We start from the raw sequence: 288,358 nt of genomic DNA, 5'->3' as shown, positions 1-288,358 counted from the left end.
GTGGCCTGTGGGGCTCAGGAAAAAACATTTGTCGTACTACCATCCTCATTTAATTTAATTTTATTTTATTTATTTATTTATTTATTTATTTAATTTTTTTTGCGGTATGTGGGCCTCTCACTGTTGTGGCCTCTCCCGTTGCAGAGGACAGGCTCCGGACGCGCAGGCTCAATGGCCATGGCTCACGGGCCCAGCCGCTCCGCGGCATGTGGGATCTTCCCGGACTGGGGCACGAACCCGTGTCCCCTGCATCAGTAGGCGGACTCTCAACCACTGCGCCACCAGGGAAGCCCAATTTTATTTTTAAATTGAAGTAACATTGGCTTATAACATTATATAAGTTTCACGTATACAACATTATATTTCCACTGCTATACACCCTACAGCATACTCACCACCACTATGGAAACCAGTAAGGAGATTCCTCAAAAAATTAAGAACAGAACTACCATATGATCCAGGCATCCCACTTCTGAGTATTTACCCAAAGAATACAAAAAGACTAACTGCACCCCCCTGTTCACTGCAGCATCATTTACAATAGCCAAGATATGGAAACAACCTGAATGCCCATCATCAGATGACTGGATAAGGAAGATATGGTGCGTGTATACACACACACACACACACACACAATGGAATACTACCCAGCCATAAAGAAGGAAGGTGTTTTTATTTTATTTACTTTTGGTGAATTTAAACTTCCACAGCCAGATGTGGCTGATGCCTGCCCCCTGGTCAGCCGGGTCTAACCTATCCTGTTGTAACGCAGCGCCATGCCTTCCCAACGATGCTGCAGACCTCCGCTCCCACATCACCCTGCACAAGTCCACTCCCATGTGGAGACCACACTGGCACTGAACACACAGTGGGTGTGAAGGTTGGTACCTTCAAGGTGTTTAGTTAAGGAGCTAGAAGAGAAGCTAAAGGACATAAGCATGACTCATGATGAAGATGCAGTTTTGGGACAAAAGCTGGTAGAAAACAACAACATTATTCACTGACCACTTTCTCTTCGTTGATATAAGTGAGTCTTGAGAACAAATAGCCCCTCCCTTCCCACCCACCCCCAACTACCACAAGGAAGGGGCACAGAAGGTCAGGAAGAAAAGCAAAGAATAATTCTGTTACCAAATTGACCAGTTACCAAAAATTTGAGACATGGTTACTCAGGTGCCAATTAAAAGCAGAAAAGATGAATCTATATCCATGTCATGTTTCCAGAAAATGTGCAAATGTACAAGCAGCATATATCAAATTAAAAGAGTTCAAGGTATGAGGTATTTTAAGAAGGAGGGCTGATTAATTCATCTGCAGCTCTGTCCTGTTGGCAGGAAGACCATCAGGCAGATTTTATAAAAGTAAGTGGAACTCCTAGGCTGGTGGTGTCAGCTGCTACGACCCCAGTTTGGAGCCACAGTTCTCTCTTCCAGCCTGATGAGCCTGCCTCCAGGACGTCCCTTTAGGCCACTGGCCTCATGGACAACCAGATCAGTGGCTGGCAAAGCACCTGTCCTCTTCCCTCAACGACCCTAGCTACTAGTCGGGCTAGTCCTTGCTCTGGCGAAATCAGTCAACTTTGTGACAAAGGCAGAGGGGACGACCTCTTCTTCCTCCACGAGCCCCAGACACCCCCAGTGCCCCAGACGCATGGCATTCCCACTGGAAAACAGCCAGAGGAAGCAAAGATACAGAGATCGTGTAGCTCATATTAATACCAACGCACCACATGCCAGAGACTTAACCCCTACGAAGTCAGAAACCATTCCATTACCTCCATCTCTGACAAAGAAAGCCTCCAATCTGCAAACATCATGTTCCTATCTAATCACACACGGAAGAGGGGAATCTCCATTCAGTCCTTGCACTGGCCATGGGCACGCCGAGTGAGGCGTAAACTACCGAGAAGGGCACGGTTCCGATATGGCGCTCACATCTTTGGAAGACAGTAGGCACTCAATAAGAGTATGCTTTTTTATACACTCGGCACTGCACCTTAAGTTGCAAGCGAGTTGGTCATGTTTGTCACGGGCACACTTTGTCTTCTGCCTCTATGCGCGGCACCGACACCAAAAGGTGAGGGGCAGCCTGAGAGCTGGCTTGATGGGCACCAGGCATGAGGTCCTCCAAGCAGTAGGGTCAAGGGTGCAGGCAACAGGCGGGCACTGCCTCGCCCTGCACTCGTCCACGACGGTCACCACCAGCCACACAGGGCTATTTAAATCGAAACTTAGTGAAATTAAATGTCGAGCTCCTCACTCACACCAGCCACATCTGAAGTGCTCACTAGTCACAAGTTGCTGGCGGCTAACGTGCTGGACAGCGCAGACGCAATACACTCCCAACATCACAGAAAACTCTACTGGACGGTGCTAGTCTAGATGGTTTTAAACAATCATAAAACTGACTAGGGCTTCCCTGGTGGCGCAGTGGTTGAGAGTCCGCCTGCCGATGCAGGGGACATGGATTCGTGCCCCGGTCTGGGAAGATCCCACATGCCGCGGAGCGGCTGGGCCTGTGAGCCATGGCCGCTGAGCCTGCGCGTCCGGAGGCTGTGCTGCACAACGGGAGAGGCCACAACAGTGAGAGGCCCGCGTACCGCAAAAAAAAGAAAAAAAAAAAAATACTGACTAAAAGTCACCCTGGTCTTTACTGTCAACATGCACTGGCAGCTGTAAAAAGTGATGAAAGACTCCTCCCTGTCCCCCAAAGCCCCCGCACACGCCACTGTCCAAATAAATCTCCCTGGGGACAGGGGGTCACTCATCCACAAGCAAACGAAAATCTCAGCGCATCACTGCTCACATGAATGCTAAAAGGGGGGGGGACAGCTAATGTGTATTCTACCCCCTTTTTCTATCCCTAACAGAACTACCCTAAAGAAAGTCTACAACTGATTCTACAAAAATCTGGAGAGAAAACTGGTAAAAAAAAGTTATAAATACCGAATTGTGTATAACCCCTGAAAACAGCACATAGCATATATACAAGGGGGTGGGGTGGATAACACAGAGCAAACTACTTTTCTTCTATCAGATGGACCTATTCATAGGGGAGAGAAAAGGCAACTCAGATCTCAAGGGTTTCGCTACACGGTGGGATCCAGGTCCCAAAGACAGGCCTAAAATAGAACCCGACTTCTTTCCCCTGGACCAGGCTGGAACCCACGGGGCCAGGGAGAGCTGCTCAGCTTTCTATTATGATCCAGGCATTAAACATTGATGGGTTACAGGCCTTTTCCGAGCAGAATATTAAAAATGCACACACTGCTTCTAATTTCAACCCATGATGGTCTGTAATGCTTTCAGAGGGTTCTGCATTTTTGATTTCTCCTTCAGTCCTCCCCTCCTGGCCACTGGGGCTCCATCTCCCTCTCCCATCCCCATCGTGGGTGAGCAGGGGGCCAGGACTTCCGAGCTCCCCAGCACAGGGCTCTGCATGATCCAGCACTGCTTCCCCAAGAAGGAAGTCTTTGCTCAGGGAATTTCTGTGAATGCATCGTAGCTAGAAGTCCAAACACTAGGAAATAAAAGGAGAGCAGACAACAAAAATAGCATTCAGCTACCTATTCTAGGAAAGTAAACTGTTCCGGAAAAGGGTCCTTCCAGATGCTCAAAGCGTGACTGTTTACACCCTGAGTGTATTTAAATGCATCTAAAAACTGTGATGGGGCTTCCCTGGTGGCGCAGTGGTTGAGAGTCTGCCTGCCGATGCAGGGGACACGGGTTTGTGCCCCGGTCCGGGAAGATCCCACATTCCGCGGAGCGGCTGGGCCCGTGAGCCATGGCCGCTGAGTCTGCACGTCTGGAGCCTGTGCTCCGCAATGGGAGAGGCCACAACAGGGAGAGGCCACAACAGTGAGAGGCCTGCGTACCGCAAAACAAAAAACAAAAAACAAAAAACTGTGATGCATTTCCCTGCCATTTCAGAAGAACACCCCAGAGTCACCTGCTCTCTTTCTTGGGGCCTTTGTACACGTGGCTCCTGCCCCCGGGATGCTCTTCCCATCCCACTTCACCTCATTCAATGCTCCTCATTCTTCAGCTCAACTCTACTTCCTCAGAGAAGCTTTCCTGACACCCTGTTGAGTCCAGGACCCCAGATCCACACTCACATGACCCCTTGTATTTACACCTCATGGCATTTACCGCAGTTGATAATTACGTACTTATTTGTAGGACTATTTGGAGAATGCCTCCCTCACCCCCACAGTGAGGAATGGCTCTGTTTTGTCCCAGTACCATGTATGGGACAGCAGGTAATCAATCAATAAATATTCGAAAGACGAACAAATCAACTACTGAACGAACAAATATCTTTTGAGAGTCAAGGAAATGTGTTCTTGTCCTGAGATGTAACTTCAGCTTCAAACACAGATGGCGGGGGTAGGGGTTTTACTAACTCAGAGAGATAACCAGCCCCTGGCATGAGACTGCTCTTGTGGGAAATGGCCACCTGCCTAAAGGTAGAAACGACTAACTGAACGACCTCAGAAGTAGGAGAAGAGGAGGTCAGGAAGACTTGCATAAAGATTAAGGAGGAGTTAAGGTTAAACAGCCTTCTGCAAACAAGTTTTCTCAAATTCTAGAAAACTGCCTTCTTCGTTGCTGTCAAAAGACTGTGAATCCATCATTCAAAACACTATATTTATTTACTGCAATCATAATGAACCTCCTTTTTCTTCTCTATTTCACTGAGTCCGGCCTGGGTTGCCAGCATTGGGGAGTGCTTGCTTCCTCATCAGAAGCTCCTTCTGTAATAATCCACAGTCCTAAATTCTGCAGTTTGGATTTGAGGTCTCACATCCCCAGCCTGGCACCCTTCACCTCCTTCCCACCAGCACCACCACCCTCACATCCCACGTGCCCTGCTAGACACACTTTTCTTTGGCTGTTTCTCAAACCCACCCAGCACTGCCCCTCTCTGGGACCCACATTGGCTGTTCCCTCCACCTGGAACGCCTTTCCCAAGACACTGCTCCTCCCTCCCTCAGGCCTTGATGCAAACCGTTCCCTAAAAACGCGGCCCACCAGGACCCCCCCACCCCATCCTTCCCGGCCTTACTCTCCTCCATCACGTTCGTCACCACCTGACACACCTGTCTATGTGTGTACTGTTTCCCAGAGCGCCACACACACACACCCCACAACACACCATGCATGATACACACTCTGTGCATATCCTGTTTTGCTGACTGTCATATCACAGTGTCTAGAAGCACCTGGCAAAAAGCAGGTGCTGGATAAATATCTCTAGAAAAACTGAGAGAGTCAGTTTCTCATGAAATCTCTTTCACAAGAACGTCTGCTGTAACCTGGTTTATGAGTAGTCCAAGCCACCGCCCCCTGCAAGGAAGAACAGGCTGGAGAAAAGGCAAGACAAAATCACTAGGAAAAAGAACACCTTGATTTTAAAAAAAGAAGAAATAAGAAACAGGCAATTCACACACACACACACAAAATACAGGTAGCTAGTAAATGTATTTTTTAAAAATATTTGTTTATCCATTTATTTATTTGGCTGCATCGGGTCTTAGTTGAGGCACGCGGGCTCTTCGTTGCAGCACGCAGGCTTTTCTCTAGATGTGGCGCGCAGGCTTAGCTGCCCCGCGGCATGTGAGATCTTAGTTCCCCCACCGGGGATTGAACCCGCGTCCCCTCCACTGGAAGGTGGGTTCTTAACCACTGGACCACCAGGGAAATCCCTGGTAAATATTTTAAAAGAGTCAATCTCACATATAAGAAAAGATATGTAAGTTACACCTAGATCACTTATCACCTACAAAATTGACAAAGATTTTAAAAGTATACACAAATATTGGCAAGAACACCCTGCTGTTATGAATGTAAACTATAAGCCTTCTGAGGGCAAACTGGTAATATCTAACCAACATATATAAGGAAATATAATAGAAATTCCACTTCTAGAACTTTACCCTACAGAAGGTACCAGAGGTGTAGGCAGAAATATACGTACAGCCACACACTATAGCGCTGCACCCCCATCCCCCAAAAAAGGAAACAACTTAATACCCAACGATAGATTTTTTTTTTTAAGTTGTTATGTTCACATCATGGACTACTCTGTGGCCATTTACAATCGTGATACAGAGGAACAGTTAAAATGGGGAAATGTTTACATAATAACTGAGTGTGCACAGAACACAAACTATGGCTACTCTGTTATCTTGGTACAGATAAATAACATGTACTTTATACATGTAACTACGTGTCTCAGCCTGGGTCCCCGCGCCCCACATGATGCTGACCCTGTGCTCGGGAGGTACAGACCCAGGTGGCAGAAGTGCAGCCCCAGAGAGAGGAGGTGAGACCCAGAAGCGCCCAGCAGGCTCCTGGTTACCAGGAGCCCCCAGAGGCCGCGGGGCTTTGCTGGGAGGACGTGGCCCAGGGCGACCTGAGCGGGGGAAGCGGCGGCTCCTCTGCCAGGCTCTGTTGCATTGCCTGCTCCCAGTGTCTGCGTCCCTGCCCCACACTCCCGGCAGCATCACCCGGCGCCCCCATCAGTCCTCAGTGACGCGGTATCAAAGCACAAGCTCTTATGTAGCTTTGCGAAAAGCCAAAGCAAAGCACTAGGTATGAACTACCCTGTTTCTCCGTCCTCTAAATTTGCTAAGTGAACGGGGTGAGTGCAGCCACCACAGGCGCCATGCGCCCTCGAGCCATGGTCACCCAGGCCGGAGGAGGCAGCCGCCTGTCCCCGAGGGACCCTCTGCCCCTGCACCGTCCCCCGTCACCCGAGGCCACGGACGCACAGCAGGAGCCGCTGTCTCTGTCACACGCTCCTCCCTCGGACCCCTAACGCCCCCAGCTTCCAGCGCCTTCGCCCCGCCCCCCTTCCCCTCCTTCCGTGCCCCGAGGCGGGGACTGGCTCTGGCCCTCAGCTGCCCTCCATCTAGACCCCCTCCCTCCTTCCAGAAGCCTCTGTGGGGACCCGTTCTCAGGCCCCGTCACTTAGACAGGGCTTTGAGAGACTCCGGCTTCAGCTCCGACACGTGCAGACCCTGGGCATCACTCGCATCCAAAGAGAGAAAGCAGAAAACACTGAAAACCAACCACTCTGGTTGAACCAAGGTCACCACCCGTGACATGAGAGACGGGCGCCCAGAGACAGACACAGCGAGGCCTGCCTGCGGAAGCAGGAGCCGCGGGACCGGGGGCGCCGACGGGCTGCTGGGCACGGAGCGTGGAGCCCGGCGCGCGCTGGGGTCCTGACACTTCCATGTGACCCACCACAAGGCGCCGCGCCGGCCTCCACGGGGAAGACCCCGCCCACAGCAAAGCCTCCTCCTCCCGGGGGAGCCGGCCCAGCAGAGCCTGACCGCAGCTCTGGAAAGGGAGCTGCTTCCACTCCATCCTCTCCAGGCTCCCCGTCTAAGTGAGGCCGAAAAACAGAGCCACAGGGGTCAGGGTTTCAGGGAAAACAGACCAGGAAGGAGGCGGCGGGGAAGGGAGCCGGGGGTGGAGGGGGAAGCGGTGCCACAGCCCAAGACACAGGCTCGCTGGGGGATGACACTCACGGGGAGACGGCTAGATGCTCCCTCGCACTCAGCCCTTACCACCCGGCATGGGCTCCAGCAACCACGAGGGCTCACAGAGCCAAGGGCTGGAGACGGACCTTCTCCAAGGAGGAGAAGGGAGACAACGAGGAAGACACGTCAGGGCCGGAGCCTCTGGCGCCTCCAGCTACAGCAACTGTTTCGCAGAGACGACTCCAGGCTCACGAACGTAAATCCTCACATCCAGGGTCTCTCGACCTCAGCACCTATACCTTCATCAACACACCTGGCCTTCAACAAAAAATTACAAGGTGTGCAGGCCTGGGCTGCTCAAACCCGGCACACATCTGAGAAAGGCCCATTTTCATGACCGGCCTGGGAAGGCTCCGGGGAACTGAGCCCTTGGAACCTTCTGAACGATGAAGAGTTCTGCCAGCTTGAGGCCCTGTGTCACTCTGTCCAGACAGTTTACTTAACCAGGTGATTGTGGGGAACAGCTGGAGCTTCAGTAACTGAGGTCAGCCATGCAGGTACCTGTGCCCATGTGACCCACCTGCAGGACAAGGCCAGGCCACTAAGGACGGAGCAGAGTTCCCCGGTCGGCAGCATTTTACACGTATGGTCACACATCGTCCCTGGGGAATGAAGCACCTGGGGAACATCTGGAGGCTTGCACCTGGTTTCCTGATTTTCCTCTGTATCCTTTCACTGTAATAAACCATAACCACAAGTATAACAACTTCTGAGCCCTCGGGGTCCTCCTAGGAAATCACCGAGCCTGAGGGTGGTCCTGGAGACCCCAAGACAGAAGTGAGACGTGTCAGAAGTGGGATTCCCTAGAACAACGGACTCACTGAACCTTTGATGTCTGGTGGCTAATGAGTCATCACGGTACAGACGGCAGCTGTGCTGTGATCACTGCTGGGGGTGAGTTACCACTGGAATTTAGAAATGAGGGATCTCACTCCCAAGGAATTGGCTCACTGGACGCATAAACAATGCAAGATGATGAGAAACAGCCTCCATGAACAATCCTCTGATTACCGTTAGCTGGGATAACTAAAATGAAAGCAACGGACAGTGCTGGCTCAGACCCCAGCCCTGCATCAAGCTTGGATTTCGGGCAGTCTGAGCTATGGCCACCCTCATGGTCACTACCAAATGGAAAAATTGTGCTGGAATAACAGATAGCACATCTGTGACTTGCGGTCAGTCACCAAGAAGTATTCCAAGTGGCCAGGGGTCAGGGCAAAACCAAGAAAACTACTGCAGCTGAAACCAAGGGGTGTACAGTGAAGGAGCTATCTCATCTTACAGGTCAATATTGCCAGATTCCTGAAGAATTTAGCTAAAAGCAGAACCCTTGGTTCTGAATACTGCAGAGCAGAGGTGCATGTCTGGGTCACTGCTGGGCCCACAGCTCACGACTGAACAATCAGTGATGCTCTGACATGACGAAAACACACAGCGGCCTGCTCCCAAGGGGACAGCCAGCCTGACAGACTGGACTTGGGCCACTGTAAAGTTTGCTGACAAGAAGAAGGAGAATTATCCTGCCCCTCCTTTGAATGCAAAATAGAACACCCCAGATGAAGTGGCTGATATACTGCATGTGAAGCCGTTCTGGACTGGCTGTATAACTGGGATGTACATCCACATGTGTGCCCTTTACTGAGGTTGTGAAAACTGCTGTGATGAAAAGGCCCCTTAACCTGGGGCCCAGGTAACCTCACTGCTACATAGTCGAGAACAGTTTGAGACACTGTATCAGATTTGCTGTCTCAGCTTCCTCTTAAGGGTGGTTAAGATGCTAAAAAGCATTAGAACGATTCACAAGATAACAGGGAAAGACTAAGGGGGTGGCCAAGAGACCCCTCCCAACAGCATAGAGTCTCTAAATGGTTATCAAGAAATAGGTGAGGGCTTCCCTGGTGGCGCAGTGGTTGAGAGTCCGCCTGCCGATGCAGGGGACACGGGTTCGTGCCCCGGTCCCGGAGGATCCCACGTGCCGCAGAGCGGCTGGGCCCGTGAGCCATGGCCGCGGAGCCTGCGCGTCCGGAGCCCGTGCTCCGCAACGGGAGAGACCGTGACAGTGAGAGGCCCGCGTACCGCAAAAAAAAAAAAAAAAAAAGAAAGAAAGAAATAGGTGAATAAGCTGGACATTGACGGTGTCGATGCAAAGGTCTCAATGTGACGTTACCGATGGCAGCTCAACAGACGGACGCCCCCCCCGGGCCTCTGACACTGACAGGACCCAAACAAATCTGCTCTGCGTCCTACAGCCTGGAGGAATTGTAAAAGCCAGAAGGCAAGGATGGTGATGTGAAGGCTGACCCCCGATCACTGGGGTGATATTATGACCGATTAGTCAGGAGGAGAGTTGATGAAGGAGCCAGTCTCTCAGCCTGACCCCGGCTGAGGACCCAAGGCCACACGCACGTGGGTGGGTAAAGGGCCCGCGAGTGAAGAAGCTTTTCTGAGGCCCCCTGATGTGGAGCCCGGTGCCCTGTGACTCCAGGACGCACTGGTGAGGCCCTGACTGGGAGGATACGCGGATGCAGTCTGGGTGAGCAGTAGAATGTCTGGACAGACTTCATGTGAACTGGCCGCACCCCCCCTTACCTGAATGTACTGTGGAGGTGGATACTACGTCTGACTGGGGACACGTTGCCTACCTCGTACCATTAATGTGAAACAACACAGAATACCTGGTGGACAAAATGAAATCACCGCCTTAATTAACGACACGTTAGAAGTACCAGCATGTTCTCTGTGTAACAGCCCTGTGTGGCCTGAGAAGGACGCGGGTGGCTCATGGAGATGAACTGCAGGGGATCAAGGCTTGAATAAAGTAGTAACGCTTCCAGCATAAGCAGTCTGACAGGATTCTGACAAAGACAAAGTGCAAACTAAAGGAGACACTCAGTCATTGATCCTGTGAAGTGCATCTGTCTCAATACCTACCCCAAGCGTCAACTGTGCTTCGCCTTCACAGGGAAAGAATCCCAATTCACGTTTACTGTGTTGCCACAGCTATTTGAATTCACCCGCTACTGCTGAAATCTGGTTAGGAAGGGTCTGTACCGAATGCAGGTCCTGAGTGTGATAACACTCCACGTTGATGAGATAATATCAGAAATTGAAGCGCAAGCTAGGCCTGAATAAGGCAGTGGTGACACACATGACTCACAGAGTCTGGCCGATAAACCCAGCCAGTGCTCAAGGGCCCAAAGGAACAGTCAAGTTCTTAGGAAGAACCTGGGCAGGAGCCGCCCGTGCTATTCCTCAGGCAACTAAAGTAAACGGCCGCCCTTGCCAACCCTGGGAACCAAGCGGGAGGCACAGCACCTGGTCCGGTTGCTCAGGTTTGGGGGACATACATCCCACATCTGGGGACACTGCTACCGCCAAACCGTAAAACTACCCAAAGACGGTCACGCTACAGCACGTAGTGTCCAACAATGGGCAAAGACACATCACGTCAACCAGACACACGTATCACACACCACCCTCAGGGGAGGAGTCTGATCAAGGATTGAAATGGGCAACTGAAACATCTTATCTAACATAGGAGGAGATAAACACGTCTCCACAAACGTGTGCTCAATCTCTCAGCGGACCAACTACACTTCTTTTTAAAACTTTTGTGACCACCCTAGAGCTTACAATATGCATTTTGTAGCTAATCCAAGTCCACCTTCAAATAACACTGCAGTGTTAACGCCTGGAGTGCAGGTCCCATGTAAGGGCATGCCGATTCCTCCCTCCCATCCCTGGTGACACGGCTGCCCTGCAGCTCACCCACCCACATGCTAGCATCGCCCAGGGCATCATTACAATTACAGATTTAAACACACAGCTAACTTTTGGATCAATTAAGAATAAAAAAATTTAAACATTTATCTCGCCTTACTGTATTCCTTCTCTGATACTCTTCTTTATGGAGATCCAAGTTTCTGACCTGTATCATTTTCCTTCTGCCCTGAACAACTTCTTTCAACGTTTCCTGCAACACAGGTCTGCTGGTGATGAACGGTCTCACTTTTTGTTTGTCTGAGAAAGTTCTTATTTTGCCTTTACTTTTTTTTTTGTGTGTGTGGTACGTGGGCCTCTCACTGTTGTGGCCTCTCCTGTTGCGGAGCACAGGCTCCGGACGCGCAGGCTCAGCGGCCATGGCTCACGGACCCAGCCGCTCCGCGGCATGTGGGATCTTCCTGGACCGGGGCACGAACCCGTGTCCCCTGCATCAGCAGGCTGACTCTCAACCACTGCGCCACCAGGGAAGCCCTGCCTTTACTTTTGAAGGGTAACTTCACTGAATGTAGAATTCTAGATTGGTGGGATTCTCTTTCACCACTTGAAATATTTTTCTCTACTCTCTTCTTGCGTGCATGGTTTCTGACAAGAAGCCCCTCTAATTCCTATTCTTATTCCTCTCTAGGTAGTGATGTTTTGTTTCCATATTGAACACCTTCCTCCAAAAATAGACACCCTCTGATGGAGCCCATGAAATTCCCAGTGAGGTAAACCTTGAACAATACGTGCAATCCAGGCAAATTAATGGGACTCAAGTAGATGACCTCTAGTCATAAAAGCATCTGTGAAAGGCCTCACCTGACTGTTGCATTGAAATGCTTAAAAGAACTCCATGCTTTGCAAGCAAACCGGGCTGTAAATCTGATTTACATCTGATTGCTGATAAGATGCCCCAAACTGACACATAGCTCAGTATGTCCAGCTGGTATCTGACCCAGAGATAACGAACTCCCATCCCCCTCAGGAGGCTCCTGTGGGATGGTGTGTGGCTCCGGACTCAGGATCACTTAACCACCAAGCACTTGCCAGACCGAAAAAAAAAAATCACTGGGATAAAGAGTAGAGAATGTTTACTTCTTGCAGCTGGCTATTTGTCAACATCACGGAAACTATGGTTAAAAACTATATGAACCCAATAAATTATTGATACACATTCAAACAGAAGCCCATCCATGGTGGTTTTAGGGATAAGGAACCAACTGGGAGACCTTTATAGTGTAGAAAACTGTCCTTGTGATCAACTCACTAATTCAGGGAACCATTTTAAGATGATGTTGCCAGGAATTCCCTGGCCATCCAGTGGTTAGGGCTCCGCACTTTTGTACCACGCAGCCAAAAAAAAAAAAAAAAGATGATGTTGCCAAAGTTCAACCCATCATCCATTCTGAATGGGATTCACTCTATACTTTGAGCCCCTGCAGGACGGGCTCCCACTTGCTCCAGGTTGCCTTGTGAAAGGCCACTGCCTCTGCTGCAGAAAGTAGCTGCGTGGTTGCTCTGATATCTCCCTAAGCCTGAGGCCTTGGCCACATGGCTTGTCAGGAACCGACACAGCAGGAGGGGCGGCCCGTGTTCTAATCAGGACCCAGTTCCAGAGGCAGCGGTGCCAGGGGCTTCGTTATCCACCCCTTGGCAACGGGCCATGCTCCAACAAATGAATGTCAGAAGTAGGTGCTCAGGGGACTTCCCTGGTGGCGCAGTGGTTAAGAATCCGCCTGCCAATGCAGGGGACACGGGTTCAAGCCCTGGTCTGGGAAGATCCCACGTGCCGCGGAGCAACGAAGCCTGTACATCACAACTACTGAGCCTGAGCTCTAGAGCCTGCGAGCCACAACTACTGAGCCCATGAGCCACAACTACTAAAGCCTGCCCGCCTAGAGCCCGTGCTCCACAACAAGAGAAGCCACCGCAATGAGAAGCCCGTGCACTGCAACGAAGAGTAGCCCCCACTCGCCGCAACTAGAGAAAGCCCACGCACAGCAACGAAGACCCAACACAGCCAAAAATAAAATATAAATTTAAAAAAATTTAAAAAGTGGGCGCTCAGTAGCAAATTAGTGATTTGTTAATCTGCATAACAGGTTCTCACCAGTGACATAAATGGTATTCATGAAATGTGGAGTGGCTACAATATTTGAGGCAAACTCCCCGACCCTGCATAAATAGAGTGTAAGTATCCGCCTAGGTGTGTAGTTCTCCATGCCTGGGAAAGGTGCCCCAGGTTCCTTCATCTGTGAGCAATGCTACGTACTCTGGTACTGCACCAGGATCCTAATGCAGACCCAGGGACCCAGTGCAGACCCTACAGGTAACAGTTCCTGCCTCTAAGTCTAGAAGATGCAGCACCTACTTGAGCATGGGGGCTTCAGCAAGCTGACAGGACGGGGGAGAAGCTGCTTCGTACCTGCTTAACACATGTCTCTAATCAGTCCTGTGGAGAATTTGGTTTGATGACTGTTTCCATCTCATCTTGCAGAGAGGTTATGGGGGAAATAACTAACCCTCACCCACCTCAAACATTCTGGTAGTGATTATTACCCACCAAAAAGAATATGAGCCATGGCCAGGTTGATTAGGTCGGTTCCCAGCAGCGGTTTATCCATCTTCCCTCCTGTCCATCAGACAGGTCAGTGTCACATATAAATCAGAGGGTAATTATTTTAAAATCTCATCTTTAATATCTGTTCTTCAAAAAACGGACCTCAAGTTCCAGACTCCCTAGAAAATTACAGACAGCAGAGGCCACTGACAATCACTACCACAGATGGGATGTGCGTCACACGGCTCCCAGAGTATCATCAGAGAGCAGAGAGCAAGGCGGGGATGAGTCACCGTCAGGCGCTGTGTAACAGGACCTCGTTCCACACCGTGAACAAAGAGGCACCTGCCCAACAGCACTAACCACAAGTATCATCGCCATAGCAACTGTTGTCAGGCCAACAGGCCTTTTCAGTTGCAATCAAAGAAAATGTAAATCAGGAAAGCTTTCAAAACTCAAAAGTGTGGCCTCAGGAAAACCAGGCTCACTCTTGGATTGACTTCAGGAGGACGTGGCTCATTATGAGCTTAACTCTGACAGCAAATTTGACATTTCTTTAATATTCAAATGACTTAAAGCCTGGGATCTCGCCAGCATTTCCTTCCATCCCTCATGAGCCATCCTGGTAAAGCCAAACATGGAGAAAAGCGATCTCCTAGAAAGTCAAGGGACAGGACAGCAAGGAGAAGACCTGTGTCTGGAAGAGTTTACTGATTCTAAGTCCAAAGTACACTGAAAAGAAATGAAATCAATTCTCTATGGGGACCCGGGGTGAGCAAGGGAGGGACGGGATGACGCAAGTGGGGAGGCTGGGGAGGTGACAAGGGACAGGACAGAGGGAGGTCAAGACAGAAAATGAGCATGACACCAAAAAGGTAAAATGTTGTCTTCCTGGATGGTAAATGGTTCATCTCAACATCAAGCACTTAGACAATATTCATTTCAAATCCTGAAAGTTTCACACACGTTTCAGATCTCTTCTTTCACAACAGATCACAGTTACAATATGGCTTCACCTGTAATCAAGTTTCAAAATACGAATTCCTTGAAGTGTATTACCATGATTGTGCAGAAAACAGCCAGCAAGTTATCAGAACTGCAGAGACACCACATCTCCAGCGAGAGGTGGTGAGAGGCAGGCAGTGGGTTAAACTAGGAAGACTCAGTTCCAAAGAAAGAACAATTTCCAGGCAGTAAAGCTGAATTACCAGTGAGGGTGTTAACAGTCCAGCCGGCACCTGGGAACCTCTTACAACCAGCTCTAGTTCCTCCCATCAGGTGACTGGGCTTGGGGCACCTGCAGATGCTGGCCGAGGTGGGGGTCCCGGCCCTCCCAAGACCCCCTCCGACCCGAGGCCGTCAGCGCCAGATTCCTCCCGTGCACAAGCAATCTCTCTCTACTGCCTCCTTTGCTGCCCTATCTTGGCGCCACAGACATTTGGGTCTTGACTGCCTCTTGGTTTCAAATTCTTTTCTATGCCTTTCTTTTATATTTCCACCCATAAGGCTCTCCCATCATCTCGAAAACCTCGGGAAAACCTGCATTTAGCACTGACTACCCAAGAAACCGGAGCATCAAGGATGCAGTGTTGTAGAATCAAGACCCTCTCTGCCCTCTCACCACCCATGTTTTAGGAAGATCACACTTGTGTGTCCAGTACAGAGTAGAGACTTAATTTTTAAAAAGAAGCTACTCTATTTCTCAAATCACTGCTTAAGACTGTGGTAGAGCAGATGCTCCTGAATTGTGCCTTTGTTTGTGGATGTATTTGGATAAGAGTTTAGCAAAGTCAAGGAAAGGGAGGAAACTAGGGCATTTGGGGTCTAGTTCTCACCAGACTCAGCCCCACAGTTCTCTGCCCTCCCCGCAGTAAAGCTGAAGCAGGTCTCCTTTGAGCTGTGGGGATGTGTTTCTGTGGAAGGTTCTGACATTTGGGGAAGTAAGACGTCTTCATTAAGCGGTGCTGGCTGAACACCTAGAGCACAGGGTGGACACTGGGGGCCACTGAGCCAGTCTCAGCCTCCCGCCCCAACACCCTGTGTCCAGTATCCTGGATGATAGAAAACAGCTCCCCAGAGAAAAACAAAACAAAACAGTACAATAAACCAGGAATGACTCTTCACTGAAATGTTCCCTGAGTCATCAGTGCTGCAGAGACAACACGGGTTCTTCAGCATCAGGTTCAAAAGTCAGGGCTCCGGGTCACAAAAAATGCAGCCCCTTCTCACCTCCTCAAGGGAAAGAGCTGTGTGTGTTTTCTTTAGGGTGAGAGAAGCAGCACACTGAAGCTGCAAACATTTAAACGCACGCAGGCTGTAAAGGGTTGTAAAGTTCGTGAATCCAGGCAGAGAAAACAAAAGCCCCGAAGAAGAAAATATTTACTCCCCCATCAAGTTCACGTGCAAGAGAAATTTTTAAGTTGTACATTATTTATGACTGGGATTAACTACTTGGTCACTTGAATAAAAGAATGTATACGAAATGCCTGTTTCTGCTCCTTTCTTGGAGAGGGGAGGGGCAGTTAGTAGGAAGAAGAACAAGAGAAATATGCTGGGAAACAGGAGCTGGAGTTGAATACATGGCAGTTCCCGGCACCTTCCGAGTCCTGCTCTTTCGGGGCCTGGGCCGGAATTCTTCAAAGGACCAGCAGGTCTCTGTCCAGGACACACGAGCATTGGGCACCAGGCTGGGATCCAAAGGTCTGTCCACCCCTGAGCCCTAAGTCACACAGCACTGAAGCCGAGAGCAGGTGTGACCGAAACGCCCTCCGAGGAGCCAGCAAAGGGGTACAGGATGTCGCTGCCCCCCATGCTCGGAAGCTACACCCATCGCCCTGGGGATGGGCACCCCTGTGCTGTGCTCTCTGCTCTTCAGCTGGACAGAACCTGCAGGTTGGGGGGGGTCAGAGAGAAATGAGGGATGAAACGTAACAGTTTTCCAATTTCTTGGCTCCATCGTTGGTGGAGGAGTTGGCTTCTCACAGGGGAGGCTGCGTGGGTTTCTGCTTGAACGGCGTGGCCGTTCCTTCCACGCGGCCAGGCTCCTCCCCTCCCTCTGCCACCTCAGCACAACTTCTTTGGGCAATTAGGAATTAACTGACCTTTTTTTAAGTGAGGCATACTCCGAATAAACAAAATTTCTGTCTTTTTCCACTTTTTAACCTATCAAACTGGCAAAAATTCACATTGATGTGAAGAGCCCAATGCTCAGGAAGGGGCGCCTGCTAAAGACATGATGGAGGAGGCTCTTGATAAAAGCATCACACCCTGAGTGTGTGTCCAGTGGTTGCCGGTCTGGGAACTATGCCAAGAATCAACCCGGGCTGCGGGGCAAGACTTAGGACACGATGCACCTCACCGCAGCACCGCCCCTAAGAGGAGAGGCTAGTACATAACTTAAATGTCCAACAAGTGTGAGTTAGTTAAAGAGACTAGGATTCATCTCATGGCAGGATAGTAGGCACCCATTAAAACTGAGGTTGAAAAGATTATTTCAAGATGTGTAAAAATGTCCACGATATCATCAGTGGAAAAATTAGGTTATAAAACAGTACAGAGTGATCCCATTTTGCAAATTTGGGATTAAAATAGAGGGCGTATGGGAAAGCACTACACAGAAAACAGATTTGGTGCTGTGGAGGGTAGAATTAAAAGGTGATTTTATTTTCTCCTTTGTAAAGACAAGATTAACTATTATCACTGATTTTAAAAGAATGTTTGAATAAAATGCTTCTGCCACGCACTCAGCAAGGATGAAGCTTTCCTCTACTATGTCTGGGCAGCCACCCTGCAAGCTTCCAGGTTATGATTCATTACATGGTACCCGCACTCAGTAAGCGTTCTGTTCATCTTTAAGTTCATCATGGGGAGACAGGATGGATTTTACTGACTGGAAGGTACATTTGGGATGGTGTGGCGGCCAGTCTTCAAGATTCTTCAGGACCTTGTGACCCTGTGTAGCCACACTGCACAGGGCTGGCCAGTGTACCCACAGGACACTGCACAGATGACAGCGTGTGATTCAGAGGGCGGGCTCTAGGGAAAACCAGCTGTCATGTTGGGAGGACACCGGAGCAGCCCTGTGGCAAAGTCCCCGTGGCAAGAAACTGAGGCCTCCTGCCAACAGGCAGCACCAGCTCGCCAGCCCCGAGGGCCACGCAGGAAACAGGCCCTGCCAACATGGTGACTGTAACTTAACAGGAGATGCCTCCCTGGTAGAACCACCCAGCTGCGCGGTCCAAATTCCTGACCCACAGAAACTGTGTGAAAAACATTTACTATTGTGTTGAGCCGCTCAGTTTGGGGTAGTTGGCTACGCAGTGCTAGCTAACTAACACACACGGTCTGACTTAAAGCACGACCCACATGACCCAGGCAGGCTTCACTTCTCAGGGGCGGGGGGTCCTCACCCGCGTGGCTGCAGGGAGGTCTCTGCACAGGCGGCGGCTCTGCAGGGAGCTCCCCAGGGAACAGGGGCGGGGATGCGTTTCTGTCACTGCGGTCCAGGGCTCCTCCGGTGACAGCTGGGAGGCCAGCTAGCTTCCAGCAGTGCTTGGTGAACACTCTCAATGGGACAGCAGCGGAGGGGCACCACCCCCCCCCCAGAGGAGATAGCACCTGAGCTTATCAACAGACAGCGCTCTGAATCAACCTGGGGTCATAAGATCACACGTGTGGCCCCAAACTGCAGGCCAGCCCACAGCACAGATGACCTTCTACAAAGAAACACTCGAAATGGTGCCCGCCGCCCAAAAGTGTCTCTGATGAACTTTTAACTCATCCGGACTTTTTGATTTCTGCTCCTAGTTCTTCTACGATCAAAATTATTTTTAACTCTCAATGTTATGACCATATTTTAAGTGACATGGGTTAACTGCCCTCCTTACGTAACTGCTACAAGCAGTTTGTAATTTAAACAGCATTTTTTCCATTCCCCACCCTACCCCTTCCTTTTTTTTTTTTTCTTTTTTTTTTGTCACAGATTTTTGGTAAGGTTCTCAGGGTTGTCAGTTACTTTAAACACTGCAATGCAAACAAACACTGGAAATCAAGACAACTCAGGTTTCCAAGTCAACAAAATTATTATCGCTCAGAATAGTTCAATTGCAACAGTTTCCATGTATATTTATATCATCAAATCAGTAAATTGGAAAAAAAAAAGAAAGTAGGAGAGAAGTACCTCTGATATAAATCTACGTGGAAAAATAAATTGAGCAATGCAAATACAGGGGGAAATGTAAACTTGAGAAATTTAATTTGGTAACTTAAGAAAAGAGACATCTTCTCCCCCTTTATTACCAATATTTTTGAAAAAGTGATTCTCAAATGGTTGGTATCAGAATAGAATGTAACAAAATGTTTTAACTGTGAATTCTAAACAGAAAACTATCTCAATGTAGGGTTTTATTTCGTTTTGGATACTTTGTTTTTGTGGAGAAAAAGGATCAGATAAATGTTGCCAGAACAGGTTAGCAGGACACTTGGATGAAAAATACTCAAGCCCACTCAGCCATCAAAGACCCCTGTGCTTGCTTCCCCAGGCATAAGCTAGAAATGCCACTTCTCCTACCCTGTAGAAGGGAGGCTTTTAGTGTCAATTTAGACGTGACCCAGGTTTTAAAGAGTTGAAGTTCTTCTGAGGACGATGAGTGATGGTATTTCAAAGAAACCGCACTCCCACCTTCCTCATCAACTGGCACGGACATTATTCTGTAAAGGGCAAGAATCATAAACTTGACAAGAATAATTTTCATCACTCTAGACCTTTCCCTTTTTATTACATAAGCGTAGGAACATGCAAAGAGTTAAGCCCCTCCCACTCCCTTCCCCAATAAATGAATAACAACCCCCAAATAAAATATGACTCATAGACATGTTCTTTGAGTTGTAGCATTTTTCACACCAGAAAAGGTTTGACGTTTTATTAACCATAAGGTGCTTAGGTGAGTTCAAAAAAAAAAGTTGATCGATTGATCTCAAATGGTTTAAAACATCACATAAAAACAAAAATCACACTAACATCCAAGAAAACCTCAGAATTTCAATTTAAGACTTTAATACACTGGGCAGATTAATCAGCATGGTTATCAATTAACACTCACAGATAATGACAACACCATGGAGACCAGGTGGCACTCCACCAACAAGCTACTCCCTAGGGACAAATGACATCTGGTCACTTGTACACTCTGTGGCAATTCATTCATCAGACAAGCAGTTACTGAGTGAGTAAGACAGGACACAGCTGGATGACAGCAGATGCTCACCCCGTGGCTCAGAAGCAGGAGACGTCGTCTACACCAAGGAAGCCTGATGATGGGTTGAGCAGCATCTGCCTGTCTTCTCATAACAGACATTTTCTGTACAATCGTAACCACACAGCCCCAGATCAGCCAATGTATCGATTAGCCAGAAGGAAACTGCCAGACCACAGGACTCACCATGACCACTTCCACTGATGACGCGATGCTGACTTACTAAGTTTAACCAACAAGTTCCCCCAGCTACCCCAAAATTTTTAAAGGCAGGGAAGACGATTCAAATAAAATAAAAGAATAAAGAACCTTTAAAAGAATTCTTTTATCCTTAGAGGCTTTTTCTGAATGTAAAATTCTTTAAAATACAGAGTTACAATATTATTTTACAAACATTGCTATGAAATACCAGTTTAGGAAGTATATTTTGGCACAAACACGGAAGCAAATCTTTTTTTCGCAAGTTAGTATTGATAAGCTTTTCTATGAGCGCTCAAATTCAAAGAACCAAAAATAATCACTGGATTATTTAGGTGTGGCATGTAAACCAAACTCAGGTCCAAGTCTGAAGTCAGCTTGGTACTTTACAAAGGGATCAAAGTTGCAAAAGCCTTAACTGGCTAGTATGGTCTCTCTAAACAGGATGACGATTTTCTTTTTAATTTTGCTGATGTGAAAACAGTGGTAACTTGGCTTCTGCATCCTTAAAAGCCATCCTGCAAGGTGGTTTGGCATTGAGATAGCTCTGGAATGTCCTACTGACTGTAAATGGAGAGGTTTCTGCCTGCTGGCCGAGCTCTTCAAGTTTACGTTTTCTCCCTGCAAACCTCCTCCCCAGCCACCTCATTATTCTCCAGGACCAGGTCTGGAAAGGGCCAACGGGTTGCCCTGCTCCCATGGCCCACAGCTCTTTTTTTTTTTTTAATGTAGAAATAAATGTCCTGCAAATCATCAGAAATTAAATAAGCAAATACAGTCATGCCCAAATCTGCCTTTTAAAACAGCTGTTCTAACAACAACTGATTAAAGTGATGACAGAGTCTATAAAAAATAGAACAGACGACCACACTGATGCCGTTTTTAACGCCTGGTGCAACGAACAGCACTGGAGTGAGGGGTCCAGCTTACTCTGGTGCAGCCTCTCGGTTACGAAGTCAAGGCTTTGAAAGCAGTATAACCCACAGTGCAATTGGCCAAAAACACGACGCTGCTCCGCGCTGATCGAGATGGGATGGAGGCCTTGGGAAATAATGGAAGGGAGGCCATTCACAGGATACTCTTTCATTCATCATAAGGATCAATTAAAACCTCTGTGGGACCCCAGATCCTTTACAACTGCTATGTTTTAAACGTTTTTTCATCAGATGTTCTCAATTAAATAAGCCACGAAAGTAAGAGAACAAAATTTACACTGTAATCAGACCAAAGTCTCAGAATGGCATAAATACTGAAGAAGGAGAGAGGAGCCCCCCTAACCAACGCCTCCCCGGCCTGAGGACAGCCATGCAGGGCGGCCCCTCCCTCCCGCCAACGACACAGGCCCCCCACGCTCCGCGGGTTCAAGCGCATCTACACCTTGGAGACGTTCGAAGAAGGCTGACCAAGGAGGGACAAAGCAACTCCCGTCCCCACTTCCGTGAGGCTGTCACCGCGGATAGCCGAGACTCGAGGAGCCAGGCCTCGTCCTGAGCTTCAGAAGCACGTGGATGCCCCCCCCCAGGGCACCACACCCACAGCGGCCTGTGAATGGACAACACTGAGATGAGGTCCCGACGCAGAGAAACCTGAGCGAGTTTCACCCCACCGTCTTCTTTGTTCTGCTCGGTGTGAAGCTCCCGTGGACGGATGGAAAACAAGGCGGGGGCCCAGGAACCCCGCATCCTCGTGCAGGGACACAGAGCAGTGACTGTCTTCAGATCTAACAGACCGTGAGTGCTTGTCGACTGCCCGTTCTGTGATCGGTGATGGGAGCTCTGGTTTGTAATTTAATGCAGAACAGGGCACGAGCTCTAGAGAAGTCAGATGGAAATAACGTACATCTCAGGGCAACGAGAGCGGACACACGGCCATGCGGCGGGAAGGGGCTCGAGCCCCATCCTGGGGGTGAGGAAACCAGTGAGCTTGCGCTGACACTGTCAGCCCTGACAGGGAGGCCGTGGGAGACGGGCCCTGGTGACCCAGGCGGGGACAGGCCGAGGTCCCATCTTCCCCGAGGGCAGGGGAGCCAGCAGACACGTGGCGGGATGGCTGTGATCATAGATCTGAGAAAGATCAAGCAAGCCCGGGATGCGAGGCGTGGCACAGAAACCCTTCGTGCAGACCCTCGAGGGGCAATTACAGTCACTCCAGCCTGCGGTGAGCGGCCCGCACTTCAGCAGGGACACGGGAAGGACGGGTCACCCGGGCGAGGGTGAGAACAGGGCGCGGGCCCCGTCACCACCACTAGTGCCGTTACCATTACACCCGAGACGCTGACGAACAGGCCCTGGTTACCGTGAGAAGCAGGTGGCCGAGGAAGACGGGCAGGTCCCAAGGGCCCGGCCGACAACAGAGGCTGAATGTGACCTGGAAAAGGAACACGGCCAAGGCAACACCGGGGCTGACCTGCTTCTGAGCAGGACCGTCTGGCCCAAAGGTCAGAGGGAGCCGCTGGCCCGCGGAAGGTAGCAGCACCAAGGACAGACCCCGAGGAGTGCGGCGTCCCTGCCCACGGACGCCCGAGTCCAGAGGGGCGGCTTCCGCGCTGGGTGGCCTGGGAGGTGGCCTCAGGGCCCGCGCTCCCCACCGCCTCCTGCAGGTGCAGCGCTAAGCCCCCGCGGGCTCGCTCTCACCGGTCCCCACAGTCTTGAGGATGCAATCATATGTATACAAAGGGGTCCCCGCTAAGGCAGTCTGCAAACATGTGGTCCATGGTGTCCCCTTCCCTAACCGCTAAAGAGGATGGAGCCCAGACAGCGGGGGGCTGTGCCCCACAGAGAATCCTCTTCTAGGGAGACACTCCCCATGTCCGAGATGCTTGTTAGCCAGAACCAAGGGAAACAAATATCTGAAAACAAGGCGCCCCAGCTGCAAAAATGTTCGATCCAGTAACATTAAAGCTGAAAAGAAAACCTTCTGGTGACCTCATAGTCCAGCTATAAAAAGAAGCAGAAAAATCTGGAAAAGGGCAAGTAAAGCTATTTAAGTTTCCTCATAAAAGGACAGTGAGCGGTTCAGAAGAGGTCGTGGTCTGTGTGAAAATGAGAGCTGTGTCGCTTACTTCACTTGTCAATTCCACCACGGCTCCAGACCCAGAAGGACACCAACCCGGAGTCACGCCACATAACAATCATAGGGGGGCTCGTTTCTGTGACAGTGACCCCGTTCACACCATGAGCTCCCTGCCGGGCCACACTCAGGACGGGTCCCTGCGACAGGTGTGGGTCAAGCTGACTTGACCCGACGAAGGGGCCGCTGTCCCAGGGCCCAGCCCCTGGCATCCTCACCTACAAATAATGCAGAATGTAGCTGTCACTCTCCAGGGCTTACGCATTCCCTCCAGAGTCCTCACCGAAAACACAGCTGCCTGCTCCTTCTTAGAGCTGGTTAGGAACTGACCTCACTGTTTTACAATTTGTGTATTTAACACGCTGGCATCCCGTAAACAGAAATCCAAGAAAATTCAGAACTCAAAACAGCTTGTGAAAACAAATCATACAGTCAGGTAGCATGGAGCACTCCTTTCCACAGCAATATCTCACAATGTGTTTTTAAGTTTCAAACCATAATTCAAAAATAGATAATAAAAACTTGTACTACAGACAGCTGGTATCTGAAAAAAACGTAAACACATCGACAAACATATGTTGTTCTGTTCAACAGGATTACAAGAGCCAAACACAGACACGTGTAACACCTTCGGGAAGCTATATGGAAAACGATGCTCCTTGTTTCCTTATGAAAAAAGCACTGGCAGCCTCAGACTAAATGTATTACCTGTACGCATGTGCAGGTATTTTCATAAGTTGCCCTGTGCATCTTTGCACCTGTAAGCGTTTCTCATTCGGGCCATGAAAGCCATCCCAGCCTGATGAGGACGGGTCAAGGACTGGGCCGGTGCCAGAGACGGGGCAGCAAAGGGACCCTCCAGAAGCAGAGGTACAAGCAGCCGCATCCTCGCAGGGAAAAGGGGAGGGCGCTCGGATTGAAGGGCACCAGAGCCCCGGGACTGCTGGAGGCTTTCTGTGCAGACCTGGCAGGAGTCAGCCCCCATAGTTCAAGAAAACTGATGTTAAGCAAAGACAAGGGACCGGCATTGTTAACACAGAAAAGGGAGTCTGTTTAGGCAGAGCAGGTAGATCCTTGTCACAATTACTGAGGATGACCCGAAAACGTGGCCGGGCAAAGGATGATGCCCTCATTCCACGGACAACATTTACTAAAGCTCCTCCTATGTGCCAGGCAGCTCTCACCTCCAAGGGACATTCAACCAGTCCAGTGCATCCTTTCCAATGAACTAGGAAGGCAACTGTCGGCAGGGAGGAGCCACGTCCCGTTCACTGAGCCCTGAACCCCCTCTGCCTGCCCCTCGGCGACTTCAGCTCTGGGGAGGCCCCCCTGGGGCCCTGGGACCGCAGCGGCCTCCTGTTCAGGGGGAGCTGGGGCGCCTTTGAACGGGCAGTCCTGGGACACCTGCTACTGAGAAGACAGCCCTGATCTGATGGGTACCAGCTGCGGGGAACAGAACACCAAGGCCACGGTGCTGCAGAACTGCGGCTTCAGTGCAACGCAGCACCAGCGGAGGGGCGAGGCGACTGCCAGGAAACAGGAAGTCCCCGCCCACCCAGCCCTCCGCACTTGCACATCCTCTCAGTGAGCGCTCTCCCACACCTGCCCGAGGTCAGGGAGCTGAGGCAACCACACCTGCCACGCATGGTCAAGTGCAGTGGAATCCACATGCTCGCTGCTGCTTAAGGAGCGTGGACGTCCTGCTCCCCTGCCCCGCCCACGATCCACACTTGCAAATTCAGCACAAATCTTGTTTCCTTCAATTCTGGGTTTCATTTATAGGGGCTGGAAACGAATGTGCTTTTTGGCTCATGTAATGAGAAAAATCCTTTGATTAAACACACACACACTCACGCTAATTCATCTTGTGAGGCAAACAAAACGAAACAATTTTCCATGTTGTTTTAAAAGAAAATTAAGTAGACAAAGTGTAATCACTAAAATACATCAAACTCTGCTAGAGAATGACAGAAAGTGGGAAGAAAACTATCATAGGAAGATGGTGCAATGAAACTAAAAATCAAATGTAGGGAGGAAGAGACCGATTTTTCTTACAGAAGAATTCCAAATAATTAGGGTTGCCAGATTTAACAAAATACAGGACGCTCAGTTAAATCTGAAGTTCAGACATCACAAGGAACATACTAACACCAAGAAATTATTCACTGTTTATCTAAAAATCAAAGTCATCTGGGTGTCCTGCAACCCTACAAATAACACATGTAGGTATTTCCGCCCCCAGGAGGTAGAGCCCTCTCTTCCCTGAACCCCTTCATGGTGGGCTGTGCTTAGGGATTCACTTCCAAAAACAGAGTAGGGAAATGGAAAAACAGCAACCCTGCAGCCGAGAGACCTGCCAAGACAACGCCATCCAGGTGACCAAGGCTTACGTCACGTGGATGTCACCCCCCCCCCGATACGATGAGACACAAAAGGGCACTTCATGTCAGCGGTGCTCCTTCTAAAAGCCCATAACCCCAGTCTAATCACAAGACACATGGGACAAACCCAGACGTGGGGGCATTCTGCAGGGTACCCGGCCAGAATGCCTCAAGACTTCAGGGTCATAAAAAATGCTGCTTTTTCCCTCTGTTAGCTGAGAAAGGCGGAGAAATTGTCCCAGACAAGGAAAGGTAATGGGGTGCCCTGGACTGGGCCCTAGAACGGAGAGAGGGCGTGAATGGAAGACGGGTGAGATCCAAACAAAGCCTGGAATTTGATCAGCAGTCACGCACTAATGTCAGTTTCTAATTTTTACAGACGTGCCGTGGAAATGCAAGAGGGTGACAATGATATACATGGGTGGGAAGTATCTGGGAAGTCTGTGCTCCTGGCAACACTTCTGTAAATCTAAAATTACTCCAAAATAAAATTTTACTTAAAAAAAATCAGATGTAATGGAATGAAAGGGTATCAGGGAACTGCTTCAAAATTCTCCAGCAAAACATAGGGAGGAAGTTGATAAAACAAGACTAATTAAGTGCTGATAATCTTAATTTTTAAAAAACTTTTTAAAATAAGAATTTCTTTAAAAAGGGACATGAGCCAATGGCAGAAGACGATGACTAGAAACTTCACACGGGAGATCTCTCAGGTCTCACCATCCCTATCACTTTCTGCCCCAAGTAGGTCCTTTGCAGTTTGCTGGGACTGTCCCAGGGTCAATGCTGCAAGTCCCGTGTCCCAGAGAAGCCCTAGGTGCTGGGCAAACCCGAGCCTCTTGATCTCTGACTCTCTGCGTGTGTGTGACTATGTGTCTGTCTCGTAAGCACAGGTACACACAGACACACAGGTGCACACATGTACACACGCACACACATGCATATACGCACACACATGTATGCATGTACCCACATGTGATCGCACACACGTACACACAGCGTGCACGAACACGTGTGTACACACATGTACACGCACACACGCACGCACGTGTACCCACACGTACACACTTGCACACATGTGCACTTGCACACACGCACACATACTGGGACTCTTGAACTGAATACACAAAAAGCTGGGCACACCTCCAGAGTCCAGGTAACTCATTTTTACAGAAAACTCTAGAATAAAACAGCCCTTCCTCCTCTCTGCCATCCACCTACCACCACAACAGATTTCTGCCCAATATCACGCCCAGTCTGTAAACACAGAGCCACCTTTGTACACATCCTTCCACAGCCCCGGGGAAGTTTCTAGAGCACCCCAAAGTCGTGGGAAAGGCCACCCTATAAGCAGTCTGCTACCCAGAGGAAGTGTGGTTTACTGAGCACAAACCTGAACAGTGAGATCTGGGCTTTTTCGGGCTTGGCCTGCATTGGCCTGAGCACGGATGTCTGTAACAGAGAAGCGGGCTGGCCTCGTCATGGCCTCTGCCGTCTTGACTGGAAACAGGCGCTCCTGGCACACAAGCGTCCTGGGGCGCTTGCCCATCTCACACCTGCACGTGGAGACCTGAACTGGAGAAAACTGAAAGCATTTGCCCACAGGGGCCAGGTAAGGAGACCAATGACCAGCTTCTCCATGAGGGAGTGAGGAATGCGGCACAGCAGTGACCACGCCTCGTTTACATGCCGACCATGGCTGCCGTTCACTGAGCCGTTATTACGTGCCAGGCACACACCACTGGGACCCAGCAGAAAATGCCAGGTCGTAGCTGGGGGCACAGGGGCTTCGAGGAGAAAACAAAATTACGGTCAAAGGATTTCTACCAACTCAGATTTACACATTTTCAAAAATATATCATGAAGATATAAATATAAACATGACTGGGGCAGTGTCCAGACTGGAGGAAACCAAAGAGACATGACAAATGCAACATGGGTCCTGGAACAGAAAAGTGGGGAAACTGGAGAAATTCACGTGAGGGTTGAGGATTAGTAATCGTATTATACCAATGTTAATTCCTTACTTTGATAACCGTGTTGTGCTCAGGTAAGATGTCAACACAGACGAAGAAACTTATTACTATTTTGGCAACTTTTCTCTAAGATCATTTCAAAATAAAAAGTTTGAAAAGATACATTATGCAAGGAACATGCAAGAGATTATAAAAATAAACCCTGCAGATCAGATTCATTCTTTTGTAAAGATATTCCAAGGTTACTGCAAAGACTATGAAAATTGACTTTCATTTCGTTTTTAGACTTCAGACTACAAAGTAACCCTTGCAAACAAAGGCAGCAAAGGATGTTTGAGCCTTAGTGTTTGTAGTTCGTCAAATGCTAAGGACCTTTCACTTTGTTATCAAAGCCACTTGTCACATTCTGAACTCAGGGGCACCATCCAAATGAACTGTGGATAGCCAGGCTGGGTGAGCCAGGATCTTCCTGGAAATCAGTGTGTTAGGGGAACCCTGGGCCTTAATGAGGGGACAGTGGTAGCCCCCTGGGGTTCTGGCTTTGGACACCGTCAGGAAGGAGTCTGCGGTCTGTGCTGGCCCGTGTGTGCGACAGGGTGTGGGGACACCACGTGCCGGGCCCTGCCTGAGGCCCTTCCACTGGAGCGCCCTGCGCAGGAGGCCCGCCTTGTTTTACAAACCAGGAGAGGCCCCCAGAAAATCTGAATGACCTGCCCCAGGCAGAACTACCACCACTTCCAGGGCCTGATGGGAATGCAGGTCTGACCCTGCAGCCAGCATCCAGCTCACAACAGAGGATGCCTGTGGATGGCTTCCCAACCGTGACCTGGGTCACCGGGGGCAGTCACTGGTGGCATGTGGGCAGGTCAGCCACCACCAGAGGGCTGAGTGGACACCTTGCCAGCACAGGCCTTCTGAGGACAGTGCTGCAGACAACGCCAGGTAAAGCAACCAGTCATGGGAAGGGACCTGGGCACAACTGCCAACACCCCTACCCCAGCCCCCCAAGGACCGGCACCCCCCAGCAATGGTCTCCACCCTCAGGAAGCATCCACCCCACTGGTAAAAGGCATGGGGCGTGTGCCCCCAGTGATGCACACTCACTTACATATAACGTACGTACATCTCCTGTGGAACTCACACACTAGGAACGTTATAAATGCCCTAAAAATAGAATGCTCTAAAAATCAGATGCATATAAATAGGAGTGGTGATATTTACTTCCCATTCTCCAAACGGCTTTTCTTCCCCACAGCCCACTCTGGAGGCCACTGGTGTATTAAGTCTGTAGCCCCTGCAGCCTGTGTGTCCGAGTCTCCTTCCTGGAGGAGGGGGAGGGAGGAGGTGGGATTTGAGGCTGGTGGGGGCTCTAACCCAGCTCCAGATGCCCTGTCGGGGGGAGGCCCACAGGCCTCCAAACAGACCAGCTGCTGGCCTTGGATCACGCACCTGCCTCCCACCCCAAGGCACTCCACACCACTACCAGAAGTAGAATGAGAACGGCTGAGCATGTCACTTCCCTGCTTAAAATCCTTCCAGGGCCCCCCAAGGCTTTGAAGATAAAATACAAAGTGCCTAAAACGGTGTCCAGAGCCTGACCCAAGATCCTCAATCAAATCAACTCCCCCAGTCACAGCCACCCCCAGGTACAGGACCAGCATGGAGGGTGGCTCCACCTTGAAGCCACTGCAGGGCCAGAAGAAGATGCAGAATGATGGGTAGGACTGGTCAAGGGTGGTCTAAGCTGCCCTTATTGCTCTAAGCAGGACTTCAACAGCCTGGCCATGCCCGGCACAGAGCCTTATGACAGGAAATGCTCAAAGAACACTCAGTCAATGAAGGACTGCCAAGAGGGAGGGATGGATGGATGGATGGATGGATGGATGGATGGATGGATGGATGGATGAACAGATGAAGGAGTGGATGGATGGATGGATGGATGGATGGATGGATGAAGAGATGAAGGAGTGGATGGATGGATGGATGGATGGATGGATGGATGAAGAGATGAAGGAGTGGATGGATGGAGGGATGGAGGGATGGATAGATGGACAGATGGGGAGGTGGTGAAGCAGGAGGGGGAAAGGGACCAGATTTGGACTCCTGCACTGCCTCACCCAAGAGTGCCAGTATTGCAATAGCCTTGGCAAGAGCAGGGGAACAGCTTCCTATAAACCCTGTATTGAATATTAAAATTCATCGACAGAGAAATCACAAGAAGCCATTTCCTGAGTCTGCTCCCCTGGTGTTGCATTGCTGCAGAATCTGAGCTGTGCTGGAGGATTTCCCATCACAGGGGACAGTACAAGAAGCAGCAAGGAGCTGGGCCCCAGACACCAATATTCAATCAGAAGGCGTTAGCACAAGGGACATTAAAATGGCCAGCCCCCTCCCCCACCCCGTTCACTGGAATGTCTTCAAGAATCTACAAGTAAGGACTTCCCTGGTGGTCTAGTGGTTAAGACTCCATGCTTCCACTGCAGGGGGCGCGGGTTCAGCCCCTGGTCAGGGAAATAAGATCCCACATGCCACGAGGTGCGGCCAAAAAAAAAAAGAGTCTACAAGTAAGAAGAACACTTTGTTATGCTGGGGAGTGGATACACCAGTGTCTACTGTCTTACTCCTTCTTATTTATCTTAAATAATTCACAGTAAAGTATTTTTACTTGGAAAACAACGTACAGAAACTGAACTCGGCTCAGAGAAGCAACTCTGTTCTGAAATTTCTTTGAAAAAAATAAATATTTTGATTTACTAAATTAAATGCACAATCCATTTTGAAAGGAGCATAGATCAAGGTACTTAGTCAACTATTGTCAAATACTTTTTATGAAACTTTTCTCCCAAACTGGATCATGAAAACAAGAGTTCTTCAGGATACCAGCCCTATTAAGACCTTGTCAAAGGAAAAGCCATTTCTCAGAGGGGTTAGCAATGCCCTTCTGACCCAAGTAGGATGACAAGGGGCCAGGGAACTGGGAGGACCAGACCACTGGGCAAAGTCAGAGACACGTCGTTCCTGCTGAGGCTCGAGCTCTCCCCCCAGCCCTGGACCTTTATTGCCCATTCCTGGTACATAATGAAGGCAATAAAAATGATTTTGAAATAAGAGCCATAAAAATAAAGTTAATTTATCAGTAATTTAGCCTCCCTGAGCCACAATGGAATTATCTGAAGCAGCTGTATCTGTTCAACAATGTGACAAGAAAGTCAGTAGTGACCAGATGGCTGTTTTATATCTGTTTAAAAGGAAAGCAGAACCAAAAAAGGGGGAGGGGTATAATTTGACCTCTATTCTTATCTAATTTGAGAAGTCAGTACATACAGGTGGCCATTCTTATCTAATTTGAGATGTCAGTGTATACAGGTGGCCATTCTTATATAATTTGAGATGTCAGTGCATACAGGTGGGCCTCAGTCTTTTAACTAGTGCACAGTATCCTACACTATGAACGAGGTAATTTCTCCAGCCTTTTCCCTATTGACTAGCATTTTGGTTGTTCCCGTAACACTGTATGGAGCATCCTTGTACCAATATCTCCGTGCACAGGCGCACAGACTTCTGAAGGAGATGCTCAAAGCAGTGGAACTGCTCAGTCAAGTTCTATCTGCTACTAATTTTGATTAACGTTGCTAAGTGTCTTCTACAATGCTTCACCCGCTTGCTGCCACCAGCAGTGTATCACAGCCCCACTTCCTTGTACTCTCATCAAATGATGCCATCAACTTTTAATTTTTACCAGACAAAACAAAGGGATCTTCTAATCTGTACTTCCTGCATCATGGGTGAGATTAAGCTTCTATTCAAACCTTGGTTACCATTTGTCTTTTTTTCTGGGAACTGCCTAATAGTAGCCTTTTCCCAGTTTCCTATGTCTTTTGGCCTCTTGTTTCTTATTAATTTGTAGGTGCTCTTTATACATTCTAAGAATTAGCTCTTTATTTTTAAAAAAGAAAATGTTTCATAAACGGAGAGACATACCATGTTTATGGATTAGACGCCACAACACAGTAAAAAAGAGAAGTCTCTGCAAATCGATTCAGAGCGTTAATGCAATTCCTATCCAAATGCCAGCATGGTTTTCATAGACATAACAAGCTTATTCTAAAATTAATGTGGAACGGCTCAGGGTCTAGAAGAGCTAAAACAAGTCTGACAAAGGAGAATAAAGTGGGAGGCGTCGCCGTGCTCAACGTCAAGGCTTACTGTATAAACACCAGAGCAAAGAAGACAGTGTGGTGATGGGGGAGCGGCAGACACATGGAGACCCCAGAAACAGACCCACACAAGTAAGTCCAACCGATCTTTGACGAAAGCGTAAAAATGGGGGAAAGACAGTCTTTTCAACGAATGATGCTGGACCTACTAGACAGCCATAGGCAAAAAAAGAACTACCTAAAGATGGATGGATTACATCAGTCTCAATGTCCTGATTGTACCATACTTTGCAAGGCTCTGCCATTAGGGGAAACTGGGTGAAGGTTCACAGTATCTCACTATTGTTTCTTACAACTGCATGTGAACCTATAATAACCTCAATAAAAAATCCAATCAAAAATGTTGAGAATATTTTCTCCTAGTCTAACATTTATCTTCTGAATTTCTTTACGTTACAGGAGGGTTAATTTTTATCTAGTCAAATTTAATTTTCTCTTAATGTCTCCTGGATTTATTGAATTTTTTTACATTTTTCAATTTTCTCTAAGTTGCTAAAATGAACAACTAGGACATCTATTTAAGTCTTTTTTATACTAAATAAACGTATTTTTTTGCAGGTTCTCATTAGTCATCTATTTTATACATATTAGTGTACACATGTCAATCCCAATCTCCCAATTCATCCCCCCACCTCCCACCCCCCGCTTTCCCCCCTTGGTGTCCATATGTTTGTTCTCTACATGTGTGTCTCAATTTCTGCCCTGCAAACTGGTTCATCTGTATCATTTTTCTAGATTCCACATATATGCGTTAATATATGATATTTGTTTTTCTCTTTCTGACCTAATGGCTGAGGACCCTGAGTCAGTTCTCACATCCACACCACGAGAGAGGCAGAAGGGGATCCTTAGACTGCAATACTCATCTATGGCAAGGAGCTGAGGCAATAATTCAGGACTGGCCAAAGGGAGAGGGCAACAGGGCCAAGGCCCAGACGGGAAGGCTGCGAGAAGACCCCAGACGCAGGTGCCGCCTGTGTCTCAACCTCCTTACAGAACCGGGAAGGCTCCTGCCACCAACCCAGGGCTTTCACCTCACAGCTCCTTGTAATAAAGACACTTAGTCACCAATGCTTTTATCCAGCACACAAAAAAATAATAATAATCCTAAGATACTGGGTCTGAACAACATAATCAGTTGCTTCCAGGTTTAAGCACTGAACAAATCTCAGTGCATTTTATTTTTTTAATATTTATTTATTTGTTTGTTTAGGCTGCTGCGGGTCTTAGTTGCAGCACGCAGGATCTTCAGTTGTGGCATGCAGGATCTTAGTTGTGGCATGCAGACTCTTAGTTGTGGCCTGCAGGATCCAGTTCCCCAACCAGAGATTGAGCCCAGGCCCCCTGCATTGGGAGCACGGAGTCCTACCCACTGGACCAGCAGGGAAGTCCCTCTCAGTGCATTTTTTAAATCTTCCTCATTATCATAATTAATATTCCCACAACACGCCGTACAATTCACGCATCCCCTCGCACTGGACTTCACCCTTCATGACAGCCTGTGAGACCTGCAGGGCAGGGATCGTCCCCACCGTGTCTGAGGAGACTCGGAGCCCCTGCAGGAAGCAGAGGTCGGAGCTGGGTCCACACCTTCTGACCACAGCTCCACTTCTGCCACCAAACCTAAGTGCAACGAGGCCCACCTTATGCTGATGGTTCTTGATTCTGTTCTGTTTTTCATTAAAATCTGGTAGAGGTTACCCAACCTCTACTATGAGGGAACTGTAACTAAGATGACCTCTTCAGTAAACGACAAGTCCAGGCTCACCATGCCCTGTCCCTTCTGCTCCATCTCCCACCGTGGTCGTCAGCCTCCAAGACGGCCCGGGAGCCTCACCTCCTGGAATTCAGGCCATGTGTGCCCGCCCCCTCCCCCATGGATTAGGGCCAATGTGTGTCACCAATGGGATCCTGAGGAAACAGTGCTGGGTGGCTTGAGAGGCCAGGTCCTGAAGGACACTGTGGCCTCCACCTCGCTCTCTTGGGCGGCTCACTCGGAGAAGCCAGTGGTCACGTCAAGCAGCTCTATGGGGAGGCCCGTGTGGACAGGAGCCAAGGCCTCCTGCCAACAGCCAGCCTCAGATGGCTAGTCACACGGGCTGTCTTAAAAGTGGGTCCTCTGATAACTGAGTGATAAGTGAGTCACTCTGTACACCTGAAACTAACATAGCATCGTAAATCAACTAGCCTCGGATATAAAATAAAAATTAAATTAAAATAATAATAATAAAAGCAAGCAGATCTTCCAGTCACAATTCATATCTGGACTACCACCTCACAAGAGACCCTGCATCAAAACTGCCCACTAATGACTTCCTGACTCACAGAAAGTGTATGAGATGATACAAGTTCATGGTTGTTTTAAGCCACTAAGGTCTGGGTAATTTGTTACCCAGCAACAGATGACTAATATACCTGTATTTCTTTACAAGAGTCCAGGCATTCAGTAGACTTGAATTAAGGCAGGAGTGAGAATGACTTTCTGCTGATTCATCTAGACGCCCTCATTCTGATCCTTTGTGCCCAAGCCCGTATTTGGATAACTCAGTTAATTAAGGTTAGCAGTGCTATCTGTGGCCTCGGAGGAGATTATGGAAAAGTGATGATCTAAGAAGAGTTTTAGGTCATATTTCTCTTAAAAGTCTCCAAGACTATTGAAGGTTCTTTGTTATCATCTAATAAATAAGAAAGGCTTTCTTTCTTGTTTTTCTGGCATCCTGTCAGTAGATCAATAATGCATAAACTACTGGGTTACAGGTTAGTCAGCAGTGTGGGGCCCAGACTGGGGTCTTTGGGTGATTCTCAGTTCATCCTGTTCATTTGTAAAGAAGGGGTACCTGGAATTCCCAGGCGGTCCAGTGGTTAGGACTCCATGCTTCCACTGCAGTGGGTACAGGTTCGATCTCTGGTCGGGGAACTAAGATGCCACAAGCCACGCAGTACGGCCAAAAAATAGAATAAAATTAAAATTTAAAAAAAAGGAGTACCTGTGAGCAAAGAGAGACCACCCATCAGTGATGGGGATGTACAAACAGGAACCTGAGAGCAACTCTGGCTTTACTTGTCAAAGTATCTCCTTTGACAAAATACAAGTAAGATCTGTGGACTGGAATTTATCCAGGGGAAGCTGGGTGAAGGTATACAGGTCCCCTGGGTACTATTTTTGCAACTTTTCAAGATAAAGTTTAAAAAATAAAATACATTTAAGGCAACAAAAAAAAAAGAATATTGCCATTAGAATATAAATGACACTAAATCCATTCCTCAGGCTCAGATGCCAGTTTTCCAGAACACACTTGGAAAGGCTATTCTAACACAGCCATAGTTAAGGAGGGGACTGAGACACAAGGAGTCTAAGCTTGATTTCAAACCTCCTTTCCCTTGGGGGGCAAAGACTTTTAAGCGTTTGGACAGGCAAACATGGGGCTGGAGGCCAAGGGCGGTCAAGTATACAACATCCCCTTCCTTGCCAGCTGAGGACGGGCACAGCCACGGTGCTTACCCAACATCCAAGCACAACCCCACGCCCCCCATGAAGTGAGTGACCCTGACAGAAACATGAACAGAGGTGACGCGTCAGAGCTGGTAAGGTGCCTCCACCCCTCTCTCCTTCTGCCGGGGAGGCCAATGTTACGAGCTGGAGGGAGCCTGGATCCCTGGGTCAGCAAGTGGAGCAGACCCCTACCAACCCAGGCGGTACTTCGGTGATACTAACTTTTGTTGTGTTAATCCATGGAGACTTCTTAGTGTCTGCTGTGGCAGCTAGCATTTCTTAAGATAGTCCCAATAAAGATAATTCCATTCAGAGAATAATTAACCTAGAACTTCTAAGAAAAGAGCAAAAGTGCTAAAATTTAGCAGGTTACACAATATCTTCATAGGGAAGAATGAAAATATCCAAGCCTCCTTCATATGTAGATGTTTCCTCCATTATCCTACAGAAATACTCACATGAGTACGAAAAAAATTACATACAAGCATGTTTACTGCCACACTGCCTATTTGTGTTAGCAAAAAAAAAAAAAAAAAATTAAACTAAATGCCCATCAAACAGGGAAAGAATACAGCCATTCAACGACCTATTCTCTGTGGTCCCCACACACACCCCTGACGTGTGTTCTGCTAGACTCAATCAGCAGTGCCCACAGCCGGGCCACGCACAGGGATACCCATAAGATGTGAATTTTCTGTGATGGATGATAGGCACTGATACAGGATGCTGAGTACATGGGGATTTGTTACACTATCCATCCTCTCTATTTATGTGAGTTCGAAGTTTCCTATAATACAAAGTTTTAAAAATGTAAATTTTAGAAAAACTGCCATAATTAAAGCTGACTAACCCTTGCAATAATCAGAAATGATTATGTTCAATAAAAGAGGCAAGAAAACTAACCCAGGCAGATAAAGCAATTGCTCTAGTACCTCAGTGGTTAGAATGGGCTGCCGATTAACTCATTAGTCTACGAAAATCACTCACATAAATTCAGTGGTAATCGAAGCTATTTAGATCTAGATTAATTTAAGACAGTTCATGACCTTGTTTGAAAAACAAATATATTGAATAGGAAGCATTTCCAATGGACCCACATTTTCTAGACTATATTGTAGACCCTAAGATTCAGTTCTTGTTTTGTTGTTACTGAAATTAAATTTAAATGGAATATCAAAACATAGTGAAACAGATTAATAACCAAAAACACTCTTTGAAATAACTTTATATTTTACAGATAAAATACAGAAGCATGATCCATAAACATTTATTCATTTTCCAACTCATGATTACCTTTTAAAATAATAATGTGCCCAAACTAGTTATTTGTTGTCTTCTTGATGACAGCCATTCTGACAGGTGTGAGGTGGCGTCTCATTGGGGGTTTGATTTGCATTTCCCTGATGATTAGTGATGTTGAGCATCTTTTCATGTGTCTATTGGCCATTTATATGTCTTCTTTGGAGAAATATCAATTCAGGGTCTCTGCCCATTTTTTAATCGGATTGTTTGTTTTGTTGATATTGAGCTGTATGGTTTCTGTATATAATCTGGATATTAACCCATTATCGGATGTATCATTTGCAAATATCTTCTCCCATTAAGTAGGTGGCCCTTTCATTTTGCTGATAGTTTCCTTCACTATGCAAAAGCTTTATAGTTTGATGTAGTCCAATTTGTTAATTTTTGCTTTTGTTGCCCTTGCCTGAGGAGACATATCCAAAAATATACTGCTAAGATCAATGTCAAAGCATGTTCTGCCTATTTTCTTCTAGTTTTATGGTTTATGATTAAGTCTTTAATCCATTTTGAGTTTGTTTTTGTATATAGCGTAAGAAAATGGTCTAGTTTCATTCTTTTACATGTAGCTGTCCAGTTTCCCTAATACCATTTATTGAAGAGGCTGTCTTGTCCCCATTGTATATTCTTGCCTCCTTTGTCATAGATGAACTGACCATACAAGTGTGGCCAGGGTGTGACGAAAAGGGAACCCTCCTGCACTGTTGGTGGGAATGTAAACTGATGCAGCCACTATGGAAAACAGTATGGAGAGTCCTCAAAAAAGTAAAACTAGAACTACCGTAAGATGCAGCAATTCCACTTCGGGGTGTTCATCCAAAGAAAACAAAAACACTAATTGAAAGAGATATATGCATCCCTATGTTCACTGCAGCACTATTTATAATAGCCAACATATGGAAGCAACCCAAGTGCCCGTCAATATATGAATGGATAAAGAAGATAGAGTGTATATATATATATATATACATATATATATATATATATATATATGTATACATACATACACACACACACACACACACACACACTGGAATATTAAACCGCCATAAAAAATAATGAAATCTTGCCATTTGCAACAACATGGATGGATCTAGATGGTATCATGCTAAGTGAAGTAAGTCAGGCAGAGAAAGACAAATACCATATGATTTAACTTACATGTGGAATCTAAAAAACAAACAAAGCAAAACAGAAACAGTCTCATAGATACAGAGAACAAACTGGTAGTTGAGGAGGGAGGGAGCTGGGAAAAGATGAATAAGACTGAGGTACAAACTTCCAGTTACAAAATAAATAAGTTACAGGAACATAATACACAGCATAAGGAATACAGTCAATAATACCATAGTAATTTTGTATGGTGACAGATGGTTACTAGACTTATCATGATGATCATTTAGTAATGTATTTAAACGTCGAATCACTGTTGTATACCTGAAACTAACATAGTATTACATGTTAACTATCCCTCAGTAAAACAGATAGATAGATAAAGGTGATCTTACCAAAAAGAACACTGTTAATACCGATTAATGCTCAAAAAAGGAGGTTCTTTTAACTTTGTAAGACACTTTTATTTGCATATGATTCCCTTATTAACCTAAACTTTTACTCAACAAAATTGTTTCCAGCCTATCAAACACAGACAATACTTCTAACTGTGAGATACAGAGGCTCTGGAGATGGGCCAGTGATTCCCAGAACCTGGAGAAATACAACAGAATAAGTAAGCCCTGAAAGATGGCTTTGCAAGCAGCTACTGAGGATTCTGGTCAATACCATCCAACTTTTGGGGAGAAAAGGAACACACAGACCTGTAAACCTCAGTGCAACTACAAGTAAACTGGAGGTCACTGGCAAGGACATGAATCCACTTCTAGATCAGCTGACTCCTGAAGGACCAAACGTCACCCACTGGTCTTTGTTTGAACAGACCATGTTATAAATCAGAAAGATGGTAGTTAAGGAAGTTCAGTAAGAAGAAGCCTGAGGCAGGATGACCTAAAAGACTGTCTTCTGTTGGAACCCAGCTCACTCACTTAGCGGCCGCGTTCCAAGACCTTGAACAGGTTAATCAAGGAGAGAATTGAGCTTCTCCCCTCTCACGGTGGTTGTGACAATCATACGTATGGATGCAAAGCTTAGAAACTGTTAGTTCTCAACTTTGTTTTTATTAACAATGACAGTCTGCTATTTATTATAATCCTCCTTCATGTATAACAACTTCATTTTTCAAAAGCAAGGTTTACTTTTAGAGTTATACATTTCTCCACCCCTCCCCAACAAAAACATTCTCAACACTTTTTAAAAAAAATTTTATTGGAGTATAGTTGATTTCCAATGTTGTGTTAGTTTCATGTGTACAGCACAGTGAATCAGTTATACATATACATATATCCACTCTTTTTTTTTTTACATTCTTTTCCCATTGGGCTATTACAGGGAATTGAGTAGAGTTCCCTGTGCTATACAGCAGGTTCTTATTAGTTATCTATTTTAGATATAGTTCAACACTTCTTTTTTTTTAAGCATTTTATTTTTTTTTAATTTTATTTATTTTTTTAACATCTTTATTGGAGTATAATTGCTTTACAATGGTGTGTTAGTTTCTGCTTTATAACAAAGTGAATCAGCTATACATATACATATATCCCCATATCTCTTCCTTCTTGCGTCTCCCTCCCTCCCACCCTCCCTATCCCACCCCTCTAGGTGGTCACAAAGCACCGAGCTGATCTCCCTGTGCTATGTGGCTGCTTCCCAATAGCTATCAGTTTTACATTTGGTCAGCACTTCTTTTTTTAAAAAAGAAACTTCTGGAAAGAACAGCAGAGCTACTATGCAAAGAGAGAAGAGAGTTTAGAAGTTGATGAATCCGTGTCTGGCTAACTCATAAACAAGCAGACTGGCTGTCTGTTGAGCTGATTTACCTCTCACATTATTATACGCCCCTGGTAAGTAAAATTACTTGTATTTCATAAGCTGCTTTCATTTTTTAGCATATTTTTATTCCACACTCAAAGCACCAAATTCAACTACTACTTTCAAATATTTGTATACATTAGATCAGTATTTAAGTTCAAGCAAAGATAATTCATGAATCTGGTCACTATTCTTCAATTAATATTAGGTGACATGGTACTCAGGCACAATATATTTGTTAAATGCCACATCCGCAAAAATTACATTTCTGCTCAATATTATGTAACAACCTAAATGCGAAAGGATTTGAAAAAGAATAGATACATGTATATGTATAACCGATTCACTTGCTGTACACCTGAAACTAACACACCATTGTTAATCAACTATACTCCAATATAAAATAAAAAGTTAAAAAAAATTACATTTCTAAAGCAAGTCAGCCAACACCTGCTCCAAGCACCTGTCCTCCAACCCTGGTGCCACTGTCCCTCCCGTCTGGGGGTGCCCACAGCTGAAGGAGCCAGTGCACTCCCCAAAGAGACCCAGGTGCCCGAGGGGGCTGGGAAGGTTGACCCTGTGAGGGGCCCTGTATGTGGCATCCCTGACCCCATGTCCTTCAAGACTACACCCAAGATGAGGTACCCACACAGCGACACATTTCACAAAGCTGGGCCCAGGAAGTCACTGCATGCATCCCCAGAAGGGTCCCCTCACCCATCACCACCTGCCGAGGCCTCCAGGCTGCACCTGGCTTGGTCCAAAGGCTGGATGGGCCCCTCCAGGCTCAGCCCGCTGGTTCCCAAACAGGAGCCAAGCAGGAACGAAAGAAAAATCGTTGCCTAAGGATCTGATTGACTTATTCTTCCTAGGAGCTCCTCTACCAGACTGCAAAATAAACAGAAATGAGTCTTTTCCCTCGCCGCTTTAAAGAATATTTCACTCTTACAACTATAATTTTCCAGGTAACATTTAATGAGAATCCCCCAAAATGCCTAGAAGTGCACTTAATGTTAAGGATGGGGTGCATAAGGATATGCGACTTAAACACAGAATCACTCTGAGTGCCTGCACGCCGTCCCCTTGGCCACAGCTGCTGATGGTACCATGCAAGTTCCAGCTCAGCTGACAGCCGGGACTCCCTCCCTCAAGCAAGTACTAAGGGTCTTTTTGCCCCGGGGCCTTCTCAGAAGTCACGGGAGCCTGCTGGCCTGCCTGGAAAGCCAACAGGGGTGGGAACCAGTAGCTAAAGGCTCCATCTCCATCCTCTGGACAGACAACCCCAGAGGGCATTCTGCACCCTTTAATAAGTGGGCTGGTCAGAAGTACCGCAGATGCACGTCTGTCTCTGTATAACTGTGAGAATCTGCTGAGCCCCATGCCCTAACCCTTTGGAGCGGCTCTTGGCCTCGATCTTGTTATGCCTCAAAAGGAGGAATTCTTACCAGATCCAACAAGAACAGTGGTTTTCAGCATTAGCTGCATGTTGGCATCTCCTGGGGAGCTTTGAGAAGCTCTGATGCTCAGATCATCCCCCAGAAACATCACACTGACCTGTCTCAGGTGGGGCAGGCTGCCTAGGGTTCACCCTATACCAGGACCCAGGAGTTCCAACCTAACCAGGAATACAGTCAGCGGAGCCCCGCAGGGAGGGCCAGAAGATGCAGAGACTCTCAAGGGGACCAGTCTTGAGAGGTTTAAGATAAATCCTCTCTTAACAGACTGGCGGCTGCCGGAAACGGGGGGTGGGGGATGGGCAGAGTGGGTAAAAGGGGTCAAAAGGTACACATTTTTGGGGCTTCCCTGGTGGCGCAGTGGTTGGGAGTCTGCCTGCCGATGCAGGGGACATGGGTTCGTGCCCCGGTCCGGGAAGATCTCACGTGCTGTGGAGCGGCTGGACCCACGAGTCATGGCTGCTGAGCCTGCGCGTCCGGAGCCTGTGCTCCGCGACAGAAGAGGCCACAACAGTGAGAGGCCCGTGTACCGCAAAAAAAAAAAAAAAGGTACACATTTTTGGTAATAAAATAAATAAGTCCTGGGATGTAACGTACAGCATGGTGACTATAGTTAATAATACTGTACTGCATATTTGAAAGTTGCTAAGAGCACACATCTTAAGAGTTCTTATCACAAGAAAAAAGAAATTCGTAACTATATATGGAGATGGATGTTAAGTGGACTTGTGAACATTTCACAATATATACAAATACTGAATCATTATGTTGTACATCTGAAACTAATATAACGTTATGTGACAATTATATCTCAATTTTTTAAAAAAGATAAATCCTCTCTTTATCAGAATGTATGAGAGATGGCAGGTCCCTCAGTGTGAGGCAGATAAATGAACTACATACCAACAGATAGTCTTTGCTTTTATAAAACTGGAATCACACTACATGTATTCTTTGGAAATGTGCTTGTTTCATACAATAACAGAGCTGCTATGTTTTTCACACAAGTTTATAGACCGCTACTGCGTTCAATTTTTAAAATGAACCAGCCAGTTGTCATAACACCTTTGATGAAAACCCACCTCTTGCCCTGCTCTGAAACGCTATCTTTATTACAAACCAAACTTCTCATAGACAATCGGTCTCCCTTTCAGGCCTCTCATCTCCTTGGTGATAGGTTTCTTGCTCAGCCAGCACCATCTGTTTTTATTAACTGTAACGCTGTAAGACATTTTATACCTAGGAAGGCCAGTACACTCAGTGAGATTTTTTTAAATTACATTTATCTCTTTAATTCCACTGGAATTTATTTTAAGGTATAGTAAAAAGTAAGGCTGTAAAATGATTAATTTTTCCATAATTGCCAACCAGGTGCCCAATTACTGCTTACTGTGAAATTCTTCCTCTGCCATTAATGTGTAATGCCTACTTTATGACATGTCATATTCTTACGCAGTAAATATCAAATATTCAATTCTGAACTGCCTTCCCTTATTTGGTGGAAGATCCCTGCCCTTTGGGAACTTACATTCTAGCAGGGGAAATAGACGATGATTTTTTTAGGTAACCAAAAGTTACAGTTATAATATTTTAGAAGGTGATAAATCTTTAAAAAAGAGCAAGAAGTGGGGCGGGTAGGAGGCCCTGGAAGTACAGAGCAGGCTGGGGGCAGGAGCAGGCTGCAGTACGATGCTGGGTGATCAGGGTCGGGGCCGGGAGCGTGGGCGCTGGGGGAGGAAGAGGAGGTGCAGACTGCAATATGACAGAGGGCGCGGGGCTGGCTTCACGGGCGCGCAATCACAGCAGGCACACGGGGCCTCGTGCTCAGAGGACCTGCACTTGGCCCACTGCTCTGCCGCTGCCATCATGGAATGCTTAATAATTTTATCTTCGACTTCTGTGTTTTGCAGCAGAGTCCAGTGGGACAAGGGAGCGTGCGCGTGAGCAGGGCAGATGTGCACACGATGTGTGTCTGCCGCCCCATCCACACACAGCATCCTGGAGCACACGGTGTCAGGTGAGGATGTCAGGTCCAGGACTGAGGAAGCGGGGTGCTGACAGCCCGGAGAGGCCACGATTCCCACTGAACCAGAACTTTCTTTGAATGCAGAAAGCAGGCGATAGTGTTTAGGGTGAAGGTCTGACGTGGCCACTCTGCTCTCACTCCTGTCCAGAGAGGGCTCACTTCCGCCCTGGTCTCTTTCAGGGCCTTGGGGACACATGTGAGTAGGTACCCATTACACTGGCACTTCCCAGCCTACAGACCTGCAGCAGCCGCCTGAGGTCCCAGACGGCATCACTTCAAAGGCCGAACACTCTGCATCCCTAGAAAGGATGCAGGAAAAACCCTCAGGATTACTATCCACACCGGAATCCTCATGTGATGACCAAAACAAGTGATGTCCACTCTGCTGTATGCTAAAATGCTGACACAGAACTTCACACAGCATGGAAAATGAATCCCCAAGGGCCCCAAATGAGCTGCCTGGTTGTGGTTACCGTTGCTGCCACTGTCTTTCAGGATGTGAGCTTTTTTCTCCTTTTTCTACCCACAGTCCAGGTATCAGAACTTAAAAAGTGAAAGCCACATTCCCATCAAGCACAACTTCAGCCAGGAACAGGAGTCCAAAGCAGTTTAAATGTTAGGAAACCTCCGTGGTTCCCTTTACTCCACTATTAATAGACAGGCCAGGAGGAATGTTATTTAGCATTAGAAGCAAAACCCAGGAAACACCCACCGACGGAACACAGAGACTTCATTTCTAGGTACTGAGACCGTGTCTCTCTCCTAAACTTGTAGGAGCTGGTGTTTGAGTGGATCCCGCTTTTCTACTCCTGGTGGGAAGACACAGCCGGCCACACGCTTGCTTCCAGCCAAGGCTGTAAGCAGTCAAGGACTCTGCAGTCGAGGGTGGCCCGCAGAGCTCTCCCTGGAGGTGTGGGTGGGGATCAGGAGACAGCGCGTTTCCATTTCCACAGGTGAAAAACGAGGCGCTTCAACAAAACTCAAGAGGCTGCCTGTCACTGCCGCGTCTCTCTAAGCCCTGAATTTATGGGCTTATTTATCTTCGGAGAATTCTGTTTCCCGTGGCTTGTGAAGCCAGCTGGGCTCTGACCCGATTCCCTCCCTCTCCTTCCCTTGATTTTCCAAACGTCACGCGTGAGCACAGAGCTGATTTATCCCAGGTCTATGCTGGGGCCTGAAGCAGGCTCCGAATGAACTCCTGAAGGCACTTCTCACGTCACCTGATGCCAGAGCCAAGGAACGGACCCAGCTGAGAGGTGAGTCTCCCCAGGGGCCAACCAAGTCTTTCAGGTCCATTATCCTTAACCTTCGGTGATTCCTCCTCCTGACTTGTTTCATTAAATTCTATTAAGAGAGACGTGAAGAAAGACTAAAAGGACAGTTGGCTGCGCCTATGTGGTAGTTTATTCCCAGTTCACATCTGGGTGGTAGGCCCACATTTTCTGCTTTTTAAGTCTGACTGGTTTTCCCAAAATACCTCTCTCTTAATAAAGCTACACACTTTTTTTTGTTTCGGCCGCACTGCACGGTTTGTGGGATCTTAGTTCCCCAACCGGGGATGGAACCCACACCCCCTGCATTGGAAGCTCGGAGTCTTAACCACTGGACCGCCAGGGAAGTCCCTAAAGCTACACACTTTTGAGGCGATCTCATCATTAACAATAATTCTCACTCAGTGGGACAGGAACGTTGAGCAAGTGTCAGTAAAACTCCCGTTTACTGACTGGGATGACAACTTTACCAACTTAAAGATTCTGGACCCAACATTCACACTGGCTCAAGTTCAGTGCTGTTATATTACTCTCCATACGTTCAGCATGTTTGAAATATTTCAAATTAAAAAACTAATAATAAAAGTCTGTTGCCTCGAAAATCTACATCCACAAAAGAAATGTAAACAAGGATGATTTTTGCATCATTGTTAGTAACAGCAAAAAACTGCCAACAACCCCTAAGTCCATCAAAGGGAGAACAGCTAATCAAAGGCAGTGTATTCACATGACAGAATCCTGTCTTGCAGTTAAAATGAATAACTAGCTGTAGATGTCACAACACAAACAACATTGCTGGTGGGAAAAGCAGCCTGTTTCAGGACAGTAAATGCAGAACAATACCAACAATACCATGGAGGTCAAGGGCATGTGCACACACGTGCATGCACACACGCATGTGCATGTATGTACACACATCCGTCCTGAATGTAATCCTAAGGAAACCCAAATTGAGAGACATTTTCAAAATAACTGACCTGTACTCTTCCAAAGAGTCAAGGTTATGAAAGTCAAGGAGAGACCAAGGAACTAACGTAGAATGAAGGAAACTAAAGACATATGACAATTGAACGCAACGTGATTCTGAACAACTGCAAAAGACCAGCTATTGGGATAACCGCTAAAACATGAATGGGGTCTGAGGACTGGATGGTATTAAAATGCCAATGATAGTTTTTCTGATTTTTTTTTTCAGCCACACCACGCAGCTCATGGGGTCTCAGTTCCCCAACCAGGGATCAAACCCATGCCCCCCTGCAAGGAAGTGTGGAGTCTTAACCACTGGACCGCCAGGAAATTCCCTAGTTTTTCTGATGTTAATGGATGTTTGGGGGTTCTATAAGAGAATGTCTTTGCTTGCAAGAAATACAGACTAACATGTTCAGGGGTGATGGGGTATCAGGTCTGCAACTTACTCTCATGTGGCTCAGGGAAAGTCACTGGTGCTGTTTTTCCAACTTGCCTGCAACTAAAACCTTACGACATTCACTTTACACCATATATAAAAATTAAGTGAAAATAGGGCTTCCCTGGTGGCGCAGTGGTTGAGAGTCCGCCTACTGATGCAGGGGACACGGGTTTGTGCCCGAGTCTGGGAAGATCCCACATGCCGCAGAGCGGCTGGGCCCATGAGCCATGGCCGCTGAGCCTGCGCGTCCGGAGCCTGTGCTCCGCAACAGGAGAGGCCACAACGGTGAGAGGCCCGCGTACCACAAAAAAAAAAAAAAAAAAAAAAACATTTCTGGGCTTCCCTGGTGGCTCAGTGGTTAAGAATCTGCCTGCCAATGCAGAGGACATGGGTTCGAGCCCTGGTCCGGGAAGATCTCACATGCCACGAAGCAACTAAGCCCATGCGCCACAACTACTGAGCCTGCGCTCTAGAGCCCGTGAGCCATAACTACTGAAGCCCACGTGCCACAGCTACTGAAGAAGAGAAGTCACTGCAATGAGAAGCCCGCACACCACAATGAAGAGTAGCTCCCACTCGCCACAACTAGAAAAACCCTGCACACAGCAACGAAGACCCAACGCAGCCAAAAATAAAAAATAAATAAAAATTTTTTTAAATAATAATGATGGGCTTCCCTGGTGGCGCAGTGGTTGAGAGTCCGCCTGCCGATGCAGGGGACACGGGTTCGTGCCCCGGTCCGGGAAGATCCCACATGCCGCGGAGCGGCTGGGCCCGTGAGCCATGGCTGCTGGACCTGCGCGTCCAGAGCCTGTGCTCCGCAACGGGAGAGGCCACAACAGTGAGAGGCCCGTGTACCGCAAAAAATAAAAATAAAAATAAATAATAATAATAATGCTAACATTTCTAACCTGGTACTTTCCAGTCAATACACTGCTGGCATGAAATTTTTTAAATGACAATAAGAGACTCTTCCCTGTAGCAAATAAAGAGGGCAAAGGGACAACATGAAATGAAAAAAAAAAAAAAAAGGAATCCACAGGGCATAACGCCAGATGAAGTCTGGACTTTGAAATGAAATCTTATACTGTCCTTATCCCCCAAGGTTTCATGAGCCAGCAACGACACCGACAGTTAACAGCGGCCTCTGCCCTCCGAGCCGTCAAAGCGCCTTGGCTCCCTGACAGACCCTGGCTTGGCCCTGCCAAGGGCACCGCGACCCCACGGGGCAGGAAGGGTGGAAATGCAAACAAGGCCACAAATTAGCTCTTCCTGTCCCACAGACACGGAAGCTGCAGGCTGCACTTTCACGGTTAAAAATGGAAAAAGAAACTGACTTCACATTCTATGGAAAGTCGTCAGAGGAATACATTTTGTGTGAAGAATCTTCATGGAAGAGCTATTCTTCTGCCTTTCATATTGACAAAAGTAATGAAGGCTGGGGAACAAGGCAGGCAAAAGCAGCCGCTGTGGGATTCTGGATCTGCCGCCAGCCTCCTCCAGCCCTGGAGCTGCTGCGCCCTCCTGACAATTACTCTCCATAATTCCTAAGAGCGGTGAACACCGGGGGACACACTCTTCCAAAAATAAACCCTTTCTTTTCCCTGACAAGCTCTGAAGGCTTAGAAACTGCCCTGACAATATAAGCTAAAATGGTACATATAAATCAAGTTCAATATAAATGTTGATTCTTGGGCTTTTCACAATTTCTTCTTATAATTAAAGTATTTTGCATTAAGGGGAAAGCTGGGCCATAGTGAAGCATCACGCTGACCTGAAGACAGGGAACTGAATCCCCAAAATCTGCTCTTTTTGAACCGCTTCAAAAAGAGGTTCTGGTTTAGCATCCAGCCTGTGCCCAGGGTCACTCAGGACCAGGGCAAGTGTCACACGCCTTGATGTCGAAATGTCTGATCTTAACCTAGAAACTCGAAGAAGCTCGGAATCCCCTCACCGTCCTGCACGGAAGGCAGGAATAGGGTCCTTCCTGTAGTGACCAGTGGGGGATGGACTTTGCAGAGTGTCCTGACGCTCACACCACGGGATAAAAGATTTCCAACACGAGTCTTTTCTAGGGAAGCTCCGCTGGGGGTGGCAGCGCACCGGGGCAGCCGAGACCCTCCAGGGGCGTCCAGCTCCTGTCCACCGCTCTTGGCCACCTGCTGCAGGACCTCCTAAGTGCCCCCCGCCACCTTTGCCCCGGCTAGCTCTACAATCCAGTCTCAGCCAGTTCTGTGAACACACACACACACACACACACACACACACACACACACACACGTAACCCTCTAGTAACCCTCCAGCTTGCTGCCAGTAAAACCCACACTACTCACCCTGGCCATGAGGCTGGGGTCATGGCTCTGCCTTCGTGTCCGCTCTCTCCCTGCACCCCCGACCTCCCCCTACCACTCCCCGGGGCTCTGCACCCGCCAGCCCCTCCGTCCAGCACACTCCTCCCCATCTCCACGTGGCGGCCCCCCAGCTCAGCATCCCCACCCCCAGCTCCTGTGCCTGAGGTGGCCCCTCCCAGCAGCCCTCTCTACACTTCTCCCGGCTTTGATTTCTTTATAATATTACAGTTTTAAATTATACTTGCTGTGTATGTTTCCCACTAGAATGCAAGCACCATGAGGGTACAACTTTGCCCAGCGCTGTTTGCGATGCAAGGCCAGCAGCAGCGCACACCCTGTGAGTATCTGCTGGGTGGACAGATGAGTGGGTGGTAGGTAGGGGACCGGACAGACGGATGGACACAAGCGTGGAAGGATAGATGGAAAAATGAACAAACAAACTAACAAAGGAGAAACATGGCTGGTATTCAGTCCATGGACCACACCACGCAGTGAAGGCTCAAAGGCAGGAAGGCCTTGCCTGGATGGCACTGAGGTGAGCACCTTGGATGAAGCACAGTCTGAAACAGACCTTAAAGATGGGGAAGACAGCAACAGGTAAAGAGAGAGGGAATTCATTTCAGGGGGATGAACAGAAACACAATATTCAAGAAACAGTAAAATAACCTGCAGGAAATGAGTCCTACAGCTCAATGCGAAAAGCCTTTACCATAAACCCAACAAGCAATGCACCATAAAAGATGAACGTTTAACAGTGTCCCACGTGTGTTGAAACAGAAGTGGTCAGTCAACTGCCCATGAAGCCTCGACATCATGCATTTCCTTAAACTGCAATTCTCCAAGCAAAGACTGAGGTGCTGATCATCCCGGGTTTTTATTCTAGTCCAATCAATAAGCCGACCAGTGAGTAAGGCATTCCATGTCTGGTACCCAAAAAACCAAGAGAACTATAAATTGCTTTTCAACTAAAAACTCTAAGAGGCTTCAGCACTACAATCTCGCCCACACTTTGGGTTCATCTCTCTTCAGAAACGAGTTATTCCACTAGCTTAGGCCTCAGTGCTGCTCAGCAGAGGGCCTGTCATACGTCACTAACGTGCTGAGCCGCTGTCGCTCTATCGGCTTTCCCTGACACATCTGTAATTGCGTCGAGAAGGCCCCGTGCCCTGGGAATATTTCCATCACCGCTGGGGGGTGGGGGATGGGTACTGAGGGGGGTGATGAATGACAACGGCCTCATATGTGACCTCAATAATCAAGCCCAGCCAGCCTGCTTCCTGGCAGGTGCAGTAACACAGGTTGTATTTTTAGACATTTCAGCTGGGGATGGAGCGTGGTCCAGAAGAGACCAACGCCTGGAGCAGATTAAAATGGCAACGTCCGACCGTCCAGTTGCCTCCGGCCCAGCAGTTCTTCGACATCAGTGTCCTTGGAGGGCCCAGGAAGAACTGGTTAAAAACACAAACCTGCTACGCTTCTGCCTTCCAGGTCCAGACACGCCAGGAACTCGGATTCAGAAAACCTGGGGGCGGAGGGCGGGGTGGGGCGGTGTCCAAGACTCCTCCCTTTAATACAACCCTTGGCGCTTACAGTCAGTGGTCCTGAGTGACTCTGGTGGAGAGAGAACAGTAATCCCTGAACCCAACTGCTCCCGGCCCCCCAAGCATCTTCGCTTCCTTGGGGCCTTCGGAGGGTCTGATGAAAGCCCTGGAACCTCCCAGCAAAAGCACTGGCGCGCACAGGCACGAAGAAAACCTGGGTGAGCCCAGCGTGGTTCATGAACCCCTAAAAGCCCACATGACCCAATTCACACCCCACGTGACCCAATTCACACCCCACCCTCCCATCTTGACCTTATCTTAAAGAGTGATCAGGTTAAAAAAAAGATAAACCCTGGGTCAGTCAGGCTGACAAATGTTGGCAAAACACCTCTGGGTAGTTAAGGGTTTTATTTACTGAGCAGTCCTTTTTAAAAAATTATAGGAAGAGCTGCACTTTTTATTTCCTTCATTTCCAGATCATTCTTCTCTCTCTGTTAGTAATGCAGATGTTTGAACAAGGCTTTCTACAAAATACCGCTGACTGGCCGAACATTTTTCTACAATTACCTGGGACTATGAAGCTCCTAATAACTTAGCTAAAAAGCTAAGAATTCCCAATTATAATCCTGAGTCTGGATGATTACATTACTGCTGTGCTCAATGTATAATCCCTGGCAGGATAAACTTTACCTCCTTCCCTTGGGGATAAAGAAAGATGCTAGTTAATCTTCAGTAGGCCAACTCAGTAACGTAAGGAGTTTTGTCTTTCTAACACATCCCCAAATGAGATTAGAAGATTAAAATACTAAGAATCTGCCCAAAACACATACACAGGAACAAACAGAACCCTTAAACCTTAAATGTACTAACCCATTAGTGCCCTGAGAGAGTTATTTAAAGCAAAACAGATGTTTTTCGCTAGTTGGAGATTAAGAAATGTTGCATGTGTCAAAGGTGGAAGAGGAGAAGATTGCAGTTTTTAATTTACCAGCCATATTCCAATAGCAGGAAACAAACTCTTTTAAGTTTTTTTGTTTGTTTGGTTGGTTGGTTTTTTTTTTTGCGGTACGCGGGCCTCTCACTGTTGTGGCCTCTCCCGTTGCGGAGCACAGGCTCTGGACACGCAGGCTCAGCGGCCATGGCTCACGGGCCCAGCCGCTCCATGGCATGTGGGATCTTCCCGGACCGGGGCACGAACCCGTGTCCCCTGCATCGGCAGGCGGACTCTCAACCACTGCGCCACCAGGGAAGCCCCTCTTTTCAGTTTTCACAATTTCGGTGACCCATTATGGATTGAAGAAGCACAGATGAAGTTCTGTCGACTGATCAATTCATCAATGGGTCTCCAGGCAGAGCCAGTCATGTATCTCTTGGAAAGGCTTCTTTTTAACTCTATGGTATATACTGAGTTAGGACAACCATCTGTATAAAAACAAATTAAAATGCTAAAACAAAAGCAAGCCCTTGCAGCTCCCCAACTTGGAAGAAGTCAGCCTGGGTGGGAACTTCTACGAGGCTCCCAACCCTTCCGACCAGCCAGACACACATGCCCTGGGCAGGGCGCCCGGCACCGATGGCACTCAGCAGGGGCCCTGGCTGCTCGAGCAGAGAAGCCCCCCAGCCTCCAAACCCGACCCTTGGCCAGACGGTTATGCAGGACAGTGGATGTTCGCGCTGAAAGGATGAGAAAACCAGCAGTGATGCCTGCAGCCCCAGCGGTCTGGCAGGTGCCAGCCCTGCCCCATCAGGAAGGTTTCCGTACAAGGTGAGGTCCCAGGACTCAAGGTCACCAGCACACCCACGGTGACACGGTGACAGAGATGAACACAGGGCTTCCCTGGTGGCGCAGTGGTCGAGAGTCCGCCTGCCTATGCAGGGGACACGGGTTCGTGCCCTGGTCTGGGAAGATCCCACATGCCGCGGAGCGGCTGGCCCCGTGAGCCATGGCCGCTGAGCCTGCGCGTCCGGAGCCTGTGCTCCGCAACGGGAGAGGCCACAACAGTGAGAGGCCCGCGTACCGCAAACAAAAAAAACCAAAAAAAAAAAAAAAAAAAAAGATGAACACAAGCAGCAACAGAAACTCTTTGATGAAGCTCTTGCTAAGTTCCCGCTTTTGTCTTAGTAACACTTCAGTATAAACAAGGCAGGACCCTCAGTCAACATTTGTCCAACAGATCAATGTGACACAATGAACCAGCGACCGGAGTGAAGGACAGGATCCAGGGCCACTGTGGCAACCAGACCCAGAAGCTTGCCCTGTGGCCCGGCTCAGGCCACGCAAAACCTCACACTGACACCAACAGAGACCGGGGAGTCCGCACCAGAGTTCAAGCCTAAAACAGGACGAAAAAGGGAATACGTACACTTAAATAAATGTTCTTCCATGAAGAAATGCAAAGGTATGGGCATCAGTATAACTCGTCCTTATATTCGGAACGCTTCTCGTTAGACCATCCCTCATACTGAACTGTGCGGTTACTCAGACCCACCTTTGTGCACCTGCAGGGGGGCTGCCACCTGTGTCCTGGCCTGTCCTCCGCTGCACCTTCTGGATTCTGCAGCACGTGTTACTGAAAAGTACGGGTAAATGAGGCTGACCGGCGCTCCCTCCGCACCCCCTCTCTAGCCCACACATTTCCTCCTGACCCTACAGATGACCCTACAGAAGCCACCAGCGTCTCAATCTCGACATCCCAAGGTTTCAGGGCAAAGGGATGGGTGCTTGCTGGTAAGACGAGTGCAGAGAAAGTTACAGGTGAACTGAGGGTGATAATCAGAGAAGCATGAAATGGAAAGCTCTGGCACCATTCTTCACTGGTCAACTTATCCCAGAGATCTGTCAATAAACTCATGAGCCAATTCAAGGATGTGTATTTGAAAGTTCATTTTTTCAGCTCCTTCCAGCCTTTCGATTTGGTGAGGTTTACAAGTCCACTAAATCAGTGAAAATATAAATACTTAATGGCAACACTGTGAACTAGGTGGGCCCTGGGCCCCAGGAAAGAGCCCTGCAATTACTGAAATGCCCTCCTGGGGTGGGGGGGAAGCCCCCACCTGCTCTCACCGTGTGCAATCCCAACCATGTGAGACTCAGGTTAAAGAACCACCTCCCACCCCCCCACCCACCTCTAAGGGAAAGCAATTAAGATGAAAACAAGAGCAACAGGAAGTTTCTCCCCACAGGCCCGGCTGGCAAGGGTGTTGAAATTTCCCTGTATCTAGCCACCCACAGAAGAACTCACGCACTAGCCGATCTTCTCTAGGTTATAATCAGGATGTTCCTACCAGAACCATGTTCTTCCACGAAAGTGCCACGGGGAAGACAGCCTCTGTCTGGTGGCTCTGCTACTGCTTCCACCCCGTTCTTCGCGGGATGTCCCTCAGAGCGAGCACGACCCCTCTTCTTCCACTTTCTCTCCGTCGGGAACATCAGGGGACCCACACTGCAGCCCCTACTGCGCTGGGCGCGGTGCCCATGCAGCCATGGGAAACGTGCAGGGGCTGCCACTTCCAGACACGAGCAGAGACCTGGTTAAGGCGGACACACAACTAGCTGCCTTTACCAGCCCAGTCTTCAGCAGCAGTAGCTGCATGACCCATGAATAGAGCTCTGGGACTCTTAAAAACAGGAATTTAGCCCTATTTCAAGTGCAAGTTTGGAAACAACTGAGAATGCCTCCTCCCCCACCTCACATCCTTAAAGGTCAGCAAAACCACCAGTCCCCTGGGAGTCCAGGCCAGCTCTGTGCCGACGGCAATGCCAGAAGAACATTCACAGACACGCAGCTCACGGGCCCAGGACACACGACTCCAGAACAAACTTCACCGCAGGCAGTGAAAAAGACTCAGAGTAATGGGACGAGGGGCTGACGGGGGCCCACTGGGGTTGAGGGGTCAGAGGATACCCTCCGAGGAGACAAACGCTGAGACCAGGGTCCAGAGGCAGGGGAAGCGGGGGTCTTGAGGGGGCTGGTGCAGAGCAGGCCGCTAGCCACAGCAGCCGGGCATGTGGCTCAGGTTGGAACCCAGATGTCTCTGGAAGGCACCGAGGGGTTTAAGGCGGAGCATGAAGTGGTGTCCTTGTGATGTGTCCCAAGCTGTCGGACACTGTCCTTTACCCCCGTCACTGTCAAGAACCTTCCCGGTTTATGCTGCCCTGAATCCGTCCCCGGAGCAGGGACCGGGTCACGGCACTTCCTCCCCCGCAACACACTGTCACACACTAAAAAGACACCTCATGCCTAAATACACACACACACACACACACACACACACACACACAAAAGGACCTACTGTAGAGCAGGGAGCTACATTCAGTATCCTATAATGAACCATAATGGAAAAGAATATGACAAAGAATAGATACATGTATATGTATAACTGAATCACTCTTCTGTACGGCAGAAACTAACACAACATTGCAAATCAACTATACTTCAATTAGGAAAAAAAAAAGCACACACACACATTGTTCATTTGTTCAGGTTTAAAGAACCTGTATTTTAAAACACAACACAAAAGTGAACAAATCAGCTATAAGCCCGAAGAGGAAGCCTGTTCTTACTGAAAGGGGAAAGGCAGACAGGCCACCCCCAGAGCCCCCTGTGCCTGCCTACCGGTACCTCCTGACAGCTTGGGGACAGAAATCTGGGCAGTTTATAGGGTCTGAGGCTTCTGGAGTCCATTAACTAGAACAAGTAATTGAAATTGACTCAGGACAATTCCTGCATTTCAAGAGAAAGCTCCTAAAAGCTTCAGAACCAACGAAACTAACTTTCTTATTGTAACAAGTTAGCATGGCCTGTTAATAAGTTTTTAAAATAATGTCTTTTTCTTTATGGTAAAGAAGAAAAGAGGGGGTGCTTGCTCAAGAAGGTTGAAGAGCCTAAACATTTCATGTATTATTCTATCACTTCTAGAAAAATATTAAGAATGAAAAAAACTTGACCAAATTTTCTCTCCAAATACAGTTGAAGCAGAATAATCAATCAAAACAACAAAACAGTGATCAAATAAAAGCAGAGGGAGAACAGCCAGGGGCAAGAGGAAACCGGGAGAGGCCGGTATCCTGCGAAACCAGGTAAAGATGAACCTATCAAATGCACAACCTCAGTGTAACCACAGGGAAGGAAACCGAGGAACATTCTACAGAAGCAGCAGACCAAAGCCACGAGGACCGGGAAAGGCCGTAAACACCACGTGGGATCCCAGATTATCGTGAAACAGATGAAGGACACTAGAGAAAACTAGTGAAACTTAAGTAAGGTTGTAGCGTCGCCAACAGTATTGTATCAATATTAAGGTCAACATTTTGACGAGCAGACCGTGATTACATAAGACGGGAAATTTAGGGGACGCCGGGTAAAGGGCCTATGGAAACTCTGACTCTTTTCAACTTGCCTGTAAGTCTCAAGTTACATCAAAATAAAAAGTTTAATTTTTCATGTGGACTTTTCACTTGTGATTTTCTTTCGTGTTATCAGTAATTCCAGGAACCTCAATTATCACCTTTCAAGCCCAACACTACTGCGCCAGATGTGTTCCTGCTTCTCTATCGATCCAAAGAATCAGTAACATAAGAGAAAAGGTCTGTTCCCCTTGGAAATGATGACTTTGAACAGGTCACAGAGCGTTACGTTTACATAATGCTCCCCGCCACCCCTGCATCCTTCCACTTCGGTGTCCCAGAAGGCGGGGGCGGGGGGAGGACAGGGCTGCCCGTCCCCAGCTCCACTCCTCCCGCCCTCCTGCCTCTCAAAGGCCACTGAGCAGCTGCATTAATTAAAGCCTTCAGAAGTGCTAAGCACCTATGGGAAGCACACAGCTCACACGGACTAGCACAGATTTCCTTTCTGTTTTAATTAAATTTTCTCTGAAAGCTTACAGAGTTGGCAGCAAATCCAGGTCAGACGTTGCTTTAGAAAAATAAGGATTTACAAAGACCCTCAGGTGGCACATCTACCCACACCTGGGATAAACCCACTCCACGCAACCATTCCACACTCGGGAACCGGGTCCGGCCGAGGGGAGCTGTGCCGCTCCTCTGCTGCCACCCAGCGGCCTGTGGACGCCCAGGCACCTTGCCCGGGGCCGGCCTGGAGGAGGGCTGGGCTCTGGAATGGAGTCAGGTGGAGGCAAGGCCGCAGCACAGAGGAGACGCGGGGCGACAGGTGTGTTCTTGGGAAGGGATGTAGCAAATAAACTCTAGGTTACTACGATGAGGCATTTTCTCCACCTCAGACTCAGAAGTGCTCCAGGAACTAAATCAAGGCCAGAAGATGTTACCGGCTCCCAGGAGACAAACCCGACCCTTGACTCTGGGCTTACCTGCTTTGGGTCGCAGGTAGCAGCACCAGGAGCCGGAGATTCCAGTTCAATGGTCACAGGCCCATCGTTCTGAATGTGAACTTGCATGTAGGCACCGAACTTGCCGTCTGTAAGAGCAATTCCAATGGTCACAAGAGGTGGAGACCTCAGATTAAAGCTAACCTCCATCAGTGTAATCAGAAACCCGGGAGCAGGACCACCCAACTCCCCCCTCTGCGCCCCCGAGTAAGGAAAACACAAAACCACACGGCAGAGGTGCCTCCGCATGCCCTGCAGACCTGGCAAGAGGGCAGGGTCAGGGAAAACGTGGGTTAACAGGCCTGCGAGACACTGATAAGATAAAGTGTACAACCACTGTGGAGGTCAAGTTCAAGCTGAACCCTACAAGCCTGGAATTCCACTTTGGGGCGTCTGCTCTAGAATCTCTTATCCAAAAGGAGACAGCCAAGGGTGTTCACTCTGGCAGTGTTTATAAGAGAGAAAGTGGACCCAGTGTGACTGTCCCGGAGGGGAACCAATGCAGAATCTCTGCCTGAATTCTCCCACAGAATACCATTCGGCGGCCACACCTGTCAACGCAGCAAATCTCAAACCCACAATGTGATCTTTAAACAGTGGCGAGAACACATCAGTGCGACACCATTTAGATGGTATGTTCAAACACCAAAACAAATTCTATCACTTGTGGAGAGAGATGCATGAAGAAACACGGCAGGAAGACGAACGGCAAAGGCAGGGCGGTAGCGACCTCCACACGGGCGGGGGGGCAGGCAGGGCGGATGAGAGACACATGAAGCACGAGACTGCCTGGCCGGTGAGCCCCCGGTGTCTGTTCTCTGGGTGTTTCCTAATGAACGTTTTTAAACAAATCAAACACAGTAGGCAAAGAGCTTAGGAGGCTCCCCCAGAACCACCTCATACACAGCCCTGTGAGCGGCCCGCGGGCCCCTCTGTGTAAGACGCGGAGGGGGGGTCCCTCCCCGTGAGGCCAAAAGGCAGGTCAACCTACAGAAGGTCCCACAGGCCAGAGAACCGAGGGGACACCTCGGTCCTCGCAGGACGGGACTGCCCAGAGCTGGGGGCCACTCGGCTCCCCCGGGCCCACGTCCCGCCTCGCCCCAGCGAGGCTGCAGAGCCGTCCTGCTCCCCAGGGTGCGTCCCCAAAGTGGCCACAGACCGCCCCGTGAGCGCCTCTCCAGGTCCTATTCCGAACCTTCTAACCCAAACCCACGCCAACTGTGTCCGATCAATCAAACTGTACCTGATCAACCCCCGAACACTGAACGACATTCTTCACAAACAACGTTTGTAAAGAAAGCCCAGCACACGCTCTGAGAGCTGGTGCCGCGCAGTCATCCGAACGTTGCCTCCACCCTCCCGAGAACTTCTGATGTGCACTGGGTCCAAACGCAGCCGATGACACATGCGGACACCTGCTCGAGTGACTGCACGCCGTTCCTGATCAACCCAACAGGGGGAAGGTGCCGGGTCCACAGAGCAAAGCCAGCGTGAGCCCTTCTGCTCCCTCCCACCATGACGGAGCAGACAGAGCGCGAGATCCACGCCCCGCTGAAGACTAACTCACAGCACTGAAGCGCCAGGCTCGCTGCTGGAGACCAGAAGACCCTGCTCAGCTCAGGGGCGTGGACAGCCCGGCACTCGTGGCCCAGGGTCTCACAGGCGACAGATGGGTGCAGGGTGGTGATGATGCGGCACCGTTCAACCCTGAGGAATCCCGACCCTGGAGGTAAGAGTCCCCCCACTTAGGGGATGGGGAGGGAATCAGAGGGGCTCCCTGGAGGAGGCTCCACCGGGTTCAGGATGTGAAGGGCAACAGGACTTGGACCCAGCCCCCAACCAGCTCCAAGGCCTCAGAATCCCACCTGCACTACAGGGAGACCAACGAGAAGCCCTGGGTCATGGTGAAAGTTCAAGGAGACCGAGCACAGAAGCGCTCAGGGCCGCGGCCGGCACGTGCCTGTGCAGAATCAGGGTCTGCTCTCAGCATCACACTCGGGGACCACGCCTGCATGCCGGCCCTGGGGGTCACCATGCACCGCAGCAAGGATGGGCTCTCAGGACCTGGAGGAGGGAAGCCTGTTTCATTCTGGTGCTCCCCACGCTCCCCTGGGCAGGGAGCCCTCGCTTCATGGGGCGGACGACCTCTGGGGGACAGGCTCACCTCCGGGGAGAGAGCCGACCTCTGGGGAGACAGGCTGACCTCCGGGGAGATGGCTGACCCCTGGGCAGACAAGCCGACCTCCAGGGAGACAGGCTGACCTCCAGAGGACAGGCCAATCTCTGGGGGACAGGCCGAGGAGAAGAGCAGCCCAGGACGGGCCTGGACCAGGAGCCCCTCCAGCTCCCTCCCCAGAGCAGCTCGGCTCCAGGGCTCTGGATACCAGACCCGATGCAGCAGCAAGGGACTCCCACCAGCTCAACTCCGCCCCACCTGCTGGCACTCGCTCCGATGACCCTTGACCTCACAGAGGGTCTCAGCAGAACAGGCACACACAGTAGCCCTGGAAACCGAGCTGTGTGCCCTTTTTAGAGGCAAGATGAATCTAGTTCCCACTGGGCAGCCAGTCATGCTCAGATAACGGTGACTTCCTGTGACCTCCCATCAGATTAAAGTGGCCGCTCAAATCTACAGAGCTTTTGTGTTATGCATGTCAGAAGAGCTAAAAAGACATCAGCTGGGATGAAATCATGTGTTTAATTGCAGGCTAAAATTACAGCTACAATTAGGAACAAATTTCAGCTCCTGCACTCCGCAGGGAAGCTGAAGGCAGACTCAGGAGGAAAGGAATTATTTCCGACCTTGAATTTCTGTTGTCAGGATATACGGCATATGCTTCACCGTGTTTATCATTCCAAGTAGCAAGAAATTTATTTTCTTTTCCTGTTTTTCTTCAGTTAAGAACAGAACTATTATCTGAATTTCCATTTGTTCGGATAACAAATCCAAAGACATGTTTTAAGAGATCTTAAAATGGTAACATTCTTTTCCAGTCCACATCAAAGAGTAAAGCCCCCAAGAAAAATTACATTGGCCAGGGAAAATAAAAACATTTTTTTAAATAATCTTAAAAGACAGAAACATATCTACAAAACTACATCTAGGCTCCAGTGATGATATAACCAAGTCACTCTTAAATATAAGTCCCCCATGTTTCCAGCAGGAAAACTCCCCACTGGGGCCAACCCTGCAGGGTCCAAGGGCTCTACCAGCCCCAAACCAGAGCGCCCCATTCACCTGCAAAGGCTGACTGCCTGCCACCACCCAACGAGAAGCCCTGCCCCGCCTCTCTGTGCCCCAGTCTGTTCCAGGATGACAACAGGCCAGTCACCACAAGGAGGGTGCACGTGAGTTAGTACAGGCAGGGGACCGGGCCCGGAGCCCGGCAGTCAGCGTGCAGGAAACCTGGTCACGACTACTGCTATCACTCCTACCACTGTCCATGTGGTATATGGGCAAAGGGGAGGGGGGGGGAGTATATGAACAAAAGGTGGGGGGTGGGAGAATAGCAGAAAACAAAACTGAAGAAGATGCTTTTGAAGAAAACTGGGGAGAGCAGAAGGCCCTGCACACAAGTGTTCTCTGCTCTCCAGGGTCGGCCCTGCGCAGCTGGGACCTGGCTGGGGCTCGGCCCACCTCTGCAGACGGTCCTGGACACCCGCACCAGACACTGAGCCTCCGGCCCGCCCATCTAAGCTCCCCGCCAAAGGCGGCTCCCTCTGCCGTCAGGATGCATCCTCACCACCCAGTCTTCCTCTCTGTTCTCCTTTCAACCTGTTCTGAGCCTGGGCACGCAGGGGAAAGGGGTTACTGATGGAGACCCCAACATCGAGTGACAGGCTGGGGACCAAGAAATCAAGCAAACGTGTGGAATCGGGGACTCAAAATAAGCAGGTGGTAAGGCTAGGGCCATGGGGCTGGAGGAGTTTGGTCCCCGTGGGAGTGTGGCCCTGGGGGGTGCCTGGCGCTAGGGCAGCTCTGTCCGTTCTACAGAGTCCGATTGCTTCCTGGCCCCCGGCTCCCCAGAGAGCTCAGCCCAGGGGGGAACCACCACTGGGGTAAGGATCTAGCTCGAGGGGGCTTGGAGAGCAGAGACCAGGGCTCAAGGAACGGCATCTCCTAAGTACCTTGGCTGGGGAAATAGTTGTCAGAAACAGGGTACATTCCAGGCCCTTTGGATTTCTCAAAGCGTGAGGGCCTGGCCCAGGTGGGCCCGCCAGAACCACCATCTGACTCCATGCCACATTCAGGGTCACAGAGGCAGCAGAACAGCAACCTTGACCGGAATCTTGCGGCTTCTCCCTGGGCCCAAGTCCCTCCCAACTGCTGGTCTCTGCTTGGCTCTGTCTGCGGTGGTCCAGGCCTTGGAGTGAGACACCCGCTCTAGGCAGCAGGCATCTGGGGACCGGGACTCCACAGTAAGAGACACTGGGGGACAGGCCCTGTGGCCCAGGATGGAAAGTGCCTCCTCGCAGGAGGGTGAGGGCACCTGTCCCCAAAGGGGCGTACCCAATTCCAACTGCAGACCTAAGAACAGGAGCAGCTTCTGGGGAAACGGACATTAAGATGGTAAATGCCTAGGACCAAAATTAACCCCTCGCTGGGAGGTTAAATTCTCGTCCTAGCTGAAGCTCTGAAGTTGCCCATCCTGCACGACAGGGAGGCTCAAGGCAAGGTCATCCCTGACCACCAGCTTTGCTCAGACTTCCCCGGGCTCGGCCGGTGTCCTCAGCGTCCTGCTGCCTGGGATACCCGTGTCCAAGGATGCCTGGTCTCCTCACTGAGGCGCGAGAGAACGATGCAGTGTCTGAGGCCCTGAAGGGCTCAAGTGGACCTGTGTGTGACAGAGTGGACTCTGTGTGTGACAGAGCCAGGCCAGGGCTCTGAAAGAACCTATTCCACCAGGCAGACTCCCCTCCACCAAGAGCAGCTGAGTGAGAAACCAGGGAGGGCAGCTTCTGAGCTCGTCCAGCCACGGGGTCTGATTTCAGACTTTAACTCCTTTAGACCTGAATACGACACAGAACTTAAACTTGACCTGTAACTTTTCCCTGGGACTGTGATAATGGGCGAGGGTTTATAGTTAAGTTCAGGGCCTCTCCATGTCGCTGGCTTTTTATTATGAGTTTCTCATGTGTTTATTATTGGAATATATTAATACCGTCATTTCACCTCACTGCAAACCTCTCGTGTGCTGGGCCGAGCCAAGGCTGGACACGGTCTAGGACACAGACTAGGGAAGAAGTCTTTCACCTTGGAAGCAGAGTGGCCCTGGAGGGGCTTCACAGCAAGGTTCTGACCCAATTCAGGGTCTCTGGGGACAAAAGACACACAGCAGGAGCAGCCTCAGTGTTTAAAGATGGATTCAAAGGACTGAGCCTGTAAACTCTGACCCTCGTCCAGAGGGAGCCTCTGCTCTGGACCACCTGCCATCAGCTCCCGCCACCTCCTGGGCTAGAGCCCCAGGGCTCAAGTGGCCGGCAAGCTCCTCACCCCCATGGACACATATATATGTAATTGTTCTTGTATCTGTTGTTGAGAAGACAGAGGGAATCCCAAAATGTTTCCCAAACCTGAAAGCTTGTTCTAACCTGATGATCAGCATCCGTGGAGAAGTGACTCACTCGGGCTGCTGTGGAGGCGGAAGACCCACTAGGGAGCTGTCGCGACAATTTGGGTGGGAGGAGAGGCGGGGCGGGGGCCTGCTGGATTCTGTGTGTATGTCAAAGGTCAGGCCCGCGGGAGCTGCTGATGGGGGAAAGAGGAGCCAAGCAAAAGTGAAGTTTTGGGCCTTAAATGCGCCTGTCAGGGAAGAAGACTGAAAGTACGTGAAATATGGAACCAGGAAAAGAAGCCAAATAAACCACACACAAGAGGTACGCAGAATTTCGAAAGTGAAGATTAAGGGAAAAAAATAAAATATCAAACAAAAATATAACCAGACTTCATAAATTAAGAGCTAGTTTTCTTTTTTTTTTCCTTATCCCCTAAGCATTTTAATATGACATCTAACATAAAGACTCTTAAAAAAACCCCTTAAAACCATTGACACATAGGGGTAAGACAGGAATAAAGACACAGACCTACTAGAGAATGGACTTGAGGATATGGGGAGGGGGAAGGGTAAGCTGTGACAAAGTGAAAGAGCGGCATGGACATATATACACTACCAAACGTAAAATAGATAGCTAGTGGGAAGCAGCCGCATAGCACAGGGAGATCAGCTCGGTGCTTTGTGACCGCCTGGAGGGGTGGGATAGGGAGGGTGGGTGGGAGACGCAAAAGGGAGGGGATATGGAAACATATGTATATGTATAACTGATTAAATTTGTTATAAAGCAAAAAATTAAAAAAAAAATAAAATAAAATAAACTTAATGAAAATTAAAAAAAAAAAACCATCGACATATCTAACAATATTATACCTTAATAGTATCAAATGTCTAGTCCTCGTTTAAATTTCCATAATTATCTTAAAATCTTTTTAAAACTTAGTTTGTTTCAGTCAGGATCCAAACAAGGGCACACATTTCATTTGGTTGCTATGTGTGTCTCCTTAAGTAAGAGCTAGTTTTCTGAAAAAATATTAAAAACTCTGACAGAGAGCAAAGGGGGAAAATACATCTAACAAACCACAATGAGAAAAGGGTATGATTCTAGATGCAGGGATCGTTCTAAATCACCCCCCAAAAAAATCTGTACGCTTCCTCCTGATGCATTTGAAACTCCAGATGGAAAGGAGACACAGGCAAACTGCCTACAGGGGCTCAAGGGTCCTGGGAATCCTGACCAGGGCCGTGACCAAGGAAGGCCACCCAAAGGGCTGGACCGACAAGATCTATTAAAACAGATATTTTCTGTTGATTAAATTGGTCCAGACCAACGGAAAACGATGAAACGCTTTCCAATTTATCCTGCAAGGCTAGTATTACCCTAACATAAAAACTGGATATACCAAAAAAAAAAAAAAAAAAGCATAGTCCATTTTCGCCTTTGAATACAGAGGCAAAAAACCGTACAGGAACATGTGGGCAGTTTCTCGCAGGCACACACACCAGAGGAACACGGTGCAGTGACCAGTGAAAGGTGAGTCAGCACAGCCCCTGATTAGGAAGGGCATTCACCAGGTTAATACTTAGAGAAAAAGACACTGGAAAAAAATCAACTCCCCTGCCTATTTAAAAATGAAACACTCGGCTAGCAAGGGAAGCTCGCTCCTTTGAACTTGAGAAAGACTATGTGGTGACCTGCTTTTTTCACAGTTGGTAACGAAGGCACCCTGATGACCTTCCCCACCTCCCAGGCAGCACAGCTGACAGTTAAAAAGATGGACCGACTAGGCAAATACCTCAGTGATAACTGCTGCAGCAAAGACCAGTGATGGAGATAAAATCAGTGGGTGGGGTGTGTTGGATATCAGGATGTTGGCACAGTCTCACAGTATCTCCACACAGGATATTTACACAAAGAGGAAAAGAATAACTTGACCAGAGAGAAATCTGGCAAATAAGCAGACTGATCAACAGCGTGTACCCAGGATCTAATGTACAAGATCACCTCCGTGGTGTTCCTGCCAAAACGCACAACCTGAACCTAATGTCGAGAAGACTTCAGGCAAACACATGCTGCGGGACATGGACAGACAAACTGACCAAACTAGCCACCCTTCCGAAGTGGCCACAAAAGACGAGGAAGGACCCAGGAACCGTCACCCCCTGGAAGAGATTAAGGAAGAGACGCAACGACCAAGTGCAACGTGGGTTCTGGACTGGATCCTGGGACCAGGAAAAGAACGCCAGTGGGAACACTGGCAGAATTCACGCAAGGTCTATAGGTCAGTCGACAGCGCTTCAGCAAAGTTAATTTCCTGGTCTTATTAAGGGCACTGTGGCCATGTCAAATATTATCAATAGAAGCTGGAGGAAATACACAATTTTTTTAAATTGGAGTATAATTGCTTTACAATGTTGTGTTAGTTTCTGCTGTACAATGAAGTGAATCAGTTATATGTATACATATATCCCCTCCCTCTTGGACCTCCCTCCCACCCCCCACCCCCAATCCCACCCATCTAGGTCATCACAGAGCACCGAGCTGAGTTCCCTGTGCAATACAGCAGGCTCCCACTAGCTATTTTACACATGGTAGTGTGTTTATGTCAAACCTAATCTCCCAATTCGTCCCACCCTCCCCTTCCCCGTGTCCACATCTCCATTCTCTATGTCTGCGTCTCTATTCCTGCCCTACAAATAGGTTCATCTGTACCATTTTTCTAGATTCCACATATATGTGTTAATATATTTGTTTTTCTCTTTCTGACTAACTTCACTCTGTATGAGTCTCTAGATCTATCCACATCTCTACAAATGACCCAATATCATTCCTTTTTATGGCTGAGTAATATGCCATTGTATTGGGCTGGCCAAAAAGTTCGTTCAGGCTTGATAACATCTTACGGAAAAACCTGAATGAACTTTTTGGCCAACTCAATTACATGTACCACATCTTCTGTATCCATTCCTCTGTTGATGGACATTTAGGTTGCTTCCATGTCCTGGCTATTGTAAATAGTGCTGCAAAGAACACTGGGGTACATGAGTCTTTTTGAATTATGGTTTTCTCAGGGTATATGCCCAGTAGTGGGCCTGCTGGGTCATATGGTAGTTCTATTTTTAGTTTTGTAATGAACCTCAATACTGTTCTCCATAGCAGCTGTATCAATTTACATTCCCACCAACTGTGTAGGAGGGTTCCCTTTTCTCCACACCCTCTCCAGAATTTACTGTTTGTAGATTTTCTGATGATGGCCATTCTGACTCATGTGAGGTGATACCTCATTGTAGTTTTGATCTGCATTTCTATAATAATTAGTGATGTTGAGCATCTTTTCATGTGCCTCTTGGCCATCGGTATGTCTTCTTTGAAGAAATGTCTATTTAGGTCTTCCACCCATTTTTCAATTCGGTTGTTTTTTTGTTTGTTTGTTTTTTGGTTTTTTTTTGCGGTACGCGGGCCTCTCACTGTTGTGGCCTCTCCCGTTGCGGAGCATGGGCTCCAGATGCGCAGGCTCAGCGGCCATGGCTCACGGGCCCAGCCGCTCCGCGGCATGTGGGATCCTCCCGGACCGGGGCACTAACCCATGTCCCCTGCATCGGCAGGCGGACTCTCAACCACTGCACCACCAGGGAAGCCCAAGAATTTAATTTTTATTTTATTTTTTTGGCCACACCATGCGGCTTGAAGGATCTTAGTTACCTGACCAGAGATCAAACCTGTGCCCCCTGCAATGGAAGTGTGGAGTCCTGGAACACCAGGGAATTCCCTAGATGGCTTTTAAAAGCCATTGGACAATATGCCCAAGGGCCCAGTGTAAATGAGAAAAGTTCAAAGGCCAGAGCCCTCTAATGTTACAAAGCCGAGGAAGTAGGAAGAAGTAACCAAGGACTGAGAAGCGGCAATTGGTGAAGCAGGAGGAAAAGCAGGAGAGTGCGGAGTCCTAAACGCCCAGTGAACGACTACTGTCCCACCGAGGAGGGAGGAAGCAACAGAACTAAACCTGCTGATGGGCCGCTGAGCTGAGGATGAGAACTAACCTGGCCAAGTGGAGGGCATGGCGCCTCGCCAAGAGCAGTGACAGCGGTGAGAAGGGCAAAGGCGGACTGGAGTGGGATGGGGGCAGACAGCCCTCCAGAGACCACGCAGTCAAGTGGAGCAGAGAACTGGGGCAGGAGCTGGAGGTGGGGCTGACAGGCTGTCTCCACAATGGGGGGACCAACAGCAGATCTGCAAGCTGGTGGGGATGGTCTGGGCGGAGGGAGCAAAACTGACTCAGAGACAGAAGACGGTGCAGAAGAACGTCCCTGCTCAGTCCCTGCACAGGTGAGAGCATGGGGTCAGCCACCTTGAAGGAAGGCAGGCTGGTTCCTGGTGCAGATGCTAGCAGGTGGAGCAGGCGGAATTCTGGAAGTTCTCTTCTGAGTGCTTCCGTTTTCTTAGGAAAATGGGAAGTAAGGATGGAGCTTTCAGGAGAGAGAACAGTCGAGTGAATGAACAGGCCGACGTATCACAATTGCTGAGCCAACTGGCAGGTCAAGGTCATGACCGTGAGGCCAGTTGATGTGGACATTGTCTCCAGCCACATTCAGCTGCACGGGCCCACGGTAAGCTGAGGGCTGGCGTCCTGCCAGGGCTGCAGTTTGTCCCAAAACAGTTAAGGGAGGTAAGGAAATACGCTAAGAGTAATTATTATCATGAAACAAAGGAATTATGAATTTATAAATTTAATGCAAATCAAATAAAAATAACAGATTATTTTCTGGAACTAGACAAGCTGATTTAAAAATGCATATAGAAAAATAACAATTAAGAATAGCTAGGGGAATTCCCTGGTGGTCCAGTGGTTAGGACTTGGTGCTCTCACTGCCAGGGGCCCTGGTTCGATCCCTGGTCGGAGAACTAAGATCCTGCAAGCCACGTGGTGCGGCCAAAAAAAGAATAACTAAGAAAACTCCAAAGAGTACTGTGGGCCAGACACACCTTACATGATACAAAAGCACAGTAAAAATCCAACAAACAGTTCCAAAACATGATAATCAACTAATTAAGGATGAAAAATGACTGTCTAGCAAATAATCCCCTAAGCAAGGTCAAAGGACAAATGACAAAATAAATGAAAAAATATCTGCAAGTCATAGCTTATGTAAAAAGCTCACAGAAATAAAGAACCTAAACAGTTCACAGAAATTTAATATACGTCACTCAAACATCTGAAAACTGTTCAAACACACACTGCACATTAGAACTACAATGAGATGCCATTTTCATCTATAAGGTGGTAAAAGCCCTAGAAGATCAAAGCTTTGGGGATACGACAGCCTCACACACGCAAAAAGGTGCAGGGCCGACAGAGCCCACCCGGCAGACTGCAGCCTGGGCCAAAGCTGTCACGCAGGAGTTTCATAGAGACCTGTGACTGATTCTGGCCAAATCCATGCATATTTTCTGTTCTTCCTTTTCTTTTACTCTCTTCAGTATTTTTTTTTTTTTTTTTTTTTTGCGGTACGCGGGCCTCTCACTGCTGTGGCCTCTCCCGTTGCGGAGCACAGGCTCCAGACGCGCAGGCTCAGCGACCATGGCTCACGGGCCCAGCCGCTCCGTGGCATGTGGGATCCTCCCGGACCGGGGCACGAACCCGTGTCCCCTGCATCGGCAGGCGGACTCCCAACCACTGCGCCACCAGGGAAGCCCTCTCTTCAGTATTTTGAGGATCAACTTCCTCATTTCTCTTTTTGCTTTACACTTACGCTATGTCATTTCTGTAGCTACCATAATTTACCTTCCCTCTGCCCAAATGGCCAGTTCTACCCATTTTTGTTTTTCAATCCTAGCTCTTCATGATTTCCTTGATTTGCTTAGTTGATTATTCCAAAGTTAACAACCACCTGATTTTACCAGCTCTCCTTTCCTGCCTAAGTGTCTGTGTCACCTAAAACCAGGGTCAGTGACAAGGCAGTGGTTCAGGACCCCGAGGACACGGCACAGCACCTCACATACCACGGCGTCTTGTTGTTTTGTGCGAGGAATACCTCTGGGTCTAGGGAGATGAGGACAGGCTCATCCTGGTAGCTGTGCTGCCCCATCCATCCTCTTCCTCTCAGACTCCTTCTACCTACTGTTCTTATTCTCTTTTGTCCCCTTTATCTCTTTTCCAGAGCTTCCTCCATACTTCTGGCCATGAATTGCGAGACCAGCTCTTTCTTCTTGCCCAGCAGAATCTATAATAGCAATTCAATCAGAAGAAATAAAGGCAATTTTAAAAAAGAAGATACATGGGCTTCCCTGGTGGCGCAGTGGTTGAGAGTCCGCCTGCCAATGCAGGGGACGTGGGTTTGTGCCCCGGTCCGGGAGGATCCCACATGCTGCAGAGCAGCTGGCCCGTGAGCCATGGCCTGTGCATCCGGAGCCTGTGCTCCGCAACGGGAGAGGCCACAACAGTGAGAGGCCCGCGTACCGCAAAAAAAAAAAAAAGATACAGGTATAGGTGGAAAGAAACTCCTTTCACTGTTGTCACTGTCCAAAGACTTGAAATAACTCAGGATGAAAAGAAAAGTCTGAATCTTTCAGCAGGGGAAATAGGAAGAGTTTACAACCTTACTGATTCAGGGTCTGCATATTCAGATCACAGCAAAAATGTGATCCCACATTGTGATTTCCTAAATTTACACGAATAATAATGCCTCTGGCATCACAGCTATCACCAAAATACATAAAATAGGCTTCCACTGAAAGCTCACTCATGCTGCTAACATGTTTTAAGTAGTAAAAAGAGAAGAAAATTAAGCAAACCCGTGAAAAATTAAACACTAACCATGAAGCAAAGACTAGACGTGGTCTTCCTCCTTCTGGCACCTTCTCTGCGAGATGAACCTGTAGGGGCTGGGGTATGATGGGGTCCCCCAGAGGGAAGAGAGGGGAGGCAGGCAGACGGCTGCTGCACTCCCTACACGTCCTCCCACATTTCTCTAGCTCTCTGCCGCCCACGACAGATCAGCCCCGCAGGGAATACGCAGGTAGCTCTTTTTAATACCGTGGAAGCTTCTGATTTGGGTGAATGCTTTCCTGGCTCCATCACAAACAGCTCGGAGTTGGAACAAGACGCTTGAGAGTGGAGATCCCTCTTTTCAACTGTTCCATTCTGGTATAACATTTGTTTTTTTCCTAACTATAAAAGCAATGCATGCTCAAATCTCAAGTCTGAGAGTGGTGAATGACCCCCACTGAAGGGTGCTTTCAGCGTTCACACGAAGGATGGAGATTCCCGGCTGCAGAGGGCCCACTCAGGCTGGGGGTCCAATAAAGCACCCTTCACCTCGGGCTCATTCTGCAGGAGAGGGGAGAGCTGATGGATTTGCGCGGTAGGGATTTCCCCCTACAGCAATTATTTGAAGAGGGCCCAGAGAAAACCCTTTGAGAGTACCAGAGTTACGAGCTGGCGGGGAGTAAGGATGGCCACAAACTCTGACACTCCTTCCACTGCAAGGTGGGTCTCCACCCCTCCCCTTGAAGCTGGGTGGGCTGAGAAACTGCTCTGACCAACAGCATCTGGGGGGTGACGTGGGGCCACTTGCCAGACCTGGTTCACGGGCTGGCACTTCCACTTCCTGTCCCTTGGAGCACCTACTGCTGGCACCGTGGTAGAAATCCAGCTACTCCGAGAAGCCAAGCAATGTGGGGAGGCCCTGGGGGATAAGATGAGGTGGGTGTGGGGAGGACGGTCACCCTCAGCCCCACCTCACCTCCCATGCTGTGCTCACAGGACTGAACCTGTGCACCCTGCACTGAGGACCCCACCTGGCTCAGGTAGCTCCGGGCACCTCCCTGCTGCGTGGCGGCTTCTAGGGTGACCAGCTGCCCCAGTTTGCCCTGGACCAAAGGGTTTCTGGGAATGCAGGGTTTCCAGCGCTAAATCCAGGAGAGTCCTGGTAAACCTGACCTCTGCTCTGAGGTTCGTCTGTCCAGTGCTCCAGGTCAGGGCAACAGGAGGGGAAGAGGCCCTAGAGTTTGGGGAAGAGAAACAAGCGGGGTGTTTCCACTGTGAGTAGCCAGGGTGCTACTTAGAAGCCCAGTACACGCATCAAGAGTTAACGACCCTGCAGATGGGAATTAGTGTGAAGGGTCAAGGAGGTAAACAGGGAACAGACACCATCAGCCACCGCCATCTTAGGACCCACCCCTGTCGGTCAGTCCTTCAAAGCATGCATCACACCGAAATGACAGAAGGTTCTGGCCCCTTACTTGTTTCCATAGAGAGAACTCGCTCATACACAAGTGGTAAACAAGGGAGTGTGTGCACAGCGCAGAGGCTGCACGGGGTCAGAGCTGTTCTCAGGCAAAGGCAGCGAGACGGTGGGGGCACGGGAAAGCCCCAGGCACCGGCAGCAGCAGCTCTTTGGATTGCATTTTATGAAAGTGAAAACAAGCGTGCACACCCTTCTGGACCAGCCACAGGTCAACAGTGGTTTGCCGTGAGCTCTGGCAGTTGCAGAGGTGGTTTTGCAGAATGAGAGGCTCTCTCTGCTCTAACAGAAGCAGCCATGTGCCCTCTCTCTCCCCACCGGACTGGAAGCTCCTTCACAGCAGGGACAGCACCATATACCCAGAGCCCCGCACGGGGCAGGCAGATAAACAGTGACTTACAGACACAGGAGGCACAGAAATGACTTGAAAGACCCAGTAAAATCTCCCCCAACAGAAACAGGACTAAAATTCTGGATTAACATCACTGCTCCGAGATGTATGACCCCCTGGCCTCAAGCCTTCCTGCTCCCCTCTTACTGGACCTACTTGAGTCTGAGCAGCAGAGAAGGCATCCCAACAGAGATGTGATGAATTCAGAAGGATAATGAAAAGGAAAACAAATCAAGAGCGGGTGAGTTATAGAATGAAGCTCGGGCTCTAGAGATGCCGGCTGGTTCCATTCCCGGCTTTGCCACTTAGACGCTGAGTGACCTTCCTCGGTTACTCTGCTGCACCTCAGTCTTCTCATGTGCAGAATGGCGGTGATCCCAGTGCCCACCTGCTAGGGTCATTGTGAGGGTTCAGTGACGTAAGCACGAAGAGGGTTTACTCTCGCACGGCGCCCGGCACATACTAAGCCCCAGAGAGATGTCTTCCGGCATGCTTTACAGTAAAACTAATAACAGTAACAATTATCATAGAAACACACGAGGACCACACCATAAACAGCTTTCGCCCTCCAGGGTTCCCATTCCACACGGAACCCAGGGAAAGCGCTTGGCGTCACAGCAACGAGCAGGCCGGGAGCCAAGATCAGCAGACTCGCCATCCAGCACATGAGCCACGGCTGGGCAGTGGAGAGGAGCTGCAGCTGGCGAAAACGCCAGAAGGCAATGGGTACCAGTGGAGGCACAGGAGCAAGAGAGAGGAGTAAAAGGACAATGAGCCACCCTCCATCCAGCCCTTAACAACAAGTAAGGGAAGCAGATTAAATACGCATTTGAAATAAAGTTTCAGTCATTAAAGAGGAAGGGAGTGAAAATAAATGTCTAATTCAACTAACAGCCAAGACATGGAAGCAACCTAAATGTCCGCTGGTGATGAAGGGATAAAGAAGATGTGGTCTCGCCACACAGTGGGATACCAGTCAGCCACAAAAGGAGGAGATCCTGCCATGCGTGACGACATGGATGGACCGTGAGGGCTTTACACTGAGTGAAAAAAGCTGGACAAAGAAAGACACTGGGGCCTCCCTGGTGGCGCAGTGGTTGAGAGTCCGCCTGCCGATGCAGGGGATACGGGTTCGTGCCCCGGTCTGGGAGGATCCCATATGCCGCGGAGCGGCTGGGCCCGTGAGCCGTGGCCGCTGGGCCTGCGCATCCGGAGCCTGTGCTCCGCAACGGGAGAGGCCACAACAGTGAGAGGCCCGCATACAGCAAAAAAAAAAAGAAAAAAAAAAAAAAAAAAAAAAAGAAAGACACTGTCTGATCTTACTTATGTTACGAAACCTAAAAAAAACAAACCCATAAATACAGAGAAGAGACTGGTGGTTGCCAAAGTTGGAGGGTGCAGGTGGTCAAAAGGTACAAACTTCCAGTTAGAAGATAACTAAGTTCTGGGGATGTGAGGTGCAGCACCCTTACCTTAGCGGTCAACCCGTGTGAGGTGATGGCTGTGAACTTATTGTGATCATTTCACAATATATGTGTATATCAAATCACCATGTTGTACCACTAAAACTAATGGAGTGTTATAGGTCAATTATACCTCAATAAAACTGGAAATTTTTTTTTAATTTTTTAGGGTTAGGGTTAAATGTTTTAATTTTCAAATTAAACTCCTTTAAGTCTTAAAGTCACTAAAGAGGTCCTGAAAATCCTAAAAGAAAGAAAATGTATTTAGCAGTTTGTGTTCCATCTTCCCTCCAGGTCACAGAGGACTTTCCGTACTGGAGCTGGAAGCCAGAATCTCAAAATTTACCAAAAGACAGCAAGCACGTAAAACAGGCTCCCTGCACTTCGTTCCACTAAAGACCATAAAGGAGATAAAAGGCGAAGAGTGAGGGAGGCCCTGGGAAATCACTGCAGTGCCTCTGAAAGCCCAAAGGAGCAGAAAATAAATTCTGATTAAAACCTGTGGCATAATTCATGTTGGTTTTTCATCAAAATGATCAGAGGTATCATATCCTATGAGCTTAAATTCTGATACATTATAAAATTATACTGTTGGGGCTTCCCTGGTGGCGCAGTGGTTGAGAGTCCACCTGCCGATGCAGGGGACGTGGGTTCGTGCCCCGGTCCGGGAAGATCCCACATGCCACGGAGCGGCTGGGCCTGTGAGCCATGGCCGCTGAGCCTGCGCGTCCGGAGCCTGTGCTCTGCAACGGGAGGGGCCACAACAGTGAGAGGCCTGCGTACCGCAAAAAAAAAAAAAAAAAAATTATACTGTTTACAGTACATTGCTTCAGGCACTTCATATAATTACCTGATGAAATACAGATTTTTTCAAAACGTAAAAGGTGTTTTTAGGAACATAAAGCACTGAATAATAAAACGTTCCTCTTTAAGGCTTTAGATGAAAGTGGTTTTGTTTTCACTCAAGCATTCCTTCATGATCATCACTGTTCTCCCATGGAAAGGGCCTTCACCTGTGCTTTCATGATATTCCTTTTTTAATGTATAAATTTATTTATTTCTGGCTGCGTTGGGTCTTCATTGCTGCGCACGGGCTTTCTCCAGTTGCGGCAAGCGGGGGCTACTCTTCATTGCGGTGCATGGGCTTCTCATCGCGGTGGCTTCTCTTGTTGCGGAGCACGGGCTCTAGGCGGGCTTCAGTAGTTGTGGCACGTGGGCTCTAGAGCACAGGCTCAGTAGTTGTGGCACATGGGCTTAGCTGCTCTGTGGCATGTGGGATCTTTCCCGGACTAGGGCTCGAACCCGTGTCCCCTGCACTGGCAGGCGGATTCTTAACCACTGCACCACCAGGGAAGCCCTTTCATGATATTCTTCTGCTCATCCTTCAAAGGACTTCAGTGCATCCCCAAATACGACTGAGATTACTCAGAAATGGGATGATTCTATAAACATCAAGCAGAGAAGACAATGCTGGCAGCATTAATCCTTGGCTCAGCCAAGAAAAATTATTATTCAAAGCACTTGACTTAATTGCTAATTCTGGGAAGAACCTTGTTTGCAGCAAAGCCACGACGGACAGAGGACCCCAGTGGACATCCACAATCAGACGTGCCAATGGAGTTCTAAACTTGAATGTTCCCTAAGAAGCGAATATATGCTACTCTACCAGGACCCAAGTAAAGAGCAGGATTTGATTTAAGGCGGGAGGATCCTGATCACATAGAATCCATTTGTCCGTTTGGCAAATGGACACCTGACACAAGTAAGAGGAGAATTAAAATGAAAGGAAATACCAGTGAGGGGCTGGAACATCACTCCTCAGAACACGAGCCATCTGAGGAGCTGACGATCCTCAGAGATGTGGGGCTCTGCTACAGAGCTCCAAAGTCATGTCATGACTTTTATTACTTACGGTTGAAAACAGGCCCAATAACAAAGGGACCTGGGTTTGCCTAACCCACTGAGAGAAAGTTAAAGTGTAGGAAACACTACAGAGTCAACTATTAACAACTACTCAACAGCTACGAGAGTCCGACAGCAGCAGGAGCAGCTGCGGTCAGACTCGGAAGCAGACATCCTGCTGAGCAAGTTCTCACCCTGAGGTGCATCACCAAAGGAAGCTAAATACGCTTCCCAGTAACTCTGAAGGAAAAGCACACTAGGAACATGAAACTAGACTAGAAACACACCCTCTTAAGAAGATTCATAAGTTCCGATTCATAATCCTCCCACAAACCAGGCCCACTCTTCTCAGGCGTTTTCTAGGCTTAATCTTGATCAGTCAGGCTAGGCTGGCAGTCCCCATGACAAGCCGTTAAGCCTACACTGTCCAAATGACAGCTGAGGGCCACACACGGCCACCAGGCGCTGGACATGTGGCTGGTCTGAATCGAGATGCACTGTGAGCATGAAAGACTTCAGTAAGAAGAAGGAATGTGAGTTATCTCATTAATAACTCTTTACACTGACGACAGGGCGAAAGCAGAATATTGTGGATATACTGGGCTAAGTGAAATACGGTTTTAAAATTAATTTCACTTGTTTCTTTTTCTTTTAATATGGCTCCTAGAAATTTAAAATGACACATGGCTCCCATTTGCGTCTGGCAGTTGTATTTCTCTGTTGCGCAGGATAAGCAACCGAAATGAACCACCACTATATCAAGTGCACTGCTGGGCTGCTAAACATTCCAAATGTGGACAGATGAATAAAGAAGGGTAAACGGTACTGGGGCATTCAGAGGACATGCACAACAGTGGTGGCGGCAGCGGCCCTTATGCTGTTTTCAGAAAGTAATAAGCGTAAACAGTGAACTTTCTGGAAAAGGAAATGTTGCATCTGCAGATTGCCTTTCTCCAGCCGGGAAGTGTCCAGGGGACGCCCTCCTGGGCTCTGGGCTCCCGCCTACCTTTGACAAGCTCCGGCCGGTATGCCTTGCGCAGCTGCTCCAGGAAGCCGTTGTAGAAGCCCTCCGCCTGCTCTGAAGGCATCGCCAGGTGGAAGTCGGGCTTGTTCCCCTTGAGGACGCACTGCAGGGTGAACTGGCTGATGCACAGCACCTCGTACTGCTTGTCCATCACGCTCTTCGACCAGTGTTTCCCACTTTCATCCTCGAACACACGCAGGTTTAAGATCTTCCGGACCCTGGGGGAAAACAGGGGTGAGAGCTACCTGGAGAATCACAAGCCCCCCAGACACACCCACACCCCCAAATGTCACCAGCACCCTGCTGACTAGGGACATTGTGCTGGCTCCATCACTTACAGGAGGGGTGACCTTAGGCAAGTTACTTTCTACTCTGTGCCTCAGTTTCCGCATCTGTAATAGGGGTAATAATAGTCCTACCTATTAGCGTTGATTGGTGATTTGCTTTTTTTTTTTGTCAGCCCCTCCAATTCATAGCAGCTTCCGGTGGGAACCGGATGAAACATGGGCTCAATTCGGATTTTTTACAGAATTCCATCTTTACACTGGAATAAATGATGCCCCGCTTTTATACCCTTTCTTGGAACTTCTCAAAATGAACAATTCAGCAAATACCCCGGAGAAAACTCATGGTCATTGCAGATATGCAAAACGATCTGGGGAAAGACACCTTGACAACTATGTCACGTGCTCCTTACGCCCCAGCAGGGCTTGCCCTATACACGTGGATGACAAAGGACGGCCACCCTGGCAAGGAGGAGGACCAGGTAGCATTTATAAGGTCAGACTTGAGACGAATGACAAAGAACTACCTCCGTGAAAGCTAAAATTCCACCATTTGAAGCCACCTTTCCGGATGATGTTGAAGACATGTTCAAAACCTGAACAAATACTCATTCGCCGACACCTTACATGGGCACCCTCTGCGGTGGGCGCTATTCATCACCCCTTCTCCACAGCGGGGTCTGCCTTATGTTGAGTCATTGCTCTTAACCAAGTTAGGTACTAGCTCTCCATTTTGTCAGAGCCACGGAGAGATTCAGACCAGTCCCCCGGCTTTTAACCACTATACCACTTCGTTCCCTCTTTGCGTATCCAGGGGACAGCTTTTAAAATACCAACATCCGTGAGTGTTATTGAACTAGTCATCAACACCTTAGCAGGAGCTTGGTTCCAAGTCTGGTTTTCAACCTAATACAAAAGGGACAACTGGGCAACCATCACATATAGGCTCTGGGCACCAGGGGCAGAGAAAATGGATCCAAGCATCTGAAGTACATGTGCGAAGTGGTGCAGGGGAGAATGAACATGAGGAGGGGCAGGCTGCCTGTACTAAGGGCCAACAGCAATGACAAACCTCCCACCTTAGTAAAAAGAGCACTGGTTTCCAGGCCAGGTGGCCTAGGTTCTAATCTGGAGTCAGGCTTTTTGCTAAGGACGTGTGCATGACCTTCGGCAGGTAACGTAACCTCTCTGAGCTCCATATCCTAATGGGAATGGTGAACAACTGGGCATTCTTAACATGTGTAAACAGTGCCCAGATCATACTGCTCAAACTGAAAACATAAAACATTCCTATGAAAAGAGGCTTGGTTTTCACACTAAGAGAATGGTTCAAGGCTGCAGCAGCAAACAGGGACAGAGGCTAAGTTGTGCTCCTGCCCTGTCGCTGACTCACTGGGTGACGGCTCTTCCTCGCTCTCCCCATCTGTGACACAGAGATAACCACACTGCATCAAAAGGGACATGGGGGCTTCCCTGGTGGCGCAGTGGTTGAGCATCCGCTTGCCGATTCAGGGGACACGGGTTCGTGCCCCGGTCCGGGAAGATCCCACATGCCGCGGAGCGGCTGGGCCCATGAGCCATGGCCGCTGAGCCTGTGCGTCCAGAGCCTGTGCTCCACAACGGGAGAGGCCACAACAGTGAGAGGCCCGCGTACCGCAAAAAAAAAAAAAAAAAAAAAGGGACATGGGTAAAACTGACAAGAGTCTCACTTTATAGGAGCAAAATACTATGGAAGTTCCATATATATATATATATATATATATATATATGTATAATTTATTTAAATAGCTAGCCAGCCAGCTAGATGACCAGCACATGTCCCACTAGAAAGGCAGTGACGTGGAAATCCGCCTCTTACATGTGCTCCAGTTCCTTCTGTGTATCTTCCAGGGAAATACCCAGCAACACGCAGATGCCCCGTCCGATGGCACTTATCTGTTCTCCACCAACTGGAAAGGAAACAAAAGGGAAAAGAGACAAAAGGGAAAGGAAACAAAAGGAAAACCAAACAGGTGCTGTGAAGCACATTTGAGCATCCACAGGAAAGTTTAAACATCACACATACTTCTCATAACTTCTCTGGCAAAGTCAGTAGGTACTGAAACGTGAAAGGGGTTACGTCGATGCAGTATGATAATCATATTTTGTCCATTCTGACTTTACATTTGGAATGAATGAGGTGTGAAGTGAACAACCATTACGCAGGATTCTCAGGCTGCGTTTTCATCTGTGCTACCTTGGGTGAGACCCCTGAAACTTTCTATGAATTTGCCCATCTGTAACAACAAAAGTTTTTCTCCCCAGAGAATCCAGCTCAGCTACAGTAATTCTCAAAAAGGAGATGCCTGCTCTTCTTGGAAATCAGCAAACCTGATAACACAATACACAATGCACAATGGAAAACATTTGTGTCATAAAAATAAAGAAATGATTTCTCTACTTACTGCAGAAAAGATAAATATATCATACATAAAAAACACAGTTTAAAAGTTAAGCTTCCAGGGGCTTCCCTGGTGGCGCAGTGGTTAAGAATCCGCCTGCCAATGCAGGGGACATGGGTTTGAGCCGTGGTCCAGGAAGATCCCACGTGCCATGGAGCAACTAAGCCCGTGCGCCACAACTACTGAGCCTGTGCTCTAGAGCCCGTGAGCCACAGCTACTGAACCTGCATGCCTAGAGCCCGTGCTCGGCAACAAGAGAAGCCACCGCAATGAGAAGCCTGCGCACCACAACGAAGAGTAGCTCCCGCTTGCTGCAACTAGAGAAAGCCCGCGCACAGCAACGAAGACCCAGCGTGGCCAAAAATAAAATATAAATAAATAAATAAATTTAATTTAAAATAAATAAATTTAAAAAAAAATAAAAGTTAAGCTTCAAGTCAGCAAACTTCTATTATTTCCCAGTTTATTACTAACGTTGCATTCTAAGCCAATGATCTCCAAATCATTTTGAGTGAGGCAGCCCATGCATAAAAAAAATTCTTTGAACATAGATTCCTATTCCAAACATTTGCATATGTATTTAGCATCAAATGTACACTCTGCTACCACTAGACAGTATCTCAGTGCTGGCACAGTACTTAGGTCAAGACACATCATTATGGTGGTGAAACTAAATCCATGTTTCAAACGTTGATCTTCATAATTTTCCTTTTTTTTGGCCAACTTTTTGCCAAAGCTCATTAGATTATTGATGTTTGGTTATTTTATTGTATACTGACCTAATGTTCCAATCAGGAGAAAGGTCGACTCTGCCATTTTCTTGTTATTTGCTTCTGCTAGATAATAATATTTATAAATATACCCGACAAGGCATCACAGACTGTACCGTGTTGCCACATCCTGCAAGCTAAGGAAGAGTGAGAAACCCTCTTCCTGCAGGTGCCTGACGAGGGACCATCTGACAGACCCAAGGGGAGCACAAGCATCAGTTTGTTCCTGAAATAACTCTTTTTTAAAGAATATTTACTGATTTATTTATTTTGGCTGAGCCGGTCTTAGCTGCAGCACACAGGATCTTAGTTGCGCCATGTGGGATCTAGTTCCCTGACCAGGGATCGAACCCAAGCCCCCTGCATTGGGAGCATGGAGTCTTAACCGCTAGACCACCAGGAAAGTCCCTGAAATAATTCCTATTAAAGCTTAACTTCTCTTAGTTTTATGATTAAGAAGACACAAATATTTTAATATTTTCTTCTGTGCTGCTTTTTTTTATAATGGACTATGAGTGATTTACTGTCCTTTGAGCCACTGACTCAAAATCTGAAACAGAAATAAGCTATCCTGACAGAAGCAGTAAACAACTGGGGTTGCTTGCTTGTTTGCAGTGCTTTAGAAAACTGTGGCTTTATTTGTTCTTTAAGTAAGTCAATATTATTTTCTTACAATATCAATATATTTTTAAAATTTTCCCGAGTATATTTTAAAAACTTAAAAAAGAATGATGATTGAACTATGTCCACCATTAAAGTAATGCATATGCAGTATAGAAAACTTTAAAAAATAAAAGAAACAGGAAAGAAAAAAGAACAACCGAAGACAAGCACTTTAGTACGTTACTGATTTCCTTTTGATATTTCCTCTATTCACAGATTTTACTTCATATTTGTTCTCAACTACCAGAATAATATTGTGTATAAATTTTTGTGTCTCATCTTTTTTTTTTTTTTTTTGCGGTACGCGGGCCTCTCACTGTTGTGGCCTCTCCCGTTGCGGAGCACAGGCTCCGGACGCGCAGGCTCAGTGGCCATGGCTCACGGGTCCAGCCGCTCCGCGGCATGTGGGATCTTCCCAGACCGGGGCACGAACCCGTGTCCCCTGCATCGGCAGGCAGACTCTCAACCACTGCGCCACCAGGGAAGCCCGTGTCTCATCTTTTAACATTTCATAAGGATTTTTCCACATTATGAGCTTTTCCTAAGCATCTTTTAATAGTTGCAGCCCATCCAGTGGAACATTTGCATTCCATTCATGGATGCACTAACCATCTTATTTGGCTGGATAAATGGCTTGTTTTAAAATTTTTCACTTCAATAGGTAACACTGTGGTGAAAATCTTTATACACTAAAGTTTTGGGTGTTTTTTTTTAATATACTTTCGTATATACAGCAGTTTTAGGTTCCCAGTGAAACTGAACAGAGGGCATAGAGATTTCCCATATACCCTCAGCCCCACATGCAGTCTCCCCACTATCAACGTCCCCCTCTAGATGGTACATTTGTTCCAAATGATGAACCTACACTGACACCTCATTATCACTCAAAGTCCACAGTTTACATGAGGGCTCACTCTTGGTGTTGGACATTCTATCGGTTTGGATAAATGTAATGATACGTATCCACCATGACAGTAGCGTACAGAGTAGTTTCACTGCCCTAAGGATCCTCTGTGCTCCACCTGTTCATCCTTCTAAAGCTTTTTCTATAATTAGGATTATCTTCTTAGAATAGATTCTCAAAAATAGAATCACTATTTGAAGTGATTCAAATCACTATTTGAACAGTTCCAATATTTTTATAATGTGGTATTATCCTAATAAGAAATGAATTATGCACCAAAACCTTGAGATGACACAATTCGCTCTCTCATTTTGGAGAAGTTTTGTCCCTCCTTCAGGCAGAAGAATTAGGAGGTTAAAGGGATGTTTTATTATAGACAAACGGATTTCCAAGGGGAAAAACTTGAGAATCACCATTTTAGACAAAAGGTCACAGGGCTAGAAAAGACCTGAGCTATTTGGTCAATGTTTATTTGATGCCATGTACAGTGGCATCACCCAAGACCTCCTCTTTGAGAAGAATTCCCTAGCTCGCAAATTAACGCATTCAAACCCAACCAATCTCTTCCCAACATTCTATGATTCTATTCAGATTTCGGCTTATAAAGCTGAGGGATGGACATGGGGGTTATGGTACTATTCCATCTGTGTAACCACATGAATATGTTTGAAGTGTTCTGTCATAAAGCTTTTAAAATTAGATCATCACAATAACCATGCTAAGGCATCAAATGTGCCTGACCAAGCTCATGAAGTGAGCCTGCCACGTAATATGTGACTCCTAACACTCTGTCCCACCTATAAAACCGGAAGTGACATTTTAGAACCTTTGAAATAAAATGCCATTCGAGAAAGGCCACATGGAAGTGAAGCCAGTCAGTCACATTCTAAAGGAATCAGAAAACCTCTCTCCATTACAATGCAAGTAGAAGACAAGGCTAACTCAAAGTTTCCTCCAGCACAGTTAACTTGTTGTTTTCAACTAAAAGCATACAACTTAAATAGTAAAGTAAGATCATTCAAACTATTCGGCTAATCTCACAGAAATGTGTTTTTGATATTCCAGATCAGCACAATGGAGAGTTCTCCATTCTGATCAAAACTTACATTCTCTGAAGTCTGCTCACTGGCCATCATGACCACACAGGGCAGGCTGCAAGATTCTTCTCAAAAAAAGCAAGAAAATCTTTTCATCTATGAATTTTCCCAGTTTTAGTGAAGTTACATATTAACTAAAATGCTAAAAAAAAAACAAAAAAAAAACACTTTGTTTTAAAATTCCATAAATCCCAGAGCTATACTATTCCCTACTATTCCAGGACGATATCCAAAATCACTTATCAGGGCTTCCCTGGTGGCGCAGTGGTTGAGAGTCCGCCTGCCGATGCAGGGGACACGGGTTCGTGCCCCGGTCCGGGAAGATCCCACATGCCGCGGAGCGGCTAGGCCCGTGAGCCATGGCCACTGAGCCTGCATGTCCGGAGCCTGTGCTCCGCAACTGGAGAGGCCACGACAGTGAGAGGCCCGCGTACCGCAAAAAAAAAAAAAAAAAAATCACTTATCAGAACAGCTTAGAAATCATTAGCCAGAACTGAAAAGTAGAATCTCGGATCTAAATATATGGTTTTACTGAGTTTGATGGTTTCTTTAGCGGATTTTGTTGTTTCGTTTTTAGATTTATACTTTCCTGAACATAGAAACACACATTTGGTATAGGCTTGAAGGAAAGGATATCTAGAACTACTTGAACTGAAACAATATTAGAATTCTGCCAATAAAAATAGGAAAGACTATAAGACAATGTAAAGTTAATCATTCAAAGAATTTTTAACATCTATACTATCTTCCCTCGAGGTTTTTTTTTTAATTGGAGTATAGTTGCTTTACAATGTTGTGTTAGTTTCTGATGTACAGCAAAGTGAATCAGCTATATGTGTATATATATCCCCTCTTTTTTAGATTTCCTTCCCATTTAGGTCACCACAGAGCATTGAGTAGAGTTCCCTGTGCTGTACAGTAGGCTCTCATTAGTTATCTATTTTATACATAGTATCAATAGTGTAGGTGTATATATGTCAATCCCCATCTCCCAATCCATCCCACCCACCCCTTCCCCCTTGGTGTCCATTCGTTTGTTCTCTACCTCTGTGTCTCTATTTCTGCTTATCTTGGCTTGAGTTTTTAAAAGGACTTCCTTCTACCTATTAATCATCTGGACCCCTGATGTTCAAACTAGACCGCAGGGTTCAAGCCATGACTGATGGTTGCGTGGCTCGGTTCACATGAAACTGGTGGAAAAGAGAAACATCTAATCCTGGATCCTCTGGGCTCCCACCCGGGTCACGTGGGCAGACACGGTCAGAACCCACCCCTACGAGCACCTGTCACGAGCGGGCACCTTAGGGAAGTCAAGCTCCAGGTGAACCGGGACACGGAGAAAACCGGCTAGAAAGGGAAACGCGGAGCAGAAGGCTGGGGAGGGGGTGTGTGCCCCGGAAACGCTCCGAACGCGTCGTCTGTGCAACACCGCGTGGAAGGGCGGGCCGGGGGATGCTCGGGGGACGCTCGGGGGATGCGGGAGGCCACCTGCGCTCCGGACTAAAGGAAACGCTGCAGAAGACGACGAGGCGCGGTCACCGCGACACTAGGCGGAGACCCTGCAGCCCGTGGACGGCGCCCCAGGACGGCGGGGACTCGGGGCGGCGGGGGCCGGGCTCGCGCGCGGCCGGCGGCGGCCCGGGGGCGTCCAGCCCGGCCCGGCCCCGCCCGACTGACCTGTGACGCTGGCCCGGGTGACGCGCTGCACCACGGCCTTCATGGCGACGGCTGGGGCGAGCGGGGCGGCGCCGCGCGGCTTCCGGCCTCGGGACTCCGCGGGCTGCGCAGCTGCCCGCGCCCTCTGCCGGGGACACCTGGAAGCGCGCTCCGACCCCCCGAACCCGCGAGTCGACGGCCCGCCCACGTAGGCCGCGCCCACCACCGGTTGGTCCCGCCCATCTGAGCTCTCCGTGTGGCCCCGCCCCCGCGAGAGGCCCCACCCGCTCTCGGTCCGGCCCCGCCCACTCTTGGTCCTGTGCCCCGTACAGCTAGATGAGCCCCGCCCGGATGCTGGAGTCCCGCAACCCCCTTCCCCGCCCCCACACCCCAGCCCGACTCACTGGTTCCCAGACAGTAGTTTCTGCCCCGGTTTCTTTTCACAAACCCCGGCCTGAGAGACAGTCATCCCTGAATCCCAGCTTTGTGCTGAATCCTAATCCTAATCGTGTGCCTCCTTCCATGTTTCCACCCTTCTGCCCCCAGATTCTCCCAAATTCTTTTTCCCTTGTCTTCCTGCCTCTGTAACTCCTCAGAAACCAGACAGGAGAGTATCTGCTGCCTAAAATAGTCATTTAACTGTTTTGGTATTCATTTGACTTAGCCGTGTCCTGGCAGTGCGCAGATATGTGATTCTGTAATTGTAATTCCTCCTCTAATACTGATACTTGGCCCCTCTCCCAGACTTGTTAGAAGATTTGAATAATATACACTGTGCAAAAGTATTAGAAAGCTGCAAAGGACTGTACAAGTATTACTCTAACAAATTATTATCACTGATAAAAAACAAGCCCTTCTCAGTGTGTCTTCTTCTTACAGCCTAATAATGCTGGTGGGTGTAGAGGGAGGGAGTTCAGGATGTTCCCGAACCAAACTTGGGTCTGCTCTACCCTGCTTTTCCTCCTGGCACCTCAGAAGTGGCAGTTGGTTTGTGGCCTTTTCGTGTCTTATTGTTCATAACTGCCCCTGTGAATGTGCACGGGTGCAGTTATTTGCAGTCTCATAGTTTCTTTGTATCTGTTGCTGTAGGAGATGTTTGTCCAGGTGCAAGCGCTCAGGTAGAGGGCCCCAGGTCCCCACCCTTCTCTCCTGAAACAGGTCATAAATGTGAGAGGTGCCCTATCTATACTGGGAGGGAAGAAGCAGCCTTATCTCCAAAGACAAAAGCACACCAAGAAGAATCTGAACCAACAGGCCTTGATAAATTTCCCCCAGTTTACTCTGCCTACCTCATATTCCTCAACCTATCATGTTCCTCCATGACTACTCATGCTTCGTCAAACCTGACAACAAAAATTACACAGGTCGGGCTACCCTGGTGGCGCAGTGGTTGCGAGTCCGCCTACCGATGCAGGGGACACAGGGTCGTACCCTGGTCCGGGAAGATCCCACATGCCGCCGCGGAGCGGCTGGGCCCATGAGCCATGGCCGCTGAGCCTGTGAGTCTGGAGCCTGTGCTCTGCAACGGGAGAGGCCACAACAGTGAGAGGCCTGCGTACCGCAAAAAAAAAAAGAAAAATTACACAGGTCTGGTTCTTTGGGTCTTCATCTCCTTATGAAGGCTCTCATGTCATGTAAAACTTAAATAAATTTATATGCTTTTCTCTTGTTCATCTGTCTTTGTCACTTTAATTTTCAGACCCAGCCAGGGACCTCAAGAGAGTGAGAGAAACTTTTTCCTCTCCTACAAGAAAAAGCTTCCAATGGAGAACAAGGAAGAGTCATTTGGCCAGAAAAGACTATACTAATATACTTGAGTGTTAAATACTGCACACTAAATTGCCAAAGGTAGCATCACCAGTAATGAAACAAACATCATATACTTCTGATATTGCACCAAGAAAGACACCATGTCACTTTTGTGGTATTTCTGCCAAAAATGTAGAATCTGAATCCAATCATGAAGAAACATCAGACAAACCTAAATTAAGGAACACTCTACAAAATAACTAGAAGGATCCTTCAAAAATGTCAAGAAAAAGAAAGTCTGAAGAACTGTTCCAAGTTAAAGGGGACTTTTAAAGAGACAGGAAAACTAAATGTGATGCATGAACTGAGTTTTATCCTAGCCAGAAAAAAAATAAAAAGAAAGAAGTGCATATTGGGACAATTGGTACATTTTTTTAAAAATTTTGCATCAAATCAACATATCTCAAAACATTTTGATCTCAAGACCCCTTTACATTCTTAAAAATTATTGAACACCCCAAATAGCTTATATCTTAAGATTTTTACTTGTACTAGAAATTACAACCTAGAAAAATTGTTAAATATTGACTTATGATAATTTTTTAAATGACAATAATAAATCCGTTATATACTGACATTAGAGCAATGAGATCATGACTTACCATGAAGCCTCTGAAAACCCCATTGTACACTCTTGAAAGAATAGGAATGAAAAAGTCAAATATTGTCTATATGTTATTATAAAAATAGTTGGAAATCTCAGCTCTAAGGAGGATCTCAGAGAATGCTTTGAGAACTGCTGGATTTGATAATGGCATTGAATCAATATTAATATCCTGATTTTTATGTAAGAGAACATCCTTGTTTTTAGGAAATACACACACGTACTTAGGGGTAAAGGGACAACATATCTGCAACTTTCAGATCTGGCGAAGAATGATATATACAGAGGAAATAAAGAGAGTGATAAAGCAAAGTAAAATGTTGACCACTTGGGCTATAAGTGAAGGTAACTTATTTCAAAATAAAACATTTAAAAAATATACCAAAACACCAGGATTCTTTTTACATATTTATCAAGCTCGGAAAGGTCAATATCAGGAGGCAAAAGCATCCAGCAAGCACCTCTTGCGGTGCCTCCTTCCCTCTGCACGCTCTCCTTTGCCAGCTAAATCACCACTCTCCTCCTGTTTTTGAATTCCACCTTGTGCTATTGACTTGCACATTTTCATTTCCATTCCCAACACATCCTCTGTGCTTGTGCTTCCAAATGCCTTCTTGACCTCTCCACTTCCATGAACCAAATTAACAGACTGAAAATGGGATTCAGGCTTTCCACCCCTGCCGTATAAAAAAGAATTTGGTCTTTGTTCTGGGTTTCTGGCATGGAGCTTCCAAAATCCTTGGAATTTCCCAAGGGATAAGAGTTCCTAATGAAACATTTCAGGGTGGGAGCCGGTCACCAGAAAGACCAATCTTGTGGTTAGAGGGTGGGACTTTGAGGAGGGGTGGTGGGATGCGGCTGGAGATCGAGTTCAGTCACACAGCAGATGAGTCCATCAGTTGGGCGTACGAGATGGAACCCCAATAAAAGCTGTGGACACTGAACCTTAGCAGGGCGTCCTGGCTGGTGAACACACGGTTGAGGAAACTGCACCCTGGTTCCACCGAGAGAAACCTGAAGCTCTCTGTTGGGGACCTTCACAGACCTTGCCTGATGTGTTCCTTCGTTTGGCTAGTCCTGATGTGTATCCTTTATAATAAAACTGTAAGTATAAGGCTTTCTTGAGTTCAGTGAGTCACTGCAGTAAGTTATCAAACCTGTAGGAGTCATAAAAAAAAACTCCCAAATTTGTAGCCAGTTGGACGGAAGTAAAGGTGGCTTGGGGACCCCCAAGGTGCGCCTGGCATCTGAACTGAGGGCTGCCCTTTAGGGGAACATGCCCTTAGACTTGCAGGGTCTGTGCTAAGTCTGGGTGGTTAGTGCCAGGACTGAATTGCAATCCCCCCAAGCCCCCCCCACTCCACCAGCTGGGCCATCCTGATTCAAATAAATGGCTCCACTGTTTCCTCCAGCCATAAGTGACTCATGATTGCTCTTTCCCTCTCCCTGAGTATCTAGTCCATCAACAAACCTCCTCACTCCCCCAAACGAACCCCATGCGCCCTCTTCTCTCCAGCCCCAGTGCCATCCTGCTCCATGGCCCCGTCATCTCTCACCTGCATCTACTACGGCTGCTCAGTGGTCTCCTGACTGCCACTTTCGTCTTCACCCAAGCCATTCTCCATAAGAGATACAAGTGGTTCCTAGAATACAGTCTTCACGTTCCAGACTCTGATCTTCTTTAAATTGCTCAGGTCATCCATTCGCTGCTACCTCGAGACCTCAGCATCCGCTGGTCCTCCACCTGGAATGCCCTTCCCCCATTCTTTGTCCATCTCACTCCTCTCCTTCCTTTCATTTTCAGCTTAAATGCCTCCTCATCGGAGAGAACTTCTCTGACCACACAGACAAAGAGTCCTGGTTCCCCATTATTCTCCATCACTATCCTATGGTTTTCCCCTCATAATCTTCTGGCAACTTTTTTTTTTTCCTGGCAACTTCCAATCACTCCAGTGCCCGATAATGTGTTCTATTAGTATCTCACGCTTACCATTCTATCCTAAGCATCTAGCACACTGCCTGGAGCTCAGATAACATTGCTGAATGAATACAGGTGTGAACTTGATTTTTTGGCTAACAAGGGGTCATAGATTTACAGTATGGCTGTGGCTGTACTGGGCATCCTAACCAGACACAACATTCAGAAGTACGGGAGACTATCTCCTCCCGGTGCTTCCTCTGAAGCTGGGACACCCTGCCCAGAAGCCCCTCGAGTTTTACCAGCCAGCGTGAGATCACATGACCATGCTTAACCCAATCACTAGCAAGGGAGATGGGACCTACTCCCCCTGACTGGCTCAGATAAGAGGTTCTCACCTGGGGCATAGAGCCCCCCAGGGGTTACCGGAAATGTGTGTGGGGAGGGGTGTCTGAAGCTGTCACAAGGTGTGAAGATTGTTACAGGCGTTTAGTGCCCAAGGAACTTGAAATGCTAAAGCTCTTGCAACACCTGGGGCAGCCCACGAAATGGACTGTCACATCCACGGAGGCTGCAGTGCCCCCTGGAGAAACACTGACTTGGACCAATCAGGACCTGGGCCAGTCCCCCTGAAGCGCCTGACGGGGTGAGCTCAGGGTCTGCTATAAAAGGGGAGTGGGATCAGTGGGTGCTGGGAAGGCAATCAGCACGGTCGACCAAGAGGTTGTTTCAGCTCGAGGCCATGTTGAACGAGTGATGTTGAAGAGGCATCTTCCTAAATCTTTTCAGGAATCTCCCAAATTCTTGAAAGTGAGATTGCCGGATCCAAGGATGTGCCATTTTCCATGCTGATACACGCTGCTAACCTGCTGTGCTGAAGAAGCAAGTTACTACCCATGGAAGCCCTGTTTTCAGAGGACAGGTCAGTTGTGACGAGGTAACTCCCGGGGCGGGGGTGGGGAGGCACAGGGAAGAAAGCAAAGCGGCTGGAGGACGACAGAAGCAGACTGCATTTATCACCAGAAAGAAGGCCTTTCACGCCTCATTTCCAGGAGTAGCTAAGACATTCTATTCCTGAGAATAATCATGTGTGCACAAACACTTTCTCCTTTGACAGTCACAACCCTATTAGTAGACAGGCTAGATATTATACCTCTTCTTCAAAAGAAACCAAAGCTCAGAAAACACAGGGGATTTTTCTATCACGAAAAGTTAGGTTCCATTTTTAAAAATAAATTAATAGGGAGATGTGATTTGCTTAGAGTTACATCAACTGTAGCAGAGACCCAAAGTCACAATGGCTTAAACTATGTAGAAGTTGATTCTTTCTCTCCTAAAGCCCTGGGCTGTGTGGTACTCCACAGGGCCGGAAAACCCAATTCCTTGTCTCTTGTTGCTCCACTATCCCTCAGGAGTCCTTTTCATCTGAATGGTCCCCGATGGCTCCTCCAGCGGGACGGATGTCAGGAAGGGGGCGCACGCCCCGGAGATACATACATCTTAAAAAAAAAAAAAAAAGAAAACCCACTCCCTCTAAATACTACCAGATCTCAGAATTTCGGGAAACTTATTTCCAATCCTGCAAACTCTCCTTCAATGGGCGATTCCCAACTTCTGAACAGACCGCGTTCCAACTGCACTTGCAAGATAGACGTTTGGAATTCTGAAAACCTTTTCCTAGAAGAACACTTTAAATTATATTTTCGTTGTTAGATTAGTCCACAAAGGCCTATTTAAGCCAAGATTCAGCAGAACTACGGGAATTGTTGAAGCTCCAGGCTGTTTGGAGCCACAACTGTTTTATTCGTCGGTCAGTAATAAGTGTTATGGAGAGAGAACATGGTCTTAGCACAAGCAGTTGGGGTTGAAGTGTTTTAAACAAGAAGGAATATATATATATATATTATATATATATATAATATATATATTATACACACACACACACACACACTCAGCTCCCAGAATTCCTACAGCCAGGCATCCACCCCGGGGTGGAGAAACCTTCTCTGGGGAAACTGACCTACAGAGGCAGGTATCTTAGTGCCTCCCGATGAAAGTCTGGCTTGCTGCCTGGAGTGGACATTTGTCCTGGAATCTACCTGCCCAGCATGCTGTGATCATCCTTCCTATATCTAGAAGATGCCCCACTTTGAGGGTCAACACAGCCCTGATGCGGAAGCCAGAAACGCACTTTCCCTGTCTCCCTGGCAGCCGGGGCCCAGGCATGAAACTGAGATTCCAAGGTGAGTGATGAGAAGCAGGCTGCTCTGGGAAGCCATTCAGAAACTCCCTTCCACCATCATATGCTGCTTCTTGCACGTTTGATGCCCATCACAGGGGCCCACCAGGGTGCCCACCCCCCTGGCACTGACCCATTCTTGACCTCTGATGTCCAGTGAGGAGCCTCTGCTGCTGACATCTGAAGCTGCTACTTGTCATCTTGGAGCCTCTGTCACTTAGGTTGACTGCCCCCAAAGCACTGCTCAGGCGACCCACAAGGTAGAACTGACACCAAGGAGAAATCAAGGCAAAGGTTTGAAGGTGACAGTACTATAGCAGCAATCCAGAAGTGTCCCATTCCTGTCCTACCAGGAATCCCTAGTCCTCACAGGGTCCCAAATAGCTGCGCACAAGAAACACTACCCAAATGGGCAACGAATGCTGGTTTCTTACTAACTGAGGCAGGACCCAGTGATCCACGGGAAGGGATCTGATACACAGGGCACTGACTCTCACAGGAGTGGAAGACAAACTCTGGCTTGGGAAGAAGCTGATCAGACTTTGACACGGCAGCTGCAAAGTGATGTTACTACAGAAATAACGGGGACAAAACTGGTGTGCAGTGAGAAAGGCAACAAGGCAGGCAATCCCCAGGCAGGCTCAGTGAGTGGCTACATTCCGGTTCCTGCTGCCAGGCCCTCCGAAGACCTCAACATACTCTGCTTGAATTCTGAGCTGTCTATACTCAGTTGTTTTGTTTTTTTTTTTGGCCACGCTGCACAGCTTGTGGGATCTTAGTTCCCCGACCAGGGATTGCACCCACGCCCGCAGCAGCGAAAGCACCGAGTCCTAACCACTGGACCACCAGGTAATTCCCTGTCCACACACATTTTTAATAAACATCTCTCTCTGATTTAATCGCATTTATGTGGGTTTGTTACTTGCAACCAAATGAGACCAGCGGAGAGAACACTGCAGCACTCAAGGGCAGGAACCCCGCTGTCCTCACTTTGTATTCCCTATCTCTAGAATACTGGTAACCACCGTTGGGGTTTAATCCACTCCTGCTGAAAGAATGAGGGTATCTGTACTGCTCCTAAAGAACAGATCGAGTCTGTTTAATCCAGGAGTTATAATCTAATTCACAACATACTTACCAAGCACCCACTAGTGCCCAAAGGGTTGCTCTAAGTCCCAAACTGAACATGGAGATTTGCTTAACGGGACCACAAAAGCTATGTCTGACAGCAACATGAAAGGAATATAAAGTTACATGAACTAATTTCAGAAAACCAAGCTTATGGAAACTCAATACGACATTTCACTTCAACCTTTTACTCCTGAGTATAGAAGGACACCTCCTGAATATGCAAATTTACTTTTCTTCAAGGAAATATTTATTGCATATTATTAGTGATTCTATTTTACAGCAAAATTAAATGTATACGTTTTTCACAAAGAGAAAGTGGAAATCACAGTAGCTCTCAAATTTATATGCTGAACCAAAGTCCTGTTTTCAGAATTCAGCCATCCATCATGATTTTGGTCCAGGGCCACCGGTCCATGATTTCAAATAGTTGATGATCCTGGCAGTAATTGGAACAAAATCGTCTCTATATGTGACAATTGTTTCCACATAAAACCCTTTCGGGGGTTCAGACAGTTCATTTGTTGAGACATCCTTTTGTTCTACTTCACCACCTTAAAAAAAAAAAAAAGGAACAGCTGCATCACTAACTTTCATTTTATCTTACTTTATTTTTTTATTGAAGTATAGTTGATCACTAACTTTTTTTTTTTTTTTTTTTTGCGGTACGCGGGCCTCTCACTGTTGGGGCCCCTCCCGTTGCGGAGCACAGGCTCCGGACGCGCAGGCTCAGCGGCCATGGCTCACGGGCCCAGCCGCTCCGCGGGCATATGGGATCCTCCCAGACCGGGGCACGAACCTGTGTCCCCTGCATCGGCAGGCGGACTCTCAACCACTGCGCCACCAGGGAAGCCCGATCACTAACTTTTAACTTAGGCAGCAGTCATTAAAATTATTAGTAAAGTCTTTGAAATAAAATAAACTAAGGTAAGAATCACCCCCACCCCCATCAGGTTCCTGACACTGTTTTCTTTCTGTAAAAAATAAAATTTAGGTAATTTTTAAAAAATGACCACTACAGAGATAAATGTTTTAAAATGCTTAATACTGACATGTGCACTTTCAGGCCACTGGTGATCTTCATCACCAAATGTAATCTTCAGCACAGTTTTTACATAAAAAGCTTTACTGAGATAATCCTTATTATACAATTAACTCATTTAAAATGTAAATTCAGTCTTTAATATCTTCAGATCTGTGCAACCAGCACCAAAATAAAGTGTAGAATATTTTCATCCACAAAAGGAAACCCCTTATTTTGTAGCAATCGCTCCCCCACCAGCTCCTCCCCTTCAGCCCCAGGCAGCCCCTACTCTAAACGAAGCCATAGATTTCCAGATCATTTTTGAAAGCTGCGGGATTTCCTTTTCCTCCCAGCAACTGGGAAGATTTCAATACTCCTTCGCTGGTGTAAGTCAGCGAAATCGTTTGGTCGCCAAATGCGACCATGTGACCAAAGCAGGGCTGAAGTTACAGAAGCATCGCCTCTTTAAACCACCATCCAGGGTCTTTGAAATTCCACCTGGAACCTCACGGATTCTTCAAATTCCGAGGATAGGGGCGGCCTCGCTCAATAAACCAGCAAGGTTCGGGGAAGAGGCTCTAAAAGGTCATGGCTGGCAGATTCCACGATAACGCGCGGCTCTAAGCACCGCTCCCGGTCTCTTCGCGCAGCACAGCGAAGCCACTTCTGCGACCCCCCGGACACGCCCCACGCAATGCCGCGCGTCCCCCGGAGGTCCCGCCCGAGGGCCGTACCTGGCGGTTTGCTCTTTCTCTGACTCCACAAAAACAAGGAGCCCAGCATGGTCCAGGCGCCCAGTCCGTACAGCACAGACATCCGCCGGTACCAAGACAGGGCCTTTTCCGGACGCATGACGCCGCCGGGAATACCTCGCTCCTCGGAGTCCCAGGGCGGAGGCGGGCCTTCCGGTGGGCGTGTCGCCGCCGCCGCCGCCTCCAATGGGGAGCCTCCCCGGGTGGCCGCTTCCTGCGCCGGCCCCGATGCATCCTGGGGCGTGTAGTCCGGACGTCGCGCTGGGCAGCGCACTCGTGTCTGGCGCCTGGGCTCCGGAGACGATTTTGCCTCCTATGTGACGGGCCCCAATGACACTTTCTCTCAGGCAAACCTCCCACTTGCAAAATTGTAAGGCCTGCTTTACATAGGCTTTGGGTGGCCTTTGTAAAAGCTTATAATTCCTTCCCTCCTCCAGCTCTCAGGTTTGCGAGGATACCCCGTCTACGCCCCGCAACTCATTTTCCCCATCTTCCTGCCTGGAGCCCTGTCTGGTGCGCGTGGGTCCCTCCATGTCTGAATCAGCCCCTCCACTGGGCTGTGGGTCCCATTCTTCTCTGCCTTTCGGCCCTGGCCCAACAACTACACTCTAACTGTCCACCTCCATCTCACGCCCTTTTCATTCTGTTGTTTTTTACTCCATCATACAAACGAGCCCGCGCCTCAAAAACAAGTCTCCACTCGATCCACCATCAGCTTTTCTCTTATCCGTACATTTCTTCGAAGCATAATCTACCTCCACTCCAAGAAACCAAACAACTTGAGAGCAAAAGGGATGTGTTGGGCACAGAGTGGACACTCAGTAAACTGCCATAGTCAGTAACTACTTTGCAGCCATAATCAGACTTGATTTCCAGCGCATACGACTCCACCTGCTCCTTTCATAGCTTCGAAAACATAATTTTCTTCAGAATCTATTTATCCTTCAGGGCTCTTCCCATTTCTCCCAGCCTCTAGAAATTGGTGTTTTGCCACACACAAAAATTAACGCTAAATGGATCATAGGCTTAAATATAAAAGCTAAAACTACAAACCGAGGAGAAAAGATCTAACACAACGATTGGAAATCAACTACATCCAATATAAAATAAAAATTTTTTAAAGCGATCTTTGCCATCTTGGGATAGGCAAAGATTTCTTAGAATACAAAAAGCATAAACCACAAAACAAATATTGGTAAATTGGACTTTTTCAAAATTAAATCTTTTGCTCTTCAAAAGGCAGTTAAGAAAATGAAACAAGCCACAAGATAAAATATTCAGAGTAGGTATATCTGACAAAGGACTTATATCAGAATATATAAGGATATCTTACAATTCAATTATAAAAAGACAACCGATGGGCTTCCCTGATGGCACAGTGGTTGAGAGTCCGCCTGTCGATGCAGGGGACACGGGTTCGTACCCCGGTCTGGGAAGATCCCACATGCCGCGGAGCGGCTAGGCCCGTGAGCCATGGCCGCTGAGCCTGCACGTCCAGAGCCTGTGCTCCGCAACGCAAGAGGCCACAACAGTGAGAGGACCACGTACCGCAAAAAAAAAAAAAAAAAAAAAAAGACAACCGAACTGAAAAACAGGCAACAATCACTTAACTAAAGAAGATATACAAATGGCCAATAAGTACAGGGGCATTGTTAGTCATCACAGCAATGCAAATTAAAACCACGAGACACCCTTACACACCTATTAGAATGACTAAAAATTATGTTGAGAATACCAAGGGTTGTACAGATTTGGAGCAATCAAACCTCTTACTGGTGGGAACATAAAATATCACCACCTCTTTGCAATACTGGCAGTTTCTTAAAAATTGAAGTACCCCTACTGTATGAATCAGACGTTCAGTTCCTAGTTATTTACCCAAAGGAAATGAAAACATTATGTCCACACAAACGTACGTATATGGGTGTTCACAGAGCTTTATTCATAAGAGCCCCCAAATGGAAACAACCCAAATGTCTATCAACTAGTGGATGGATAAAGGAAATGTGAGTCTACCACTCTGTAATAAAAGGAACTACTGGGGCTTCCCTGGTGGCGCAGTGGTTAAGAATCCACCTGCCAATGCAGGGGACACGGGTTCGAGCCCTGGTCTGGGAAGATCCCACATGCCGCGGAGCAACTTGGCCCGTGAGCCACAACTACTGAGCCTGCGCGTCTGGAGCCTGTGCTCCGCAACAAGAGAGGCCGCGACAGTGAGAGGCCCGCGCACTGCGATGAAGAGTGGCCCCCACTTGCTGCAACTAGAGAAAGCCCATGTGCAGACGAAGACCCAACACAGCCATAAATAAATAAATAAATAAATATTAAAAAAAAAAAAAAAGGAACTACTGTACTGATCCATGCAGTTGCATGGATAACAGATGGGTAATGCTAAGTGAAAGAAACCAGGCACAAAAGAAACCAGACATAAAATTCTGGAAGCAAATTCATCTATAGTGGGAGAAAGCCGACAAGTAGTTACCTCCGACCAGGGCGTGCAGAAAGGGAAGGACTAAAAGGGGCCTGAAGAAACTTTGGGGGCAGTGGAAATGTTCTGTGTCTTGATGGTGATGTGATGGTGGTGCTTTCATGGATGTGCACATATATTGAAACTCATTGAACTGTACACTTTAAATGGGTGCAGTTTATCATATGTAAATTATACCCCAATAAGGTTGTTAAAAACAAAACAGGAAAACCAGTATTCTGTTCCAAGCTTGCTTCTCTTCTCATACTGAGCAACTTTACTCACGTTATTTACTTTATACGTTTATGACTCTCAAATATACGCCACATTCTCCTGAAAGATAAATGCATACTAATTACTGCCAACCTGAAGGACATTTTCAGTTCTACCCCACAAGCTCCTGAAACTCAAGAGCGGCCAGGATTGAATTTATCAATGCCACCCCTACTGTGCCCCACCCCGCAACAGGAAAGAAACCTTTCCTGACTCACCCTCTCACCTAACACCTCATCCGTCACCTATGTCTAAAAGCTGCCTCTGTTGAGGCCTTGGCTGGATTCCAGCCTTCTATCCAGGCTGCCACTCTCCTAATTGATCATTTCAGGAGTTTCCTTGCTTTCAAGATGGAGTTTACAGTTACTAGGCACACTGGCTCAGTGTCTCCCTCTCGGGATGGCTGCTCTCCAAAGAACACTAACACCCACCTCCACGTTCTTTGGAAACAGCCACCAGCACCCACAAGTGGGACCTGCATGGCTCAGGGTGCCCCTCAGCACCTTCACTCATTGTCACTGGAGAGACACCAGAGCCAGCTGGGTCTATCACATTCCTCCTGTCAATTGGAAACAGGCCCAAGGAGGACGTTTCAACCCTAAACTGGATACACAGGCTTATGTACTCTTCTATATGATCTACCTCAATTCAAAATTATATCCCAAATATAAGAAGAATATTCTATGGAAAAGGTAAATAAAAGCCTTAGGCATTTAAAATGTAATTGTTAAACATTTTAAGATAGGAAACCCTCTCAGAATTTTGAGCAGAGGTTAAGACGGCAGTAAGTACAAATTCAAAAGGTAGAGCGTTGGAATCAATCCAGATGGTCCGACAGCCAATTAACAGGAGTTCCCAGCTTTACTTTTCTACATAGCACTCATTAGCTTCTTAAAAAATTATATAATTTATTTCTAATTTTTTTTCTTTTTTACTTCTAATTTTTTAATGTTGGTCTCCCCTACCCAGAATATAAGCTCTGTGAGAACAGGAATTGTTGTTTTATTGACTACATTCCCAGGCCCTAGAAGACTACTCCAAACATAGCAAATACTGAATAATTATTTGTTGAATGATTGAAAAAACGCCTCCAAAGTTCTGAGATAAAATTATTTTGGGCCTAGATTTTATACTCAGTAAAGCTGTCAGGTATGAAGGCAGAACAGGTTCTGTGAATTATCTCGTCTGCTCTTTTTAGGAACAGTCACTTAAGGCAGCAAAATGACTTATGAGATAAAAGGAAAACTGGAACTAACCTAGGAGTCCAAACAAAAGAAATTCCTGGATGACAGTTGTCCTAGCAATTGGCCCATGTTAAAAGGGGATATAAACTTCTAAACAAGGATGAACTCCACTGAGTAGAATAAGCTGGAATTTTTTTTTTAACTGAGGTAACATTGGTTTATAACATACGTTTCACGTGTACATTATAATTCAACTTCTGTATGCGCTACAGTGTGCTCACCACCATCCAGCACCCTACAGTTGACCCCCTTCACCCATTTCACCCTCCCCCACCCCTTCCCCTCTGGTGACCAGCAATCTGTTCTCTGCATCTCAGGTGAGGTAGGAACAGTGCCACTCCAGACCACTCTGCCTCAATAAAGTTTCACATATTTCTTACTTTTCCTTGTCTGTTAATATTTGGACAGTAAATGAAGATTAAGTTCAGGAATTACCTCTTGGGGAATTTACTTAAAACACACAGAGAGGGGCCTCCCTGGTGGCGCAGTGGTTGAGAGTCCGCCTGCCGATGCAGGGGATACGGGTTCGTGCCCCGGTCTGGGAGGATCCCATATGCCGCGGAGCGGCTGGGCCCGTGAGCCATGGCCGCTGAGCCTGTGCGTCTGGAGCCTGTGCTCCGCAACGGGAGAGGCCACAACAGTGAGAGGCCCGCGTACAGCAAAAAAAACCACACACAGAGACCTCAGAAATCAAGTTTGTATTAGCATTATTTTAACCAGTGCTTCTTCATCCAGATTTATTTCCTTTCTGATCATTACTATTTTCATGTAAGCAAGCTGCCAAAATACATTAGCTCTGATTTTATACAGACTCTAAAAGTTAGGATACAAAAAGCATATAAACATCTACCAGTACCAAAACGTTTATGACCTTATAATTTTATGGTGTAAAGAAAAGGGCACAGATAAGGAATACAAGCAAATTAAAATCTAAAGAGTTACATAACACTTCTTTTGATTATTTATTAAAATGCAGCAGAAAAGTAAAAGGAATGTTAAGACTTTATATACAACTGTGTGCACAGTGTAACAGTGTTTTCTTCCATTTCCTTCTCATGTCCTCAGCTCAGCAGGCACTGGAGACAGCCAGTTTCTTCAAGTGGTCCATGAACACCTGCAGGCTGACGTCATCAGTCAGGATGGGTGCTCCCGTTTCCTGAAGTTTAGTGAAAAAGGTTTACTGGCAGGTCTCTTAGAAGTTGGTTGGAATTCATATGTTATTAAGGACCTTTCCCCTCACAAAATTAGCAAGTGCTGTCCGTCTGCCAAGAGCACTCCTGCCACCCAGCCCCATCCTCTGCCTAGCTAATCTTTTCAACTAAAGCATAATTTCCTCACAAAGCCCTTCCCTGATCCACTCATATCAGGTCATTCCTGCCACTACAGACAGTTTTGAGCATATGCCCTTCTACTTTACCCCTCTGTGTAGTTCTGATGACTCATCCAGGGTCTGGCTCCCAGCAGGCATGAACTCCTGGGGGCCCACATGCCCCATCTCTCATCTTCCCCACCACCCTGCCACAACCAGCATGATGCTCTTAAATGATCTGCTTACAACAGAAGCTTGGTAACAGCGTATTCACAATGAGTGAATCAGTATCCACTAAACAGATGGATCTCTGCAATACCAAGAAATGCTTACGATTCAATTAACGTTAAGGGAAAAAGTACTGAATAGAAACCTTGATTTCTAATAAGATTCCAATTTGTTAAAAAATATGTATATATATATGCACACACATGCACACACCCAGATATACATGATATATATACCTTTTATATTAACTAGAAAGAAGCCAGAAGTACTTAACTCTAGCATTCTATGTAATTTAAACTTTCTTTCTAAATTTTTTTTTACATATACTAGTCTTCTAAAAATGAAACGGGGGGCTTCCCAGGTGGCACAGTGGTTGGGAGTCCGCCTGCTGATGCAGGGGACATGGGTTCGTGCCCCGGTCCGGGAGGATCCCACATGCCGCAGAGCGGCTGGGCCTGTGAGCCACGCTGCTGAGCCTGCACGTCCGGAGCCTGTGCTCCGCAGCGGGAGAGGCCACAACAGTGAGAGGCCCGCGTACCGCAAAAAAAAAAAAAAAAAGAAACGGTACTACTGTTATAATCAGAAAAATATAAGCATGATTAAAGTTTTATAAAAGGATTTCTCTGGGAAGAAAGAGTAGATGTACTTTTCCTCATTCCTTCAACTAAGTACAAGTAAAAACCCTAGATGTTTTATATAAAACAAACATAAGAAGACTTTGAAAGGTGGTGAAAAGACAGCAGATTAACTAGCGACCCTGGGATGCAGGGAACCACACAGTGGCCAGTTCCCAGGGCTTCCTTTTTGCCTCATGCATGCACGCCAGACTTGGAGCTGAAAAAGCTGGCAACAGTTATTGAGCACAGACAAAAACTACAACAAAAAGAGCCCACTTTCTCTAGCAAAAGACCAGGGCAGCCTAGCAAGACAGAAAAGGCTGAGCGGATCGTGTAGACTTGCACCTTCACATGGCAGTACTGAGGGAACCAACAATCCCACCAGGGTGGTATCAGAAAGGGCCAAGTATGGAGCCAGGAATTTCATCCTTGCTGGCCAGTAAGAAGTCTCCCTGCACCCATGGTGTCCGCAGAGACCATACAGGGAGCCTGGACTTCCACCCCACACCTGGTAGTAATAAGATGTCCACACCCCACCCACTGGGGTGGTATCAGAGAAGGCTTAGTGCAGAGAAAGCACTTTCACCATCACCCACCAGAGACAAGGCCACCTCCACAGGAGAATCAATGGGAACCAGGTGGGGAGCTGGAACTCCCGTTCCCACACACAGTAACAAGAAGTCGCCCTCCACCTCAAGTGTCAACAGAGGCCAATGGAAAACCTGAACCCCCGTCTCACCTGGCAGAAATGAAACAATGTACCGTCCCCTTCCCTGCCAGAGCAATGTGACAAAAAGCCAGCCAAAACAGGTTGAAATCGATCCAGAGACTCAAAACAAATACGAAAATGTCCACATCTCAATCAAAAATCACTTGTTATGGGGCTTCCCTGGTGGCGCAGTGGTTAAGAATCCGCCTGCCAATGCAGGGGACACGGGTTCGATCCCTGGTCTGGGAAGATCCCACATGCCGCGGCTAGGCCTGTGAGCCATGGCCGCTGAACCGGCATGTCCGGAGCCTGTGCTCCGCAACAGGAGAGGCCGCAACAGTGAGAGGCCTGCGTACCGCAAAAAAAAAAAAAAAAAAGCAGTACTCATTCAGTAGAAACCATACACATTTTGAATTGTGGTCTTTTCCTAGGCTACCAACATGAAGTACGATCCTCCCCCGTGATACTGGGTGGCTCCCAGCCACAATGATCATATGGGTCAACAACCAAGACACTCACAACCATTCTGTTTTTCACTTTCAGTACAGCATTCAATAAGTTACATGCGATATTCAACACTTCATTATAAAATACGGTTTGTGTTAGATGATTTTGCCCAACTGTAGGCTAATCTAAGTGTTCTGAGCATATTTAAGGTAGGCCAGGCTAAGGCATGATATTCTGTAGGTTAGGTGTATTAAATGCATTTTCAAGTTATGATGGATTTATTGGGATGCAATCCCATCACAAGCTGAGGAAGATCTGTACTAGCAATGAACAACTGGACACTGAAATTAAAAGTACAGCACCATTCACAATCACTCAAAAAAAAGAAAGTGAAAATACACAACACTGATGAAAGAAATAAAAATAGATTTAATAAATGTTCAGGGAATTCCCTGGTGGTCCAGTGGTTAGGACTTGGCGCTCTCACTGCCGAGGGCCCAGGTTCAATCCCTTGTTGGGGAACTAAGATCCCACAAGCTGTGCGGCATGGCCCCCCCCCCAAAAAAAAAGTTTATAAGAAACCTGTACAAGGGCTTCCCTGGTGGCACAGTGGTTCAGAATCTGCCTGCCAATGCAGGGGACACGGGTTTGAGCCCTGGTCCAGGAAGAGCCCACATGCCGTGGAGCAACTAAGCCCATGCGCCACAACTACTGAGCCTGTGTTCTAGAGCCTGCGAGCCACAACTACTGAGTCCGCGCGTCTAGAGCCCATGCTCCACAACAAGAGAAGCCACCACAATGAGAAGCCCACGCACCGCGACGAAGAGTACCCCCGCTCACCGCAACTAGAGAAAGCCCGCGCACAGCAACGAAGACCCAACACGGCCAAAAAAAAAAAAAAAAAAAAAAAGAAACTGTAAACAACCCAGCTGTCCTTCAATGGGTGAATGATTAAATAAAATGCAGTATGTCTATACCACAGAATACTACTTGGCAAATAAAAAGGAACAAATTACCTATAAATTTGACACTTAAATGAATCTCTAGATAAGTATGCTGAGGGGAAAAAGCCAATCCCAAAAGTTTAGGTACCATGTGGTTTCATATATGTAACTGTTTTTTTTTTTTCTTTAAATACATTTATTTATTTATTTATTTTTGGCTGTGTTGGGTCTTCGTTTCTGTGCGAGGGCTTTCTCCAGTTGCGGTGAGAGGGGGCCACTCTTCATTGCAGTGCGCAGGCCTCTCACTGTCGTGGCCTCTCCCGTTGCAGAGCACAGGCTCCAGACGCGCAGGCTCAGTAGTTGTGGCTCACAGGCTTAGTTGCTCCGCGGCATGTGGGATCTCCCCAGACCAGGGCTCGAACCCATGTCCCCTGCACTGGCAGGCAGATTCCCAACCACTGTGCCACCAGGGAAGCCCTATGTAACCGTTTTTTTTAAATTGAAGTATAGCTGATTTACAATGCTGTGTTAGTTTCTGGTATACAGCAAAGTGATTCAGCTATACATACATACATATATTCTTTTCCGTTATGGACTATGACAAGATATTGAATACAGTTCCCTGTGTATGTAACACGTTAACTTTTTTATGACAAAATTATAGAAATATAAAACAGGAGATCAGGAGAGAAGTGAGCATAACTATAAAAGGGCAACATGAGAGATCATTGTGCTGGTGGAAATGCATATCTTAACGTCCTGGTTATGATACTGTATTACAGTTTTGCAAGATGTTACCACTGGTGGGGGGGGGGAACTGGGTAAAGAGCAAAGGGGATCTCTCTGTATTGTTTCATACAACTGCATATAAACTTACAATTACCTCCCAAAAAATGTTATAAGAAAACAGAATGAAAGAAAAGACTCATTTGAGGGAGACATAAATGCTGGGACTAATTAGATAAAGAAGGAAATTGGAGCTAAAAAGTGAAGAGGCGGCAGAAGGAACGGCGAGCGTGAGTCCATGTGTCTGCCCTGCACTCCTGGGGGAGACAGAGGTGTGGGGACTCTGGGCAATGCCACTGTGTCTCCGAGGGAAGCACGTAGAGGCCACAGTTCAGCGTTCTGTCCTCTGGCCTGAACCTGTCAGACTCCGCTGTGTACTGCAGAAGGGGATCCACACAGGGCATGTCCCCACCCCCAGCCTACACAGAAGTCCCTAGCCCCCCCTTATCCAGGGTGGGCAGCTTCCAAGACCCCAGTGGCTGCCTCAAACCACAGGTAGAACAGAACCCTGCACGTACTAAGGTTTTCCTGTACAGGTGCTAATTAATATTGGCATATACAATGTGGAAACACTGGAGAAAGATAACGCACTCCCCAGGTGGGAGGGAGCGGGAAGGTGTGAGATTTCACCAGGCTACTCAGAATGGTGTGTAATTCAAAACTAATGCATTATTTCTGGAATTTTCTGACCACAGCCGACCTCAGGTAACTAAAGACTTGTAAAGCGAAAATATGGATAAGGGGGATTACTGTATTATTCAAAGTTTTCTTCCCAGCAAAATACCCAAGTTACTCTGTCTCTGGGCCAAAAGGGATTCAATTCAATAAATTTGTAGAATTTATTTATTTATCTTTTCTTTTTTTTTTGGCCGCACCTTGCAGCTTGCAGGATCTTAGTTCCCGGACCTGGGATCGAACCTGGGCCCCGACAGTGAAAGCGCCGAGTCCTAACCACTGGACCACCAAGGAATTCCCCAATTTGTAGAATTTAAAAACAAGTTTTTAAAAAAGCAGCCTGGCCTCCTCCTCAAATACCTGACAATTACTCACCTGTCCCCAGGCATACAGGTTATTGTGTGTCTGAGATGGATTCACTTTGGACAAAAGGAAGCGAGCCTTTAAAAAAAAAAAGAGGGAGAGATTTAGATCTAAAGATTAAAAGTGGCATTAATATTAGTGTAACAGGAAAAATAACTTTTTACTTTTTTTTTGTTAAATTAGAAAATTTTTACCACATAGGAACCCATTTCTTTAGTTTAAGCCCAAAGCCTCTCCATTTATTAGGGTTCCTGAAACATGAAGTGTATTTCATTCTGGCAATCCTCTACCTTACACCAACATATTTTGACCACTCATTTAAAAAGAAGTCATATTTGGAAGCTGACCTGTAAGTCAATTTATGTCACCATATAAGATACGAACCAGGCAGTCTGGATTTATAGCCATGAGAATGCATCATAAAGCCAACAGAGCATCAGGGCCGGGCTGGGCTCGCTCACCTGGCTGCCTCCGTGCTCCGTGTTGATGTACCGCGGCATGGGGAAGCGCGCGTGCAGGATCTCCTGAGCATCGTCCAGGGGTGCCTGCAAAAGGTGCTTGAAGTTTTCGTACTCAGGCATGTCCTGGTAGCCCGCTTTCTGCCACTGGGCTATGGTCTACACCAAAACAAAGAAATCAAAACTACCGTGGAGGTGCTGTGATGACAGCCTTCTCTGACGCCCCTGACATTCTAACGTCCCACCCGGAACTTATTTCCAGTGACAAAGTCTTCTGTCGAGAGAGACAAGTGTCTGAGGGGAGCCACGTGGAGCTGACCAGGAGCATGAGTAAGCCGAGCACTGTGCCCACGACACTGCCACCTACACAGTCCCGCCAGAAATGTCAGTGCCCACCACACCTCCCCTCCCCTTTCTAACTGTACTGACAAACACCCTGGATCGGGTGCCCCAAGGAGCCCCAGGCTCCCCTGCTTTCCACCTCCCCCGCTATCACTCAGTCTAGCCCTCACGTCCTCACCACCCCTGGTAGGGAACGGGGTTTGCCGGCTTCCTATACAGACTCCACTGTCCCTTCTCTTTCCTGGTGGCACACATCTCATGCCCTCCTCCAGTGCTCGGCAGCCCCACGGGCGGGTGGGACCGACTCCACCCCAACCCCTGCTCCCCCGGGCCCCGAGCCTCTTGGTGGTGGAGATAAACTCTAAGAATCAAAGCATGGGTGTAAATCAGGCAACAAGCAGAAGGCAATACACCAAAGTGTGGAAAGGAAAGACTGTCTCCCCAACTAAACATGGTGTCTCAATCCTTCTTTCATTCCCGTCAGCAACTGTGCTAGGAAACACACCTTAATCATGCCGGAAATGAATACTCACTGACTGATTAATATATCTTTATAACTAAACAGAAGTGCTTTCACATGTTATTTGGGGGATACTAAAAAAGAAAGCAATGGAGAGAGAAAATGGAGTAAGAAGACGTAACAAGTGAGGAATGTGTTCTGGAAACAGAACTGCTGTCAGGAGACCAGCCTGCTCTCACCTCTCCCGCGGCCCCAGCACTGTTTCCCAGGTCTTAATTTCTGACTGGTGGTGGTGTGGAGGGAATGCCCATAGGCTTGCTTGGGACCAAGAGTTCATAAGAACCCCCGCAATCAGAAGGCTGAGGACTTTTAAAGGGCGAGAGCGAGGTCATCTGCCTTCATCTTTAGAACCTATCCCTTGCACACAGAAGGTGCTCAATCAACGTGTGAAGGAACAGGATAGCGGCTGTAGTCAGAGATGTCTATAAGGGATGAGCTGAAGACACAGGAAGCTCCTGAAGGCATCAGTGGGAACAGCAGCTGGTCGGTCACCCAGCCTTAAGTCTAGGACCACTACTGATGACCTGGCACCTGTGGGCAAGTGGCTAGCAGAGTGGCTGTTAATATGCTGAAAACAGTTTAAAGTTATAAAATGCCTGTTAGTATTAGAAAAACCATTTCTTTCTAGGGCATTAAAGAATGCTGAAACACAATTTACATCTTTTCAGGACATTTGAAATCACTTCTGATGTACAGACACCAGGAAGTCAAGTCAGTTGCCAAAACAATGTACTGAAGGTAAAAAATGTACAATAGACAAAAAACAGAATATATCCATGAATATAACACTCAGTTAAAGAATTTTCTCCTGAGGAGCCATTCCTTTCCTTAGGGCATGAACCTCTTTGAGAAAGAAATGCATGCTGCCCTGAACAGCATCCATAGCCATCCTAGGGATCCACAGACCTGGCATAAGGTTCACTGGGCCATATTATCTCAGAGAAAAAACTCTAGTCCCCAAATTAGCAGTATTTACTAGTGACTCTAACATAACTCTGAAAGGACAGTGTGAATATAAGTTTACTGACGAAAAGTAAACTGATCTTGCCTGACAACTCAGAAAGCAATAAATCATAGTGATTTAAAAGGACCAGGTGGGGCTTCCCTGGTGGCGCAGTGGTTGAGAGTCTGCCTGCCAATGCAGGGGACACGGGTTCGTACCCCGGTCTGGGAAGATTCCACATGCCGTGGAGCGGCTGGGCCCATGAGCCATGGCCGCCGATCCTGCGCATCCGGAGCCTGTGCTCCGCAATGGGAGAGGCCACAACAGTGAGAGGCCCACGTAACGCAAAAAAAAAAAAAAAAAAGGACCACCTGAAAAACAGTACGGAGTTTTCTCAAAAAACTAAAAATAGAACTACCATATGACCCAGCAATTCTACTCTCCTGGGTATGTATCTGTATAAAACAAAAACACTAATTCGAAAAGACACATGCACCCCAATTTTCATAGTGGCATTATTTATAATTGCCAAGATATGGAAGCAACCTAAGTGTCCATCAACAGATGAATGGATAAAGAAAACATGGTAGATATATACAATGGAATGCTACTCAGCCATAAAAAAGAATGAAATTTTGCCATCTGCAACAACATGGATGGACCTAGAGGGTATTCTGCTAAGTGAAATAAGTCAGACAAAGACAAATACTGTATGATATCACTTACATGTGGAATCTGAAAAATACAACTAGTGATGTAACAAAAAACAAGCAGACTCACAGGTATAGAGAACAAATGAGTGGTCTGTGGAGTGGGGGGCACTGTATATACAGGTGGGGGAGTGGGAGGTACAAACTACTGGCTCAAGGATGTGTTGTACAACATGAGAAAAGTAACCTTTAAAAAGTGTATAAAAAATTAGGGAATTCCCTGGTGGTTAGGACTCCACGCTTTCACTGCCGAGGGCATAGGTTCAATCCCTGATTGGGGAACTAAGATCCCGCAAGCCTTGCAGCATGGCCAAAAAAAAAAAAAAAAAAAGCTGCATAAAAATTAAAAAAAATAAAAGGACAACCTGGCGTTTACTTATAGCAAGTAATATTAAAATTACTAAATATATAAATACCCCCTTTTTTCAGGGTCCTAAAAAAAAATTTTATTCACTAGCATAAAAGCCACTATACTCATTATAATAAACTGTGGGTTTTCTAAGCCCAAATTCTTTTTTCAAATGTCATAACAACCTAAATTAGTAAAAAATGATAGTAAGAAAGAAATTAACTTCATCTTACCTCACCAAGATAAATGACAATTTGGAAGAATGTGTCCATCAGCAAAATTCTGTCAGCTAGAATGCTGCTACTGTCCAGGAGCACAGGCTGAAGCAAAAGGGAGAGATGGCACGGGTCTTCCCTCGGTGTCCACACGGCCACCCGCCAACCCCACACCCAGCAGGGAGGGTCTCAGCTTCATGCCAAATTCCCACATTCTGCTCCCTGACTAGGCAGTTCTAGATTTCAACTTTGTAGGAAAAACAGGCTCCAAATAATCCCTCATCAACTGCGAAGTGAGATGAATGTGATCTTTTGCTCTAGGAACCAGAAATAATTCCAAATTTTCTCAGTTTTGTGCTAGAAGTACATTCTATCAGAGACACATTTCTCTCAAATCTACTGCTGTAGATGACAGAGAAGTCCAATGCCTACATGAAAAAGAACATCCTTTAATACAAATTTTAAAGTTTACTACAAAATACATTTGACTATGACTTTTATTTCAATAAGAAAAGTAACTTAAACTTACATTCATTAAGCAAAATTTGAAAATTTCTACTCAAGAACAACAAATATTGAAATTTTGGTTTATTTCCTTATAGTTTTTAATTCTTGCAGGCTTTTAAAAAGTCATAATTTAGAAAAGTTTCTACTTTTTTATTTAACATAAGGATTTACTTTATTATGTTACATAAACTTTGTGAATATTTCTTAGATTACTTAATTTTCCTGCTATTGAACATTTAAACTGTTTTCTAATTTTACACATCCTATGACTTTTTCCTACGCACATTTTTTTAATATTCAGAAATAATGTTAAATTACTATAAAGACTCAAAGTTTTCTTTTTTACAGTTTTGCTCTAAGAGTAAATGTGCTAGAAAAAAGTCTGTATTAGGTGATTCCAACTGTGGGAGAAGCACTCACAGCGGCCCTTACCTCTGGAGGCCCGTGGAAGGAATATGAGTAGAGGATGGGCTGGATCATGATGAGGGACTGGGTTAGGTCCTGTCGGGCAAAGTGGTGTCGATAATACGACGACTCATCAGGGCTGTTGTTGAAGACTTGAAGAAATGGAGACCTCCTCAGATGGAACATGAACTGCATTTACAGAGAAAAAGACAAATGCACACAGCTGTCACCTTCCTAGACACGCAGAGAGCAGACCTGCCCCCGCCCTGGAAACAGGAGAACCCAGCCCTTAAGAACAAGGCCTCTGGGTTCAATGAACCAGAGTGGAATGGCAGCCCCGGGGGCCAGGGAGGAGGGAGGGGAGAGCTGCTGTTTAATGGTACAGAGTTCAGGTTCATGAGATGAGAAAGTTCTTGAGATTCCCTGCTCAACAATCAGACATATGTAACACTACACCACACTGCACACTTAAAAACGGTTAAGGTGGTCAATGTTATGTTATGGGGTTTTCACTACAATTAGAAATAAACATAATTTTTAGAAAAAGAGGGGGCCCTCTGGGCATGTCAAAGCTTCTGCGTGAAAGAGGCAAGGCAAAGCACTGCTTTCTGGAGTCACCGGGCCAGGTTGCAGAGCAGAGTTTCTGCTCTGAAGAGGTCACACTCCAGTGGGGAAAAGGCACACTCAGGAACCCAGCGCAGGAAAGTCCTGGTATGATGGGGTGGGGGTGGAGGTGCAGCAGGAGCATCCCCAAAGCCACTGGGGCCTAAAAGACGTGCGAGAAGAAGCCAGAGGCACGGGAGGGACGCCAGGCACAGTGACAGCACAGGAGAGGCCAGAGTGCTGAGACAGAGGCAGACTGCTGGGAGTGAGGAGCTCAAGGGAGAAAAGGCCAGGAGTCGCCACTGCAGACAGAGATGCATTCCTTCCAGCCCCCGAGGAGCAGGGGTGGGAAAGCAGCTGTGAGCTCACGCTAAAGAGCTGCCAGAAGATGAAAATGACCTGCCTTGAGAAGTACAAAGCTTCCTGAGAGGGACTTCCCTGGTGGCACAGTGGTTAAGAATCCGGCTGCCAATGCAGGGGACACGGGTTTGATCCCTGGTCCAGGAAGATCCCACATGCCGTGGAGTAACTAAGCCCATGCCCCACAACTACTGAGCCTGTGCGCCTAGAGCCCGCGAGCCACAACTACTCAGCCGCGCGCCTAGAGCCCGTGCTCTGCAAAAAGAGAAGCCACCGTAATGAGAAGCCCACGCACCGCAACAAAGAGTAGCCCCCACTCGCCGCAACTAGAGAACGCCCGTGTGCAGCTCTGAAGACCCAACGCAGACAAAAATAAAACAAACAAACAAAGCTTCCTGAGAAGCTTTTGAATATAATGAATTGTAGGTTCCTAAATAATGACCCAGGCTGACAGTCAGCACATCCTACATGCAGGGCACAGAGCACTGGACAAGAATGATCGAGTCCCCGCGACAAGCCACGAGGAAAGCTCTCTTACCACCCCTAGTTCACAGGCAAGGAGACCGAGGCGCAGGCAACTTGCCCAACACCCCTCGCCACTGAGCGGTAGAGTCGGCCTCTGCTCCAGGCTGCCTGGCTCTGGAACTCTATGCTAGACGCTTCAACAGAAGGAATCTAAGAAATCATCTAAATTTGGTGGTTTTCCAACTGCCCTCCGAGCCTTAGCGGATCCTTGGGGTCCAGGGGTGCGGGCCACCACGTCTGTCTGCTCTCTGTGCTGGCTGTTGAGAGGCTCCTCTTGAAGAAAAGATTCCCCGGCTTTAGAAAGACTGCATGTCACTTCCCAGACCAGCTCCATCCTTCTGAAGAGGTTCGGGACCTCATCCAAGACCGGCAGCAACACAGCCTGCACTGGAACCTGCTTCAGCCCCGACCCTGGCCGGGCCCGGCCTCCTTCCACAGCACCGTCCAGCCTCAACTGCTCGGGCACAGGACAGGCACACGGCGGGGACTGCAGAGCCCTACCCTGGGCTGAGCGTCCAGTAAGGTGACCTCTGAAGCCCCCCTCCTTTAGCCCTGAGAGTGCAAGCTGCACAAGTTCATGACTGAGGCCTACGTCCACTTGCCAAATCGAGTATTCAGAAAGGTAATACCCGATGGAGTACCGAAGTCCTAACAAGTTCACTTAGGATTGAGAGTTTGCTTCTTCCTACTTATTCCTCATTAAGGCATCCTTGAGGGAGGAGGGGAAAAAGGTTGAGTCTGCCTCCAGTTCTGGGGAAGCTACATCTGTGAGGGGCCCGACCCGCAAACCCCGGGCCCAGCTGTGGAGCTGGCTCCAAGCCGCCAAGCCAAATGGGTGCCTAGCCTGTAGCGGACCCGGGGTCAGCCAGCCTCGCCCCTGAAGCGGAGCTGAGCCCCAGCTGCCACACTTACAGACAAGGGTGGAGGCTCAGAAAAGGCAGCACCCAGACCCCCGCCTGTGGCGCCTCGCTCCACCACCCCCTCCCTGCTCTGAACGGTTCCACACACCTGGTCCCCCCACGTGAGGGTCCTCAGTCACGACACAGCACAGCCACTACAGACACATCACCAACGTCTACTATGGTAACTGCGGTCTCATTTTGCTGTGTTCGTGTTCACGGGTGACCATCCACCCAGAACTTCTACAAATCAGAGGTCGTGTTGTGGCCTCACAGCAACAATCCTGTTTTGCCTTCTCCCCGAAGTCTGTGCACCTGCTCTCTGCATGTCACCTGCATCTTCCGTGGGGCGCAGGCACTGTCTGGCCTTGAACTGAAGGACCTCATCACCTCCAAATGGAGTCTTGAAACACACAGAGTCCTGACTTGACCCCGAGAGCAGCAAGTTTTACTTCTATCACTTTCTTATTTATTTATTTATTTATTTATTTTATTTTTTTGTGGTACGCAGGCCTCTCACTGTTGTGGCCTCTCCTGTTGCGGAACACAGGCTCCAGATGCGTAGGTTCAGTGGCCATGGCTCACGGGCCCAGCCGCTCCACAGCATGTGGGATCTTCCCGGACCGGGGCACAAACCCGTTTCCCCTGCATCGGCAGGCGGACTCTCAACCACTGCGCCACCAGGGAAGCCCTTCTTTAGTTATTTTAAAAAACATATATTACTTACCTGAGGATAGAGAGAGAAGGAATCTGATAACCTAAAAGATGTGGGGTCTTCTTTGGTATATTGTCCAAACTTCTGACACTATTGAGAGAAAATAGAAAAAAAACACACAGAAAACCTAAGTGAGTGTCACCTGAAAACTCCCTGGAGTAGGAGGGCCATGCCCCACTCTCAGCTCCGCCCCTGCCTGCCCCCACCCAACACCCAGGGGGTGTTAAATGCAGATCTTGGGGGAGGGCTGAAGGCCCCACGTTCTAAGCAGCTTCCAGGCAATGCCGGCCGAGGCCGCTCCAACAGCGAGGGGCTAGATAGAGAAGCCTTCTCAAGCGCCTCTTCCATAAGAAAATCCTCCAGGACTCTGACATCCTAGCAGTTACAGACAGGTCTAATGTTCTATTATCCTACAACTCCATTTTCTTCCTCCTCTCACAGGCAAATCTCTGAACATTTTCTCTTCCTGCCTTTATTTCCTCTTCATGTCACATACTTCATTTCACCAGGGAGTCAGATGCCCACCGTCTAAAGAGAGCTCATCTCTGGGAGTGACCCTCTTCCGACCGCATCCTTGCACAGACCTCACCTTCCTCAACTCCCTGCCAGCACGAGCCACGTGACTCCCCGAACCTCCTGAGCCCTCCTTCAGCCGCCGCAGCAGCGCCTTCCTACATCCTGCCACCTCTCCGACTGATCTTCTTCCCCTCATCCGACAGCCCGTCTCCCTGCCTCCTCCTGACGGCGGCGGGTTCCTCCAAGGTTAGTTCCTGGCCCACTGCTCCCATCCTCCTTGCCTCGGCTACAAACGACATGACCGCCAGACCAGAGTCACCCAAATCCCTCCCCCACGTGCAGTGCTGACCTCCGACCCGAGCTCCTGTCAGGACCTATCCCAACTACAGGGTGGCTTTCCTTGGACGTGCAAGTTCACATTCAAAATAAATTAAACTAGTCCATTAGAAAAGGGGGTTCCCCTCCCTCCCCCTCACAGCTGCTCTCCCTTCCTGTTTCCCACTGCTCCATCACGCTTGCAGTTGCCCACACTTAAAACTTGGGTTAGCGTTGATGTTTTTCATTTTTGATTCCACGTATAGTTCGACCAGGTTTGGTCAATTCTTCTCTCGGCATACAGCCTGATTCCAAAGCTTCTCTCCCCTCCAACTGTACCACCGCCACCTTGGTCTCAGCTCCCTGGAGCCGGCGAAATCCTCCGCTGGCCTCCGTAACAGCAGCCCTTTCGCCCTCCGATTTATCTTACACAGGGACAGGCAGTGTGAACACAGCGTCATGCTGCTCTCACGCCCCTGCCTGAGAACCACACTCACCCCTTCCCCCCCCTAACACCCAGGCAGAGACTTCACTTTACAGTCAAGGCACTGCTCAAGCGACCTGCACCTGCACTGCTGCTCCCCCACCGTAGTCACTGGCCACCCGTGACAGCGGCCTCTCCAGGGTCCCCAGCATGAACTGAATGCCCAGCTACACCCCACAGGCTTGTGGGTGCTGGGCCCTCCACTTGCTAAGCCTTGCCTTCTACTCTCTTTAAAAAGACTTGACTCAAGGCTCACTTCCCACCAGAAGCCTTCGCCAACCACTTGGACCCTCTGCTCAATCTCAGATTACGTTTGCAATGCTGACATTCCCTGAAAAAATGAGTCTGTGGGACAGCAGGGGCACACATAGGGCAAAACAAAGTTAAGTAAGTTCTGTTACTGTGCTTTCCAGGACCTTCGATCACTAACACGTGCTGTGAATTCCCAAACGGTAAGATCATAAGGTATCTCAATTACTGATTTATTGCTTCGTGGCTCCAAACTTACCCTTTTCGCTGGCTGTGAAATGGATCTGGGGCCCTTAAATATTTCTCCCCTGCCAGGGCACTAAGTTAGGCTTGGTCAGCGGACAGCTGCAGCGTCTTCACGCAGCACTGGCGCCTGCAGCCCCCCAGCCCCGTGCGCCCCTGCTGAGACGCCTCCTGGTGAACGGTTTTCTCGGCGCCACAGAGGGTGAATTTCTACTAAGTCCCTCCAGCAGGCACCACGGCAACGTCTCTGCTCTGAGAGACCCAATGAGCCATGGCCCTGCCCCACCTGGGGCTCCGTCAGCCCTGGGGGGATGCGGGTCTTGCTGGGGTGTTCTACCTCAGCCTGGAAGTAGCACCCCTAGGATCTACTATCCTGTATCCTTCAGACTTCTTTTTACCTCTTACTAGACAATCCCTCATTATTCTAATCCCCTTTGTGACACTAATTCTTTATATAACACTCCCCCCGTTTAAACCACCGTGTGGCTTCTCTCTCCTGATTAGACCCAGAATGACACACCAGGCATCTCCTCACACTCACTGGGCCATGGACCCCTACTTCCCCCCAAACCCTCCAAGATCTAGAGGGAAAACAGAGAACCACAGGATTCACAGGGACTCATCTAAGTCAACCCTCAACACACTCAGATTTGTACCATTACCTAAACGGCCTGTGTGTGGTGTTTCTTCCCAACTGTAATGTGAGCCCTTGGGGGAGATGCATATTTAACACTTCTTTTACATCATTCTCAGAACGTCTGGTGTTTGGCATGTGGTAAGCCACTGATAAAATTCTTATTTACTGGCTGTATAAAATAATAGGTTTAAACGACAGTTTTCTCAAAAGTAGAGCAGAGACCAAGACTGAACGTAGTGCCACTGTCCCCAGCTTACCAGTCGGATGAGCTGTCGGTCCAGCCACCGGAGCACATCCGGCCCCTCCTCCGACTCCGCTCGGAACACTCCCAGCCGCGCCATCAGGACCGCTGCAGCCTCCTGGTCAAACGCTGCTTCGATGTGTTTGAGCTGACTCTGTGCATCTGCCCAACTGACCATTCCAGAGTGAGTGCTGCCCTTGCATGCGGGAGAGGCCTGAGAGCTGGCTCTCCAGTAAGACACAGACGTGGATACATGACGAGGGGGTGTGTGTGTGTGTGTGTGTGTGTACACACATAATCTGTTCCTGTATTTTCTCTCTCTCTCTCTCTCACACACACACACACACACACACACACACACACACACACACACACACACACACACACACACACACACACACACACACACACTGGAATATTACTCGGCCATGAAAAAGAATGCAATTCTGCCGTTTGCAACAACATGAATGGACCTGGAGGGTATTATGCTTAGTGAAATAAGTCAGACAGAGAAAGACAAATATTAAATACTCTGTGTTACCACTTATATGTGGAATCTAAAAAATGAAACAAACGAATATAACAAAACAGGAACAGATTCACAAATATAGAGAACAAATTAGTGGTTACCAGTGGGGAGAGGGAAGGGGCAAGGCATAAGAGGTAAAAACTACTATGTATAAAATAAGTTACAAGAATATACTGTACAGCATAGAGAATATAGCCCGCATTTTGTAATAACTTTAAATGGAGTATAAATTATAAAAGTTTCAAACCACTATATGATACACCTAAAACTAATATAATATTGTAAATCAACTATACTTCGAAAAACTTTTTTTCAAAATAAAATAAAATAAAATGAATAAGGTAGAGGCTTTTATGCACTGACATGGAAGGTGTCCTTGACACATTCTTGAGAAAAGCTTATGAATATCTTCACATAAGCCATCATGTATATAATACACACACGTGGTCTATAACTGCACAGAAATGGGATTGTGAAGTTACATGTCAGTACAGTGATAGCATTTTACCTCTGGGGAGAGTGGGAGAGACCCATTCTTTACATAATTATGTGCTGCTTGAATCTTTTATAAGGAGGGTATATTAATGGGTCACTTATTTCATAAATAATGAAAAATAACTTTTAATGAACTTATTCCTACTGAAAGGAGAGTCTTATACGCCGGCAGTGCCTCCTCCTTGTCCTGCTCTGATCAACTGATCCAGTGAGGGCTGGTGAGAACCATTCACTCAGCGGAATCACAGAGATAAACTACTAGATGTCAGACTCTCTCTCCAAGCAAAAAGCCAGAGGTTCAGCGGAGAGGAAGCCGGGGCCACTCACTTGCGGGCGATGGTGGTCACGCGGATGCGCCGCTGGGTGCTGGAGTGCTGATAGTGCGTGACGAACTGGATGGCGCCGCGGCCCCCCTGCGGGATCGGGGCGTTGTGCTGCAGGATGAGAGGCCAGCACCTGTTACTGTCACCGCGTGACCCCACACAAGTGGTCACAGAGCCTGTGCACTCATCCTAAGACGACCGACACGGCAGTGACCACAAGGCTCTTGATGCGTTCTGAATGGTCCACTTAAATTCGGGGCATTTCACTGTTTGCAACTTTTACCTCAAAAAAGAGAACCATATGGAAATAAATACTGAACGTGAGTTGATATACATGTTGAAGGGTTTAGGGATGAAAGACACTGGTGACTGCAATTTGCTTCGAAATGCATCCAAACACTATGAATTGGGGAATGGCTAGATGTGTAACAAATCAAACAGAGCAAAATGTTAGTTACAGAACCTGAGTGGTTGATACTTGGGTATTCACTGTACAATTCTACTTATCGTTCTGTACTTTTGAATTTTAAAAAATAAAACACTGGGGAAAAACTGACACACTCAAAAATTCACCAACATTATGATGGCTGGCAAAAGCCATTCCTCTTCTGATGACCTTATCAGTTCAACAACAAAGTGACAAAAGCAGTTTGCTGTCTGACTCTGACCAAACCCTGGAAGGAATAAAAAAGATGATGTCAGACTAAGATCAGGCCAAACACAAGCCCAAAGTAGCATAACTTTGTGGAGAAAGAAACCGGAGGCCACCAGCCTGTAACAAATCAGAAAACACAACACTGAGACGCGACGATTCATGAAAAAATGCAGCCCACCTGATTGACTACTTCAAAGTAGATGCTGAGCGTAGATGTGGGATCCAGGCCACAGATTTTCCACTGACTCGTGCCACCAACACCAAGCTCCTAGGGGAGAGAAGAGGGATTAAAAAGAAATGAAACAAAAAAGATGCTCCTGTGATTACCTGCTGATGAAAAGCACTGACTCTGAGAAGGGCAGGTCCCTTAGAATATCTCATTCCAAATGAAAATTTAAATTTCGGGACTTCCCTGGTGTTCCTGTGGTTAGGACTCTGCACTTTCACTGCAGGGGGTGCGGGTCCCATCCCTGGTCGGGGAACTATGATCCCACAGGCCATGCAGTGCGGCCAAGAAAAGGGAAAAAAAAAAAATTTAATTTCACTGAAAAAAGTACAATTACAGACCAGAATAAAGTTTAACATTTGTTACAGTACTTTACGATTAGGCTTTTTATATTGGCACTCTGGTCAGTTTTCATTACATCGTTGAGCTTTATCTCTACACAGACACACACACACACACACGATACATAACACTGATGTCAACTGAGACAATCAAGTCAGGGATGGGGAACAAGTAAATACTTGAAAAGAAAAAGAATTACCTGCTTAGCCTGAAAGATTTATGTACTTCTTCCACCATGATTAGAACAAGAAATAATTACAGAACTTTAGCTGTTAAATATTAATTTTTAACCCAATTCCTTTATGCAAGAGCTACATATAAATTCTTGGTAAGAGAACTGAGATTTTAATCATGTGAAGGCTGCATTGTGTTGACTAGTTGAATGGCTCCCAGTGATAAATAAAAAGTTCACTTGGGCTTCCCTGGTGGCGCAGTGGTTGAGAGTCCGCCTGCCAGTGCAGGGGACACGGGTTCGTGCCCCGGTCCGGGAAGATCCCACATGCCGCAGAGCGGCTGGGCCCGTGAGCCATGGTCGCTGAGCCTGCGCGTCCGGAGCCTGTGCTCCGCAACGGGAGAGGCCACAACAGTGAGAGGCCCGCGTACTGCCAAAAAAAAAAAAAAAAAAGTACACTAAAACATGAAGGGTATCACTGTTTTAAGCATGACATCTAGAAGAAAAGTCTGCAGGTGTCAAATACCTAGAACCATTAACCAAGACTAGACTCTGAAACATACATTTGATCATTCTAGAGACAGTGAATATTATACATTTTAACACCTCATTATAACATGGGATACCATCCTTAGAAAGTAACACCATTATGCATTAAGAGAGTCATGATACCTCTTCTGTTACTCTGAATCCACCCAAACTGTATGCTGTCAGCTGAGTACAGCTGACACCAGTCCGGTCTCTCTACAAAGCCATGCCAGGAGCCCATGTCCCTGGCCACAGAACCAGCAATCTCAGGAAGGTGATGGTCAGAGGGGAAAGAGCCACAGCTCTGCGGTGGAGGCTGGGGAGGACACCCTGCGTTTCACAAGTCTTTCCTAAGCAAGATCGTGAGATGGATGGATTCCTAGGTGTTCACCTTCCCTTTCAGGGCCTTTTCTAAAAGAGGCACATAACATCTGCTGGACAGTGAAGGCTGCACCCATGAACAATGGCAAGGAAGTAAGAGGAGCCTGTCTGCCCCCCTTTCTTGCCTTGCTAATCCCTTCTCTCCAATCTCTCTCCACACCTTTTGACTCCATTTTTAATATAAAACCTGTTAAAATTTCAAATCAAGGGGATTCAGAGCATGTCACCCAAAATATGCCAGGCTGGCATAAAGATTATTTTAGGCTGTAGGTAATTTTTAAAAAGCAGACATAGAAAACTCTCTGTCCTCCTCCTACCAGGAAGGCAGGAGCTTCTTAACCACCAAAGACAACGCTAGATGCTTATCAGTCCAGAGGCAGCACCAGAAGAGTATATGTAACAACTCTTGGCAAAACCACCTTCCTTTCCCATCCGTCTCCCCCATCTGTCTACACTTCCACAATTTGCCACCCCTAGAAGATCAAGGTCCCTTTCCTTTGTCTTGTCACTTATCTGCACATTTATTGTAAAAGAACATTTATTGTTAAGATGCAACTAATCCCAAGGTCTAACTCCCTCTTTGAGTGACTCATCGCTGAGTATGTACGCGCTGTGTTATGTGTGTGACGCACACATTAATAAACTTGTTTGTTTTTCTCCTGTTAAGCTGTGTTTCATCAGTCTAATTTGCAGGGTCCCAGCCAATGAAACTAAGATGGGTAGAGGAAAAAGAAAAATTTCCCTCCCCTATAGCACCAACCCCCAGGCGTGGCCACAAACCCTCCAGAGTCCCACAAGCATTGTATTCTCTCACTAATATACAAATTCCTTATGTAAGCGTCTACCCTGCCTTGATCAGAAGAACTGTAAAGATGGAATTAGGAAATCAGCAGTTTATTGTGATTCAAATACACTGATTCAGGATAATCAATGGATAACCTAAAACCGTAAGGTGAAAGGCTACTGGCAAACAAGATACTCATGTCGTGCTACAATCTTGTTCAACAGATCTCCTGCTAATGGCAAAAAGGAAACGGGCCCCTGTAATTGAAGGACAGTCATCACCTCACCACAACTCAGCACAGAGGTACACAGATCACTCAGGAAGCATGGGGGACAGAAAGGTTTAACCCGAATCTAATCATTCATCTAACCTCCACTTCACAGCAAATACAGCGAGGACAGAAAACAAGTCAGACAAGGAAACAGAGACACTCGGTTACAGAAAACTCCTGGCACTTGGCATTGTCTCTTCAACAGACCAACATCATCAAACAAAACAAAACAAGCAAAAAAGCATAAATAAAATGACAGGAAGACCATCCTACATTTTAAAAGACTAAGGATATGTATTATCAAATACAATAGTGGTTAGAGAGGAAAAACAGCTGCAAAGGGCATCTGGAGAGAAATTAAGGAAAGCATATGACTATATGTTAGATGATATTAGGAAATCACTGTTTTCTCAGGTTTGAGAATAACATAGAAGACCCTTGTCTTCAGAAGATGCACACCGCAACACTGACAGACTAAGTGTTGAGACGTCTGCAACTTGCTTTCAAAGGCAAAATATTGATATGATAAAAGAATGTGGCAAATAGATGAAATCAGGTAGATAACACAAATGTGGCCAAAAAGAGGGCAGAGGAATTATGACCAAATGTCAACGATGACTCTATGTGGTGGGGACACAGACGCATTACGCTCTTCTCAGAACTTCCCTGCGTGTCTGAAAACTGTACTTTCCTCCCCTTTGCCTCCTCCACCCCCCATCCAAAAATTTCACGGCTGATCCCTACTGGATCCTGGAACAGCTGTACTAAGTTGTAATACCTTCTTAGGCAGGTATTAAGTCTATGGAGAATATGCTGGAACAGGGCAGCCTCCCAAAGCCCTGCCAAGAAACAAGAGTACACGTCCCTGAGTACATGGGGGTAATCAGGGACTCACCACAGGGGCTTGGGTAACAACCTGCCTCACCCAGAGGCTTACAGGAATATCCTCTCAAACAGCCTGCCTCTGGTAACTTCAATAAAAACTTACTCTAAGTAGTCACTAACGAGTGTTCCTTGCTGATGAGGACAAAAACTTCAATGGGAAGGTGAAACCCTGGGTGGGCATCCTGGGCACTGTCCTAAGTGCCTCACCTGGGCTGCTCATGGAGTCCTCCCAACAGTGCTGTACAGTAGGTCCCATTACTACTTTCATTTCCCGGACAGAGATGCTGGATCCCAGAGCCATGAAGCACCTCGTCAGGGCCACACCTGCACCCTGAGCCCATGCCTGACTCTCCCATCCAGCCTCACGTTGAAGAGGACGGTGAAGGAAGGACGTAACTGTGACAACCCAGCCCAGACCCACCCTAGACAGGCCTCACTGGACCAAAAGTGTACACTTGGCAGCTCAAGTGTCATCAGAGGAAGTGGGCCACCAGCAAGGCCATCGCCCCACCTAGTGAGAGCTGAACTTTGTTCCATGTACTCAAATCTGTCACTCAAGGAACACCGCTGTCTCCATGTGCCACAGTGTCACCCACCGCCCAACCAGCTCAAAACGGTCTCTGCGAAGCGAGACAGAGGGAGTCCTTCCAAGGGCAATAAGCACATGGGTCTGTCCCTGCAGGACTGTGCTGCACAGAATGCAATGCCTGGTGGCTCTCTGGCGTGGCCACCCAAGCAAGGGTAGTTGGGTGGGGAACCTGGTCCCTACCTAGCTCCCCCGCTGTCATCTCTGACCCTAAGCAAGACACTTGACCTCTCTGAGCCTCAGCTTTCTCCTCTCTGACCGTTCAGACCGATGGATGGAAAAAAGACAGAAATGACACTACCCCTCAGGGCTGTGGGCGTCAGTGAGTTATCCCTCTCCCCTCACCACAGACACAAGCCAACAGGTGACACAATGCAAGGTCAGCCAGCCCCGACACGTCTAAGGGGTCAAATCCCAGGCACAGGAGGTGAGGGTGATGGAGGAGTTTTCCTTACGTTTTCTGACACACACGGTCCTTTCACATTCAGAGACACACAAGGGCCGATGGCTCCGGCAACCTTCAGTTCCCGCGAGGTCTGAGGCAGAATGACATGAGAGCAGACAGTTAACAACCACCAAGAACCCACCCCTCACAAAGGACACAACCAAAACGGCAGGGTTATTATTCCACCAAGGGAAAATCCTACAGGGATTCTAGCATGCAAAAGCTTGTATATGCTTCTCCAGGGCTGCTGTGAACTGGCTAAAACTTTAATAAAACCCTCCTCTAGAAATAGAGTTATCTTTGTTCCAAAGATGCAGCAGCATGCTCTGCCTTCTCAACTCTGAAACTATCATGCACACGGAAGACAGCAATTCTACCAATACTACCGCATTCTTCTCCTGTGCCACAAACCTGCTGTAACTAGTTACAAATGTCAATCAGGGAATATGCTGTTTTGTGTTGCTTTAAAAATACTTAATTTATGAACTCCGACACCATGACGAGGCCAACATACTCAGACTTTTAAATCTGAATTCATTTCAGCAAAGTCCATCCTTCTTCATCTTTTTAAAAAAACCTCAAACATTTGACAATGTTGTTTAAAGTTTAACCTAGATGATTTAATGATTATTGCCAATTTGCAAAGAAATATTTGCCATCACATTTTCTAACGGCCCCTCTGAATGTTTTCTCAATGACTCAGAATCAAGCGTGTAGAGCGATCAGTCCCTACGTGGAAAAACAAGAGCCAAACTCACAATGCTGCCCCATTTTAGAGCGCCCTGGCTAGTCTGCAGGCAGGTGCTAAACACAAACCGGTGGCTGGGTGGGCACCTAGCCCACCACCTTTGTAAGGCCTGCCCTCCCTGCAGGGAGAGCAGACATCTCACGGTTTAAAACACTTGGGGCTTCCCTGGTGGCGCAGTGGTTGAGAGTCTGCCTGCCGATGCAGGGGACACAGGTTCGTGCCCCGGTCCGGGAAGATCCCACATGCCGCGGAGCGGCTGGGCCCGTGAGCCATGGCCGCTGGGCCTGTGCGTCCAGAGACTGTGCTCTGCAACGGGAGAGGCCACAACAGTGAGAGGCCCGTGTACCGCAAAAAATAAATAAATAAATAAATAAAATAAAATAAATAAAACACTGATAAATATGCAGGTCATTCTTGAGAAGCAAAGGACAGAATGAATATACCTTGTTGGGATTATTTTGCTAGGAACTTTTGAACTTATCTTTAGATGCCCGTGTCCCGAGGGTGAGGCTCCCCCAACCATGACTACTAAGTAAGTAAGAACACTATTCTTTCATTAAGGTTTTAGAAATCTATTCTACCTTTACTTCCAACGTAGCACCAAATGCCATTCGGAAATTGCCATTAAAATCTTTACTAAAAATTCTTTGGAATGTCTGCTTGAAGAGAGAAGTGTTGAAAGAATCTCCCATCACCATGTGGCCTCTAGGAAAGAAAAACGGAAAAAGAAAGTGAACCTTTAGGATGACTCAAAGCCATTCAGATGCTTCCTGGGTATTTATGAACAATTATTTTAGAGAAGAGGAAAAAAGCAAGCCTGTCCACAGAGGTGCTACTCATCACTTACTGACAATGGAAAACAGCCAGTTCAATTTGTACTCAAGAAAGACACTATTTTTAAAACATTAAACATAGAATTCTTTAGAACGGTGCTGTATCTTGATCACTGTGGTGGTTATACAAACCTATAGAGTGGATAAAAATTTCAAAGAACTAGACATGCACACAGATTTTTAAAAATGAGAGCATGTACAGACTGGTGAGAGCCAAGTACGGTCCGTGATGTATCAACAGTTAACTGTGCTGTACCAAGTCAGTTTCCTGGTTCTGACATGGTGCTGTATTTATGTTTTATGTAAGATGCTACCACTGGGAGATGCCAGATGAAAAGTATGGACAGACTTCGCTGTACTATTTTTGCAATTTCTTGTGAATCTGTTAACTGTTTCAAAATTAAAAGTTTAAAAAAATAAATGATGATATAATCTGGATAAGGTGTGACTAGCCCCAAGGAAACCAAGACTGTGATCTTCCTTGAAGATAATGGACCCCATAACACAGCCCAGGGTCACCTTGCCTTTGCTGGAAGTCATCCCAAACGGTTGGCTCACTTCAAGCCATCAACTGAAACCTCTAAGTCTTTTTTTTCCTCAGTGTCACTGTTCACACATTTCCCCGATACTATAGTTGTGCAACAGGTGATGTGCCCTAAATACTGTCACTCAGGGGTCAAAGGCCTCACTGAGAGTGTGAGAGAAGTGCTGGTCCCTCGCCACAGAGGAGAGACACACACACGTGAACTCTGGTGTATAAACTCGGGGGTGTTCACAAACACGTGGAAGTTTTCCTGTGATGTTCCAAGACGAGAACTCCCGCAGGGCACTGGGGGGAGTCCGGCGTATTAAGTGAACTCAGCGGCACAGCCAGGCCAGCATCGCTGGTCCTCTATCACCTCACGCGCCTGCTGGTCCCCAGGACAGCTGCAGATGACCAGGGTTCTACCCCCTCCCCTTTACTCAGTGAGGACCCGCAGCACCACCTGGGAGCTCCTTAGAAATGCAGAACCCCAGGCCCACCCACAGCTCTCTGCCACTGCTTTTCCAGGGACTTGCACACAAATGCAGGTTTCCCAGACGCTGTCTGTGTTCAGGCGTGCCTGGAGCACACGGGGGCCACACCAGTGCTTCTCAAACTCTGCTCCACGTCGGAAACGCTCGGGAACTTTAAATATGCTGATGCCCGGGCCAATTAAATCCGACTTTAAGACAAGACCCAGACCAAAAGTAGTTTTGAACGTTCCCGGGTGAGGCTGATGTTGCAGCGCCTTCAGACTAGTGGTACCACCGGTGGTCCTCACCAGAATCCCCGGAGAGCTTGTTAAAACCCACCACCAGGCTGCATCCTCAGCCTCTGATTCAGGAGGTCTGGGGAGAGGCTCGAGTGTGCCCACGGGCCCCAAAGGCGGTTGGCCGGGCACCATCCCGCTTTAAGGACTTGGGCTCCCAGCCCGCCCTGCACCGCACCCTCCAGGCTGAGCGAGTGCCGGCTGTCACGAGGTGAGGTTAATAAGCCAGGTGAGGGGGCTCCTAATTGCTCTAGCATTCAGCCTATTTCCCCCCTTCTCACAAGGAAGTGCCGAAGGCCACATACCCCATGCTTGCTTTCCTGCCTTGGTGTCTGCAACAACTCTAAGAAATGAAGTTACTCTGACACGACAAGTTCACAGTGACCCCTGACCCCCTTCTGATCACAGCTTCTTCCTCCAAGAGGCCCCCACACCCTCCCCAGGCACCGAAACTGCAGCCCAGAGTGACCTGAACACTCATCTGAGCCAGCCTTGGCCATTCCCACGGTTCCATCACTCAAGTCTCATTCCTTAGAATAAGCACTCTCACTTTTCCCAGGGGTTCACTGTCCACATACCCAGTAAGGTTTGTGCAGCACTTCATCTCTAGAAGTCCAGTCTGATCAAGGGCACAAGCGTAAATATCAAGGCAGTGACCGTTTGCAGCAGCTCGGTTAGCAAGCATCTCATAGTGCTGCAAAGAGAGAAAAATTATCTTTATGGAACAGCAACATCACTCACTAGGCGTGCCTTACCACACCAAAGGGATGTGATCAAAGAGAGGAATATCGAGACAGTTTCTTTCATAACATCCAAATAAAATAAAACTGCAGTTTTCAGTCTCAAAACACTTTTAGCAGTTTTAGGGCCACTCACTCTAACCAAGGTCTCAGAACTGGGAGAGATACTTAACATCAGCCGAGATCTGGAAGGTCATCTCAGCAAGAGGAACTCACTGACCACAAAGCATGGCCACAGCAGGGCAGCTGTCACTCCAGGGCAGCCTAAACCCCACCTGGGTGACCACACTTACAGCCTTGAGCCAGGAGCACCTACCTTGGTTGCCTTTTTCATGAAGCGGGCGTTATCTTTCTCAATATCGTGCCAGGAACGAATGGGAACCTTTAGTTCATCTCCAACCACCATGCCAGGTCCTTGGGTAGGGGGACCCCCAATAAACAGCATAATCCTGGCTCCCGTGTTTGGAAAAGTGCCCTAAAGCAGTAAGTGGCAGCATTTTAGGAACATACAGCCCACCCCAAGCATGTTTCCCACAGAAATGCTCCAAATGTGAGTTGTCCTCAGCTGTCGTGACTACTGACGATACTGCAGCAAAACGCAGATGACGCTGCTGAGAAGCAGCTTCTCTCTTTCAACCTGAGGGTCTGGCGCACTTTTATTTACTGTGATCCTGGTGCCCTAATGGCCTTGTGTTTCTCATGAAAACGTTTTGTATTTTCAAAACACCAAGGGCTCCTTCAGTGTGGATAATAACAATCACTGAACCACGTTCTGATAAATTAACACTGCCAGCTGACTGCGGTCACAGCTGATTTTTCAGACAAGGCCAACAAACACACCTTCTGTGAGAAAGCTTGTGTGGTCTGATAGGTCCCAGTAAATTCCGAGTTACCTCCAACAAGCCAACAGCAATGGACAAAGCAACACCAGTGGATCGCAACGGTCTCTTCCCCTGAGGTACGGGCCATGGGTCCCTCTGCAGCTCCCCAAGAAGATCAGTGAGGTTCATGTCGATCTTGTGAATGGGCTGCAGAAATCTGCATGATTTTGAATGGACACGTCAAGCCTGATTTAATAAAGTACTCTGGTCTTCAGCCTGCATGACACATAGTTACTGCTCTTCAAAATAAGTATCAGAGTAGAAAAAACCTGCAGTTTTTTTTCTTTCAAAGTTGTCTCTAACTACAAACACAAAAAACTCAAAGCAATTTTATTCAGGAATGTCATTTAAAGCCTAGTATAGGGCTTCCCTGGTGGCGCAGTCATTGAGAGTCTGCCTGCCGATGCAGGGGACATGGGTTCGTGCCCCAGTCTGGGAAGATCCCACATGCCGCGGAGCGGCTGGGTCCATGAGGCATGGCCACTGAGCCTGCGCGTCCGGAGCCTGTGCTCCGCAACGGGAGAGGCCACAACAGTGAGAGGCCCGCGTACCACAAAAACAAACAAACAAACAGAAAGCCTAGTATATAGCAACCTGCATATATAACATGGAAAAAAAATCAATTTCAAATAGGAGCAAATCAGTTCAATTAAATCTTAAGCAGCAAAAAACCCTAAGGACACGCTAACATGAACTCAGTCCATGTAAGGTTCATGGACGTGGACAATCTTCATCATTCTGAAGACTCCATTTGCGTTTCTCTTAAACCTTGGGAGTCATACAGGGAGGAACACCAGTTTCTTAGAGAAGAGGCTGTGCCAGGCATGTCAACAAAGCATCTTATCATGTTTGCCGACTGTTAACCCAGCCTTGGGAAGCCCTAGGAGCACAGCGGGCCATGTAAACGAAGTGCCCAATCTCAGGCTTGTTAGAGGACACCCAACAGGAGCCTTTTCAGTTTCCCCAGCTTTACTTAAGAATCAAAAAGGACAAGAGCCATGTATCTAATAAGAGGGGAATGACTGCGTACAGTGGTCTCAAAACCTCTGTGATGATACAACTCTAACAGGAAAAATATTTTGAGCAAATCTGCCCCACGTGTATGTGTGTGTACATATATATTTATATATTAACTTAGTTATAAATTTTAAACGTACACTGATTTGTCATGTTTGTTATTAAACATTAAATATTGGTTAGGCTGAGTCTTTTTTTTCCCCCTCTAAAAATAAAAAACAAAAGCCCTCCCGCTGTCCCTCCCTCCCACCCATGGCTGCCGCTGTGCATATGCACGTCCAAGCTCACCTGCTGGAAATGGAAGGGTGCTCCTGCGGCTGTGCCGGGCGCGCTGGGTGCACGGGCACGGCAGGCTTGGTCAGGCCCAGCATGTCCTACACAAACCAGAAAGACTCATTTCCCTTAACACTACAAGTGAATGACATTTTTTTCCCTTTTCCCTAATGAATTTTTAAGAAACATCCCTGGTCCTGCTTGGGGACAAGCAAGGCACTAACCTGTATCTGCTTTGCAGTTAAATCCTTCGTCCCCCGGAAGACATAACTCTTGGAAATCCCCTCACAGCTGAGTTCATGGACCTGCACCATCCTCCCAAACGTGATCAAGCCCACCAGTGCATCCGGAGGAAGGAGACTCAGGGACATCTGCAGGGATTCCTTGAGTGCCTGGAGGTCGTCTTCTTCCAGGCATGTGTCCACCACGTAGAGAAATATCAGAGGGGACTGAGCACCTCGCTTTATGCAAAGAAAAACAGCACAATGATCAATATACAAATAGACATAACCAGCTCTTTTTAAAGCAAAACAAGGGAGTTCCCTGGTGGTCCAGTGGTTAGGACTCCACGCTCTCACTATGGGGGCCCAGGTTCAATCCCTGGTCGGGCATCTAAGATCCTCCAAGCCACATGGCTCAGCCAAAAAAGAAGCAAAACAGGTTATGTAAGTAACAAGTCTTTATTTATACTAACTGTCAGAGATAAGAACATCGAAACAAACCTCTACTTACTTCATTAAACAACAAGTTTTATCAAAACAAACTAGACGTAAAGACTACTTTATATCCAACAATTTATTCCACATTTTTGAACACCAGGCATTGTTCCAGGTCCTGCGATACATCAGCGAACCAAAAGGCCAGAGATCCCTGCCTGCCTCAGGAGCTAACTTTCCGGAACAGAGAAAGGGGGAGGGATTGTGAAGGCCGGGCATGGGGTGGGGGTGGGGGGGCAGGGAGGCTCCACCATTAAATGGGAGGTCAGGGCAGCCTTATTAAGAAAGTAACATTTGAGCAAAAACCTGGAGGAGAGGGAGGGAGCAATACAGATATAGGGGAGAAAGCTCTAGCCTAAGGAAAAGCCAGAGCAAAGGCCCAGGGGCACGTCTGTTCCCAGCACGCTTGAGCCAAGTCAAGGAGGCCCATTTGGCTGAACGAGGACCCTAAAAGAAGCTGAGGTCAGAGGGGTAACACGGCCAGATCATACAGAACTCTGAAGACTGTCTATTACTCCAGGTGAAAAGGGAGCCAGTTTCGCCACTGGAGGTTTCTGAACACAGACCTAATGTGATGTTTTTAAAGAGTTACCCTGGCTGCTGGGTGAAGAATAAAATAAAAGTGGGCAAGGGTAAAGTCAGGGCGAAGAGCTAAGAGACTGCCCCAATAGTTCAAGTGAGAGGCGGGGGCTGGCCCAGGACAGGAGCTGTGGGGAGAAAGAAGTGGCTGGATTCTGGATCAAGTGTGAATATCGACTGCAAGGGATTTCCTAACGGATTAGATACGGGATGTGAGAAAAAGAGAGACGTCAAGGATGAATCTAAGATTTCTAAGCTGAACTACTAGAAGATGGGGTACCATCAACTGAGATGGACAAGGCTGTGGAGGGCAGGTTTTGAACTCAATCAGTGCTACCTTTTTGGTAGCCTTCTATGGAGACGGGAAAACGATGCCAACACGTGCACACGTGCCATGACCTAATGTTCAGGATCCTGTGGGCCTCACAGCTTTAAATCGTCCAGACAGGCAAGAGACAAAGAAGACAAAGTATTTCAAAAGAAGCTCAATTTAACACTGCTCCTTAAATGCGCAGCAAACAATTACCTGTATCACGTACTCAACTGTAGAAAACTGGGGCATCAATTCAGCAGGCTGATTCACCTCAGATATGCCTGCATAAGCCGGAGGAAACTGAAGAGAAGAAAACAAAGCAATGCTTCATGAGGGCTGAAAGATACATTATGCCTTTTATTTTCCATTTATAAAAATAGTTAATGACCACATATCAATTCTGAAAGCACAAGATGTAGAACATGTTACTAAAATACAAAAATCAGAATTTAAGGGACTTCCCTGGTGGTCCAGTGGGTAAGACTGTGAGCTCCCAATGCAGGGGGCCCAGGTTCAATCCCTGATCGGGAACAAGATCCCGCGTGCATGCCGCAACTAAAAGGTCTCATGCCGCAACTAAAAGTTCTCATGCCGCAACTAAAGATCCTGCATGCTGCAACTAAGACCTGGGGCATCAATCAATCAATCAATCATTTTTTAATCAGAATTTAAAATCTATAACCCTGTTCTATATCTATATCACATTGGAACTTTTTCTTAATGCAGTTTTAGGTTATCTTGTAACTTCTAAATCATTAAAACACACACTATTAAAAACCATTTCCAAATTGTTGCCCTGCAAATTAAGGGCTGAAATTTTAGCTGTCTCATCAGTAATCTACATGGAAGACTAAAGCTTTTATTTGGGTTTACTACTCTAGCTGTTATCAATAAAGTAATACATGTTCATTGTAGAAAAACTGGGAAGTACAAGAAAAAGATACAAACCCCCCATGCTCCTATCACCTGGAGGCAGCTACTGTCAACATCCCGGTGTATTTCCTTCCACACTTTTTCTACTTAAGCACAGCTGAGATTACCTTATACACACAATTTTGCAACCTGCTTTTTGGTGCTTAACATAATGTCATAGGTGTTTTGTTTTTTCTCTACAAACATTTTAAATTTGTAGCTTGTACATTGATTTTTTCCCCCAATCTTTAAAAATCATGGTAAATTTTACCATCTTAATCTTTTTTCAGTGTACAGTTCAGTGGTCTTAAATACACTTATAATGTTGTGTACCCATTTCCACCATCCATCTCCAGAACTTTTTTCATCTTGCAAAACTGAAACTCTGAACCTGTTAAACAGTAACTCCCCATCACCCCAACCCAGCCCCTGGCAACCACCTCTCTACCTTCTGTCTGTATGAATTTGACTGCTCCAAGTACCTCATACAAGGGGGATCATACAGTATTTGTCTTTTGTGACTGGCTTATTTCACTCAGTAATATCATTAAGGTTCGATCACGTAGCATAAGTCAGAACACCTTGCATTTTAAGGCTATTAATATTACATTGAACATACAGACCACATTTGCTTATCCATTCACCCGTCAGCAGACACTCAGATCAGTCGCAATGTTTTAGCTATTGTGAATAATACTGCTATGAACATGAGTGTGTAAGTATCTCTTCAAGACCCTGCTTTCAGTTCTTTTGGGTATATATCCAGAAGTGGGAATGCTGGACCATTTGGTAAACATCACTAATAATTAGTGACGATGAGTATCTTTTTATGTGCTTAGTGGCCATCTGTCTATCGTCTTTGGAGGAATATCTATTCAAGTCCTTTGTCCATTTCTGAGTTGGGCTTTCCTATTGTTGTTGAGTATTAGGAGTTCTCTATATATTCTGAATATTAATCCCTTATTAGACACATGATTTGCAAATATTTTCACCCATTCTATGGGTTGGACTTTTACTCTGTTGACATTGTCTTTAGATGCCTTATAATTTTAACAATAAATTACATTAAACAGACATCAATTCTGAATATAATAGGGGGTAGGAATGTTTTTAAGATCTGCATATACTCTGAATCGCCCAGGGAGATAAATCTTGTATGGTATCTGCTTCTAATTCCCAAGACTATACTTAAAAGTCATCAACTGCACACTGGTCTCTTCACCACTGGACTCAGTGTGTGCTATCTGAGAATGAGGCTGTTAATCAATTATGATCAAATATAAGAATAAACAAGTGGATGTTATTAATATCTTAAGATCTGCTAGAGCACTATATATTATGTTGGGCATAATTATTTTCTAACAGCTTTATTGAGGTATAGTTTATATACCATAAAATGCACCCATTTTAAATGTACAATTCAATGATTTTTAGTAAATGCACAGAATTGTGCAATAATCACCATAATCCACTTTTTGAACATTTTCCTCCATAGGCACAGTTCATTTCAAAGAAAAGTCTCTCTCATCATTTGTGAGCTCCTAGTTTAGTAGTTAAAAATGTTTAAATCAAAACAAGATCAACTTGACCCTAAAAGTTAGAAAGACCAGAAAATGAAAATCCAGTAATGTACACTATCCAATTAGAATAAACTGAAGTCAAATGTAATATAAACACCTTATCTGTTCTCTAGAGTAACATTCTCAGTGCTTACAGAAAACCTATTTAAGAAAAAAAAAAAAAAGGAAATCTATGTCCCCTCCACAGCAAAGACAAAGACTCATATAATGAAACTGAATGACCATTCAAAACAAAAATCACATATGTTCAACATTCATTATTAGGCTTAAGAAATATCACCCTGACAGGTGCCCTGTGCCAGGGCAGACACAAATTCAACCTCACTTAATTTTTTGCAGAGTAGGACAACTAAACTGAAACACAGGAAATACTTGTAAAATAATTACAGTTCACATACCTGATTCCTTTGGAAACAGAAATTACAAGCCCAAAGCTTCGCTCGATAATCAACCTGACTGTGAGAAAAAGAAATATTACAACGAGATACCATTTTCATTTTTAAGGTAGAAAGCATTTAAGTGTAAACTTCTTGTTCAGTAAATCACACGGATGTGTGTTCCTGTGTGGGTGCCTCAATGGATGAAGGTATGCAACACATTCTCTGCAGCTAGAGTTCTGGCTGCTGAGTGCACCGAAAGGTTCTTTCAAGCAGCAACAATGAACAACTACTAAAGCCTTTTTGCTCTTTTCCGATTTCCTAGATAATATTTAGAAATTCGTGAGTTATAAAAATTATAGGCTATTTCCTTTTGCCCTGTTATCTAAACGTACTCTTTATGATTTTTCTAATGTCTTTATTGTTCAAATATATGAAACTATGAAATTTTAATACTAAAAGGACATTTAACACACAGGAAAAACAACTCAGACTTTAACCACACTTAGTTCACTTGAAGAAGTTGAGCAGAATGCTTCTGGGTTGATACACTTCCTAGAACTGGTTCAAGATAATGCTTTATAGTTGCTTTCCCCCCCTTTCTACATTTAGAAAATTAACAATCAGCTATTATTTTAAAAGAGCAGCAGCATCTTATACGTGGGCACACCAAGTAAGAGCAAAGAGAATGAAGTAAAAAATGTTCCCTCATATAAAAAGTTTATCTTTTAAAGAGTATTTATGACACTCTTCACTTGTTTAAAAATTCTTTCTGGGCTTCCCTGGTGGCGCAGTGGTTGAGAGTCCGCCTGCCGATGCAGGGGACACGGGTTCGTGCCCCGGTCCGGGAAGATCCCACATGCCACGGAGCGGCTGGGCCCGTGAGCCGTGGCCGCTGAGCCTGCGCATCCGGAGCCTGTGCTCCGCAACGGGAGAGGCCACAACAGTGAGAGGCCCGCGTACCGCAAAAAAAAAAAAAAAAAAAAAAATTCTTTCAGAGTGCCCACATTTAAGAGAGCTATCATAGGTCACCATTTCAGGCACAAAAAAGTTAACACTTAACAATAAAATCATCAAGAGTTCAAATTTCTTCTGCCTATTACCTCTTCCTGCCATACAGCATCACCATACCAGGTAGGTACAACAAAACTCTCTAAAGCTTTTGCATATTTTTTGGAAAATGCTTTAAAAGGCACCAATAAAAACAACAGTTAAAGCAAAAGCAAACTGAAAATCAGAAAAAAACAAAAATTACAAATCCTTTCCCTCTACCTCCACCTCATTCCCATAAGTTCTAATTCTATGTGGAATATCAGTCCACGGAGATTTCCACAAGCATTCATCACCTAAGACTCTCACCATTTACTACTCATCTCAAACTTGACATCTTGCCCAACCGAGTCACTTTTAGGAGAATCACAGGAAAGTCATAATTTACTGTATTCATCATTTTTACTAGTTTTTAAAAGAATTCATACCAAAGTGGATTGAGAATGGCTTTGCAAGTTGGCCTGCTGCAAAGCACTGGTTCATACTGTACAGGGGGCAGGTCTGGACGTTCTTTCAAAGGAGTAAGGATACAAGCCAGGGGAACAACCATTCTTGTAGCCTCGAGACGGCTGGAAGGCCACACATTCCAACTAAAACGCACGCCATCGCGTTCTTCATTCTGCTGAATGAATTCCAGGTATGTTGCCATTGTCTAAAAAAAAAAAACAAAAAACACTAAAGATAAAGTTTAATCATATGTGAAATTCTCAACTGAACTTCAAAAAAAGATGACCACCTAATACCACGTTTCTCAAACACTTAGTCTGGAAGAACCTGTCACTGGAGGATGACAACATCTCACTTCTCTCTGACCCCCAAGAGCCAATTAACTTCACAGCTACCTCTCCCATTCCTTTCTCAACCCTCCTTTCTAGCCTTAAAAAAATAAAAGGGGTGGAAGGCTTACAATCATTTGGTTATCTCTAAGCTGCATGTAGGTGAATAATAGTAATTTAAGTCTCCTCTTGGATCACATATCATCTCAGCCAAGCCAATTTCAGCACCGTGCCCAAGGGTTAAGTCTCAAACCCTGTTTCAGCACCCAGCTACCTTCCTCCCTGACCCCCTTTCCTCCTTGCTTTATTCCAGTAAATACTGTATTATAATTTACATTCCAAGCGATCTTGGTTTTGTCCCCTTTCCCTCCTTCCGTTGTTAATTATGGAGAAAAGAACTGGATACTGAAGTGCGAATCCTATTCACAACAAGAACAGCTACCAGTTCTTAGCCAAGGTACTTCTACTTGGGATCCCCAAAATTACAAAGGCACACTTGCTATTATGCTAAGTGAGTTCCTCACCAGCTCCTGTCCCCTCACCACAGTTGCTTATGCTCATGCCTTGGAAGATTCCAGTTAATAAAACAGCCATTCAGACTAAGTACGTTTTTCAAACCAGATAATGCCAACTCCATCCTGTTTACATACTAAAATCTAGGCTAACACACACTTCAGCTATTAGGGTTCAAGGGAACAAAACTCTCGAGAACAATGGGGAAAAAAAGAAATTAAAGAATCTATTATAGGGCTTCCCTGGTGGCTCAGTGGTTAAGAATCCGCCTGCCAATGCAGGGGACACGGGTTCGAGCCCTGGTCCGGGAAGATCCCACATGCCGCGGAGCAAATAAGCCCGTGAGCCACAACTGCTGAAGCCCACGCACCTAGAGCCCGTGATCCACAACAAGAGAAGCCACAGCAACAAGAGAAGCCAAAGCAACAAAAAGCTCGCGCACAGCGACAAAGAGTAGCCCCCGCTCGCCGCAACTAGAGAAAGCCGGTGAGCAGCAACAAAGACCCAACGCAGCCAAAAATAAATAAATATTTTTTTTTAAAAAGACTCTGTAAGTGGCCTCTAGTGCTCACTTATGCAATGCTGAATAATGACTGTCTCCAAGCTATTTTGAGAAATGCCATACTGTTAATTTGGACTAAGGGAACAACACAGGGCTATAAATGCAAATGAATTACTCTATTACACACAACGCAGACCACAAAAATTCCAAATGTTTGTTCCAACTGAAACTCTAAGGCATCTATTTGTTATCTCTGGCAAAAGCGGGAAACTGTAGTTCTGTGTACACAGAAAACACTTCTGCAGCTTCCTGGCTGGTAAAGGGTAATTCAGGTGGGAATGAAAGCAAGTTCTAACATCCCAATTCTCAGCAAGCACCTCGGTAGACTTCATTAAGTGGCTGTTTTCCTTCTCAAAACAGTTCATTATTAAAAGGCACTATCTCCATCCCATGTCCCCAGGCATCCACATATTAAAACCTGCGCTCTCCATTTCCCACTGCCTCTTCTGGTCACTCTCTCAAGAGCATGGATTCTTAACTCTGGGCACATAGCCAACAGGGGACTTCACAGGGTCAATAAGTCCTCTGAAACTGCATGCAAACTTGTGTGCATGAGCCAAGGTGCATTTTTCTAGAGAGACGGGTCTACCACTAACACCATATTTTCAAAAGGGAAGGCTTTCAGAATAGGTTAACAGCTGAATGAACGAATAAGTAAAACTGTAAAGATCCTGTAGACGTATCTGCCAAAAAAAAAAAAAAATCTGTACCATTCATTCCACCTTAAGGTATGACTTTTCAGGACACAACGAAGGTAAAGCAAGGTTTAATCCTTAAAGGGAGTCCGAAGACCTGGGTTCTAGCTCCGGCTCTGTCACGAAGCATAAGTCATTTAACCTGAATCTCGAGTTCCTCAACTGTAAACTGGACGTTGGGTCCTTCCGTCCCCCGCGACTCCGAGGGATTCTGCGCCAGAATCCGGCCAGCCGGCCGCCCCACCTGGCTGGGACCACGTCACTCTCAGCAGACCCCTGGGTCTTCGGGCCCTTCAGCTCCTCTGACCGCCGGGAAAAGGCCTCGCCCCAGAAGCAACCCACCCGCCCCTAGCAGAGACTCCGGTCCCTGCCCTCGGCCTCTCATAACCTGTGCTCCCCACTCACCTGGCCGGAGCCGCTCACCTGGCCGCAGCCGTAAGCACCCACCGCTGCAACAGCGGGACTCCAGTTCCCACCGCCAAGTCCAGCTCAGCCCTAAGCCGATTGGTTAGCGCCCTGTGCGTCACGACGCGGCACCGCCCGCTGGCCAATCAAAGAGCGCCTCCCCGGCGGGCGAGCGGAAGCAAGACACTTAGAAAGGCTGCGCCGCCATCTTGGAACAGGGCAAGACAGACGTGGTTGGCTCTTCAAAATCACAATTACTCAGAATACACGTTTCTCCACGTTCACCTCTAAACCTTTCTGCTTCACGAAACACCGGCGCCTAGGGAACTGTTTCCTAGGCGCAGCCTGCGCGCCTCAGGAGCTCGCCCTACTCCAATAAGACGTCCGCTCGCTTCTGTGGGAAGTCCCTCTCATCGCCTTAGTTACCGGGAAGCGAGAACGTTGACGTGTGGCCCCGGAAGAGGGCAGGGCTCCTCGCGGAGGAAACCGAAGCTGGCCGGAAGGAGGTGTCGGCGCGCAGAAAGGGGCGAGGCTAAGGGAGCGTGAGCCTTGAGCGTGGGGACGCATGCGCGCAGGAGTCCTGTCAGTTAAACAGGTGTAGTTATTCTTCCTCACCTTGCAGGGTTTCCTTCCCTCGTTCGCGCACAGGTGCCTTCCGGCTCTCTGCGGAGCCTGGCGTTAGTTAGCGCAGAGGCTAATCCCTCTCGATCCCTGTCATCCTTCCATGAGAAGGTGAATAATTGGGAACTGTCGTAGTCAAACATTTTAAGAGACTAACGAAACACCAAACTGCATAGAGCACGGCTTTCTACAGCCACCATGGCCTTTTTACCCCTTCTTATAAGTGGCAAAGCCAACCAGTTTATTAATCTGACCCAGAGATATAGCCCGTCTGTAGCATATAAAAATAAGCAAAATTATATAAACTTAAAAGTATGCTTAAAGCATATCAAGGCGTCCAAGAATTAATTAGCTCAATTTAATACTAGTACAAAGTTTTAAGTGACTAACAAATCATAGAAGTTAGTTTTAAGCCGATGTGCTATGAAATTAATTGCTGTTAATATTAAAAATTTGTCGAATAATGGTTGTTTTATTGAACAAGTTTACACTTTTCGTGTATCTAAAGCATTATGTAAGAGTAATAGTAGGTTTTTTAATACTTAAACTGGTATAAGTTCAGGAAGTTCGAATCAATTATTCTCTCAGTAAAGAGACGCACTCAGTTAAGATACAATACACATTTGTATCATACTTCACAGTGAGAAAATGTTACCAAGTCCGAGCTGGTGCCGCTTGCCGCACAACAGGCCAATTGAGAGATGAGTTGGGGCAAGGACTAGCGACTTTATTCAGAAAGTCGCAGAGCCAGGAGTCTGGTTCTGACCTCGGGTGGCCTCGGCCTGCTTCAGGTATGGCCGCGGCAATGAGAGCGCTGAATCCCAGCCACCAGACCACCAGGGACCAGTGGCCAGTGACAAGGCCCCGGCCCATCAGCTGTGTAGAAATGAACTACATAGAGACGGAAAGTAGTGAAGCAAGTAAAGTGTTTATTAAGAGGGAAAAGGGTACACAGTACGTGTGGAGAGCCACACGGGCGGGCTCAGGGAGAGAATCATGCCCTCGTGGCAGTCTGAATCACTTTTATGGGGCACTTCTTCATGGTTTCCTCTGACCAATCATCTTGTTTTGTCTGGTTCTGAGTCCGAATTTGGTATATCTCAGGGTTCTCCCCTGTGTGGGTGCGCATCTCTTAGCCAAGATGGATTCTAGTGAAGAGGCCTATGGGTAGTTGACGTCACATACTAGGAGGTGGCACCCCCTCCCTTTTTGACCTCCAAGGAAGCTTTCTGCACATGTGCAGTCAGGGAGGTCTCCTTGACTTCAAGAATGAGGAATATGTGGTCTTTTATCTCTTATATGGGCAGAGCCCAGCCTCCTCCATCATCCTGCTTTTTTTATTTTTTTTTGCAGTACGCGGGCCTCTCACTGTCGTGGCCTCTCCCGTTGCGGAGCACAGGCTCCGGACGCGCAGGCTCAGCAGCCATGGCTCACGGGCCCAGCCGCTCCGCGGCATGTGGGATCCTCCCGGACCGGGACACGAACCTGTGTCCCCTTCATCGGCAGGCGGACTCTCAACCACTGCGCCACCAGGGAAGCCCCATCATCCTGCTTTTATGGAGTTTCTGTCCCCAGGGGAGAAACTGTTCAGCCTGGGGCCCATCTACCTCCTGCCACAGTTCCAGCCAGACTCAGGAGGGGATGTGTTAATTTCTTTTTTTCCTGCAGCCATTTACAGGGGGGCCTGGTCAGGATGTTTCCTGTGAGCTAAACACTCAGGCATGGGAGGCAGAATTTCTCGAGTTTGGCCATTATGTATACTTTAAGCTGTAGGCAACATCCCTTTAGTGATTAACTTGAAGCAAAATAGAATACAAAGCAATAGAATACAAAGGTTAAAGTAAAAGAAACAGATCCAGTGTGGAGTCAGATTTATTCTTCTCTTTTACAGAAAGACATAGCTGGGTTTTTTTTAACCAAACATTAAGAAAATATCATTTGCCAAAAATTTGCTTGACTTATTTGAACCTGGATTCCTAGTACTAGAAATTACTGTAAGAAGGATTTTTTAAAATCTAGCACGTTAATGTATTAGAAGTTTAATTTCCTTATTTTAGGAATAGTGAATTTTAGGAATAGTTGATTTATGCGACTGTGTAGTTATCTTGATAGGCATTGGGAAGGAAGAAAATTTCCTCCTTCCTTCTAGGTTCTTCTGGCTGGCCTAAGAATTAGATCGACATGAGACAGATTAACAGGAGAAAATTAAATAGAAATTTAGTAACATGTATACATGGGAGAGACCTAGGGAAAATGAGTAACTTGCGAAAATGTTTGAAGTCCTCACCTTAAAAACCATCCTCAGCTAAAGACAAAAGAGGATATTGAGGGTGGGGAGTCAGTTATGGGAAGTCACCAGGAAAAGCGCAGTAAACAAGGGTAAGGTTGTTGAGCAGATTTAAGTCACTGCCTTCTCCACTGATAACTTTATAGAGATGTGGTAATCCTCTTTCTAGTACAGAGAGGGAGACAACCTACAAATGGAGATTTCCCTTACAAATGTAAATGTGTCTTACAAAAGGATAATTCCTACTTGTCTAAGAGTTTTTTCCACGTCTGCTGTTTCTTAGAAAATAACCAGCTTAAAATAATTAATATGGCAAGAGGCAATGAGAACAAAACTTCTTTAAAAGATGTAATAATCGAATTTGTTAGAACTCTAAAGTTAGTAAACCATTTCACACTCTTACAAGAGGTGAAGACCTTTGCGATTACAGCCATGAAGGCATACAGATGCACAAACACATAGAGAGTGTAAAACAATGTTGTCTGCCATCCAGTTCTATAAGGATCAAGTCATGAGCCACTGCAGCCGACCTACAACACACGCTGAAAGGAATTCAGTACAAAAACCAGGATGAACCATTCAGTGTTTTGGATATACGGACCCCTAGATATGCTAATGAACACAAGTTCATGTGCCTGACGCAGAGCGAGGCCAAACAATACTGAAACGTCAGAGTTTAGGGCAGAGAAAGGTTTATTGAAGGGCTGTGCAAGGTAATGGGTGGCTCATGCCCCCCAAAACCCGGAAATGCCCCGAAGGGTTTCAGCAAAGCTTTTCTTTTAAGAACTAGTGTTTGAGTCCTAATTTTCTTTTTGTTTTTTGTTTTGTTTTTTGCCATGCCGCGCTGGTATTGACTGTTATTGGCTGATATTGACTATTCTATTAAGAACTATTTTGAAATCAGGAGTCCTCAACAAAGAAAACGGGTTGTGTTCTGCTTTGAAACTAAAACATACTTTTCTATACAAATATCAGTTAGTCTAGGTAAGAGATAACACATTCTGGGCATGTCACAGTCTGTCCCAAATAAGGGGGGGGAAATGGAAGCGCCAGTAAGAGGCAAGTGAAAGGTGACTTACAGCTGCTGGAAACCCGCAAGGTTTGTCTGCGGCTGCCCTGTGCAGTAGGGAACCAGAAGCTCGGTGGGTGCGCTCTTGGCGCCCCGAAACTACAATTCCCAGAATGCCACGGGCAGGCTCCCCGGTCGCGCACGCGCTCTGAGCGCCTCAGGTCGGCAGCATTCATGGCGGCGCCCTGCAAGGCGGTGATCGTCCCCGGGAACGGGGGCGGGGATGTGACCACCCACGGCTGGTACGGCTGGGTGAAGAGGGGGCTGGAGCAGGTAGGAAACGCGCCTCGCTGCACTGGGAGGTCGGGCTGGCGCGGGAGAGACCGGAAGGACCGGAGAGACCGGCTCCCCGCTCCCACCCCCTTGTGCAGAGCCCTGCTGGGAACCCCGTCTTAGACTCTACAAGTAGTGGAGGAAGTTCGGCTGGTGAAATAGCCAGGAGGGCTCCTCTCAGGGCTCAGAGTACAAGCTCCACCTCTAGAAACTGGAGACCGAGCCCGCTCCCCGTATCTCCTGCGGGTTCAGATATGGGACTCCCAGATAATTCTACACCTGTCTTCTCTTCTCTGCTCTCTGTCTCGGATTTTTTTTTTTTTTTTTTTTTTTTTTTTGCGGTACGCGGGCCTCTCACCGTTGCGGCCTCTCCTGTTGCGGAGCACAGGCTCCGGACGCGCAGGCTCAGCGGCCATGGCTCACGGGCCCAGCCGCTCCGCGGCATGCGGGATCCTCCCGGACTGGGGCATGAACCCGCGCCCTCTGCATAGGCAGGCGGACTCTCAACCACTGCGCCACCAGGGAAGCCCTGTCTCGGATTTTTAAACATTTTAATATGTAATATTGATATTTACAAAGGATGTATGTATAACACGTACGTACATTATGAGGCATAATGTAACCAATACTTGAGGGTCCCTCACCAAACTAAAATCTAGAACATTATCAATACCTTCAGAGCCACCTGTATGTCTCTCCATCCCGTTTCCCTGCCATATGAAATTTTAAAAATTTTGTTTCGCTTTTAAAAATTAATTTAAAAAGTAAATTAATGTACTTTTCAACCTATGTATGTATCCTTTAAGCAATATATTGTTAAATTTGGCCGCTTTGTGAACTTTATAAAAATGGCATCTAACTGCAGGCTGTCTTGTGCATCCTGATTTTTTTTTAAACCTTCTTCCATAACTAGGCAATAAGACTGTTTCCTGAGTTGCCAACCTCTAGAGCTCTAGAGTGGGTCTCTAGAATAAAATTCCAGGCTTGTGGCTGAGAGCCGTGGCTAGAGCTACAAACCAGAAGGTCAGGGCTGCAGCTGTCCAAGAGGATTGGATCTCCAACTTACTGTACCACGTTTATGTACCACATTTTACCTACTCCCTGGAGCATAGTCTCATTGGCTCCAGGTCAGTTTGTCTAGAATATATTATGCCCTCTCTATATGTATATGCCAGCGGTGATAAATGTACATGTGCAGTTACACATATGAAGAGATCTGCAGAGCTGGCTAGATAGAGAACTACAGACAGATGGAGTTTATGAGGAGGGATTGTATATTCACATGTAATCCTGTAGCACTTACCCTGCTTCATTTCATGATATAAACAACTGCTTATTGAATTGACAAAGCTCATATCAGGTGTCTCATTTCTTATTAGCAAAGTATTAGTTGTAATTAAGCTCTTTATTATAGCTTTTTTCTCCCCCTCATATCGTAGATACCTGGCTTCCAGTGTTTGGCTAAAAACATGCCTGACCCAAGTAAGTTTTTTAAATGTGTCTTTAAAAAGCCTCCTCTTGTTGGGTTTTGATCTTGTCATTTTCCGGTAGAGAAGAGGAATAGCCTAGCAGAGAAGCGTAAGGGAATACGTACCTCAGAGTGAATGATGGCAAGTATTTGGGGGAGGAGGGTGCAAACCAAAAAACATGATAGAAAATTCTAGTAAGGATCAAGAAGAGCACCTGGGCTCGGAAGAATTTAATTTTCAACTTTGTAAGCAACGGATCTTCCCTTCTATAAGTCAAATATTTTCAGACAAAATTTATGGGTGTTTCATTTGAGGCAGAGGTATGACAAAACTTACAGCATCTCTATGAGATCCTAATATTAGAAAATGTAACGTGGCCACTTTTGTTCTGAGTGCCTATGACTTGTCTCAGGAATTTCCTTTTTGGAAAGAAAGAATATATATGGACATGAACTTGAGAGACAATATTGTCAAGAGGATTTTTGTTTTTAAGTTGGAAAGTTTACATTTAACTTCAGAGTTTTATTTCCTTAGTATTTCAAGAAAATGCTAAAAATAAAAACAAAACTATTTACCAAAAGTACAGATTTGAGTCTTTCAGACAGCAACACATAAAACTTTGGCCCTGTTAAGATAGCCCCATCCCCCATTGTGGTCCTGTGGTTTGCTGAATGGTCCTCTGTTAGAAAGGTGGGCAGCGTTGGAATGTCCCTGTTGAGTGACGGGCTCTTTTCTTTCCCCTGAACCTTAGTCACAGCTCGAGAGAGCATCTGGCTGCCCTTCATGGAGACGGAGCTGCACTGTGACGAGGAGACCATCATCATAGGCCACAGTTCTGGCGCCATTGCAGCCATGAGGTGTGGTCCTTATTGAATTGTCACCATGCCCCCTACCCCTGTGGGCTCCAGTCAAGCTTGCTTGGGAAATACTTCATGCACATCTTAAGTTTACACTGCAGAGGAGACAGTGAGTGGTAACAGGATCTCTCCTAATTCCTTCCTGTTTTGGTTAGTGGATTAAAAAGATACTTTGCTTTTACTGGGATACAGTGACCCTTTTAAAACACAAGTGCCTCCAAACCCGAGCAGCTCCCGTCACCCTCAGAAGAGCTTCTCGGCCTTCAAGCCCCTCGCCCGCCGTGTCGTCTCCGCCGTCTCCCCTTCGCTGCCCCCAGCCTGGTCTACAGACCTCAGTGCAGTTCCTTGAACACGCCGAGCATGTGCCTTCCTTAGGCCTGTGCTTGCCTCTGTTCTACCTGGACTCTCTGTCCCCAGACACCTGCATGGCCTTCTCCTCTCTAGGTCTCTGCTCCACGTCCCCTTTCAGTGAGGCCTTCTGTAATCACTCCACGTGAAACAGCAGCCTCACCCCACTGAATCCTACCCCCTTTATATCTTATCACCCCCTTATTATCTGTAGCACTTTTCACCACCTGACATCCTATTCGTTTCTTGTCTGTCTCCTGCCAGTCGAATGTAAGCTCCGTGAGGGTGGGGCTTTGTTGACTCTGACACGAAACTCTGGTGCCTGGCAGAGTGTCTGGTATATGGTAGGTGCTGATAACTCCCCGTTGGAGGGTGGAGGCTGTTACCTGCACCGCCCCCCACCACCCTCCCCCCCAGCCAGCCCCTGCCCCCAGAGGTCATGGGCGCCTCCCTGCTGCTCCCCATTAGAACGTCACCCTGCAGGCTTATAAGGCCTGGAGTGTAAGGATGGAGCTGGCTGAATAGCCTGTTAGGGTTGGGTTTCCTCTGTACTTGCGAGGCTAGATGACAAAGGATTATGGGGTTTTTTTAAAATTAATTTTTGGCTGCATTGGGTCTTCGTAGTGGTACACGGGCTTCTCATTTCAGTGACTTCTCGTTGCAGAGCACGGGCTCTGGGCGCGCGGTCCAGTAGTTGTGGTGCGTGGGCTTCAGTAGTTGAGGCGCTTGGGCTCAGTAGTTGTGGCACACAGGCTTAGTTGCTCTGGGGCATGTGGGATCTTCCCGGACTAGGGCTCGAACCCGTGTCCCCTGCATTGGCAAGCGGATTCTTAACCACTGTGCCACCAGGGAAGTCCCAGGATTATGGTTTTTGTGTGGCTTCTTGTCCCCAGCAGCCCCTCAGGACGTCACGTGAATCGATTGTCAGAGAAATCTTGCCAAGTTCCATAACCTTTCAGCCACACCTCTGGAAGCTATGAGAATAATGCTTTCCAATGTGGACCTACAGAATTATGGTACATAGTGTTTATAAGCTGCCAGGGGTTGTCTGGAAAATGAAGAAAGCCCTTTATGCTGAAATCTGTGCTAACCCAAGGCCAACTGAATTTTTCTCAGGCCACTGGCTAATAACGATGTGGCTTCTTTTAAAGACTCCTGAAATTTATTGTAGGATTGTCAGGAACCTTCTAAAAATTAACTTCTAAAGTTAAGGTAGGCAAGGAGAAAACCAGTTGCTAAAGCCATGGGGCCTAAGATCATAGGGGAACAGGATACAGAGGACTACCCCACAGTTACTTATTAATCACAAGGGGGAATTGTGTCTTTACAGTGAAGAGATCTGAGGGGTATCACCCTAGGGAATCTGACAGTCTCAGCAGTAATGGGACAAACTGGCATCGTGTGCCCATCGTTGTGGAGGAGTGGGAAAGACACAACATTGCCTACGTAATGGTCTTGCCAAAAATGTTTCACCTCAGCCTAATCATGAGGAAACAAGTTCAGTTTAGGGGATAATGTACAAGAAAATGGGCCTAAAATTCTTAAAAGTCGTCAATCTCATTTAAAACAAATTTAAAAGTGATTGAAGAGTCATGAAACCAAATGCGTGATCTTTGACCAAATATAGGATTGAAAAGATGTTTTAAAGAACAGTTTGGTTCAACTAGGGAAAAATGAATACAGGTAATGTTACTGTCTTGGTGCTAAATTTATTAGGTGTAAGAATGATACTGTCCTTACATAAGAGCACAGCCGTGTTCTTAGGGGATACGTGCTAAAGTATTTAGGGGTGAACTGTAGCAAAATTAACGAATCTGGGTGCTTGTTGTTCTCACTTTTTGGTAAGTTTGACATTTTTCAAAGCAAAAGATTGGGGAAAAAGTTTAGGCACAAGAACAAAATACCAACCCTAAATCTTGCCTGGCACCAAGGCCTCCTAGAGCTCTTACCTTTCTAGGTCCTTCCTTAGCCTGGCCTTTGCTCAGTGAGGGAACTGTCTACAGTTAGCTGAGTGTCTGTTTGCCGGGCACTGTTCTAGGGAACAGGGTCACAAAAATCGAGAAGGCTCAGACCTGCCCTTGAGAGCTGCCCTTGGGGGACAGAGGTAAGACAACACAAACAAGCATGTGTGAGAGAGGCACAGTTCTGGGATGGTACAGTCACAGACCACTTGCATCTGTCACCTGGGTTGGGGAGGTGTCACGCCTTAGAATGCAGATTCCTGTGCCTCCCTCACAATCCTCTGAATCAGATGCTCTGGGCTGAGCCTGGGAATCCACACGTTAACCAAGTAACGCCGACGAATGCACACATCAAAGGGAATGATTACCCTTTTTATGTTTATTCAGAAAGAATTACGGAAGAGGTTTGCACTACCTTGAAAACAGAGTAGAAACTCAGGTAGCCCAGGTGAGGTGATTAACCACCAGGCTCATATTTCTGCATTTTCCTTGCTCTTTTTCCTACTAACCTCAGCAGCCTATAGCACGTGCTTTCTGTCAGCTAAATCAAATGAGTTTTGGGTGGCTTACTGACTTTCTGGGACCAGATTTAACATTAAACATCAGCTACTCCATTCCTCTCCCTCCAGGTACGCAGAGACCCACCGGGTGTGTGCTATCGTGTTAGTGTCTGCATACACATCTGACCTGGGGGATGACAACGAACGGGCAAGCGGTAAGTCTGAAGGCAGAAACCGAAGAGCCCTTCCTGTAGCCACAGGGCTGCACGCTCAGGTAGTAAAACAGCACTGTCTTCCGACAGGCTAACACAAAATCTAACAGCACGTAGGAATACTTACCCCCCATCTTTAGGTATAAGGTAGGCACTTAGAGCGGGCAGTGAGCCACTGTCTAACCCGTAGTCTAGAACCGAACCCCGGAGCCCTATCCTCCCCCTTCACCAGTAGCTATGGTACCAAGCCCTACGGATCTGAAAACTGAAGAAGGGCTTCTAACTCACACTTGGGCTCTGATTCCCTGCGTCTCTGCCGTGGTCCTCACTAGAGTGGCGAGGATGGAAAGTATCCACGACACTGAGAGGTTGTGTGTTCTTCTCATAGGATACTTCAGCCGCCCCTGGCAGTGGGAGAAGATCAAAGCCAACTGCCCTCACATTGTGCAGTTTGGCTCCACCGACGATCCTTTCCTTCCTTGGAAGGAACAACAAGAAGTGGCCAACAGGTTGGAAGCCAAATTGTACAGATTCACTGACCGTGGCCATTTCCAGAACACGGAGTTTCATGAACTGGTTAGTGTGGTCAAGTCCATGCTGGAAGCGCCAGGATAGCCAGGGTCGTTCCTGCTGTTCTGTGTAACAACATGGGAGTAGGGCCACGATCAGATTATTAACAGATGACAATCATCTATTATCAGATGAATAGTGGGCATGCAAACCAGATCAAATTAAGGTCTAAAAAACACACATTTCAGTGTTCAAACTAAATTACAAACGGTATTTTCATTTTCCATAGAATCTACATCTCCTCAAATTGCTCTGACCTAAAACAGTATTTTTCCCATTTGATAAGGGACATGGGACAGCTTAACCACCCTTACGTATCCAAAGTGAATAAGACAGAAACGAAACCCAGGTTTCCTGATCCTTAGTCCAGATTAAAACTAAACAGGTTTCATGTTTTGCTGTAGGAGTTGCAGCATAACATGTCCTTAACATGTTGAGAGAGTGACACACAAGGAGGTTGAGGCAGGGGTCTGCAGGGTCAGGCAGGGATCCGTCTAAGACCAGACTGGCGAGGATTAGGGCGACGGGGAGAACTGCTGGGCCCTGTCTGGATTGTTGCCATGTGGGAATTTGGCAAGGCATTGCCAGTTTTCTGATTTTCAAGGAAAGAAATTAATACACTTTTGTTTTTAGGGACCATAAGTGTATGTATATATAATCCACATGTACATGAATTACGTTCAGTCCACAGACATGGGTTATGTTAGTTGGCAACTACAGCGTAAATAAAAAATTTGCAAACACGGCAAGACACAAAGTCCAAGCCATCCATGTGTGACCTCTGCTCTAAGTATTCACTTAGCCAGTGCTTTAGAGCTTGAGAAAAGCCTGAGAAATAGACATGACGTCAAAGGATGAAATCATGGGAACAGTTGGGATTTTGTTACAAAGTCTTATTTTTTAAAATGATCTTTCCATATCTCAAATTTTGTTCTGTAAAGTGTTCTACCTTTTAATTTCCATGGTCCTTTATATCTCTTTCAGCATCATTCCATGATTTTTCTTCTAATCATACTCCCTCAAAAAAACCCTTTTTCATTTTCCAACGTTTTTTTGGCTATTATTATCCCCAAGTAACATCTCAGAACAATTTCCAGTAAATTCACACCTGATATTTGCTGCAATAATGTAAATTCCCACACTGTTCATACCTAACAAAAATTCAGAGCCATCATTTGAACCTGAAAAGGCTTTTGATTTCTAAATGTGCTCAAAAAATGTCAGGAGAGATTCTCTTAATTTTTAGCTGCAATTATCTTAGGGGATGGGAATTATGGTAGTTATGGTGTGGTGGACGTCTCCTTTTTACATTATACACCTGGGGATTATTTGAGTTTGTGCACTGTGTCTTTCATAATTAAAAATAAAGATTAAAAACGGCTTATTTGGGCCTCCCTGGTGGCGCAGTGGTTGAGAGTCCGCCTGCCAATGCAGGGGATACGGGTTCGTGCCCCGGTCTGGGAGGATCCCATATGCCGCGGAGCAGCTGGGCCCGTGAGCCATGGCCGCTGGGCCTGCGCATCCGGAGCCTGTGCCCCGCAACAGGGGAGGCCACAACAGTGAGAGGCCCGCATACCGCAAAAAAAACAAAACAAACAAACAAAAAAAAAACGGCTTATTTGACAAGTTAGTGAAAAAGTAGATAAATCCGGGCTTCCCTGGTGGTGCAGCTGTTGAGAGTCCGCCTGCCGAGGCAGGGGACGTGGGTTCGTGCCCTGGTCCTGGGAGGATCCCACGTGCCGCGGAGCGGCTGGGCCCGTGGGCCATGGCCGCTAAACCTGTGCGTCCAGAGCCTGTGCTCCGCAATGGGAGAGGCCACGACGGTGAGAGGCCCACGTACCGCAAAAAAGAAAAAAAAAAAAAAAAAGTAGATAAATCCATCGAATACTTTTCTTAGAGAAGCTGTTTAGCATTGATTTGACCAAGCCTGTAATCAAAGCTCCGGTTCTATTTGAATTATTTGGAAGTAGTCACTGTTCTACATATTCTCTGCCTTGTTTTCTGAAGTCCTTTCTTAAAAAAATTTACAAACTTATACAAATAACAGTTCATAATACTTTATTGTCCTCTTCCTCTGTAGAGAAAACCAAATATATACAATTGAGAAATAATTTGATACTCCTCATTCCTATAAAAATAACTTGAATATAGAGGCATACGATGGTTGAGTTGGGCTGACAGTACGGTAACCAGTAACCACAGGGCGCCAGCAAAGAAAACGTTCAGTTCTTCATTCACAGAAGCCACGGTTCAGGTGCTCACCAGCCACGGCTGACTAGTGGCTTCCGTACTGGACACAGATATAGAGCATTTCCATCCTGATAGAAGGTTCTATCGGACAGCACTGCGCTAGAGCGCGTCTTACATGCTTCCCTCACCCACCACCAACGTAGAAGTGACTCAACTTGAAGTTACTTTTGTTTGACTAGTTTGCTTAGTTGATCACCATAAAAATTATGTTCCTATAAAACTTATTCATCACCAAACTAAGAGATCAGAGGAGTTTCAGGGAAGAACCCCACATGGACTGTTCATTTAAACCGTCAAATCGTGGCCTTTCATGATTCTCTGTTTGACTCTCTACAGATCTTTATAAAGCAGAGAGGGGCCTTGATAGACTCTAGGGAATATCTATTTTCAGGTGAGCAAAATACCTTACACTAAATGGAAATCAAGTGTAAGGTTAGGACTTAACTTACAATTTGATTTTTTGGTGTTGTCGTGAGTCTAGAGCACCACAATTTGTTTTGGTCAAAATTTACTCCTGTAGGGTAAATATCCATTTAATGATCAACAGAGGTGCTGTATTTTAAAATTACTGTCTCGGGGCTTCCCTAGTGGCTCAGCGGTTAAGAATCCACCTGCCAATGCAGGGGACACGGGTTCGAGCCCTGGTCTGGGAAGATCCCACGTGCTGCGGAGCAGCTAAGCCCATGCCCCACAGCTACTGAGCCTGCGCTCTAGAGCCCACGAGCCACAACTGAGCACATGTGCCACAACTACTGAGCCTGCGCTCTATAGAGCCCACGTGCCACAACTACTGAAGCCCACGCGCCTAGAGCCCATGCTACGCAACAAGGAGAAGCCACCACAATGAAAAGCCTGTGCACCACAATGAAGAGTAGCCCCCGCTCGCTGCAACTAGAGAAAGCCCAGGCGCAGCAATGAAGACCCAACGCAGCTAAAAAAAAATTTTTTTTAATTTAAAAAATAAATGAATTAAAAAAAATATTGTCTCTATCCTTCTTTAGTTAATATTCAGAATGAAAAACATGCTAAGGGATAAAAGTTTATAGGGGCTTTTTATTCTGGTAGGCAAGGAACACTTTTGTTTTAGCCACTGATTGTAAACTTTAAAAAATCTCTGGCTGTCAAGATATAGTACAAAGTCTGTATTTAAAACACAAACTGCTTCCTTTGTTCCACTTCTAAGTCTCCTCCAAGCTCGGTTTTGTCATTAAATAAGATGAGCGCCCCTGGGACAGGCCAGGTCCCAGGAAGGGCAGATATTGTTCTTAGCATTCCAGCTCTCACTGAGAGTGGATCGGAAACCCTTTGTAGTTTCAGGCTCCCAGATTCTTCTGGATCTTACACATCTAGTACTTGAAATGATCTTTGTTTCAAAGCACCAGTGTCATCAAATGCTAATTCTATACAGCTGGCCACAGAATTTATCTGGTTCTTAAAAACTGGATACTGAGCTGAATTTTATTTTACTGTTTATCTCAAAATAACCGTTGTGTTTGTTCTCCAAACCTGGTGTTTCAACTCAGACCCCAGCAGAGCTTTCCTTTCCCTCCGTCCCCCGCTTTTGGCCTGGACACAGAAACTTTTAAGTGGCGCTACAAAGTGAAAATATGACAGCTGAGATCCTAAAAAGACCTACAGCTAACTTCTGTGTAACAATACATCAAGTAACCTATTCTGTTTAGCTGAAGATTGGGACTGAAAGTGCTATTAGAACTGAGGACAATTATAATGGCTTCCTGCTTAGTTTAGACCTATTACAGCATGAATTTTAGAACAGAATATGGAAAAAAACCTAAAACAGAATAAGGAAAGAAGGATAATCCCCCCCCCAGCCCAATAAAGTGAATGGAGGGCAATGGATTCTTTTTAGTTTTAATTTTAGTTAAATAAGAATCTAGGGGAAAATTCTAGCAAATAACACAATTGAGTCACAGAGTGAAACTTGTAAGACTTTAACAAAGAAGAATCAGTGAAAATATTCCATTTAGGATGAGAGTAATTAATACTTGTGCACTAAAAAGATATCCTTGACAACAGCATTATTTGGGTTTGAGGTAAGTACAGAGGCATAATCCTCTGAAAGAATATTTCGGACATAAAAAGGCATCAATAGTGTGTAGAAAAGGGATGGTCCACTGTGTCCCCCACTCATGCCCCAAGTCTGTGTTCTCCCCTGCTATTCCTGCCTTCACCACTTTTCATTTCTTCTCAATGAAACCACTGAGAAAATGAAACAAATGGTGACACTGGGTCATATATAAAAAGTTCCCAATGAAGACCTTAATAAGTAACTTTAAAACAGGCATTTTAAAGCTCTAGCCGTTATCACAGTACTTGGTGAATATGAACATATTTGCTTCTTTTCCCGTGAATCATCAAAAGTCTTGCAAGCTTCAGAAGGTGGTCTTCCAGGAGTTCAAAGTATTTTACTTATGGAAGAATGGATTTCACTACTTACCTTACCTGTTTCATGTCCTGTTGCCTACTCTACCAATGTAATTTAGTCTTCATTGATTAAAAAATTTTTTTTCATAGCAGCAAGTTTGTATCTTGAAGTTTGCTTTCAAGGGAATTTGATGTTCCATCATGAATCAAATTATTTGTTCCCAAAGTAACTTCATTTGCAAAATGTCAGTAAAGTTCATAGATCTGTATTAAAATTCGAGCCACTCTGTCATGTAAATACAGTTAGATGGTGAAATCTCACCACCTTCATGGCAGTCGTCAAAAACCTTTAAAAAAGAAAAAAGGTTATATTCAAACTGAAGTTTTAAAATTATTACATTATAGGTAATGTCTTAAATATCACCTACAACAAAATTCTAACAAAATATCCAAGACCCAAGCATTTATCTAAAGCAATATTAAAAACAACACTTTCAAAGTGGAAGAGGTTAGGACTGTAAATAAGAACATACTGGAATAGGACCTGCTCTGTGATCATAGAGTGAGTGAGAGACCTTTCACTGTAGCACTAAGCCGACCATATCCACCTACCCACTGGGCAAAAGGCAGGTAACAAGAGTCCAAGAAGGGAGAGAAAGATACACAAATGACTTCATCTTAACCAAATGTTTCATGTTTAGCCACCTTCCTTTTTGTGAAGGGTGCTAAATAGAATTCCCAACAGGTTAGCCTTTTTTCTAGGAGTTGAAACCAGGGCATAGAGAGCTTAGGCATGTAGACAATAAAACACGGACTAACAGCCCAAGAATATAAATGCCGCAAGGGCTGGCACAGTGCCTGCAGCACACAGGTGGCTTTCAGAGACTATCTGGGAACAAAAGAATGAAGAGTGTGGGGCGGGCCTCGAGGGAAAGCACATCACCTCTGGCTGTGAGTCCTGGTTGTCACGTCTCAGCTGAATGCTTAGATTGCCCTCAGCCTGAGTTCCCTCACACTTAAAGTGAAGTAACACCACTAGATCCAAGGGACGTAAGGAGGATTAAATGAGACCACAGAAATCTTCAAGAACATGTCTGGCCCATAGTAGGTTCTCAACAAATCTCATTTCCCTCCCTACTGAGGTGAAATGATCAGCCCTCATCAAAAATCGTCCATATGGGGACTTCCCTGGCAGTCCAGTGGTCAAGACTCCTCGCTTCCCCTGCAGGGGGTGCAGGTTCGATGCCTGGTCGGGGAACTAAGATCCCACATGCCGTGCAGTGTAGTCAAAAAGAAAAAAAAATGTCCATTTTGGGGCCAAGAGCAGAAAACAAATTTCCTTAACATGGTTATTCTAAGAAAATACAAGGTGATGATTTGTTCATTAAAGCTCTGTCATCAAGGTTACATGGAGGTTTCAGCAGTTCTTGGTCAACCCGGAGTTTCAGAAAACTAGGGTGTGCTTGCTGGTATCAATACATTATGTGGCATCTGCACTTGGTGGCAGGAGAGTGTAAAGGGAAGCCATCGTAACTCACCGGGCAGAGTCCGCAGGGGGCCCGGACCAATCCCGTGGGCGGGATGATCGGATTGACTGCCCTGTACAGTTTCATGTGTCCGTCCACACTGCCTACGGTGCCTTCTTTCGCAGCGATGATAGTCATCTCCACTTTTCCGTCATAAATGAGTGTATTTAAGATGGTCTCGATGTCCTCCATGGACAACTCTACCTACAAAGGGGATATGTTAGAAAGGACCCAGAAAGGACAAGGAGACATCCTTTTGGAGGGTGTTGAAAAACGTAAAACGCCACAATTCCTTGGTGAAACGGGGAAGGATTATGCTGGAGAGTAAATGAAGGCACGGAGAGGCTGAACAATGGCCCAAGTGAGCGCAGACCCTGAAATGCCAGGGGCAAGGCTCTGAGCTCACACTGAGCTTGACACTTGCTGATGTCGTCACCCGCCCAAGGAAAATCTAAACATCTTGTAACATTTCTTTGGCAAGAATTTGATGGAGATCTATAAAATGCTTGAGCAGAAAGGTATTTTAGACATCCAATAGTCCAAATTCCTGTTTTTTATGAAAGAGAGATCTGGAGCCCAGGAAATGAAAATGACTTGTCCAAGCGGCCACTTCAGCTTCTTCTCTGATGATGAAAAGCATCAAGCACAGTGTGTCTGTACAGATCTTCAGAGAATGTGCTGACAATGCCACTAACATCTCATAAGTAGGAAAATACCAATAAACGACAACTGCTATGATGATGGATGTTTGGCACATATATGGAAATGTCCCCAAGACAATCAAGAACTTGTCAGAACAGACTTTTGAATCTGGTAGTGAAATGCACTGCCAGGCCTCCACTCTGCTGCTCTGTAGCCCAAGCTCAGGTACATACAGTTCAGAAAGTGCCCAACGGCAATGACCGCCGTTGCCTGACTGCCTTAGGACAGTACTTCCTCAAAGTGGGTTCTGCAGAATGTACATGGGTATCACCAGAAAAAAGGGTCTGGGTCAGCTGTGTTTGCAATACATTGTAAACTACATCCCTATGATGAAGAATAAGTTTTTAAAAATAAGATGAAAATTAGAAACCGAGTTCCAACCTTACTGATCCCCAATTCACAGATGTACTTCCACACTTCATGTGATGAAGCAAATGAACTATTTCTTTGTATCATTGGATTCTGTTTGCTTTCTCGTGCTGTTTCTGCCTATAAGGGTAGAAACGTAAATTTCAGGAAGAATACTGGTGCCTTCTGAATACAATTCATATAGAGTGAGAACAAGAACAGGACATATTTTGTTTAGTAAAAATGACCAATTCCAATGTTTTCAATTCCTGTAAGATATGATACATAAGATCAAACATTCCTTATGAAGAAACTTAAAAAAATTATACTTGGAGTGATGTTTCCTCAATTATGCCTCACCTTGGTTTGTAGGAATTTAAAACACTGTTGGTTAAGCACCTCTACAAATTCAGATTCAAAATCCTGGTCACTGTACCAGGCTCCACCGGTCACAGAGCGGTCTGGCTGCAGGTTATAGAGCATGTACACCTTCTTTTTTGAGGCCTAGGAAAAAACACGCACAGTAGATGGTTAAAAGGTAACAAAATAGTCTTCCAAAGCTAAGACTTAAAAAACCCCAAAACTTCATATTTCAGAGCAGTTTGGGATTTACAAAATTATTGTGAAGATGGGACCTTGTGCTCAGCTTCCTCTAGTACTAACACCTGACATTACCAGAGTACATCTGTTACAGCTAATGAAGCAATATTGATAGGTCAATATTAATTAAAAAGTCTATACTTTATTCAGATTCCCTTCGTTTTTCCCTGATGTCCTTTTAATGGTCCAGGATCCTATCCAGAATACCATACTATTTCACATTTATTATACATGAGGCAAATTTTGGTTGTGACAGTTTCTCAGACTTTCCTTGTTATTGGTGAATTTGCCATTTTTTAGAATTACTGGCAAAAAATTCTGCAGGATGTCCCTTAATTGGGATTTGTCCGAGTAGACTGGAAAAAAGACCACAGAGGTAAAGTGCCCTTCTCATCATGTCATATCAAGGGTACTTGATCATCACTAAATGATTATTGACTGTCATCAATATAACTTATCAGCCTTGACATTATAAATCCATCACCTGGTTTGAGGTAGTGTTTCTCAGTTTTCTCCACTATAAAGTTACTTTTTTGTCCTGCCCTTTCCATATGTGGAAGGAAGCCACCACGCACAGTCCACACTTAAAGACTGGGACTTCACTCTACTTCCTTGAAGATGAAGAGTCTACACAAATTATTTGGAATTCTTCTGCATGAAGACTTGTCTACTCTCACCCATTGATTTATTTATTCAAACATTTATATTAGTATGTTCTCATGAATATTTATTTTATACTTTGGGTTACAATCTAATACTACTTTAGTTTGAAACTTTGAAAACATCATGCTAAGTGAAAGAAGCCAGACACTAAAGACCACATATTGGTAGTTCCCTGGCAGTCCAGTGGTTAGGACTCGGTGCTGTCACTGTCTTGGCCCAAGTTCAATCCCTGGTCAGGGAACTAAGATCCCACAAGCCACATGGCATGGCCAAGAAAACCCAAAACAAAACAAAACACAGCAACTTTAAAAAGATATAATTTAGGGGCTTCCCTGGTGGCGCAGTGGTTGAGAGTCTGTCTGCCGATGCACGGGACACGGGTTCGTGCCCCGGTCCGGGAAGATCCCACATGCCGCAGAGCGGCTGGGCCCGTGAGCCGTGGTCGCTGAGCCTGCGCGTCCGGAGCCTGTGCTCCGCAACGGGAGAGGCCACAACAGTGAGAGGCCCGCGTACCGCAAAAAATAAAAAATAAAAAATAAAATAAAATAAAATAAAAAGATATAATTAAAAAAATTAGAACAGTGTGGTGACTGCAGAACTCTGTGAATATACTAAAACCCACTGAATTAAATCTCAATAAAGCTGCTACTAAAAATAAAGATGTAGAGCATGATTGGCAAAATGAAGCTAGGCAAGGGTACATGGGGATTCATTTTGTTATTTTCTATACTTTTGTATACATTTGAAATTATCCAATAAAAATGTGGAAGAGAAATAATATTCTAAATGAGGGAGTGGTAGGACATAAATACCATTGATAAATAAATCCACTGATGACTATCAAATTCTTATTTGTTGGATTTTGTGTTCAAGCACACTTTAATCTAGGAGTACCCCAGCTCCTCTGATGCCTCAATCAGTGAAGTCAGCAATATGTCTGCTGGAGCCAGCTCTGGATCCTGGAGCCCCTAGAGGATGTGACGGGGTGGCTGGCAAGAGGAGGAGGAGAAATCCCATGCGCTGGAACAGATGCTCCACCAGGGCCAGGGCAGAGAACTTTCTGTGACTTGCTCACTAACGTATTCCAAGCCCCCAGAACAGTGCCCAGCACATAGCAAATGCACGACGGGTATTTGTGGAATGGGTAATCTCATACCCCAGGTTGAAATAAATTATCTTACATACCACAAAAATCCAGAAAAAATGTTTGTGATCCCCAAAATTCTTTACTGAAGAGAGTAAAGTAGTTTTAGATTTTTGAGTGGGTAAGACTCTAAGAGTTAACTGGCAGTGACATATCTAAAGCAGCATCTCGGGCTTCCCTGGTGGCGCAGTGGTTGACAGTCCACCTGCCGATGCGGGGGACGCAGGTTCGTGCCCCGGTCTGGGAGGATCCCACATGCCGCGGAGTGGCTGGGCCCGTGAGCCCTGGATGCTGAGCCTGTGCGTCCGGAGCCTGTGCTCCGCAACAGAGAGAGGCCACAGCAGTGAGAGGCCCGCGTAACGCCAAAAAAAAAAAAAAAAAAAAAAAAAAAAAGGCAGTATCTCCAAACCATCCGATATGAGCTAAAATTCTAAAAATCTTTTTTGACCAGTTGTTTTAAATCATGACATAGCTTAAAGAATAAAAACCTGAAATATACTTGGAGCAATATATGTACGGAGAACATTCAGGGGAAGAAAAGAGATGGTTACTCACTGCCACAGACTTAACAGCTTTAATTAGCTTTTTACTTTCCAAATTCTTTAGAATTTTGTTAATTTCTGTTAATGGCAAGTTGCTTTTGTATCGGATATCTCTGCTCCATATTCCTATAAGAAAGTAAAGTAAAATAAGTTGAACAGTATAGGATGTGTGTTTCTTTTCCCATTGCTTATATCTCATTATAAATCTAGCAAAATATGTATATATTCCTAGAGCATAGCTATAGGAAAAATGAATTAGAGGTAAGAGTCTCAGATAAAGTAACAAAAATATGCAAAACAATACATAAGTTATATGTTTTATTTTCTAACTGGAAATTTCTTGGAATGCCAGTGTGGCACCTTTTAAAAATCATATGAAAAGGACATTTTTGTAATGGAAGAAAAATCTTGAATGTCACTGAATTAACATATATTGCCTTTTCCATGCCCCCCTACATCCCAACCTCTTTTTTTCTTTAAATATCACTTTAGATTGTATATGTGAAAAACAAACTTAAGTTTGGGTCTGGGTTGGCTGCCATCCTTGATGAGAGCAAAAAACACTTTATGAGAGCATCTGTGTGCATGTATGTCCATTATTTATACAGCACTATATTTGGAAAATAGAAAGATTACAGTTCCCATAGTCACTAAAAGCCTGTGCAGAAAGCTATGATTTTTCTTTCAAAGAAGGAAATATGTGGGCTTCCCTGGTGGCGCAGTGGTTGAGAGTCCGCCTGCCGATGCAGCGGACATGGGTTCACGCCCCAGTCTGGGAATATCCCACATGCCGCAGAGCGGCTAGGCCCGTGAGCCATGGCCGCTGAGCCTGCGCATCTGGAGCCTGTGCTCCGCAACGGGAGAGGCCACAACAGTGAGAGGCCCGCATACCGCAAAAAAAAAAAAAAAAAAAGAAGGAAATATGCGTTATATGTATAAAAGGAATTTATGTAAAAACATTTTGCTGTATTTTCTTCCCAACATGAAGGCATAATAAGATAGGCAGATTTTTTTAAAATAGAGAATGCCTTCTTCATATTTATTTTTAAAATGTTAATTTAACTTCCCAACACATATAAAAATTATATGACTTCAGATTACATAGTAATTGTTAAAGCTAATATCAATGACTCAAACAGATCTTAAGTTGTAATAACAGCAATTTCGATAAAGTTCTTTAAGGGCAACAGGAGAGGAACTAAATAGCTGTTGAGGGAGCTACACCAGATACTGCCACACCGCACTAGGCGTCCCTCGGGTTTGTGCAAAAACCAGAGAGATGTTATTATCCACAATTTACAAATAAGAGGAAGAAACGAAGCCTTCCAAAATTTAGCAAGTAAGGATTAAAAAAAAACAAGTAAGGATTAAAAAAAAAGTTTTAATTTATTTATTTTGAATAGATCATATATTCATATGGTCCAGATTCAGAAGTCTCTTTCCTTCCCTGCCCACAGCCATCTAGTTCCTACCTCCCTGAGGCAGCAACACTGTCACTCCTGGGTGTCCTTCAAATGTATGTACATTATATATTTTTACATATATATGTGTGTGTGTGTGTGTGTGTGTGTTATTTTCTTCTCCTTTTAACAAACGGCAGCATACTGAACTGACTGATCTATACCCTGGGAAGCCAGGCTCTCAGTCCCCACCATCTGGTCCTAAAGACAGTGTTGTTTCTGCTGTTCCTCTACATGCTTACCTTTATTTCCAGCATCCTCTATGATTTGATATACTAGCTTTTCCTGGTTATCTGATCCTTTCATTTTACTGCAGGGAAATAAAGTAGAATTAAAAAGGCAAAGAGGTACAGGATAATCTAATAATCTACAAGACTACTTAAACGAATGAGCAGACAAGGTCATCACATTGACTTATTTACCAAAAGAAGGGCTTACCTTAAAAAGAATGAGACAGGGCTGTATGTACCAAATGAAAAGATGTCCAAGATATAGTAAGTGAAAAAAAACAAGTTGCAAAACAGTATGGATATCATGATCCCATTTTTGTTAAAATAAGAAAAAAAAAGAGAGAGAGAGATTATATATAAATATATGGTATATAAATATATAATCATCTATATGTATTTATATATACCTATAAGAAAGGATATATGCCAAAATATTAACAGCAGCTATCTCTGGGAAATGGAACACATATGGGAGGTGAGATGATACATGGGCCAGGTTTACATGATGCTATTCTGTACTGGCTTTTTTTTCCCCAAACATATATTGCTTTTATAATATTAAAATTTTCTTAAAATAAAAAATTAGGTGCTTACCCAGCATTCTGAGACTCCTTTATTCTATACAGAAGGCCTGTATTGCTCCTTAAGAGATCCAGCTGACCCTAAAGTTGTTTTTTTTAAAAAAGAAAATAACAGTGAATTATTTTGGAGATATATCAAATCCAGTGACAAACATTAATGCATTCTTCAATATTTTACACGGACTAAAATAGCCTACCTCCCATAGTTGCCAGTTCTTCACTTGAGTACTTAAGTTTTTTCCTACATGTCACATGTGATGTACTTTTTAAAACTTAGCTCTTTATCTCGCCATTTCCCCAAATATTAATACCTAACAATTTTCTACATGTTAGATCCTGGCTTGGTTATATGATCAATGTGTAAAGAATTTTAAACAAGCAGCTTTAGAATAATAAATAAAAATCCATACTTAAGTCAAATAAATTCAATAAATATATATAATATAAATAAATATAGTAAAATGTAACTTGTCTAAAAAAGTTCAGATAAAGGCTATTCATGCAAAAATATTCTATGATACAATGATTAAATGAAATTTACAATGTTAATAATAACATTTACTGATATGTGTGATTTCTGTAGTGTTACATGAAAATTAGGCAGAAAGGTCAACCAATGAATAAAAGGCCTGTAGTAGTTCTGTTTTTTTACACAAGTCACAAGTAAAACAAAGCATGTGTGCCACGCTCCTGCATTTCCTTGGGTCTGAACTTAGGAGAACCCAGATGGCTGTACCACTGGGCTTCTGGCAGTTCAGGGAAGCACGGGTAGAGAGGCCCCATTCCCACAAGTTAAGGCTGGGCAGACCCATGACTTGGAATTAGGTTGATATATGGATGAATAGCAATACTTTCCCTCCCTCCCTCAAACCGCAAAGCCCAATGTGGAGGCTCCATTCAGTTGTTCATCTCAGCCTATGAACATTTACTGAACACCTGTACTGTGATATATGTTTGGGGGAGACAAACATGGATTCTGGAAGAGAATTACACAGCTAACTTCAATACCATCGGGTTCATTAAGACAGAGCTAAGTAAAGGGTGGGACGGCCTCTCAGAGAAGCAGCTTTGGCCCAGCCTGGGGGGTGAGTGAGGATCCCTAGAGTCGACAGCAGAGATGAGTCTTGAGAATGAGGAGTCAGTCTGTGAGGAAAGGGAAAAAGGGCCTGCTAAGCGGGAAGACAGCATGAGCAAAGGAACTGAGGCATGAAACAGCGTGATCTGCTAGGGAACCAAAAACCATGTGTTCCTTCTGAAAACTAACTTTTGAGTTGGAGGGGTAGAGGGAGATGAGGTGGGTGCAGAAGGGAGGGGCTCAGTGTGGTAAACCCAGGAGTGTGGACTTGAATCTCTAGAGTTGAGAGAAGGGTTTTTTGTGGGCAAGTGACTTGGTCAGATCTGTATTTAAGACAGAGCAGGCTGGTTGCTCTGAGGCACATGGAGCCAGGAAAGCCCTGGCTTACGTTAAGATGCACTGTAAGAGTCCAAGTAAAAGCCAAGAGCCCGAACACATGCAGGGGTAGTAGGAATGGAAACAGTGGAACCGATTTGAGAATTGTTTAAGAGTTAAAATCAGCAACACTCGTGATTTATTAATAATTACTCCCTTGCTTAAAATTCTTCAGTAGCTCTACCACTGCCTGCAGCCTGTCGCCGATAGAACTGGCAATAGGTGGGGCTGCAGAGGTGGTGAAAGAGAGTGAGGTGCTGAGCATAATTTTCAGACAGAAAGAAAAGGCTAAAAGGGAGGGTCCAAGAACAAAAACATTTTTAATTGCCACACTTCCCAGCATCCATTGCTCTATCCATCCTGGAGTTGAAGACCTTCACAATGGTGAATTGACTAGGCAAAAACAACACTCCTTTTTTCCTTTGGCTAGCACAGCGTTCAGCAATCTGGTGCACTGCTTTTTTCTTTTGTTTTTGAACTGAAGTATAGTTGAGTTACAATATTATATTAGTTTCAGGTGTACAACATAGTGATCTCATATTTATAGATTATACTCCATTTAAAGTTATTATAAAATATTGATTATATTCCCTGTGCTGTACAATATATCCTTGTAGCCAATTTATTTTATACATAGTAGGTTGTACCTCTTAATCCCATACCCTTATCTTGCCCCTCCCTCTCCCCACTGGTAACCACTGGTTTGTTCTCTATATCTGTGAGTCTGTTTTGTTATATTCAATCCTTTGTTTACTTTTTAGATCCCACATATAAGTGATATCATATGTGTATTTGTCTCTCTCTGTCTGACTTACTTCACTTAGTATGATAATCTTTAGGTCCAACCATGTTGCTGCAAAGGGCATCATTTTGTTCTTTTTTATGGCTGAGTAATATTCCATTGTATATATGTACCACATCTTCTTTATCCATTCATCTGTTGATGGACACTTAGGTTGCTTCCACATCTTGGTTATTGTAAATAATGCTGCTATGAACATTTGGGTGCATATATCTTTTTGAATTAGTGTTTTCATTTTCTTCAGGTATATACCCAGGAGTGGAACTGCTGGATCATATGATAGTTCTATTTTTAGTATTTTGAGGAACCTCCATACTGTTTTCCACAGTGGTGGCACCAATTTACATTCCCACCAACAGTGTACAAGGATTCCCTTTTCTTCACATCCTCACCAACATTTATTGTTTGTGGTCTTTTTTATGATAGTCACTTTGACAGGTGTGAGGTGATATCTCATTGTTGTTTTGATTTGCATTTCTCTAAAAATGTTGCTACAATTTGCCAGTGTTCTGCCTGTGTTTTCTTCCAGGAGTTTTATGGTTTCCGCTCTTACAGTTAAGCCTTTAATCCTTTTTGAGTTTATTTTTATATATATGTGAGAAAAAGTCCTAATTTCATTTTTTACTTGTAGCTGTCCATTTTTCCTAGCACCACTTGTAGAAGAGACTCTTTTCCCCATTGTATACTGTTGATTCCTTTATCTTAGATTAATTGACCGTAAGTGGATGGGTTTATTTCTGGGCTCTCTATTCTGTTCCATTGATCTATGTATCTCTTTTTGTGCCAGAACCATACCATTTTGATTACTGTGGCTTTGTAGTATAGTCTGAAGTCAGGAAGCATGACACCTCCAGCTTTGTTCTTTTTTTCTCAAGACTGCTTTGGCTATTCGGGCTCTTTTGTGGCTACACATACATTTTCGTATTATTTATTCTAGTTCTGTGAAAAATGTCCTGGGTATTTTGATAAGGATCACATTAGATCTGTAGATTGCTTTGGATAATATGGACATTTAAACAATATTAATATAGTCTTTATTTTTTATTTATTTATTTTATGGCCACACCACGCAGCATGCGGGATCTTAGATCCCCAACCAGGAATTGAACCCATGCCCCCTGAAGTGGAAGTGTGTATTCTTAACCACTGGACCACCAGAGAAGTCCCCAGTTTAACAATATTAATTCTTCCAGTCCAAGAACATTGGATATCTTTCTATTTCTTTGTAGCACCTTCAATTTCCTTCATCAGTGTTTTATAATTTTCAAAGTTAGGTCTTTTACCTCCTTGGTTAAGTTTATTCCTAGGTATTTTATTCCTTTTATATGATTTTTAAACAAGATTGTTTTCTTGCTTCCTCTGATAGTTCATTATCAGTGTATAGAAAAGCAACAGATTTCTGTATATTAATCTTGACCCTGCAACTTTACTGAATTCATTTATTAGTTCTAATAGTTTTTTGATTGAGATTTTAGGGTTTTCTATATATAGTATCATGTCATCTGCAAATAAGGACAGTTTTATTTCTTCCCTTCCCATTTGTATGCCTGGGCTATGGCAATGAAAGCACCAAGTCCTAACCACTGGACTGCCAGGAAATTCCCTTCTTCCTGATTTTAGAGGAAAGGCTTTCAGCTTTTCACCACTGAATATGATGTTAGCTGTGGGTCTGTCATAAATGGCTTTTATTATGTTGAAATATGTTCCCTCTATACCAACTGTGCTAAGAGTTTTTATCATGAATGGATGTTGAATTTTGCCAAATGCTTTTTCTGCATCAATTGAGATGATCATGTAAATTTTATCCTTCCTTTTGTTACTGTGGTGTATTACACAGATTGATTTGTGCATATTGAACCATTTTTGCCTTCCTGTAATAAATCCCATTTGGTCATGCTGTATGGTCCTTTTTGCATATTGTTGAATTTGGTTTGCTAATATTTTGTTGAGGATCTCTACATGTATATTCATCGGAGACACTGGCCTGTAATTTTCTTTTTTTGGTAGTATCTTTGTCTAGTTTTGGTATCAGAGTAATGGGAGCCTAACAGAACGAATTTGGGAGTGTTTCCTCCTCTTCAATTTTTTGGAAGTGTTTGAGAAGGACTGGTATTTGCTCTTCTTTATATGTTTGCTAGAACTCCCCTGTGAAGCCATCCAGTCCAGGACTTTTGTTTGTCAGGAGTTTTTTGATTACTAATTCAATTTTACTACTAGTGACTGGACTGTTCAGATTGTCTATTTCTTCCTGATCATCACATGTTTATCCCTTAACTGTTTATTGTAGTTATAGTTGATTTTTCCATTTTTGTCTTTTAATCTTCATACTAGCTTATTTAAGTGCTTGATCCAAAGCCTTTACTATGTATTTGCCTTTACTAGCAGTAAGAAGCAAACAGAAGGTGTGAATAGACTATGCCTATAGGTAGTTGTATGCTATTATGTAGCTTAGTGACAATTAAGTTACTAAATATAACAGTTAAAATACAAGTATTTCATTTGTCTTGTAAAATGCATATTACTTCTTCTTTCCTTAATTCAGGCAGTCTGAGCTGTTTCCTGGTTTGGAGTCTTATCAGTCACAACCTAACACACTTTTGAGAATGGTTTCGTGACTGCATAACAGGAAGTAATGACAATCACAACATTTAAGTAATTACATGAACTAGTTGGATTCACCTTACCATGGACAACAGTCTATTGATGGCCACTGCCCGCTGCTGGGCTTCTATATGCGGCATTTCATTCTGAATTACTTGGTCTGTGATTCCATGAGGAAACTGGTGACATAATTCTATAATCCTAGGAACAAAGGCATTAATGATATTCATGTTTCTACCTATTTCAAGAGGTGGTAGGGGAAAAAATACAAGAACAGTTTGGAATTGTGCCTTTTTTCACATCTGATAGATAATCTGGGTTTCTACAATGGTTCTGATTCAAAGCATGTTAAAAATGAGGACGATGCTTTTCAAATACACGTTTACATTTTTATTGTATTTAAGAGAAGCATTTCTTTTCCCTATTCATATGAACTTTAAATTAGAACAAAAGTCAAATGAAAACACAGAAAGACATATTAAAGCTGAGGCTTCAGTTTTCTCAGACGGAACAAGTATGACAAAGGGAAGATACAGTGCCTTGGATAGCCATAAGTCTGTGAGTGGGAGGTAAATCAAACACTTCTGGTGGGAAGTCAAAATTTGTTACAATTCACCACAACTGGGGCCTGCTTTTAGAATTATCCCTAAAAAACAAAAATAAACCCGAATTTTCATCTTGTCCTAGGATCATCATATGTGTTATTCATAATAGTTTAAGAAAGTTGGGGTCCTTTAAAAACTATGTGGTAACCTAAAAATTGCAGTGCACGGTAGAGAATATAAAATCGGCAGAGGCTTTGGGCGCCCTAAAATCTTCACTTAAATACTGAACTAAAACCATCTGACTTGTGTTGCTTCATAACAGAAAACTGCACCCTAACTTCGGCTAAACGTTCTGCCATGGGAGTTCCCTTATTGACAAGGGCGATCCAGGATCAGAACGTGTATCTACAAGTACTACGGGGAAAACGCCGAGTCTTCACTCAGAGCGTGGATCACCTTAATGTGGGAAAGAAGTGCATCAGTAGAGCTTCCCGAACAGCACCAGGGAAAGGTCAGTTACACAATCTTGCTAACTGTCCGACTCGTTTGGAAATTAAGAGTTCTGTCTTCCGGGGATGGGAGGAGGGTTCCAACACCCGCGGTCCCCTCCCTGCGCGTCCACTGAACTTGCGAGGGTCCCGGAGACGGGGTCCAGCGCCTCGCGGGGGCTCCCGAGCCGGGAAGCAATTCTCACTCACTGATTTACCTGTTTTCGATTTCGACCGGATCCGCGTCGGGCGGCTGCACTTTCACCTTCACCTCGGCCATGAGGGCGCAGGTCCCGGTCCCTGGGGGAAGAGACGCTCCGGATAGCTGGACAGCAAGCGGGGGATCCCTGGAACCTATGAAGACAGCAGCTGGTACATGGGCCTTCTTCCTCGTGTCGCAAGCGGTCCTTCTTTGCCAGTCGCCTTGAGGTGGCCAAGGCGCGCCTGTGCCGCTACAGATTCTTATTCTGTTTTTTCCAGAATGTCAGTGCCTGTCGGACGAACGAGCCTGGTTCCCCTATTCTGAGTTGGGACGCCACCTTGTAGCACTTTCCAACCTCTGTGAGGGAAAGTTCTCGGTCGCCTACGGTGAAGCCTGACGAAAGGAGCTCGAGGCGGGTACCAGTCTCCGGGCCAAGCGCAGGGGCGGGGCTAGTTGCTAGGAAGCCGGGTTCCTGCCAATCACCTGCCCGACTCTCAGGTGGCGGGGCGCGGCTCGCAGCGTCTTTGGTAACCCGGACCGCTGTGAAGGAGAGGACGAAGGGCAGTGAGCGGTGGGCTTCCTGGGTGGGGGCTGCGGAGGTACTCCGGGGTTCCCAATAGGGTCCCGGTGGCCGGAGGAGGAGGAGGACGGCAGCCCTCACTCCAGCTGAGAGGTAGCGGACGTCCTTGGGTGCACCTGAAGGACGGGCACAAGGACCAGACGCGGTTCCGGATGCGGGCGGTGAGGGGGCAGTCTGGATGGAGGGGTTGGGGGGTAGGGGATGCTGTTGACGCCACACTGACATTTGGGCCTAGCGGATCGGTCTACTGATTGATCCTCTTCGCTCGGGGCCCACTGGCCTACCCACAGCCTTCCAAGGGCAGCTCCTAGTTGCCGCATGAATTATTTCCTCCCCAAATGTTTTTATTTTCAACTAGTTTTTAACTGTTTTTATTTTAACTGTCTCTCACTTAAATGAAAGTGTGAGGATGGGCAAGCTCCAGAGTCCATCCCTTCTGTGGGGGCTGTTGCTCCACTATCTATATCTGTATCTGCAATTTAAATTCTTAGCCTCCGACCTGGAACTGTCCAACCAGGCATTAAGTTCACTGCTTAAATTTAGTTATCCCACCTTTGGGTTATATTCTGTGACAAACCTCAAACCACAGAGATGTTCAGGGCAACATTATTTATTTAATTTTTTTTTTTTTTTTTTTGGTCGTGCCGCAGACTTGTGGGATCTTAGTTCCCCGACTGGGGATGGAACCTGGGCCCCCTGCAGTGAAAGCGCGGAGTCCTAACCACTAGACCACCAGGGAGTTCCCAGGGCAACGTTATTTAGAATAGCAAAACCCAAAACTAAAAAGAAACTAGTAAATGCCTAAATGCCCAATCACAAATTGGTAAATAAGATTATATAAGTACTTGGAAAATTGTAAATACTAGTGGAGGATGCAAGAAGTACACTATAAAATTCGAGTTTTAATATAGATTTTAATTGAGTAAAACCTATTATCATTGAAATTTGAACAGACCATCGGAGATGTAAATGGTTGCTGTATTAAGGTGGGGGGGGGTTTCCCCCTGAATCCTTTATGTATTAATAATTATGAGCCTCACCCCCAAGAAAAAGATCCCTAAGGCCTCCATACTTGTACTTAATTATTTATAAATACAGTAGATGGAGTGGGAGACTTTTGTGTTTTTTGCTCACTTTATATCCATGCCAGCTTTCTTCCGGCTGAGGCGTGATCCTCTGCCATGCTTCTAAAGTTTCTTTTGCAGCTTTCACCTGCAAGAACCAATTGGTGGCAACTGCAGGGCTTTGAACCTGGAGCTCTCCCAAAGGAGTTGGCTCTAAATTAACATTTCATGCTACATACAGAGTTACTTCTGTTCCTCTTGTGTGCTGACTTGCCTGAAACCAAGAGAGGTGGCATAAAAATGTGGTAATGATCCAGGGGTGGCTCAGGTCAGGTCATCACTGATGGTCTCTGCTCTGATGAGTTCACTTAATTTGCCCATTTAAAATAATTTTGTTCCCCCATCCCATACATTCATGCTTTTTCCCCCAAAGTGAGGTAAGTATTTAGATAATCAAAACCCCACACAAGATCTCAACAGCAAAAATACAGCTGAAACAATAATTATTTCAATTAAAAATGATATTTGTATTAACACAACATTGTAAATCAACTGTACTTCAATTAAAAAAAGACAAAAAACACAAAGAACTGAGATGAGTCTCCCAAAAATAAAAAATAAAATGATATTTGTAGATGATGGATTAACAGTATTCTCTTTCGTTTTTACTGGTCTCACTGTATTTGAACGAGGTGCTTCTCTTCAGTGTTTGTGTTCAAATATAGGTGCCCATTGGAATTTATTTTCATCCACTGTTTTTTACTGTAAGGAGGGGAAATGACTGCTGGTTCAGTGTGTGTCCCTCAAATCATTCCCCTGCGGGTGCCTCAGCCTGGAAAAGCCAACCATGAAATCGATAACAATACGCTTTTGGAAATGAAATCAGGTAAGAATCAAATATACTTGAAATCATTTAAAATAACACTGCCATATTCTTTATATTCATCTGGTTGTTGATTTACCTCTTTACATGTTTTCTATAATCAGGATCTTGGGAAGTTTGTAAAACTTCCAAAATTTGAAACAATGGTGGTTTATAGAGTGGTATTTATATAGATTAAAACGGTTGGCTCTTGCCAACCTTCCATTTGTGTGGGTAATAGTTGTAGCAATGCCTTGACTCACCTTAGCCAGGGGAGGATTTCCTGATGCTTCCCCAGACTTTCCCAGGATCCTCATTATTTTTCTGGGATTTCAGTTTGACCTGCTAACACAGGCTTCCCAGTCAGACAGGTTGGAGAGTGAATCCTGGCTTTGAGAACTTCTAGTGACCTTCAATACATTGCTGTGCCTTTATAAGTCTCAGCTTCCTCACTGTAAGAGAGTGATAATATTATCTACTGTTTACAGCCATTGTGAGGTTTAATGAATCGATATGTGATGTGAGGGGCACAGGGTCACATGGCAATGCCAAAAGAAATCTTAGTTATTTCTGCAGAAATAAAGCAGTGAATGCATTTCCTATTAATGCCAGGAATATACACACACACACACATACACATATACATATATAATTAACATAAGGAGAAGGAAAAGTTTTATAGATAGAACATATGAACAAATACTTGTTTAAAACAGACTCTGACTTGCAGCCACATGGATGGACCTAGAGATTATCATATTACATGAAGTAAGTCAGACAGAGAAAGACAAATATCATATGATATCACTTATATGTGGAATCTAAAAAAAGTGATACAGATGAACTTATTTACAAAACAGAAATAGACACACAGACATAGAAAACAAACTTATGGTTACCAAAGGGGATAGCAGGAGCGAGGGAGATAAATTAGGAGTTTGGGATTAACGTATACATACTACTATATATAAAATAGATAAACAAGAAGGACCTACTATATAGCACAGGGAACTATACTCAATATCTTGTAATAGTCTATAATGGAAATGAACCTGAAAAAGAAAAATATAGTATACATATGTATAACTGAATCACTTTGCTATGTATTTGAAACTAATACAATATCATAAATAAATTATACTTCGATTTAAAAAAACAGACTCTGAGACTCCAGTTATGTATTTTAATAAGTAATGTGCATACAAACTATTTAACTGTATTGATGGTGTGACACCTGGGCTTCCTAGACTAAGAGTTCCAACTAAGAATATATTACTTTATACTGTGTCTCCCTTTATCTTAAAAGCCAATATTATTTTCAAAAATTCTCAAACCAAAATACAAATCTTAGTATATGTGCCCATAACCCTCAGGAGAAGTTGGGTGATTATTGACAAATGATGACAGGATATCCAAATTATCTAATATTTAAAATGTCTAATAAATAAAAGATTCTACAATTCAATGACAAAAATAATAATAACCCAATAGAAAAATGGACAAAGGATGTGAAAGAACATTTTATAGGAAAGGAAATACAAATACCTTTTAAACATATGAGAAAATGCCTCTACTCACCCCTTCACCAGCTTGCTGAGCAGACCTTGTCCCCTGCTTTGTTTTACTCCCTTGCATTTAATCACCACTTAACAGATTATATGTATTATTTTGTTTGTTTACTGCTTGTGTGTTTTTCCTAAAACGGAAGCTCTATGACAGCGGGGACTTTGGTCATTGGTGTATCCCCAGTGCCTGGAACAGTGTCTGGCATGTAATAGGTACTTGGTAAATATTTGTTGAATGAATGAGTGAATCTTACTCAAAATGTAAGAAATGTGAGTTAAAACTATGAGATACTTTTTTTTTAACCTAGGAAAATATAAAAGAAATATTGGCAAAAAGAAAAGAAAAAATGGTCACACACAATATGGCTGAGATTGTGGGTAAACACGCCCTTCCGTGCCTTGCTGATAGCAGTGTGAATTGTTTCACTGTCTGTGGTGGGAAGTTTGGCACCGTTAACCAAAATTACAAGTGGCCATAGCTTTTGACTCAACAGTACTAGTTCTACACATTTTACAGATGTACTTATAAAAAGAACTCTTTATAGGGTTATTCATTACAGTGCTTGTAACAGCAAAAGGAAAAGAAAAAGAAAGGAAGAAAAGGAAAGAAGACAGTTTAGATGTTCATCTGTAGGGATTGGCTGTTTGCCAATGATTCATCCATAGAAAGACAGAATACAGTGCAGCCGTAATGAAGAATGGGGATGCTTTTATGTACCAATATAGGGCAATATCCAAGACAGATTGTTAAATGAAAAGAGAAATGTGTAGAACAGGGCATGATAAGCCACCACTTGTATATAAAGAGAGGGCGGAAACATATGTACATATATGCTTGTATGAATGTAAACTATTTTTGGAAGGATACTTGATATTATTGGTTGCCTTTGGGCAACTTATTTCAGGGGTGGGAGGGAGAGTTTTCATTGTATATCCCTTTTTGACCTTTTGAATCTTGGATCATATGAATTTTTTACCTTTACAAATGTTCTAAGAAGTGTAGGAATCATTTACCTAGTCCAAATAAAATATAAGAAAAGCATTTCTTAAGCAATGCTCCAAGAATGAAAAATTAGCTTCTGCTTTCTAAGTAGGCATTGTAGTTTTAAAATTCACCCCTGCTTGATTTGTATCATTGCTCTATTGGGGAGGCAAAATACCATAGTGGTTCAAGAGCATGGCCTATGGATCCAACCTCCCATAAGTCAAACCACAACTCTGCTGTTATTTAACAAGTTTCTTAACCTCTCTGGGACTCAGTTTCCTCATCTATAATGTGGGTATAAAATAGGACCTATCTCATAAGGTTGTACTGATAAAATTAGCTAATTCATGTAAAGCACAGTGCCTGGCACAAAGAACTCAATTATTGTTAGTTATTGTTATCCATTTCTGCAGTACATTAAAAAAAACTCATTAAATAGCTGACCCATAGGTGTTATTCAGGGACTTGCTACTTTAATGTTAATTCCAGATATCCTCTTTTGGGTTTTTCAGACACCCCAGATGTCAACATATATTATACCCTGGATGGCAGCAAACCTGAATTCCTAAAGAAAATTGGTTATGGTGAAAACACTACATTGAAGTATACAAAGCCTATTACTCTGCCTGATGGAAAAATACAAGTTAAAGCTATCGCAGTGTCTAAGTAAGTTAAGAGCATAATGATTAAGATAATTTGTATTTATTATGTTTTAATTTTATTAATTTCAGTGAGAATCAGTTCTGGATTAGAAGTACACTAAAGAAAAAGTTATCTTAATTTCAGCACATATCTGTAACTTTTGTGTTTTGTTTGTCCTCTGTTGAGTTATACTGTAAAGTACACAAATCATAAGGGTGCAGCTCAGTGAAGTGCTATGTATATTAATACTGTTTTTAGTTTGAAATCCACATTGGGATTTTGGGAAGGAACAGCCTTTTCAGGGTTTGGGACCTCCGAAGAGATTCACCTGGCTCTGAGGAGAATTCTGTTTTTAGTGAATGGTTCTTTTATTTCCCAGGACGTGGCCTACGACCACTGTGGTTCTCTCTCTGATTTTGTATTGACTTTATTGGCCTTCAAAGCTACTGTCATTTCAGTTTGTTAAACATTAGCTACTTCACTCTTTTCTTTGTCCTTTCTTTCCTAGTCAGTGATTTTTTTTCATTTTCAAATATAGAAACAGCACTTAATTTGGTAAACTTCACTGTGGGTTGTAGAGAAGAAAACCCTCAAGTGCTTGGCAGATTTGTGTGTCTGTGATAGAAGAATTATTTTGTGCAGCAAGACAGGTTTGGCCACATTTTTGGAAGACTTTTAAGCCCCAAACCAATACCTGGCTGGCCCAGTTAATTTAAAGGAGACTCCAGGTTCCCCCTGCTGGCTAAACTACTGCGTGGCTTTTTGACAAGAGCTACAAGTTCTACACCAAAGATGATTGCTTAGGCATTAAAAAAATTTTTTTAATAATAAAATAAAAATAAAACAAAACAGGGCTTCCCTGGTGGCGCAGTGGTTGAGAGTCCACCTGCCGATGCAGGGGACACGGGTTCGTGCCCCGGTCCGGGAAGATCCCACATGCCGCAGAGCGGCTGGGCCCATGAGCCATGGCCGCTGAGCCTGCACGTCCGGAGCCTGTGCTCCGCAACAGGAGAGGCCACAACAGTGAGAGGCCTGCGTACCACAAATAAATAAATAAATAAATAAATAAATAAATAAAACAAAACAACCTCCTTACACATTATTATTCTTTACTAAAGATTGGAATCTGTGTCTTTTCCCACTTGCCAAACCATTTCTATTGAAACAAGTCATCTCAATTATTAAAAATTAATAAGCTAATTACTCTGGGGCCCAATGCTGCAAGGCAGCCCCCTTTGTAAGCTGCAGGTGGTCATAAAGTGAAGTAGTAGTTAATGACTATGTAGTTCAAAGGAGTTAATAAAGCTTCCAAAAGAGTCTGAAAAGTAAGGGCATTGTTAATGCCTCTCACCATCTTGCTCTGTGCCCACTAAGTGTCTGCTCTGAAAAACTGTTAGTATTTCAGATGCGCTCAGCTTAGGGAAAGTATCTGTGCAAAAAATTTTTGAGTGTTCAAGGCAGAAAATTAGTGCTTGTATCCATTTGTGATAAAATAGTTCTTGAAAGGAAATGAATAAGTGCTTTGCCATACATGTACTTTCATGTCCCCATATGTATGTCTATGACTTTCACATCAGAGAATGCTCTGGTAAGGAACACAGGTGGGCAGGAGGGGCCAGGGACTCGGGAACATCTCAGCAAAGGGAGAGGGTTTCAGGTTTGATGGTCTGTGTATGATGGTCTAATCCAGGGTCTGCAAACTTTCTGACATCTGCCTTGATTCTTTAAAATCCTCCTTTGTGGTCAAGAGCTTCCTGTCTCTGATATCATCATTTTGTAGTGTTTTGGCAATGAACTTGCGTGGTTCTCCTTTTTCTGTCAATGACCTTATATGGTGGCCAAGAAAAATCAAGCCTGGCTGAGGTAAAAGCTGCTTCAACTGAAGGTAGGTAGCTGGGGGAGTCAGAGTCCCCTGAGAACAATCGTTTTCCTTCAGCAGAACCAAGAGGGACTTCCCCGTTTGGCAGTAATGATTAATAAAGTAAACGTATCCACAGGCTACCAGGGCATCTCACAGGCATCTATCTACCGCCCCTGGACATAAAACCTTGTGTTTGCGTGGATGACAGATCCAAATGCCATCTCCAGAGGCAGCGACAAAAGCAAGAAGACGCTGCTTGGAGTGTGGGAAAGAGGATGGAGTTTGTTGATCTGCAGAGCTGGATTTTAATCCCAGTTCTATTGCCTCCTCTTCGTGTGACCTTGGCTAAGTTATGTGGCCTTTGGCATCTCAGTTTCTTCCTTTGTCACATGAGGTTAACAGGACGCCCTTGGAAGCCATTGTGAAGGGCAGAGGTGATACACTTGGGATCAGGGAGGTGGCAGCTGTAGTTATTGTCTTTCAAATTCTTAATGAAGGGCTAACAGATTGCTGTCATGTGACCCACCTCAGAAGGTCAGCCTCCTATTTGAAAAGTTCATGCCTGGGTGAATAAGCAGTTTCTATTCAACCCCTTCATGTTCCTAAACCAGAGGTTCTCAGTTGGGCATAATTTTGCTCCAAAGGGGGCATTTATCAACGTGGGGAAACATTTTGGTCGTCATGCTGGAAACGGGAGTGTGTTAGTGGCATCTGGTGCATCTGGTGGGTGGAGGCCAAAAATGCCGCTGAGCATTTTACAGCGCACAGGACAGCCCCACAGCAGCGATTACCCAGCCCCAAATATCAATAATTTCCAATAGGTTGAGAAAACCTGGCCTGGACAAGTTGCAGAATTCTTCCAGATCCAGTTTTTTTCACTCCCTTGCAACCATTCAAGTAATTATGGTGTTTTATGGAGAGGATAATAATCTTTACAGGGATAGAGCTATGAGTAATTTTTTTTATGTCTAGTGTACCTTATATTGGTATTCCTAAAGATACATATTTATGGCATCTGATTCCAATCCTAGCAAAAATTTATGTGTGTTCAAATGAGATTTGGGCTCTGAGTAGTATTCCTAGCTCCAACCCCAAACCTAAGCCTTTTTCGGTTTACCATCAGAAAATCCTTCCACCTAGCGGGCAGTCTGAGCTGGTTTCTGGGTGACAAGGTCTATGGGTAGGAGCCCTGGCTAGGTCCCCAAGGAAAGGGCTAGCTATGGTGGGGAGACAACCTAGACCTTAAAAGGGGTAGAGCAAGTGGGTGGGAACCAGGCTTCTGCTCAGAGTAATGGGGCTGGTATGTGCACATTCAGGAAGGCTGGCCATTCGCCAGGATTTGAATGGTCCCTGGATGGAGATGTTTGTGAGGTCCAGGAAGTGTCTAACTAGGAGGACAACTGTATCTTGGATGACAGACCATGGGCCAAAGATGAGCATTCAGATGAGATGGATGTTGAGGTGAACGAGTTAAGCAGGCAGTTCATCTAAAAGACTGTCTCTATCTGCATCCACACATCCACATCTGTAAATTTGGTTTTGTTATTAAATACAAAACAAAACACATGCTTCCCCAAAGTTTAGCCACCCATAAGTCACTCCAACCAGTGAACATGCAAGTACCCTCTGATCATGTTATTTCTTAAATATTGTCACTCACTGATAGGTAGTGGCCATTTAGATCAATTGTGTATTTCTGAGAATTTTTTTCTCCTTCTAAAAATGTGGCTTACAACCTCTGCATTGCTTAGTGTTAAACATTTCTCAACTATTTTGGAACTGATGTATATTCATTTCTGAATGTTTACTTAAAGAATTTTAAGCATTTTGGGACACATATTTATTTGAAGCTTCAAGAATTTTAAGAAATATAAAAAACCAACATGTAAGAAATCTGAGAAATTGCAAAAGAAATGATAATGAAACAGATAAACTAAATCAAAGGCCAATATGAAAATCAATGAGCAAAGCAGACAAAGAAACACCAGAGAAAGAAGGCAGCTGGCGAAGTAAACAGTATTAAGTTCCTGGGCCAATCAAACAGAATCACCTGTGTTCCAGCTGTGAGCTTTCAGTGCAAATTAGTGGGAGCCAGAGTTAAACATATCAAACAAATACACCAAGTATGGTCACCATGATGCGGCAGGGGCTGCTGGCTCTTCCCAATGTCTGTGTTTCTCTTCTTCAAGAATCATAGGGCCCATGATTTTTAGCCAGACATGTGTTTCCTAGAAGAAAGATATTTCCCAGTCCTCCTTGAAACTAGCTGGAGCCATGTCACCAGGTGTGGCCAGTGGATGCATGTGGAAGTGATATGGCAACTTCTGGATTGTACCCTAAAGGAAGAGGTGGCCTGTGGTTCCTACTGGCTGGAATGTGGCTGTGGTGGGCAGCCACATTGGGTCAGAGGACACATGCAATGTCCTAGATATGGTGGAGCAACACGGTGGAAACTTGACCCAAGACCCTGACACCATGGCTCCTCTGCACAGCTCTGGGTGGATTACAGCCCGTTGCTGCCCTCTTGTTTAAGCCACTGTTGTTTCGGTTCTGTGTTACAACAGCCAAGCCTGCATCCTAATACACTAGGGACACATCTCAAGCAAATACCTACAGAGAACACATTCAAGGGTACAGGCGATCAAAAAAGGCCAACAGTATCAAGTGTTGGCGAGTGTGTGGAGAAACCGGAACCCTCAGATGATGCCGGTGGGAATGTAAGATGGAACAACCAAAAAGTTAAACCCACTGACCATATGACCCAGCAATTCTGCTCATGTGTATCTATCCACACATGTGGCCGGACAGGGCCTTGTTCTTATTATGATTGCAAGAGGCCCTTAGCAATAATCATCAGGAAGATTTGAAAGAGATGAGGTTTATGACTTACAAGTCCTGGAAATTACATGGCACATAGTGAGGTCACAGATAGAGAAAGAGACAAAGAGACAGAGGGAGAGACGGGGATGGAGGGAGGGAGTGAGGAAGGGAGAAATCACAGGCCAGAGGTTCTGCCTTTATTGGGGTTGAGGGAGGGGACTAGGGTTCCATGGGCTCACTATTGGTGAATTTTAAATGTAAGAGTGAGAATTTAAAGCAGGAAGAGAAAAAACAAGCAACCCAATTGGTCAGTCATTGAAACCAACCAAGATCTCTAAGATAAAGGAGCCTCCGTCGGGGGAGGTGGCATGGATCTTTATCTAGTCCTATGGTCGGCAGTGTATATTCTCAAGATCGACGCCTTTGAAGTGGATGCCTCAGCAAGCAAAGCTTATGTCAGGCACTTGTTTGTTACAAACAAGAGAAAATACAACCTCCAGGGCTTATACTACAAAGAATTATATGTGAATGCTCATAGCAGCATTATTTATAATAATCCAAACATTGGAAAAAATCCAAATGACCATCCACTTGGCAATGGATAAACAAACTATGGTACATCCATAAAATGGAATACTACTCAAGAATAAAGATGAATGAACTATTGATACATGCAACTACATGGGCGAACCTCAAAAAAAAAAAAAAGATGAATGAAAGAAGCCAGATATGTAAGACTATATTTATATGATGACATTTATTTTGAATTTCTAGAAGAGGCAAAACTATGGAGATGGGAAGCAGATCAATGGTTGCCTGGAGTAGGAGGTGGAAGCAAGGAATGACTACAAACAGGCACAAGGGAATTTTTCGGTGATGGAGCGTTCTAAAACTGGACTGCGGTGGGGGTTGCACAATTGTGTAAATTTATGAAATATCAAATTATATACTTGGAACAGGTGAATTTTATGTGATGTACATTATACCTCAATAAAACTTTTAAAAACTAAAAAGTATAGATGAGCTTCTGGTTCTGAGATGAAATCACTGCCAGAATTCAGTTCTGGGCCCTCTGCATTGCTTTCTCAATGGACTCCTATTGCTTCCAAGAGGAACAAGATTCATTGTGAAATATTATGAATAAATTGAGAACTTGCTGGTATTTGAGGAATAACAGTTCAAATCTCCCAGGGCAGCCTATATAGTGCTACCCACAACTGGGGTATGGAAAATCCCCATGACTCGTATGGAATGAATGATATATAGGTAACCCCATTCTTTGTTTTAGAATAGTTTGAGACTTAACGTATGACATCTTTATGGTGAGTGCGATAGATGGTCCCCCAGAATGGCCCCCCCATGAACCACGCCTCCCAGGGCAGCCCCTCCGCTTGGACCTGGGCTGGTCCTGTGACTTACTTTTGACCAAGATAACGCACCAGACATGACGCTAAGGCCAGACCACAAGAAATGTTCCAGTGTCTGCTCTGGTCTCTCGGAACATAAATGCTGGGGGAAGCCAGCCACCGTGTAGGGAGTCTGACCTCCCTGACACTTCCATACTGTGCGGAAGCCCAAGTTCACCACCTGCAGAGGGAGATGGACAGAGAGGGAAGGAGAGAGCTGAATGGCCAGCCCAGGCCAGGCTTGGAACATGAGGGGAGAGATCATTTTGGACCTCCGGCTGAGTTGGTCTTTGAATCGACTCCTGCTGACACCTGACTGCAGCCACCACATGAGAGATGGCAACCGGGAGCACAGATGGCGAACCCACAGTTTTGTGTTTTAAGACATTATGTTTTGGGGTGGTTTGTTACATAGCAAGAGATATCCCGAATAAGAATAAGGGAGGGAAAGATTATAGAAGCTGTATTTTGGTTTCTCCAAATTTAAAATGCAATAAATTTAGTCTCTAGACTAAGGGACTTTATGGAATCATCTTAATTGCCAGGCACCTTGTCTTTGAATCTTTGTGTAACACGCAGACCTTTTCTGTTCTGAATAATGTTCAGAGACTGCAGACAGAGTGCCATGGTAACAAAGGTGTTTCAGGTGGACTATGTACTGCCAGATACAGTCCCTTCAAAAGACGATGTGGAAAATGTTCTCAAAGACCCTCCAGAGCAGGTACGTAATGACGCTCTAAGGCATTTGGAGCCTCACCGCATTCTCAGCTCCCATTCTCAGTGGTCGCGTCTTCCCCTTCCTTTACCACCACAGTCATTCTGCCCATTTTCAGGTCCTTATCGTTGGAGTCAGTATCAACCATTGCAAAGTATCTTTGCTGATTTCCCACCCTTTGGCCAGTTCCTCCCCCACCCTGCCCATTGGAGATTCCTAGCAAGCATCCTGTGTCCTTACCTGTCGAAGAAAGCAGGACCCTTTAGCCTGGCATCCTAAGAAGCAGTTTCTGTCCTCAGTCATTCTTTGCCTTGTGACTCCCCTGTTTATATTCCAGCCAAACTAAACTGGGCGTCGGTGCTCCGTCTCTGCTCCCCTAGCACCAGGTCTTCTCCTTTTATAAAATGCTTTGATGCTGTGAATACTTTGCTCCCTATCTGTCTCCCCCATGCACTGTAGGCTCCCAGGTGTCAGAGAGCATGTCTGCCATACTCAGCATCTTGCACGGGGGCAGGCAGGAGAGGGCAGAGGGTGTATATTTGTTGACTAGATGCATCAGACTAGTAGAAGCCCTCAGTGGGCATGGCCTTCAGTTATGTTGAAACCTTCATTGCCAAATAGCTGCAAAGCCTCATCTCTTTGGAGAATGAACTAGACCTGTCTTGAAAGGACGTTTGGGTTCTGGGCATCAGTGAGATAGATCCCAGGGTCAGAGGATGCGCCAGCCCATGGCAAGGCAACCAACCAAAAAGTCTCAGTCATGGAGGTCTCGCTGGGGGTGACGGGCAGCTTTTTGGGAGTCCCTTCAGTCTAATGATTGACCAGAAGCCAGAGAGGAGGCTGTGGCAGCAGAGCAGTGGGTACAGGTGTCGTGTGGGGCCCACGTGTGGTCAGGGGTCTACACTGGGCAGGGGCTGAACCCACGTGTAGCAGCAGGTGCTCAGGCTTCAACCAAGCACGAGGGACTGAGCCCAAGGAGAAGGAAGTCCAGAGAGAAACGTGTTTATGTTTCAGGGCCGTGTGTGGGCAGGTAGTGGACAGAAGTACTGTCTTGGCCTGACCCCAACCTGTCTTTGCCCCCTGGGTCTGGTGGTCCCTCTGTTATTACTCTGACTCCCACGATGGTGACATCCTGCCTGTATATGCTGCCACCTGCTTCCGGTCTTGGCCACTCAAACTGGTGGGGCTTCCCAAGCAGACACGCTGCCCATGCTGCCCACCAAGCAGCCCAGGTTCAAAGCTGTGTGTTTCCAGGGAAAGGTGAGACAGAGGTCACTTTGTGAAAACGACTGTAAACCCTTTCCAGTGAGAAGTGCAGGCTATGTCACTGTCTCTACCATGGAACTTTTAATTTTCATATCTAAATGGGCAGAATCAAGGGATTGATATGCAATCTCTTCCCTCCTAGGAACTGAAAAATGGATTTGTTGAATCAAAAGGGAAGAAGAAATATAAGAATGTTGAAAATAAACTGGGTTGGAATGTTAACCTTGGAAAGTTTCCAGGTATGACGTGACAGGACAAAGATAAGATTTTATATTCTAAACCACCAAACAGGTTCAGTGCTTGTGTTCTTGTCTGCAGAAGGGTTGGATAAGAAACACTGGAACAATAAAGTAAGCTATAATTTGACTTTTAATGCTGTCCTAGCCAACAGCTTAAGACCATGAGGGATAGTCCAGCTGTCCAGCAGAGTCAGATTTATCGATTCATTGCAACGTGGGAGACCACACACCAGAGGAACCATGGGATCTCATCAACCAAAGCACAGATAACAGTTATAGGGGGAAGGGTGGAGTTTGGATGAAATTTAAATGAAAGAAGAGTTTTGATAGGCTCAAGCAAAGCAGGGCTCGGTGTGAAATGGTCACCACGAGGTATGAGGTATGGACCCGAGAAGGGGACCAGGGTTCTGTTACCTTGGAAACAACAAAGATAAATGTGGAATGTTGTGTTCAGAAACCTTTCTCTGAAGCTCTGTACCAGGGTTGGAAATTGAAGCTGCCTCTCTATGTCAAAGTGACTTGGGTCCTCCAGGCAAGAGTTGGATGTTTCATTCTTACTGATAAGATTTCAAACAGCAAAATTTCTGATAATCTGATTTTAGGGAACAAGGTTTCTTGGCAAGTAAGAAACAGTAGTCACTCAAAGTGGGGGCTGTTACGACATGTTACAGCTGCAGTGTGTCCTTGGGACACATGATGTTTCCTGCTAACCTTGCAACTGGATTTATCCATTTTCCCAGCCTGGTGTGGAATGTTATGGAATGTTGCAGGGCAGATTTTAATTTTCTCAGTCTGGGTTAATTCTTTTCTTTATTGCTATTAATTTAACCGAGTGGGAGCTTCTTTGTATAATTCTACTTTAGAGAAAGAATGTGACAACAGTGGTCCCTTATTAAAAGGTTCCTAACTATGAAGACACAGTTGCATGAATGCATATATAATTATAGATATTCACAGAATGACGTTTTTGATATAATCGTAGACGTGGGTGAAAGAACTGACCCTAAAACTTTGAAAGATCTTCGGTTCTCAGAAAGCCCACGGGAACCCCCAGCTTTCCGTGAAGAATCAGGCTCTCGACCAGCCACCCAGCAGCCCCAGGTAACTTCTAAAGACAATCTTTAGGGTACTAAATGCCTATTGTGTTTTTGGGTTTTTTTTTTAAATGAATGAATTAATTTATTTTTGGCTGTGTTGTGTCTTTGTTGCTGCGTGCGGGCTTTCTCTACTTGCGGCGAGCAGGGGCTACTCTTCGTTGCAGTGCCTGATTTTCTCATTGCGGTGACTTCTCTTGTTGCGGAGCACGGGCTCTTTGGCCCCAGGACACCTTGCTCTCTTCCTCCAATTCTGAGCGCCAGGTAGAGCCTTCCTGGAGTCACATTTTCTATCCAACCACAACTGCTTCTTGTGTGCCCATGATTCAAGGCTGCTCGCGCTAATCATCAAGTATGAGGGAGGTCAGAAGCATGAGTCCCAAACCTGGCTGCCCGTCACAGCCACCTGGGGGGAGTTTTAAGTATGTAGACAGATTGCCAGCTACCTGCTCTTGCAGTGCTCCTAGGGAGTCTAAGTCCATAAGCCTGTGATGGAGGCTGTGGATGACCGATGTCAACCCAACCTGAGAATCACCAGATCACTGGCCTGGAAGACCAATTATCCTGATCCCGAGGTCCACCTCCTTCCTTCCTTTCCAGTCTCCAGTGCTGCGGTATAACTCAGCCTGACCTCCTGGGTTCTTTCATCTGCCCACCCACTGTATTTTCTGGAGGACCCCAAAGCCCAGGCCAGAGGACCACAGACCTCATAAGGCCTGCCTGTAAACCCCACTAAACAAAAGGAGAGCCATGCCTGCAATAGAAGATTGCCCTTCCCAGTCTTCTGGGAAGAATGCTGACCTGGTTTCCAAATGGACTGCTGAGCACACACGACTCCTACGATCAGTGCTTGCCACTGTAGCCCAAAGAAGAATACCGCTTTTGAGATGAAACAACATCATTTTGAAGGATGAATGGTATATGACAAAACATATTCATAATTATTTTCAGAAAAAGTCTATGTGTCCATAATTAATGTGTCTAGAAAGAATTACTTCCTTTGTGCATGAGTATTTGGATTTCCTTGCCCACCTAGTAATTTAAGAGTTGTTTCCAAGGAAAAGATAGAATAAAGATCCCAAGATTCGGATTTCCCAAAAATAGGAACATGGGGACACATTTGGGGAATTTGACTAGAGTTCATAGGACAAAGGAGGCCAAAAAAGGACCACAAAACTTTTATCTTCCACTCTTTTTCTTCATACGGTAAGAGATTCTTCTCAATATTCTTGCTCAGTCCTAACTGAAGCTTACTTCAGCAAACATCAGCGTTAAGGATGCTGGTGGTTGTTACAACAGGTCAGTCACCAGGGAGACAGGTGTCTCTGAGCCGAGCCTCTGGCCGGGGGGCGCCAGGGGGCGCCATCAGGGGTGAGGTCACCATCGGGGCGAGGCAGCCAAGTAGCCGTGCGTTACAGCCTGGGCAGAAGGTAGATGACAGCTGACGCCTGGCTTTAGTGTCAGGGCCCAGAGCTGTGGGTTCTCTGGAACCCGTATGTGGAGTGAAAGCCCAGCTGGCCACTGGCGAGAAGGCCAGCAGGCTCAGCGCTGCCACATCTGAGGAATTTGCAAGAGAAACCCACACCTGTACCTTTCTGTGTTATAATAGAATTTAAAATTTTAACAATCAAATTAAATTTTTTTAAAGACACTTCTATTTCTTTTTTTTTAAATAAATTTATTTATTTATTTTTGGCTGCGTTGGGTCTTCTTTGCTGCACGCGGGCTTTCTCTAGTTGCGGCTAGTGGGGGCTACTCTTGGTTGCGGTGCGTGGGCTTCTCATTGCAGTGGCTTCTCTTGTTGCGGAGCACGGGCTCTCGGCGTGCTGGCTTCAGGAGAGAGTCCAGATTAAGGGAGACAGAAAAGACATGACCACTAAGAGCAAAGTGTGATCCTGGACTGCACCCTAGTTCAGGAGGAAATTATAGCTGGGAAGGCCATTGCCGGCTCGACTAACGGAATGTGAACAAAGATATGTGGATTAGATACTAGTATCGTATCCCCGCTGACTCTTCTGGTTTTGATGTTTGCACTGTTGTGTAGGAGGACGCCCCCGTTCTTGGGAAATGCTGTAGTGTTTGTGGGGGGGAGGAGGGGAGTCATGACTGCAGGTTACTCTCAGGCTTCCGAGAGAGAATGGAGCACCTGGGGCAAGATGTCAACACGAACAAAGGAGTTAGTTGTACTATCCCTGCGCCTTTTCTCTATGTTGGAAATTATATCAGAAGAAAATGTTACAAAAATAAAATAAAATGGGGATAATGTTGCCGATTGACCTTAGGAGGTAACTGTGAAATGTGCCAGGCACGTTTTCCTACTCTCAGACCCTCCATAAGTGTTAGCTTCTCTCCCTCAGCCGTCCTTTCTGTTCCCTTCGCCTGCCACTCCGACCCCTGGACCATATCCGACAAGCAGGATGGGCCATCACTGCCCTGCCTGTGTCTTCACACGTGGGTTTCCTCTACTTGGAATTCCCTTTGTCCTTCTGTCTACTTAACAAACTGTTCTTTACTTCCCCAGGCCCAGCTCAGACATTACAGCCCTGGGGAGCCCTTCTCCCCGAGCAGGTGAATGGGATCGTAACCTCCCCAGGTTCTCGTGGGACTCAACACAGATGTGTTATGACACTGAGCCCATGTGTTTCAGTACTTTGTATGCACACCAGTTCAGCTCCTTGAGGGCAGGGACTATGTAATGTTTATCTTTGTCCCCCAACCCTGCATCAAATACAGTGCCTGGTACAAAGAGGATGCTCACATTAAAATATATCTAAGTGAGTTAAATGGTTCTGGATAACAGCAGATGACTGTTCTCTCAGGTGAGTCCTTTTCCTAGGGATTTAATCTTTGAGAAATATGGATGCTCACTTGGGTTTCTAAATTCTGAAATCTGGTCTGTCTGATGGTAATTCAGATCTCTTTTCTTGTAAACTCTTGTTGTTAATGAAATATATGTGTCTGATGATGAACATCACTTTAATTTTTTAATTAAAATTATTACTTAACAATTCATCATTACTTAAGACTTTCCCCATCATGGTTTTTAAAAGATGGCCGCTAGATATGGTAGGACAAAGCACTGAAATGAACTCTTAATGTAATTTTACTGTACTGTAGCATGATTTTATACATATTCTTAATTTTAGTTCCCTGGCTTTGCACATATAACTGGCCAGAAGAGTTTGACAAGCACAGAGATCATGAGGATTCAAAGGGAGACAGACTTTCTCAAGTAAGTATTGCATTCTCTTTACTGTTTCTTAAGTCCTGCTAAGACACAGTATGGTCAAGAAGAATTTGAGGATGGGACATAACAGTGGTGTTTGCCCCAACTGTTTTTTATTAAATTTTTACAATATTTAAAGGTTCAAATGACATACAATAAACTGCACTTAAAGAGTACAATTGACATATACATATAATCTTGAAACTGTCACCACAATCAAGAAAATGAACAAATCCGTCACCTTCAAAAATGTCCTACATCGCACCCTTTTGAAATCCTCATACGTGTCCCTCCCCATCTCCAGCAGCTTAGTTTGCATTTGATTCCGTATATAAATGGAATGATGCGGTATTTACTCCTTTGCCAGGCTTCTTTCACTCCACCTAATTACTTTGAGGTTCACCCATGTTGTTGCATGCATCAGATGTTTATTTCTTTTTAATGCTGAGTAGTATTCCATTGTACAGATACATCACAGTTTGTTTATCCTATTTCCTATTGATGTACATCTAGGTTGTTTTCAGTTTTGGGCCGTTACAGATAAAGCTGCTATGAACACGTGTATACAAGTTGTCCTGTGCATATATACTTTCATTTCCCTTAGGTAAATAGCTAGGAGTGGAATGCCTGGGTCATATGGTAGGCATATGTTTAACTTTTTAAGAAAACTGTCAAACTGTTTTCCTAAGAGGTTGTACCATTCTACATTCCCACCAGTAGTGTATGATGTATGAGAGTTCCAGTCTCCCTACATTTTCACTAACACTTTTATTTTTATTTTTGGCCATTCTAATGAGGTGGTAGTTGTGGTTTTAATTTGCATCTCCCTGGGGGTTGGGAGGGTGGGCGAAATAGGTGAAGGTGGCCAAAAGGCACACACTTTCAGTTGTAAAATAAATAAGTCCTGGGGATGTAACGTACAGCATGGTGACGATAGTTAATGACACCGTGTTGCATATTTGAAAGCTGCTAAGAGAGTAAATCTAAGAACTTCTCAACACAAGAAAAAACATTCTGTAACTATGTATGGTGATGGATGTTAACTAGACATTGTGGTGATCATTTTGCAGTATATACAATTCCTGAATCACTATGTTGTACCCCTGAAACTAATACAATGTTGTGTTATTTAAGTCTTCTCTATCTTTACTGATTTTGTCTATTGTTTTATCAATTATTGAGAAAATTATGCTGAATCTGTGACTATAATTATGAATTTGTCTACTTGTCCTTGTATTTCTATCGGCTCTTGCTTTATGTACTTTGAAGCTCTATTATTAAACATATAAACCTCTTGGAATCTTATGTCCTGTTGCTGAATTGACCCCTTTATCGTTACAGAATAGCTTTTTTTAAAAAGATTAATTTTTATTGGAGTGGAGTTGATTTACAATGTTTTGTTAATTTCTGCTGTACAGCAAAGTGAATCAGTGATACATATACATATATCCACTCTTTTTTGGATTCTATTCCCATACAGGTCATTACAGAGTATTGAGTAGAATTCCCTGTGCTATACAGTAGGTTCTTATTAGGTATATTTTTTAAATAATAGTAGTCCGTATATGTCAATCCCAATCTCCCAATTTATCCCTCCTCCCCCCCAAAATAACCCTTTTTAACCCTGATAATATTTTTTGCTCAGAAATCAAATTTGTCTGATATTAAAATAGCCATTACTGCTTTCTTTTGATTAGTATTTGCATGATGTATCTTTTTTCATCCTTTTATTTTTAATCTATTTGTGTTTCTCTATTTAAAGTTGGTTTCTTTTAAGCAGCATATATAATCAGGTCTTGCTTTTAAAAAATCTAACAATCTCTGCACTTTAATTGGGCTGCTGAGAGTATTTATATTTATTCTGATTATTGATATGTTTGAATTTGTCAGCTGTCATGCTATTTGTTTTCTGTTTGTCTTATCTATTCTTTGTTGCCCCCCCTTTTTTTGGCTTCCTTTTGGATTAATTGGGTATGTTTTATGATTTTATTTTATTTTCTATCCTTTGTTGACTCATTAGCTACAAATTTTCTTCTTAGTGGTTGCTTTAGGCTTTATAGCACACATTTTTAACTTATTACAGTCTGTCTTCAAGTAGTATCATGCCACTTCATTTATAGCCTAGGAACCTTATGACAGTATACTTCCAGTAACTGGATAACTATAGCCTTTGTGCTCTTGTGGTCATTTATTTTACTTCTACAAATATTATGAACCCCACAATACATTATTACTTTTATTTGACATAATCAGTTATTTTTTTACAGTCCTTTATACTTCTATTGTGGTAAAATATACATAAATAAAATTTACCATTTTAGCAATGTTTAAGTGTACAATTCAGTGCATTAAGTACATTCACTGTGTTGGGCCACCATCACCACCCTCCATTTCCAGAACTTTTTCATCATCCCAAACAAAACTCAGCGCCCATTAAACAATGACTCCCCAACCCCCTATCCCTCCAGCACCTGGTAATCTCTGTTATATTTTCTGTTTCTATGAATTTGCCTGTTCTAGTAACCTCATGTAAGTGGAATCAGACAATATTTAACCTTTTGTGTCTTATTTCACTAGCATAATATTTTCAAGGTTCATCCATGTTGTAGCATGTATCAGAATTTCATTCCATATTAAAGGTAAAAAACATTCCATTGTGTATATATATACTGCATTTCATTTATCCATTCATCTGTTGGTAGACATTTGAATTGTTTCCACCTTTTGACTATTATGAATAATGCTGCTATAAACATTGGTGTACAAGTATCTCTTTGAGTCCCTACTTTCAATTCTTTGAGGTATTTACCTAGAACTGAAATTTTTGGATTATGTGGTAATTTTATGTGTAACTTTTTGAGGAACTGCTAAACTGTTTTCCACAGCAGCCGCATACTTTACTTTCTCACCAGAAATGTTCAAGGGTTTCAATTTCTCCACATCCTCACCAATACTTATTTTCTGTTTTTCTAATAGTCATCCTAATGGGTGTAAAGTAGTATTTCATTGTGGTTTCGATTTGCATTTCCCTAATGGCAAGTGATGTTGGGCATCTTCTTTTTTTTTTTTTTTTTTTCCGGTACGCGGGCCTCTCACTGTTGTGGCCTCTCCCGTTGCGGAGCACAGGCTCCGGACGCGCAGGCTCAGCGGCCATGGCTCACGGGCCCAGCCGCTCCGCGGCATGTGGGATCTTCCCGGACCGGGGCACGAACCGTGTCCCCTCCATCGGCAGGCGGACTCTCAACCACTGCGCCACCAGGGAAGCCCTGGGCATCTTCTTTGTAGTAATGTCTATTCAAGTCCTGTGCCCGTTTTTGAATTGGGTTGTTTGTTTGTTTTTGTTTTGGTTTGGTTTTTTGCGGTACGCGGGCCTCTCACTGTTGTGGCTTCTCCCGTTGCGGAGCACAGGCTCCGGACGCACAGGCCCAGCGGCCATGGCTCATGGGCCCAGCCGCTCCACGGCATGTGGGATCTTCCCGGACCGGGGCACGAACCCGTGTCCCCTGCATCGGCAGGCGGACTCTCAACCACTGCGCCACCAGGGGAGCCCGGGTTGTTTGTTTTTTGTTGTTAGTTGCAAGAATATTTTATATACCTTGGATATTAATCCCTTATCAGATATATGATTGATAAATATTTTCTCCCATCTGTAGGTTGTCTTTTCAGTCTTGCTAGTATTTTTTGATATTCAAATTTTTATGAAGTTCAATTTATCTATTTTTTTTGTTGCCTGTGCTTTTGGGATCACATCCAAGAAATCATGGCCAAATCCAGTGTCATGAAGCTTTTTTCTTATGTGTCCTTCGGGGAGATTTATAAATTTACCTCCTACATTTAGGTCTTTGGTCCATTTTGTATTAGTCTTTGTATATGGCATAAGGTATCAATCAGTCCAACCTCATTCTTTTTCATGTCACTATCCGGCTTGCCCAGCACCATTGTTGAAAAGTCTATCCTTTCCCCAAGTGGACTCAACTACAAAGGCTAGTGATTGGTGAGAGGCCATGGTAGAGACTGGTGCAGGCAACCAAGCCATCCATGCACAGTATGCAAACGTCGTAGATGCTGAGCAGTTCAGATAGGTCACAGGATCGGGGCCCCAAGCTGCCTGGAAATGCCTGGCGGCAGCAGTGCTATTCACAGGGGAGCCCAGTTCCTGGAGTCCTTTCACTTTGGCTGATACCCAGAACGAGGTAGGTGGGTGAGGGCTGAAGGATGGGACCCGGCTGCCTAGGAAATGGGGCCAGACGTTGCTGGGGCAGAGCCTCGGACTCCACCCAGGTGAGTGAAGACAAAGGCAGGGCCTGACTGACAGTGACTCCGGAGTGCCAGGTAAGAGGACCTCTCGCTGAGGCTGAGCTCAGTGCTCAGGTGGGGAGTCGGCAAAGGGCAGCGTGGGCATTCCTGGAATTCCCACGTCTCACCCTCACACACGCCAGATCCAAGGTGATGGGACGACTGGGGCCCCACTTGGGAATGGGGGTCAAAGGCGCTGATAGACTGCTGCCGCGGCCGGGAAGTGAGATGGGCCTGGCCTTCAGGTGAAGGGCACCATCAGTCCCAGCCGTACGGCCACTTTGTAATGAAATGACTAGACAAGCATCTCCCATCTTGAACTTGTTCCGTAGACTTTGAGTGTATTCTGCTTTCTGTTTTATTTTATTCAAAAAACACGTTTGAATGCTTGTCAAGATTGACACTTGACTTCTCAGTGTGCACTCCTCAGAACATGGCCAGTCAGGACCCTCTTCTGTTGCAGGTGTGCCCACTGCCTTGTGCCCCGCCCGTCTGACCCCTTTGCCCGCTACTGTCTAGAGTGTGGCTCTTCTGTCCCGCCCATATTTGGCTGTCGTCTCCCACCCCCAGAAGGAGCTCAGGTGAGCAGCAGAATCCTTAAAATCTTCTTCCATTGGTTTATCTGATCTTTGTTTGCAGCAGGAGCAGAGGTCCCGGCACACGTGAACCACAAACATAAATACTTGTTGAAAAAATTACTGGCAAGTGACTCTTGTACTATCCACACTGCTACTTAGGAATGAAAAACTTGTTTGCAATGCCATTTCTTTTGTGTGGCCTTGAAGAAGCATAGGCTCAGAAAAAGACTGAAATCTTTTTATTTCAATGATTCACATATGGATAAATACATGTTTCCTACTTATATGATATTTCTGTTCATAACCTGGGGACAATAAGGAAATATATTCTAGAAATAAATGACCAGGAGTACTAACTACAAGTCTGTATATCCATAGGATACTTCATTCTGTCCAAAGAAGCTGTTTATGTAGGCTATAGATTGATCAGTATATCTAAATTTAAAAGTTTTAGCTAAGTGTAGATAATAATTGATATTATCCTACCATTAAGTTTGTAGTTAGTTAGAAAACATACTTGGCTTACTAAAAATCAAAACCTTCACCACAATGTGTTCATCTTTTATACACGTGATACTTTGGGGCTTTTTTTTTTTTTTTTTTTTTTTTGTGGTATGCAGGCCTCTCACTGCTGTGGCCTCTCCCGTTGCGGAGCACAGTCTCCGGACGCGCAGGCTCAGCGGCCATGGTTCACGGGCCCAGCCGCTCTGCGGCATGTGGGATCTTCCCGGACTGAGGTACGAACCCGTGTCCCCTGCATCGGCAGGCAGACTCTCAACCACTGCGCCACCAGAGAAGCCCACTTTGGGGCTTTTTTGGACTAAGGTTTACAAAATGATATAAAAGGGTCTGTGAAGTTGACTGAAAATGACCATTTTAAAAAGATAGTCACTGAGAAAAAGTCACTATTCAATAAATTCAAAGTCCAGAGTTTTAGGATTGAGTTATGCATTTAAGCAGGTGGCCAGATACTGAATGGATATGCTGTAGAAGTCAATTTACTTCCATGATATATTTTGAACTCCTCGTAAAAGATGGTGCAGCAAATAAAACATGAACAGGTCTCATTGGTTTGAATTTTCCCTGCTTATATTCATGGGTGTGATGTCAAAGTTATTTTTTACTGGCCTGCAAACAGATTTTCAAGACTTTCTTTGTTATTACAGGGAGAAAAGGTTATCAGGGATTATAAATATTCAAAATGATGACACTTGCAACATCTACACTGCCTGTAAATGATATTTATTAACGTGCTCTAATGTATAAACAGCTTTGTAATTTGACCTATTGAGTTCTTATTGTGTCCTGCTCTCAGCTGGGTTTCTGGTACTCAAAGGGGCGATCCTACTCCTAGGATCCCAGACCCAAGACACTCAGGGTCTCATTAGAGAGATGCAGAGGGGTGCCTCTTCATCCTGCCTTGTGGATTTCTCCATTGCCAGCTGGTTGATGTTAATTTTTGTCAGTAGAGGCCCGTTGCTGGGAGGGACGCTGCGGGAGAACGGTCTTGACTCCTCTTCCTGTTTTTGCCGGGCTTCCCTCTCCCTGTGCTCTGACGGTGCTCAGCGAACCTGCAGGACACCTGGTTGTGCTGAAGCCCGGTCAACTGCATGGCATCTCATGAACCACTTCTCAGTGGGCTCCACAGGTACCCAGCCAGCTTCCAGAAAGCCCCTCAGGCATCCCAGGGGGCAGTTTCCCAGCACGTTTCATCAGCAGCCTGCACGTGGCTTCCCAGCATGTCCTGCCAGCTCCCCAGGGGGAGAGTCCTCATGAGTTTCATAGGATCCCGCCTGCTCTGGGGCCAGCTCTGGTCTGTGTCACCCCAGTGAACTTCTCTGCCATCCAGTGGGTGACAGCCACACCCGGTTCAGTAAGTGCCTCTTCCAGATTGGATCCTCTTCAGGTCCTCTGCCTCAGCCGGAGCAGCAGTGGCTCTCCCCATCCTGGGTAGTCCTGTATCCTTCAGAGTTTGCTTTACCCTAGCTTTACCACTAGCAGTTAGTCCTCTGTTATTAGTTAATAACTATTTATATTAAACTTTCCCTGTTTAAATTACCCTGAGGTTTCTGTCTCCTGACTGGATTTTGACTGATACAGAGTTGGTACAGGAGCAGCCCCAGGAACTAGACCTGCAAAGAAGGGGTTTGGTCCTTCCCTTTGCTCGGGAGCAGTGCTGAGCTCCTTGCCCATGGGAAACAGGCTGCTGGTAATTCATAGCATGAAGTGGCATCACAAGAAATCAAGCTATCACATGGGTCTGGTGGTGAGGAAGCATCACCTAAAGCAAGCCTCTTGGGCGGCCAGGTGGCCGCTGCACTTGACGGTTGTGGCAGCAATGATGATACCAGGGCTGTGGTGTGGACGGTTCTCCTGAGCATCTGGGAGCATCACAGAAACCGACAAGCTCAGGACCTTTCACTCATAATCCAAGAACCAGAGTGCCCCCATGGCAGCCCCAAAAGAACCTGTTTCTTGTAGCTCCAGGGATTTGCTGCTGAAAGCAAACACAAACTTTAGTTGAATATGTTGGTGAGTTACAGCATAAGCTGAATTCACTTTATCACCACATTTCTTTTGCGAAAGTTTGGGTGTGTATTGGGACAGAACAGGATCCTGAAACTGGGAATGGAGATGTTGGCTTGGACCCAGATGAAACGCACATTCTTGATTCCCTAAATTACTCTGCCAGTGGATGAGCTGGCCCTCCTGTCTGAGGATGCTAGCCTTCCTTTCCTTGAAATCTCTGTGATAACCTCGCCTGGGACAGTGGCCTTGAAAGGGGATGTGTCTTCTCATCAAGACTCACCATAGCCATCCTGTAGCATGACTATGGTCCAATCCCAGCTTCTCTAGAGGGACAGGTGTACTCTGTGATCCAGGACAAAAAGCTTACACATGAAAAGAAGAGCACAATTTTGCTAACGTATATTGGCAGAATCTTGGGGGACAAGTCTGGGAGTGGATTTTAAATGAGGGCAGAATATAACACTAAGTTGGGCCAAATTCACTGATATGCATGCCTCTTTTATAGATTCTGGATTGATTTAATATGTTAGCTAATGAAGCTGGCGGTGACTCCAGCTGCTTTTTGGGTTGGCTGACTAAAACTTGGACTCAGTAGTAGCCTATGGTTAGTGAGACTCGATGCTAAGTCTTTCCTGATATCATGTTGGAGTAGGTTTGTCAGGTGTGTCCTGTGTGCCCCCAACTCTCACCTGCATTTCACAGGAAGGCCCAGAAGACATGTCCTTCACTAAGGCATAGAGTTAGGAATACATATTAGTGAAAGGAGCACCTGCATCCTTGAAAAGTTCCATGGCTGCTTTCCTTGGAGGCCAGACATGATCATGGGGCGATGCCACTCTTGAGATGGGCTCCCTGATTTCAGGGAGCTAACGGGATTCCAGAGGTCAAGTGGCAGCACTTAACTGCCAAAGACAGGGTGGGCACATCTCCTGTAAAAGGCCGCAGCAACATATCAGTAATCAGAATCTGATCGTTGTCTTCCTAAGAATGAAACAGATGGGCAGCCTACTAGTGTCTTGCTTGGTTTATATAATAGAAAAAAAAAATCACATGTTTTGTAGCCAAATATGTGACTTGAGCCACCACAGTGGAACATCCAAGGGTGTCACCCAGTTTCAAGACTTAAGTCGATTCACAAACCCACAGCTCCCTAACTGAAGGGGGGCTGGGTGTCCTTGAGGATGGACCCTGCATCATTGCAAGTACATGTCATAGGTCATCCTTGAAGCCTTTTCCAGAGAGGCCTGTGCCTTGAGGAAAAGGAAATGCCTAAACCTTTGGGATATTACTAGATACTAGCTCTGAGTTGATGCTGATCCTTAGAGTTCCCAAACGCCACTGTGGTCCACCAGTAAAAGTTGGGGCTTAGAGTCGTCAGGTGATAGATGGAGGCTTATCTTAAGGCTGACTCATAGTTTTTGCTTCATGTATTCTGGGGACTTGTTGTTATGTTCATGTACACTTATAATTGCTGTGTCTTCCTGATTTATTGACCCTTTCATCATCACAAAATGTCTCTCTTTGTCTCTAGGATTATTTCTTGTTTTTAAAGTCCTTTTTTCCTGACACTTATGCAGTCACTCTAGCTCCCTTACCCTTACTATTTCCATTATATACCTTTTTCTATACTTGTATTTTCAACCTATTTGTATCTTTGAATCTAGGGCATGTCTCTAGTCGGGTATACCTCTCATTTTTTTATCCCATCTGACAGTCTCTGCCTTTTGAATGTGGTGTTATTGTCTACTCACATTTAATGTCTTTAATGATATGGTTGGATTTACATATGCTGTTTTGCTGTTTGTTTTCTATTTGTCTCACGTCTTTTCTGTTCCTCTGTTCCTCCTTTGCTTCCTTCTTTTGTGTTAAATAAATAATTTTTAGTATGCCATTTTCATTCCTATGTTTCCTACTTTTTTTTCACTATTTTAAAAAGTTCTTTTCTTTGTAAACGTTATTTTCTAAGAGAACGCTAGAGATTACAACATACTCCTTAATTTCTCACAGTCTATTTCAGAATAATTTAACTTAAATCCAGTAATACACAGAAGTTTTGCTCCAATATATCTTCTTTTCCTCCCCTCAGGGGCAATTTCTATTGACTATTTGTTTCCCCTAAGTACTGGTCACACTTTCTTGTTTTTTGCACATCTCACAATTTTTTCTTGAATTTTGGACATTTTAGATAGTATAATAAATCTGGATTCTGACTTTTTCTCCTTGTGTTGTTGTTTTGGTTTTTTTGTTTCTTTACTTGGATTAACTCTTTCAAGCCTGTCTTCCCTGCAGTTTTCAGCCACTAATATCAGAGTTTCCCCCTTGTTTTATTTTTAAGCCTGGGATCAGCCCTGGGTGTGCATAGCTTAGAGTTCAACTGAAGATTGGCCAGAAGCTGTGCTCAAACACCTTGGTCCTCCAAGGCTTCCAGTCTCTGCTGAGGGATCTGTTGTGGGCTGGGCGGAACATTCAAACTTCAGGCTGTTTTCAGGTCTTCCCCAGCTCTTACTTTATGCTGAGCTCTCTTGTACCTTCATGTGCAGCCAAGGATGTGTGGGTGGCTTGGACCCTCTTATTTTTTTTTATTTATTTTTATTTTATTTTTTTGCTTTATAACAAATTTAATCAGTTATACATATACATATGTTCCCATATCCCCTCCCTTTTGCGTCTCCCTCCCACCCTCCCTATCCCACCCCTCCAGGCGGTCACAAAGCACCGAGCTGATCTCCCTGTGCTATGCGGCTGCTTCCCACTAGCTATCTACCTTACGTTTGGTAGTGTATATATGTCCATGCCGCTCTTTCACTTTGTTGGACCCTCTTAGGTCTAACGCTGCACATGCAAACATCCTCCAGTCAACTGAGGGTGTGGGAGGAGTTTATCAAGCCCCCTAGAGATGACCTACCTTCTGGAACTCCCCGTCAAGTCCCTGGCTAGTTGCTGGTTCATCAGTTGCCCCAAACAGGACCGTGAGCTCAGGCTAGTGGATCCACTGTCCTCCCTGTTTGCTTGCCACTGAGATCATCACCTTAACCATGCTCCAAATCACACGAGCCCTGCTCATCAGCAGCCGCAAACCTGCTGCTTTTCACAGCCCTCCCTGCTCTGTGGAGCTTCCGCGCTGACGGAGCTGGAGGAGGATGGGGACAGCCCAAGCAAGACCCAACAGACGTGTGGTGTCCTTGCCCGAAGTTCATTACTTTTCAGTTTGTTGTCTGTCTTTGGTTGACTTTCAGAATTTTTAAAGTTTTATCCAACTTTATCATTGCTTTTTGGAGAGAAGATGTGTCCATTTCCTCACTCCATCATGCTGTAAGCTATTTTTTCTCTTCTTTATACCTCTCTTTTCTACAATAAACATGTTTTTACTTTAATAGGAAAGAAATAAGAATAAAAGTGGTAATTATTTAAAAGGAATTTTTACGAAAGCAAATTCAACCTTACGTTTTAAGATCTACTTATACCTTCAGTTTTTGCCAACCTGACCTCATTCTTTGTGCAGATGGGCTTATGTGCAGAATGTGAAAACCTGGTGCCCATGAACACGCCCATCTGTGTGGTCTGTGAGGCTCCTCTCACTCCACAGCTGCAGCCACAGGCCAACCTCCGCTTGAAGGTAATGAAATGAGAATCTGTAAAAGTGTGAATAAAACACATAGAAATTAATGTTCGAACCATTAAACATCTTCTTCAGCTGATGGAATTGGCTAACAATTGATAAGCTAATACCTGTGAACAAAATCCATTCTCATTTTTGGAAAGGCATCTGCCCAAGAGTTTGACTTGCCAGTAGGATCTAAATATCAAGAGAGATACACAGAAATGTGTTCCCTGAACATGGATTTGGAGGACAAATTGCACTGCAGCTAACACAGACAATTGTTTACTTCATATATTTAAACTCGAACAGTGTAATCAATATTGACTTTTCATCTTGTCCTTAAAGTCACTTCATGTTTTCGTTTTCTTTGTTTGATTATGGGTCTCTATTACGTAGAAAAGAAGGATTACAACTAGTCACATGGATGAAAAAGTTAAGTATCATCACGAACATTAAAAAAATCTTGTTAGACAAATGACGTCATGCCGTGAAAATTTTTTTGGTAGAATTATTGAGCAAAATTGAAAAGATACAACTGTATCTTTTCTCCATTTTTAAATTTATAGTCCCATTCACCTCCTTTTTTACTTGACCTCAAGTAAAGCTCACTAGAGGATGAAATAGATTTAATAAAGATAACTTTGGGGATTAAAAAAGCAAGAATTTTTAGCAATAAGGGAAGTGCGTGGACTTAACGTACAATTAGAACTGTAACACTCTGAAAATGACCTTGTGGAGTCTATGCGGGCAAAGTTTATGAGAGAAAAGGTGAGTCCACTTTTTCTTACATGTCCCAGCTCCCTTTCACTGTGAAAAAAAATGTTCAAAAGTATCCCAGGCTAAGTAAACCTTCAGAAGTGAGATTCTGAAGAACTGGCTGGGCCAAAGTCAGGTAGATGAAAATTTACTCATCTTTTTGTTTGATGACTATTTTCAATCTTAAGAAACTTTAGAAGTCACTGCAGGAAGCCACCATACAGCCCTGGAGGCCCATCTCCAAACGTCCTATACTTGAGAGTGAGATACCAGCTTCTCTCTTGTTTAAGTCACCATGGTTTTGGCTGTTCTGTCAATCACAGCAGCACCTGTTCTCACTAATATTTACATTATCCGGGATATTTGAAGATAATATCATTTCGAACCCTTTGAACTATTCAAAACAGGGGGAATGGGGGTAAGTGTTGGCTGAGAGCCAAGTTCAGTATATATCATGTCACCTTCAGCATTTGAAATCCAGAGTTCTTCCCATGTTGTGGAGAGACAGGGGGTACAAAGGTATAAGTAAGTCCTCGGTTGAGGATAAACATAGGACTTCTATAGTGATTAGGAGGGTCAAATCCAGGAGTGACCCCTTTTTTGCCTTCTCTCTTTTTTTTAACATCTCTATTGGGGTATAATTGCTTTACAATGGTGTGTTAGTTTCTGCTTTATAACAAAGTGAATCAGTTATACATATACATATGTTCCCGTATCTCTTCCCTCTTGTGTCTCCCTCCCTCCCTCCCTCCCTATCCCACCCCTCTAGGTGGTCACAAAGCACCGAGCTGATCTCCCTGTGCTATGGGCTGCTTCCCACTAGCTATCTATTTTACATTTGGTAGTGTATATATGTCCATGCCGCTCTTTCACTTTGTCACAGCTTACCCTTCCCCGCTCCATGTCCTCAAGTCCATTCTCTACGTCTGCGTCTTTATTCCTGAGAGTGACCCCTTTTTAAAGTACAGTTTTGATGAGAGAGAGACAATCACTTGAAACTGATTTCTACTCTATTAATGGGCCAAAGGCAGAACATATACCTTATAATGAGGAAATCAATTGATAATTCAAAGATGAAATTTAGAAAATCAAGCCTGTTTGCCTTCTGATGTTGAGTTTTCAAAGGGAATCATGAAATTACTGAGTACCCAAGCTTCACATTAGCTAAAAATGCCTCAAATAGGCACAGCTTCAATAAAGGGCTCTCTGAAACATTAACTTTCTCAAGATGTTAGGAAATAATGATTTAGGGTACATTTATCATTATCTCCAGAAGTGAGAATCTCATGACCATTTCTGTTGGCACGGTGTTTTTTTTTCCCTGGTGTTTTGTCTGTTTTAACATTGGACTCATATGATTTACTATTGTTTTTAATAAAGACATGACTTCAACAGCTGTATGTCTTATACTGTTAGTTATACTGCTTTAGGTGTGCTGCTTTTACCAAAGCATTTGGGTCACTCTTGGCACTCCATCCTCTTCTTTTTTGTGTACTTTACCACGTACACAATGCATTCTGCACCCTAAGAATTTACTGGAATAAGTCTGAGCTCCCAGCAGTGCCAGGTGGCACAGGGAGTGGTGTGAGCCTGAGAAGCAGTCGCTGGACACCTGCTCTAGGGTCACTGAACAGGGACGATTAGGGGAAGGAGCCTGAGGAAGGAGCGAGGTCCCCAGGCAGCTGGCATCCCTCACCAAGGCACAGCCATGAACCTTCCTTCAGGTTCACCCAGTTTCTCTGGGTTCCACCTTGCCCCTCCCGTGCCAGCCCTCAGGTACTGAGGAGCTTTTTCAAAGGCACCTTTTGATGTGGCTTTACCAGCTGCTGCTTCCCGGACCACCCTCTAGGGCTCTGCTCACAGCATTCCCCGGGCTGTGACCCCTGCACCCACTGCCCCAATGATCTGGGCCCCCGCTTGCCATGGTGGCAGGGGGCACAGAGGAGGATTCGTCAGCTCTTGTCGGGGGCCAGGGCCAGGGATAGCTTTGAAGAGGGGGTATCATCTGAGCAGAAGTTGTGGGAGGCACAGGCATTTGCCATATGGGAAGGGGTGGGACAAAGAGAAGTGATGCGTGGGTGTGTGTCCAGGTATGAGGTGGAGGAGGGGGGCGTGCCAGAAAGATGCACAGAGACCAGAAACTGCAGGATGTGCTCCAAAACTTTGCAAGCAGTTGGGTTTCGTGAGCTGCAGAAATGCTGGCGGGGCCCGCGGGCTGTGGAAAATGGTGCCTTCTATACCCTTCTTTCCCCGTGGACCCTGGAGGGTTAAAAGCAAGGACGGCTTTTAATCAGACTTGATTTTTAGAGAGACCTTTGTCACCGTAACACCTGATCTGGTGGGAAATGCCTGATTTTTACGACGGGACATTCAGTATTGCTGCTACCCACAGAAGGACCCTGGTTGGAAATCTTCATCCCAGTGGCTTTCCCAGATGTTACAAGGGCGACAGATTTTTAGATCACATTCTCACCCAGAGAGCCTCCTCTGAGGTCAGTGGGAACACCTGTGTAAGCTGCTCACGGAAGCCAGCGTGCCTTCCCTCCCCAAAGCGCCAGCAAGGCCAGTTGATGCCTCCCTCCCATTTCTAGGTTGGTCTCCATCTCACTCCACAAAGTGCACAAAGCACCATCGGTCCTCTTCCTGCTGTGATGCAGACAGACCCACCCGCTGTGGCAGGCTTCTCTTGTGTTGATGTAAAGCCCTTGTCAACGCTGAGGAATTTTGCTGCATCAGATACTTTTTTCTACTGCCAGGATTAGAAGATACAGTAGCAGGAGTTTCTTCTTTTATCCTCTGGCCTGTATTTCAGAATAGGAGAGGATTTTACGTTTTTTTAAATTTTCTAGCTTTCAGTAACACGTGAAATAGTCCAAAGATACCCAATGAAGTGTGTAATTTCCCCACCCCACCTCTGTTTCTATCCCCTGAAATAACCAATGACAGCAGCTTAGTGAGTGTCCTTCTATGTATTTTTCTAGATGCACAGAAACATATTTATATATATTCACACATTTAAATTTGGTTTTGTTTGTTTGCCTCTTCCTGCCTCCCTCCCATTTCTTTCTTTCTTTTTTAAAAAAAAATATTTATTTATTTATGGCTGTGTTGGGTCTTCATTGCTGCCCACGGGCTTTCTCTAGTTGCAGAGAGAGGGTGCTACTCTTCGTTGCGGTGCGCGGGCTTCCATTGTGGTGGCTTCTCCTTGTTGCGGAGCACAGGCTCTAGGCGCGCGGGCTTCAGTAGTTGTGGCTCACGGGCTTAGTTGCTCTGCGGCATGTGGGATCTTCCCAGACCAGGGCTCGAACCTGTGTCCCCTGCATTGGCAGGTGGATTCTTAACCACTGTGCCACCAGGGAAGTCCCTCTTTCGTTCTTTCTTTCTTTCACTCTTTTACAAAAAACAAAGGCATCCCTTTGGCCGTTTTCTACAGTTGAAAACTAATGTCAGCATCTCCCCTTTCACCAGAACACATGAACTCTTTTAGAAAGAGACCTTCAGCTTCCTTCTGGCTCTAACTAGCAACACATGTTTTACCTCCAGGACTCCCCTTGTGTCTGGGGTTCCTGGAATCTGTGAGGTTTAGGGCTGGGATCCTCGTGAAGTCATTACTCTGAAAGAGATCTGATGATTCACACAGCGAGGTCACAGGTACCTCCTATGAGACCCCAGCCCCTCGCCCAATGATTCAGGGCTAATGCCAGTGTAACCACAGCTCTGTGTCAAGTTGACCTTGGCATCTTACAAAATCCTCTTTGAGATTAAGTTTGCCACTACCTACTGGTTTGTGTCAATTAAAGCTTATCATTTGGGAGATTAGAAAATTGTTCTCATCTTCCAGCTGCTTTGTAAGGAAAAGTGTTACCCCAGTGACTAAGCCGGGTCCACGAAATTGCTTGGAACCGTTCAACTGGTCAATGTGTTGCCAATGCTGTGGATGAGGCAGCAAATGAGGGTTTTGGCTTTTTATAAAGTGCTTGTTGTAAATGTTTAGGATCCTCAGTAAGGCTGTCTGGTGGTGGCCTGAGTCCCACATTGTCCCTACGGACATACATGAATCTATGATGTAGTGATTGTGATACAGGGTTTTTATCTGTGGGTCATGGTCACTGCTCTTCAAGAAGTGAGCCACGTGGTGTCAAAAAGCCACCCCAGGAACCATGAGGAAAACCTGTCGACCAAGAAGGCTGTGCTTACTGGACCGAATACAGTGAGATAAACCAGCACTTTGACCATCTTAGCAGCATCTCAGAAGAGAGAAGGTGGGGAAAGGTATTTATAGGGTTTCAGTACTGTGGTTGGGCGATTTTAAAGAGAATTTGACAGGAATGCAGCCTAAGGTAAACTGTGAGCTTTGGGAGATGAGGATGTGCCAGTGCAGTTTCACTGGTTGTGACAAATGCACCATCTGGTGCGGGATGTTCATACTGGGGGGTTGTGTGTGTGGACAGGGGTGTATATGGGAACTCCCTGTAATGTCTGCTCAGTTTTGACATGGACCTTAAACTGCTCTAAAATACAAAGATTATTAAATTCAAAAAAATTTTTTTTGAATTTTATTTTATTTATTTTTTTATACAGCAGGTTCTTATTAGTTATCTATTTTATACATGTTAGTGTATATATGTCAATCCCAGTCTCCCAATTCATCCCACCACCACCCCCCCCACTGCTTTCCCCGCTTGGTGTCCCTACGTTTGTTCTCTATGTCTGTGTCTCTATTTCTGCCCTGCAGACTGGTTCATCTGTACCATTTTTCTAGGTTCCACGTATATGCATTAATATACGATACTTATTTTTCTCTTTCTGACTTACTTCACTCTGTTTAAAGAGAGTTTTGCAAGGCAGTATTGGGATTGGGCAGAGTTATGTCATGCTAGTTGTTTTTTCTTTTAATAAATTTATTTATTTTAGGCTGCATCGGGTCTTCATTGCTACGTGCAGGCTTTCTCTAGTTGCGGTGAGCAGGGGCTACACTTTGTTGCGGTGCACAGGCTTCTCACTGTGGTGGTTTCTCTTGTTGAGGAGCACAGGCTCTAAGCATGAGGGCTCAGTAGTTGTGGCTCGTGGGCTCTAGAGCGCAGGCTCTGCAGTTGTGGCACACAGGCTTAGATGCTCCGCGGCATGTGGGATCTTCCTGGACCAGGTCTCGAGCCCATATCCCCTGCATTGGCAGGAGGATTCTTAACCACTGAGCCACCAAGGAAGCCCCTGTCATGCTAGTTTTCATTATTTATTTATTTTCATAAAAATTTCATATCTTTAAGGTGGTGATTTTTTTTGTTTTTTGGGGTTTTTTTTGCGGTACGCAGACCTATCACTGCTGTGGCCTGTCCCGTTGTGGAGCACAGGCTCCGGACGCGCAGCCTCAGTGGCCATGGCTCACAGGCCCAGCCGCTCTGCGGCATGTGGGATCTTCCCGGACCGGGGCACGAACCCGTGTCCGCTGCATCGGCAGTCGGACTCTCAACCACTGTGCCACCAGGGAAGCCCTCTTTCTCTTTTTTTTGAACAGTACTTTGATTTATTGGACTTAAAGAATTTACATACTAAATACTGAATAAGAGAAAGAAATAAAAAGCATGATTAAATAAGTATGAAACTTCTCAGTTCTGGCTTTCATGGCTTTCAGAGTATCATGCCTTGAAATAAAACCTTAAACTTGAATCAACCTACAGATGCCACTTCAAATCAGCACAGCTACATATGGTTTCCCTTTCTGCATGGTGTGTGTGTGTGTGTGTGTGTGTGTGTGTGTATTCAAACTTGTGTTCCATGTAAGTTATTTTGAAAGATAAGTTTTAGATCATGAAATCATCAGAATATCTGACTGCTAATCATCATGGTGGTAGATAATGTACCTCTTATATTATTCCACCTTATTAACACCCTTTTGTCCTAGTATGCTATACTATGCAGATGAATTGACAGGAAAAATGAATACATTTATCTGTGAAGAAATTAGAGAGCCTCCATGGAAACATGTATTTCTCATTCTCTGTTTTCAAGGAGAAAGTGATCTGCCGCACCTGCGGCACAGGGAACCCTACTCACCTGAGATACTGTGTCACCTGTGAGGGGCCCCTGCCTTCATCACAAGAGGTAGGTTGACTGCATGTGCCAGCCCTGTATTTTAATGGCTGATAAATGTTCAGCGTTAGTGATATGAAATATAGTCTGCAGAAGGGAGAGGAAGTTTGTAGGGGAAGAGAGGGGAGAGACCAAAAGAAGCTGCTCATGGTAAAGTGAAAGCAACATTTCTATGTTCACCAGTACAAAACTGTTTTCAAAGTCTTCATGGTGATTCAGTCAAGTTGGCAATTTCTTACAATTTCATTTAGTGACTGCATGGAAGGCTGGCGGCAGCCAGTGGGGTAGAGGCCGTTCACATTTCACTCACAGGCAGGCACGTCTGTGTGGACTGTGCCTGCTGTGTTTTTTGTTTTTGTTTTTGTTTTTGTTTTTAAGAAAAATTAAAGCTTTATTTTGGTAAAACATTTCAGATTCCCTCAGATCACAGCATATCAATAAGCAAAATGTACACATACTGATTTTATACTACATGTCAAGTCCCAAATTCCCGATCCTAGGAAAGCAAGTTGCAAAGTACAAGTGCTGGTAACAACTATAGGTAGTATTTTAAACAAAAATAAGTGAGTTTTCAGCACTTAAGTGAAATGAGGCTTTAATCAAAAAGAGACTCAATTCCACAGTGTGCCTGCTGTGTTTTGAAATTGAGAGCATGGTGGGCACCCATCGTTGGGTTTCCTGCCAGCCTAACTTGAGTGTTTAAAATGAAGGAATTTAAATATAGTGAATAGGTTCCGTGTAGCTGATCTGTTTTATGTTTATAAAATGTTCTGATGAAGTTTAAAATTACTTCCTGGTGGCTCTTGCCCTGGCCTAACAATCCCATGAAGAAGTTGGCATTTACTAGCCAATTTAGAAGGAAAATACTTGCTTCCTTGGGGCTGTTGTATAATATTTCTCTCTGTTTGGGGGGTTTGTTCTCATCTCGGAGCAGTTACTTGGGAAGCTGGACAAGCATGTGATGATCGGTGTAGTCAGCACGTTAGTATCAGCAGGCAGGGGGTTGCGATCCCGGGGCCGCCAACACAAAGTACCGCAAACCGAGTGGCTGGAAACAGCAGAATTTCATTGTCTCACAGTTTTGGGCACCTGAAGTCCAGAATCAAGATGCTGCCAGAGCCCTGTTGTCCATGACGCTCTAGGGAAGGGACTCTCTCCAGCTCCCTGTGGAGTGCATCACCCCAGTCACCTGGCCACCTTCTCCCTGTATGACTTCACACCCTCTTCCCTCTGGTGTGTGTCTCTCTGTCTCCCTTTTTTATAAGGACACCAGTCATACTGGATGAGGGCCCCCCTAATGACCTCATTTTATAATAACTTGATTACCTCTGTAAAGATCCTATTTCCAAATAAGGTCACATTTTTTAAGAAAAAATTTAACCCCAGGTGCTGGGGTTAGGACTCCTCTTTGGAGGAGACACAATTTACCTTTAAAAAAATCTTTGTTTTTCATATACTTGTAACTTCTTTTCTCTGCTTTTTATTTAAATTTTTCCTTTTAATTGTTGATTTACAACAATTCCCCCCTTAACAGGAAGGTTGGCCAAGATATCTTTTTTTTTTTTTTTTAATTGGCCACACCACGTGGCTTGTGGGATCTTAGTTCCCTACCGGGATCGGACCCATGCACCCCTGCTGTGGAAGCACAGAGTATTAACCACTAGATGGCCAGGGAATTCCCCAAGGTATCTGTTAATGCTGTATCTAATTACTGACAGTCTAAGACTAGCTGATTTGAAGGAACTCTTTTTGTTCCAAGTTTTATAGAGGTATTAAGCAATAAAACTCACCTATTTTAATTTTACAGGTTAATGACTGTTGGTAGTTATATACAGTCATTTAAACCACCACCACTGTAAAGATACGGAACAGTCCCGTTACCGTAAAAAGTTTCCTCATGTTCCTTGGCAGCTGAGCCCCTCCCATAATCACCAGCCCCAGAAAATACTCATCCCTTTGGACACTGTGGCATTGCCTTTTAAGGAAGTATGTAGCTCTTGTGTGTGTGTGTTTGATTTCCTTCACTAACCATAATGTTTTGAGGTTCATTCATGTTGTATGTATTAATTTTTAAAAATTTTTGATAATTGAGTACTATTCCACCGTATGGATATAATATAACGAATTCATCCATTCACCAGTTAACAGGGACTTGGGTTGTTTCCAGTTTCAGGCTATTATGAATAATGCTGCTGTGAACATTCCACATGCAAGTTTATGTGTGGACGTAGTTTTCATTTCTCTTGGGTCAATACATAGGACTGGGATTGCTGGTTCCATCTAAGTTCCTCTTTAATTTTATAAACTATTGCCGTACTTTTTCCCCAAAGTGTCTGTACCGTTTTACATTCCTACCAGTGAGATACGGAGGTTCCAGTTTCTCTGCACTGTCACCAATGCTTGGTATTATCAGGCATTTTTTTCATGACATCCCCTCTTTACCATTTTAATGTCTGTAGGATCTGTAGTGTGACCACCTCTTTCATTCCAGATGTTTGTAATTTGTGTTCTCAGTTTCCTCTCTCTCTCTCTCATCCTTTCTCTGCCTTTTCTCTCTTTTTCTCAGTCTCTCTCTCCAGCTAGAGACTTACAATTTTTAAAATATTTATTTATTTATTTTTGGCTGTGTTGGGTCTTCGTTGCATGTAGGCTTTCTCTAGTTGCGGCGAGGGGGGCTACTCTTCGTTGCGGTGTGTGGGCTTCTCGTTGTGGTGGCTTCTCTTGCTGTGGAGCACGGGCTCTAGGTGCACAGGCTTCAGTAGTTGTGGCACATGGGCTCAGTAGTTGTGGCTCGCGAGCTCTAGAGCACAGGCTCAGTAGTTGTGGCGCATTGGCATGTGGCTCCTTGGCATGTGGGATCTTCCCAGACCAGGGCTCGAACCCGTGTACCCTGCATTGGCAGGTGGATTCTTAACCCCTGCACCACCAGGGAAGTCCCATAGAGACTTAAAACTTTTATTGATCTTTTCAGAGAACTAGCTTCTGGTTCATTGATTTTCTCTATTTTTTGGTTTCGTTTTTTGGAATTTTGCTCTTTATTGTTTCCTTCTCTTTGTTTTAGATTTTATTTAATATTCTCTTTCTGATTTCTTAAGATGAGAATTCAAATCTTTGATTTAAAATTTTTCTTCTTGGGCTTCCCTGGTGGCGCAGTGGTTGAGAGTCCGCCTGCCGATGCAGGGGACATGGGTTCATGCCCCAGTCCGGGAAGATCCCACATGCCGCGGAGCGGCTGGGCCCGTGAGCCATGGCCGCTGAGCCTGCACGTCTGGAGCCTGTGCTCCGCAACAGGAGAGGCCACAACAGTGAGAGGCCCGCATACTGCAAAACAAAACAAAACAAATAATAATAATAAAAAAAAATAATAAAATTTTTCTTCTTTTTAAAAAGAGACTACAAATTTATCTCTAAGAACTTCTTTAGCAATGTTCCACAAATTTATGTAATTGTATTTTTATTATAATTCAGTTTAGTTTTATTAAAATTTTATTAAAGTATATTTTCTAACATCCCTTGTGATTTCTCCTTTGACCTATGATTTATTTATAGGTTGGTTGTTTAATTTCCAAATATATGGGGTTTCCCTTATCTTATTGTTACTCATTTATAACCCTGTATGATTTGAGTTATTTTCAGTCAATGAAAATTGTTTTATGGCCCAGTATATAGTCTAACCTGGAAAACATACCAGCTGCACTTAAAAGTGTGTTCTGTCATTGTGGGTATTCTATGAATGTCAATGAAGTCAAAGTGTAATGTTGCACAGATCTTATATGTCTTTGCTGATCATATTCTAATTGTTCTGATAAATGCTGAGAAAGGGGTATTAAAACCTCCAACAATGATTCTGGAATTGTTTACTTCTGTCTTTAATTCTGTCACTTTTTGCATCATGTATTTTGTTAAGCACATAAACATTTTTTATTGTTATGTCTTCCTGGTGAATCTAACCTTTATTGTTATGAAATTTCCCTCTTTATCTCTTGTAATACATTTTTCCCCTAAACTTGTTTCATCCTATATTGATACAGAACCACTCCAGCCTTCTTTTTTATTGTTTACATGGAATATTTTTATCTATCTATTTACTTTCAGCCTACATAGTTGGACCTTGTCTGTGGCTTCCATATAGTTGTTTTTCCTTTTTATTTTTTAAATTTTTAAATTTTGTTTTTCCTTTCTAAAAAAAAAATCCACTGTGATAATTTCTGCCTTTTAAGTGGAATGTTTTGTCCATCAAAGGTTAATATAATTATTGATATGTTTGGGTTTTGATCTACCATTTTATTATTGATGATGATGATGATTATTATTATTATTATTTTTTTCTGTATGCGGGCTTCTCACTGTTGTGGCCTCTCCCATTGCGGAGCACAGGCTCCAGACGTGCAGGCTCAGCGGCCACGGCTCACGGGCCCAGCCGCTCCACGGCACGTGGGATCTTCCCGGACCGGGGCACGAACCCGTGTCCCCTGCATCGGCAGGTGGACTCTCAACCACTGCGCCACCAGGGAAGCCCTTATTATTGATTATTGATTTTTATTTTTCCCATCAGTTTTGTTTCCTTTGTTCCTACTTTCTTGCCTTTTGGGGGTTTTTGAATACTTTTTAGAATTATATTTTAATTTTCTTGTTGGCTTTTTAGCTGTATTTCTTGGCATTATTTTTTAGTAGTTGCCCTAGTGATTAAAATATACATTTTTAACTTTTTAGTCTAATTATTTATTATTGTACCACATCAGGTTAAATACAGAAATCTTGCAACTATATAGGTTCATATCCTTTCCCCCATCCTTTATGTTACAGTTATACATATTACACTTTTATACATCATAAACCCTTCAAGAATGTTGTGGTTTATGTTTTAAACAATTGTATGGCTTATAAAGAAATTAAGAGAAAAAAGAATATATATATATACACATATACGTATGAATGTATATATGTATAACTGAATCACTGTGCATTTCAATGAAAGGTCTGAAGTCTTTATATTTAGAAACCCAGATTAGCAAGTTTTGTATCAAAACCCTGCTTTAACAGCAGGACAAATTGAAATCTAAGTCTGAAGGAAAAGTTTCCAAAGGGTTTCTCCTTTGATTTTATCCCAAAGAGTCTTCCTTTAATTGCACATAAATGGTGCGAGGATAAGTATATACTAAAGGGGTCTTCTTAGAATCTGTGGATGTTGGGAGCTGGTGTAGCCTCTTTCTGGATAGATGTCTGTTTTAGGACAACAGAGCAGTCCCTGAAGTAAAACAGGATACACTGGGCGCATAGTTTTCTTTGAGGAAAAATTATCCTTAGTAAACACTTCCTGTAATGTGTGCACACATTCCGTTATCAGTGGAGTCAGTTACTCATTGATCGATTGATTCATTCAGTAACTACTTGAATGGCTCCCAGGTGCCAGTGTCCCAGGTCCTGTGCTTGTGGGGAAAAGTGTGAAATGAGAGTCCTTTCCCTTCAGGAAATCAGGTCTAGTGGGAAGGAAGCTGACACAGGGAGCCTGACCCTGTGCTGAGCACTCCTGCGGACTGCGCTGCGCCTAACCAGGTGAAATCCCGCCGCAGGAGCGCCCCGTGAGGGAGCCACTGTGTTGAAGGGGCTGCATGGAGTCGTGGATGAAAGCCAGGTTATAGCGTAGAATCGGCTGGCCTGGGTTCAGATCGCGGGGCTCACCCCCTCGGTGCCTCGCTTTCCCTCATCTGTAAACAGAGCCGACCAGGGCGCCCGCGGGCCAGCTCTGCCGGGGGGGTTAGCAGCCGGAGCAAAGATTCTAGTCCAGGTCCGCCTGCCAGAGTCTCAGAAAGTCTCACGAGACAATCCCAACTCCCTCCCGCGAAGAAAATAATTCTTCTCCTGTGTCAGGGGTGGCAAGTAAGTTGACGTTGCCAGATGGAAACCAGAGTCCGAAGGAGAGAGCGTGAGCCTCAGCCGTGACCCCTCAGGCCGCCCCCTCTCCTCGGGCTTTTTCTCTAGTAACATCCTCACAGCGAGGGCGGTGGGCACGCTGCCTTTGGCGTCCCAGGTAACGGGAGCCTCAAGATAGGTGAGGCACCAGTTTCATCGACTTTCCATGAAGGAGCGCACGCTCTTTGTTCTAATTTATCCGCTGGTGAAGCTCATCATAGTTTTACTCTTTGGGCCAGAAGTACCACCGTATTTCCAGGTTTGCACTGGTCTGGGGCTTCCTTCTCTTCTGGATTGGGAGGGGGATTGGAGTATTGACCCGCCTGTACGTCCCTGTGTCCACCCGTCCACGTGAGAGCAGGGGAAGCTTGCTTCGGAGCCTCCATGGGTTGTTTTTTTTTTTTTTTTTTTGCGATATGCGGGCCTCTCACTGTTGTGGCCTCCCCAGTTGCGGGGCACAGGCTCCGGACGCGCAGGCTCAGCGGCCATGGCTCACAGGCCCAGCCGCTCCGCGGCATGTGGGATCTTCCCGGACCGGGGCACGAACCCGTGTCCCCTGTATCGGCAGGCGGACTCTCAATCACTGCGCCACCAGGGAAGCCCTCCATGGGGGTTTTAACACAGCTTCTCTGTGCCTCAGGGCCCCGCCCCCACCACCCCGAGCCAGGCTCCTCCCTTCCACAGGCTTGCTGAAATCGCTTCTTGGGATTTGGGTCCTAGCCCCTATTTCCCTAAGAATCTGCAGACAGAGATCATTAGTTCTCTCAAATTGAGAAGGTCTCTCATTGCTGTTCTCATCTGCATTTTTTGAGGTTAAAACTTTTCACTCATCTATTGACTCCTGGTGTTTTCTTCTTTTATGAATTGTCTGCTTACCTTTTTAATGAAACACTCAGAATTATTTATTGGAGTAAGGGTCACATGTAAATAATGCAAGAGGTTTTGTGTGAAGGGTTAGTCTCCCTTCCCATCCTAGTCCCACGGCTCCTACCCCCAGAAGTAATCACTGTTACCCACTTTCTGAGGTCTTCTTTCAGCCATTAGATGCATTAATAAGTAACTGGTAGTTTAATATGAACACAGACCCAGTTCTTTGCTCCTAGCAGTGTATCTCGTTACTAACCTCCTCATTTTTTTCTGCTGTCTGTATGTCCTGTGGTGTGTTCAGACCATCCCCTGGTGCTGGACGTTTAGGGCTGGCTCTTTCCAGTTATTTCCTCTAAAGCCACAATCCTGCAGGGAATGGCCTTGAATATACGTCTTTGTGAATTTGTCCATCTGTAGGATAAATTCTAGAAGGTAGAATTACAGGGTGAGAGGGTATGGGCGTGTGTTCTTTGGATGGCTGCAGATTGTATGGTATGGGCGTAATTTGTATGGGAAAATTGTGTCTCTGATATTCATGAAAATATAAAAGTATTTTCTATCCTCTAGCCTGGCGTTGCAACTTGCTACTCCGTTTGTTATAAATGTGGAGCCAGCAATCACCCAACTGCACGATTCTGTGGCTCCTGTGGTATTTGCGTGAAGTCCTTGGCAAGACCTAGTGTGGAGAGCAGCTTGGCTCCAGCTGCTGGAGAACCTGGCCCTTTTGCTGAGGTGAGGCCTCCGTGGTAGTAAGAACTGGACCCAGGAAGGGGTTGTGACTCTGAATTTGTGTTCTCGACCCTGTGAGCCAACCCAGGGGAAGATAGCTGAAACACTTAGACCTTTCTCATGGACTTTCAACTGGGTGTGTAAATAACTTCAATCACATTATGTTTTAAACACTCGAGTGACTTCTTCAGAATTCAAAGATGTAAATATGCATTTATCTGTAGAAAATCGAGGTCTAACTGCATGTGCAAGGTAATAGATGTAATGTCATTAGGGAGCTTTAAAATATGTGGGATAGAATGTACTCTCGTCTCATGAATTTCTTATGTAGCGCGCCAAGAACTTTCCCCCTGCTCTTTTATATTTTAGAAAACTTATATTGGGTTCGTAAAATTGCTTTCGCCACTTATAACAACTGGGCATATTGAAGGAAAATCTCACAAGGTTATTTTCAGAAGGACTTAATCTGTAACCAGCTTTGTGTTAGACTTTTATGAATTTGTCTAAGCTACAGAAAGACTTTTTGGGTTTCTTCTCCTCTTTAGATTCTTCAAATCTCTTCATTAGAAGAATTTGAAGATTGATGATTGTTAGAGAGAATGCACGTGCACTCAGCAACTTTGCATTCATTTTTAGGGAGTTCATGGTTTCTTAACCCAAATGAAAACACTTGCAGATCCCAGGACTGCCAATAACCGAGGTGGCACCTTTGTGCAAATGAGACATGGTGTCTTTTTTCTCAAGACAATTGACTGCCATCTGTTAGAAATGGATTGTAATTTACTAATTTTGTTAGACATTTTCTTTTACCATAAAAATTGTCCTAATAAATATGCAAACATACAATGTCCACTATGTGAATATTACCCCTTTAGATGCAGTGCTTTTGTGCAGTGTGCAATGTACATATCCTTGCATGGTGGTCCTCTCAGGTCCCCAGGCCCAGATGCAGGAGAGTGTCTCAGAGAAAATATTGGTGCCCAGTAGTTGAGTGTGGATGGGTAGTAAAGTCTATGCTCCTCTGGATTGTAGAGCTGAAAGGATAGATTTCCAGACCTCAGGCGGCAGGACAGGGAGCATCAGTTGATTTGCCGAATTTGAGACAGTCAGTGGATAAGGAGTGGGGCTGGCTTCAGGGCTCAGGCTGGGAGTTGCTGGGAAAAACAAGCAAAGAAGGTGAAGCAAGGCCTGAAAACCCCTTTTAGTTCAAAGCACAGTGTTTTGGAGATACTTTTACTCCTGATTAGAATTGTTTTCTGTGATAAAATGGAGAATTAATTAATTTATATTATAGTTTTGGTTTTTTTTTTTTTAATGTTTTCTGCCTTGCTCATACAGCCTCGATCTGCCTGGCAGCCCCTAAATGTTCCTTTGCCCAAGCCTGATGCTGGGCCTAAGAAGGATGTGGGCACACAGACCACTGGCCTGTTCTACCCGTCTGGGACCCTCCTGGCAAAAAAAGAACTGGAAATGGCTTCTCAGAAGCAGAGGCAGGAGAAAATGAGTGACCATAAACCTCTCCTCACAGCCGTCAGCCCAGGGAGAGGTGAGACACATTCTCCTCTCAGAAGGGAACCCACTCTTTCCCTGAAAGAAAATTCCATTTTTTATCTTCCTTTCGATTCATTTTTATGTACAAGAAGTGCCTTTATTTTTCTTTTTTCAAGTAATTTTGCTTTGTATGAATAATAGCACTTCCTTAAACTTTTAGCATGTTTTGACTCTTAGCCCCGTTGTCGCGTTGGTAATTGAAGTCGCACATAAGAATGTGTACTACTAACAAAGAAATGTGCTTAGTCTGCGTCGTTACTGCTGGCTGCCATAATCTCTTTTTCTATTGTGGCAAATTCACATGACATAAAATTCACCATCTTAACCATTTTAAAGGGTACAATTCAGTGGCCTTTAGTACATGAGCAGTACAGCCATCACCACTGCATTTCTAGAACCTTTTCATCCCCCCAGAAGTAAACCCTGTACATCCCGCTCCCAAGGGTGTAACAATCACTCATCTACTTTCTGTCTTTATGGATTTGCTTATTCTGGACATATAAGTGGAAGCATATAATATGGTCTTTTGTGACTGGCTTCTTTCACTTAGTATGATGTTTTCAAGTTTTGTCCATGTAACATGTTTTCAATACTTCATTCTTTTTTAATAACTCTTTTTTAATAGCTCAGTGATATTCTATTGTGTGGATATATGACATTTATTTGTATGTTCATCAGTAATAGACATTTGAGTTGTGTCCAGCTTTGTGTGTGTGTGTGTGTGTGTGTGTGTGTGTGTGAACAGGTTTGACTGTTAAGAATAATGGTGCTCTGAACATTCACGTAGAAATTTTTCTGTAGCATATGTTTTCACTTCTCTTGGGTATGTACATAGGAGTGCAATTGCTGGGTCAAATAGTAACATGTTTAACTTTCTGAGGAACTTCTGGACTGTTTTCCAACGTGGCTGCACTATTTTACATTCTGACTGGCAGTGGATGAGGGTACCGATTTTTCCACATCTTTATCAGCACTTGTTATTATCTGACATTTTCATTACAAGCATCCTAGTGGGTGTGGAGCAGCGTCTCATTATGGTTTTGATCAGCGTTTCCCTGCTGACTAATGATGCTGAGCATCATTTTATCTGAGTTACCTGATTTATTAGCATCCAGTTGTCCATAGTATCCTTTTATAATCCTTTTTATTTCAATAAGATTGGTGGTAATATCCCCTATTTAATTTCTGATTCTAGCAATTTGAGTCACTTCTCTTTTTCTTGGTGAGTCTAGATAAAGATTTGCCAATTTTGCTGATCTCTTTTCAAGAACCAACTTTGGGTTTTGTTGATTTTTTTTTTTTTTTTTTTTTTTTGCGGTACGCGGGCCTCTCACTGTTGCGGCCTCTCCTGTTGCGGAGCACAGGCTCTGGACGCGCAGGCCCAGCGGCCATGGCTCACGGGCCCAGCTGCTCGGCAGCATGTGGGATCTTCCCGGACCAGGGCACAAACCCGTGTCCCCTGCATCGGCAGGCGGACTCTCAACTACTACGCCACCAGGGAAGCCCTGTTGATTTTTTGTATTGTTTTTCTGTTCTTTTGTTAATTTCCATTCTAGTCTTAATTATTTCCTTATTTCTTCTTGTTTTAGATGGAGTTTGCTCTTTTTCTAGTTTCTCAAGGTCAAAGGTTCAGGTCTTTTTTTTTTTAGGTGAAATTATGTATTTATTTATTTCGTGGGGTTCAGGTCTTGATTTGAGACCTTTCTTCTTTTTTAATGTAGGCATTTACAACTATAAATTTCCCTGTGAGTGCTGCTTTCACTGCATCCCATAAGTTTTGGTGTTGTATCTTCATTTTCTTTCAACAATGAATTTTCTAATTTCCCCTGTGGTTTATTCTTTGACCCACTGGTTGTTTAAGAATTATTTTATTTCCAAATATTTGTGAGTTCCCCAAATTTCTGTCTGTTATTGATTTCTAGTTTCATTCTATTGTGATCAGAAACATACTTTGTATGATTTTAACCCTTTTAAATTTATTGAGACTTGACATGGCCTAACATATGATCTGTCCTGGAGAATGTTCCATGTGCCCTTGAGAAGAATATTTATTCTTTTGGGGGTGGAATATTCCGTAGATGTCCATTAGGTCCTGCTAGTTTAGAGTGCCATTCAAGTGTTCTATTTCTTGCTGACCTTCTGCCTAGTTGTTCTATCCATTTTGAAAATAGAGTATTAAAGTGTCCAACCATTATTGCTGAGTTGTCTGTTTCTCCCATCATTTCCCTCAGTTTTTGCTTCCTGTATTTTGGTTATCTGTTATTAGGTACATACTTAAAATTGTTTATAATTGTTATACCTTCATGATACCCTTTTTCATTATAAAATGTCCCTATTTTTATCTAGTAACATTTTATTTGGTCTTAAAATCTATTTTGTCTGGTATTAGTATAGCCAGTCCAGCTTTCTTGTGGTTGCTGTTTGCATGATATATATATTTCCATATTTTTTTACTTTTAATCTGTTTGTATCTTTGAATCTAAAGTGTCTAAAATCTCTGTAATTTGATTGGGTTGTTAAATTCATTCACATTTAATGTTATTGATAAAGTTGGATTTATGTCTTCCATTTTACTCATTCTTTTCTAAATGTTTGTGTCTTTTTGTTCCTGTATTCCTCCTTTACTGCTTGCTTTTGTGTTGCATATTTTCTAATGTAAGATTTGAATGTTTAATGGATTTTTTCCCCTATATATTGGGTTGGCCAAAAAGTTCGTTCAGGTTTTTCCATACCAGCTTATTCCCTTAGTTGTTGCTCTAGGGCTCACATTATACATCTTTTTTTAAAATTTTTATTTATTTTACTTTTGGCTGTGTTGGGTCTTCGTTGCTGCATGGGCTTTCTCGAGTTGTGGCAAGCAGGGGCTACTCTTCATTGTGATGTGTGGGCTTCTCATTGCAGTGTCTTCTCTTGTTGCAGAGCATGGGCTCTAGGTGCATGGGCTTCAGTAGTTGTGGCATGCAGCCTCAGTAGTTTTGGTTCACGGGCTGTAGAGCCCAGTCTCAGTAGTTGTGGCACACGGGCTTAGTTGCTCCTGGGCGTGTGGGATCTTCCCGGACCAGGGCTTGAACCTGTGTCCCCTGCATTAGCAGGCAGATTCTTAACCACTGCACCACCAGGGAAGCCCCTTACCTTACACATCTTATCAGAATATGTTTCAGATTTGTAGTAATTTAATTCCAGTGTGACACAGAAATGCTACTCGTATATAGTTCTGTTCTTTCTTCCTGGTTTTATAGGTATATATAACAACAATGCCTACATATATATTACATCTATATATGTTGCAAACCCAACAAAACACTGTTATATTTATTACTTTATATAACCTATGTCTTTTTAAAATGCTGAAAGAAGAAAAAACTACAGTTGACCCTTGAACAACATGGGTTTGAACTGTGTGGGTCTGTTTATATGTGGATTTTTTGTTTTCACTGTATGCTTACTTCAGTACTATATGATCCACAGTTGGTTGAGTGCACGGATGAGGGACCATGGATACGGAGGGCCAACTCTAAAGTTATATACAGATTTTCAACTGCATGGGGGGTTGGTGCCCATAACCCCTGTGTTGTTCAAGGGTCAACTGTATTATATATTTATGGCTTTTGTTATATTAGCCTCCTTTCTTCCCATTTCTAGTTGTCTTTGTTTACTCCTGTGGATTTTAGTTACCATCTGGAGCCATTTCCTTAGCCCAATCAAGCTTTGCTGCTGTCTGCCTCTTTTGTGCTGTTATTGGCCAAGATATTACATTTCTATATGTTATAGGACAAATACTACACCTATATACATATTATTTTATGCAATATATTATTATATTTGTTAGGAGAAGAAAAGAAATAGGCATTTATAATGTCTTTTATAGTTACATGGTTACTTCATCAGTGCTCTTTGTTTTTTTGTGTGTATGGATTCACGTTACTGTCTGGAGTCATTTGCTTTGAGCCTGAAGAACTTTCTTTAGTGTTTCTTATAGGGTGGTCTGCTAGCAAAGACTTCCCTCAGTTTTTTAGTGTCTGGTGATGTCTTCATTTTGCCTTCATTTTTGAAAGATAACTTCTGGGAATAGGATTCTTGGTTGACAGGTTTTTTTTTTCTTTTGAGCACTTTGAATATGATATCCCACTATCTTCTGACCTCCATGATTTCTGGTGAGAAATCTGCTGTTAATCTCTTGCAGATCCCTTGTATGTGATGAGTCACTTCTCTCCTGCTGCTCTCAAGATTCTCTGTTTTTGTCTCTTAAAAGTGTGTCTTTTGGTGTGGACCCTACTTGGAATTTGTTGAGCTGCTTGGATGTGTAAATTCATGCCTTTCATCAAATTTGGGAAGTTTGGGGCCATTGTTTCTTCAAAATTTTTTTTGCATTTTGCTTTGTCCCCTCTTCTGCGGTTCTCATTATGCATATGTTGGTATGCTTGATAGTTTCCTGCAGGTTTCTTAGGCTCTGTTCATTTTTCTTCATTCTTTTTTCTCTCTGTTTTTTGCATTGCATAATATCTGTCGATCTGTTTCTGAATTTGCTAATTCTTTCTTTTGTCAGTTCAAATTAACTTCTGAGCCTCTCTAGTGAATTTTTAATTTCAATCATTATGCTTTTCTGCTACACAATATCTATTTGGTTCTCTTTATATATAATTTCTATGTATTTATTGATATTCTGTATTTCATGAGGCACCTTCTTTTACTTCTTCATGCATCGTTTCTTTTAGTTCTTTGGATATATTTACAATGGCTGCTTTGAAATCTTTGTTAAATCTCCAACATGTGACCTCTCTCACCGTTTCTGTTGCCTGTTCTATTTCCTGTGTATGAATCACAGTTTCTTTGCATTCTTTTTTTGTCTCTTAATTTTTTTTTTTTTTTTGGAACCTGGACATTTAAAATAACATATTGTAGCAGCTCTGGGTACTGACCTCACCTCCAGGCTTGTTACTGTTATTGCTTGTCTGTTTGTTTCGTGACCAGCTGGACCAGGTTCCTGGGCTCTGTCTCGCCCCCACAGTGGGACACCTCTGAAGTTGCTCCTTGGAGAGTGAGGCCTTGGCCATGCACCCTGTCACCCTAGGATGACCGCGATTTTGGCGAGGCTCTCTTTGACCATCTCTTTCCCTGACCATAACCAGCCTTCAAGTTCCACTTATTGCTGGCTGATTGCTTTATTACTTTCCACCACACTCTGGGGGTGTAAATTGCTCTGCAGGCTGATCCAATTACTTTTTTGGGGGGGGGATGTGGGCAAATCTCACTTTAATTGCAAATGGCTTCATTTACAACACATTCAATAATGAACAAACAGGAGAGCTGTGACTTTTAAACATATGAATATATAAAAGTCCCTTGAAATTCAGGTAGTCAAGATAAGGGCATTTCACAAGGAAAGCACCCCCGCCACCTCCCATTTTTCTGAAGTCTGTTTTACACTCATTTTAAAAGATGACGAGGCATACTCAGAAATTCAAAGTAGTAGGATGTGCCTTGCAGGGAGAGAAGAAAACCTTTTTTCAGATTATTGGGTAAATACATATCAGCAATTCCACTTGACAGAAGCTGATGGATGTCCTCCCTGAGTCAGGCTAGGCTCTGAGTGGGGATGGGAAACTGTGAGAAAGGGAGAACCTGATACAACACAGTACCAACCGGTTCCCCTCTAGCACACTGTGCCGTGACCCCAGACATGGGTGTACAAGAGCAGCCACCAGGGTGGTGACTGACTGTCCTCACTGCCGGGAACTGACAAAGGGTCTCAATTTAACCCGGGCACAAAATCCTTGACCAGCAAACTCAAATTGTCACTGAATTTAAATCATAAAGGATCTAAGGAAATTCTTGTTTTATTTATGTGTATATATGGACTCCTTACACGATTAACATTCCTTTTCTCCTAAGGGTTTGTTCTATAAACTGGAGTGGCCTAAGAAAAGCATTGTATAATTTTGATTTTATTTTACGCTTTCAAAAGAGAAAGGAGGGAATGGAGAGAAAAGTGTCACAAATTCTTCAACTCTGGGGCTCAGCACGTCCAACGGACTCCTCCGACAAAAGGTTCATCCGGATCGTTGGGTAGTTTCAATGCTGAGGAAAGACTAGGGGAGCCCGCCCCAACCCCACAGAAAGAATTCTACAGTTACTCTATCACGGTGCTCTAGCTAAAGCATAGGTTTCAAACTACAGAGGGTTTCAACTTAACATCTAAAATTTTTAATTGGAGCCTTTCAGCAACAAATAAGCGCAGAGAGCTCATCTCAGAAGTAAAATTAAAGAACTATTGCCCTGATGTATGAAAGTCAAGCCATTGCTCCCAGCTATGCCACACTTCCAGGCTTAGGCAGACACGTAAGGTGGTGGCAGCTCCTTGGCGGCGCCATTCACAGAGGCATCATCGTATGGGGGTAACAGCACCGTAGTGCCATTGCTGGTAACATAAACCAGGACAGCGGAGGAGTTCCTGCCATTGATGTATCGGTAGCAGTTCCAAACACAGCTAATCAAGTAACCCTCAAAAGTCAAGATAATGCTGATAAACAGAAGAATAATAAGGACCAAACAGGTAGGATTCACTGACCTGATATCATCTTTGTAAGGAAAATCAGGAGGCAGCTGTCGTATGTATTCCTGGATGGAGTTTGGATAAACAAGCACAGTGACTGCACCCAAGGTGTTCCGGGCAAAATCAAAGATCTGGTAACAGAAGAATGGGATGATCCAGGCTGCGTGTTGCTTGTATGCTCCATAAGTAACCATTGCACAGATCAGGATCATGAGGAGAGAAATTGCGATAGCAATGCACATGTTGGCATCATCCATGAGCTCCAAGTCACCTCCAAGTTCAGAACTTGAAAAGCGATACTGATCTGGATCAGCCAGGGCGGGCGCTCAATAGAATCAGCAGTGCCACGGCATTGATGATCAGGTACCAGACGCCAAGCAGGATGGTGCCGGTGTGGACATGGCAGCACAGGCAGCAGCTGTTGGAGTAGAACCGCGTCCAGGGGGCCACCATCTTCATCGCTCGGGCCGCCGGCGCAGAGGCGCGAGCGCGCGCCCAAGTTTGCGGGAGCTTCAGCCGCGTGGGTCTGGGCCCGCCGCGCGGCTGCTGCTGACTCCCTAATCCAATTAAATTTGAGATTCTTTATAGGGATAGTTTTTGAGATATTTTTCAGACTTCAGGAGAGCTCTTCTTAGCTGTTGACTTCTGTGGTTCTCTTTGGTAAACTGGCCAGCCTATGGTTTAACTCCTATCTCTAGGCTTCTTTTAATTGCTTTTTACCACATCATTCATTGTTATCCTTGGGCCTGAACTTCCTCACACTCTTGCCAAAGCAGTGGGTTCCTATGGAGATTCGGAGCTCTCTGTCTTATCTTCCCTTGTGCAAAATATCTGAGCCAATGCTCTGGATGGGCGGTGGGGACAATGGGGTGTTTCTCTTCAGCGGCTGGGCACTCAGTGAAGGGGGTGCTGCTGTCCTCTGGTCTTCTTGACTTGCCTCTTCTGCTGTGAGACCTCTGCTTTACAAATAAGCCAGGACAAGGATGACCTGGACCGCAGTATTCTCAGTGTACCAGACCCAAGGGAGAGCGTCCATCCCATAAATGGTGGCTGGACCACCATTTATGACTGCATTTGCCCAGAATTTGGTCTCTGCAGCAGGTAATGGGGGCGGGATGAGAAACACTGAAATCCTGCTTCTTCTGGGAAGATTCCGTAGCTCTCCAGCTGGGAGGAGAGGGAGCCGTGTGTTTATGGTTGAACCATGTGGAGTGAAGTTTTCATCGTGCTCAGCTGAGAGAGGGGAGGAGGGGTGAGTCATGGTTCAAATACCACAGACTCTTGCTGTTCTGAGTTTTATCACAGTTTCTTCTTCAAATGTTTCTGTGTTTGCTCTATGTCCCTGGAACCATTTCCAGCTACTTTATTTTTATTTTTATTTTTTTTTGTGGTACGCGGGCCTCTCACTGTTGTGGCCTCTCCCGTTGCGGAGCACAGGCTCCGGACGCGCAAGGCTCAGCGGCCATGGCTCATGGACCCAGCCACTCCGCGGCATGTGGGATCTTCCCAGACCGGGACATGAACCCGTGTCCCCTGCATCGGCAGGCGGACTCTCAACCACTGCGCCACCAGGGAAGCCCTAGCCACTTTAAATGTTTGTTTATTTTATAGTTCCATGGGGATGAGGTCCCCTGAGTTCCTTGGGCTGCAGAGCTGGGAGTCAGTCATTCCCAGCTCTTCTCTTGCCTCGTGGATTTCCCAGCTGGGAGTCAGGACCCAGTCCACTGTCTTCCAGGCATGAGTGTCCTGGTCAATCGTCTGCAGAGATGACCAGAATGACCCCTCCCACCCCTGTATGCTATTTCCCTTCCTTTGGAATCTAGACTGGCCTTGCGAGTTGCTTTGATCAGCAGAAGTAGCAGAAGAGACACCACAACAGTTCCGGGCCTGGACCTAGGAGGGCTGGGAGCTTGCACTTACTCCCCAGGAAGTGAGTGCCGTGTAAAGAGGTCAGGACAGATCACTGAATGAGGACAGATGCCTCAGGGCCCAGCCAACAGCCACTAGAAAGACTGCTGACATTTGAGCGGGTGCAGGCGGCAGTCACTGGAAGAGAGAGGCCAGGCGGCCCCCAGCTCTGCGCCATCTTAGCCGAGGCCTCAGCCACAGGGATGAGACCATCTCGGACCCCCAGCCTCAGCTGATGGCTCGGCTGATACCATGTAGGGCAGAGATGAGCCGTCCCTGCTGGGCACTGACCACACTCCAGATCCACAGAAGTGTGAGGCCTCAGGTGGTGGACGTTTTAAACCACCAAGTTCTGGGGCGCTTTGCTTGGCACCAACAGAAAATAGACATGGAACCTCAGTTCCCTATGGCAGAAGGCAGCCCCTGGAACCCCTTCTTTCATCCCAAGCTGGGAGGGAGCAGACCTCACCCCCCAAAAGAGGACTTAACGGTCTTGCCAGGACCTTTTCCAAAAGACCCCCCTCACCCCTCCCAGCCTTTCCATAAAGCCCTCCCTGGAGGCTTTTTTGAGAGTTGACATTTGATCTTGGAATTGTACATCTGTTGTAGATTCTCAGTAAGATCTTCGTGTTCAGCATACTCCTGCCTGTGTATTTATTTATTTACCTGTATTTTCTCTGGGTCCACCTGTGAACTCCTCAAGGGCAAGAACTTTGTTCACTGCTGTATCCCCAGCCCTCAGTGCATGGCACACAGGAGCTGCTCAGTGACTGCTTGTGGGATGAATGTGCCTACTTTGTGCCAAACCCTGTGCTGGGCTCAGTGCTCCCTCTGGTGTTATGTCAGCTACTGGCAAATGACTCTCGTGATGCCCAGACCCCTCTGCCCGCCTGATTCCAGCACGGCGTGGTGATTGGTTCTGTGCATCTTTGCTCGCATCCCTCGTCAAAACGTGCCACAGCATCTCTTTACTTTGCTGCCTCAGAGCAGCAGAAGACCGCCAGTCCACAGGCAGGTGCAGTTCAGAAGTGCTGGAGCTCACACAAGGGGCCGGGGGTGGAGAGTGAATGCCTCGGTCCCTCTGTCTAGTGCACAGACCTGGGGTGGGTTCTGCCTGGTTCCTCTTAGGTCCCAGCAGGACGGAGCCCTGCTGCCCACGGCGTTGAGCAGCTTTTAACAGATTCTTAATTGACTTCCCTTCCTGCCCTGTCCTGCTGTTTCTGCTCCATCATTCATGCTTCCCAGGGTCACCTTCCAAAGAAACTACCTGTCCTAAGTATTCGTCTCAGGCTCTGCTGTCAGGGGAACCCAAACTAAGACACTGAGGTTCTCTTATTTGGTGTCACAATAACGTATGAGGTAAGAGGTATTAGTCCCATTTTATAGGTAAGGAAAGTAAGGCTGAGTAAGATTTAGATGTCTGGATGACCTTGCAAAAGCCACCCAATTGCTCTCAGCTTTAGTGTCCTCACTGGTAAAATGATGAGGTGGGATCCGATGCAGGTTTTTGTACTCAAGTGGCCACAGAGCAGAGCCAGGAAGTAAAGGCAGGCAGCCAGGCCTGCAAGGGCTGTGGCCGGCTGGAGCGCCCTGCCCTGTCCAAAGCGGGCAGCCACCCCTCGGCCCCAGGCAGCCGGACCCGGCAGAAGGGCAGGCCCAGTGCTGCTGCGTCGCCCACCTGCGCACAAGAAACCAGACTCATGTGAAATCTCTCAAGCCTTAAATGGTGGCAATAAATTCGAATTATTTTAAACCCTGTGCAGACTGAAAGGGGCACAGGAAGCTTTCTGGAGTGATGGGAATGTTCTCCATATCGATGGGGTGTATACACTTGCCAAAACTCAAAATACGGGCACTTATCTTTAAAATAGGAGCACTTTATTAGTAAGTTGTTTCTCAATATGGTTAATTTTAAAAGAAAAAAAGAAAAAGACCCCAGATATGGCAATCAAAATACGTTCCTTTGGAATTCTATAATATTCATGGAACTTATTCTAGTACATAGTCGAGGTTCAGAAAGCAAAAACCATCACAGAGTTTGGCAAAGAGAAATGAGCTCTCTGAAAATCCATGTTGCATGCTGACACTTTTCCTCCTTCACCTCAGAAGAATCATCCTTGTGTTTGGGTTCCTCTCCTTCTTTAGGATACTGGAGAAAACAGGTGGACCATATCTCCGCTCACCTCCGGTCTTACGCTCAGAACAACCCTGAATTCCGGGCCTTGATTGCAGAGCCCAGGATGGGAAAGGTGGGTGGCCTCTGAGCAGAACTTCCTCTCTGGAGCATCCCGTGGGATCAGGCTGAGGCTGCCCCCATGGACTGTCCTGAAATTGCACTTTGCTTGCCCTTTCTCTTTTTCCTGCCCCGCTTTCCATGCCTGTTCGCCTTATTTGACATCCAGGAAAACTGGCTCAGAGAGATTTGGTGACCTGCCCAAGACTACACTCTGGGTCCAGGGGATTCAGGATTTGAAGCAGGTCTGTCAGACCCCAGGGATACTGCTGTTATAAAGACACACATCTGTGAGAAGACCTCTTCCTCTGTCATGAGACTAAAAGAACCTTTCAAAGTTAGCCCATCCACTCCTCTGCCACCAAGTTAGGCCAACATCGGAACTGTGTCATTGTCAAGTATTGCTCAATTTCCTTTGATAATCTATTTTGGTGGTTTATTAATTCCTTGGCCTAATCTAGGGGTCTCCAAACTGTGGCCTGTGGGGCAAATCTGGCCTGCCACCAGTTTTATAAATCAAGTTTTATTGGATCACAGCTACACTCATTCATTTACTTATTGTCTGTAGCTGCTTTTGTACTGCAATGGCAAGGACCATATGGCCCACAAAACCTAAAATATTTACTATCTGATCCTTAAAGCATTTGCTGAGCCCCATTGATCTAAATTCCTCCCGCTACTAACAGAGACAGCTGCTCACCTGAATACTTGGCCCTTGATTGCCAAGGCCTGGCCCCCCCAGGTCACTTTTTGCCAGGTGATGACTTGCAGCCATGTGGCTTCATTAAAGTGTGTCTCTTATAGAGAGTATCAATTTGGATCTTGCTTTCTTAACCAATCTGGCAGTCTCTGCTCTTTGATTGGAGTATTTAGTTCATTTATAACTAATGGAATTATAGAGAAGGCTGGATTTGTGTCTGCCATTTTGCCATTTGTGTCCTATTTCATCTAGTTTTTGTTTCTCTTTTCCTGCCTTCCTTTGTGTTAATTAAATGTTTGATTAAATGTACAGCTTAGCATCTCAGAATTTCTTGGCTGTGGCTCTGGGCTTTGAGTCCCACACTCATGGTTGTGAATTCTCTCTAATACTTTTTTACAAGCTCATCTCTGCTACCGTCCATGAGGATGGCTATGAAGTTAGCATCAGGCTGAATTATATTCAAGTCTCAAACAAGGTGAGTAAAACCACTGGAAGTTATTCATTTAAAAATTGACTGACCTAGTAAATGGTAGCTTATGATTTATTGAAATGCTTCTGCATAATCCATAGAAAGGAAGAGTTTAGAATATTATGAAACTTAACTGGAGGCCAGCAATTTCATAGAATTAGATAAACAACTGAGCTAAACCTCAGAGAAGCCAGCTTTCAGGCACATAAAGATGTCATAAGAACAGAAAGAAATTATCACCCACCCTATTGGTCCTGTAGTTCTCAGGTTTATTTATACCCACTGAAGTCTGAGTATAGGCGAAAGACTGACAGAAATGTTTGCTGATATGTACTCTGACCTATTTGCCTATAAAAATAAGCCATACTTTGTGGCCACGTCTCCCTTGATCTTCCCTCTTATTTGGTAACTGGAACATTGCCATGGAGCCCGTAAGTGTGTGACAAACATTAAGTGATACAGGCAGCTTTAGTTTCATTGGACAAGAAGTCACAACATACAAAAGGATAATTAATGGATTGAGAAGAGAGTGAAGAAGGCAAGGAAAAGGAGGGGAACTCGGGCCTGGCCCTGACCTGTCAGGGTGCTAACGATGTCTCTAAAACTGGGACAGATACCTGGGCCCTGCCTGACCCACAGGGAGGCTGGGAGTGTCCAGTGGGAAGATACACGTGAATGTGCTTTGTAACCAAGGAAAGCACTAAATGCTGTGTTTTCGGTTGTGTGGCTGCAGCAGAGCTTGGGCGGGGAGGTGCTTCAGGAGAATGGGACTGAGGGATGCAGAACATGGAGAGTTACACCACACAGTTGTCCCCACTTGAGGCTGTGGGGGAGGGGCATAACCGCTCGGGCAGGTCAGCACCCACCTACTGAGGGCAGCTGGAGACGGGGGTCAGCTGTGAGCTGTTAGCAGCCAACGTGGCAGCTGGGTTGGTACCTGACTGGTTAAGAGGAACTGGACAGACACAAGAGTATCTGAAATGTGCTGTCCATCACGTAGAAGTCGGGGATGTGCCCCAGGTTCTGTGTGTGTTTTTTCTTAGCCTGCGTGTTCTGTGCTCAGGAAGTAGCAGGTGGCTCCCGATGGCAGGAGCAGGGTGCCACACTGTGGAACCGGTCCAGGTGGATACAGAATCCTGGGTCTGGCCTGTGTATCACCCATCCTCATTTTATAGACATCCGTGTAACCTCATTTTGCTTTGACAGCATCTCTTTGAGGCTGGTCATAATATTTCCACTTTACGGGTGAGGAAACTGAGGCTCAGAGAAGTTAAGCCACTTGCTTCTTCCAAGACCCCTAAGCTACTAAGTGACCAAACCAGGATACAGACTCTGCAGCCTGAGCCTCCCCGTCAGGCCACCCTAATCCCGAGACATGGAAGGGTTGTAAGCACAGGGGGACACAGTTACGTATACATTCATTGTATAAAGGGGCTGGGGCAGCCACAGGGAAGGTGGGCTGGCAGGAACCTGTTTGGAGGCTGTTGCAGTGATCTCGCCGTGAGAAGGGGGGCCAGAATGAGGAGTTGCGTAAGAGGCAGAATGGACAGAACCTCACGGTGAGGTGGGGGAGGTGTCTGGAAGCATGGTCACGCTGCAGGCTTGACTGTCTGGGTAGACGGGGCTGTCGTGAACAGAAAGAGGAGCAGGTGAACAGGGAGATCATTCTGCTGGGACGCGGCAGCCTCCTCTTTCATGGTGCTGGAATCTTTTCATTGGCCAGAACCTTTACCTGAACAAGGCGGTGAATTTCAGCGACCACTTTCTGAGCAGTGTCACCGAGGGCGGGAACGGGCAGTTCGGCAGCGGGTCCAACCTGGGTGAGTTGTCGCCTTCCGGGGACTTTAAAACAGTTGACCAGTTATATATGGATGTTGTTACAGGAAAGTGAATCCTACACGTTCTCATCACGAGGCAACAATTTTTTTTCTATTTCTTTCATTTTGTTTCTATATGAGATGATGGATGTTCACTAAACTTCTTGCGGTCCTCATTTCATGGTGTATGTAAGTCAGATCCTTCTGCTGTGCCCCTGAAACTCACACAGCGCTGTATGTCAGTTACATCTCAGTAAACCTGGAAGAAAAAATAATAATTAAAAAAGAGAAACCTAAAGAACCGTTGACCAAAAACAACACAGTGACTTGGCAAGGCTGGAGAGAGCTGCTTAAAATTTGCTGGCCCAGCCAGGCCTCTTACTTTCACATTCCACCCATGTTATTCCTCTGACCACCCCAAAGTCAGGCCTGAGACCTTTACAGTCTTTCACAGGAACTGGGGAGATAAATTGGGGCAGGGGTTGCTCTTTGGGGCCTGAGAACTGTAGCCCCTTTGATTCCCCTCCCTCCTCCCATCCTCTGGTTCTGGACCAAGAAGGACAGCCCCAGGAGTCCTTCGGGCCAGGTTTCATCAAATAGAAATTTCTATAAAAGCCTTTTCCTCCTTCCGACCTGTAGAGGGGGGCATGGCAGGAGAGTGGCTCTTTACATGATGGGAGTGGTGGGGGGCTTCACTTTGGTCCTCGACTCCTGTCATTCCAGTGAGTGACTACAGCCAGAGCACCCCGGACACCATGGAGAAAGTCACAAGGACCAAGAATTTCAAGACCAAAACGTTTCAAGGGAAGAAGCAGCAGCTTACGGTATGTGTTCCCCTTGATCCTTAGAGCTGTCTTCTTCAGCCTGTGCATCTAATGTTTTATTTTGAGATTGATTAAATGGAAGAATACTTGTTCATTTTCTGTTCCCTCTTTTATAGCAGTGTGTTTTTATTTTATGGAGGCAAAACCTTTACAATCTCTCGAGATTATTCACTGGAATTATTTTAAAGTTCTCCTCAGTCTCCTGAATCACCTGTTTCCTCTGGGGTCCGTTCTATCTGCTTATCTTTCTCTTTCTTGCTTTTGGTTTGTCTCGAACATGTGATGATCCTTGGTTGCTAGGTCATGTTGATAAACGAAGGGCTAGTTTGATTAGCACGGGTGCCCAGCTGGGTCTGTGGGCCTGAGGTCTCTGTGGGTGGAGGGTCCTCGAAGTTGCCAGGGTGGGAAGGCCTTCCCTCTCTTGGTGAGCGCGGTAGTGGGAGTGCCGTGGTGGTTTCCCCTCCTTCCTGGCTCTCCAAACCCGTGCCATGTCTGGGCTCTGCGCTTCGCCCTGCTCAGGCCCAGTGCTCCCAGGAGAAGCCTCTGTTAGGCAAATTGTGAACTGTATGGAAAATAGTATCAGGGTTTAAGCAGGGAGCAAAAGCTTCCCGCCCTTCTACTCGGGAGAGCGGGGTGGATGCCGGCCATCCCCGTGATTCATGGTAAAGCCCTTTAATAACACAGCTGTGGATTCAGCCACACCCAACGCCCGCCCTCCTGCTGGGCCCCCTGGAGAGAATACACTCACATGTCTGGGGTCTACAGCTGGTTTTCCTCTTGGCTTTGATTTCCCTGTCAGTCTGATTCCATCTGCTTTCAATCTTTGGGATTCTTCACCATTTCTCATCCATGCATGGTACCCTTTCCCGGTTTCCCTCAGCTGTTAGAGTTTTGTTTTTCACAATTATGGACCATGAATAGTTTTAACAGGAGCTTTGGAGAGACAGTGGGTGCCCTTGCTCACCCACCACCTTGCCCTCCGGTCGGCCTTCTTTGGCTGTGGCAGCGAGCTGGAGGTGGACACAGGGTCAGTTCCCCCCTCCAGCCCCACCACTTCAGTCCCACGGGGCCCCGGGGCCTCCCAGCACGCACACGGGCACCCAGCCTGGTCGGGGGCGGGGGGTTCTCCTCAGGCAGGTGGTCACACTCAGGCTGATTTTGAACACCTTATAAAGCATGCAGCGTAAACTTTAGGATTCACCTGGTTGCTTTTCCTCAAAATATTCATAATAAAACTAGTGTGTGGTTTCTGGGGTTTTATGAGGTTTCTCATTGCATCCCTGCCCTTAATAACACAAAAAAATGTCAGTGTGGTGTCCTTCCCCCAGGCAAGGCCTCAGAGACTGGCTAGATTTACATTAGATGTGTTTATCTGTGCTGCTGGCCGTTGAAGACCACACACACACACACACACACACACACACACACACACACACACACACACACACACACACACACACACACACACACACACACACACACACACACACACACACACACACACACACACGCTCGTACTCACACTCACCTGTCCCTGGGACTCAGAACTTACCCAGGAGAGGAAACATTTGCCCTGAGGGTTGAGCCTGGACAAGTGGGGCGTGACAGTAAAAAGATTTTGCGGCCTTTGGAAACGACCACCTTCTGTGATCCTGCAGCCTGAAAACAAGCTTCTACTGAAGGAAGTCAGACCAGCAGGGGAAGGAAGAGTGTCTGTGATGGAACAGCTACGTGATGAAGTAAGTGCAGCCCAAGAACACACTTCCCTGAGGCTCTCAGCCAGGCCTGTCACCCCGTCTCTTTCAGATGGAAGTTTGGTTCGATATTGTGATAATCACAGTGCCGCTTAATTTAAAACCATCTGGAAGTAGGCTAAATGGCTAGTCAAAAACTTTACATTAATTGTTACCTGTTGCTAATTTTTATAGCAAAGAAAATAGGCAGAAAAGTGCACAGGAGCCCAAATAAAGTGCAGGAAGGTGGACAGAATCCCTGGTCTGTGACCCTGTGTGACCATGATGTTTCCTAAAGAAGCAAGGTTGTCCCTCCAGGTGCCTGGCCTCCTGCTGGGGGAGCAGAAACACAAGTTTTATCGCCCACATGACTTGGCAGCTCTGTCTTTATAGGTTAGGTCTTGGGGTTACTGCTTCTTTTGAGTTAAAGCAGTTTAGTTCCATCAAGCGTTTGTTATACTTACTAGGATGGCGAGCGGGCGCCATTGAGCTTAGGCTTTGTGCAAGTTTGTCCTTTTCTACACGCTGCAGGGAGCAGATCCCACCTGCAGTGACAACGAAGACCAGCCCGTTCAGAGCCTGGCGGTCACGAACAAGCACCATGAAGCGATCCCGGTTCTCGTGCAGAGGGGAGCGGACGTGGACCAGCAGTGGGGCCCGTGAGTGGAACACGAGGAAGGGAGAGTTGTGGGTGAGGTCACAGCCAGCTGGTGCTCGGTGGGGCTCCTCCGAGCAGTCAGTTCGCAGGCCCTGTTCAACGTGAACCACTTAGGAACCACTTCGACCCATTTTGGCCTTAATGAGAGACGTAACTGCTTCTGTTTTCCAAATCTGGGTAAAACAAAGGTTTTTAAACAGACTACTGGATTGTCTAACTTTTAGTAGCTTTGATAAATGATGATCCATTTTGTTAACTCATGAATTTATTTATATTTGTGGGCCCGCAAATCCTTAGCCATTGGGTGTTAAGCAGTGTTTTCATCACGATGGGAAATGTACCCATGAAGTTACTGCAGAAAGAAAACCTTATCCGGTCGTCCGTGGATGCGAACAGCCCCGGGGGGAGGCGGTGCATGTGGGTTCACCACGTCATCTCCTGTTTCCACAGCTGGGAAGTGGGATGATGAGATCCTCAGTCACGTGGGATGGTTTTGTTCCTTTCCCACCCTTGACCCCACCCAGCCTTGTGAGTCCACTGTTCTCTTGCAAATTACTTTGGGGACCTGGGGTGGACAGTGTTTTGAGTCCACGTCCTCGCCGTTAACTGCTTACATCCGCTGACCATCTATTGAACTGGAAGTCATCTGGGGGAATCGCAGGTCAACCACTCTGCCGCCCGCACTGTTACTGAGGCAGCTGGGGGCCCCGGTCCGTGAACCATGCTGCCGAGGATGGCAAGGAGCACAGGGGACAAAAGTTAAATAGCTTTGCTTCTATTCTCCTCTTTCAAAATTTCCTCTAGCGTTTTTATTCAAAATATCTCTCTCTTAATTTTTCTATGTGCGGTTTTTAAAGTTTCTGCCCAATAGGACTCCTGTGTCAGTAGACACGACCCCCTTTTTATCAGTAGTTTAATTTTATAGCAGAGTGTTTGGCCTGTGGGTGTACACACTCGATGGCTGGAATTTACTTTCTCAAGTTCTCTTGGGGTTCACAGGCGGTCATACCTTGTCAGCTTCATCATTTACATTCCTACACTTACATTATCATTATTAATAGAAATAATGACACCTTGTTTTGTGTGAAGGTATACTTTATATTTGGATAATTCAGATAAGCATTTTTAATAGCATTTACATATAATGCTTGTGGTTGATACAAAAATCGCTTGAGGGGCTTCCCTGGTGGCACAGTGGCTCTCATGATTTCTAGCACCCAGCATAGCCCATGAAAATGCTACAGCAAATTCTTATTCATTTCTGACCTCTTTGTTCCTTCTGGAACCATTTATCCCTGAGGTTCTGAAATTTCATGGGGGTATTTTTTTGATGTGCTGTTGTTCATTCATCCACCTGGCCCTTTCAGTCTGAAAAGTCATGTGTTTCTTCAGCTCAGGGAAATTTTATCTCTTTGGTATTTTCTCCCCTCCGTTATTTCTGATTCTCTCTTTCTAGAATTCCTATTAGTTAGGTGGTGGACCACTTGCATTGACCCTCTCTGTCTGTCTTTTTAATTTTTTCCCCCATATTTTTCATTTCCCTTTTTCTCTCTGTTTTAAGAGATTTTCTTGACCTTCCTGCTGAATACTTTTTCTTTCAAAGGTCATATTTTTACTTTCTAAGAGCTCCTTTTTGTTCTGATTGTTTCTTCTTCAAAGCCTTCTGTTTTTGTCTACTATTGTCTTCAGTCATTTTTAATTTCTTACATTTGTGTTTGATTTTTCTTTGATGCTACAGATTTTTCTCAGATGTGTGTGATCCTTTGTCATCCATCCATGTTTGAGAATGCGGAATGGGCTAGATGAGTGGGAATTCTGTGTGTATGACAGGAGCTTATCATCTGGGGTGGGGGTGGGGTGGGTTGTGGGTGTATGAAGCTGCTCTCAGGCTGGGACAAGTGGAAGGCTTCCCTCTGGGCATGGAAGTTGCCAGAGGCTCCGTTTATCTCCTTCAGAAAAGAGGCCACCATCCTTTTTCTCTATTGGGATAAATGTATGGCTGCAGGTACATCTGCAGGTACAGGGGACAGGGTGGGGGTGTCAAGGAAAAGATCAGGGCCAGGAGAAGGCAGACCTCCAGTTGCTCATCTCATCTCTGTCTTCAGCCACAACTCCCACCTTCCATCACTTCTGCCATCTCTGGGCAGGAGCCTTTCATGAACTCTAGAATGCAGGTAGCACCCCATCCTCCACTGCAGCATCCACTGCTCACTCACTGGGCCAAAGCTGACCAGGCAAGGTAGAGACAGTCTGGCAGATCGCGAAATATGCTGTCTGACCTCTCGGGCCTGCCCTCTGGGTTCTAAGATTGGTGTTTATTTTCATATCACACAAGCCAAACTCACTAAAGCCAAGGTCATTGTCCCTATACAAGAATAAGAGCCACAGCCCTGAAAGGTTATTATCATACAGACAGTGCCCAAAGGGTCAAGCCAAGGGTGAGACCGTGTCCAACGCGTTCCATGAACTCTTGCAGGAAATATACTAACATAGTATTTATTAGCATTTGCTAAATTGACTACAAACCATATCCTTGTGGGGTTTCTCACTTTAAAACATGAATATGTGTATAGATTTTCACTTTCTCTCTGATATCAGAGCTTACCCTCCAAATCCTCCAAGGAAAGGAGAAGAGAGGGCAGAGTCAAGAGATTTTCCTGGGTTAGTTAAATAGGTCGTGGGTGAAACCAAGGCCCCTTTGGTCACCTGCTCCTTCTCCACTTTCTCGAGGATGCAAACCAAGGATTTAGCCAGGGATTTTTTCCCATCCAAACAGGCTCCAAAATGCAGCTCTTCATGAAGCAGCTCTGCTTGGCCTGGCAGGAAGGGAGTGCATCACTACCTTACTGGGGTATGTTCCTTGGCCTCTGAGGGACACTGATGGCCACAGTGATCCCCCTGTTGGCCTGTGAGGATTTCAGAGGGTCCTGGTTCCTGAACAGCTGACCCAGTAATGGGGCCACCATCCCCCCATGGCTCCCAGGGCACTAAGGGCTTTTAAAAGCACAATGAAAACGTTGCCCCCCTAAACCCACTTGGTTGTGGGTCGTTGATGCAGTGGGAACCCACGGCCGGGATTGGCACTGGACGTGTGAGATCACAGTGCCCCTCAGGTCTCAGGGTAGAGCCGCCCTTGAGGGCTGGTCACGGTGGCCTCTTGGGGGAAGTTTGGGACAGGGGCCAGGAGCTCCCAGACTGGCCTCCAAGGCAGGGAAGGTTCGGAGACCTGAGTCCGTCCGCTCACCCCCATTTCCTTCGCAGATGCAACGCAAGCGTTCAGAAGAAGAACGCAAGAGACCAGACGGCGTATGACCTGGCCCTGGAAACTGGGGATGACCCCGGCGTCTCGCTCTTTGCTGCTAAGCTCAGCCTGGATGACCGTTAGCCCTGAGGGCCCCGCAGGCTTCCTTTAAAGAAACCATCCAGCTCTGGCTGTGCTTTGTTCTCTTCCTTCTGAAATGCGTATTTGAGGTTTGAAAACTGAGCTCGAGAGGCACTCATAAGCTTTTAAAAGTTATGTGACAGTATAAGCCCCCAACACCCCGTGAATATTTCCCCAAATGCCCTGGAGAGTGATGAATTTAGTGTATGCTTTCTGTGGTGTATTGCTGCTTGTCTTAGAATTTGCTCTTTAATTTTATTTCTCAGTAGATAAAATTACACACGGTTCTAAGCCAAAAGGTATAAAATGTTGTGAAGTCTCCCTCTCGTCCCTGCCCCACAACCACCCACGTCCCCTCCACAGAGGCCGCCAGTGACATCCGTGTCTGTCGTGTCTTTCCAGAAGTAGTGTAGGATTATATAAGCAAATGTGCGTAGTATGTGTATGTGTTCATACAGAGTACACGTAAAATATAAGTAGAGGTAACACATATATTCTGTCCCCTTGTCTAAGACAAATGGTGGGAAACCACGTACTGTTCTGCATGTTGTTTGCTTAATATATCTAGTAAGTGGTTTCAAATTAGTGCATAAAGATTGAGCTTATTAGAATTTTTCCTTATTAAGCTAAACTCATCAATATTCCTGTGGTTATGGCTTGTTCTTTGATTGACAAGTAAGCTTCGAATAAACCAATTGCAGGAATGTGTAATTTTGATTCATTTCTTTTTTTCAGATCGTCATTTCAATCTTTGGGTGCTAATGCTGCAGTAGGAGTCCCTAAATTGTTCCTGTTAACATTTGTAAACAGGATATTTGTTACTTTAGAATAAGTAACTCATGACAATAAGTAACAGACTCTGCTGGCACCACTGCCTACTCTTTATTTCCCCAGGGTGGATGACTGTCTGCAGGGGGACAGGTGCAGAGTGGGACCCAAGCCCCAGTGGGGTTGGGCGGTGCCGACCCTGGCTTCCCAGGTAGACGCCTGGCCTGGCAGCCTGCAGAAGGGGAGGGAGTGGCTGCCAGGGTAACCAGTGTCCGGAGAGCCCCGCCGAGGACAGTCATCTGGTTTGGTGTCTGGGTGGTTTGCACAGTGTCTGCTTCATGTAGCCAGGACAACCTTTCCAGAATTCTCTTCCTTTAAGGTTGGGCTCAGGGTTGGCTGCAAGAGAAACTGCACAAGTTTCAAGATTCAGAAGATGGAAGGGATACGGCGGCCACCACCCCAGGAAGGTGGGTTAGGGCACCCGACACTGTGGCTCGCACCCCATGGGCTCTGGAATTGACAGTGGGGGAGTAGGGTGTGCAGTTCTAGGCCATTTCCCCAGACCTCAGGGAGCAGGGAGGGCCCCAGGGACCTGCAGGTTCCACCACAATCCCCTCGGGGCTCTTGGGCGAAGCTTTCATACCCTGAGTGCAGGAAACATTGCTCCCTGGGTTTTCTGCGCTTCTGGTGGAGGGTCCCACCCTCCCTACCCAGAGGCCCTCCCAGCACCGGCTGCCTGACATCTCACGCTGGGGCTCTGTTCTCTCACACAAACTGCCCTTGAATTTCACTCCTTCAGAATCAAACCTCATTTAAAAAGGGAACAGGTAGTTTAATAGTTAAGATGCAGGAACACAGTTTCAAATCCAGAAACTTTCTTGATGAAATCCTACAAGGTTACATAAAACATTATATAAACATTGAACTACATGTTTGGAAGAAAATTAAAATCAAACCCACGTTTTTAAGGCAGGACCTTTCTGGTTTCAAAAGTCATGTTTTTTCTTATCCTTTATAGACCTTTCTTTTTCTTTGCCTAATGACGGTGTATCAGGGCTTGACAAGGGAGCAGAACTGCTATAGTGATCAAAAGTCAGGGCTTTAATAAAGGAACCGGATGGTAGGCAGCCGGGGAGCGAGTGGGTCTCACTGTGGCCGACTCGCTGCAGCGCAGCAGGGCCGCAGTGGGGAACAAAGGGCAGGTGTGATGTGGGGAGGGGTGGAGCCACGTGAGCCCTGGACGCGTCTCCCTCCCCCTTCCTCACCGTGGAGCCTGCTCTGGGGCCGGGCTCTCCAGAAGCAGGTGCCGTGATGGTTTGGGACGGAGGGCATGAGTGTTTACTGGTGACTGACACCCGTGAGAGGAGGAGAAGGGGACTGGGCAGGGGGAGTGGCTGGTGGCCCCGCAGCCCCGACAGAGCCTCCCGGGCTGCTTGAGTGGCCTCACAACATGGCGGCCGCTTGCCCTCGAGTCGGGGTCCCAGAGAGTAAGGCCGGGTCCTGTTGTTCTTTATCACCTGCCTCAGGACCACCCACCATCATTTCCACGGCATCCCGCTGTGCTCAGCTCCACGTGGCACAAATACCAGGAGGTAAGGATCATGAGAGGCCATCTTGGAGGCTACTTTGGTGAGTAAATAAACAGAATGAATAAATGAGAGTGGGTTAGAGTGTTGTCTAGAGAATAAGGCTCTGCGCTCGTCAATAAGCTTCAGAAAACACTTTCCTTACTTTTCCATATGCGGCCACCTGAAACAGAAGTTTACTCTGTAGATAAATATAAAAAGCACACATGTATAAAATATGAAGAGTTAGATGTTAGCTCTTTTATTCGCTATTTTTATTAGCTACTTTAAGCGGACATCTTTACAACAAATATATCTGGATTTGACTCCTCACATTAAAATAAATTAAATTTAGTTTACCCGGCTCCCTGCTGCTGCTTCCATCTTTCTACAATCAGCGTTATTCTAGGATGGTAATGGGAAAACAATCACAGCGCCCACTGGGCTCCCCGGTGCCCTCAGGCCTCGGACGATTTCCTCCTCACCAGACAGGCAACCCCAGGCTTTTCTTCCATCCAAGCCCCACCACCCGCTATGTGCCCCGGCCCATGCCAGCTCACACTTTGGTGGCATCACACAAGGGGATGGGAGTTAACAAGGCGGGGGAAGGGAGAATTCACTCTCTCTGCCTGGCTCTTGAGTTGGGACCTCCATCTCCTCCTGCCCTCAGACTGGGCCCAAACCAGTGCCCCTGGTTCTCCGGCCTTTGGACTCAAACCAGAACTACATCACCAGCTTTCCTGAGTCTCGGCTGCAGATGGCAGGCGGTGAGAATTCTCAGCCTTCGTGAGAGCACGAGCCAGTTCCGATAATAAATCTCTCTGTGTTTATCTGACTGGCTGTTTCTCTGGAGAACGCTGACCAATACACTTCTGTACTTTACTGTCTTTTTTTTCTTTGATATTCATCCCCGTATTCACTCTCTTTTTTCCCTTCAAACTGGGGGTACAAAGTGCTGAGGACCAGGCATGACAGGCAGCTCTATGATGACGCCCAGTGAGTCCCTCTCGTGGACACCGTGGGGTGCCCCTCCTGTCATTGGATGTTATGTGGCAAAGGTGAGTTGAGTCTGTGATGTAATTAAAAACCATAATCAATTGATTTAAAGTTAATCAAACAGGAGGTGATCCTGGGTGGGCTTGACTTTATCAGTGGAGCCCTTTAAAAGAGTGGCTCAAGGTCAGAGACTCAAAACAGCCGAGTCCTTCTTTTGGTTCTGAAGAAGCACACTTCAGGCTGTGGAGACCCATGGGCGGCCGCCTGGAGCTCAAGGCCTCGGAGCTGAACTCGGCCACGAGCCTGCTGGGGCGGGAGCTGCAGGGGGCCTGTCTCCCCTCGGCCCTCCTGCCCACAACACCTCTCCCCGCAGTGTCTCCGCCCGCCCAGGGAGGGGGGTTGGTGGCAGCATTCGCTCCTCTGCACGGTTCACCTTCTGTCTTTTCCCTTTTCTGTGGCCTTTGGCTTTGGTGCTGCTGGGCTTTCAGGTCATTTTGCTCTGTTCTGACACTGCCCACCTAGGGCCACCCCAGTGCATCCCCCGTGGGTCCCCCCCGCGGCCGCTGTGTCCAGGATGCTCATACCCACGGGCTGGGATGATGCTCTCTCTGGGCTCCCGACCCCATCTGCCCACCTCCAGACCCTGCCAATGCTCAGGCCTGGCCTCCCCTCCTCCCCTGGGCCCTCCATCCTCCTCCTTCCCATCCTGCCCACGTCCTGCCTTTCACCAGGCAGCCTCATCTGTCCTCGTGAGAAAACCAAACCCCCTTCCCGAGTTGGCCAGGGACTCCTGGACCAGAGGCTGAGGCCATCATGCAGGCTCTTCTCTGGTTCTGCTCCTGAGGTCCTACCTGGGCTCCAAAAAGTTACCTGGCCCCTCAGCTCCGGGCCAGGCAGGACTGGCTGCCCTCCTGCCCCCCCACCACTGGCCCCAGCCGCATGTGCCTCTCCCATCAGCAGAGATGACGCGTCCAGCTGGTACCTCCCGGGTCACAGGCCCGTCTCCCTGGAGACTAAACACCTGCGGGCGCAGAATCTTGGTGCCTCCTCCCAGTTCCTGGCACATGGCTGATGAGTCTGATCCACTTCACCTGCCGGCACTAATCAAGGTCGTTTTCAGATTCGCACGTCCTGCAAGCCGCATGGAGCCTGAACGGTAAGATGTTTGCCCGAGCTGTTTCCAGGAGCTTGGAATCAGCTGCGTTTGTGTGAGGTCAGCCAGTTAAGATGCGCCAGCGTCGTGGAGTGACCTTTAGAAGGTGCGGAGCCTGAAGCCTAGGGATACCTGCGCAGAATGATGATTATCACACCTTTTCCCAATCACCTCTCCCCACGCTCCCCACGCTTCAGACCGCCTTGCTGCTTGATTGGTTATGCCATAAAGACTCCAGCCCCGCGCCTTCGGGGAGGTGGATTTGAGATTTGTTCTCCCCTTTCCTCGCTCGGCTGCTTTGTGAATAAATCCTTTCTTTGCTGCAAACCCTGGCATCTCGGCTTCTGCGTGTCTGGCAAACTGAACACGGTGAGGTAGGTTCTCAGCAAAGAGCTGTGGAGAAAATTCACTGTGGCCTTTGGGTTTGGGCAAAAGAATTTTGTAGCCAAACTGCAGGTTTTTCAGCAGGGGTATTCTGGCTGTGAGGTTTGAAAAACATGTTATTTTTTTTATCAGATAGTTCTGATATAACGTTGTAGATAAAAATAAAAGTACGTGTGTCAGTAGACTAGAAAGTGTTTGGGTATCAACTGTTTTATAACCTAAAAAAAACCTTCAAACTATTTTAAATTTCAGATAATATCCTGGTTACGTGGGTTTATGTGTTGTTATAAAACGGGTAACGTTGCAGTATGTTTTGTCTCTTAGACACATTTATAATCAAGGTAGATATTTAGGCTTCATCAAATTCTGACAGACTAAATGATTTACTAATTCTCTTACTGAGATAATTTATTGTTTTTGCAAACCATTACATGCTTATTGTAAGAAATTAAAACAATGCAGAAAATTCAAATGAAGAGGGAAAAATTGTACCATCCAGAGAGTTTTCTAAACGTCTCTGTGGATAGACTATTTTATGTAAATTTTTTTTTTTTTTTTTTTTTTTTTTTTTTGCGGTACACGGGCCTCTCACTGTTGTGGCCTCTCCCGTTGCGGAGCACAGGCTCCGGACGCACAGGCTCAGCAGCCATGGTTCACGGGCCCAGCTGCTCCGCGGCACGTGGGATCTTCCCGGACCGGGGCACGAACCCGCGTCCCCTACATCAGTAGGCGGACTCCCAACCACTGCGCCACCAGGGAAGCCCATGTAAATATTTTTGCACACTAATAATATTGAAATCGATTTCCTTGTTTAAAAAAATAATATCCTGACTTTTTGCTCCATATGCCAAGAAATATGTTACTTGTTGGGAAAGAATACCTGCTTCTCCTACTCTCCTTTTTTCTTAAATTCCTTAAGATCAGGAACAGCTTTTACAAGGGAAGTGAAATTATCCAATCAAAAGGTGTTTAAAGAGCATGTAGCGTGTGCCTGCCCTTTGGTGACTGTGACAGTGACAGCTTAGTCCGTGGGTCCCTCCACTTGTCAGGAAGGCAAGTTCCTCAAAGGGCACCAGCTTCGCTCTGTCTTCCTGTCTTCCCTCTGCTCCAGGATCCGTCCCCAGCCAATCCCTGTAGACTTGTAGCTCTGTGTAAACAGCAAGCAGAACCTGCAGGTGTGCAGGATGTGGGTTTACCCACCTCTGATCACAGTTGTGATCAAATGCAGCTGGTCACTACCAGCGAGAAGAGGAGAAGGCAGGTCCAAATCTCTCTTGTGATTTGAGAGAAATCAGAGGCTTCATTCCTTAGCTCTCTTATAATTTGTACTGATTCTCTGGTTTCCAGAAGCTGGGGAGCCACTATGTCTGTGGAGCCATTTGCTTACTTATCCAAGCCCTGGAGGAGGAGGCTGAGGCTGGGCAGGCTGGTGAGGGTGTAGCTGCAGCAAAACCAACATGCCACCAAGTGTCATTGAAATGAGGTTGGGGGTGGCTGGAGGAGGAGGCCTGTATGTGTCAGATTTACTAGAAATGGAAAAAGGAAATCTCTAACAAAGCATTAAATTATTACATGTTCCAAAACTATTTGTGCTAAGCCTCAGGGGTTTTTTGGTTTTGTTTTTTGTGGAATGACTATTGGAATTCCAGCTTTTCTCAGTGGTTGGCACAATTTTAATTATAGCAGGACAGATGCTAGCCTGGTCTGCATTTCTGTGCCTCTCCTTTTGATTTATACATTCACTCACACATTCATTAACTTTTTTTAAATTAATTAATTAATTTATTTTTGGCTGCATTGGGTCTTCGTTGCTGCACTTGGGCCCTCTCCAGTTGCTGTGAGCGGGGGATTGCAGAGCACGGACTCTAGGCGCGCGGGCCTCAGCAGTTGTAGCACGCGGGCTCTAGAGCACAGGCTCAGTAGTCATGGCGCACGGGCTTAGTTGCTCCGTGGCATGTGGGATCTTCCCGGACCAGGGCTTGAACCCACATCCCCTGCATTGGCAGGTGGATTCTTAACCACTGTGCCACCAGGGAAGCCCTCATTAAGTTTTCAAAGTAAATTTTTATAGAGCACATACCAAATGCAATGTGCCATATTAAGTTTTTTTCAAACAGTTTTCTTGAGGATTTAGAGGTGTTCTGTGATAAAGAATGGAAAAAATCTTGATATTATGCTACAATGATGGGGGGGGCGGTGGAGAAGCTGCCTGGATCAAGTTAGATGATCATTCTTTTTTTTTTTTTTTTTTTTCGGTACGCGGGCCTCTCACTGTTGTAGTCTCTCCCGTTGCGGAGCACAGGCTCCGGACGCACAGGCTCAGCGGCCATGGCTCACGGGCCCAGCCGCTCCGCGGCATGTGGGATCTTCCCGGACCTGGGCACGAACCCATGTCCCCTGCATCGGCAGACGGACTCTCAACCACTGCGCCACCAGGGAAGCCCCTAGGTGATCATTCTGATAAGCTTTTTCTCTGAAAACTGTTCATCTGAGGTGCCCAAAGTTACATAAGGATATTGGGTAGAAAACATGTTTAAGGTTTTCACAATTGAGATCCTTAAACAGTCTGTAACTTAGAATGTTTTTACTTAAAACAATGTTTAAGTAACCAGTCCCCTGGTTTCCAGGGGACTGTGCCCGTGGTGTTCCAGAACCTCCTGGCTGTAACAATACACCAAGAAGTTGCTGCATCCTGAGTCCACATGGCAGGGACACCAGGACCACAAACTCACCAGTCATGGCTTCTGTGGATGGTGGGACTCTCTCTGGCCTGATCCAGTAACGGTGAAGTCCCTGCCTGGAGCTGGGACCCCAGCTTCAGGCATCCTGGCCCTGGGCCATGGAGGTACATCTCTGGTTGGAGTGTGTCCCAAACACCATTTTTCATTTTTCTTTGATTTACTTCTGCAGGGGGTCCCAAGAACTCACTCCAGTTGCTTTTTTCCCCTTGTCTGTTTACAAAAATGCTCCAGTCCCAGGTTCCTGCTCCTCCTTGACCAACTACAAAATTGAAAAGACTTAGTTTCTCCCAGCACTCCAGTCAGTCAGCTGCATTCCCAGCAACTTCAGGGGGCTTCCTTTACATCAAAGACACGGACCGGGGGCTTCCCTGGTGGCGCAGTGGTTGAGAGTCCACCTGCCGATGCAGGGGACACGAGTTCGTGCCCCGGTCCGGGAAGATCCCACGTGCCACAGAGTGGCTGGGCCCGTGAGCCATGGCCGCTGAGCCTGCACGTCCGGAGCCTGTGCTCCGCAACGGGAGAGGCCACAACAGTGAGAGGCTCGCGTATCGCAAAAAAAAAAAAAAAAAAGACACGGACCGGAAGACTCCGTAGTCTGCTCCTCCCTCCTCCATTTGATCCTGCAGTGACGGACAGAAGGGCACAGATGCTTTCAGGCTCGAATTGTACAGAGAGCTGGACCGTCTCCTGCCTTTCCAGGGAAGAACTGGACGCCACAAACTGCTGGTGGTTTTGTCCCAGGAAGTGGGTAGGGGGCTCAGGAGAACAGAGCTGGGCCCGGGGAGCAGCTGTGGGCTCCCCGCAAAGGCAGCCCTGTCACCCTCTTGCTGCCCCCCTTCTGTTGAGGACCCTTTCCTGGGTGAGTCGGGAGCGGGCACTGCATGTGGTGGGGATCCAAGCCTGGGGGCGGCGCAGGGCTCTTGTTGCCCTTTGGTTGGCCAGACCGGCATGTATCTGTAGCGAAAGCTCTTAAATACGTGGATCATCTGATGACAGAGGAACTTATACATTTCTTAAAACAGGCTTTTTCTGGGTTTGGGCCAAGTTTTTTATTAGAATGCAAATCCAGTCTAACATGGTTCCGTTCGGATAGGACCTAAGAAACATCTTCATGGAATTTGCTGAATATTTTGGACCTGCTTTGCCGCCTTCTCCCCTAAAATTCCCTCCTCATCTCTTACATCAACTCTTCCCCCGCCCTTACCTTCATCTCTCTGTTTACCCTTCCTGTCTCCTCCCTCCCCGCCCCCCTTAACCTTCTCCCCTCCCCTCTCACTCCCCTCCCCCATCCTCCTACCCACCCCCTCCTTCCCCTCCTCACCTGTATTTCTAAGTGTTACCCACCCCACCATCTCTTCCTCACCCTCTTGTTTCCCAGAGGCGGTATTTTGTATTTACCTTAATAGACTCATTGCTTTAATTTGTTCATTTCTCCTCAGTGAAGACTCATGTCAGTGTTTCACGGGGAGACCCCCTTGTTTATTTAGGGAATATGAATTTGAACTGGGACACTCACCTCACGTGAATATAAACTCTGTAAGTTTTCACATATGCAAAACATATGTAAATTTTCACACAGTACAGGAATCTAGCTACTGAAAACTGTCAATGTGTACAGTGTCTAGAAGTTCATTCCTGGAATTCTCACTAATCTCCCATTCTTTCCCCAAAGGAACAACTGGAAAGTTTTTAATTCTCTTAAACCGCATGGACATAATCAAATATGTGTGTATACCTGGCTGCCACACGTGATGTCATGCTCACTTACATGTACTATTGTTGATGCTCTTCAGTGGCTGGTGGGCCTTTGTGGGTGGTCAGTATTAGTAAGTGACTGACTGGCAGGATTGGTACATACAGGTTCATAGTGATGCTGGGCCTGTGTCAGGGGCTTGTCAGCTCCCAGGCTTTGCTCTAAGGAGCACAGATATGGAGCAGGCAGGGAGGCGGTTCTTCCCCATTCCAGACTGCTGAGTAGGTGAAGGAATTTAACTCACTTCCTCCAGGGCAAAGCTGACTTCCTTACTCTCATCCTACCCACGTGGTTGGAGATGGCCCAGAGTGCCCTGTGCTTGAGCTCTATGCCTCTGACATCCTTACATCCATACTAGACTTTGTTTTTTAAAGTATTCTATTTCTTTACTTGTTTAGATTTTCTGTTTCTTCTTGAATCAATTTCTGTAGTTCATCGTTTTCTAGGAATTTGAACATTGAGTCTAGGTTATCTAATTAGTTGAAGAGTGTACAGTTGTCCATAGTATTTCCTTGTATTCCTTATGATTTTTGTAAGGTCAGTAACAATGTCCTCACTTCAATTTCTGATATTAGTTATTTGCATCTTTCTCTTTTTTTCTTTTGTTGATCTTTTTCAAAGAACAAACTTTGGGGTTCACTGATTCTGTTGTTTTCTATTCTCTCATTTTTCTCCACTCTAATCCTTATTTCCTTCCTTCTGCTAACTTTGAGTGTACTTTTAACTTTCCTTTTCTAGTTTCTTAAGGTGGAAGTTTGTTACTGATGAGATCTTTTTAAACGTAGGCATTTATAGCTGTAAATTTTCCCTGAGCGCTACTTTCAGTTTCCCATCTCTCTCGATATGTTGTGTTTTCATTTTCATTCATCTCAAAGTACTTTCTAATTTCCTTTATGATTTCTTCTTTGAACCATTGATTATATAAGAGGGTGTTATTTAAATTTCCACAGGTTTGTGAACATGGATTCTGCTGCTGCTGTGTGGTGTGCTCTGTAGGTCTAGTTGGATTAGAGTGGTATTCAGTTGGGTCTGGTTGGATTAGAGTGGTATTGTTAGGTCTGGTTGGATTAGAGTGGTATTCAGTTCCTGTTTCTTTGCTGAGCTGATAATTGTTTTGACCACTCTTGAAAGCAGAGTATTGAAATCTCCAATGACTGTTGTTGAGTTTATTTCTCCCTTCTGTCCTGTCAGTTTTGCTTCGTGTATTTTGAGGCTCTGTGGTTAGGTGCAAATTATGCTTACAGAAAGAGCTGTTTGGGGCAAGTTAGTCAATCCCTTTAATTTTCTCTAAACTCTTTATTGAAAATGGCAACAATGATATAAATTTAAAAACTCAGGTATATTGGGTAGAAACAAATCCTCAATGGTGGCACACCAAACTTGAATTACTCCTGGATCCTTTGTGAGATGGTCTTGTCTTGGAAATTGCATTGGTGGTGGTTAGTTGCCACAGAAGCCCAGAGATGCCACCTTGCTGACTTATTAATGGTCCAAAATGTCCTTCCATGAGGTCCATGCGTTCTGTGTTTCAGACAACTTGAATATAAGAAGCACACACAGCTCAAAGTGAGGGCTGCCTCTGGGGAGGGCAGTGCAAGTTTTTCTAGCTGTAATTCTGTAACGTTGATCCCCTCAACTTGCAACAAGTGTCCAGAGTCGAATGTCCTGTCTCTCCTCCTAGAGTAAATTGCCAGAAGCATTACTTTGTTCCCCCCGAGACATCTCTTTAGTAGGTACTACTTAGTACCTTTATTAGTACTAAGAACTTGCTTCCCAGAATTTACGTTGGGGAGGGCTAGAAAATAGGCAACCTAACTTACATTTTCCAAAAGAGAGGTATAGCTTATAACAATACTTTAAAAATGCTTCCTTTTAAACTAGAAAACTCACAAGTATGTGGAGACATGCTACTGAACATGCTACTTAAACAACCAATGGGTCAATGAAGAAATCAAAAGCAAAATAAAATACCTTGAGACAAACTAAAGTGGACATACAAGGTACAAAAACTTAAGGGATCAGCAAAAGCAATTCTAAGAGAGAAGTTCATAGCAATAAATGCCTACCTGAAGAAACAAGAAAAATCTCAACCTTTATACCTCAAGGAACTAGAAAAATAACAAACTAAGCCCAAAGTTAGTAGAAGAAAGAGAATAACAAAGATAATAGAGAAGCTCAATGAAACTAAGAACTGGTTCATTGAAAAGATAAACAAGACTGACAAACCTTTAGCTAGACTTAACCAACAAAGAAGATAGAGGGCTCAAATCAGAAATAAAAGGTGTTAAACTGAAACTACAGAAATACAAAGGCTAATAAGAGACTACTGTGAACAATTATACACCAACAAATTGGACAACCTAGAAGAAACAAATTCCTAGAAACAGGCAGCCTTCCAAGACTAAATCATGAAGATATAGAAAATCTGAACAGATTAGTAGTAAAGAAATTGAATCAGTAGTCAAAAACATCCCAAGAAAAGTTCAGCACCAGATGGCATCACTGAATTCTCTCAAATATTCAAAGATGATTTAATACCTATGCTCTCAAACTCTTCCAAAAATTGAAGAGGAATAAATGCTTCCAAAATCATTTTGAGACCAATACTACCCTGATATCAAAACCAGACAAAGACATTACAAAGAAAGAAAATTACAGGCCAATATTCCTGAAGGACATGGATGCAAAAATCCTTGAAATTTAACAAACCAAACAAAACAGTACATTAAAAGGGTCATACACCATGATCAAGTGGGATTTTTTTTCCAGGGATTCAAGGATGGTTCAACACGTGCAAATTAGTCAGTGTGACACACCACGTTAGCAAAATGAAGGATAAAAATCATATGAGCATCTCAATAGTTGCAGAAAAAGCATTTGACAAATTCATCTTTTTTGATTAAAAACTCCACTAAGTGGGTAGAGAGGAAACATACCTCAACATAATAAAGGTCATATATAAGAAGCCCACAGCTAGTATCATACTTGATGGTGAAAAGCTGAAAGATTTTCCTCGAAGATCAGAAACAAGACAAGAATGCCCACTCCTGCCACTTTTATTCAACATAGTATTGGAAGTCCTAGCCAGAGCAATTAGGCAAGAAAAAAATAAGAGGCATCCAAATTTGAAAATAAGTAAAACTCACTATTTGCAGGTGACAAGATATTATATGTAGAAAACCCTAAAGACGTCACCAAAAACTGTTAGAATAAATGAATTCAGTAAAGTTACAGAGTACCAAGCAATATATAGAAATCTGTTGCATTTCTGTATACTAGAAATTTCTATCAAAGAAATTAAAAATCCTATTTACAATTGTGTAAAAAAGTATTAAATACCTAGGAATAAATTTAACCAAGATAGTGAAAAACCTGTATACTGAAAACTATAAGACACTGATGAAAGAAGTTGAAGACACAAATAGAAAAATATTCCATACTCATGGACTGGAAGAATTAATATTCTTAAAATGGCCATACTACCCAAAGCAATCTACAGATTAAATGCAATTTCTATCAAAATTCCAATGGCGTTTTTCCCAGAAATAGAACAAACAATCATAAAATCTATATGGAACCACAAAAGACCCCGAATAGCCAAAGCAATATTGAGAAAAAAGAACAAAGCCAGAGGTATCACATTCTGTGATTTCAGACTATGTTACAAAGCCACAGTAATCAAAACAGTATGGTACTGGCATAAAGCCAGACACAGATCAATGGAACAGAATAGAATTCAGAAATAAACCCATGCATATATGGTTAATTAATTTACAACAAAGGAGCCAAGAATATACAATGGGAAAAGACAGTCTCTTTGATAAATGGTATTGGGAAAACTGAACAGCCACATGTAAAATAAACTGGACCACTGTCTTACACCATACACAAAAAGTAACTCAGAATGGATTAAAGACTTGAATGTAAGACCTGAAACCATAAAACTCCTAGAAGAAAACATAGGCAGTAAGCTCTGTGACATTGGTCTTGGCAGTGATATTTTGGATTTGACACTGAAAGCATAGTCAACAAAAGCAAAAATAAATGAGTCTCCATCAAACTGAAATGTTTCCTTTGCTGTGCACAGAAGCTATCAACAAAACAAAAAGGCAACCAACTGAATAGGATAAAATATTTGCAAATCATATCTAATAAGGGGTTAATATCCAAAATACATAAAGAACTCACATAACTCAATAACAAAACACGAAACCATCTGATTAAAAAATGGGCAAAGGATCTGAAGAGACATTTTTCCAAAGAAGACATACAGGTACATGAAGAGATAATGGCTTAACATCACTAATCATCAAGGAAATGCAAATCAAAACCACAATGAGATATCAATTCACAGCCGTTAGAATGGTTATTATCAAAATGACAAGAAATAACAAGTGTTGGTGAGGATGTGGAAAAAAGGGAACCCTTGTGCACTGTTGGTGGGAATGTAAATTGGTGCAGCCACTATGGAAAAATAGTATGGAGGTTCCTCAAAAAATTAAAAATAGAACTATATATGATCCAGCAATTCCACTTCTGGGTATTTATCCAAAAAAAACCTGAAAGTACTAACTTGAAAAGATACATGCAACACCTCATAGTCATTGCAGCATTGTTTACATTAGCCAAGATATGGAATCAACCTAAGTGTATATCAACTAATGAATAAAGAAGATTTATATATATATACACATGCAATGGAATATTTTTCAGTTGGAAAAAGAAGGAAAGCTTGCCATTTGTTACAACATGGATGGGCCTCAAGTGCATTATGCTAAGTGAAATATCAGAAAAAGAAAAATTGGGTGTTATCTCACATATATGTGGAATCTAAAAGAAAAAAAAAACCAAAAACATTTTAGATATAGAGAACAAATTGGTGGTTGCCAGAGGCCGGGTGGTGGGCAAAATGGGTGAAGGTGGTCAAAAGGTACAAACTTCCAGTTATAAAATAAGTCCTGGGGATGTGATGTACAGCATGGTGAATATAGTTAGTAACAATGTATTGTAGATTTGAAGTTGCTAAGAGGGTAAATCTTAAAAGTTATCATAATAAAAAATTTTGTAACTATGGTGACAAATGTTAACTAGACTTACTGTGGTGATCATTTCACAATATATACAAATATCAAATCATGTTTTACACCCAAAACTAATATAATGTTGTATGTCAATTATACTTCAAAAACAATCTTTCCTTTTTGCTCCTGCTTTGAAATGCAGTATTTCTCATAAACCCAACGCCTGCATGTATAGAAATCTGTCTTAATTATTACAGCTCTATAGTATGTTTTTGAAATGTCTTAGAGGAAGTCTCCCACCATTTATCAAAATTCTTTGCTTTTCTCCAAAATTTGCTCTTCTAGATGAAACTTGGAATCTATGATGGTCCACTAAATATTTTATTTATTTATTTATTTATTTATTTATTGCGGTACGTGGGCCTCTCACTGTTGTGGCCTCTCCCGTTGTGGAGCACAGGCTCTGGACGCGCAGGCTCAGTGGCCATGGCTCACGGGCCCAGCCGCTCCATGGCATGTGGGATCTTCCCAGACCGGGGCACGAACCCATGTCCCCTGCATTGGCAAGCAGACTCTCAACCACTGCGCCACCAGGGAAGCCCTATTAAATTATTTTTACTTTATTGTATTTATAGATCAAGGGAGGAATATACACCTCTAAAGTATTGTCTTTTCCAGAATTCATGTTTGTGTCTTTTCAATTATATGTGCCTTTTAAAATATCCTCAGTAAAATCTTACAGTGTTCTTCTTTTAAACCTTAGATATTTCTTCATAGCTTAATGGTAGGTAAAGTGTTTCTTGAAGTCAAAATGATGTTATCTTTAATTATATTTTCTCATTGGATTTTGCAGATATATAAGAATTTTTATGTGTTTCTCATGGTTTTACTAAAAACCTCTTTTTAAAAATTTAAGACTTTTTTTTAGAGCAGTTTTAGGTTTGCAGAAAATTGTGGCAGAGAGTTCTTGTAGATAGTTTCCCCTAGTTTAATGTCTATTAATGTGGCACGTTTGTTACACTGGAACCACTATTGATAAGTGATTACTAACTGAAATCCGTAGTTTACATTAGGGTTCACTTTGTGTTGTACGTTCTATGGGTTTTGACAAATGCATATCGTCACATATCCATCCCAGAACCAGACAGGGTAGTTTCACTGCCCTGAAAATCCCATGTACTCCACCTCCTCATCCTTCCCTTTTTCCTCCTGAATGCCTGGCAACCACTGATCTTTTTATGGTTTCCATAGTTTTGCCTTTTCCAGAATGTCATACAGTTGGAATCATACATTACATACCCTTTTCAGACTGGCTTCTTTTAAAAAAATTTTTAATTGAAGTAAATGTACAATATTATGCTACAGGTACAATATAGTGATTCACAATTTTTAAAAGTTATACTCCATTTATCGTTAATAAAACATCTGCTATATTCCCTGCATTGTATAGTATATCCCTGTAGCTTATTTTATACATAATTGTTTGTACTTCCTAATCCCCTACCCCTGTCTAACCCCTCCCCCCTTCCCTCTCCCCACTGGTAACCACTAGTTTGTTCTCTATATCTGAGTCTGCTGCTGCTTTAAAAAATTTTTTTAATTAATAATTTTTATTTATTTTATTTTTGGCTGCATTGGGTCTTGTTGCTGCACGCAGGCTTTCTCTAGTTGTGGCAAGCAGGGGCTACTCTTCGTTGGGGTGCATGGGCTTCTCATAGTGGTGGCTTCTCTTTGTTGCAGAGCATGGGCTCTAGGCACACGGGCTTCAGTAGTTGTGGCACGCGGGCTCAGTATTTGTGGCACACAGGCTTAGTTGCTCCGCGGCATGTGGGATCTTCCCAGACCAGGGATCGAACCCATGTTCCCTGCATTGGCAGGCAGATTCTTAACCACTGCACCACCAGGGAAGTCCCTGCTTTTTAAAAATATTACTAGTTTGTTGTATTTTTTAGAATCCACATATAAGTGATATCATACAGTATTTGTCTTTCTCTGACTTATTTCACTTAGCATAATGCCCTCCAAGTCCATCCATGTTGCTGCAAATGGCAAAATTTCATTTTTTATGGCTCAAGTATTCCATTGTGTGTGTGTGGGTGTACACCATATCTTCTTTATCCATTTTTCTGTTGTTGGACACTTACGTTACTTCCATACCTTGGCAATTGTAAATAATACTGCTATGAACATTGGGGTGCAAGTATCTTTTTGAATGAGTGTTTTTCCTTTTTGCAGATATATACCTAGGAGTGGAATTACTGGGTCATATGGTAGTTCTGTTTCTAGATTTTTGAGGAACCTCCATACTGTTTTCCACAGCAGCTGTACCAATTTACATTCCCACCAACAGTGTATGAAGGTTCCCTTTTCTCCACATCCTTGCCCATATTTGTTACTTGTGTTCTTTTTGATGATGGCCATTCTGACAGGTGTGAGGTGACATCTCATTGTGGTTTTGATTTACATTTCCCCTATGATTAGCAGTGTTGAGCATATTTTCATGTGCCTGTTAGCCATCTGCATTTCCTCTTTGGAAAAATGTCTATTCAGTTCTTCTGCCCACTTTTTAAGTGGGTTGTTTATTTTTTGATATTGAGTTGTATGAGCTGTTTATATATATATATATTTTTTTTAAGAGCCCAGTTTTTTTTATTTGATCATTTCTTGCATTTGAAGTACTCCTCAATGACATCCTTGGCCTGAGACTCTGCCATAGTCCTTAACCACCACACAGCTGCAGCCAACCACTTTATGGGGTTTTCCCTCTCTGTCAGTTTTACAGAGGCCTACCCATTCCCCTAGTTTCTTGTTGTTATCAACCTTAATCAGGTTGATTTGGTGCTCAGCACAAAGGGCCTCCACCAACTTGACATACATAGGCTCATCACACACAGAGATGGGCTTGGCGCTTGTCTAAGGCTTTGGCAGCTTTGCCAATTCCACGTGCTAGGCCATCGTGGATGAGGACGGTCTTCACCACCTCTTGCAGGGCGGTGGGTTACGGGTGGAGCCGAACCTTGAGTGCACCCATGCCTCCGCCTCCGCGCTGCTCCGTGGCGGCAGGGAAAGAGCTGTTTATATATTTTGGATATTAACCCCTTACTGATCATATCATTTGCAAATATTTTCTCTCATTCAGTAGGTTGTCTTTTTGTCAGTGGTTTCCTTTGCTATGCAGAAGCTTTTAAATTTAATTAGGTTCCATTTGTTTTTGCTTTTATTTCCTTTGCTTTAGGGGATCTGAAAAAATATTGCTACGATTTATGTCAAAGAACATTCTGCCTATGTTTTCCTCCAGGAGTTTTATGGTTTCTGGTCTTACATTTAGGTCTTTAATCCATTTTGAGTTTATTTTTGTATATGGTTTTAGAGAATGTTCTAATTTCATTCTTTTACATGTAGATGTCCAGTTTTCCTGCCACCACTTACTGAAGAGACTGTCTTTTCGCCATTGTATATTTTTGCCTCATTTGTCATAGACTAATTGACCATAAGTGTATGGGTTTATTTCTGAGCTTTCTATCCTGTTCCATTGACCTTTGTGTCCTTTTTTTGTGCCAGTACCATACTCTTTTGATGACTGTAGCTTTTTTTTCGAATTGATTTCTCTTGTTCCTTTTTACTTTTTAAAAAATATTTATTTATTTATTTTTCTGCGCCAGGTCTTAGTTGCTGCGTGCGGGATCTTTGTTGCGGCATGAGGGCTCTTTTAGTTACGGCATGCAGGTTCTTAGTTGCAGCATGCAGGATCTAGTTCCCTGACCAGGGATTGAACCTGGGCCCGCTGCACTGGGAGCGTGGAACCTTAACCACTGGACCACCAGGGAAGTTCTTCTTTCTCAAGGTGGTTTTGGCTATTTGGGGTCTTTTGTGTTTCCATACAAATTTTAAAACAATTTGTTCTATTTCTGTGAAAAATGCTATTGGTATTTTTTTAAGAGATAAACTTTATTTATTTATTTATTTGGTTGCACCGGGTCTTAGTTGTAGCGTGTGGGCTCCTTAGTTGTGGCATGCGAACTCTTAGTTGCAGCATGCATGTGGGATCTAGTTCCTTGAGGAGGGATCGAAGCCAGGCCCCCTGCATTAGGAGTGCGGAGTATTAACCACTGAGCCACCAAGGAAGTCCTGCTATTGGTATTTTGATAGGGATTGCATTTAATCTATAGATTGCCTTGGGTAGTATGGTCATTTTAATGATATTGATTCTTCAATCCAAGAACACAGTATATATTTCCATCTGTTTTTGTCGTCTTAAATTTCTTTCATCAGCATCTTATAGTTTTCAGAGTACAAGTCTTTGGCCTCCTTAGGTAGGTTTATTCCTACATATTTTAGTCTTTTTGATGTGATGGAACTGGCTTCATTTTTTTTAATTGAAGTATAGTTGATTTACAGTGTTAGTTTCAGGTGTATAGCATAGTGATTCAGTATTTTTACAGGTTATACTCCATTAAAAGTTATTACAAGATAATGGCTATAATTCCCTGTGTACAATATATCCTTGTTGCTTATCTATCTTATACACAGTAGTTTGTATCTCTTAATCCTCACCCCTAACTTGCCCCTCACCTTCCCTCTCCCCTCTGGTAACCATTAGTTTGTTTTCTGTATCTTTGAGTCTGTTTCTATTTTGCTATGTACATTCATTTGTATTTTTTATATTCCACATATGCAGTATTTGTCTTTCTCTGTCTGACTTATTTCAGTAGGCATAATATTCTCTAGGTCCAACCATGTTGCTGCAAATGGCAGAAGTTCATTCTTTTTTATTGCTAAGTAATATTTCATTGTGTATATATACCACATCTTCTTTACCTATTTTTCTGTTGATGGCCTCTTGGGTTGCTTTCATATCTTGGCTATTATACTGGCTTCTTTCACTTAGCAATATGCATTTAAGCCTCAAAATGTTCTTCAAAAAATAATTCTTAGCTTTAAACAGAAAGAGTAGAAATTAACACGGTATGTGTGCAAATCAAGAACCTAGGAGGGCTTCCCTGGTGGCGCAGTGGTTGAGAGTCTGCCTGCCGATGCAGGGGACATGGGTTCGTGCCCCGGTCCGGGAAGATCCCACATGCCATAGAGCGGCTGGGCCCGTGAGCCATGGCCGCTGAGCCTGCGCATCTGGAGCCTGTGCTCTGCAACGGGAGAGGCCACAACAGTGAGAGGCCTGCATACCGCAAAAAAAAAAAAAAAAAAAAAGAACCTAGGAAAAAATTCAGCCAAAGAAACCCAAGAAAAAAGATGAAAGAAATAAAACTATTATTCAAATTAATGCAATAAAAAAGGCCTAATTAGTAGTGACTAGTAGGGCAACCACAGTACTTGGCTAAGTGTGGATTTTCAGTTATAAGCTTACCAATATTCATATTCTTCATTCTTTAACATATAATTCTCAGATGCGATTTATTAACCAGTAGGCCATGAGAAATTGCCATTAAATTTGTGTTTAGATAGATTTTTTTTTAAACTGATAGTGATTTCGAATTTGTTGCCGTTTTCTCAGGGAATATGGCTGAAACAGGTTCTGTTTCAGAGAACTGGAAGCAGAAACACAGATTATAAATTCTCTTCTTGGGTACAGAGGGAAGGCAGGGGGGCCTTGGTGTTTATATTGACTCAAACCCAGGCAGCTTCACCACTTATTGTTATACTCTCTAGACTCAAATCATAAATAGGAATAAAAGAACGTCGTCGATCAGGACCTCAGACTCTGGGCCAGTCAGCAAGTGTCTCCCTTCAAGTAAAGAACACAGTATACATATTTGGGGTTGTATTAACTTAACGTGAAGGAACTATCTGAAAAGGCTCATCAACACTAAACAGCACTAAAATTTTACAAATCAGGACCTAATCGTCTCTTGGTTCCCACATTCTCCTGTCAAAGCTCAGGGCAGTGGGGCAGCAGAGCACACGCTTTTCAGGATGGAAAACACCCTTGTTTACTCAGCAGTCTGAGCCCTGGTGGAAATCTCTGCAGTTAGACACATGAAGGAGAGTGGAGATGTGTTAAAAAAAAAAAAAAAAAAAAAGCTACAGATGCAGTTGGAAGCATAGGGTATCCTCTGGATTTGAGATAAACTAAAATAGCAAAAGTAGAAAAGTATACTAGCATTGAAAGATATTTAATGGTTGACTTGGAAAAGGCCAGGCATCTTACCTTTTCTCTCCTACCTCTATATCCAGACTTGAGTACCATTTATTGTCAGGCTGTTGGTGATGTTTTTTTCCACCTTTCACTGAATTTCTCCCACGGTTTAAGTGCCTCAGCATTTTGTTTATTTTGTCCCTTTCCTTCATAATTCCAATTCTAGACTCCTCAAACTGGCTTCTGAAGCCTCTAGAATTTGACCTGACCATTGGTAACAATTTATCTTATTTCCCTAATACGTTCCCTAAAATCCAGGCAAAGCAGTCTCTTTGTGGAAACTATAGCTGTTATTTCCATGCCTAAAAATTCTACTTCCAGTTTTTCCTGGGTTATTCTTTCTCTCCTCTGACTTTCCAAGTCCTTGTCATCATTCCCTTATCTCTCCCTAAAGTTCCACACCTTTAATGAAAACTTTCTTGGCTAACCCTCTCCTCAATGAGGGCGTCCCCTTTGGCTCACCAGTAGCACTGAGAGACTGGGGTACAGAAATGAGCCTTTTGCCGTGGACTGTCTCAATATTCTGTAAGGACTGCGTTGTTCTTCTCTATAATACTGTATGGAGCTTGAGAACAGGGATTAGAACACAAAATTTTGCTTCTCCCGAGAAAGACTCCCTGCAAATTGACATCACAAAACCAAGCACTCATTCTGGCGGGCCAGCAGGATGGTACACCTGCTTCTGGGATGTTTGCTTTCACTCTTTATAGATCGATAAACAGGTACTTAGAGGATTTAACAATCCCAAACAATCAGCTGTGCTCCATACACAGAGCAAAGGCTTTGGTTTCTCAGAACTGTTGCTCTCAATTTGTTTTGGAAAAACTTAAGAAAACAATTGAAATGCTGTTGCTGCCAGTTTAGGATTTTACCAAGTGTGTGTGAGCTTCATTTTATTTTATTTTTTAAAAAATATGTCTTTGGCCGCACCGGGTCTTAGCTGCAACATGCGGGATCTAGTTCCCTGACCAGGGATCGAACCCGGGCCCCTGCATGGGGAGCACGGAGTCTTAACCACTGGACCACCAGGGAAGTCCCGTAAGCTTTATTTTACATTGGCAATTTTAGGCCTCAAATATTTTTGTGGCACCAGATTTGTCCCTAGATTTTTATTCTTCTACCTATTACAGGATTTGGGTAGGTAAGACTTTTTAAATTTTTAACTGAGATAAGATTCAGATAATATAAAATGTATCACTTTACCATTTTTAAAGTATACAAGTCAGTGGCTTTTGACACATTCACAATGATCTGCAGCCATCATCACTGTCTAGTTCCAGAACATTTTTATTACCCCAAAAGGCAGCCCTTTATCACTAATAGGGAAGTTACTCCCTATTTCCCCCTTCTCCTTAGCCCCTGGCAACCACTAATTTGCCTTTTGTCTCTTTGGATTGGTTTATTCTGGATATTTCATATAAATGGAATGTGTGCGTGTTTGTGTGTGTGTTTTAACCGTCATTCTATGAACGTGGTGTATTGTATTGATGGATTTTCCTGTGCTGAACCAGGAAACCACTCCGTCATAGTGTAAAATCCTTTTAACACGCTGCTGGATTTGGTTGCTAGCATTTTGTTGGGGGTTTTTCCATCTGTGTCCATAAAGGATATTGGTCTGTAGTTTTCTCGTGTTGTCTCTGTCAGGCTTTGTTATCAGGGTAGTACTGGCCTCACAGAATGAATTAGGAAGAGGTTTTGTAAGATTTTGAGAAGAATTGGTGTAAAATCTTTAAATGGTAGAAGTCCCCAGCGAAGCCATCTGATTTCCAGGCTTTACTTTGTTGGAAGGTTTTTGATTACTGACTCAATCGCCTTATTCGTATTGGTCTGTTCAGATTTCCTATTTATACAGGATTAAGGGTTTGTATGTTTCAAGCTATCTGTTCATCTCGGTTAACTAATTTGTTGACATAATAATTCAGGGCATGCTCTATTTTTTTTTTTTTTTTTTTTTTTTGCGGTACGCGGGCCTCTCACTGCTGTGGCCTCCCCCGTTGAGGAGCACAGGCTCTGGACGTGCAGGCTTAGCGGCCATGGCTCACAGGCCCAGCCGCTCCGCGGCACGTGGGATCCTCCCAGACCGGGGCACGAACCCGTGTCCCCTGCATTGGCAGGCGGACTCTCAACCACTGCGCCACCAGGGAAGCCTGACGGCATGCTCTTATAATCCTTTTCGGTTCTGTAAAGTCATTAGTAACGGCCCACTTTAATTTCTAATTTTAGTCATTTGAGGCTCCTCTCTTTTTGTCTTGGTCAGTCTCCCTAAAAGTTTGTCGGTGTTGTTGCTCTTTTCAAAGAAACTTTTGGTTTCACTGATTTGTCTCTATTAATTTCTATTGTCTATGTTAATTTCCACTCTAATCTTTGTTCTTCTATCCTTGCTTCAAGTTTGAGTTTGCCCTTTTTCTAGTTTCCTAAGATCAAAGCTTAGGTTCATGATTTGAGATCTTCCTTGATTTGAGATCTTCTTTTAATTTTTTAAAATCTATTTATTTTTGGCTGCGTTGTGTCTTCGTTGCTGCATGCGGGCTTTCCCTAGTTGTGGCGAGCGGGGGCTATTCTTTGTTGTGGCGCACGGGCTCAGCAGTTGTGGCTCGCAGTCTCAGTAGTTGCAGCAAGAGGGCTTAGTTGCTCCGCGGCACGTGGGATCTTCCCGGACCGGGGCACGAACCCGTGTCCCCTGCATCGGCAGGCGGACTCTCAACCACTGCGCCACCAGGGAAGCCCCTAGACCTTCCTTCTTTTTAAACGTAGGCCTTGATAGCTCTCAGTTTCCTGAGCACTACTTTTGCTGTACACCATAAGTTTCGGTGTGTTTTCATTTCATTCATCTCAAAGCAAGTTTAAATGGACTAGTCATTGGTTTCCTTTTAATCTAAATTAATTTTGACAAAAAATAAAAAAATTCATTTTGATCTTTTAGTTTTTAAAGTGGACTCAACCAGAAGGCAAGGGTGTACGGGAAATAATTTTCCAGCATTGCTAATATAAACTCAAAGTTTAGATTCCTTTTTTTCACGTTTTACATTTTTTGGAGTCTAACAGGCTCTGTTGTTTACAAGGTTGAGCTGAAAAATTATCCGCCCCCTCTGTGTTTTAAAATTCCCATGTTCCCCATTTGATTTTAGCTGTCATAATGAGACAGAAAGCATCAGAAAACTTCTTCCTTGCACCTGTGGTGGAAACCTTAGCAGCAGGCATTCATTGCTCCATTCAAAGCATTTTCTAGTTTCCCTTGCGATTTCTTCTTTGACCCATTGGTTGTTTGCAAGTGTGTTGTTTCCACACATCTGTGGAATTTCCAGTTTTCCTTGTTACTGATTTCTAGTTTCATTTTATTGTGGTCAGACAGAGAAGATACCTGGTATGATTTCAGTCTTTTAATATTTATTGATAACTTTTCTATGGCCCTACATATCTTGGAGAATATTCCACATGCACTGGAGAAGCATGTGTATTCCAGTTGTTGGGTGGAGTGTTCTGTGCATGTCTGTTGGGTCTAGTTGGTTTATAGTAATGCTCAAGTCCTGTTTCCTTATTGATCTTGTGTCTAGTTTCTCCATCCATTATTTAAGGTGGGGCATTGAAATCTTCAACTATTATTGTAGAACTATTCCTCCCTTCAATTCTGTTAATTTTCTACTTCATATGTTGTGGGGCACTGTTATTAGCTGTGTATGTAATTGTTACATCTTCTTGATGGATTAACCCTTTTATCAACATAGAATGTCATTGTCTCTTGAAACAGTTTTTGACTTGAAGTCCAATAATGTGATATTAGTATAGCTGCCTCACCTGTTTTGGTTATTATTTGCATGGAATATCCTTTTTTCCATTCATTCACTTTCAACCTGTTTGTGCCTTTGGCTCTAAAGTGAGTATCTCTGAGATAGCATATAGTTGGATCATGTGTTTTTTAATCTATTCTGCTGGTGTCCCTCTTAATTGGAGAGCTTAATCCATCTGTATTCGAAGTAATTACTGATAAGAAAGGACACACTTTTCCAACTGTGGTATTTTCTGTATAGCTTATGTAAGTTTTGTTCCCCAATTCATCCAATACTGCCTTCTTTTGTGTTTTTTTCAAGTGTATCATTTTTTTCTCAAAATATAAATTCTGTATATACATATTTACATATGTACAGGATATACTTCTGTATATTTTTTCTAGTTATTTTCTTCAGAATTACCCTGGAGATTATAATTATCATCTTAATTTTCTAACAATCTAGTTTGAATTAATGCCAACTTAATTTCAATAGCATATAAAAATTATTCTATACAATTCCATCCCATCTTATGTTGTGTTGTCACAACTTATATCTTTATACATTACGTGCTCATTAACAGGTTTATGATTATTGTTTATTCATTTGTCTTTTAAATCACATATGAGAAAGAAAGTTACAAGCCAAAAATATGATGATACTGACTTCATACTTAACTATGCAGCTACTTTTACTGGCATTATTATTATCATTTTGTATGGCTTCAGGTTACTATTCCAGTGTCCTTTCATTCCAGCCTTGAGCATTTCTTGTAGGTCATGTCTATTAGTTATGAAATCCCTCAGACCTTCTGAGAATGTCTTAACTTCTCTACTTTTGCCAGACATAGAATTCTTGGTTGACCTTTTTTTTCTTTCAAGCACATTAAATATACCATCCCGCTGCCTTCTGGCATCCATGGTGTCTAACAAAAACCGGAGTCAGTCTTACTGAGGATCTCTCATACGTGGCACGTCTCTTTCCATGCTTTCAAGATTCTCTTTTGACAGTCCGACCACGTGTCCTGGTGTGGACTGTGAAGTTGAGCCGGACACATGCCATCAGTTCCTTGACAAGTGCCCAGCACTGCCCCCTGGGAGTGACTCTCATGGCTTTTGTGTCTGCACTGTTATTCTTCCTTTTCCCTAAGAAATGGCCTGTTTACAGATCAGTATATTTCTCAGCCTGCCTCCCTGCCCATATAAACGTAGGCGTTTTTCTCTGTCCTTTTCAGACTAAGCTGGTGTTTCTATTTCAAATGTCTTGGGTTTCCTCTGCCTCTTCCTGAATTTCACTCCATTAGATGAAACCAAACCTACAAACCTTTTCAAGTCAGGCCCCTCTCTGGTTTGGGTTGAGTGTAGGGTGCCGTGGGATGATACCCTTAAAACTCATAGAAGCCATTTTGTGGAGTTGGTAGGGTCTAGGAGCCGCACACTGAAATCTTCTGAAGTCTTAAAGGTTTTCATAGCTGCAACCTTGAGATGATCCTTACCTTAAAGGCCACTTGTTTAGAGCAAAACCACTGTGGATGCGAACACAATGAAGGATGTATGGTTGAGAATCTTCAAATATGATTAAATACCTTTTCACTATGATAAATAGCCTTGTGGTTGGAGAACTACTAAGTTCTAACTCTTGAGGGTGTGTGGCTAAGGGACCTTAGACCAGTTACTGGATGGTTGGCATGAGGGCTGGGCATGGGGTGGAGTGCCAAGGAGCACAACTGGAAGTTCTAACCCTAATGTTACAGGGCTGATTTGGGAATGTGGCTTCAAGTCTTATTCCTGTTATCGAAGGGCTTAGGAGGGCACCTGCTTACAGGCTGTCTCATTATCAGAGCACCATGTTCTTGGTGATCTGAATGGGTGTGACTGGAGACCCAAGGTTGTCATAGCCAGAGGACCAGGCTCTGGGACTGGAGTGCTGGGGACAATATATTGTCAAGGGGGCCCCAAGACATGAGGACTAGGGACCAAAGCCTGAAAAAAAGCAATAAAGGTAGTTAGGGGATGATTCAGCAAAGGCAACAATGTAGATGTTTCAGAGCCAGGAGGAGAGGGGCAAGAAAGGGGGCTACAGATGAGAGGAATGGCTAGGGGAAGCCATATTTCCTGGAAGATTCCCTCCCCTCACCTGAATCCCCTGAATACAGTCCCCAGATTCTCTCCCTATACAGGGGACCAGACTTTTCCAATAAATACAGAGTGACTCAGTTCTTATGTCTTATAAGGAATTGAATTTTTATGGAGTAGTGGACTCAGCAGCTCAAGATTTCCATAACACTCCTTATTCCCTATCTTTATAGAGGAATGAATGAGATACACAGCCACGGTTTGTAAAGAAGCAGTTTATTAGAACAAAAGACCACAAAACATGAAGACGTAGCATGGAGGAAGTAAACGAAGTCAAATGTCCTTTGACCACTTACGGAATGCGTTTCATGAAAGTGTAAGATGTTTGATTATTCAGTCCTCACCACCATCTTCACTCTCAAAGAGAGTGTAAGGGGTCAGAAGATTGCTCTGAGTAGGCCTCAGGGTCAGACTGAAGTCGCAGTTTGTGGTGGGCGGACTTCATCCTCCTGTGTCTGCTGAGGTGAGACTTCTGGCTAAAGCCTTGTCCACACATCTTGCACACATAAGGCTTCCTGCCGTGGTGTGTCATCTGATGTAAGATGAGGTGTGACTTTTGGGGAAAGCCTTGGCCACACTCTCTGAAAAAACAGGGCTTTTCTTCTGAGTGTACCCATTTGTGCGTGATTAAAGCTGACTTATTGCTAAAGCCAAGTCCACACTGCCTGCACGTGTAAGGCTTTTCCCTCGAGTGTTTCCGCCTGTGCCGGATGAGACCTGCCTGGTGACTGAAGCCTCGCCCACACTCCCTGCACACGTACGGCTTTTCTCCTGAGTGTGTCCTCTGGTGTGCAACAAGGTTGGACTTCTGGCTGAAGCCTCGCCCACACTCCTCACACACCATGGGCTTTTCCCCTGAGTGTGTCCTCTGGTGTCTGATGAGATTTGACTGCTGGCTGAAGCCTCGCCCACAGTCCTTACACACAATGGGCTTATCCCCTGAGTGTATGTTCTGGTGTCTGTTGAGGTGTGACTTGAGACTAAAGCCTCGCCCACACACCCCACACACGTAAGGCTTCTCCCCAGTGTGTGTCCGCCTGTGTGAGATGAGGGTTGAATTCTGGCTGAAGCTGTGCCCACACACGCCACACACATAAGGCTTCTCCTTGGAGTGTGTCCTCTGGTGGTTGACAAGGGTGGTTCTCTGCCTGAAGCACCGCCCACACTCCTTGCAGGCATAAGGCTTCTCCCCGGAGTGTGTCCTCTGGTGTGAGATGAGGTTCGACCTGTCGCTGAAGCCCAGTCCACAGTCACTGCACACGATGGTCTTCTCCTCCAAGTGTGTCCTCTGGTGTCTGACGACAGCTGACTTCTGGCTGAAGCCTTTCCCACACTCCTGGCACACGTAGGGCTTCTCCCCAGAGTGTGTCCGCTGGTGTATGATGAGGTTTGACTTCTGGCTGAAGCCTCGTCCGCACTCGCTGCACATGTAAGGCTTCTCGCCTGAGTGTGTCCTCTCGTGTATGATGAGTGTCGACTTCCGGTTAAAGCCTCGCCCACACTCCCTGCACACGATGGGCTTCTCCCCCGAGTGTGCCTTCTGGTGTCTGGCAAGGCTTTTCTTTAGGCTAAAGCCCTTCTCACACACCCCGCACACATACGGCTTCTCCCCTGAGTGTATCCTCTGGTGACTGAGCAGGTTTGTCATCTTGCTGAAGCCCAGTCCACACTCCCCACAGTTGACTGCTCCAAACCCTAAGACTTCTATCCTCTTCAACAGTCTGTCTGTTTCCTCGGGGTTCCCCGTCTGAGCTGGGCTGGCCGCTACCTCCACGCCTTGGATGCCATCCCCAGAGCTGACTGGCTGCCGCTGGGGTGGCGGCCTGGGGAACGCGCCTGAAGTCCTTTTCTTTGCCTTTCCAAACAAAGGCTGGGTGCCTTCTCTCTCCTGACCTTCTGCTTTATCGTCCCAGGGACTTCCATCAGAGGCTTGCTGCTGCTGCTGCTGCTGCTGGTCCCCAGGGCACGGATCTCCTGGCCGGACAGGCTCTTCTGCACACCAGCACGTGAAGATCCAGGGAGGGTGACTACCCAGCACGTGCTGCTGCACGCGGAACTGCTGACTGGAGAAGTCCGGAGGGCGGAAGGGACCGAGGTGGAGTTCTGGCTGTGGTTCTCCTGCAGAGAGAGGAGCCTGAGTCAGAACTGAGACCCGAGGCAGCCGGAGCAGTTCTGCCTCGTCTGATGTTAAGACTTGATTCCCTGTTCTTCCAAATGCTTAGAGCTTATGGGCTACCCGGCAAGACTTCCTTCACAGGACCTGCTACATTTACCTCCTAATGCCCAGCCACCACAGTGATAGAAACTGGGCCCAAATGATATTCTATGACAGACAGATCTAACCACAGGACCCTCGTGGAAGGGTCTTGTCTCCCCTGTTTCCCTAGGAGAATGGGGTGGAAGGAGAGCAGTCATTCAGACTGGAGGACCCCTGGTGGAGGAGGAAGCATAGTCGCAGTTAAAGAGATCACGAGCGAAAACACCTGAAATGGAGTGTCCCGCCTCACTAACAAATAGTCATTAGAGGATTACTTTGTACCAGAATTTCTACAAGGCAGTAGGCTTTCTGCAATAAACAACACATACATAGTCTAGGCCCATCCCCAGTGACTGGTGCCCCTGACCAATTCAAGCCCTGTTAACTTCCATAATTAATCTAAATAAAAATTTCTCCAGGGGGAGGAACCAAGATGGCAGAGTAGAAGGACGTGCTCTCACTCCCTCTTGCGAGAACACCACAATCACAGCTAGGTGCTGGACAATCATTGACAGGAAGACACTGGAACCCACCAAAAAAGCTACCCCACATCCAAAGACAAAGGAAAAACCGCAATGAGACGGTAGGAGGGGCTCAATCACAGTAAAATCAAATCCCATAACTGCTGGGTGGGTGACTCACAGACTGGAGAACACTTATACCACAGAAATCCACCCACTAGAGTGAAGGTTCTGAGCCCCACATCAGGCTTCCCAACCTGGGGGTCCAGCAACGGGAGGAGGAATTCCTAGAGAATCAGACTTTGAAGCCTAGTAGGAATTGATTGCAGGACTTCAACAGGACTGGGGGAAACAGAGACTCCACTCTTAGAGCGCACACACAAAGTAGTGTGCACATCGGGACCCAGGGGAAGGAGCAGTGACCCCAGGCGAGACTGAACCAGACCTACCTGCTAGTGTTGGAGGGTCTCCTGCAGAGGCAGGGGGTGGCTGTGGCTCACCGTGGGGACCAGGACAATGGCAGTAGAAGTTCTGGGAAGTACTCCTGGGTGTGAGCCCTCCCCAAGTCTGCCATTAGCCCCAGCAAAGAGCCCAGGTAGTCTCCAGTGTTGGGTAGCCTCAGGCCAAACAACCAACAGGGAGGGAACCCAGCCCCACCCATCAGCAGTCAAGTGGATTAAAGTTTTACTGAGCTCTGCCCACCACCAGTCCCTCCCATCAAGCCTCTTAGATAGCCTCATCCACCAGAGTGCAGACAGCAGAAGCAAGAAGAACTACAATCCTGCAGCCTGTGGGAAAAAAAAAAAAAACACATTCACAGAAAGATAGACAAGATGAAAAGGCAGAGGGCTATGTACCAGATGAAGGAACAAGATAAAACCCGGGAAAAACAACTAAATGAAATGGAGATAGGCAACCTTCTAGAAAAAGAATTCAGAATAATGAGTGAAGATGATCTGGGACCTTGGAAAAAGAATGGAGGCAAAGATCGAGAAGGTGCAAGAAATGTGTAACAAAGACCTAGAAGAATTAAAGAACAAACAAACAGAGATGAACAATACAATAACTGAAATGAAAACTACACTAGAAGGACTCAATAGCAGAATAACTGAGGCAGAAGAATGGATAAGTGACCTGGAAGACAGAATGGTGGAATTCACTGCTGTGGAACAGAATAAGGAAAAAAGAATGAAAAGAAATGAAGACAGCCTAAGAGACCTCTGGGACATTAAACGCAACAACATTCACATTATAGGGGTCCCAGAAGGAGAAGAGAGAGAGAAAGGACCAGAGAAAATATTTGAAGAAATTATAGTCAAAAACTTACCTAACATGGGAAAGGAAATAGCCACCCAAGTCCAGGAAGCGCAGTGAGTCCCATACAGGATAAACCCAAGGAGAAACACACCAAGACACATAGTAATCAAATTGGCCAAAATTAAAGACAAAGAAAAATTATTGAAAGCAGCAAGGGAAAAATGACAAATAATATACAAAGGAACTCCCATAAGGTTAACAGATGATTTCTCAGCAGATACTCTACAAGCCAGAAGGGAGTGGCATGATATACTTAAAGTGATGAAAGGGAAGAACCTACAACCAAGATTACACTACCTGGCAAGGATCTCATTCAGATTCGATGGAGAAATCAAAAGCTTTACAAGCAAAAGCTAAGAGAATTGAGCACTACGAAACCAGCTCTACAACAAATGCTAAAGGAACTTCTCTAAGTGGGAAACACAAGAGAAGAAAAAGACCTACAAAAACAAACCCAAGACAACTAAGAAAATGGTCATAGGAACATACATATCGATAATTACCTTAAACATGAATGGATTAAATGCTCCAACCAAAAGACACAGGCTTCCTGAATGGATACAAAAATAAGACCCATACATATGCTGTCTACAAGAGACCCACTTCAGACCTAGGAACACATACAGACTGAAAGTGAGGGGATGGAAAAAGATATTCCATGCAAATGGAAATCAAAAGAAAGCTGGAGTAGCTATACTCATATCAGATAAAATAGACTTTAAAATAAAGAATGTTACAAGAGACAAGGGCACTACATAATGATCAAGGGATCCATCCAAGAAGAAGACAGAACAATTATATATGCACCCAACATAGGAGCACCTCAATACATAAGGCAACTGCTAACAGCTATAAAAGAGGAAATTGACAGTAACACAATAATAGTGGGGGACTTTAACACCTCACTTACACCAATGGACAGATCATCCAAAATGAAAACAAATAAGGAAACAGAAGCTTTAAATGACACAACAGACCAGATAGATTTAATTGATATTTATAGGACATTCCATCCCAAAACAGCAGATTAACTTTCTTCTCAAGTGCGCACGGAACTTTCTCCAGGATAGATCACATCTTGGGTCACAAATCAAGGCTCAGTAAATTTAAGAAAACTGAAATCACATCAAGCATCTTTTCTGACCACAATGCTATGAGATTAGAAATGAATTACAGGGGAAAAAACGTAAAAAACACAAACACATGGAGACTAAAAAATATGTTACTAAATAACCAAGAGATCACTCAAGAAATCGAAGAGGATATCAAAAAATACCTAGAGAAAGATGACAATGAAAACACGACGATCCAAAACCTATAGGATGCAGCAAAAGCAGTTCTAAGAGGGAAGTTTATAGTTATACAAGCCTACTTCAAGAAACAAGAAAGATCTCAAGTAAACAATCTAACCTTACACCTAAAGGAACTATACAAAGAAGAACAAACAAAACCCAAAGTTAGCAGAAGGAAAGAAATCATAAAGATCAGAGCAGAAATAAATGAAATAGAAACAAAACAATAGCAAAGATCAATAAAACTAAAAGCTGGTTCTTTGAGAAGATAAACAAACTTGATAAACCATTAGCCAGACTCATCAAGAAAAAGAAGGAGAGGACTAAAATCAATAGAATTAGAAATGAAAAAGGAGAAGTTACAACTGACACTGCAGAAACACAAAGCATCCTAAGAGACTACTACAAGCAACTCTATGCCAATAAAATGGACAGCCTGGAAGAAATGGACAAATTCTTAGAAAAGTATAACCTTCCAAGACTGAACCAGGAAGAAACAGAAAATATGAACAGACCAATGACAAGTAATGAAATTGAAACTGTGATTAAAAATCTTCCAACAAACAAACGTCCAGGACCAATGGCTTCACAGGTGAATTCTATCAAACATTTAGAGAAGAACTAACACCTATCCTTCTCAAACTCTTCCAAAAAATTGCAGAGGAAGGAACTCTCCCAAACTCATTCTATGAGGCCACCGTCACCCTGATACCGAAACCAGACAAAGATACTACAAAAAAAAAAAAAAATTACAGACCAATATCACTGATGATTATAGATGCAAAAATCCTCAACAAAATACTAGTAAACAGAATCCAACAGCACATTAAAAGAATCATACACCATGATCAAGTGGGATTTGTCCCAGGGATGCAAGGATTCTTCAATACATGCAAATCAATCAATGTGATACACCATATTAACAAATTGAAGAATAAAAACCATATGATCATCTCAATAGATGCAGAAAAAGCTTTTGACAAAATTCAACACCCATTTATGATAAAAACTCTCCAGAAAGTGGGCATAGAGGGAACCTATCTCAACATAATAAAGGCCATATATGACAAACCCACAGCAAACATCATTCTCAATGGTGAAAAACTGAAAGCATTTCCTCTAAGATCAGGAGCAAGACAAGGATGTCCACTCTCACCACTATTATTCAACATAGTTTTGGAAGTCCTAGCCATGGCAATCAGAAAAGAAAAAGAAATAAAAGGAATACAAATTGGAAAAGAAGTAAAACTGTCACTGTTTGCAGATGACATGATACTATACATAGAGAATCTTAAAAATGCCACCAGAAAACTACTAGAGCTAATCAATGAATTTGGTAAAGTAGCAGGATACAAAATTAATGCACAGAAATCTCTTGCATTCCTATACACTAATGATGAAAAACCTGAAAGAGAAATTATGGAAACACTCCCATTGACCATTGCAACAAAAAGAATAGAATACCTAGGAATAAACCTACCTAGGGAGACAAAAGACCTGTATGCAGAAAACTATTAGACACTGATGAAAGAAATTAAAGATGATACCAAGAGATGGTGAGATATACCATGTTCTTGGATTGGAAGAATCAATATTGTGAAAATGACTATACTACCCAAGGCAATCTACAGATTCAAAGCAATCCCTACCAAATTACCAATGGCATTTTTTACAGAACTAGAACAAATCATCTTAAAATTTGTATGGAGACAGAAAAGACCCCGAATAGCAAAAGCAGTCTTGAAGGAAAAAAACGGAGCTGGAAGAATCAGACTCCCTGACTTCAGACTATACTACAAAGCTACAGTAATGAAGACAATATGGTACTGGCACAAAAACAGAAACATAGATCAATGGAACAAGATAGAAAGCCCAGAGATAAACCCATGCAGCTAATCTATGACAAAGGAGGCAAAGATATATAATGGAGAAAAGACACTCTCTTCAATAAGTGATGTTGGGAAAACTGGACAGCTACATGTAAAACAATGAAATTAGAGCACTCCCTAACACCATACACAAAAGTAAACTCAAAATGGATTCAAGACCTAAATGTAAGACCGGACACTATAAAACTCTTAGAGGAAAACATTGCAAGAACACTCTGTGACATAAATCACAGCAAGATCTTTTTTGATCCACCTCCTAGAGTAATGGAAATAAAAACAAAAATAAACCAATGGGACCTAATGAAACTTAAAAGCTTTTGCACAGGAAAGGAAACCATAAACAAGACAAAAAGACAACCCTCAGAATGGGAGAAAATATTTGCAAAGAAATCAACGGACAAAGGATTAATCTCCAAAATATATAAACAGCTCAATATTAAACAAACAACCGAATCCAAAAATGGGCAGAAGACCTAAATAGACATTTCTCCAAAGAAGACACACAGATGGCCAAGAAGCACATGAAAAGCTGCTCAACATCACTAATTATTAGAGAAATGCAAATCAAAACTACAATGAGGTATCACCTCACACCAGTTAGAATGAGCATCATCAGAAAATCTACAAACAACAAATGCTGGAGAGGGTGTGGAGAAAAGGGAGCCCTCTTGCACTGTTGGTGGGAATGTAAATTGATACAGCCACTATGGAGAACAGTATGGAGGTTACTTAAAAAACTAAAAATAGAATTACCAAAATTGAGTCATTTGTTGAGACGTGGAAGGATCTAGAGACTGTTATACAGAGTGAAGTAAGTCAGAAAGAGAAAAACAAATATCGTATATTAACGTATGTATGTGGAACCTAGAAAAATGGTACAGATGAACTGGTTTGCAGGGCACAAGTTGAGACACAGATGTAGAGAACAAATGTATGGACACCAAGGGGGGAAAACCATGGTGGGGTGGGGATGGTGGTGTGCTAAATTGCGCAATTGGGATTGACATGTATACACTGACGTATATAAAATTGATGACTAATAAGAACCTGCAGTATAAAAAAACGAAAAAACAATACTAAACTTTCTTCGGGTTATTTGTATGACAATATGTTAATATAAATGTTTCAGACATTACATGAAATTTCTAAAAATCTTATATGTTCTGGTATAATGTTATAAGTCATAATTCTAGTTATTACTTTAAAATGTATATCTCAGAAATAACTAAATTTCCTTGTCAATTGCATTATTATGAACTTTTATCAAATCTTTAACCGTGGTCATTTTTAAGTCTTTTGTCATTTACAGACAGTTCTGGGTGTACTCTGATGCTTTTGCAAAAATGTTCCTATAAAAGGGTTTCATCTTCAAGGAATTCATGGAAAAGACTCTGACAAGTACAGGTTTCTGGTAACTGACTACACTGCTGAACTGAATGAATGAGCATTTTCAGAACTCTACTGGAAAACTGATGAATTCATAAAAGTGCTAACAAAAGATCAAGATAAAATTAATTACATGGGACTGAGTGAACTGATGAGGATGATTATAATTTTTGTGACTTTCTGTTTGAATAAAAAAAAAATCCCCCCCCCCCCAAAAAAGAATGATGGGGAGTCAACGGGTGAGTCGAATCTGGCACCAACAGAACAAAGAAATACAAGTTGAAAACTATAGATTATGTGAATTTTCTTGTAGCACTGCCAGCCATCTGGGTATAGGAGTGGAAATCAATTGGAAAAAAAAAAAAAGGGTGGCTATGATAGGTCAACAGAAACAAATGAGAATGCTGGTAAGAAATGGAGATGAAGCAAGAGACTGAGGAAAAGTTACTGGCTTAGAAAAGTGCAATAAGCTTGATTTAATGGGAGAGGATGGAAGGATAAGGAAACAACAAAACGGGAGAATTTTAGAGTTGAAGGTATCAGAAGTGGCAAGAAGCTGGGGTTATATTCCCTAACGGTAAGAAAGAGAACTAACTCTGAGGTCAGAGTGTCCAATATGGTATACAACCCCAAGATGGTAACAAAGGAAGGAGGTGAAATACAAATGCAGCCAGGTATTAAAATCAATAAAGACAGAGAGAGAGTATCTTAGAGGTCAATGGAAAATATGGACTAGGATAGGTGACAATTTCAAATAGGGAGAAGTTACTGAAGGAGAATAGGTCTTTTTTATTTTAAGAGACATACAATGTACTGTAAACATTTTTAATTTTCTCATTGGAACTGTCAACATTAAGAAATTTACTTGGAATCACACACACACACAAAATTTCCCCAGAAATCAATATAAAAATTTTGTTCTTATATACCTCTTTGTAAGGAGATGTCAACACTGAGTGCATTGTTTCATCACAGCTGGTTCTAGTCAGCTGAAGACAATAAATGATCACACAGTTTGAGAATCCAGGTACAGATATTGCTGTATCTACCTGAACAGTTGCCTTGATCAGTGAACTGAACTTTCAAAAACCAACTGTGTACACATCTACATTCTAGAATTATTCCATCCTGTATAGTACGCTACTGTCTTCAGAGATAGGGCCTTTAAAGAGGTCATAAGGCTCTAATCCAATATGACTGGTGACCTCCTTGTAAGAGGCGGAGGAGCCAGGATGTGCAGGCACAGAGGAAAGGCCAGGTGAGGATAGAGCAAGAAGGCAGCCATTTTCAAGCCAAGGAGACAGGACTCCTGCGTAACCGAATCTGCCAGCACCCTGATCAGCCAAGAATTGTGAGCCTCCAAAAACAGAGAAAAAACTCTTGTGCTTGTGCCACCCAGTGTTGTGTTTTCTTTTAGCAGCCTCCTAAGCTAAGACAGATGCTTTCTTCCTTTGCCCTGACCTTTCCTATCACTGTAGTCAAGAACCTCTGCATCTGCCCCAGAGTTCGCCCCTAAGTAAGTCCCATGAAACTGATCAGTTATTACAGTAAATGTGAAAGGGCAAAAGTTCCTATTCAAAGACAACAGTTGGTCTGGCATAAAATGCAATACCAGCTACAAACCACCAAAATCGCATTAAATACCATACCAACCCACCCCCACCCAAAACAAACAAAAAACCACAACAAAGTGGGTGCTAAGACTAACAAGAAATAAGGGAAAGTTAAAGGAATATCACATGGAACAAAGAATTTTAAAAACTTCATTAATGAATGAAATAAAATTGTCATGAAACTTTACATGCCTAACAGTACACTGAAGTGGAATATAAGGCAAAAACTTAGAAATAAATGGAGGATTTGATATAAATTACATGACATTGGGGAGCTTTATGACTTAGCAGACAAAAAACAAGAATATAAAAACTTGAAAAATAGAAATAGTTTCTATTATATATGCTATATTCCCTTGATTCTAAGATAAAATTAACTGTAAGTTTCTTTTAAATTTAATAAAACTGAGAAATAGAAAATTTCCTACACAGAAAAAGAAAACATATACTTCTCTGTGTATGAAACATTTATAAAATTGTCAAAAGTATTTTAAAAACTAAAAAACACACAATTCCATGGAGTTCCCTGGCGGTCCAGTGGTTAAGACTGCGCTTCCAACGCAGAGGGCGTGGGTTCAATTCCTGGTCAGGGAACTAAGATCCCACGTGCCGCATGACATGGCCAAAAGATGAAAAAAAAACAACCCCCTCTCCAAAAAAAAAAAAACAAACAAAAAACCACACACAATTCCTTAAAGTTATCTATACCTCTATCATTTAAAAAGAATGCCAAGTAAAAAACGCTCCCAGAAACACTTTGCCCCACTCTCTCCAATTCTATCCCCACCAAGGTAGGCACTGGTCACAGTAAATAATAATGCAGACATCTGTGTTCACATAAACATACTGATATACAGTCTTTCACACACTTCTCTTAATAAAAAACTGAACTGTGTAATAAACACTGTTTTGCAATTTTTCATTTAAAAATGTATCCAAAGCTTTAAATGATACATTAAACAAGATGGACTTAATTGATATTTATAGGACATTCCATCCCAAAACAACAGAATACACATTCTTCTCAAGTGCTCATGGAACATTCTCCAGGATAGATCATATCTTGGGTCACAAATCAAGCCTTGGTAAATTTAAGAAAACTGAAATCATATCAAGTATCTTTTCCGACCACAATGCTATGAGACTAGATATCAATTACAGGAAAAGATCTGTAAAAAATACACACACATGGAGGCTAAACAATACACTACTTAATAATCGAGCACTGAAGAAATCAGAGGAAATCAAAAAATACCTAGAAAGAAATGACAATGGAGACACGACGACCCAAAACCTATGGGATGCAGCAAAAGCAGTTCTAAGAGGGAAGTTTATAGCAATACAATCCTACCTTAAGAAACAGGAAACATCTCAAATAAACAACCTAACCTTGCACCTAAAGCAATTAGAGAAAGAAGAACAAAAACACCCAAAGTTAGCAGAAGGAAAGAAATCATAAAGATCAGATCAGAAATAAATGAAAAAGAAATGAAGGAAACGATAGCAAAGATCAATAAAACTAAAAGCTGGTTCTTTGAGAAGATAAACAAAATTGATAAACCATTAGCCAGACTCATCAAGAAAAAAAGGGAGAAGACTCAAATCAATAGAATTAGAAATGAAAAAGGAGAAATAACAACTGACAATGCAGAAATACAAAGGATCATGAGAGATTACTACAAGCAACTCTATGCCAACAAAATGGACAACCTGGAACAAATGGACAAATTCTTAGAAATGCACAACCTGCCGAGACTGAACCAGGAAGAAATAGAAAATATGAAAAGACCAATCACAAGCACTGAAATTGAAACTGTGATTAAAAATCTTCCAACAAACAAAAGCCCAGGACCAGATGGCTTCACAGGCGAATTCTATCAAATATTTAGAGAAGAGCTAACACCTATCCTTCTCAAACTCTTCCAAAATATAGCAGAGGGAGGAACACTCCCAAACTCATTCTACGAGGCCACCATCACCCTGATACCAAAACCAGAAAATGATGTCACAAAGAAAGAAAACTACAGGCCAATATCACCGATGAACATAGATGCAAAAATCCTCAACAAAATACTAGCAAACAGAATCCAACAGCACATTAAAAGGATCATACACCATGATCAAGTGGGGTTTATTCCAGGAATGCAAGGATTCTTCAATATACACAAATCAATCAATGTGATACACCATATTAACAAATTAAAGAATAAAAAACCTATCATCATCTCAATCAATGCAGAGAAAGCTTTCGACAAAATTCAACACCCATTTATGATAAAAACCCTGCAGAAAGTAGGCATAGAGGGAACTTTCCTCAACATAATAAAGGCCATATATGGCAAACCCACAGCAAACATCATCCTCAATGGTGAAAAACTGAAACCATTTCCATTAAGATCAGGAACAAGACAAGGTTGCCCACTCTCACCACCATTATTCAACATAGTTTTGGAAGTTTTAGCCACAGCCATCAGAGAAGAAAAAGAAATAAAAGGAATCCAAATTGGAAAAGAAGAAGTAAAGCTGTCACTGTTTGCAGATGACATGATACTATACATAGAGAATCCTAAAGATGCTACCAGAAAACTACTAGAGCTAATCAGTGAATTTGGTAAAGTAGCAGGATACAAAATTAATGCACAGAAATCTCTGGCATTCCTATACACTAATGATGAAAAATCTGAAAGTGAAATTAAGAAAACACTCCCATTTACCATCGCAACAAAAAGAATAAAATATCTAGGAATAAACCTACCTAAGGAGACAAAAGACCTGTATGCAGATTATAAGACACTGATGAAAGAAATTAAAGATGATACAAACAGATGGAGAGATATACCATGTTCCTGGATCGGAAGAATCAACACTGTGTAAATGATTATACTCCCCAAAGCAGTCTACAGATTTAATGCAATCCCTATCAAACTACCACTGGCATTTTTCACAGAACTAGAATAAAAAATTTCACAATTTGTATGGAAACACAGAAGACCCCGAATAGCCAAAGCAATCTTGAGAACAAAAAATGGAACTGGAGGAATCAGGCTTCCTGACTTCAGACTATACTACAAAGCTACAGTAATCAAGACAGTATGGTACTGGCACAAAAACAGAAATATAGATCAATGGAACAGGATAGAAAGCCCAGAGATAAACCCACGCACATATGGTCACCTTATCTTTGATAAAGGAGGCAAGAATATACAGTGGAGAAAAGACAGCCTCTTCAATAAGTGGTGCTGGGAAAACTGGACAGGTACATGTAAAAGTATGAAATTAGAACACTCCCTAACACCATACACAAAAATAAACTCAAAATGAATGAAAGACCTACATGTAAGGCCAGACACTATCAAACTCTTATTAGAGGAAAACATAAGCAGAACACTCTATTACATAAATCACAGCAAGATCCTTTTTGACCCACCTCCTAGAGTAATGGAAATAAAAACAAAAATAAACAAATGGGACCTAATGAAACTTAAAAGCTTTTGCACAGCAAAGGAAACCATAAACAAGACCAAAAGACCACCCTCAGAATGGGAGAAAATATTTTCAAATGAAGCAACTGACAAAGGATTAATCTCCAAAATTTACAAGCAGCTCATGCAGCTCAATATCAAAAAAAACAAACATCCCAATCCAAAAATGGGCAGAAGACCTAAACAGGCATTTCTCCAAAGAAGATATACAGATTGCCAACAAACACATGAAAGAATGCTCAACATCATTAATCATTAGAGAAATGCAAATCAAAACTACAATGAGATATCATCTCACACCAGTCAGAATGGCCATCATCAAAAAATCTAGAAACAATAAATGCTGGAGAGGGTGTGGAGAAAAGGCAACCTTCTTGCACTCTTGGTGGGAATGTAAATTGATACAGCCACTATGGATAACAGTATGGAGGTTCCTTAAAAAAACTAAAAATAGAACTACGATACGACCCAGCAATCCCACTACTGGGCATATACCCTGAGAAAACCATAATTCTGAAAGAGTCATGTACCAAAATGTTCGTTGCAGCCCTATTTACAATAATCAGGACATGGAAGCAACCTAAGTGTCCATCAACAGATGAATGGATAAAGAAGATGTGGCACATATATACAATGGAATATTACTCAGCCATAAAAATAAACGAAATTGAGTTATTTGTAGTGAGGTGGATGGACCTAGAGTCTGTCATACAGAGAGAAGTACGTCAGAAAGAGAAAAACAGATACCGTATGCTAACAGATATATATGGAATCTAATCTAGACAGGAATAAAGACACAGACCCACTAGAGAATGAGCTTGAGGATATGGGGAGGGGGAAGGGTAAGCTGTGACAAAATGAGAGAGTGGCATGGACATATATACACTACCAAACGTAAAATAGATAGCTAGTGGGAAGCAGCCGCATAGCACAGGGAGATCAGCTCAGTGCTTTGTGACCACCTAGAGGGGTGGGAAAGGGAGGATGGGAGGGAGGGAGATGCAAGAGGGAAGAGATACGGGAACATATGTATAACTGATTCACTTTGTTATAAAGCAGAAACTAACACACCATTGTAAAGCAATTATACTCCAATAAAGATGTTAATAAATAAATAAAAATGTATCCACTATGCATATGAGTTATTCTGCTAAAGAAGGTAAAGGAAAATTTGCTCTTCATTAATGAACAGTTAGGAAATATCATCATGAAAATGGAAAATTATAGTAAAAGTAAATGGAAATGACAAAACTGAAAAAATACTGTATCTAAAATGAAAAATTCGGGCTTCCCTGGTGGCGCAGTGGTTGAGAGTCCGCCTGCCGATGCAGGGGATATGGGTTCGTGCCCCGATCCGGGAGGATCCCACATGCCGCGGAGAGGCTGGGCCCGTGGGCCATGGCCGCTGGGCCTGCGCGTCCGGAGCCTGTGCTCCGCAACGGGAGAGGCCACAACGGTGAGAGGCCCGCATACCGCAAAAAAAAAAAAAAAATGAAATAAAAAAATAAAAAAAATAAAATGAAAAATTCAATGGCCAGAACTTAGTAGCATATTGGAGATGACAGATGAACAGAAATCAATCTGAAGAAGAGAGAGGGAAAAAAAAAAAAAAAAAGGACAGGCTCAACAACCTGTGGGACAATGTAAAAAGGACTAATACACATGTAACTGTAGTCCCCAAAAGGGGAAGAGAAGGGAACAGAAAAAAAAATACGATAGAATAATGTCCAAAAATTCCCCAAATTTGGCTCTAGCCATAAATTTATAGATTAAAAAATCTCAGCAAGCCCTAAGCAGGGAAAATACAAAGAAAAGCATGTTTCCTCTGTTTACGTCACAGTCAAAGAGCTGAACACCAAACATATACAGAAAACTCTGAAAGTAGCCAGAGGTTTAAAAAGAAAAGGAACAAAAAAACCAAGGTGATAATTGTGTAAATGACAGCTGATTTCTCATCAGAAACAGTAGAGGCCAGAACAGGGGAACAGTATCTTTAAAGTGGTGAAAAAATAAGCCAATCTAGAATTCTATATCCAGTGAGAATATCCTTTGAGAATGAAGATGAAATACACATTCAGAAAAACAAAATTTAAATGAATACACTGCCACGTGTACTACAAGAAATGCTAGACAACTAAGATGCTATCAGGTAGAAACTCAAATCTGCAGGAAAATAATGAAGAGCACAGAAAATGGTAAATTATCTGGATGAGTATAGAAACATTTTTTCTTTGGATTAAAAAATAAATACATATGAGTGTTTAAAACAAATATTTTAACATTGTATTAGGGAGTTTAGAAGGTATAGAGGTGCAGTACAAATGACAACTACAAAATAAAGCAAGTGGGGAAAAAGGTTTAATTTGAAGTGTGCAATTGCACTGTTCTTACATTTTACACAAAGTGGTGTCCGGAATAAGTAGAAAAGGAAAAGTGAAGGCTGTATATTGTAATCCCTTTGAGCAGGGGTCAGCAAACTTTTTCTTAAATGGCCAAATAGTAACTAGTTTAGGCTCTGAGGGCTAAGAGACAAAATTGAGGATTATATAGGTACTTACATAATCGTTTAAAGTTTCACCCTCCTGGGTGAAATCCATTCTTATAATTTTTTTACAATGCCATTTCAATTTCCCAGTTGGCTTTTTATAGCCTGCCTTCCTTCCACTGGGCTTGTCTTTTTTCTTTAGCTCACTCAGTCTTACTTCCACATTTTTGCTTGATCTTTTAAAAATACAGTAACAAGAGCAAGAAGCCTATGAATGTGGGAGAGAACTGAGTGAGGCAGAGAGGGCTAAAAGAGAAAGCTCGAGTGCAGATGAAGGGCTGGAAGGTCACATGGCGTGCAGCACACAGGGTGGCCCCGGGGCCAGCACAATAGCCTCCCTCCCCAGCACCTGAGCGAGGCCTTCTCGCCCACAACCCCCTGAGCTGCCCAGTGTTCCCCACTCACCCAGGCCAGTGGCAGGTGGGCATTTTCTCTCTTCTCTCCAGGTTTCCTTCCCTTGCTCCAGCTGGGTGATGAGTTTTGGTTTAGAAAATGGAATCCCTGCTCATAGGAAAAGAAAACAAGATGGCTGTAGGTTACAGGCTCAAAAGCCAGTTCCTGAACTCAGAGCCACACTGGGTGGGGACTTTCAAAAGGTGTTGGGAAAGACCTGAGAGTGGGGAGCTCTCTGCTGGGGAGGTGAAACCAGGAAGACAGCTCACTGACCCTACTCCATCCTGGGGAGAGAACAACTCCCTCATTTAAAAGAAGTTAATAACTAGGAAGACATGTCATGCTTACCCAAGAGATGGGAGAAAAGGCCTAGAAATGCAGATTATCACATACACAACACACAGACACATACATACCTCTACACATTTCAATTCTACAAAATCAGACCTTCTATGGGGAAAGAGGGAAAGAGCCACTGTGGCAAACAGTATGGAGGTTCCTTAAAAAACTAAAAACAGAGTGTCTCTGCTTTTGAGTCCAACCCAAAGGCAAAGTCAGAAAGCAAGATAGCTGCTTCAAGCACAACCTAAAGTACCCATTAGCTGGGATACGGGTCCTGAGAGATGACAGGCTTACCCAGTGAGACCAGGTTGCTGTAGTTCTCCAGCATCACCTCCCGGTACAGGGACCTCTGAGCAGGGCTCAGCAGCATCCACTCCTCCTGGGTGAAATCCACAGCCACATCTCTGAATGCCATGTGTACCTGTAACACAGAATACAGCCCTGCTCACCCAGGAGCCAGCCTTGCCCAGGACTCAGGGTAAGGGGCAGGCAGAAGGCTGTCTGGCGGGACACCCTGGTGCCCTGTGTTCCAAGACTTTTAATCCCTGTCACCATCGGGGCAGTGGCACTTAACCTACACATTCGAGATACTGAATGGGCTGTTTTGGAGAATACCTACAAAAAAAATGGAGTCTTTAACTTTCAGGAACGTTAGGCTGAGGGAAGAGCAAATAACATAAAAATTAAACAACAGTAAAGCAACAGACTTTAAGAATTTAAAAGAATAGTCAGAACAATTTTTTTTAAGCTTTGGTTTATTTATTTATTTATTTATTTATCTATCTATCTATCTATCTATCTATCTATCTATTTATTTATTTTTGGCTGCATTGGGTCTTCCTTGCTGCACGTGGGCTTTCTCTAGTTGCGGCAAGCGGGGGCTACTCTTTGTGGTGCATGGGCTTCTCATTGGGTGGCTTCTCCTGTGGCGGAGCACGGGCTCTAGGCACGTGGGCTTCAGTAGTTGTGGCAAGCGGGCTCAGTAGTTGTGGCTCGCGAGCTCTAGAGCACAGGCTCAGTAGTTGTGGCGCACGGGCTGAGTTGCTCCACGGCATGTGGGATCTTCCCGGACCAGGGCTCAGACCCATGTCCCCTGCATTGGCAGGTGGATTCTTAACCACTGTGCCACCAGGGAAGCCCTGAACAATGGTTTTAATGTTGAAGCATCAGAATGAAGTTAGTACAATTCAATTATGGCAAAGGCCAAATACAACTCAGTCCTTCCCTTCAATCCCATGGCCCCTTCGGCCTTCCCTGGCCTGAGAGGCACAAGCAGCTATTGGTAAAGAGCATGAACTTGAACACTACTGCCTTGGTTTGGGGCCCACCCCGCCATCAACTAGCACCTCTGTTTTCTCACTTACGAAATGTGGGTAACAGTCCATTAAACTTCCCGTCCCACACTGTGGATGCTCAGCATGGACGTTCTTGGCTACTCGGTCTACAAATTCATCTCTACGTGCCATTCTCATCTGCCTGCCCCATTTTACTATCTCTACCTCAACACTATTTCAAAATGGAGAGTGCACTGGAATATAGACATCAGGAAAGGTTTCATGAGAGGCCCAGGAACTTGGTCTTGAGGGAAGAGCAGGAATCAAGGGAAGAGGAAGGTGCCAGGTATTCCTGATGAGGCGTGTGGGGAGCAAAGCAGAGGACACTGTGGGCCAAGAAAGAGAGAGAGCCTGAATCACGGGAAGCAGGACCACCTGGGAGGAATAAAAGGCACCTAGTGGTAGAATACAGAATAGGTCGAGTGTAGTAGCAGCCTGTAGGTTTTAAATTTTTATTGTAAAATATACAGAAACATTTTACTACTTTTACCATTTTTAAGTGCGTATTTCTGTACATTAAGTATGTTGACACTGTTGTACAACCACCACCACTTTCCATCTCCAGAACTTGTTCATCATCCCATGCTGAAACTCTGTAACCATTACACCGTGACTCCCTCTTTCTCACAAACCCTGGTAACCAACTATCATTTTACTTTGTCTCCATGTATTCAATATTTGGCTAGTCTGTGTATCACAAACAAGTGGGATCATACAGTATTTGTCCTTTTGTGCTGGCTTATTTCATTTAGCATAATGTCTTCAAGTGTCAGCCATGTGCTCCAAAGACATACAGATGGCCAGGAGGCACATGAAAAGATGCTCCACATCATTAATTATTAGAGAAATGCAAATCAAAATTACAATGAGATATCACCTCACACTAGTTACCATCAAAAAGTCTACAAACAATAAATGCTGGAGAGGGTGTGGAGAAAAGGGAGCCTTCCCACACTGTTGGTGAGAATGCAAATTGGTGCAGCCACTGTGGCAAACAGTATGGAGGTTCCTTAAAAAACTAAAAATAGAGCTACTATATGATCCAGCAATCCCACTCCTGGGCACATATGCAGAGAAAACCATGGTTTGAAAGGATACATGAACACCAATGTCCACTGCAGCACAATAATAGCCAAGACATGGAAGCAACCTAAATGTCCATCGACAGATGAATGGATAAAGATGTGGTACATATATACAAAGGAATATTACTCAGCCATAAAAAATAATGAAATAATGCCATCTGCAGCAACGTGGATGGACCCGGAGTGACGTAAGTCAGACAGAGAAAGACAAATATCATATGATTTTGCTTATATGCAGAATCTAAAAAAAAAAAATGACACAAATGAACTTATTTACATAACAGAAACAGACTCACAGACTTAGAAAACAAAGATGGTTACCAAAAGGGAAAGGTGGGGAGGAGGGATGTTTGAGATTGATGTATACATACTACTATATTTAAAATAGATAACCAACAAGGACCTACTGTATAGCACAGGGACCTCTGCTCAGTATTCTGTAACAACCTAAATGGGAAAAGGATTTGAAAAAGAATAGATACATGTGTATGTATAACTGAATCACTGTGCTGTACACCAGAAACACAACATTGTGAACTATACTACAATATAAAATTAAAATTTTTAAAAAAGTTTCAGCCACGTAGACGCATGTACTCAGAATTTCCTTTCTTTTTAACGCTAAAAAATACTCTACTGTATGTATATACCATTCCTCCACTGACGGACATTGGGTTTGTATACACCTTTTAGCTATTGTGAATAATACTACCATACAAATTGCTTTCAGTTCTTTTGGGTATACACCCAGAAGTTGAATTGCTGAATCAAATGGTAATTCTATGTTCAGTTTCTTCAGGAACCACTGTACTGTTTTCCACAGGAGCCACACCATTTTATATCCCCACTAGCAATGTAAAAGGATTCTAGTATCCCTACATCCTTGACAACACTTGCTGCTCTCTGAGTTTTTGGTAATAGCCATCATGTGAAATGTATAAAATGATCTCATTGTGGTCTTTATTTGCATTTCCCTAATGATTAGTGACAGTAAGCATCTTTTTATGTGCTTATTTGCTATCTGTATATCTTCTTGGCAAAAACATCTATTCAAGTCCTTTGACGGTTCTTGAATTGGGGTGTTTGGTTTTTGTTGTTGCTATCTGAGATCTTTATATATTCTGGATATTAATTACTTATCGGATATATGACTTGCAAATATACACTCTTTAATGCACAAAAGTTTTTAACCTTGATGAAGTCCAATTTATTATTTTGTTGCCTGGGCTTTTGGTATTATTACCCAACAAATCATAACTAAATCCAACTTCATGAAGCTTTTCCTCAATGTTTTCTTCGAAGAGTTTTACAGTTTTAGCTCTTACCTTTTTAGGTCTTTGATCCATTTTGAGTTAATTTTCATTCTCTTCCATGTGGGTATAAGTTTTCCCAGCAGCGTCTATTGAATAGACTGTCCTTTCCACATGGAATGGTCTTGGTAGTGTTGTTGAAAATCACCTGATCATACATCTGTGATTAAGTTCTGAGCTCTCTGTTGCTGCTCTCAAGATTCTCTGTTGCCTTTGGCTTGATTATAATGTATCTTGGTGTGGGTCTCTTTTAAGAGGTTATCCTACTTAGAGTTCATTAAGCTTCTTGGTTCCTTTTCATGTTTTCTATCTCTTTATTGGCATTTCCATTTTGTTTTTACATTGTTTTCCTGATCTCGTTCATGTTTTCCATTAGCTCTGACAGCTGTCTTAAAGTCTCTTGTCTAGTAAGTCCACCATCTGGCCTTTATTGGGGGTCATTTCTATTGATTTATTTTTTAACCTCAGAATGGGCTATACTGTCCTGTTTCTCTGTATGCCTTGTGATTTTTTTGTTATTGAAAATGGGATATCCGAATCTTATAGTATGGCAACTCTGGAACTCAGATTCCCCAGATTTGCTTGGTTTTTGTTTTTGTTGTTGTAGCGTGTCTCTGTGCCAAGGTTCAATCTGAGGTGTAAACTAAAGGTTTTTCTTGCATCTTTTCTGATCCTGTGCCTTTCCAAGGGTATTATTTCCAGGGATGGTAACTTCCTAAACTGACCAAGTCATGGGTCAAACAGGTTGCAGGTAAGATAAGTTACACTTCCAGGACTAGAGCTGGACTTTGCCAGGTGCCAACAAGGTGGTCAAGACAAGAGAAAGGACTGTGTCCATCCTGCGACAGCCAGTGTGGAAATGCAGGAAACACTCACCATTACCCTGGCTTCCCAGGACCCTGTGGCCATTTTTCCTGGTATCCCTAAAGGATGATATCTCAGAAGGCAGATCCGGGTAAGGAAAGCAGAAATTAGAGGGTGTCAGCTGGAAATGCTCTCCCAGTGAGCAAGTCAGGGTCTGCTCTCCAACCCCACAACTGGGGGAGGGGTGGCATGGTGGAAGTGTAACAGTCTGGTTTTTACCAGGGCCCTGGAAAAAAGTTCAGAGTCAGGCCTTCAGTAGGTTTGGTCCCAAACTCTCCTGATTCCAACAAACTAAATGTAGAAGGACATTTTTCAGGCTATCTACTTGACTGTAGATGTTAACAAATCATTATTTATTTGAGGGGTTGTGAAAATGGTATTATTGTGGTTGTTTTTAAAAAATATATACACTGAAGTATTTATGGATGAAATGATCCATGGGATTGCTTTTAAAAACACTTCAGGAGGGCTTCCATGGTGGTGCAATGGTTAAGAGTCCGCCTGCCAATTCCGGAGACATGGGTTCAAGCCCTGGTCCGGGAAGAACCCATGTGCCATGGAGCAACTAAACCCATGAGCCCTACAGCCCGTGCTCTGCTGAACCCTAGAGCCCGTGTTCTGTAACGGGAGAAGCCACCGCAATGAGAAGCCCACGCAGCGCGGCCACAACAAGAGAAAGCCCACGGGCAGCAATGAAGATCCAACACAGCCAAAAATAAATGTATTTATAAAAACAAACAAACAAACAAAAAAAAACACTTCAGGAAAAATTGGACAAACCACACCCCCTCCCAAGATTGCTACACAGTGATTACTGTTAAAGCTGGGGTTTTATTATAGTTTCCTTGCTTTGAATATGTTTGAAATTTTTCCATTAATAAGAAATTATTTTAAAATTCTTAAACACCAAAGGAACCCAAAAACCAAAAACCCAGATGCAACAAATATGGCAAAATATAAACAAGTGTTAAATCAAGATGATGCACATAAGGATGTTCATTATGTTATTGCCTCCTTTATTTTTAAGACTTTTCTTTTAAATAGTAAAAAGTATACACAGAAAAAACATTGCGTTGTGAACAAAACCAGAGAAACCTAAAGCAATAATGAAGGTTACAAAAATTGGCCATTAGAATCAATGATCAATTCATTTCCCCTTTGGTAACCATAAGTTTGTTTTTGAAATATGTGAGTCTGTTTCTGTTTTGTAAATAAGTGCAGGGAACTAAGATACTGCAAACCACACAGCCAAAAAAAAAAAGAAAGAAATGAAGACTAAATTATAAGACGCCAAGAAGAATAGAGTGAAATGAAAACATGACGGCCACTGAAAGCTAACAGGAGGAAATGAAAATGAAATAAAGAAGTAAAAAGAGTTAGAGAAAAAATGGTTGAAATGGAAAACAGGCAAACAAAGAATTTCATTTGTATAACTGCAGCTCCTGCAGAAGAAAACAAAGAAATAAATCAAAAAAGGGTTGGGGTGGAGGAGGGGAACAGAACTAATATTTAAAACTATAACCCAAGAAAACTTCAAAAATAGATGACTTGAATCACAGCAATATCTTTCCTGACCCCCCTCCTAGGCTAATGAAAATGAAAACAAAAATAAACAAGTGGGATCTAATTAAACTTAAAAGCTTTTGCACAGCAAAGGAAACCATAAGCAAAATGAAAAGACAACCCACAGAATGGGAGAAAATATTTGCAAATGAAGCGATCGCCAAGGGATTAATCTCCGAAATATACAAACAGCCCATGCAGCTCTATGTCAAAAAAACAACCCAATCAAACAATGGGCAGAAGATCTAAATAGACATTTCTTCAAAGAAGACATACATATGGCCAAAAAGCACATGAAAAGATGCTCAACATCACTAATTATCAGAGAAATGCAAATCAAAACTACAATGAAGGATCACCTCACACCAGTCAGAATGGCCATCATCAAAAAATCTACAAACAATAAATGCTGGAGAGGGTGTGGAGAAAAGGGAACCCTCCTGCACTGTTGGTGGGAATGTACATTGATACAGCCACTATGGAGAACAGTATGGAGGTTCCTTAAAACACTAAAAATAGAACTACCATATGACCCAGCAATCCCACTCCTGGGTATGTATCTTTAGAAAAGATACATGCACCCCAATGTTCACCGCAGCATTAGTTACAGTAGCCAGGATATGGAAGCAACCTACATGTCTATCAACAGAGGAACGGATAAAAAAGATGTGGTACACATATACAATGGACTATTAGCCATAAAAAAGAACGAAATAATGCCATTTGCAGGAACATGGATGGACCTAGAGATAATCATACTAAGTGAAGTAAGTCAGAAAGAGAAAGACAAATACCATGTGATATCACTCATATGTGGAATCTTATTTATTTATTTATTTAATTTATTTTTGACTGCGTTGAGTCTTCGTTGCTGTGCGCTCGCTTTCTCTAGTTGCGGCGAGTGGGGGCTACTCTTCCTTGAGGTGCACGGGCTTCTCATTGCAGTGGCTTCTCTTGTTGTGGAGCACGGGCTCTAGGCACGCGGGCTTCCGTAGTTGTGGTGCCCGGGCTCAGTAGTTGTGGCTCACGGGCTCTAGAGCACAGGCTCAGTAGTTGTGGCGCACAGGCTTAGTTGCTCTGTGGCATGTGCGATCTTCCCGGACCAGGGCTCGAACCCGTGTCCCCTGCATTGGCAGGAGGATTCTTAACCACTGCGCCACCAGGGAAGCCCCTGGAATCTAATTTTTAAAAATGATATAAATGAACTTATTTACAAAACAGAAACAGATTTCAAAAACAAACTTATGGTTACCAAAGGGGAAATGTGGGGGGGGGGATAAATTAGGAGCTTGGGATTAACATACATACACTACTATATATAAAATATATAGATAGATATAGATAGATAAACAACAAGGACCTACTGTATAGCACAGGGAACTCTACTCAATACTCTGTAATAACCTATATGGGAAAAGAGTCTAAAAAAGAATGAATATATGTATATGTATAACTGAATCACTTTGCTGTACACCTGAAACTAACACAACATTGTAAGTCAACTGTACTCCAATAAAATTTTTTTTAATGACCTGAATCTAAATATGAAAGGGCTTACAGAGTACAAGGGAAAAATTGACTCACAACCAACAACTTCAAGGTATCTACTAGAAAAACTATCAGGCTTTGAAGAATAACAACAAAAATCCTAAGTGACTCTAGGCAAAAAATATACCAGACTTCCATCAGACTTTTCATAATCATCATTCAACCCTTGTGCATTGCTGGGGGGAATGTACAATGGTGCAACCACTATGGATAATAATATAGCAGTTCCTCAAAAAATTAAAAATAGAAATTATCAAAAAAAAAAAAAAAGGGGGCTTCCCTGGTGGCGTAGTGGTTGAGAGTCTGCCTGCCAATGCAGGGGACAGGGGTTCGAGCCCTGGTCTGGGAGGATCCCACATGCCGCGGAGCAACTAGCCCCGTGAGCCACAAATACTGAGCCTGCGCGTCTGGAGCCTGTGCTCCGCAACGAGAGGCCCGTGCACCGCGATGAGGAGTGGCCCCCGCTTGCCACAACTAGAGAAAGCCCTCGCACAGAAACGAAGAGCCAACACAGCCATAAATAAATGAATAAATAAATAAATAAATAAAAATTAAAAAAAAAAAAAAAAAGAAATTATCATATGATCTACCAGTTCCACTTCTGGGTATTTCCCCCAAAGAACTGAAAGCAGGGACTTGAACAGATATTTGTACACTTGTGTGAGCAGCATGATTCACAATAGTTACAATGTGAAAGTAATCCAAGTGTCTGCCAATAGATGAATGGATAAACAAAATGTGGTATAGGGCCTCCCTGGTGGCGCAGTGGTTGAGAGTCCGCCTGCCGATGCAGGGGATACGGGCTCGTGCCCCGGTCTGGGAGGATCCCATATGCCGCGGAGCGGCTGGGCCCGTGAGCCACGGCCGCTGGGCCTGCGCATCCGGAGCCTGTGCTCCGCAACGGGAGAGGCCACAACAGTGAGAGGCCCGCGTACCGCAAAAAGAAAAGAAAAAAAAAAAAAAAAAATGTGGTATATACATACAATGAATAGTATTCAGCCTCCAAAACAATTCTGACACGTGCTACAACATGGATGAACTTTAAAGATATTATGCTAAGTGAAACAAACCAGACACAAAAGGACAAATACTGTATGATACCACTTATATGAGGTACCTAGAGTAATCCATAGAAACAGGAAGTAGAATGAAGGTTGAGAGGAGCTGGGGGGAAGGGGAAATAGAGAGTTACTGTTTAATGGGTACAGAGTTTCAGTTCTGCAGGTGGAGAGTGCGGATGGTTGCACAACAATATGAATGTACTTAACGCTACTGAACTATACACTGAAAATGGTTAAGATGGTAAATCTTATGTTATATATATTTTACCACATTAAATGTATAGCAAAAACATACCATCATTCAAAGCAATAGAAAATATTTCACAATGACAAAGTGGGATTTACCCAGAAATGTAAGACTGGTTCAGTATTAGAAAATCCATTACTATAATATACCATATTAATGAACAGATCCAAGAAGAAAAATCATGATTGCATTTATACATGCTGAAATATTCTTTAACAAAACTCAACTCTCATTCTTCCAACATCTAATTCAATGTAAGATTGATGAATCCATAAAACTTTTCATTTTTAATTTTAGACTTAAAAAGAAGTTGCAAAAATGTCAATTCCCATATAACCGTCACTTAGTTTTCTCTAATGTTAACATCTTGGAAAACCAAAATACAATGATCAAAACCAGGAAATTAACATTAATACTATTATCAAAACTACAACTCTTAACCACATTTCAACAGTCTTTCCACTAATGTCCTGTCCTTCTTCTGGTCCAGGAATCAACTGAGCTTCCAACATTGCATTTAGCTGTCATATATCTTTCCTCTCCTCCAATCTGTGACAGTTCCTTCTTTCATGAAAGTGACATTTTTGAACAACATCCCTCAATTTTAGTTTATCTGATTTTTAAAAAATGATTAGAATGGTATTAGTTCATTTGCGGCTAGAATTCCTCAGAAGTCATGTGTCTTTTTCAGTGCACCCTATCAAGGGGTTCGTGATATTGGTATGTTTCATTATTGACGATGTTAACCTTAATCTTTTTTTTTTTTTTTTGCGGTTCACGGGCCTCTCACTGTTGTGGCCTCTCCCGTTGCGGAGCGCAGGCTCAGCGGCCACGGCTCACGGGCCCAGCCGCTCTGCGGCATGTGGGATCTTCCCGGACTGGGGCACGAACCCGTGTCCCCTGCATCGGCAGGCGGACTCTCAACCACTGTGCCTTAACCTTAATCTTGATCACTTGGTTAAGGCAGTGTCTGCTGGCTTTCTCCACTGCAAAGTCACTCTTTTTCCCTTTATAATTAATATGTATCTTGGGAGAGATACTTTGAGATTATACAAATAACTTGTTTCTCTTCAATCTTCCACCCACTAATTTCGGCATAATTTTGTGGGACCTGTCTGCAACAATTATTACTGTGGTGTTGACCAAATGACAATGTTCTATTTCCCTCTTTCATTCTAAATTCATTAACTGGGGACTTCCCTGGTGGCACAGTGGATAGGACTCCATGCTCCCAATGCAGGGGGCCTGGGTTCGATCTCTGGTCAGGGAACTAGATCCCACATGTATGCCTTAACTAAGAGTCTGCATGCTGCAACGAAGGAGCCTGCCTGCTCCAACTAAGACCTGGTGCAACCAAATAAATAAATATGAAAAATTAATTAATTAATTAATTGGAATTTTTCTGTAAGCAAGAGTTGTCCCTTCTTATTTATTTCAGTGTGGATTTACAGTTTATCCTGTGGGTTATATTAGAATATTATCACTTGATTATATGTGGAATCTAAAAAAATGGTACAAATGAACTTAAAAAACAGAAATGAGTCACAGATATAGAAAACAAACTTATGGTTACTGGGGGGAAAGGTTGGGAGGTAAGGGATAAATTGGGAGGTTGGGACTGACGTATACACACTACTATATATAAAATAGATAGCTAATAAGAACCTACTATATAGCACAGGGAACTCTACTCAATACTCTGTAACGACCTATATGGGAATAGAATCTAAAAAACAGTGGATATATGTATATGTACAACTGATGACTTTGCTGTACAGCAGAAATGAACACAACATTGTAAGTCAACTATACTCCAATAAAAAAATAAAAGAGGATGAAGTGAAAGAGCAGCACTGACGCATATACACAACCAAATGTAAAATGGATGGCTAATGGGAAGCTGCTGCACAGAACAGCGAGATCAACTCAATGCTTTGTGATGACCTAGAGGGGTGGGATAGAGAGGGGTGGGATAGGGAGGGTGGGAGGGAGGTTCAAGAGGAAGGGGATATGGGGACATATGTATACATATGGCTGATTCACTTTGTTGTACAGCAGAAACTAACACAACATTGTGAAGCAATTTTACTCCAATAAAGATGTGAAAAAATAAAATAAAATAAAAAGAATATTATCACTATTTTGCTGCTCAGATTATTTCAACTTCAAACATTGGGAGCTCCTTCAGGCGGACCTCGTTCCTGCTTTAACCAATAAGTGTGGCACAAGTGACACTGTGTCAGTTACAGGCTTAAGTCTTTTTTTTTTTTTAATATTTATTTATTTATTTTGGCTGTGCTGGGTCTTAGTTGCAGCATGTGGGATCTAGTTCCCTGACCAGGGATTGAACCCAGGCCCCTTGCATTGGGAGTGTGGAGTCTTACCCACTGGACCACCAAGGAAGTCCCACAGGCTTAAGTCTTAAGAAGGCTACACAGCTTATGCTCTCGGGAGGCCCAAGATGCCACTTTAAGAACTTCAACTCCCCTGCTGGAGGGACCACGCAGAAGCAGAGGCCCCGATACTCTGTGGAGAGAGAGTGTGGGGCCCAGGTGCCCCCAGCCTTCCAGCCAGTCTACTAAAGCACCAGATGTGTGACGGAACCGTCTTGGATGGTCCAACCCAAAAGAGTCCACAAGTGACTTTGGGGGAAAATTCACCTGGATCTATAACTCCCACGGAGCAGAAGGACTGCCCAGTGGGTTTAACCCAAGGAACTGGGAGAGATGATAACATGGTGGCTCCTCTACGCGCCATGGTTTTGGGGAGCTTGTTGTGCAGCAATCAATAATGAAAGCCCTCGCAGACATGCTGTGCCTCTGCCTTCTTCAGCTCCGTTAATGACAGAAGCACCCTTCCCATCACCCACATGCTGACTCAGGCACCAGGTGTACTTCTCTTCCTGCCAAATCACACCAGTTACCAAGGCCTACTGAGTCCACCTCCAAGAACTCTCTATGCCTCCCACCCCCACCCCAGCTGGGGAAGGGACAGTCCCTTCTGAGAGAAGCTCTGCAGACCATCTCCCGACATCCCGGCCAGCCTGATCCGTTCCTCCCAGAATTAGCTCCACCTACACATGGCTGGATTACTTATTTAAAATGTCCTAAGCTCTTACTGTGCGACAGACACTATCTTAGACCCTGGGGATACAGAAATGAACAAAGACAAAAACATCTGCCCTCACTGACATGCAAGTTTAGAGAAGGAAGATGGACATAATAAATTAACAAATAAAACACACACCAGATCAGAAAGTCATGAGTGAGATAAAGAAAATAAAGCAGGGAAGCAGAAAAGAAGTAACACAAAAGAGACGGGGTTTTGAGATTTTAAATAGTGGTTAGGAAGGCCTTGCTGAGAAGATGACTGAATAAAAATCTGAAGGCTGTGAGGGAATGAGCCAAGTGAGTAACTTTGAAAAGAGCATCGCATGCAAGAGAACAGCCAGTGCAAAGGCCCTGAGGCGAGAGTCGGCCTGGCACAGTCAAGGCACAGAGACAGTTCACTGTGGCTGGTATGCGGTGACTGACACTGAGTGGGGGAGGTTTTGACTTTGACTGAGGTGAGAAGCCACTGGAGGTCTTTGAGCAAATGCATGACCTGCCTGCTGAACTGACTAATACAGCTGTACTGAGGGGGACAAGGAAGGAAGCAGAGAGATCACTCAAGGGCTATGACCATCCAGGTGAGGTGGTGGCCCGGACCACAGCAGGAGCGGCGGAGGCTGCTTATTGGGGATATGGAGTGTAAGAGCAAGAAAGGAGTCCAGGACGACTCTGAAGTTCTGAGCCTGAGGAAGCTGAAGGCATTGTCATGTCTCTGCTCCCTTTTACAGCTGAACTCCCTGAAAGAACTGTCCATCCTCCACGGGGGGCGGGGCATGTTTACAGGAGCTGATCAGAGTTTGTTGTTGGACACATCACGCTTGGGTGCCCATGAGATACCCAAGTGGAAATGCCAAGTAGACAGGAGACTGGGATTTGGAGTTGAAGGCAGAGATCTTGGCTGAACCTCAGAGAGATGGCATCTCAGGTGTTGAGAGTGGACAGGGCCACAAAGGAGAGATGGAGCTGAAGCGGGGCCTTCCACAGAGGGGTCTGGGAGTAAAGAAGCCTGCCAAGGAGACAGAGGAGGAGCAGCCTATGAGGTAGGAGGAAAACCTGGAAACCAGGGACAGCAACATGAAAGGAGATCCTAAGACAAATGTAACCTTGTAAAATGTTGCTGAGCATGGACTGGTGGTATTCAGCCACAGGAAGCTCAGTGGTAACTTAGACAGAGAATATTTTTTAGTGGGTAAAGCTGAAAAGCCTTACTGGAATATTTAAAAGGCAATGGAAGGATATAAATGGAGACAGCAAGACAAGAGAATTCTTTCAAGGAGTTTAGCTCTGAAGGGGAGGAAAGCTGCAGGGCAAGAGCTGGAGGGAAACTGTGGTCCCTGCTCTGCTCAAGACCCTTTACTCGGTCCCTCCTGCACCCACATCAAGTCCACGCTAACTTGCTATTCAGGGCTCACTCCACTAATGCCCACAGCGCACTTCCCAATCAGACTCCCCATGTGAACTTCCATCCTTCCAGCAAGGATGACGCTCACGTCTTCACCATGCATCACTCGCTTAGTCTATCTAACCCGGTGCCAGGAACTGTATCAGTGGCTCAAGAAGCACAAGCTGAGGCACCCGACCGTCAAAGAACCACCTCCCAGTCCAATGGGACAGCTGGACAGTCATGACACAGCCTGAGCCCTGGGGTCCTGATGTGTCAAGCATCCCACCGCGAACGGGAGCCCGGGAATACTGCCAGGGACGTGCAGGATGCTCTGCTAGGGGAGCGCGTCCCAGCTCATCACAGGAGTTGATACCAAGCAGAGAGGTATGGAGAAACAAAAGCAGACAATGGAATAAGTTTCCATGCAGCTGTAAAGCAGAGTCTGACGAGCATGGGGAATAGGGGAGGACACTGAAAGGGTGACTTGGAGAACAATTTGGAAGCATCAATAATAATTCTAACGAACAGTTACTGAGTATTTACGTACTAGGTGCTCTAACCGCACGGCTAGGGTTATGACACCCAACAGCCCTGTCAGGTGGACACCATTCTGATCCCCATCTGGCAGATGAGGAACAGAAGGCTCAGAGAGGTAACGTAACATGCTCAGGGCCACACGGCTAGATATGGTGAAACTGAGATTGAAGCTGGGCAGTCTGACTTTGGCGTGGGGACAGAAGCAAACGATTAGAAAGGTCCCTTTCTAGCAGGCTGAATGGCATGAACCGTATTTATACCTCAGGTGCCCAACTCAAGAGGCAGCGGTGGGGGGAGGGGGGGCAGAGGGAGAAGAAGGTGGAGAAGAGGCAGGAGCGAGGGCGCTGCAGGAGTGGAGACGGGGAAAGAGAAGGGGATCCAGCGCACAGCACAGGGGAGAGAACACGGCAGCCACCGAACAGGAGGTAAGTCTGGAAAGAACAGAGAGGCCCAGCTTGTACCAAGGGCAGAAGTTGCAGATGTTAACCAGATCCACAAGGTTAGAAGAAATGCGGGGAGAGGGGCAGAGACAGGGAAAACCACCACACCGAATTCCACATACATCTCCCTCTCCTGTCTCTGACCAGAGCTGTTCTGACGGAAAGAAATTAAAACAACTGGAAAAGGAACTATTAATTTTGTTGGGTGTAATGATGACATTGTGGTTATATTACAACGAGAAGTCCTTATGTGTAAGCTGCCTCCTGAGGTATCTGTGTGTGAAATGACAGGCCTGGGACAAAAAGGCAGTGAGGGCGCTGGAGGGAACGAGACCAGAAGGCCGAGGCCTTCACGGCGGACAAGCCCCGGGAGTGAGCAGGTCTGAACAAACGCTGAGACGGAGCGCTGGCGCAAGGATGGACGGGTAGTGAAGGAGGACGCTGGGTCTGAGGGACAGTCCCTGTGAAAATGGCCACCCTTATCACAGGCCTTGCTTCCCGGGGAAACCAGCTGGGGCCCTGATCCCGGGATGGGGCATTACAAGGCACAAGATGTCAAAGTTGAGCGAAGGAAACCCACCCATGGTTCAGCAGGCAAAAGGCAAGCGGTCCTCACTGAGGCTGGGCTGTCAGGAGCCCAGGAGTCCTCCCCTGGCCCACCAGGCAGTCCTCTCTGGGCAGGCAGGAGCCACAGGGGGCAGAATGAGAACCGAAAGGTTCAGGAGAGTCGCTGGAAACTCTCAAGCTCCAGCAGGGTAGGGTTTCCTCTTCCTTAAAGGCATCGGGAAGGGACCTGCCACAGAAGAAAAGACTGCGGGCAGCCTGCTGGGAACAGAGCCGGGATATAGGCTAGAACACGGGGCCTTAGCTGATGCTCTCTCACCGCTGATCTTTACTAGGGAAGTTCACACTCACTGGGCACTTAGTATATACTGGAGACTGTTCCGGGCGCTGGATGAGTTTTATCTTATTCTAACCTCACAACCCAGTGAAGTAAGATTTATTATTTTCATTTTACAGATGAGATAACCGAGGCACAGTGAGGTCAGTCTCTTGCCTAAGGTGACACAGTTATAAGGTGACAGAGTCTGGATGAAATCTGGCTGTGGAGGCCAGGCTCTTAAGCAGGGCAGTGACAGCGAACCTCTGTGGGTTGTAAGGATTCTCAGTGCATCATTTTGAGATCAATCAAGATTGTTCACGAGGTGATAAGGGTTAAATCTGCATGATAGGTCTACGGAGTTCTATTTACTTCCGTTTAAAATTTCTCCGTAATAAAAATTTAAAATGGAACGTAAGATCCCAAAGCCGGGCCACACCAGAGATGTGTAAATCCTTGATTCCCGTGATCAATGATGGTTTCCAGGACCTCTGAAAAACTTGCTCGGTGGGCCCCAGACGACCTCTTCCTCCAAGTCCCAAACCCAGGGGCGACCAGCCAAACTGAGACACCTCCCCACACCCCGCAAGATCGCGCCAAAATGGCCACTCCACGCCCAGCTCATCCCGGGCGCGCTGGCCCGCGCTGGCCCACGCCGGCCGCCCACGCCGGCCGCCCATCCGCGGGAGGCCCCAGCAAAGCCGAGGGGTAGCCGGGCCCGAAAGAAAACTACCAGCTCCCACCCACCAGAACTCGAGACACCTGGCTCCGGGGCCTGCTGGCACCTGGCACTCCCTCGGAAACATAAGGCCCCCAAAGCCTACTTACTCAAACCCCTAAACCCGGGGACTCGTGGCATGAGCAACCCCCTCTCCCAATACCGCTATTTCGGCCAAGGCCGAACCTGGGAGGAAGCCGGAGCCCAGCAGCCGTCACAACTGGGCATCGCGGCTGGGCTTCACCCACGTCCCTCGGAGATGCGCGCCCACATCCCAAAATGTGACACCCGGCAGGGCACGGCCTGAGCCACGACAGCGCGTCCCCGCCGCCACCTCCTCTCCCCACCACTCGAACCGTCTCCAGCCCCAGCCCGCAGGCCAGTCTTTCAGGACTTACCTTTCCGCGCGGGGAAGGGCACGGCTGCAGCGAGGGCCCGCGGGAGCCACACTCACCAGCGCCACCAAAGAACAAGGGGTCACTCGAGCCACCAGCTCGGGGTCCACTCCAGCAGGACGCCAGGACTACACTACCCAGAATCTTCGGGTCGCGCCGGGACCACACCTCCCAGCATGCTCGGCGCCATCAAACGCGCCGCCCGGCAGCCGCTCCCACTGGCCTCTGAGGGAGCCGTTTCTGGGTGACATGCTCCGGCCACCGGAGAACGGCCACTGTAGCGCCCGGATTCCCCCCGTTTTTTTTCTTCAAACCACGTGGAGAAGGCATGTAGCGAAGGCATGTAGCGAAAGCATGTAGCTTCTCTCCGTGCAGTGACCCCTTCCTCTAACGCCTCCGCCTTAAAGACTACCCTCCGCAGTGACCCCTGCAGTGACTTCCGCATCCGGTGCCGAGCCCACCCCCTCGGTTGGCGGAAGTGACGTGTTAGGGGGAGCTTCCGTTTGGCTCCTGGGGTGGGCGCCGATGGGTGGCGCTGGACGTGCGGTCTTCCCCGCTCCAGTTGCGGGGGAGCGAGGCTATGTCCGTGCTCCGTGAGCGCCGCGCAGGCGTGGTGTCCACCAGTTCACATAACCCTTGAACTCACTTAAACCCATGGCGGGGGTGGTTACTGAGACTGGGAGAGACAAGGCATATTACCAGGATCTCACGGCCGAAGGAGGCAGACGCGGGTTCCAGCCCATGTCCGCAACCGAAACATCCCTCTGTGCGCCCTGAGGTCTTGTCCCTGTGTGGAGTCCACAGATTTATGGGCAGCCTCTCATCCATCTACTGGGGGGACAGGACCTCACTGATAGACCATAGCTTGGGGCTGATCCCCTCATAGTCTGTGTACCGGAAAAACACAACAACCTGAAAGTTGAGAATTATGTTTCATTTGGTGAGCTTACACCTGGGAGACAGCCGCTCAGCTAGCTCTGGGGAACTGTTTCAAAGAGGTATGGGAGAAGCCAGGATATATAGGAGTTTTTGCTGAAAAAAAACCGCGTGGTTGAACCTCAAAAGATGACCACTAGTCACAAAAGAACACATATCTCAACTTAATGAATTTAGCACTTTTCTATGCATGGGAAGATGCAAGAGTCTG

The 288,358-nt window shown here is 45.0% G+C and overlaps 8 protein-coding genes and 1 pseudogene across 12 annotated transcripts in view; 2 read left to right on the top strand and 7 right to left on the bottom strand.

Moving 5' to 3' along the window:
• The window catches only part of DTD1 (D-aminoacyl-tRNA deacylase 1), a 109,033-nt gene extending 26,413 nt beyond the window's left edge, over nt 1–82,620 (bottom strand). The window contains exons 1-5 of one of the 2 annotated variants that reach the window (XM_082645287.1): nt 82,492–82,620; nt 76,798–76,888; nt 74,638–74,873; nt 56,062–56,168; nt 55,678–55,911 (exon numbers count right to left, since the gene is read on the bottom strand). In XM_082645287.1, coding sequence (XP_082501413.1) covers nt 55,693–55,911; nt 56,062–56,168; nt 74,638–74,873; nt 76,798–76,888; nt 82,492–82,534 — 696 coding nt within the window. In that variant the 5' untranslated portion in view covers nt 82,535–82,620 and the 3' untranslated portion in view covers nt 55,678–55,692. Of the gene's footprint in view, nt 1–55,677; nt 55,912–56,061; nt 56,169–74,637; nt 74,874–76,797; nt 76,889–82,491 lie in introns of those variants that run through there. The other variant, XM_082645288.1, reaches the window with a different exon arrangement.
• A 7,775-nt stretch (nt 82,621–90,395) lies between these two features.
• Nucleotides 90,396–92,082, bottom strand: SMIM26 (small integral membrane protein 26). The gene is made up of 2 exons (XM_082645289.1): nt 91,927–92,082; nt 90,396–90,722 (listed from the first exon to the last, which is right to left on the bottom strand). The coding sequence occupies exons 1-2, from the start codon at nt 92,042–92,044 to the stop codon at nt 90,556–90,558; spliced, it is 285 nt and encodes a 94-aa protein (XP_082501415.1). The 5' UTR covers nt 92,045–92,082; the 3' UTR covers nt 90,396–90,555.
• A 4,529-nt stretch (nt 92,083–96,611) lies between these two features.
• On the bottom strand, nt 96,612–133,580 carry SEC23B (SEC23 homolog B, COPII coat complex component). Of its 2 annotated transcripts, none has more exons than XM_082645283.1 (20): nt 133,127–133,580; nt 130,604–130,827; nt 129,147–129,204; nt 126,470–126,556; nt 124,873–125,109; nt 124,664–124,749; nt 123,371–123,515; nt 122,794–122,952; nt 122,316–122,431; nt 120,194–120,317; nt 118,875–118,955; nt 114,423–114,512; nt 113,594–113,700; nt 112,259–112,412; nt 109,570–109,647; nt 106,483–106,644; nt 105,562–105,648; nt 102,468–102,623; nt 102,019–102,084; nt 96,612–97,084 (listed from the first exon to the last, which is right to left on the bottom strand). In XM_082645283.1, exons 2-20 carry the CDS (start codon nt 130,822–130,824, stop codon nt 96,995–96,997), a joined length of 2,304 nt encoding a protein of 767 aa, XP_082501409.1. In that variant the 5' UTR covers nt 130,825–130,827; nt 133,127–133,580; the 3' UTR covers nt 96,612–96,994. The 2 variants fall into 2 exon arrangements, with proteins under 2 accessions (XP_082501409.1, XP_082501410.1); XM_082645284.1 differs by having other exon boundaries at nt 133,145–133,580.
• Nucleotides 133,581–137,231: 3,651 nt separating this feature from the next.
• RBBP9 (RB binding protein 9, serine hydrolase) lies at nt 137,232–144,673 on the top strand. Its single transcript, XM_082645506.1, has 5 exons — nt 137,232–137,376; nt 138,816–138,858; nt 139,597–139,702; nt 142,641–142,726; nt 143,112–144,673. The coding sequence occupies exons 1-5, from the start codon at nt 137,278–137,280 to the stop codon at nt 143,336–143,338; spliced, it is 561 nt and encodes a 186-aa protein (XP_082501632.1). The 5' UTR covers nt 137,232–137,277; the 3' UTR covers nt 143,339–144,673.
• A 2,730-nt stretch (nt 144,674–147,403) lies between these two features.
• POLR3F (RNA polymerase III subunit F) lies at nt 147,404–162,194 on the bottom strand. Its single transcript, XM_082645505.1, has 9 exons — nt 161,829–162,194; nt 160,661–160,778; nt 155,738–155,805; nt 155,156–155,223; nt 153,467–153,579; nt 150,865–151,008; nt 150,538–150,645; nt 149,467–149,658; nt 147,404–148,275 (listed from the first exon to the last, which is right to left on the bottom strand). Exons 1-9 carry the CDS (start codon nt 161,888–161,890, stop codon nt 148,198–148,200), a joined length of 951 nt encoding a protein of 316 aa, XP_082501631.1. The 5' UTR covers nt 161,891–162,194; the 3' UTR covers nt 147,404–148,197.
• A 54-nt stretch (nt 162,195–162,248) lies between these two features.
• Nucleotides 162,249–227,968, top strand: DZANK1 (double zinc ribbon and ankyrin repeat domains 1). Its single transcript, XM_082645503.1, has 20 exons — nt 162,249–162,553; nt 164,182–164,342; nt 167,381–167,534; nt 174,204–174,318; nt 175,721–175,817; nt 176,800–176,918; nt 180,058–180,143; nt 184,897–185,014; nt 191,043–191,156; nt 197,907–197,999; nt 205,335–205,499; nt 206,835–207,042; nt 217,654–217,757; nt 218,842–218,916; nt 220,634–220,730; nt 221,451–221,551; nt 223,210–223,290; nt 223,816–223,943; nt 226,719–226,793; nt 227,204–227,968. Exons 2-20 carry the CDS (start codon nt 164,234–164,236, stop codon nt 227,325–227,327), a joined length of 2,163 nt encoding a protein of 720 aa, XP_082501629.1. The 5' UTR covers nt 162,249–162,553; nt 164,182–164,233; the 3' UTR covers nt 227,328–227,968.
• LOC309817306 (lysosomal-associated transmembrane protein 4B-like) lies at nt 213,186–214,142 on the bottom strand. The gene is given in 2 exon segments (XM_082645504.1): nt 213,186–213,923; nt 213,925–214,142. Coding segments are annotated over 2 exon segments (684 nt in total). The 5' UTR covers nt 214,060–214,142; the 3' UTR covers nt 213,186–213,374.
• A 16,362-nt stretch (nt 227,969–244,330) lies between the features above and the next one.
• Nucleotides 244,331–244,703, bottom strand: LOC309816770 (small ribosomal subunit protein eS12-like; annotated as a pseudogene). The gene has a single exon. The product of its transcript is annotated as a small ribosomal subunit protein eS12-like (transcript).
• A 9,255-nt stretch (nt 244,704–253,958) lies between these two features.
• Nucleotides 253,959–287,830, bottom strand: ZNF133 (zinc finger protein 133). Of its 2 annotated transcripts, none has more exons than XM_082644979.1 (4): nt 287,215–287,830; nt 271,030–271,156; nt 270,406–270,504; nt 253,959–255,876 (listed from the first exon to the last, which is right to left on the bottom strand). In XM_082644979.1, the coding sequence occupies exons 2-4, from the start codon at nt 271,148–271,150 to the stop codon at nt 254,117–254,119; spliced, it is 1,980 nt and encodes a 659-aa protein (XP_082501105.1). In that variant the 5' UTR covers nt 271,151–271,156; nt 287,215–287,830; the 3' UTR covers nt 253,959–254,116. The 2 variants fall into 2 exon arrangements, with proteins under 2 accessions (XP_082501105.1, XP_082501106.1); XM_082644980.1 differs by having other exon boundaries at nt 270,406–270,501.
• Between the last annotated feature and the right edge of the window lie 528 nt (nt 287,831–288,358).

The sequence above is a fragment of the Mesoplodon mirus genome (genome assembly GCF_964341445.2).
Source record: "Mesoplodon mirus genome assembly, chromosome: 15".
Classification (NCBI taxonomy): Eukaryota; Metazoa; Chordata; class Mammalia; order Artiodactyla; family Ziphiidae; genus Mesoplodon; species Mesoplodon mirus.
Note: the sequence above shows the minus strand (reverse complement) of the source record. Positions and strands in the feature narration are given on the sequence as shown.

What these genes read in the sequence shown, in the direction of transcription:
- DZANK1 (XM_082645503.1), top strand. Translation starts at nt 164,234, where the DNA reads ATGACTGCTGGTTCAGTGTGTGTCCCTCAAATCATTCCCCTGCGGGTG. An exon ending in GCTTTTGGAAATGAAATCAG is followed by an intron (nt 164,343 to 167,380) that starts GTAAGAATCAAA and finishes TGGGTTTTTCAG; the next exon opens with ACACCCCAGATGTCAACATA. An exon ending in TGCATCACTACCTTACTGGG is followed by an intron (nt 226,794 to 227,203) that starts GTATGTTCCTTG and finishes TTTCCTTCGCAG; the next exon opens with ATGCAACGCAAGCGTTCAGA.
- SEC23B (XM_082645283.1), bottom strand. Translation starts at nt 130,824, where the DNA reads ATGGCAACATACCTGGAATTCATTCAGCAGAATGAAGAACGCGATGGC. An exon ending in GACCGTGTGTGTCAGAAAAC is followed by an intron (nt 114,513 to 118,874) that starts GTAAGGAAAACT and finishes TCTCTCCCCTAG; the next exon opens with GAGCTTGGTGTTGGTGGCAC. An exon ending in CCTTCCACGGGCCTCCAGAG is followed by an intron (nt 105,649 to 106,482) that starts GTAAGGGCCGCT and finishes CTTTTGCTTCAG; the next exon opens with CCTGTGCTCCTGGACAGTAG.
- ZNF133 (XM_082644979.1), bottom strand. Translation starts at nt 271,150, where the DNA reads ATGGCATTCAGAGATGTGGCTGTGGATTTCACCCAGGAGGAGTGGATG. An exon ending in CAGCAACCTGGTCTCACTGG is followed by an intron (nt 270,505 to 271,029) that starts GTAAGCCTGTCA and finishes TTTTCCTATGAG; the next exon opens with CAGGGATTCCATTTTCTAAA. An exon ending in CCCACCTGCCACTGGCCTGG is followed by an intron (nt 255,877 to 270,405) that starts GTGAGTGGGGAA and finishes CTCTCTCTGCAG; the next exon opens with GAGAACCACAGCCAGAACTC.
- POLR3F (XM_082645505.1), bottom strand. Translation starts at nt 161,890, where the DNA reads ATGGCCGAGGTGAAGGTGAAAGTGCAGCCGCCCGACGCGGATCCGGTC. An exon ending in TCAATAGACTGTTGTCCATG is followed by an intron (nt 155,806 to 160,660) that starts GTAAGGTGAATC and finishes AAACAACTTTAG; the next exon opens with GGTCAGCTGGATCTCTTAAG. An exon ending in AAGGAGTCTCAGAATGCTGG is followed by an intron (nt 155,224 to 155,737) that starts GTAAGCACCTAA and finishes ATTTCCCTGCAG; the next exon opens with TAAAATGAAAGGATCAGATA.
- RBBP9 (XM_082645506.1), top strand. Translation starts at nt 137,278, where the DNA reads ATGGCGGCGCCCTGCAAGGCGGTGATCGTCCCCGGGAACGGGGGCGGG. An exon ending in GGCGCCATTGCAGCCATGAG is followed by an intron (nt 139,703 to 142,640) that starts GTGTGGTCCTTA and finishes CTCTCCCTCCAG; the next exon opens with GTACGCAGAGACCCACCGGG. An exon ending in TGACAACGAACGGGCAAGCG is followed by an intron (nt 142,727 to 143,111) that starts GTAAGTCTGAAG and finishes TTCTTCTCATAG; the next exon opens with GATACTTCAGCCGCCCCTGG.
- SMIM26 (XM_082645289.1), bottom strand. Translation starts at nt 92,044, where the DNA reads ATGCGTCCGGAAAAGGCCCTGTCTTGGTACCGGCGGATGTCTGTGCTG. An exon ending in GAGAAAGAGCAAACCGCCAG is followed by an intron (nt 90,723 to 91,926) that starts GTACGGCCCTCG and finishes TTTTTTTTTAAG; the next exon opens with GTGGTGAAGTAGAACAAAAG.